General features: G+C 39.0%; 11 protein-coding genes across 29 annotated transcripts; 5 read left to right on the top strand and 6 right to left on the bottom strand.

Moving 5' to 3' along the window:
- The first annotated feature begins 7,386 nt into the window (after positions 1-7,386).
- Positions 7,387-38,050, top strand: gnb1a (guanine nucleotide binding protein (G protein), beta polypeptide 1a). Its single transcript, XM_072682165.1, has 11 exons — positions 7,387-7,781; positions 25,789-25,901; positions 26,803-26,841; positions 26,951-27,057; positions 28,556-28,619; positions 28,943-29,105; positions 29,836-29,902; positions 30,245-30,446; positions 30,580-30,796; positions 32,229-32,344; positions 35,758-38,050. The coding sequence occupies exons 2-10, from the start codon at positions 25,845-25,847 to the stop codon at positions 32,333-32,335; spliced, it is 1,023 nt and encodes a 340-aa protein (XP_072538266.1). The 5' UTR covers positions 7,387-7,781; positions 25,789-25,844; the 3' UTR covers positions 32,336-32,344; positions 35,758-38,050.
- A 2,626-nt stretch (positions 38,051-40,676) lies between these two features.
- On the top strand, positions 40,677-46,496 carry LOC140556914 (uncharacterized). 2 transcript variants are annotated; one of them, XM_072681023.1, is made up of 7 exons: positions 40,677-40,743; positions 40,881-41,029; positions 41,967-42,067; positions 42,462-42,542; positions 43,221-43,368; positions 43,718-43,891; positions 44,997-46,496. In XM_072681023.1, the coding sequence occupies exons 2-7, from the start codon at positions 40,918-40,920 to the stop codon at positions 45,395-45,397; spliced, it is 1,017 nt and encodes a 338-aa protein (XP_072537124.1). In that variant the 5' UTR covers positions 40,677-40,743; positions 40,881-40,917; the 3' UTR covers positions 45,398-46,496. The 2 variants fall into 2 exon arrangements, with proteins under 2 accessions (XP_072537124.1, XP_072537125.1); XM_072681024.1 differs by having other exon boundaries at positions 40,718-40,731; positions 40,864-41,029.
- Positions 46,497-49,719: 3,223 nt separating this feature from the next.
- LOC140557586 (transketolase-like) lies at positions 49,720-70,015 on the bottom strand. The gene is made up of 14 exons (XM_072682144.1): positions 69,715-70,015; positions 67,158-67,275; positions 65,418-65,531; positions 63,528-63,625; positions 60,813-61,004; positions 60,181-60,299; positions 57,290-57,486; positions 56,575-56,739; positions 55,333-55,489; positions 54,620-54,750; positions 52,974-53,057; positions 52,808-52,901; positions 51,940-52,062; positions 49,720-50,837 (listed from the first exon to the last, which is right to left on the bottom strand). The coding sequence occupies exons 1-14, from the start codon at positions 69,819-69,821 to the stop codon at positions 50,650-50,652; spliced, it is 1,887 nt and encodes a 628-aa protein (XP_072538245.1). The 5' UTR covers positions 69,822-70,015; the 3' UTR covers positions 49,720-50,649.
- Positions 70,016-73,131: 3,116 nt separating this feature from the next.
- Positions 73,132-86,497, bottom strand: dcp1a (decapping mRNA 1A). 3 transcript variants are annotated; one of them, XM_072682161.1, is made up of 10 exons: positions 86,356-86,497; positions 85,421-85,461; positions 85,160-85,287; positions 79,462-79,528; positions 78,500-78,629; positions 78,286-78,396; positions 76,913-77,422; positions 76,753-76,812; positions 75,730-75,933; positions 73,132-75,031 (listed from the first exon to the last, which is right to left on the bottom strand). In XM_072682161.1, exons 1-10 carry the CDS (start codon positions 86,488-86,490, stop codon positions 74,951-74,953), a joined length of 1,467 nt encoding a protein of 488 aa, XP_072538262.1. In that variant the 5' UTR covers positions 86,491-86,497; the 3' UTR covers positions 73,132-74,950. The 3 variants fall into 3 exon arrangements, with proteins under 3 accessions (XP_072538262.1, XP_072538264.1, XP_072538265.1); XM_072682163.1 differs by having other exon boundaries at positions 75,730-75,930; XM_072682164.1 differs by having other exon boundaries at positions 78,286-78,369.
- Positions 79,968-188,306, top strand: cacna1db (calcium channel, voltage-dependent, L type, alpha 1D subunit, b). Of its 15 annotated transcripts, XR_011979834.1 has the most exons (52): positions 79,975-80,356; positions 96,226-96,574; positions 96,891-96,996; positions 134,723-134,862; positions 137,647-137,786; positions 139,486-139,638; positions 139,824-140,020; positions 142,394-142,497; positions 143,533-143,702; positions 147,060-147,137; positions 148,623-148,710; positions 149,739-149,765; positions 151,294-151,454; positions 151,577-151,802; positions 152,408-152,615; positions 153,088-153,208; positions 154,095-154,209; positions 154,639-154,699; positions 155,336-155,417; positions 155,517-155,649; positions 156,359-156,488; positions 156,798-156,857; positions 156,935-156,994; positions 159,611-159,717; positions 160,589-160,676; positions 160,908-161,015; positions 161,106-161,158; positions 161,244-161,390; positions 161,726-161,927; positions 162,398-162,556; positions 162,779-162,889; positions 163,173-163,256; positions 165,549-165,566; positions 167,228-167,266; positions 167,998-168,126; positions 168,531-168,596; positions 168,732-168,823; positions 169,177-169,336; positions 169,444-169,571; positions 169,666-169,762; positions 170,157-170,259; positions 170,858-170,959; positions 174,176-174,309; positions 174,557-174,673; positions 175,026-175,408; positions 176,705-176,731; positions 177,330-177,473; positions 178,800-178,954; positions 179,618-179,739; positions 182,041-182,343; positions 183,083-184,106; positions 185,197-188,306. XR_011979834.1 is itself a non-coding variant. In XM_072682148.1 (51 exons), exons 1-51 carry the CDS (start codon positions 80,209-80,211, stop codon positions 183,368-183,370), a joined length of 6,714 nt encoding a protein of 2,237 aa, XP_072538249.1. In that variant the 5' UTR covers positions 79,974-80,208; the 3' UTR covers positions 183,371-188,305. The 15 variants fall into 15 exon arrangements, 14 of the variants coding, with proteins under 14 accessions (XP_072538258.1, XP_072538249.1, XP_072538248.1 ...); XM_072682148.1 differs by having other exon boundaries at positions 79,974-80,356; positions 163,173-163,250; positions 167,231-167,266; positions 183,083-188,305; XM_072682147.1 differs by having other exon boundaries at positions 79,974-80,356; positions 163,173-163,250; positions 183,083-188,305.
- On the bottom strand, positions 186,865-203,319 carry chdh (choline dehydrogenase). Its single transcript, XM_072682160.1, has 8 exons — positions 203,125-203,319; positions 199,706-200,475; positions 198,762-198,913; positions 196,508-196,637; positions 194,828-194,962; positions 193,391-193,533; positions 190,371-190,473; positions 186,865-189,512 (listed from the first exon to the last, which is right to left on the bottom strand). The coding sequence occupies exons 2-8, from the start codon at positions 200,430-200,432 to the stop codon at positions 189,094-189,096; spliced, it is 1,809 nt and encodes a 602-aa protein (XP_072538261.1). The 5' UTR covers positions 200,433-200,475; positions 203,125-203,319; the 3' UTR covers positions 186,865-189,093.
- A 114-nt stretch (positions 203,320-203,433) lies between these two features.
- il17rb (interleukin 17 receptor B) lies at positions 203,434-212,665 on the top strand. 2 transcript variants are annotated; one of them, XM_072682143.1, is made up of 12 exons: positions 203,434-203,565; positions 203,648-203,672; positions 204,576-204,713; positions 206,742-206,878; positions 207,690-207,825; positions 207,923-207,970; positions 208,050-208,183; positions 208,350-208,418; positions 209,056-209,122; positions 209,195-209,302; positions 209,806-210,108; positions 210,694-212,665. In XM_072682143.1, exons 1-12 carry the CDS (start codon positions 203,443-203,445, stop codon positions 211,104-211,106), a joined length of 1,701 nt encoding a protein of 566 aa, XP_072538244.1. In that variant the 5' UTR covers positions 203,434-203,442; the 3' UTR covers positions 211,107-212,665. The 2 variants fall into 2 exon arrangements, with proteins under 2 accessions (XP_072538244.1, XP_072538242.1); XM_072682141.1 differs by having other exon boundaries at positions 209,056-209,302.
- actr8 (actin related protein 8) lies at positions 212,150-220,768 on the bottom strand. The gene is made up of 13 exons (XM_072682140.1): positions 220,545-220,768; positions 219,774-219,944; positions 219,352-219,462; positions 219,172-219,276; positions 218,743-218,916; positions 218,557-218,650; positions 217,636-217,768; positions 216,095-216,248; positions 215,894-215,989; positions 214,646-214,786; positions 214,188-214,449; positions 213,081-213,244; positions 212,150-212,417 (listed from the first exon to the last, which is right to left on the bottom strand). The coding sequence occupies exons 1-13, from the start codon at positions 220,674-220,676 to the stop codon at positions 212,274-212,276; spliced, it is 1,881 nt and encodes a 626-aa protein (XP_072538241.1). The 5' UTR covers positions 220,677-220,768; the 3' UTR covers positions 212,150-212,273.
- A 2,013-nt stretch (positions 220,769-222,781) lies between these two features.
- Positions 222,782-226,303, bottom strand: selenok (selenoprotein K). Its single transcript, XM_072681022.1, has 5 exons — positions 226,238-226,303; positions 225,232-225,322; positions 224,712-224,789; positions 224,347-224,439; positions 222,782-223,156 (listed from the first exon to the last, which is right to left on the bottom strand). The coding sequence occupies exons 1-5, from the start codon at positions 226,254-226,256 to the stop codon at positions 223,153-223,155; spliced, it is 285 nt and encodes a 94-aa protein (XP_072537123.1). The 5' UTR covers positions 226,257-226,303; the 3' UTR covers positions 222,782-223,152.
- A 3,296-nt stretch (positions 226,304-229,599) lies between these two features.
- gstt1a (glutathione S-transferase theta 1a) lies at positions 229,600-233,388 on the top strand. The gene is made up of 5 exons (XM_072681021.1): positions 229,600-229,711; positions 229,931-230,018; positions 231,160-231,310; positions 232,926-233,102; positions 233,188-233,388. Exons 1-5 carry the CDS (start codon positions 229,600-229,602, stop codon positions 233,386-233,388), a joined length of 729 nt encoding a protein of 242 aa, XP_072537122.1.
- A 5,452-nt stretch (positions 233,389-238,840) lies between these two features.
- Positions 238,841-242,994, bottom strand: parapinopsina (parapinopsin a). Its single transcript, XM_072682612.1, has 4 exons — positions 242,661-242,994; positions 241,364-241,692; positions 240,756-240,998; positions 238,841-238,999 (listed from the first exon to the last, which is right to left on the bottom strand). Exons 1-4 carry the CDS (start codon positions 242,992-242,994, stop codon positions 238,841-238,843), a joined length of 1,065 nt encoding a protein of 354 aa, XP_072538713.1.
- Positions 242,995-250,337: the final 7,343 nt, after the last annotated feature.

The raw sequence follows: 250,337 nt of genomic DNA, 5'->3' as shown, positions 1-250,337 counted from the left end.
CAGGGCAAGATGGATGTAATCATGCCTTCTGTAAGGAAGCTGAAGCATGAGCATATCTCAGAGCCCACCAAGGTCTGGTTTCAAAAGAAGTCCTGGAAGATTCTGGAGTGGCCGTTATTTGAACATAAAATCTTAGCAAACTGGAGGCAATTGCCCATAAGGAATGGCCTCAAATTACTCAGGAACACTGCGAGATATCAGTCTGGAAAGGGTTACAGAACCATTTGTAAGGCTGTGGGACACCTGCAAACCACAGTGAGAGGCATTATCTCTGAATGGAGAAAGTTTGGAACAGTGGTGAATCTTCCCAGAAGTGGTAGGTCTACAGAAGCTGCTCCAAGAGCGCAGCGACTCATCCAGGAATTATGCAAAAATATGCAAAAACAGAGAGAATCAGGAAGGACTTTTCTGCAGTACTGTATCTAACGTTACTGCTAGGAAGTCAAATAGTACATTTGTTTTTATTAGGCGATACATCAGTGACTATGCTAGCTATCAGGATTTCTTTATTACTGTAGGGGGAACTCTCAGGGGTTTTACACTGTATTTGTGCAATGCATGCTGTGTAGTGTAGTGAAGGAATACTGATGGATAAAAACATAAAAAGAATAGAAAATTGAGATTTCTGAACAACTGATGAGGCAAATGAATGCAAAACCGCTCAAGAATGAACTTAGCATGACAAAAAACACTGAACGCTAGTTTTAGGTTGGGATGCCTCTTCATATCTTTTCTCCAAAATCAGTGAAAGCACCAGACCTCAGTTAACTCTAAATTTACTCTACATTGACTTGATTAAAGGGTCTTCCTGTGGTGCCTCCTGGTGGGAAATTCATTTTTCTGATAACACTGAGAGCCTCTTAACTGTACAAATCAAGTGTATCTATTCTAAGCCTGTGCTTTACTGATTTTACAGTCAGTAATTTTGAACCAGTGACAATACCCTGCTATAACCACTCAGACCATGTATTTAAGCCCACACTGCATCACTCTCAAAACGACATTACTGTCATAATTAACATCGGTTTTATAGGCCCCAAAATAGAACCCTGTGGGACTCCACGAGGTCTGCTAAACCAAAGTGGCTACCAGAATATTCACAATAGGTTCCACATTATGATTAATAACTGGATAATATGGGGTTGATTATATCTCTGAATATGTAGTAACTTATTATTTCTTCTCTATGCTCTATATGAGTATAGAGCACATCTAACAGAGCACTGCAGTAACCTACATATAGGCCTAAACTGGGCTTTGAATCTATAGACTACTTGGAAAGTTGCCTCATCCAGTGGTCTGCTATTGAATGTCAATATGACATGCTCCAGTTTGACAGCAGATATCAGTAAAGCCGGCGCTCAGCCAATAGGAACTGTCCATTAGGAGAGAGGCATGCGGTCAGCATTTATGCCAGATTGGAGCAGATTACTCCAAATCAGATTACCGCATCCCAACCCTGCTATAAAAAGCAAGGTTATTATAAGCTTATCAGCATGTAATGTCAGTCTTTTTCATAGACTGCATCGCATCATTCTTAGGTGACATTTTGGCCCTTTTTATAGGACTAATCTCATTTCTGCTCTGATCTTTTTTAATGCCATATGACACTGCTACTCAGTCACCAGGCTGGTGGGGTCATGCAGCAGAGCCTTAAAAAAAGTTTATCTGCCAGACAGATGTTCATAACAGTGTCCTTCAACAGCTCATTACGCATCAGCCACTCACCATTTCAACATACTGTACATTGTACGATGTGCACCAGTGTATCATGCCAATACACGCCATACCCTCAGCGACCACCACTTTATTAGACACATACACTTTATAACTGTACTTAGTAGGCCGCCAGACCATTCAGAATCAATGGTAAATTGTAATTCACATATTTTTGCTTGGCAACTAATTTATACAGTTAGACAACACTGGCGAATGTGACTTTTGTTAATGTGTTATTATGCATACACTAATTGTCCATTACCTTAGAAACACTGCTTAATACTGTGTAGGTCTCCCTCGTGCCACCAAAACAGCTCTGACCCATCAAGGCATGGACTCCACAAGACAGCCAGCATAAGCTTTGTCAGCAATTTGTGCAGCTGTAGCACTTCTGTGGGATTGGACCAGACGGGCTAGTCTAGTCAGGTCGGCTACTCCCCACCTGAATCAATGAGCCTTGGGTGCCCATGACCCTGATGCTAGTTTACCAGTTGTCCTTCCTTGGAGCACTTTTAGCAGGTACTAACCACTGCATACCTGGAGCACCCTTCATCCTGCCATCACAGTCTGGACCTAGTCAAAGTCACTGTATTCCATTAACAACTTAACAACTGAGTCCCATTTAACAACATTTACAGTGCTGAAGTTTAATTGTTAGGTGGACACTAGGTCTTGATTCCACAGTGTAGTCCAAATTGGAAAGCATTTCCCTGTGGACTTAGAGGGGAATTACACAGATTTGTTATTCCAAAATTCTGCATAATTTAATAGTTTCTGTGTGAACACGGTATGAGTGGTTTTATCTGAAATGTTTAATTATAGAGAAAGGTACTGACCCACATTTCTTTACGGTGGTGGTGACAGGAACCGGTCATTTTATTTTCTATCCAGAAACATCAGTGAGTTTTGTATGTAAAGTTAATGATAACTATTTTGCGTCACAACAAAATGACAATAGTATTATGAATTGCACTCAGGAAAGCACACACATTTATATGTAAGTGTGTCTGACTAGTTACTTCCCACCTTTGCTTATTAGATACTGCTAGAGTAGTCATCGAGTAGGCTGAATGTAGAGTACATTGTACTTGCTAATAATACTTAGCTATCATAACTACTTATGTACCTCATAATCACCTATACCACCGTTCGAACTTTTCTCTACAAATAAACATTTCAACTCAAATCACTCATACCGTGTTTACATAGAAATGATTCGAAATATGCAGATTTTTGGAGAAACAAAAGTGTGTAATTAGGTCCACAGGGGAACACTTTCCGACCCAGACAACACTGTGGAAATCAAGACTTTATCCAATGTAGGCTATTAGTATCTGCTAGCAGATAATGTTATGGAGCTAAATGAATTTATTTAAATTTCATTATGAATCTCCAAACCACTGAGTGGACTCACATGACACTAAAGCATCCGATTTCATGTCACTGTATGATGGTTCAGTTGAATTCAGGCCTGTTACAGGGCCTCTTGCTTTATGGTTGCTCCACCTTCCAGGACGCCACACGGTAGTACTTCTTAAGCCCACTTGGTGGACACACTTCTTGGTGGAGGAGTAGAAGATAGCAACACAGTATAAATTCTAAGTCAAAGTGTACAAGAATTCCTTCTTGTGAGGACCATTCAGCATAATATAATCAGAACAATGCTACTCATGCATTTGAATCTAATTTTACTTTGTACAATAGTGGTGGGCAGCCAAACCAAACTGGCTGTACATAACAAGTATTTATAACTGCTGGCTTTCTTCACTGAACCATAAATGTGTTGCTGCCTACATGTGTGGCAGTATTCAGAGTGCCTTGCTAACAGGATCCCAGGGGATGCTTTATGAGGCAGCCCAACATACACAATGCTTTTAGAAAAAGTATCCTAGGCAACTAAATCTCAGCATGTTCCTGATCCAATCAGATGGTTGGTTCTTACAGCTGAGTCCAATTTACTAGTTTACAGTGCTGACATTTATGTACACACAAGTAGCCTACATTGGTTAAAGTCTTGATTTCCACAGTGATGTCTAGATTGGAAAGCGTTTCCCTGTGGAATTACACAGATTTGTTATTCCAAAATTCTGCATATTTCAACCATTTCTATGTAAACATGGTATGAGTGGTTTTATGTGAAATGTTTAATTGTAGAGAAAAGAACTGAACCAGATTTCTTTACGGCGGTGGTGGCAGGAATCAGGGATTATGACGTCTACAAAGCAATAAGTCATTTAATTTTCTATCCAGAAACACCAATGAATCCTATTTTGCTTCACAACATCCTGTATCCATCCACAGCTAGCATGAAACAATGTCTCAGACATCAAACACGGTATCTGTAACCATTTGTGTGAAGTGAGGTAGCTTTATGAGTTATCAAACTCTTCTGATGTCTGAACCATCATTGTTACTGTTATGCACTCTGGCTTAGTTTCTCTAGAACAGAGCTTTTTTTTTTTTTTTTTTTTACATAGAATGACTTTTGAAATGCAGCCAGTATGCAGAATTTGTGAGGAATCTGTGGAATTCCCCTTTAAGTCAAATAGATTTGATTCTCACAAGAAATGTGATTTTAATAGATATTTGCTATAATTCGATATTCTAGAAAAACAACACATACCTGACCTGTATATGAACTCTATAACCCTATATAACCCTATATATATAACCCTAACCCAAAATGATGGTGGTACACATGTTTGGCTTATCGCATGTAAATGAGAAGTTTTAACATTATTCTAAATGTTCTTGTCATGTGGCTCATACAATTACTAAAGCTACCCCCCCCCCCTTAAGTATACTGTTCATAACTAAAACTGCAACTACACTGGAGCTCACTTTATTGCCTGAAATGTACCCAAAAAAATCTAAATATAGTCCACATATTTGTTTTTGATGGAAGATTGTGGTGTTCTCCGTCGTTCCTTTCTCTCTGTCTCGTTGTATCATACCCGAGGGCCCTTGCATTTGAGGTGCCTGCCCCACCCTACCTGGAGAAGAACTCCTGGAGGAGGCCTCTGTTGATGCTCCCATCTCCTTGGCAGAGTGTTTGCATGCGGGATGCTAGCGGCCCTCTAGACCCTTTGGGTAATGAATCAGGGTATATTGTGTTCCACGTCTCTAAGTAACGGCGCTACCCAGCTCGCTTCTATGTCTCCATGGAGTAATATCTCACTCATGCTGCTGCTGATAATTAGCTATGGGTTGGAGACTGACTCCCTCCCCTGCCTCCCTCGGATCTGCCAGAGGTCCCCTGACTGCCTGCCTTTCACTTGTTCGTTTTGTTTTTCTCATAGAGGTACAGCGGGCCTTGCATGCAGCCCTGTGGATCTCCCCCGGTGGGGGTGGGTCTCAATGAGCATTGACTGGAACTAAATGAGTAGGTGAAGTAAGCACCTTACGGCGCAATTAGACACTTAGAACACTGTGCTTATGATGCAACTAACGTGCTGAGTGATGAGGGATCTTTTGCCATCATTATTTGCTGAAGCACTTCAAGAAACTTCGAGAGTTCTGGAGCATAAACCTTTGTGTCAGTGTTCACCTGAGCCTCGTATGCCAGTTGAGTTTTTTTTTGTTTGTTTTTTTGTAATTGGACCACTAAAAATACAGATATAATACTGCTGTGACGCTGGACCAATTGTATCTGGAACTGTAATGTCAGTGTCACTGATAACTTGACAGTGGCCTACCACCCAAATACATCCAGCCATGATCAGATCGGCTATGTGGTCAGAACTTGACCATTGACCATTTATTGACATCTAGGCCCTCCTTCATCCAAGAAAAATTAGACAACTGGCTTCCATCTAAAAGCAATAGATTCTACTACATGTGGTAGTACATGTGCATTGTCTGTTGTAAATATGTTTGCTTTTAACAACAGGCTTCCTTAGAAAGCTACACAACAGCATGCAAGAGTCAGAGTAAAAACCAAAAGCAGGAGCAAGCAACACTGAAGACTGAGATCAGTGTAAGACAAAAAAGAACTCCACACCCCAGAGTCTGATCCACTCTCTGGATCAGATAAACATGAGCCTACTGGCACCAAGCTTAATGCCAGGTGTGGGATAGTGGGGTATAAAGCCCCCCAGCATTGAGCTGTGGAACTGTGTTCTCTGGAATGACAGCGCTCCATCCAAAACCTGTTGGGAGTTGGGAATGAGACGGGGTGGTGATAATCCAACATCCTGACCTCACTAATGCTCTTGCCGCTGAATGCAATCAAATCCACCGTAATGCTACAAAATCTGGTAGCAAGCCATTGCTGGACCGTAGCAACAGTAACTCCAACAAAAGCAGGGTAGTCTAGACTTTTTTTGATACCCTAGATTTCAGAAGAAACAATGAATAAGCAGATGTCCCAATAATTGTTTCCATATAGTGTGTAAGTACCTGCTAAATAGCATACTAATTAAAAAAATAATAATTTAGCTTATGAATTAGCTGTCTTGGTTCAACTCTGAAGTGCCATTTTGTTGTTAGCATAGCATAGATTTTAAAGTGGCTATTTGGTGTTTGGTATATTAGTGCTGTTGTGAGTGGCAAAAAAAGAGACTACATTTATGCATTACGCAAATGGAGTAAATGGAGTTCCTCCTCATGTGGAGACATACTGTTAAGGCTGACACAAGAGAGAGACATTTGCAGTCTTGAAATCAAGACTGGACTTAGGTACAACAATACAGTGTGCACTTACTTCTAACTACGTCAAGAAAATGTAAGGTATCCGTCAGTAGATTTAGATATAGCCCTGAGGTCTGCATGCCAGCCACTCCACAGAACAAAACCTGAGCTTTGGTCTGAAGAAGCCCCAGCTCAGGCTACCGAAGTTAGCTAGCTGGCTGGCTGGTTGGCTGGCTGAGTGTTAAAACGATCTGTTGGTGCAAATGAATTGTGTCAGAGTACTTATACACAAGTACACAAAGTCGGATAACCTAAAATCAGTCTTTTGTGTGTGTATGTTACCATAATTGTGCCTTTACCCTTTTACTGTGGAGGAAGAGTCCAGCTGAACATGGCTGTGGTAGTAAATAAACTAACCATGAAGCTAACGCTAACCTTGAGGGAACAAGTTGCACAGGCGCATGATGTTTGGGATCTACAACCTGAACCTTGACCATTATATTTCTCTACCATTAACGCATCCCCAACATAAAAGTAAGCTAGCTAACATAGGTGTTCTACCTCATGGGCTAATGTTCATAGAAATTAGGGCTCCTTCAACTCAGCCTGCAAGACTGCAGATTGATACATGAGGGAAGCTTTGGATGGCATGTTCATATTCCAAAAGCAGGCTTTAGCAGTCATAGTTAAGGAGTTAAAATGGCTCTACTGGAAATACTAAACCAGGCACTTTCTGTTTTTTTTTTATATAATATAACTACTGTCTAAAATAATCTTCAACACACCTTCTGTAAAACCTTGTTAAAGTCTTGCCTTTAGAGGCGGTTTAGCATAAAGGAAGGTAAAAGCAGAAAGTTCTGCTAACGTGAGGGCAGAGTCTGAGAACTCAGAGTTCAACGAAGATTAAAAACATAAAGATAGAAAAGCTGAGGCCTGTTGTTTAGTTTTAGGACTAGGCCTACGTTCTAGTCGACGAGCACAGCCTTGCGCTTACGTAGTGACGCAGGCGAAGCGTGGGGTTTCCCGGAGCCCAGAGCAGGGTTACCGCGCCCATCTCTGCTGTTTGATGGCCGGAGGAAGCGCCTGAGCTGCTGTGGGCGAGAAGAAAGAAAGAAAGAAAGAGCGAGCAGGAGTGAACGACTGCGGGAGAGAAAAGGAAGGCTGCGCTTGGACAGAGGGTTGGAGTACGTTTGAAGCAGCAGCGGAAGAAGTTCGGTTTAAGCGCATTTTATTGCGAAATTTGTGTTTTTTCCTGGCCGCCTCGTCTTCGCGTTCGTGTACCGGTGTGTGTATCGAAAAGCTGGGTTCGGGGAGTGCCACTCCTCGGGTAGCCTGTTAGCTCGTCTGCGCGCTGGTTGGAGAGACGGGGGAGTCTGGCTTCGCTGTTTCCAGTCAATGCGATATAAACAACGGACGCCCACGACTGAAAACGGGTAAGACCTCTTTTTTGGGCTGTTTTTGCTCGGACGAACTTGACGTTATCCGTCGCTGAAATGTAGCTAGCTGCAGAAAGCTAATTGGGTTGATTGACTTCCCTGGGTTAGATGAGCTTGTGCTGTGGCGGGGGTGGGGGTAGCTGCTGGTAAGCTAGCTAAAGTAAACAGATGGGTAATTGGCAACATCTAAATAAATATTTTATTGTTTTGTTTAAAACGTATTAATTAGCGTGTTTAACGTGCGACTATGCCGTTTTAATGCGGGATGTGGTCGAGCCTTGTACAATCACGGTCACGGGCCGGAATTATTTACCACTCGGTCTTGTCAGGTTTACGGCACCCTTCTGTTAGCTTGCAAAGCTAACGGCTATCTTCATTCAGATTCGGGGTTGCATAATCCCGCCAATGTGCGAGATTATTTTTTTCCCTCGGAATTAGTTCAGTTCCTGTCAGCAGTGGTAACCTCATTACCAGCACTGCGTGAATATATTTTTTTTCTCTCTTTTTTCCCCCCCAAGAAACCCAGACACACATCCTCCATTAGACATCGTCTTCTGGTGTGGACTGAAAACGAGTCATGTTAGCCGTTCGCAGCTAGTAAATCAGCCATATCTGACTACATCCTGAGACATCGCCTAGCGTTTAAACAGCGACAGGGGTAGGCATTAAACGTGATAGCTGCGGATTTCACACCCGGGCCTGGGTGCACAGCTGTAGATGTGAAAACCATTAAAAGGAGAATGAAAATGGCTTCTTCTGTAGAGGAGGATGAAGCCCATTCCCACCACCCCCACTTTTGTGTTGGTCCTGAGTTGGTTACTCTAGTCCACAGCCCACACCATCAGGGGTTTTGAGGTTGTTCAGTGACCAGTCTCAGGGTTGAGAACAGGGCGTGTTTTTGGGAATGATGTTAGCTAGCATGTAATAATGGAGTCAAAACGTTAGTTGCTGGAAGATTTGGGTAAATATCAGTTTTTAAGGGTGTTTTTTCCCCCACATTGTCTCGATGAGCAAAATGCCACTTTTTTCTTTCACAGACGTTTGATGGCATTATAAAGTCATGTAATTTTAGCACCGTTTTCATGTTAAGGTGAACAGGACCGAAAATGCTCGTTTTGGGGATGGACTCCAAGTGTCCTATGCACGTACTGCTCGGATTAGCCACCATCTTGCTAATTGCCCGTGTTGTCTGGACTACATTTCCCCCAGTGTTGGCCAGTTCGATTGAGTGGGGTGGCAATAGTATTAAAATCGTATGATGTTCACCCAGATCGGATATCGATTATACACAGCTCGCATCATTAATCGTCGTTTTAAGGATTCGTCTCGTCTCTTTCAGTTCCGCCGAAGAGCTAATAGCGATTCCGCCGGGGTGTTGCTTCCCTCCGATCAGCTCTTAAATCGAGCCTCTGCTTTTAACGATGTAATTGGATTTCCCCCAATCTGTTTAACCTGGGTGCAAATCTGGGCTTTCGTGTGCTTCGTAACTGTAAGATCTCCGCCGCCACCGCCTCGAGAACACACTGCAGACGAAAACGGACAGCACCCTTTAAAATGAGGAAGCGGCTAATCCCATTGTTGTGAACCGAAATGGAGAAATACATAAACGAAGGATGGGGAATTTTTACTGGAAGTAAAAAAAAAAGGGGGGGGGGGCAGCTAAGATTATTGCGGATCGGTGGGCTAGGCCTGTTGCGTTAACGCGCACCACGACGGCTCCTCCGTAGCCCAGGCTGTTGAGAGCTAGTAACGCCGCAGCTACCAAACTCGCACGGGTGTGTAACGGACCCGCCTGCGTCAGCCCCTCGGTCCACCGACTCGTATCAGCTACGTTTTCGAAACGTTTTCCTGGCTATTATTTCACCCATAACCACCAAGCCATCTTCCCATAGTGGTAAGATAATGCGCTCGTTCACAATGCGGGATTGATCGCTCCAGTCTCCCCCTCCTCTCTCCGGAATGAATGGCTCCCTGTATTCTCGACCCGAACAGCTGCGACCAACAAGATGGCGTTCGCAGCGATTTTTTTCCACCGCTTTCCTCGGACTGAGCAGGGCTACGGTTTAGGACAAGCGTACTTGACAATAAACGATTTGTGCGTGTATTAGCCAGAATTAGACTTTAGTATGACGAAGAAACGTAATGTGTGCTTCTCCAACTGTTTTGCTCAGCTGAGCGCGAGAAAGGCGTGTTAATGGCAGAAGATTTAGGACAACATGGAGGGGGCTTGGGGCGGAATAATAGTTTTACAGAGTGGTAATTCCGGCGTTTCTTCCAGATTCACTAATGTACTCGGCGTATTCCTTAGATTAAGTTTTTTATTAGTAACTAACTGGTCAATTCTGCGATTATTTTGTCAGAATAAAAAAAATGACACACATAAGCACACAGGCACATCACTGACACCCAGAAACACTTTCACTTTCTGACATTATGTAAATCTGGTGGGTGGTGTTTTTTTTGTTTTGTTTTGTTTTGTTTTTTTAACAGTGTTTTACAATTTCTTGGTAAATGGACCAATAGAAATGGTCCATAATGACTCAAATCTTTGTATATTGAAATCCAGTTTAGAGTTAATTTAAGGTTTTCCTTCTGTCCAGTGGCCAGTTTGAAGATATAAGGTGTTTGTGTGACTTCTACTCTTTACTGTGTATGTGTGTGTATTATATTATTATATCAAATATATAAATACATACACACACACACGTACATTAATATAAGCTAGCTGCCCTGATATGTTTAAGTAAAATTGAGCTTCTGACAATGATCTCGGCCCATATTGTTCCTGGAAGTGCCAACTGACACATTTCCCAGTTTTTTACCTTTCCCTAGTCCATAACAAGTAGGTAAAGTCACACATGACTTGAGGTTCATACACGTTTAGACAGGACATTGTTTGCCCAAGAGTTGCGCTCTCACACACTCATGTCAAGAATGAGTTCAAACAGGGCATGCAGCACTTTTAATGGCCGTGCCCTGAAATAACACTTCTATTGAAGTGCTTATTAAAGGTCCAGCACATTGACTTACTGTTGTGTGTGTGTGTATAGCTGCTTTAAGACAATCTTTGTCCAAATTTATTAATCCACAAAAATTAAGCTGTTTGTAGTCCTTCACAAATGGGCTTTATCCTCTTTTTTTTGCCGTCTGTTGTGCTCTCTAATGTCGTATACTGTAAAGTAAATCGGCTTTAAGTGAGGAACATATGACAAGCTTAGAATTATCTGCTCTGTGATACTTGATGGATATTTGTTTTAATGTTTTTATTTTTTTTTCTCTCGCACGCTCGCTCGCTCAGTCACTCACTTTATCCCACTCAAATTTTTCAGTCAGCCAACCCAGATAGGATTAAATCCTTACTGTCTTTGGACCTCAGCTTTTAGGATTATGGGCTTGGTCAGTGATACTGCTGATTTGAGAGTGCCTTTATTTATGATTTTTAACAATGGCTTTTGTGCGTATTATCCTGTGTCCTGTTTCCATAGATCTCTGTTCTGAGCCAAATTCTGAATGAACTCTTGTGCCACTCCCACTCTGTGTAAAGCTTGGGGATTTCAACATTGATCTCCTATTTGTGGTAATTCACATTATGGCAGTGAAGCAGCATGTATTTATCTGTATCATATGTTACTTTCCAATTTGATGTAACAGGTACCAACTAAGAATGAATGAATGTTTAATTGGTCATCACAAGTGCACGTGTTGAAGGCAATCCAGCCTGCCCACCAACACATACAATTTTGGGCGAATTTAATGGCTGTTATTGTTGTAGGTCAACAGATGACGTCAGAGCGTGTTTGTGTGAGAGAGCTGGTGACATCATGGTAGGTTGATGGTGGCGTGCAGATTCATTTAGGTCTTACTGACTTGTGTTGACTGTAAGCAGCTGTAATTGCATTGATCTTAAACCTTTTGAGAATCATTTTAAAATTAGGTCTAAATTAGGAGTCAGGCTTTTAGTTTTTAGGAATACAATGAAACACAAGCACACCATTCAAGAGTTATCTTTCTTGTACTTGGACCAGAGAGCATCGATGGTGGACCACAGTGATGCCCCAAAGGCGCTGGCTGAAGTGAAATTTGTCATACAGCTCTTCAATGCGCAGAAACTGTTTTTGGCAGGTTGTGAGGAACGAAAGTGACCTCAGTAGCAAACTGTTACAACGCCCAGCAAAAATCCTGCAGCAGGAAGTTCATTTTTCTCGTGCATGTGTTTCCTGTCAGCCATTTTTCAAGACACTTCTTCCATGTTCTCTCTTCTTCCTAACCTTGTGTGTGTGTGTGTGTGTGTGCGTGCACATATCAGATATGCCAATGCCTTTTAGTAAACTAAGCAATTCACTATGGTTCGTGGAACTCCGACCCATAACAGCCTAATTTAAGTCTTTTTTTGGTTCAAGTTGCAACAGCAAATGTTTCTGTCATAATTGAGCAATCGCGTCCAGCTGAAGCAAGCGGAATCTCTCCATAAACATGTAACCGAGGCAAGTCTGTGTGCCGCTCTACGTACAGTTTTTAGTTTTTATGGAATGCGCCCAGTTTTAATGTGACAGATTATTGGCCTATGAAAAATAATGTTCTTTTCAAAAGGAAAAAAACAGGTTATAATTTTTTAGTTCGCCACATAATTTAAGCTCCAGAATAAAGCCTGTCTAATAGGAATGTTCCAATTAATCCTTTTGGATGGGCTAGCCCACCTCAACAGACAACAACTTGTTTATAAAAGCTTTTATTACCAAAGTAGTGACTTAATAGAAGAAGGATGGACATTCCTAACTTTAAGCAAATGTGGTAAGATTCTGTTAATTTCATTTAAAATATCAAAATGGTGAATAGTCTGTTCCCAAAAGTAATCGGAAACAGAGCCAAGGCATTTTCAGTAAGTCCCCTGTTAAGTGTTAACGTTTTGTTTGGAATTGGATGTTCTTTGAGACGTCTCTGGATGTGTCTGTGTTGTGTCTTCATTGCTCTTGCTGTCCCCCCTCACTTTCGCCTCATGTATCCTATACCTTGTTTGAGATGAGGGGGATAGATGGTCAACAGTTCAAGGCCAGACAAAACGAGAGTCTTTGAGCTGAATTCAGATTTAGTGGGGGTGGATGTAGTTAAATTATTTCACACATCACAATCGTGGATGGAACTTTAAAAAAAAAATAATTAATTTTTATTATTTTTTTTAAATCATGTTAGTTCATGTCCTTGGTCAGTTTAAGCATTACATGCAGAGACATGGCATTTAATATACTGAAGTCTTAATTTTATGTAATCTTTAAGAGCATGGCTTTTACCCACCTCTAAACAGCTTCTAATGTTTCACAATGTAGCTGCCAACTAGGGGGAGAAGATTGCTAATGACTAGTAATATTGCACCATGTTTCGTATCCCCCTCCATCCACTTCTCCTCCTTTGTCCAGTGCAGGTGCCAATGTGGTGCAGCAAGAGGGCAAGTACTTCTCCATGGTTGGCTGTAGACAAGCGTATATCTTCAAGCGACTCCATGTTTGTTTTCAAACGTCTGCTTTGTCTCAGTTTACATTGGCTTTATGTTGGACATGTTCACATTTTGCAGGCTGCATACACCATCTAGTTCGATTTTGTATTGCTAAATGCAGCAGCCTGTAGGTAAAATAGTCTTCTATATTTGTTTGTTGTAGATGAGGGGGCAATACTAGGCAGTGACCCAAGAGCATACAAACAAGCGAATCTTCACCATGGTGTTATTTTTAGCTTCTGTTGCATGTGACCATCCTTCCCTGTTTTTCGCCAAAAGATGGGTCCACTAGAAAGATGGAAGCAAATGCTTGCAACAAATCATTAGTGCATGTTAAACTGGCTTCATGAGTTGGATGGCCTGGTTTTGTTTAATATACAACTTTACCACAAACCTCACCTCTGGTGTTATACTCATCTTCAATCAGTGTGCAGTAGTAGTTGTATGGACAGGAGAAAAAAAAACGTAGATAACCTGTTACTGCACAGCCCCGAGTTAGTAACTGTGCCATCCTAGTATTTCTCGCTCGGAGATGGTTTGCATGAAGCCGTCCTCAGTTTTTCCCGTTATCAGACACTACTGTGCTGTTTTGAATATCCAAACTTTTTGCTCACCGCAGTATAACCAGTTGCCTCAGCCCTAGTGAGCTTTTGCATATTGTACCTCAGGACCGGTGTTTTGAATAAAGCCTTTGCTTTCTATTTCCAGTCCCAGGCCATAGATGAACTGAGCGACAGGCAGAGGGGAAAAATGTGCCCAAACTTGAAGCAGCAGGTCTCTTCAGTTTTTTTTTCCCCTTTCTCTAGTTCTTGAGAGCACAAGAAACGTCTGAAGAAGGGGACTAACTCGGTATCTGGAATAAAATGATTAGCTTTGAATCATGTGACTGTTTGCTCACTAGAGTCTCTTTTTTTGGAACAGTGTGGTGGTGGGGGTTACTATATTAATGCAATCAAAGATGAGTTTCTTGCCTTTCAAACAAAGTCATGCTTTTGGCTTTGGGCAAACTTTTCAGGCTTCGTGATTTCCTTTTATGAAAAAGCCAGTTGTATGGACGGCGGGAGATGAGCACAACCGCAGCTTTGTGTGCCTGTGCTACGAAGGGCCTTAAAATTTATTTTCTGCTTTAAACGATCCACGCTCTCAGAGTACAGCTCGGTGGCAGAGCTGCCATATCCGGAAGCTGCTTTAATGACTATCTCCCATGGTGCTGGCATTTTAAGTAACTGTCTCATAGCCAGGGTACAGCCAGCATTGGTGCTATCCAGAGGAACCAGTTTAGCTAGAGGCGACAGCAAACAGGCGGTGGAATGACTAGTGAGAGTTCACTGTATATGGTCGAGCCCTTGTTTGGCAGGAAGGCTCGAAGAAAGACAAGTGTCCAAGCTGAGTGATTTATAGACAGAAGACATGGTGGGGTGAGGAGGCTTAGGGAGACTGCCTTTACTAGAGACAATCTCTAATGTGGAAGGGACCAGTTGACGCGTTGCATTTGTAATAAGCTGTAGTGTAAACAAACCTCTGTTTGTGGTCGCAAACTTTTTAAAGTACCACCAGTCTGTCCCTGTACTTTCAAGCATGGCGACTGCCTTTGTGGTAAATTTAGACTTTCAGAGAGGTCTGAAGCCAAGAATGCAATAGGGGTCTTTTTAAAGTTACAAAAAAACCTTACTGCTGTATTTTAGGATCAGTGCAGGTTTTTGAGAGACTCGAGTTATTACATCACATGCAAAGTTATTCATAGTTATTTTCTGAATGTTTTCTTTGTATTTCTTCTTTTTAAAATGTTGTATGAAGGTGGTGTTGGTGTTAAAGTTTTGGCTAAAAGATTTGATCAACAGAGCTTGATGAGTGCAGATGTCTTATTAATGCTCCTAAAGGAGAAGGTTTAATTTCAGGTCATTTTGGGGGTGAATTTATCAGACTTTTCCTTTGCACAGCTGCATGTGACCTACATAACCTCTCGTTGGTACTTTATTTAAACTTTACTCACTTATATATGAAGTTCTATGAACATTTAGTGTGTAAAAAGTTTTGTCAATAACTTATCTTGGCCTAAAAGAACAGAACTGTATATTTCAATGAAGATGGCTTGTTTGTGCCTAGGAAAGGCAAAATGGTATAAATATCATCGTTGTTGCAGGTATTATAAATGCCACCAAAAACTGAATAAGAGGTTTTTTTTTTTTGGGGGGGGGGGGGTTTGTCCTCCAAACAATCACCCAGTGTAATGTCCTTAATAAAATAAACCAGGACTATTTATGCTAAAGCTATTTTGTAGTATTGATATCCACAATCTATCTAGAAAAGCATATTGTGACTGTGTAGGGTAACTTAATAAATACTGTCATTAACCCATAGTTGTTAATTTGCCATTTATCTGCCGCTTAAAACTATATATTCCTTAAATAAATCTGCTACTTATTTGTAACTGGCCTTAGAGAAACTCTGGCTCCGTGTGGATGTCATGGTAGTAGTTTGGCAGTTCTCTTCAGAGAAGCCACTTCTTTTATTACTGTATAAAGATGCACAAGGACTTGAGTTTATTTTTTCCTTAGCTAGTGAGTGCCGTTTGCATTTTATTAATAAGACCAATCTCAAAAGTGATTCAATCAATGTGATCTAATCCTGTTATAAAGAGTTGCTTTCTGTTCAGTTTCTGACTTAAGGTAAACATCTATGAATCTCTTTGTCACGTTTATTACATGTCAAGTAAAAAAAAAAAATCAGTGTGGCATCACATTATTGCACACAACACCGCAGTATCGACTATAAATGATGCGTTACAAACTTCAAGCAGCTCTCTAAATAAAGTCATAGGCATATGTTTTGTGACACTCAAGTTAGCAAAGGTAACTGTTTGGCTCAGAGTTGCAAACTGTCTACCAGGTGGCTAGATTGTCATCTGGTGTACTGCTTAATAGAGTGAAACCATAAGTTGTCACCTACTTATAGCCTGGTTAAAACACCAGAAACCTTTTCAAACCATAACACTAGTTTTGCCACAAATTATTATTCAAATTATTCATTTATTTTTACTTTATGGAATATGAGGAAACCATAGTGCCTATTTAGAGATGTCATTTTTGTTTCACAGGAACTACCTTTTAAATGTTAATTTTGAAGTATTTAGATTTGGTAACATATTTTATTATTTTCAGTTGTTATTGTTTTCAATTGTTGATAACTAAATTGTTTTTAGTTATCAACAATTAATGGCTGAATACATTTTAATCTTGTAACACATTGCCAGCTAGAACTGGGGAATATGCTGATTGTTATTGGGATGAATGACATTACAGTATCAGTGTGCTTATTGCTTCCCTCTATTGCCAGTCAAAAACCTTCAAAAATTACATTCTGACAAATCTTTGCAATCTTTGCTGCACTTCTGATAGTTTAGGCTAATTTGCTTGCTGGGTCTGTAGTACAGAATTGGGAACTTTTATTTTAAATTGGCAGAAAGTGAAGCAGATTAATTTAACATGTGATTTATCCCTAAAGCCAGACCTTTCCATTCTCTTCCTAAAGGCAGAAGCAGTGGGTTAAAAATAGACCCACAATTGACAATGTTGACAGTGCAGCTGGACTCAGAGACCATTGAGACTGGGTACTGGGTGTGTTTTTGGTTTTCCACTCTTTTGAGAAGAATGTAGTGGGTTTTGTTTGTTTGTTTGTTTGTTTGTTTTTTGGTCAATAATGTATAAATCGTTCTGATTAGAGGAGGAAGGTTTCTTCCTCCAGCTGTGAGGGAGGTTTTCCTTGTCACTGTTGCCGTTGGCTTGGTCACTGGGGGTTTTGGGTTTTCTCATCTTTTTATGTTGTTTATTTTGATGTGTTTTATTAATTACTGATTGTGTAAAGCTGCTTTCTGACAACAGTTGTAAAAAGCGCTATACAAATAAATTTGATGCGATAAATTAACCCTCAACATGAGAAAATGGGTACTGGCATTGAAGCCATGCAAGCATTGATTTAGTGACTGGTCAGTCTTGTAGAGGCAGGCCTCAGATTTTAGCCTTTACTCAATCAGGCTAATACAGTGAATCAAGGCCAGTGGGCTAGTGACTAGTGGTAATTCTAATTAGTTTTCCTGATGATGTATTTTAAACTCTTAATGACCTCTTTTTAACTAGCTGTTGTAGGCCAAGCATAAATCCAATATAGTAAAATGGCGGCGTTCATTTTCCACAGAAATGAGTGCAAGGTTCAAAGCCATGCAGTACGAGATGATAAAGGTATTGCAGTACTATACATGTTCTACATCTTGATAGTTCAGTGATGCAGTGTATTGTCACACCCCAGCTCCATAGTTCCCCAGCTCTTCAGACACCTTTCTGAAAGTGTCTGACATTGTTCATAGACAGCTTGTGGCCAGTGATTTTTTCCAGTCCTGCGGAATAAACCCTCTACTTTTCCATGGAAAAGGTTTGTATGTTCTTTTTGTTTTATAGGCTGCTGCACATATGAGGATATCTTCCTGGCATTTGTCAAGGCAGAGGATTTTCACTAACACGTAACACGATTCCATCAAATTGCCTGGTTCCATCTGGTTTTGTAGTCCAACTAGGGCTTTCACTATAGACAAATGTTCTGATGATGGTGATTTAAAATAAAAATAAAAGAAACATTTTGCCAAATGAGCATTGAGCCAAAACATTAAAATCACCTGCCTAGTGTGCTGCTGACCCTCTGCATTCCACAAAAACAGGTCACCCTACAAAACCTGTGAAGGTGCCCTGTGGTAACTGTATACCAAAACTGTAGCATCAGGTCCATTAACTCCATCAGTTGGAAGATGTACCCACAACGGATCTGGCTTGAATCTAGCTTATCCCGCAAGTAAATGTTGTGAATGTACCCAGCCATCCAAGCGATGTAAACGCAAACAGGTCTCGATACAGCAGGCGACCTTCTTCCATTGCTCAAAGGTCCAGCCCGGATGCTTAAGTGCCCGTTGTAGTCATTGATGTTTTTGGACAGGGGTTAGTATGGGCACTCAAACTTGTCTGGAATTGTCTAACCATGTTTAAAAACTTGTGCCTTGGTAACCTTTCTGTCAGTTCTGCCCTGATAGAAAAACCTTTGTTGCCCTCACACTTTTATGGGCCTTAGGTGCTGAACACCCTGTCTCTGTTTTTTGATGCATCCCTCCTCGGACCACTGTGAGCAATTACCCATCACAGCTGACTCCTAGCACCCCACACGGCTTAACGCTTTGGAAATTCTCTGACCCATTCATCTGGCCATAATAATTTGGCCCTTTCAAAAGTCTCCAATTCAGCATGTCAGTTATGAGAACTGACAGTTCAGTTACTGTCTGACATGTACTATATGGATAAACCTATTGGGGCATCTCTCTTAATCATTGACACGGGTGTTACATTCAGCACCTAGCCGCGCAGTCCGCTTCTACGAGCGCTTTGTGAAAGAATGATCATTCTAAAGAGCTCACTGAATTTGAGCATGATACTGTACTAGGATGGCACCTAGTCTTTTTGTGAAATTTTCACCATCAACTGTGAGTGGTCTTATTGAGGAGTGAAAGCATTTAGGAGCCAACAAAGTGCCAGACCATGTAAAATTACAGTGCAGGGTCGCAAAGCGCTAAGGCGCATGGTGCATAAAAGTCACCAACGTTTTGCTGACCGTCGAACTGGAGTTCCAGATCTCCTCTGGTGTTAACCTCGGCACAATCTCTGCGCTGGGAGCTTTGTGGCATGGTTGTTGAAGCCACTCTGCCACAGGACTCTAGAGCCGTGAAAATGTGATCTGTGGAGTGACTACCAGCTGATTCATTCGGTCGGTAAATTTAAAACGTGTGTTCTCGATTGTAATCGAGTTTATACGAGTGACATCCCTAAGCCAGTCTGCTTGATGACCGTGACAGTAAGTAAAGCTGTATTACAGTTGTCCTGTGGGCTGGTCCACTCACTCAGCTGATCCCAGCCCCACCCCCTCTACTGACATCAGAGTATTAACAGCCTGATTGATTTTTGAGTGGTCAACCAGAACCTAGCCCTGCCCGCCTACTGCCATTTGTTTCCATGTAATGGACAGCAAGAAAAGGAAGTGGCAGGGCCAAAAGAAGCTAAGAGCGAGGGGAGTGACATAGCATTGGAGAAGCAAGGGCTTTTAAGAATTGGCTTCCAGCAATTTCTGTGTCCTCCGCGTATCCTCAGTCATTCACCTTCAGCTTCATTGTCCCAGCGCACTTTGTGACCCCCTTGTGTTTCAATTACATTTACATGCATGAGCTCCTCAGGCCCTCCAGATACAGGCCACATGGAGACTGTCCTGCTGCCTGCCTCTGCTGTCAGTGCATGAGGGGGAGAGGAGCAAGAGAGGGGTTGGTGAGTGGGGTCTAAGAATGGGGGAAAGGATCTTTTCTCTGGCTTGACTCTGTTTTTAAATTGAGGATTGTGAGGATTGGGGGGAGGGTTTAGGAAAGGCAGCTGGCATAGTGCTGTTAAATATTGCATAGCCTGTCTTCGGCGCATGGCTGTAGGCGCTTGCTGCGTCTAAAGCACACAAGACACACCCGCTCACAATGGCCATTTAGCCAGGCTCAAGTAGCCAGGCCTTTTCTCTGCTTGCACTTATGCACCATATGTACTGAATCCTTTATATGTGCATTATCACCTCAGGCTATGACTGACAAAGACCAGCGATGAACCATGCGTATTTGTGCTATGTGGATTAACTGGCACAGGCCATCTTGGTGACCTTTTCAGACCAACCTTGAGGAAAAAAAAGCAAATACTTTGTTTTTTTTGTTTGTTTGTTTGTTCTCTCCCCCCTCCCCCCATATCCTCTCTCCTGAGGCTTGGAGCATAGAAGAAGTGTTAAAGGTGTGGTGTCGTGCCCCCCCCCACCCCACCCACCCCCCACCAAACTCCAAAAAGGCAACCTCGTAGCAGTGTCTCTCTGCCAGAGCCTGTCCTGGAGTTACAGTGAACAGAGCGGAGACACTCCAAAGATTTTAAAGAGAACTGTCTGTTTTTAAATATATAAAAATGGGAAGAAAATTCTAGGATCTGCCAACCATCAGAAATCGATAGTGTTTTGGTTTTGATACTAATATCCGTCCTAATGTCACAGTTCTACCATACAATGCTATAGCAATACACTAAACTGTTTGTACACCCATAGCTGGTTTTCTGTATATTGATTAAGCTTGCTTGTGGTGTATACTGCATTGTTAAGGATGAAGCACCACTGAAACATGGTTAAGTCTAACTGCACTAAGGCACACAAACATCTGAGTTTGATGGGTAAAATAGTGGTCCTTAGGCTATTACAGGCTTTTGAAAATGTGTTTTAAATGCAGTTGTATTTAAAGATTTTGAGAAAAAATAATTAATTCTAAAGACGGCAAAGTTGATTTATTCTGGTAAGTCTTGACACAAACACCCGATCAGCTTAGCTTTTGAAACTGTTAATTTGTGTAGTTGTCTTGCTTGTATGTTTTGGCTTCAAATATGAGCAAGACTGTCGTGTGTGTTCTAGTTCTGCGGCTCACTCCACCCTCCATTTCCTGTTTGTAACACACACACTCGCACACATTCAGCTGACTTTGTGGTCATGTGATGTCACTTGTCTCGAGTGCAAAAGCGCACAAAATTCAAAATACACATACCTCCTCCGGACCTTCAGCAGAGTGCCAAAAATGCAAACATGCTAGTGCCAGGAGCAGGAACTTAGGATGTGTAGTTTCTAATGTAGTTTCTTATGTTATCTTATGTTTTGCTCTTCCTCTTAATCACTAATGTTCATTTTTCATGTTCTATTAAGTCTGTAACTATTTTTTTTTTCTCATTCTTTCAAAATCTTCACGTCAGGAAGAGGCTGAAACTCCATGAGTGGATTTTTTTTCTTTCCTCCACAGCAGTGGCCAAGGCTTTTAGCAGGGCACAGCATTTATACTTCCTGCTCTGCTCTTGCGACACAAAAGCCCCATCAGAGAAGAGCACTGTATCCGCCTTCCCGAAACCACACGCACGTTACACTCAAACACACTTCCTACTGCTGATCAGGTCTGAATGTTCCTTAGCCCTCTCGTTCTCTGCCTTTATGTAATAAGGAATCTGTTGGTTTTGTGCCACTTGGATTCATAGGACTTCTCTTCCTGGAAGGATCATGCTTTTCCAGGTCTAATCGAATGTATAACGATGACATAAAACCTGGTAACTGACATTCAGGTTGTTCCTCATAATTTCCCCTGCTCCAGACTCATCTGTGGTGGCTGTTTTTGGTCTGGACTTTTTATTTATTTATTTATTTTTATTATTGTATTTTTCAGACAGGAAGGAGTTAATCCCCTGCAGCTACCCATGAGCCTGTGGGGCAGCTGCCGTAGAGGGAGGGGGGTCTTAAATTATTAAGCCCCCACCAGCAGAATCAGGGCACCATGTTTAATAGATGGCACAGTATGAGGAAAGCTGCACTGCAAACTTTGAACTGGTCACCTAGTGCACCACACTGATTTAGCAGCTCCTTTGATATGGCATTAATTTCAGTGATTTGTGTGTGGGGGCGGGGGGGTATGAATTGGATTGAGTCCCAGCGCTAAGGTTAATACAGATTTCACTGTTGTACAGTGCCTTCATACCTTAAAGCTAGTTACTGTAATTCTGTGATTTCTGTTGAACCTGTAAATGTGTAGACAGAATATGTCTTTTTGTGCAATCCAGCAGGAAAAGGCAAAGATGTAGTGTTCATTTTACAGCTACTTTTGTTCCTGTGGTTGTGGAATGTGGCTTTAAGCAGCTGTGTGTGTGTGTGTGTGTGTGTGTGTGTGTGTGTGTGTGTGTGTGTGTGTGTGTGTGTGTGTGTGTGTGTGGCTCTGAAGGTGACCACGCCCCAGTCCCCTTCACCACAGTCCTCATTAGGAGAGCTGTGCTCCAGCTCATCCTCTTGAGTGTAGACTCCCATTAGGCTAATCTCTCTGTTAGAGGTGGTGGATATGGCCTAAAAATATCACTCTGTATTCATGGATTGTAATGTTTAGAACAACAAAAATCTGTGAAAGGGTTAGGTATGCCAACTCTACAGATGTTGCATGGGTTTTGCAATGGACATTGTGAGGGAAATGTTTGTAGGAAATCACTCTTCTTGTCATGCACTCAAAGTGGTAAGGCTAAATCATACAGATGTGATCGGTGTTATGAAGTATTCCATCGAGCAACAACAAACAATCGTTTTGTTGATCTATTTCATTATAATGTTTCCAGTATCTTGCATCACTAGTGCATTATCAAAATGCTAAGTTGATGTAACTTGCCATAGAGTAGTGGGGTAAGAGGACGTTCATGATGTTTCTGACATGCCTGTAAAACCTGTGTATGTGGATATGCATCTTTTATTTTGCCAGCTGTCATAAAGGTAAATGACTTGCTTGGATGTTGAATGGAACATTTTGCTTAGCAGGTGCCATTAGAGGCTTCTTATTGTCCATACTGAGATGTTTTGCCCTGTTGCATTTGACTTATTACAATAAAAGGAGTGGCATTAGCATCTTCAATTAATGGTTAGCATATCTAATCCTATAGTGAAGATTTAGTTGCATGCTTGTTTCTGTGTAGAAAGTGTTCATGTTGGGTCAGTTTCAATTGATGGTTTAATTCTTTTGATAAAGATGATTTTAGTTTTTTAGCAGCCCAGTCCATTAAGGCATCGCCCCCCCCCTCTTACCATCTCTTTCTCTTTCTTCTAACTAAAAGGAAGTCCTTTACAATCCCATTTCCTTCCTTCCTGCCTACAGCAGAAATAAATAATCTATCCCGGCAGGCTATAACAAGCCTCTAATATAATCAGAACCTTTTGGAGAAATGAATGACTGTGGTATGGGCCTGGACTTTCTCGTGCCACCTGTGTGTGTGTGTGTGTGTGTGTGTGTGTGTGTGTGTGTGTGTGTGTGTGTGTGTGTGTGTGCAGGGCATCATTGTGCTGAGATGACTGAGCTGATAGGCGTCGCTGGAAAATGTGAAGACCGCTTCCACCCTCTCCGCCGAACCCATCCACCACCTGACTAAAAATAGTGCAGAGAAAAAGAGGAAGGGGGGGTGCTGAGGAGGGAGGCAGCACATAAGAGCTCTCTCTTGCGCTTGCTTTCGCCGCCCCCCCCCCCTCTTTCTTGCTGCTGTCATTTTCCTCTTCTCTCATTCTCATTTCGCTTTCCTTTTATTTTTCTATAAACTAAGCAGTTTCACCATTATCGCAGTCTCTTTAGCCTTAACAAGCGATAACCAAACTTTATGTGGACCATCTCCCTTTTCCAATCTAGGGGATGGATTTTGACTCCTCTTTTTTGTCTCATAACAACCAACCAACCGATCAGTGGAAAAAGCTTCAGCAAATGCATATTAACACACAAGCACTTCTAGAACCACAAATTTCTTTCTTCAACATGTGTCTTAATGTTTCGACTGGCTGTTGGCTGCCTGTTTTGATTGGCCACATCTTGAGCCGTGGAGGTGGAAGGAAGACCATATTCAGGTCACAGTGATCTGAATATGGAGGATAACTAGTGCTAACCCTGTTGCACTCGTGACGGCGAAAAAGAGTATTAGCAATATTAGCATGACACATTTTTATCACCTGGATTATGCTGGGCTTAAGTCGCATTGTCTAAATGCAGATCCAGTTTAGGCCCCGCCAACCAATCAGCGCACTGCATTGTAGTGCGATGCGGTTAGGTGTTTATTGGATATAGTGTCCATTCAGAAGGTCCTTGGCCATCGAAGATACAGGATCTGTATCTAAGGCAAAGGGGTGCGAGGTAAGGTTTGTTTTTGTAAGGTAGATTGGAGTCTGAAAACAGTAGCCTGTTGATGGACATAACAAAATAGTCTGCACTTGTTAATTAGACTAGTTATCGCCAGAAATTTGCCCATTGATTTTGTCAGTCTGGATTTCTTTGCATCTATTCATAAAAACTAGCCGGTGGTTGTATAGTAGCTAATTTGTAGTTTTAGGACTTAAGTTTTTTTGTGTTTTTTTTTATGTTGAGAATATTGGTTAATTATGCAGCAAACCAAACCCCACTTTTGGTCCAGACATGATAACCACATTGGTTACCTGCTTTCAATTTGCATGTTAAGACACTAAGTTAGTAGGCCTGTTTTCTTTTAGGTTTTTAATGATGATGCATGCATTAAGTGGGACCCTGTAAGTGAAAGTGTTAGTTGTAAGCGCGTTGGCTGTTGGATTTGGGTCAGCAGGAGAGTCACTGCTTTTAGGATCATCAGCAGATTCGGCGTTAACCGGATTTGCATGGACGAGCTGAATCAACGGTGTCCCTGGATTACTGGTGTGACATTGGAGCGAAGGGGAGGAGGACAAGACTAGCTCTTTGTAACCCTGGCCACTGTTTGACACCCTGTCAGGACTTCCTACCGTTTCCTTTCCTATCGCTCCCTAGTTTTCCTTGTTGACTGGTTGGTTCAGCAAACTGGAGTATTTTTTTCCCCCCTGCCTGTGCTAAATCGTTTGGCCCTTTTTTCGTGGGTGTCAAAGAAAGGGTATGCTTTAAAATTTTACAGTTAAAGTAGGGCCTTGCCACACCTGCCTAGAATGGATCAAAGCTGACTCTGGCTTAGGGGATAGTTATATTGGTCTCTGGGATGCTGTGATTTGCAAAATGGGACGTTTGCAGCGTGCACATTCTCGTACGTTACAGTCCACTGCGGCTCTTTTTAACGGATTTCTATTTGAAGGGAAACCGGGCTACGCCTAGCACAGCTCCATCTGCTTGCTCGCCCCCACTTTTAGCCAAAGACAAAAGTTGAATCAGCCACATTTCAGTACACCGATGGGATCGACCATTGCTGTGAAGCCGGCCGAATTTGCTGTGGGATCTGTCGGTCATGATTTGTAAATAGCTTTCTTGCTGCACCAGCGCAGAAATGGTGATCTTTAGCACAGGCTAGTTGCTTAGTAACAGCTTCACGGGTTGGCAAGGACATGAGCGGGTTCTCTCCAGAAGCCAGCAGAGAGAGCGCGAGTGAGCGACTGAGGCTGCCTTTGCTGGATCAGTTTTTAATATGGCACATTTATTGCACTGCTTGGCCTTGTTGGTTAAGATGGTTAAGCCCAGGGCTGAATGTTGGGCTGCAGGTCTTCACCATGGACCTGTAAAATGTCATATGTGCTCTTCACACAACCCTGTCACATTTCGACTAGAGGAAAGGCTTGTCCAAATGTTTTGTTTTGCATTAAGTGTTTTTTTGCATCTTCATTCCTTTCATCAAGTTATTGCAGACAGCCTCTTGCTTTGGAAGCAACCCATCTATTAATATTACATATCAGCTTGTGGAGTCTGTAGCTTGAAAATATAATGATTTCACAACTGAAGCAGTTTATTTTTTACAATGGATCACACTACTTGAACTAATTTAAATGACAGGATAGGCCGCTGGATTTGTAAGTGGATGTTCTCACTGACCACACTGTATCTGGTGAAGCTTATGCTACAGGCTTGACCTCATCTCCCTCTTCTCTTCTCGTTCTCAGATCAGTGAGTGACCCAGCGCGAGGCAGGAGTGAAGCACATCATTTAGCAGAGGAAAATGAGCGAACTCGACCAGCTACGTCAGGAGGCTGAACAGCTGAAGAACCAGATCAGAGTGAGTCCATATATGTATATAGCATGGAATTTGAAGGAATATTCTGCATGCATTCCATGTACAGTCTTTTGATAAATATTCTTTTTTTTTTTTTTCATTATTGGAAATTGAAAATGCAAGTACCGTCTGTATTGATTGTCTGTATCTCAATATTTCAACTAATTGGTAGTTTTTACTATTTAAAAAATAACAATTATGAAGACTTGCTAGTGGTGTGCTGTCTAGAGACGGGGTAGGTTTAGATTGATGTATGTTGATGCTGACAATAAAAAAGTAAGATGTTGCTTTTGATTTGAGACCTGAATAAAAGAAATTCAATCTCATTTACCAAGATTTCAGATTAATGTATTATTTATTTTTATTTATTTATGTAAAAACGAGAGGCATAGATCAGAATGTGAAAACAATTCAGTGCTATTTTGGTATAGCGGAGTCCGTTCTTAGCAATCAATCATGGAAAGAGTACACAGCTTTAAGCAAAATGTTAAAACCCCATGTGACTTCCTTCAGAGTTCTAACATTAGCCATTCATTCAACTATGTACCATTTAAAAAAAAAATAAATAAATAAATAAATAAAATAATAATAAAAAGTTCCTTTACCTTTTTATTCCAGGTCATTACTGCTCATACATTTGCAGTACTTGTGTCAACTAGTGTCACAATAATATAGTCAACTTTGTCATTTCTTCTCCTCTCAGATGTGTTGAGATGAGCCATGTATTATTTTTTTTTTTAGCTTGATTTTTTTAAGTGTGTACATTTATTTATGTATTCTTAAAATGTATTAAACTCTTAACAATAGCAGATGGTCAGAAGTGGGTGGTTAATGTTTGGGTGCAGAATGTATAATATTACAGGTTTTGTAAACTAGTTTACCTAATGTCAATTGTTTTTTGCAGGATGCAAGGAAAGCATGCGCGGATGCCACCCTATCTCAGGTTAAACCTTGCTTTCACAGTTATATACAAAGTCACATATTGAGCTGTTGTTTTAAGTTCAGGGATTGTGATTTTTTTAAATACTATAATTTTCTGTCTTTCTGCACAGATTACAGCCAACATTGACCCTGTCGGGCGAATTCAGATGCGCACTAGACGGACACTGAGGGGTCACTTGGCTAAAATCTATGCCATGCACTGGGGCACTGACTCAAGGTAATGCCATTCAAACTATCGGTTCACAAATCCACTTTCACCGTCACAGAAGCTGAGATGTAGATGAGTGATGTAGATGCTGCAAGTGTATTTAAAGCAAAGAGTGGGAAAGTGAGGTATAATAAGAAGGGAAAGCACACTGGGCACTCTAGCATTGAGGTAATGGTGAAAATTGTGTGCGTATACGGGGAAAGATTGTGGAGTACAACGCACTCCGTGGTCTCCAGGAGGCTAATTGGGAGGCTCCAGGTGAGGTTCTGCCCCAGGGAGACACTCTGTGCTCTGTCATGGTGTGATTTTGCAATGATGTGATCACACAGGAGCAAAACATCATGTCCTGCATGTTCTTAGGAAATGTAATTTTGACATATTGACTTGGATCATTGTTACAAGCTTTAAGACAATGGGAAATGCTTCACATGCACCTGACTAGTTTGTGGGCTTAGCCCTTTTTTCCCGGTGGCTCAATGATGAAGCAAAAATAGCTCCCTAATTACGAAGGGGACAGTTCTGTGTCGTGGGCAAGTAGGCTGTGGCCCTGTGACTAATTGCAGTCCTCAGAACTTGGATAGATATTTTTCCTTGACCCTAATTTGCAATGTTAGATGAGTTAAGGTAAGGCAGGCAGATAAAATTGCCAATGTGTGGCGTCTGTACATTTTTAGTTTTGTTTTTTTGTTTTTACATTTACTTTTTTACTTCCACACTATCCAAGTTCAGATAGTGTCCCGAAACATTTAACTAGCCTGTTTTGGGGTTTTGTTCATGCTTTTTCAAATAAGACTTGTGTGGTTAATCAGTAGATGTAGCTGAACATGGTTAATCTAATGGAGGAGAGGACTCTAATTCCACTCCTGGGTTATTGAACTGTGTTTGGAAGAGGCAGTAAGATAATGCCATGCAATCTCAGCTAAGCATCTTATTCTCCAGTGACAGTGTGGAGTGTAGTTTAGTGCTATACACAGTTACACCCCGTATTTTTTTATTCTATGGATAACGGTACCCTTCATCATCCCTAAATCATTTCAGTACGATCTTTGTAGAAGTACAATAATAATCATGTAGGTGTAAACATTTTCCCATTATAGCTTTATACTGATTCACCTGGGAGAGGTTGCTTTGGCACATTGTAGTCAGTGCCACCCTTAGAGCAATTGTACATTGTGCTGATGGTTTTGCATATTCAAAAAGATGAGTTGAGTGTGACCATGTTGCATGTCTGTTATATTTGTGTTTTCTATGGAGGTGGTGTTTGATTACCTACATATTGCGGTGCAGTTTAGTCATGAAGACTTGTTACTTTTTTTATGCAAATCGCAGCATTTACGATAATAGGGCACTGGAGGCCCCAAGCATGTAAACGAGTGCTTTCGCATAAGTTTCTGAATTCAGAACAGTTGATCACATGAACTTATTATGTAACCAAACTCTTTTTGTTCATAATGCCCGGACAAAAGAGTCTAATATCTACCATCCATCTTTGTTTTCGTGTCTGCAGGCTCCTAGTCAGTGCTTCCCAGGATGGTAAACTTATTATTTGGGACAGCTATACCACAAACAAGGTAAACTAGTTTTCCCAAGCTCTGATAATGCACATTGTTTAGTTACTTGGTGTACCATCTCACTTTTCTTCTTTATCTTTTGTGAATGTTTTAGTCATAAACTTCTTAATTGGTTAAGAAATCCTGAGCTCAGATCCTCTGCCATGTCATACTGTTTTAACTAGATTTAATTGTGTGCTGGTTATCCCTGCATTCTGCCATATCTGACTAGCAACATTTTCTTGTAGAACTTGTAAACTTGTAAAATGGCAGCACTTTTAGAGCTTTCAGTGCAAAGTGTTTTTTGCTACAACCTTTCTTACCAGAGTGCTTTCGCCATCTAGGTGCACGCCATCCCTCTGCGCTCCTCGTGGGTGATGACATGCGCATATGCTCCGTCCGGCAACTACGTGGCCTGCGGTGGCCTGGACAACATCTGCTCCATCTACAATCTGAAGACCCGTGAGGGCAACGTTCGCGTCAGCCGCGAATTGGCCGGCCATACGGGTACACATCCAGTGTTTGTGTGGAGTTTTAGTTGTAAACCATTTCAAACTAGATGGTTTAAGCACTTCATGTGATTTAGGTAGTGTTGTGTCATACTGTTTATATGGTTTTGTTTTGTTTGTTTGTTTTTGTTTTTTTTCTTTGCTGCAATATTCTGATGTTGATCTTGGAAAGTTTAACAAAGCTAAAGGGTTACATTGGATGTGCAGAAACTGATTGATCTGTGCTGTTCTGAGGTTCTTGTCGACTAGATTGTTGTAGTCTAGCAATGTTCTTTCATTACATTTGGCAGTCACATGGCTGACTTGGGTCATTGGTCTTTTTGAGAGTTCACCAGTTCCTAAGTGGCCCTACAGAGCCAGACTGCTCTTAAAACTGCTGAAAGACAGGACAGATCACGTACATTGTGATTCCCAGTTGTGGGGACCCACTGACCTACAGTTACATTTTCCTTGCCCTAACCTATTTTAATCAGCTCATGAAGGTGCTTGTAATTAGCTGATCATTTGAAGCAGATGTACTGCACCACAGGGAGTGCTAAGGACTTGGTTTGTAGAACCTGACGGTTTTGATTTTGATTGATTTAGCCAGCTGTGGAGAATTTAATGTTCATGTTGAAAGCTCTTCACAATTATTTAATATGTGGCTCTTTTCTGATTTATACTAATGCAAGTGTTCTATTTATTTTAATAAAAGCTGTCTGTATCTGACCTCTTTTTTCATCTTACAGGTTATCTGTCCTGCTGTCGTTTTGTGGACGACAACCAGATCGTTACTAGCTCAGGCGACACCACCTGGTGAGTTTGGGGTAGTGTGCCAAGACTGCTGCTGTAGCCATTTGCATCAGAGTCAGACACTTGCATACACATCATTCACTGGCTGTGCATATATCTGTATAATTTTAAATATATCTGATGAATGTGATATACAAAATGAAAACCGAATATAATATAATGGAATATATATTATATATAATGGATATATAATAATAATATATATAATGGATTTGATTTTTGTACTTTATACTTTATTTTATATCCTTCATGATTTATTTAAAACGTTATGCATTAATGTGGTGAGATTTGTCACAGAATATTTCATTTGTTTAGACTCTATGTTCATTGCCTTTTTGTTTGCAGTGCTCTTTGGGACATTGAAACTGGTCAGCAGACAACCACCTTTGCGGGCCATACTGGGGACGTGATGTCCCTGTCCCTGGCCCCGGACACTCGCCTGTTTGTGTCTGGCGCTTGTGATGCTTCTGCCAAGCTGTGGGACGTCAGAGAAGGCATGTGCAGACAGACCTTCACCGGCCACGAGTCCGACATCAATGCCATTTGTGTATGTATCTCAAACACACATGCTTGCTTGTTTTTCCTTTTTCTGACCCAAAATGCTGGAAAGCATACTATGCTGTGACTAGGCCTTCACCAGGCATATCCTGTTTTTTCATACTTTTGTCCTGTTTGCTCAGTTCTTTCCCAACGGGAACGCATTCGCCACAGGCTCGGATGACGCCACCTGCAGGCTGTTTGACCTGCGTGCTGACCAAGAGCTGATGGTGTATTCCCATGACAACATCATCTGTGGCATCACCTCCGTGGCCTTCTCCAAGAGCGGCCGCCTGCTGCTCGCTGGCTACGACGATTTCAACTGCAATGTGTGGGACACTCTAAAAGCCGACCGCGCAGGTCAGTACAAGCATGGTGGGGGCAGACAGGGTTCCCTAAGGTCTAATCAAACGCACACCTGATTTGTGTTAAGCAAGACCTTAAGGAGTACAATAATGTAAAAACAGGATGTGCTGTGTAAGCTTATAAGATGTGAAAAGTCATTTACAGAATTTACCAGAGATTAAATTTTACATGTCAATAAAATGCTCACGTGATTTCAGTCAGTATTTAATTGGGGTTATGACCACACTCGGACTTCAGTCAGTGATAAAAAACACATTGAAATATAACTATTGATGATAACTTTGGAATGTTAACTATAGCCTCTGGAAACATAACACCATCCATCAGATCACGGCTCACCCAGTCGTATTTTTGCTTCCATGCTGCCATATGTCAAGTTATTGTGAAAACAAAGATGTAGGAATAAGTAAATAATCAGTGACACATGCGTACTGCTATGGCATGGTGTGTCGAGCAACAACTCTCTCTGTTCCATACTAGTTATACCTTTTAATCCTAGCTGCTATTATACTTTTAAAGTTGTTAGTCCTTGCATGCATCTTGATTTGATGTTTTTATTTTTCAGTAGCTGGTACAAGCCCACCTTCTCTATTCTGTGCTGTAGCTATAGTGTAATCACCAATGGTGACTGAAATTGTTAAAATCCATACCCAATTACCCTTTTCTGTAGTTCTGCTGCACACCAGCATTATGCAGAGGACATCTTGTAATTAATAGCTCTATGCCTTGTTGTCTGAGAATTGAGGATTCCTTTTGTAAAACATTTTTCTGCCCCCAAGATACAGGGCACACCTTTACCCACCCTTCTCCCACCCCGTCCAACTAGCTAGCACATGAATAGTTTAATACTTACTGAGTGCATGTGCATCTGTGATCAGAAGCACAGTGCCACTTCACCAGACTCATGAATTATGCACATGGTTGAAAGATGTGAAATGGAGGTGTGTGTGTGTGTGTGTGTGTGTGTGTGTGTGTGTGTGTGTGTGTGTGTGTGTGTGTGTGTGTGTGTGTGTGTGTGTGTGTGTGTGTGTGTGTGTGTGTGTGTGTGTGTGTGTGTGTGCGCGCGCATACAAAGCAGGCCATGAATGCAGAAATATGAGCATCCATCAATGACTCTCTCCTGTTACATTAAACTAAACTAAACTTTAAATGAACTTCAATTCCATTTAAGCTGCTAGAAAGGTTCTGACTCTTTTAAAAACGCTAATTTGCTGAAACATATAAAAAATTGGTATAGCTTTAGTCCTTCAGAATTCAAATTGTTACTTTACCTTCAGATTCTTCCCCGATGCAATGAGAGGGGAAACAATGTAAACAATAGTTTGGGTTTTTTTTTTTTGGGTTTTTTTTTTAGCTTGTCAGCAACTTATTTTGTGAGGTTTAGACACGTCTGACTAATATTTGTGTGTGTGTGTGTGTGTTACAGGTGTCCTGGCAGGCCATGATAACCGTGTTAGCTGCTTGGGCGTTACTGATGATGGAATGGCAGTGGCAACAGGCTCTTGGGACAGTTTCCTTAAGATCTGGAATTAAAGCCACAAGGTGAACATTTCTCTTCCTAAATACATACAAAGAAAGATGTATGTTGCTGCCATCTTAATTGTTAAATGAGTTCTTCATAAACAAAAAAGTTTGTAATGTGTCACAGAAGTATTTATTGACCATCCAAAAAAGTAGACCCTGGATCACATTCACTAGAAATAAAGGACAGCTGGATTGAAAAACGAAGGCCAACTTCATACTTCTTAGGGCTAACATATTAACTTGTGGCTAGCTGGTTGTTATAAGCATACTGTACTATGTTGTGGAATTATCTAATAAATATATAAATATTAATAGGCACATTTCAAAAGGTTTAATGGACTCCCATTATTTTGGTTGTGTCCAGATCCAGGTACCACTGTCAAATCAACTCAATTTTGTATAGCTGTATACACCTAATGCGTAATGTCATATGCTGTTTTGCGAGTGTGCGACACCACCATAAAGTTCCATCATTCCTGGGTAAGAATGTCAAAACAGGAAGACTAGACACTTACGGACACTTAAACACACAGGCAGTTTTGCATTCCATTCATTTTAAGTGTGTGTCATTGATGTTTCCTGGTGCAGTAATATGCTATGCTGTGTCAAGAAGCACATTGTGCCCTTAATTTTGTTTTTAAATATATATCCTAATATTTCTTTTGGTTGGTAGATGTCATCTGTTTAAAGTAATGTAATTAAGCTTAAAGGTAGGACTTGCAGCAAAGTTGATGAAATGATTGTGTAAAAGAACAAAATGAAGTTAAACTGCTGACTCCCTTTTTTGTTTAACTTATTAAGCCTAAAAGCATAAGGAGAATGTGGGGTCTGTCCCCAGCGATTCCACAGCCATTCGTAGCATAGTAGATTTAGCCATGTCACTCCACTGCTGCGTTCTCGCCACTGGCTTCCTGTAGCTGCCCGCATCAGATTTAAAACACTGACGCTGGCCTACAAAGCCAAGAACGGACCAGCCCCTCCGTATCTGATGGCAATGGTCAAAAGCCAATCCGCACCAAGAGCCCTTCGAGCTTCAAGTACGGCTCGGCTTGACCCGCCATCCCTCAAAATCCGCGGAAGACAAGCGTCCAGGCTTTTTTCTGTCCTGGCACCAAAGTGGTGGAACGAGCTGCCCCTGGGTGTCCGAACGGCCGAGTCGCTCGCTGTCTTCAAACGCAGACTGAAGACCCACCTCTTCAGAGAGTACTTGGACGAATAGTTCTATGGTCGCCTTATTGTATTGTGTTTAGCAATGTCTAAGCTTAGAGGTATCTTTTGAATTATTAGCCTATTCTAACTAGCTAAGGTTTTCTTGGGTAAATAGCAAAGCACTTTGTAAGTCGCTCTGGATAAGAGCGTCTGCTAAATGCCGTAAATGTAAATGTAGGTCTAAGAGAGCACATTGGCCTAGCTCTATCTTGGTGGCATCCCTCTCCTCTTAATACTATCTGCGCAAGTTAGCTGATGTTACATAATGGCAGTTAGCTCTCCCCTCCAAATGCGCTCAGTAGGCTTGGAAAAAGGACAATTGTGATTTGCAGAATAATTAATCTCTCATATAATTAATATCTAATATATTATTAATCACCATGAGCATTACATCACCTTTAATCTGTTTCTGCCATGTGACCTTTTATTTACTGTTTTGTGTCTCGGAGGTAAAGCGATAGTGTTGAAAGTGCAGATGTAAAATACTGCTATGACTTCCCAATAAAAAGTTTACATGACTCCACATGCTACTTACCTACAACCATAACTCTCTACAGATACCAGCATCTGTTGCAAATGTAAACACTGTTCACAGCCATATGTGTATTAAGTGTGCAATATATTACAGAGCTCTGCCTGAACATCATTAAAAGTAGCTGGTGCATATAAATGTTGTGGATTTAAGGATGTTTAAGGATTTTTGCTATAAATATGGTGGTAAATTGCTTTGAGAACACAAAGCTGAAGTGAATCAGTATTAAAGATCTCCAAAATGAAATACTTACTGGTTCAGTTTGAATGTGTTTTTGGGGGGAGTTACTCTTTTCATGAGACTTCTTATTGGAATTTTTCATTCCACCTTAAACATGGCCCAAGATTATGTGCAACTGTCAGAATGCAATTGCTCTGCCTTTTAAAGTGGAACAGACATGATAGCTAGGTGGCTAAGGCTAGGCTACAGATACTGAAAATTCAGGTAGTCACAGTTTAATTTTGCCACATCAGCTCAGTATAAATATCTCAAATTATTTAGCTCACTAAGTCAATGATGTTGACAAACTTCACACTGCACACACTTGCGCTTCTTGATGTTTTTAAAGCATGAACGTTGTAGGAATCATTGGCATGCTATAGGTATGACTACTGCTGTTTTGTTTTGTTTTTTTTTTTTGTTTTTTTATCACTTGTGTCCAGTCATGTGATTCAGTGTGCCAGAAATAGCTGCTAGACCTCATAAAATACAGCTAACCACTGCCAAAGTGGCTAGCGTGCAAACAGTGCCCCCTGCTGAGAGCAAAGTGTGTGCTGCAATAAAAAGGCATGTATGGCAATGGTTTGTGATGAAAACCCTTTGTGATGAAAAAGTTGCATGATCTCGTCGCAAATGTCATTTTTAATCGCTATATTCAATAATGTCAGTTAGCACCCCAAGCCTCCGTTAGCTATCCAATGACTTTGCATTAGCTGTAGTTTGGAAAAAGTGGAGGATGGGCATGCTAGCCTTCAGCCTTTCATTGTCGCATTCTGTGATGGGGAAGTCCTGGCTAGAGGAATAAAAGAGTTTGTACCGATGTAAATAAAACATTTCCAGTAGCTATTCCGCCATAAAACACTTCAGTTTAGTCTATTGCTAGACTTGATCAGTTTCCAGGAACCTGTCCCTTGTTTATGATCAGAAGTTATTGAGTGTTATTTATTTAATTTTTTTTGCCGTACTATAAATGGGTATACAGCGTTGTAAAATGGATCTATACCAAAACTCTGGCATATTGAAAACCCCTCTAACCCAGGATTTTTGCAGTAATGCTCAAACGCACTTATTTATTTATTTATTTAAATCTGATGCAGATGCTGACACAGCTGTATATGTCTCTGGTGCTATCTGCTGGTTGAAAACTGATACGTCCAGGAAATTATAGTGTAGTGTATCCATGCCTGAATCAGGAAAATGCCAGTTATGAAATAGTAACGGAAAAAAAAAACTCTGATACGGTCATATGCAGAAGCGTAGGAGCAAGTCACATGTTTTATTCATTTTCTAATAAACTTCAGCAAATATTGGTGCAGGTTTTTATTTTTAAGCAAGTACATAATTAGGATCTAAAATGAGCAGAAAATGATAATTTTGTTTCCAGGATTTGTTCACTTATTTTGCCTTTTGTGACCAAGTCTCTTCTCAGGGGTACCCTTTCATGATCATCTTGCATCTGCTTTCCTTTCAGATGGCATCCGGACTCCAAAGTTGACTGGAAGACCATTCCAACATCGAAAAGTTAAATTTTATTGCATATCCAATCTTCTCAAACACAACAGAACTGACCCCATTATCTGAAGAAACAACAAAAGGGCAAATGTTATTCTCCTTCCCATAAAAAAGAGCACAATTGTTTCACTCAGCCAGATCACTTGGAAATTTGGTGGGTTCATCTTGACGTGGTGGGGGGGAGGGGGTCAAAAATAATTGTGCATTCCTTCCGGGACCATTTTTCCGACATTGCGTTGAACGAATATCCAAATACCCACTCATTACATTGCGACTGTCGTTTAGGCTAACATTATCTATCTGTAACATGAAAAGGAGGCAATTTTTTCCCCCCTAAACAAGCTAGCTCTCAATAGCTTTTTTGGGCACTTTTTCTCTCTTCTTTTCTTTTTTTTTTTTTTTCTCTTTTCTTTTTCTTTTTCTTTTTCCCCCCCTTTTCTTTTTTTTCATCCCAAGAATTACATTTAGCTGTTTGGCGGTTAGTGTTTCGAATGAGGATCGAAAGCTCTCTTTTATCGCCTAGTCTTTAAATATTTTAGAATCTTATTTATAGATGGAAGGTAAAAACAATGTTGAAAATAATCGTCATTATAATCCAGCTTTATCGTGTCAGAAAAGAGGAGACAAAGTGAACGGTTTGAGCTTGAACAGGGGTCCACTAGCCGCAACCAAGCCTGTATATTTAGTTTAGCGATATTTTTTTCTTTTCTTTTTTTTTTTTTTTTTGTTTCTGTCTAGTCACAAATCTTTGTTTGCACAGGAATAAAACAATGCATATATATATAGAATAATGTTGAAAAATGTCAACTAACCAAGCACATTCTGTTAACGACGATGATGATGAATGCTCGTTTTAAAAAAGGAATGGAAAAGTCCATTTTTTTAATCATGTCTCTCACTTTTTTGTTTTCTCCCCGGTTGGGTAATGTAATGAAATATGAAATGAAGATTTTCCTGTCATTCAATATTTTTATTATTTTGGGGTTTTTTTTTCTTTGTTTTTCTTTTCTCGTTCTGTATGGACTTGGTTTGGAGGGTGTTGAAATGAGGGTGGGTTCAGGGCTGGGATCACGGGTTCAGGGGGATGAACTTGTGTTTTTTTTTTTTTTTTTTTTTTTTTTTTTTTTTTTTTTTCCTTTCTTTTCTTTTTTTCTTTTCCCATTTTTACCTGGTTTCAACAGAGGTGCCCGTTCAGTGCTTGGAAATCCAGTTACTACTCTGTGAATGACATGTTGTAAAAATCAATGTTTGAAAATAATGATATTGAAAAAAAAAAAACCTTAAGTTAAAAATTAAAAAAAAAAATCTTATTTTGGTTGTCTGCCATGGGTGGGTTAACTCTTAGAATCGCATGCTGTAGAATTGCTTAAAAAGAGGTGCATATGGAACTAAGTCCTTTGATGTTTTTCTTTAAGAAAATAACCTGTTAAATAGATCATCACAATATTTATATTCTTATTTCCTCTTTTTTTGCTACTCTGTGCATACATAATTCAATTAAACTTGCAAAGCTATGCACTCAAGAGAAGCAGACACATTGATCGACCCGTTCTGTCCAGACGTTGGAGTTTCAAAAACACTTGTACACCGACCCACACACACACACCCCCACACCAGACACATACACACACACAGGCACGCACACACACACTCACACTCGTGCACACACACCTCACTCACTCTCGAATAACTAGAACAAAAATTTTCATTCTTTCTGTAGCAAAACAAAAAAATTCCAGATACAAAGAAAAAGAATGCTAGAGACATTTTGTAACAAACAGGTTTTTTCTGTCCTTTATTAAAAAAAAAGAAAAAAAAAACTTGCAGCATTTGAATGGCAGAATCTTTCTGTTGTTCCCTTTCTGCGTGTAACGAGAGGCGCTCTTTCCCTAGCGGTAGTGGCATTTCTTCCATTCTGTTATTCCTCTGCAACATTCTGTACAAAAAAAAGTGCTGTCGTTGTGCGTTAGGCCTGGAGTTGGCAACAAAATAAATAAAGAAAAAAACATTCAAAAAAAGAGTAAAGATTAAATCAATTCCTCTTTCTTTTCCCGCTCTTTCTCTCTCTCTCTCTATCTCTCTATCTGTCTCTCATATACAAATAACTGTAGAGCTCTGCACACCCCCACTGTATCCTTATCCATCTTTTGTATTTAATTTTAAATTCAGTGTACAACAGAAAGCTGGATGCAAGATAGAAACTATATTAAAATGTACTGTTATTTAAGATGTAATAAAGCAGTTTGAGATGATCTGTCCGTGTTGTTGCCGTTCATAAGTGTAACTTAAACTTCAAAGAAAAAAGAAATTCATCTTTCTGCATGCTCACCATCCACATGCAGACAAGTCCAAATTCGGCCCCTTACTTTTTGCATGTGTGTAGTTATATGTACAAACACCAGGTGTAGTTGTTTAACTTTTCTTTATTCCTAGGAATCAGCTGTTCTGTATTTTACTGTTCCTTTAAGACTGGTGTGTGTATATAAGTGTTCTGTTCTTATTGTATCGTGTCCCATTCCTTATAACAACAAGGGGTGTGGCTAAACTTCTGCTGTGTTTGTGATCATTTAGAGACTGAATTCAAAACAGCAGTGCTCACCAGCTCCCCTCCTAGTCATCTTTTTTCCTTCAGGATTCAGCTCCATCTTTTAAGTCTTAACACCTCAGCTATTCAAGCACTTCTGAAGGCAGTCATTAGGGTTGCAGCTGAAGTCTGGGAAGGTGGATCTCCAGGAGCAGGCTTGGTGATCACACACAATGGAAAGCAACACTATGGGGAAATTGACATTTCTTGATCCTGGGCTCCCCCTACAGTTGAAGTGTTATTTGTAATTTCCCACTTTAAGCCGGGACTAAAGAACATGTTTTTCTGGACGAGCTGAGAGATACAGAACCGTTGCTGAAGGTGAATAAATCATGTTGATTGACGTGGTACCATAGCATTACTACATTTTACACAAATATGACTTGCAGTGTTAAGCACTTGTGAGTGTTTGTCATGCCTGCTTCACCAAAGTTACATAGTACAGTTAGCGCTGAGCCTGGATTAGCAACGAGGGACAGGCTATTCTCCATTTTACAAGCCTGTGAAGCATCGCAATGATTTTAAATAATAACTCCTCCAGCAACTCAGAAAAGCACGACAGGCCTCCTTTGTCTCAGGTAAGGTCAGTGTACACGATTCCACAGTAAGAAAGACATGGGGTGAAAAATGGCACTGCTAACCATAAAGAACACATCTTACATTTACCAAAACGTTTGGGATAATGTTCTGTAGACTGTTTGGAAGCGAAACCTCATCATACCAACAGTCAAACATGGTGGTGGTAGTGTCTGGGTTTGCTTCTGCTAGACTTGAACAACTTGCCATAACTGCTGGGGAGTGCCTGCCTGTCAGTTTGTGACTTAAAGTTAAAGCACAGTTGGATCAAGCAGCAGGACAATGATCCGACGGACACGAGCAATTCCACCTCTGAATGGCTTAAAAGAAACCGAGCTAAGGTTTTGGAGTAGCCGAGTCAAGTCCTGACTTGAATCTCATTGCGATGCTGTGCCAAAACCTTAAACTGGGCAAAGAAGAGTGGCTCAAAATCCATCCACAGTGATGTAAAAGACTGACTGGAAGTTACTGCAAATGTTTGACTGCACAGTTAACTGCTTCTGGATTTTCTGAGTTGTGGTAACGAGGCTACACCCTTGGCCAGGTCCTGAGAGACGATTTGCTTTGACGCACCTTATTCAACTCAGCAAAACTACCCTGTAATCCTTTTTTTTTTTTTTTTTTTTTTTTTTTTTTTACTCTTTTAGGTGCTGGAATTAAAACGCTGAAACTGCACAACCGCCCTCGGCACCGATGGGCTGTTTTGGACTCTTTCTACACGCCTCGCTAATTGGTCGGTAGAAAAAAGGCAGAATCTTGGTCAGCCAATCAAAACAAAGGATACTGCGACGCAAGACGCAGGATCACACAGCGGCCACAGATACTCGAGAAAGGCGAGAAGATGTAAATGCTCTGAAATGTGTGACCGTAGAGGGCGCTGTTGTGCGATGTCTGTTCACATGCACAAGCGCCTTACAAGAACTAGGCAAATTCCTCACACGCGCTTTAGCTTGTATTTCTGCTCTCTTTACCAGCCTAACGACGAGAAACGTTGATATTTTATGGGATTCATTCGCATTTTGCTTTACATATGAAAAAATCAGGAGGCTCAGACATGATCAATACCCACGGAGATGACACACTCATTAAAACATGGGCACGAGATGTGTTAAGTAATATGATTAAGATGTCTATCCATTATTTTTATATTTTGAATAACGATGCATAGTATGTGGCATTGAGGGGAACTACTTCTCTACTGGTGGTAGAATATATCGTGAATGGTGAAACACTAGCTAACAAACCTTGCCATGTCACTTAATATCCTTTCATTTCGCTACGTTAAGAAGCAAAACGTGTTATTCCTGAGCTTTCTGTTTTTGTTTTGTTTTTTTTTTGCCAATGAATCCCTGGTCTACACACGTTTGTGGAATTAAAAGACCACATAATATGTATTAATAATATTTTACGCTCCTCGTTAAACGTGTTGATGTGTAAGGCGCTCTCCGGTCACAGATTTCGGCGGTCACAGATTTCGGTGCAACACCTGTTCTGTGCCTTACTATGAAATACTGTGCGGTTAACACACTCCTGTTAACTCTGCGTCTAACCATGGTCTGAACGAAGCACCTACAACAAATAAGTGAATGGCACTGAAAGCATTGAGAGGGTCTAAATACAGCATATGAAGCTCGTTGGCTCGGCGAGCAGAAGTAGCCACATCTCGCTGACTTTTTCCTCTCTGTGGCTTTACGCGCTTACGCAAAAGTGTTTAATAACGAGCTTCTCAAACGACCCCAGAAGCGCTGGGGAGGAACGGAGAAGTGGAGGAAAGTAAATAACACTGTATGTACATTATTATTAGGATTAATATCATTGTTGCTGAATGGACAGTTACAGAAACACTGCAGTGTTTTGTTGCACCTGACAGTAACCGCAGCGCTTTCCACGGTCACATGGTCTCAGGTGTTTGTTTTCTACAGAGCTGACAGGCTCGTGCTGTTTGAGTGGCTGGACGGAATGGCTGTGGTACCCAAAGTGCGTCTCTCTGGGGGTTTGGAGGTGTGTCGCGTTTTGAATGGCATGTGGCAGGTGTCCGGTGCTCACGGTGCAGTGGACCCGGTCAAAGCAGGTAAGTCCTTCACCTTCACCCCCTCTGTTTTCTGTGTAGAGAACTTAGCCTCAATCCAGACTCAAGCAAATACTCCTATGAAGTAATGCCTAAATACAAGTACCTATCCCCCAAAAAGCACTTTTTACATCCAGCACTCATGAGCACAGGGGCGAATACAGTTTATTGGGCTAAATGATTCTCTTTTTGGTGCAATTCAGGTCTAAAAAAGCACATAAACAAATTTACTAGTTACAACATGCGTTGTCACAAAGCAGCTTTACAGGATCAGTAATCAGTAAGAGGACAAGAAATAAACAACATAAAAAGACGTGAAAATCTAAGACCCCCAGTGAGCAAGCCGAAGGCGACAGTGGCAAGGAGCCATCATCCTCTGGTCTGAACTATTCATAAAGTATTGATAAAAGTCGCAGAACCACCACCAAGACTGTTCTACTTCTCAGGTGTGCAAAATAATCGTAATATAGTATCATTAATATAATCATAGTAGTGCTGGTAAGAGTAATGAGAGTAATGATGGTTAATGGGGGTCATAATAATAGTGGTAGATTTGAACATAGTCATTAGGCTGGTAGCAATGGCAGGAGGGTGGGCAGCTGGTCTGACACGGGTGGCAGGGGAGTAGATTACGTTCCTTACAAATATGCTTAAGTAGATGTAAAATAAAATATTATTAATTGAAAACACTTCAGTTCCATAGTAATTTTACTGTACTAAGTAAGCACACATTGTTATATTTTTTATATTTAGATAGTTTTGAATGGATTGATAGTTACAATATATTGCCCAGCCCAACTTACAGGTTGAGAATATGGGTACAGCAGGTGATGTGTTGCCTGTGTTTGTTGTACAGTTTTGTGGTTTGCATGGATTGATTGCTTTATCAGTTGCTGTAGTTTGATGCTTTATATTGAATTCAGTGTCACATCTTTCTTAGTGCAAGCAATGGACTTGTATGTGAGTTCTGGACTGACATCATTTGATATGGCAGATATTTATGGACCGGCAGAGGAGATATATGGTAACTTCTACAGTCAGGTACGTTTCTTCTCTCATGTTATACTGCCTACTTTGTCTTTAGTGAGCTAGAACCTGTAATGAGTAACGAAATGTAGTGAAAGTGAATGAAGCAGTGCTAAACAGAACAGAGGCAAAACCGAACTCTAAAAACTGTGAGCATGAACAGCTGTTGGAAAGGCTCACAGTCAAACTTATAAAATGACATGATTTCAAGAAATGCTTTAGATACTTGATACATGGTAAATTTACTATAAGGTTACTGACCATGAACAAATACAATAGAAACATACCCTCACCCCTTAGTTTTAACAGTTTGTATCTTTGTTGTTTTTAGCTGCCTTACGTCAAACGAGTGCACTGTACAAAAAACACTCTGCTTGTATTTTTGATGTGTATCAATGTTGTTCTTTAGCTTAAATCCAGAGATGGAGAAACACCATCTGTACAGGGTCTTACAAAATGGGTTCCAAGACCAGGACCAATGAACAGAAAGGTAAGAAACATATTTTAAAATATGTAAAAACGTTGAGGGCTATCTGTCAGCAATGTCTCAGAAGTAAAAAAAAAAAAGAAGAAAAAAAAAGGCTGGATTTGCGATCAATTGTAGTCATTTGTACATGCATGCATTAGCTGGTTCAACTAGTATAGCCCGAGATAGGACAGCACAAAAATATTTAAGTTGATACATCTCTTTATACATGTTTTTTAGATTTAACATAGTGTGTTTGCCCTGACATGGAATTAAGCCTCAGTCTGCCGCATGGAAGGCAGCAATGCTATCCGCCTCGTCAGAGCTCATCAGTTCCCATTCTGGACTTTTGGTGTGCAGCACAGTTTCTTGATCTCCTGTTAAAAACCCACCTGGTTCAAATGAGCGCTTCATTACCAGGTTTAGTGCAGTAGGTTTATGACCAAACCATGCTGAATTACAATGACACCAAAATTCATCCATCCATTCTAGTCAGGCATGCAGTGGTTTCAGAGCCTGCCCGGAATCATTAGAATTGAATTGCCGTACCAGTACACTGGGTACAGACATTATCTCCCTGCACTATAATCACAACATGATACTTTGTGCATATTGGACAACCCTAGTTTTCTGAATTTGAGTGGACACCACTTATTACCACTTATAACTGTTTCATTTGTGCATTTGTGTGTTTTTCCACAGGTAGTGGAAAAGGCTATTGAGCGGTCACTCAGTAAGATGCAGGTTGACACACTAGACTGTCTTCAGTTTCACTATTGGGACTACAATGATAAAAGATACTTGGAGGCTCTGGGTCATCTTTCAGACATGCAACAGGAGGGCACTATACGTATGTCTCCCAAACCTCATTAGAAGATGATCAAAACAACAACTTATTACTGCATGTCATTTTAATCTGCTCCATATAAGAAACTCCTAATATTTAAATCAACTATATAATCAACATAAAGGCCTTCACCTGCTTTACCTTTTCCTTACATTGCAAAATTGTTGGAAACAGCAATAGAACACTTGAGATAAGTAAACTCCCACTTACATGTTTTTATTGCTTAAAGGATCTTCTTTCAGTATCTGTAAGCACCTGGTGGATAGATACGCGTTCGTGTTGTGTTCTGTCAGTTGGATTTTAAATTGTGTCTTGATTGATAGTTTGGATTGATATGTATGATTGTATGCAGGAGAACTCTCCCTGACAAACTTTGACACTCAGCACTTGGAGGAGATTGTGGACAAAGGCATCCGTATATCGAGCAACCAAGTGCAATACTCACTGATTGACCGGCGGCCTGCAGTACGTATGGAAGAGTTTTGTCTGAAGCACGACATCAAATTACTCACCTACGGTACCCTGGGTAAGTCACTGTGGGACAGAGGAAAGTGCCTGTAAGGCAAATTTGATCATATTTACAGATAAAATATAAAATATATACATAGAAAAAAAAACTAACTAGAAAGGGGCTCTGAGTGGCTCAGCGGAGTAAGGCACTGACACTACGCTGCGAGTCCGCCATCAGTAGCCAGAGCCCAAGAGAGCACAATTGGTGAATCCCAATGAGATGCTGACCGGCACAGGCATCTGTTAGCTGATGTGTCCGAGCTAGGGATTCAGCGTCTGCCTTGTGATTCAGTTTGAAAAGAGGTGGTGGCGGACTTCACATGTATCAGAGAAGGCATGTGCTTGTCCTCACCCTCCTAGTGTTACTATACGTTACGATTGCTATTACACATTGCTATTTACATATAGGCACTTACGGTGAAAGGGTGAGAGTCTTTAGTGTGCAGTATGACTGGGATGTTAGTCACAGTTCTTGATCAGTCAGTCTCTTTCTGACATGGGAAGTATCTGTGTAGTAATACAATTCCATTCTGAAGATGTAATAAATCATTTTGTTTTATGACCATATATGATTTAGGCACTCTGTGTCACTAAGCTTTTGGCCAGAAGGGGGCACAATGACACAGCTTATCACTGATATTGTATACTTCCTCTAAGATGAATAAGAAAATGAGTGGCTTTTTATTGTGTCTTTCCCCACTTTGGCCAGATTCTGTGTTTGACAATCAAAATAATCTTGTGCCAGGGTGGGAAAATCTGCACAGTTCTACAGTCCTGCAAAATGCCATTGTTTGGAGTTGAGTCATTCATAGTGTTTTAGTGTGAATTTGTGAACCCGTTCTAGAGTATCTTACCAAGTAAGCACAGCGATGGGGATGGAAACCAGGCCTTTAATGCCACTAAATACTACAGCTTAGAATGTTATTCAACAAAGTGGTAACAAAAACATTTTCTATCGCCTGAGACACAGTTATACATTATTTTTATTGTAAGTATTAGTAGCAGTCACATCAAGGTGCTTGATCGGTTATCATAATCAGAACTTCCACATTGGCGTATCACAAGGGCGACTACATCTGATTTGATCTTCCTCACCCAATGTCTTTCACCCTCTCTATCAGGTGGTGGCCTCCTCTCAGAGCGCTATCTAAACAGTGCCGAGCCTAAAGGTCGAGCTGAGCTCTACACAGCGTCTCTGAGCAAGTATAAGAACATGGTGGACTCCTGGGGTGGCTGGAATCTCTTCCAAGAACTCCTTGCTGTTTTGTCCTCTGTAGCCAAGCGCCACGGCTGCTCCATCCCTAGTGTGGCCACGCGATATATTCTGGACCAGCCAGCTGTGGGCGGGGTCATTGTGGGCTGCCGGCTGGGTGTGCTGGGGGCGGAGCATATCCATGACACCTTACAGAGCTTCAAGGTTAAACTCGGCTCACAGGACTTAAGTGACATTGAAGGAGTTCTGAAGCGATCCCGGGATTTGATGAGCCTCATAGGAGACTGTGGAGCTGAGTATAGAGGCTAAGCTTCTAAACAAGTTCATGGTCTGGATCTCTGCATCTCTCCTACATTAAAACACAGCCTAATAGAAATGGCTAGGCCAAGGAGGGTTTTACCACAATGTCCAAACAGTTTATTGAGTTACTCTCAAACCCCCTACATTGTTAATAATAGGCAAGTAATTATCTCTTAAACTTACTAATTATCTCAGCTCAACAATTATGATGTGAAATATGTTTTTGACCTTATTAAAGGTCAGCAGTTATCAAGGTTTTAGATTATCTTAAGGTTAATTAAGATGCCGGTATCTGTATTGGTTCTCTTAGATCTTAGTGCAGTTGTTCCTTCAGTGTTACCTGAGCGTCTGTGAATAATGTGTCACACTTTGTCCTGTGGAGTGCCCCAGGGTTCCATCTTGGGATCAGCGTCCTCAAAGATCTATTAAAACTGATATTGTATTTAGATTGAAATTGCTTACTTGGAATTTCTGTATATAAAATATACTAAATACTTTATATTAAAATCATAATCACTTTATATGATTTTTTTAAATATTTTTAATATTTTTATATTAAATCATGTCACTTTTGACCATAAGATTAAATTTAAGAGCCACAAAACATTCTTTCATCATAGAAATATATTCAAGGCTGTAACATGCTGTTGCTGACTGTCAGTGAGAAACATACATACATACATCATTCCTGAAATAATAATACAATGCCCTTTTATGGCTTACCAAGAAGCTCTTTTTCCAGTTTGCAGAGGGTGTAAAATGCTGCAGTTTGAATGACTACAAATTCATTATTCATTATTTTGAAATACCTTGTTTCCACAGTGCCTCTGTGATATGACTAGCAGGTGTATTCCCTCAAGATCAGCCCATAGTAACATTCTGGCTGTACCTGCTGTCGGGTTAAATGTGGAAAGGTAGCCATTTACAATTATGGCCCTAACCTTCCTGATCACATGAGGGTTCCTGATCTTTGTACATTTAGGAGGAGGGTGAAGATCTGTTTTGTCTTGCTTTTACTAACCTTTTTACTGTTTTTACTTGCTTGTGCTCTATTGCACTTTTGGTTCCATTTTCTATTATTATTCTATTATTATTCTTCACTTAAATAAATAAGGGGAATTTCAATTATTATTATAATGGTCTTATCTGACTTACGTATGCTGTAAGGCATATGTTGCTATGTAAATTTATCTTATAATTAGATATTATAAAATTATTACACAAAAATAAGAATTCCAAGGACCATTGATGCAGCTGGAGATTAGAGTGTTTAAGGCAGAGGAGCTGGAGGTTATGTGTGTGTGTGTGTGCATGTGTATAAGAGAGAGCATCAGGGTTAATGCCACTGTTGCGTTGCATGCCTGAAACAGAACCAAAGGCGCTTTGGCACACTTGATGGGAAGTGGGATGGACAGTCGGGTAACCATGGTAATGCACTACTGTGTTTCAGGGTCAGAGAGGGAGAGGTGGCATGACAGTTATTAGCAGTATAAGCATTTGTATAAGGCCCCAAAGACATCAGGGGTCCCCATGAACACATAGAATTTGCTTTATTTAATTTGCCCAATATATCGTAGTTGTCATGCAAAAACCTTGTATCTCTAAATGGCAGCTTTACAGGAGGAGGACGAAAACCTTAACATTTAGGAAGTCAGTGTAAAGATATTTTATTCCAAGTAATTTTGGAGCATTTCTATTGGTCTATTCACCATGAACTTCTCACACGATGTAAAGAATAATATAAAACCTGTTATTCTTACATTATGTCAAAAAGTGAAGAATGGCTAAAACTGATTCTTTTCTTTTTGCTACAGCAATGAAATACAATTTAGGATTGTAATTTCTCTGACTTATAGTTATTTATTGCTGTGTTGTTTTAACACTTTACCATACCTTACTATTTCCATGGTTAACATGAAATATGAATTTGTTTGCATTCTAAGTTAATATAACTGGGATTTTGTGAGTGAGGTGTTGCGGAGTAACTATGGCCAACATATGGCACAGCATCCAGGAGAGCACAATTGTTGTGCTCTCTCTCCCCTCATCTCTCTTGAATCAATGTTGGCTGGCACAGGCGTCTGTTAACTGGTGTGGTGGAGCTGGGGACCCGGTGCTTTCTTCCTTGGCTGCCTGGCAATGCAGCATCAGCTGTTCGAAAAGAGGCTGAGTGTGTGTATCGTTCTCTCAACATATTTTCAAAGCTATCTTCATTATGGAAGATCTAAATCCTGCAATCTTCATTCTTTCAGTCATCCCAAACCTACTCGCTTTTTTTTTTTGCTTTTTAAAATAAGTGAAGTAATCTCAGACAGACTTCTTTATGTGCTGTCTGGCACTGTATGACACACTGTTGTCTACAATAGTATACAAAAGGATATTGATTGTAGTGGCATCTTTAAGCCAGAAAGTCATCATCCAAAACTAAAAAAACAAACTTCAGACACCAGACATGTCTTGGCTGATCAGCTATGTTTGGGATAGAGAAAAAATGGTGTCCAATTTGGTCAAAACATCACTTTAAAGGAGAACCTACTGTAGTTATTCTACTGCCCTGCTATCCAGCAGAGAATAAGGGAAGCTTCAGTGCGGAGCTGGAGGCTGATTCATATGATCCAACACTGCTGAAAATGTTGCCGTCTCCTTAATAATTAACACACATGAATTATAAAAAATACATGGAGAGTATCTTGGTGTTTCAGAGCGTATCTAGCAGATGCTTTCTTTTTGAGGTCATGCATTTTACTGCTCGGAGGTGATTCTGATAATGGGCATATTCTACCCAATTTGGAGAGGTCACATACCGAATCCCTGTTCATATGAGCTCCCCCTAGCAATGCCTCCAACACTAGGAGGATTAAGACATGCATGAAGCCAGCCATCACCTCTTTTTTCAAACCACCACACCAGCTAGGCAGCCAGCTCGCTCTGAGGAAGGCACTGCTCCCCAGCTCTAATACATCCAACTGATGCCTGTGCTGACCAACATCATACTAGGAGTTATGTGGGGAGAGAGAGAGAGAGAGAGAGAGAGAGAGAGATGACCCGAGTTTCAACCAGTAATTATCAAATCATAGCAGCAGCATCTTCAAGTAAAAAATAAGTGGCTCATTTCCTATAGTGGTCTCCTATTTATTCTCTTCAGGTTTCAAGCTTGTTTGCCTTTTTTCTTTGTTCTTTCAAGTAACCTTGTCATATTTCAACACTTTTTAAAACAAGCTAAAGCTGCACTATATACATGACTTCCTTTTTTCAGTTACCATTTTCCAACTTTTCTTTATCCCTTAGAATTATACAGCTAGATTGTATAACTGTGCCTTTACATACACATGATCTCTAACTGGCTGCCCTGTATTGCACCTCATTTAAAGAGCAGCCCAGGTTGAAACACTCCTTAAAACTTTAGCTTAGTTACCATATATGAACTGGGTAGTTAATGGTATGTGGTAAAACTTTGCATATACTACACTGAACAAAAAAAGTGAGGGAAATTTGGCTTTCGACAATGTAGGCCCTTTAAATAATAATAATAATATTAATGTTATTGTAGTAATTATAAGTAGTAAAATTGGCTGCAGATGCAAGAGAAGCAATAAGGTTACAGACGCGAATGTGTGGAGTACACATGATCTTATTGTTTCTAGCTCGGCTTGTTTGCTCCTGACATTGGCCACCAGCAGGACTCTGAGCTTAGGACATTAGCTTAGTCACACCTAGCTGTAACCTTGGCTCTCATTCTGCACTCTCTAGCCAAACTAAGACTGATTAAAGGCCTTCTGAGGACACGATCCAAAATGAAAACAAACTCCCTAGATACTGTTAGTGATAGTAAGAAAACAAACCAGGTTGGAGTAATTGGATGTCCATTCTAACCAGGGTACCAGGGTGGCACACCTAATGCATGAACACACAGAAACGTACAGACGTCTTGGACACCTCAGAAATGTGTCTTTTAAAATGCAGTTATCTAGACAGTTGGTTTATTTGCTCTAGAAAAGCACCAACATGAAAAATGACTACAAGTAGTACTATTAATCATTTGTAGATACAGTATCTTCCAACACCAGGTTTAAATACTTAAAAATAAATACAGTTAATTTAACCAGGTGGGGTGCTGGGGATAAATTCGAAGAAATTATGATGATGGACGGGGGCACGCAGGAGAAAGGTGGAACCTTTGTCATTTAAACCAGCTCAGAAGAGATCAACTACCTTTTGAAAGCATAACATTCTTGTAAGCTATATAATTTTAATGGCAAAACACAATTTCTGCCAGAATAAATGTTTTTAAACTGTTTTTTAGGTGCCTAAGACAAATACAAGAGAACCAAAAATATATGTATATTTTATTTAGTGTAATGGTTTATTAAAAAAAACAAAACAGTTCCAAAATCAAGCCAGTTCAGCCCTCACATGGGACACAGAAAAAAAAAATGAAAAAAGGGGCCTTCATCAGAAGGGTGTGTGTGGTATTGCATTAGTGATAAGAGTGACCGTATTACTCAGCATTAACGTTTAGCGATTCTCTTATTGCCATAGTTCAACATTTTGGCAATTACTCAACCTCTAGCAAAGACGGGATCTATTTAGCACTATTCTTTCACACAATCACTCTCTCCATCTCCTTCTCTGTATAAAGTATTTGTGATGGAGCTCAGTTTAACAAATGTTGTTGAGTTGTTTGTAGAGTTACAGTGTAAACTAGCTGACCAGTGGTTCCCAACTCTGGTCCTGGAGGACACCCTGCCCAGCACATTTTAGTGGTTCCTCGCTCTACCACTCTACCTTCAACTCAAGAAGGGCTTGTTAATTAGCTGATTAGATAACTTGATGAGGTGTGTTGTGAGCAGAGTAAACACTAAAATGTGCAGGGCAGGGGGTCCTCAAGGACCAGGGTTGGACCCACTGACTCCATAACCCTAATCCACAGAACTTGTCGTTAAGCATTAGAGAAATGCTGAGGCTAGATGCTAGTTAGCTTGCCAAAATGTTGAAATACTGCTTAAACAAACACTATTTATATCTGGGGCTCAGAAGAGAGTGATAAACCATCATTAACACAGTTTAGACCAACCCAGGGCTAAAATAAAAGAAATCACAGCAGTGACCGTCAACAGCAAACACTTCTTTTTCCCTTTTAATCTCTTTGATGTTTCATCCTTTCTGATCCTCAGTTCTGATTGGACAGCAGAAGGGCAGGAACCTCTTCCCTGGCATTGCTGCAGTGCATGACTGAATATGGTTGCCAGGTTGTTGCCGGGTTACTTGGCATTCGTGGTGCTGCTGAGCATCTTTCTGACAGCTTGGGCAATGGAGTCACGGTCGATTCCGAACAGCCTGAGCAGCTCGTTGGGCTTGCCGCTTCTTGGGACGTGACCCACAGCCAGCCGGTGCACCGTGAAACTGGGCTCAGAGACCACGGCTGAACACACGGCCTCACCAAGACCACCTGCAGAATTGCATATGTATGAGGGGTGTAGAGCTTCACAAAATTCCTTATTTGATTTGACTTTATCGTGGTGGCAAAATCCAGTACAAACTCTTAAATGTTGCGATTATTAATATTTGAGCTGATATAAGCAGGAGGGTCTACCCTTATTGTGGGCAGTTCTGATTATGCGTCACACAGTATAATCAGTATTAAAATGAGCACTTCATTTGCCTCAGTCTATTGAACGCATTGTGTAGTGTACATGCTTATTGGAATGAGAGGTTTGCATTGATTGATAAAATACGTCTTCCTTCTTCCAGTACTCCTAACATGATGTCCACTGTAGACTTTAGCTGTGTTTAATATTCAACGTAAGCATTTCACATTCTAATCAGCTGAGCTAAGCTGAGTGTTTAAATGGCAGCAGAAGAACCAAAAATTCGACCTAATTGAGAAGTTTGGTGGGACCACATGGTATGCCTGGAAATACTAGGAAAACGAGGAAAAATACTAATCTCTGCAGAGCTCTGTTCCAAAAAGAACCCAGTTATGACACTTACCATCTAAATCATTAGATCAAGTCTAGTCCGTGAATACACAGTATTTTGAATGTAGCTTCTCCATTGAAAGGACAATATAGTGCAAAGTAGGCCTATTCCTTGATCAGAAAACATTAAATGACAAATAAAGACACATCTTATTTAACCATCATACACGAATGTAAGATGGACAAACAGATTTTAGAAAAATAAGTGGACAGAAATGAATGAGAATGTATCTAGAATATTTAATATGTAATCATTTTCTACCCTTATCTTTTAAATTCTCCACTCCACATAAAAAAACACAAAAATACTTAGTGACAGTATTTTAACCAGTTCACTGTCACTGGTAGATGTGCTTCTTGTTGACTGTTACAAAAATGTAGTATTTGAGAGTTGTCGGTGGAATTTGCGGACAGATTTGACGGTAGGCAACTTTAATAAATAAAAGCAGATGGGACTGATTGTTTTGATATATTGAAGCCTTGTGCGATAGTGGGATTACAAAGACAAAAATCACAATAATGATTCATGAACAATTTAGTGTGCACCAAAACATTCTAATGTTGGAGCCTCACCTTCATAGTAGTGGTCCTCCACAGTGATGATGCGACCCCTCGTAGCTTTGGCATTGTCGATGATGGTCTTTGAGTCCAGGGGTTTAATTGTAAATGGGTCAATCACACGAATATTGATCCTCTCTGGGGAGACAAGATATCATTGATGGTGCATTATTTATCATATACAGCCAGAACATCTTAAAACCTAATGCTACACAGACAGGATATTTGAGCCAATATATGTTTGAGTAAATGCATGCAGATTGCAAGTAACAAATAATGCCATGGGAAAGTGTCCATAAGAAGGCTAAACTCAAGCTTTCAGGTGTAATTCCTTAAAGCTTGAGATCTCTTGGTTCTTAGGATCCATGCCAGCGACAGTATTACGGAAATGGACACTTAAACAGTAGGGCTTCTAGAAAGAGTGTCCAATTTGTAGCAAAATGGTTCTATACAGTACTTAAAATAGGTTCTTTCAATAGTAAAACTGGTTCATGCCATATTTCACTATTTTTTAAAGGATTCCGCAAAGAACCACATTCCTTTCTTCATAAAGAAAAGCCATTTGGCCAGGAAAAGAACCATATCAAATCAAACCAGATTGATTTGTATAGCACTTTTTACAACTGATGTTGTCGCAAAGCAGCTTTACAGAAACCCAGCAATTAGAAGATTAATAGATAGAGTCCATGTAAACTTTAATGTGGTCAGTAATGAAGGGTGGGCAACTATAATTCCATTGAAATGTCTCTTTGAGTGGTCATGGTTCTAAACAGAACCATTAAAGAATCTTTTTTAGGAGAGTACTGTAGTTCATGCAATTGCATGCAGGTTCATACAGGCATACATTGTGCTACACATCTGGACCCTGGCTTGCATAGCATACCTTTCTTTAGCTGCTCAGCTGCCGAAAGTGCCTCATGCAGAGTGACCCCTGCTCCAATCACAGTGACGTGGTCATCATTGCTCTTAAGTACCACCTGCATGTAAATGTCACCATGAGTATAAAATAACACTCATCAAAGCCAGGGGAAGAGTTCATTTGTACATACCTTTGCCTGTCCTATGTGGAAGTCTTCGCTGTTGTTGTAGATGATGGCATTTTCAGGGCGACTGGTTCTGATGAAACAAATGCCCTGGAACAAAAGGAGTTGGGAGACAAAAATAAAGACTTTTTAAGAGCCTGTGAACTTAAGGTTTCAAAGGAACACAGTTCTTGTGGATCAAATTATATAACACAGTGACATAGTTAAATTAATAAAATGTAGTTCACAAGCCTAATGCTGCTTGTATTCACCTGAAAATTGGCATTATTTATTTCCCACTACAGTTGGGGAATAAAACCACTGCAGTAAATATAAATCACACTTTAAGAGATACAGAACCAGCTTCTGAAGTAAAAGAACCATATGGAAAGATGCGGTAGACTAACTTTGCAGGATTTTACACAAATATGATGCTGGTTACACCAAATTACACAGTTCTTGTGAGAGGTCTTGTGCACTCTCTACCAAAGTTAAATAGTGCAGTAGCAGCATATCATTTACATTTACATTTATGGCATTTAGCTGATGCTCTTATCCAGAACGACTTACAAGGTTACTCGTATTACAAAATGGGCCAACCTAGTATTAGGAGTCTTGCCCAAAGACTCTTATTGATGTAGCGCAGACTGGGAATTGAACCCCAGTCTCCCACATGGTGTGGTAGCTCACTGGCAGGTAGTGGTGTTATCTGTTGCGCCACACCAACCACTGTCAGGCGCAGAGTGCCAACGAAAGACACTATTCACCCTATTAGAAGACCAGTCCCTATTAGAGATCAGTCAACATGACTCTGAAAACATTATTTTAGGCTATAATTGCCACATACAGTTATGGCCAAAAATATTAGCATCCTTGCACTTTTTTCAGGAAATGCACCACTTCCTGAAAGACAAGAAGAGCAGAGGTGCCAATATTTGTGGCTATAATGACAACATTTCTATTTTGCTTCCCTTTTTTGTAGGCACAGAGCTAAAATCTTAAGCTCAAAATTATTATTTTTACATTATCTGGCAGTTTGGGTCAAAATGTCATGATAAATGGACCGATAGAAATGGTTCTAAATGACTAAATGATTCTGTTAACAATACCAGTAATATAATGTTAGCCATGGAAGGTGCCATCAGCAGACTAAGCTAAACATTGCACTAGGGATAACTGGGTAAATCAATAAGCAGCAAAAAGGAATTAGTAAAGAGGGAAACTCCTTGTGAGATTACACTGTTACAAGAATCCATAAGCTGTATGAATGAGAACGAGAGTGAGAGGCTACAATTGTGGAGGAGCTGACTACTTACAATAAACCTTGCCCATATAAGACTATAGCTGTCTAAGTAGGTGTATTTAGGGGCATTAGTTTAAATAAATCACAAAATAATCACAAACAAATCTATCAAATGCAGCCGCTCTTGGAGATCCACCCTGGAGACCTGAAAGGCCTGAAATTACATGGGTCAAATGTATTAGACTGGAGTGGAGCTAAATTCTGCTAGGTGGAGGATAACCAAGACTAAGCCTCCTTTATATAGACCCCTGTGCCAGCTGCAAAGAAATGCCTCTAAGGATGCTCTCACAGACACAGTCTACCCATCAACAGTCCTTTGATCAAGACATACCAATTGGTCATATACTGGTTCAGAGAGGACTATGGGTACCTTTGTGTTGGCAGCCAGCTCCACAGCCTTCTCAGTGGACACCCCATCACTAGGGTAGAATACGGTTGCCGTGGGAATGGCTCGGAACATAGCCAAGTCTTCCAGGCCCATCTGAGAGGGACCGTCCTCTCCTTAAACATCAACACATGCACACACAGAGGTCATGTCAAGTGACCAAATTATAATAGCACAATAGCAAACAGGCATGCGCTGTAGTGTCGGACCACGCGGCATGCAATGTACCTGAAGAAGCTAAAGGAAAACCAGGAGCCCTCGCACCACTTCCACACAGAGAGAGAGAGTGAGTGGGAGGGAGAAAGAGACCAATCAACTGAATGCCACGGAGTGCAAGTGTGGAGAAATGAGGAGGAGAAAGATGTGGGGAATATTTACAGGAAGGACTAAACAAGAGAAGGAAAAACAGTGGCTTATGCTGGCTGTTAAACATTATAGAGATAGCTCATTCTAAAATGCTAAAGTGGAAAACAGAAAGAGAGCTGATGGGGACAACATGGGGAGAGAACCCCACAAAAAACACCACATTATATAAAAAAAAAAAAGAATACACTTTTACTTTTCTCTGCTACTAACAGTACCATAACCCCATAAGCACTCTCATCAATGGGACAATGGCAAGTACTAATTTCAACTTTAAATAAATAAATAAATAAGTAAATAAAATGATGAAATGTGAAAGGTGAGCAGACAACTACCAATTGAAACTCCGCAGTGCGAGCCGCAGAGGTTGATGTTGCTTTCCGAGATGGCGGCCATGCGCAGTTGGTCGTAGGCGCGAGTGAAGAACGTGGCAAATGTGGAGGCAAAGACAACGTTTCTGTCACGAGCAGCACAACCCACTGCCACACTTACCTGGAAAAGAGAGTGGAAAAAATATAAGATCAGTGGTGTTAAGGTGTGTACAAACACAAAAATAAGTTTTCAGCAGAAGAAAAAAAAATATTACTTTATTATGAAATTCCCACATAGGGTCAATAAATGAATAAATAAATAATAAAAACAGAAAAACATTTTTAAAAATGGAGATACAAGGTTTTGTTTCCGGCTGGGATTACATACACAACCTTGCTCCACTTTCACCAGTAACAAATATCTAGTCAATCTGTGCACTGAAGAAGAGCTAAAGAATGGCTAAAGTGTCCAAGTGTTTGCACATTAAGAGACTTAGAGCCTTATCAACAATCAACTGGAATTCATCCATCCATCTTTTTATCTACTTCTTCCTATTCAGGGTCACAGTGGATCCAGAGTCTACCCAGAATTAGAGAGTACAAAGAAAAGAGTAGCCCCTGCACAGGAAGCATGTGAAATCATTTTGCAAATCTGTAGGTTCAGGTTATGCAATAAAGCTCTGACAGTAAGCCTTTGTCCACGTCCTTTTTTCACTCAATGGAATCTTCCACTTAGGCTTGGGAAATCTGTATAAAGCTTCAGCACATGCTTGAACAACTCTGATTCAGAGCCTGCAGCAAAGTTAGCAAATCTGGCTTCTTTCCATTATAAAACTGCAGTTCCACAAAATCTACCACGATGATCTCAAACAGTTTAAGACGTCACTGTTCAACACATTTACTACACCGTATCCTGACTCATTTAGAGCTTCAGAGTTTCAATAAAAAAAAAACTTTTGGAACACTGGATTTGTGTATCATTTCCTGTTGAGTAATGCATTACATTTTGAGGCACTGGGAAGTGTTTTTTATTATAAATTAAAAATGATACAGGGTGAGAATGAAATAAACACTGGTGAATAAACACTGGTGTGCAGGTACTGGCATTTAATTCCTACCAATAGAAAGTCAAAGAAAGGGGGTTCAACTGCAACTCGAATGGAACTACTTAAAGAAATCGGAGAATTACTTGTCTTCAGTTTCTTAATGAAAGAATCAAGTGTGTTTGTAGCGAACACTTCCGAACCAAACGCTTTCAGGTCATACCATGTTCTGCTCTGCGATGAAGCACTCCACATAGCGATTAGGGCATTCATTCTTGAAAATTTCCGAGAAGGTGGAGTTCTTGGTGTCTCCGTCCAAAGCGATGACGCGCTCATTGTAGCGGCCGAGTTTTGCCAGGGCCATCCCGTACGCCTTCCTTGTAGCAACCTGAGAAACAAGACAACTGATTAAACTACAAAGCCATCACAAACTCCTGAAGTTTTAATACTTTAGACATACTGCAGAATAAGCCTCAATACCTAAAACTGCAGATCTATTAGCGAGAAGTTGAGATTTTTGTGGGGGGTGGATTACACATGCTAAACAATAAGATTATGTGATTGTTGACACTGTATCTGTAACGCTTACCTATAAAATGTGCAAAAATATACCAATCAGCAACAACAAAAATGAAGCTAGAATTTGATCTGTTTTCATCGATAACCATGCATGACAGTGTCAGATACCACATAAGCAAGTATTTTTGAGATCACTTTGAAGGTAATGCCAAGCATGTCTAGGCTGGCCGACTCCATTTATGCTAAGGGGAAATTTGTGTCAATTTGGTTTCTTGCCAAATTCTAACGCCCGTTGGAGTTATCGGTGCCAGAAGGAAAATCCCACAGTTCTGCAAAGCACTGGTAGCACTTTGAAGAAGTTAACATCACCACCTACATTAGCGGGGGTTGGTTGTGGCCGTTTTTCACCACTGTCATACCTTGTCGCCAGGTTTGTAGCTTGGTGAGCTGGGCATGCTGATATTTTTCAGGCTGACCAGTGGTGTGTCCTCAGCAGGTGTAGGCGGGTACAGGCGCTTGTTGCAGCTCAGAATGCGGCTCTGTATGTCCTTTATCACGCCCTCAGCCATGTCCTTGGGCAGGGGCTTACCGTGCCAGCCCATCTTATCCTCTGCCGCTGAGAGAGAGAGAGAGAGAGAGAGAGAGAGAGATGGTGTTATTTCTGTACATTATTGTTGAAAGTGATGTGGAAATAATGTTTTAAATACAAATACATTTAATTTGGTTACACATAAATATATACAATTAGTTAGTAATGAAGCATCATTCAGAATGCCTGATCATGGTGACAGATAATGATTCAAAATAAATAGTAGCAATATTGTTCATCATTTTATCATTTATTTCCAATACATTTAGCAAAACATATACAAATAAATTTGTGTTTGCTTGATTTAAATGGTATTTAACGTGATATGAATTTATTGGTATTAATTGATATTTAAAAGTTGTTATTTAATATTAAAAAATTAATTAATTTGATTAAATGAATTTCCAAAACATATTTTTTGTTGTATACTCAGTATACGTTTTGCTCTCATCTTCTACTGATCCCACAGTCCTTGCACAGAACTGTAGAAATGTGTAGGAATACCACCCATTTCATCAACTTTGCAGTGAATCCCTATTTGTTCTTAATATATATATTTTTTATGTCCTTTCCTCACTTTTTAAAATACTTATGAAACATGCACTGCTGCTGCTTCAGTCTATGTATTCACATATATGCGTTGTATTTTCATTGAGTCTGTACATTTTTGTATTCTTAATATGTATTCAATCTTGCCGAAAGATCTGTTAATAAGACAGGCGTGCCAGAATGCTAAGGTGCTTTCTCAATGAAACACAGGTGGTTAGCTGTAACAACAGTCCACTGGGTCATGTGAGAGTACCAATGCCAAAAAACAACAGGCAAACAAAGGCAGCAGAGATGAATGCACAGCATACACATTCTGCAGGATTAGCCAGCGCCGGTCACTAATGCCCTAAAGCACCGGAACGCTGCTTGGGGATTTTCCTGAAAACCGTCCTTCATCCAGAGAATCTACAAACACTTCTTGTACAAAATGATTCTAATAATGTTAGTTCTGTACCTTCACAGGTTAAAAAAATGGACAAATACCAAAATAAAAAAATAATATATATGTAATAAAATAAATGTTAGATGTGCAATATAATCAACTTAGCTTTAGATTATTTGATGGTGACTGAGGATGCTGTAGAACACTGTAGAACATTATATTTTTAATAAAATGAATAAGTGGATATTAAATCTCTAGAAAACTAGACATAAAGTAATTATAGATTCTATTATAAAGTTTATTATTTTATAAGTTCCCAAACTATGTGAAATAGTGAGAAAAACCTCTTAACTACTTTATGGTGCGTGGTTCATAAGTGGTTCATTCTCCGCAGCTTCTGACACAGTGGACCACAAGATCCTCCTGTCTATCCTTGCCAGCCTTGGAATTACCGGCTCTGCATGGCGATGGTTTGCATCGTACCTGCAGGGACGCTTATACCAGATAACATTGCAGGGCGACACGTCCACTCCTTGTAGTCTCTCCACTGGTGTTCCACAAGGCTCGGTTCTTGGTCCTCTTCTTTTCTCACTCTATACTAGCTCTCTTAGTAAAGTGATATCTCTCATGGACTCTCTTACCACCCTTACGCCGATGACACTAAACTTATCCTTTCTTTTTCACCGTCTGACACACAGGTTTCTGCCCGCATCTCAGCATGCCTCACCGACGTCTCTTCTTGGATGGCAGCTCACCACCTCAAACTAAAACCCAGCAAGACAGAGCTGCTGTACATCCCGGGAACTGCTGGATTTAAAAACGATCTTGCCATCTCCTTTGAGAACTTACTGGTCACCCCATCTACAGAAGCTGGAAGCCTTGGTGTAGTCATGGATGATCAGTTATCGTTCTCAGGTCATGTTGCACACGTAACTCGGTCCTGCAGATTTCTCCTGTACAACATCCAGAGAATTCGACCCTTCCTCTCTAGAGAGGCCACCCAGGTGCTTGTTCAGTCTCTCATCACTTCAAGACTTGACTACTGCAACTCTCTTCTGGCTGGTCTTCCTCTGTGTACCATCAGGCCCCTGTAACTTATCCAGAATGCAGCAGCATGGGTCGTCTTCAACGTTTCTAAATTCTAAACAGCCATGTTACTCAACTGCTGCTTTTTCTTCACTGGCTTCCTGTTGCTGCTGCCCGCATCAGATACAAAACCTTGACGCTGGCCTACAGACAAGACAAGAACGGACCAGCCCCTCCGTACTTGATGGCGATAGTCAAAAGCCGATCCACACCAAGAGCCCTCCGAGTTTCAAGTACGGCTCGGCTCGACCCGCCATCCCTCAAACTCCGCGGAAGACAAGCGTCCAGGCTTTTTTCTGTCCTGGCACCGAATTTCCCCTGGGTGTCCAAACAGCAGAATCGCTCGCTGTCTTCAAACACAGACTGAAGACCAACCTCTTCCGAGAATACTTGGGCGAATAGTAAAGTGGTCACCTTATTGACTTGTGTTTAGTAGTGTCTAAACTTTTTAGTCTATTCAAACTAGCTGAGGTTATTCTTGGGTAAATAGCAAAGCACTTTTGTAAGATGCTCTGGATAAGAGCGTCTGCTAAATGCCTTAAATGGAAATGTAAATAATATGGCACATGGTATTATTAAACATAGCAGTATGAGTGAGTTTTTCTTAACTACTGTAAAAATATATTAATAATAACTGATTATTGTAGATGCATGCAGTGTTTAGCAAAAATCGGTTTGTCTCTCTGCATGTATGTACTTCTTACCTGGGATTCCCTTGCCCTTGATGGTCTGGGCGATGATGGCAGTGGGCTGGTGGTGGGGCTGACACAGAACCTTACACAGCTCCTCAACACTGTGACCATCCACTATGATGGCCTGCCATCTACACACACATAAAAACATTTGTTTCTAAGACAAATAAAGACTTTCAGGATGATGCATTATGAATGCTTACAGTAAAACATTAAACATTCATTTGAAAAATGACATTTAGACGAATAAATACATATGCCCAATTAAAAGTGCATTTGTGGCATTAATACATTTGAGCCAATCAGCTGTTGTGTGATGAAGGCTATGTGGTTTTAAACCAAATACTAAAATAATATTTGGCAGAAGGTCAGAATATTTGATGGTTTACTGAAGTCTCTGATGTTTTCTAATGTAAAAACAGTCCAAACAAATATTGCATGTGGCTAGTACTTTAGGTAAAAATACATTTAAAAAAATCCTCTGTATAATTTTACATGTAATAATTGTACATGTATATGTACATATGTATGATATAACATATATATAGCTCTAATAGCCCTAATACTAGTACAAGGGTGCCAGTTCAAAACATTTCACTTGATCAGAACTATCCACACTTTTCATAACAACTGTGTTCACTTACCCAAAGGCCTCACAACGTTTCTGGTACTTCTCTACGTGGTGCTGCAGTGGTGTGGGGTCACTCTGACCCAGCCGGTTAATATCCAGAATAGCCACCAAGTTGTCCAGCTGATAATATGAAGCAAAAGCCATGGCCTCCCAAACTGAACCCTCGGACATCTCACCATCACCCAACAGACAAAACACACGGTAACTACAGAACAGAGAGAATGGAAACAAGATGAAGATTTGCCTGCACTGAAAAGATAAAAAAATTAGGCTTATTTACAGCACTATTAATTAAACATATCAAATAAAACATCAAAAGATTCATCAGCTAATGCAGGTATCTGACATCAATATTTATGTATTATTAATTAATTATGTATTACAATTAAATATTGCATCAAAATAAATATCTAAAAGTATTTACAATTAAACATATGCCTGAGTACAAATATATGTTGATATAATAGATGAATTATCATTCATTATTTTAATTATATTAGTTATATTTCAAACATTTGAAATAATGTAACCACAAGTAAATGCAAATGACATACAAACATGTATAAATAAATACATACATATAAATATGTTTGAAGGAAGAAACATTACAATTAGACACATTTAATTGTGTCATTGTGTAATAGTGCATTGAACAACTAAACCCCAGGCTTTTTCTTCTAACATTAATCTTAATATTCAGAGATCACTCTGATTTTTGTTCAGTAACTTCTCTGAAAACTATGTGTGAGTGATGTAGTGACGCACTTCATACAGACTTTAAGAAATATATAATTGAATGAAATCTGATGTTTTACGCTGTTGTGAGCAACACACGCACGCACGCACACACGCACACAGAGAGTTGCTTCGTCTCTCTCACTCTCACACACATACACACATCTCCTGAGGAGCTAACAAGGTCTGACAGCTTTCCACTCAAATAGTCATGTTTGTTTTAAAGTGCTGGGATCAGACAAGACCCAGAACATTATCACACGCATTCCACCTTTACCCACAAAGAATAGCATTCCACACACACACACACACACACACACACACACACACAATATTCATCTAGCATTCAAGCATAGATTGCTGTAGATAATCAAATAGAGCCTATTATTAATAATAGCATTTACACTAAAAGACAGAGAAAGAGTGATATGAAGTGTTTAACCCTGTCTGAATTTAGTACAATTTCATAGTGGATTAAAGTCTTTCTCTCAGGTTTTGGTGTGCACAGTCTGGCAATCTGGCAGTTGGTTTTTACATTGCATCATAATGTCATTGAATGGACCAACAGAAATGCACCAAAATGACTTAAGCTAAAAAGGTTCTTTTCCTTCTCCTGTAATTTTTGGAGATACAAGGTATCAGCTGATTTTGGGCATGGCTGTTGGTACCAGACAGATTGTTTTGAGCATTTCTAATTCTTGTGACCAGAAAAGATTGAGGCTTTTTGCTGCGGATAGGCAACAACAGCTGAAACCCCTGTAGAGTTCCACTTCTGTCAGCCAAGAGCAGAAAGCTGAGGCTGCAGTGGGCACAGGATCACCAACACTGGACAGTTAAAGACTGGAAAAACATGGTCTGGTCTGATGAATCTCGATGCACTGTGGAATCAATGCCTAAAGAACTAAAGCCATTTTAAGACCTAAAGGATGCCCTACCCATTATTAAGGTGTAAAACACGTGGCTAAAGAGATAAGTGTATGAAGTATAGCATAAGTATATGGACAGTGCCATTTACTGACAATATATACCACAAATAAAGTTTTAAAAAATAAAGCAATAACATGCTGCATGGGCATTTATCATTTGGCATCCCACACTGTAAAATATGTTTTATGCGTTGTGCCTGGAGCACTGAGGTAGTATTAACAATTAACATCAACACAGAACACACCCAAAAGCTACACACACACACCTCGCTGATGATGACAGCTCACTGGAGATGTCAACATGCATTTGTAAATTTGAAATGAGCAAATAACTTCAGTAAAAACAACAAAATGACAGTGTTAACCACCTTATTTAGCATTGTTTTATTATTATGGTTGAGGCTGTATTAAAAGTCATATTTCTGATATAAAAAAGTAAAATATATATAATCAATATATTTAAACTACCTATGAATGCAGCAAGGCGAGGGAGGAGAGATAGATAAACAGAGTGGAGAGGAGCAAGAGAAGAAACACTGAGGAAAGATGGGGACGACGTGTAAGCGTGTGTGTGAGCGATAGAATGAGTGAAAGATTGCAGAGGCAACCAGGATTTCTCCAATTGCTGCTTATTAGAGCAGAAGAATGAACTGAACACAGAGCAAAAGAGCAACAGAGAGAGCGAGAGAGAGAGAGAGAGAGAGAGAGAGAGAGAGAGAGAGAGAGAGAGAATGAGAGAACGTGAAAGCATGACCAGCATGTTTCATGTAAAGTACTTTCTAATAATCCTGAACTAACCTTTCCATACTATGCTGTATTAGTCCGTCATCAAACAACCATATGAACACTTCAGACCGACACCAAGTATGTTATTGAGGGTGTTGGTGAGGGTGATGCTGGGGCAGGGGGTGGCATTACAGTGCTTAAATAAGTAGCCAGCAAATACCGTCCATCTGTATTCATCCTTTAGACCTAACTGTAACACTGAATGTCTGACTTATACTACCTGTACATCATGCTTGAGTGTGGGCAGTGGTGGTGGTGGGGGGGGGAGGGGGGGGGGGTACCTGGCCTTGTCAAAGTACTTTCCAGTATAAGCCATTCCACAGGCAGCACCAAGTCCTTGCCCAAGTGAACCTGTGGCCACATCCACAAACTGCTGTTTCTGTAACACACAGACACAGATAATATACACCTTATTTGTTAGCATGTACAAAAGAGAGAAGAGAGAAGAAATGGTCTAAATATGTTCTACAGCTTCCTAAATGACAGTTGAGATGGAGCAGAAATTTGACAGCTGTAAGCTGTTTGAAAGCTGACAGCCTGGTAAGGCCACCAATGTGCACATGTGCACTGCAAGTCTAAGACTGCCAAACACTAGCGATGTGTCCAAGTTGTGTACTACACACTAATAATATAAGCTACATGTTATATACTAATTTTAAATGCAGGTTTGGCAAGTTAGTACACAAAATATGAACTCATTAGTCAGGAAGTGACAGGAAGTGAAGCAGCCTCTATTCCTATGCCAGAAAATGTCTTTCTTCTGCTGTGATCTCTCACTGCCCACCATTTTTTCACATTGTTCCAGACACAAGTAGCAGCTCCCTTTACGGTTAACTTTGCACTGTGGGATAATAGTTATATTAATCAAAACTGCTCAAAAACTGACCGGTACTAAATATAAATTATGGATTTTTGGACACTTATCTATAGAACATATTCAAAAACTAGTTAGCATTATTATTTCAGGTTAAGATTTTTTTCACCCACTCAGTGTGGGATATACAAAGTTACTAAGTCCACAATTCTGTCTGCCTGTGTACGTACTGTACTATGCCTTCTACTACTATCTACTGCAGTGGTGAATGTGACTGCTGAGTATTTGTAGACCTTGCATATTAGCATTGCAGTCTTTTTCAGGCATCACCTCAAACTACCACAACATAACACAATGCACATTCACGTTAGAGCAGTGCACCTTGAGCTGTAATGACATGCATTTAAATAAACACTTTTTGTTTCTATTCTGTTTAGGGTCTAAATGTAGAGAATTAGAGCTAATAATAAATCATACAAAATCTTAGAATAAAGCTAATGGGGATAGTTGAAAGAATCTCATTTAAATAAGGTTCACTGACAACTTCTAGCGTTCATATTGCTGCTGTCTCCATTTTGTCCATCTCCGTTTTTAGTTTTCCTCATCATTTGAACCCTGGAGCTGCTTCTGTACACTGTGTGATTAATTCTGGATGAACTGATGAATAGAAATGCTCTTAAATGACTTGGACATTGACTTGGACATTGATAGTTAAAAGGATTTTTGCCTTCTCCTGTAAAGTTGTCATTTTTGAGATGTTTTTCTATTGGACAGCAATGATATGTCATTAGCAGCCTGTCACCACTGTCGGCAACTCTATAGGAAAAACATTATTACCCCTGTGGAAGTCCATTGGTCTATTAATTAGCATTCATTATTACAGAATTTTAACTTTTAATTCCAATCTGCCAAAAAAGTGAAAACCTTCCAAAATCTAAGGTGTCAAAAATAAAATCCTGCTTTTGTTGGAGTACCTGACTCTACTGTCCTGTGTAGGCGTTCTACTAAATTTGGAACATTGCTGTGCATTGCTTATTGCATTCAGCAACTAAAGCATTAGTGATGTCAGGATGTTGGACAATAAGGGGGGGGAGGGGGGGGTCATACCACTCTAGCACACATGGCATTAGACATGATGCCAGTATGCTCATATTTATCTGCTTTAAAGAATTCTACTGGCAATACTTCTCGACAGGGACTAGACAACTGTGTGTGTGTGTGCGTGCGCGTATTTGCACCTCTGTCAGCAATAGGTGCAACATAAAAAAAGCTGAATGCATTCATTAGAAGGGGTGTGCACAAGGATTTGGGCATAGAATTTATCTGTGTTTGTGTGTGAGTGTGTATTTGTGCTTACTGGAACAGGGTGGCCTTCTAAGATGGAGTCGATCTTCCGGAGGTTTAGCAGCTCACTCTCTTTCAGATAACCTACTTCTGCCCAGACGGCATAGAGCACCGGGGCAGCATGACCCTGACACAAACACACACACACAGACAGACAACATCTTTATTTATACAGCACATTTAGGGCCGGGTTTCCAAAAAGGGATTAAGCCTAGTCCAAGACTAAATTTTACTTTCAATGGAGAATCACCATTCAGCATGCTTTGTAGTCCAGTACTAGGCTTAATCCCTGTGTGGAAAATCTGGCCCTTAAAGTTTAAAATGCATGATTTACTTTTTTGTATTTTTTCCTATTGTACAGTAACAATATGCACTGATGTATCAAAAACAGGCTATTACAGTTTTTAACAAGTTAAACGGGTTGTTTCAATACTTTGACTTTAAGATTGACAGTTGAATACAATACATGGAAACATATTTTCAATGTGTTTTTCTTTTGAACACTTTCAGAGCACAATTTCAATGTATTGGTAAATAAAAAAAGTGAAAAATGAAATAGAAAATGCCAGTTTAGGTTTCATTCTTTTTTTAATATGTCAGCAAATAAGTATTTGTCATTACTGTTTAATTATTTAATAGAATTGTGCTTTGAAATATGCAAAAGTGTCCTCCGTAGAGCATGTTTAAGTATTAACTTCTGACCAAGCAGCCGAAACCTTTGCATTCAACTGTATGCAAATGACCCTTGTTCTGTTTAGCCGCTCTATAACGTGGCTTATTCAAAAAGCAGTCAGAGTCAAAGCAATCTTGATGACTTCAGTGTATATGGCTGGAGCAAAACTGCTGTAGGATGAATACTTGTACATGTAAATGAGTTGGTTTGTGTGAAACTGAAATACTCAATTACATACATCAATACATCAATGCTGTTTCTGATGCTTAGTTTGTGAAAATGGGGTGGAAGTAAACCTAAAACTTTACATAGTGCAGAAACTGCACAGAAAAGGGCCTGGTCAGTTTCATTAGTGTGTGGAATGGTAAAAAACAACTGGTTGGAAGTTCATGATGTGAAAGGAAGACAGAAGAGGTCAGAAGTACAGACATGCAAGGCAAATAATAAAACTTCCAGTGGAAAACTCAAGTAAAAAACAGACTGATATGCAGATAAAGAAACAAAGAAAGTGAACAAATGAAAAAGAAGAGTAATACCAATGATTGGAAACAAAAAAAACACTGAAACATTCAGTAGTATTGAGCGATTTTTGCACAACACTGTTTTAATCCGTTTTTGCCTGTCTTGTATCAAGCGGTAGGTCTAATATTTAGAGGCCTCTCTTGTCTAGACTAGTGTGACCTATCATGTTCATGATGTGAAGCAACTCAATCAGGTTACCTGATACTGTGTAAACAGAGAACACAATAGCATTAGCCTTATTGGATTAGATGTGAGTCTGCTAAATCCATCACATTAGATTATTTCAGCCAGTGCTGATGAGTTTATTATGTATCAGTTGATCAGTTCTGGATGTTAGTGTGCACTTATATTTGAAAGCAACAAATACACCAAATTACTGTCTGTTCTCCTACAGAGTAATACAGAGTGTGGGTGTGCCTGTTTTTGCACAATTTCAAGAAAACTTGTTTTATTAAAAAAAATAATAATTCAGGACATGACTGTTGATGCACTTTTTGCACATTTTCTGAGAGCAGATATCTTGGTAGTAACATGCTTTCTAATTGACACTTGTGTTACCTTGGATAGAATGAAGCGGTCATTGCTGGGATTGCGTGGGTCGTCTGGTCTGTACTTCATGGTGTGGAAAAATAGCACAGACATAATCTCTGCTGCACTACAGCAGGATGTCGGATGACTGCAGGACACAAAACATACAAATATCACACACACATGCACACACCATTCAAAAGCATGTGCACACACTTGAAAAGACACAAAAAAACAAACAAACCAAAACAAAGCAAGCTAATGTATCCACACAGAGGTGGTGCTAAGCTGATCATTAGAATTGCATCCACTGCTCCTACGTACTTTACCTCTCTCTCTGGATTCAAACTCACACATCTACATGCTCATTTAAACAACACAGGTGTCACATTGGTACAAAACCAAGGGTTTGAAACCGTAAAGTACAACTGTAGAAACAGCAGTTTAGTAGTGAAGGCCAACATCCTAATGGCACTTGACTTTGTTTAAATGTTGACTTCCAAGCTATAGTACATCGTCACGGTCCAATAAAAACCATGCATCACCATGTTTGTTCTTTTTTATTTTTTATTTATCTTTTAAATTTCTATCATTTTTTGAATAGAAATGCTCCAAAATGACTATTTTAGAATAAAATCTTCTTCTATTGACATCCATTGAAAGTTATGAAGGTTTTTTCCTTCTCCTGTAAAGTCGCCATTTGAGATAAATGTGTTTTATTGGACAGTGACAATATTCTATATACATTTTAGAAAGGTGCTGAAAAAAAGCACCATAATTGCACATGTAAAACAGGATTGTTCCAAATGGTTGCTATGCTGTTAATCAGTTGTTATAGGATTTCTGGTGGCTGCTTGGCAGTTGCTATGCTGTTTCATGTGGTGAGTTTGATAATCGGTTGCAATGCCATCACTATAGTTTTCCTAGGAATTATAGTTTCAGCTGGGAATGTTGTGTCAAGTGGTTCTTATGCTGTTGTTAAGCAGTTATGGTACCCCAGGTTGTTGTTACGTGGTTGCCAAGCAGTTGCTATTGTGTCCCAAGGGGTTTCTAGGATTGTATTGCTAGGTTGATGTTGAAGGTTGATATGGTTGCCAGGTGGTTGCTCTGCTTTTTTAAGGCTTTTGTAAGGTTTCCTCCGTGGTTGTTGGTAGCCCATGTGGTCGCTAAGATGTTGCTAGGTGTTTGCTTTGGCTTCGAAGGTGTTGCTTGTGTACTAGTATAATGGAAACGAAAGAAATTACCCCATTTTCCCCCATGTCCTGGTTGGAACAGACATTTTTAGCCAATTACATAAGGAATACATCTCATTTGAAGGTATTGCACTGAGGTTACAGATTGTGGTACCAATCAACAGACTAGCTCCATCACAGAGGTGCACCTTTAACAAAGCATTAATAAGCCAACACATACGTCATCTGGTCAGTGGTCGTTAGTCTGTACGAACAGCCTGGAATTAGATGTATTGGAAATATTTAGACATCTCATGTAGAACGTGATGTAGTACGCAAATCCTAGACTATTAGAACTTCCAAAGGGGATTCATCTCTTGCATGCAGTCCAAACCTAAGCTCAGTCCAGGAAACCAGCTCACAGTGCTAAAATATATACCATGCCATCAACATCTCACCCTCACGTTAGTTTGAGATGAATCCTCTGAAAACCTGCACCTGTCTGTAGGGAATCAGAAGTCTGCAATTGCTCTAAAGAACAATAATGACAATTTCAACAACAGTAAATGTGTAATAAATGCTAAATAGAGGTTATACATTAAATATAACCATACTAAATGGCAATGTTTAGACTACTTTTTAATAAGGCAACTGCAAATAATACTGGGCTAGGAGAGGTGTGGATATAGTGAAATGTGTTTATAATTAGTTAATGCACAATATCATACTTATTGAATTATTTATATGTATTCTACTGTTTTTCTTACTGCGCAGCTAAACGGCCTTTTATGAATATTTTGTCGTAAATGATCTCTACATTTTTGCAATGCACTGTATATAATATATACAGCTGGACAGCTGTGTAGGAGTTAAAGCACTACACTAGAGCGGCCCACAACACCTCTACTCGCGAGCTTCGCTCCCTCCTTCACGATTGGCTCTTAGGTCCCATCCTCAAGCTCCGCGCCAATCGCTGCGCAGGGGGCGGGTTAGACAGCCCTCAAGCGTTCGACTTGAGTCGTGGTGCTGAACTGAGCTGCGGACCCTTTTACAGCTGGAGCGGTGCGGTCTGTTCGAGAAAACTCTTGGACTGCACGTTCCCAAACACACAAGCGGCCAAATATTTATTTTCATAAGACTCTTTAATAATAAAATAATAAAAAATCTAAAATAAATGAGAAAAAGAGTGAAGTCCAAATGGCGTGGAGGGTAGGTGAACCAGCTGCCCCGCCGGTCGAGCTCACAGTAACTTTGCTGGAATGATCGAGGCTAATAACTGACAGAAAATTATATTTTATATTATATATATATTATATAAAAGTCCACACTGGTTAAAACGGACAACCATTAACGTTGCAAATGCGCACCGAGGTCAAACGAGAAGAGCAGCGAGGCTGACTGTGCGTAGCTCTTACCCGCTGCCCGCAGCGCTGGTGGCCCGGATGGAGCTGATCCGGAGCCGTTTGGCGATGTTGCGCAGCGCCTGCAGAGTCTGCTGGTCGGGTTTATGGTAGTCCTCCATCTGGGCCACACTGACATACAGTACCGAGTTAAATAAAATAAACTAAAATAAGATAAGATCCGAGTCTGCGGTACGGAGGAGCTCACTTACTCCGGGATACAGAGAGAGAGGGGAAACTAGGGAGAAGAGGGAAGTGTGGACGCGACAGCCATCCAAACGATTTGACAGACTGCAGAGCGAGCGTGTGTTTATAAGAGACAGAGAGAGAGAGAGAGAGAGAGAGAGAGAGAGAGAGAGAGAGGGAGAGGGAGAGGGAGAGAGAGAGAGAGAGAGACAGAGAGAGGGACGGTCAGGGAGAGAGAGAGAGAGAGAGAGAGAGAGAGAGAGAGAGACAGAGACAGAGAGACAGAGAGAGAGAGAGAGAGAGAGAGAGAGGGACGGTCAGGGAGGGAGAGAGAGAGAGAGAGAGAGAGAGAGAGAGAGAGAGAGAGAGAGACGGTCAGGGAGGGAGAGAGAGAGAGAGAGAGAGAGAGAGAGAGAGAGAGAGAGAGAGAGGGACGGTCAGGGAGGGAGAGAGAGAGAGAGAGAGGGACGGTCAGGGAGGGAGAGAGAGAGAGAGAGAGGGACGGTCAGGGAGGGAGAGAGCGAGAGAGAGAGGGACGGTCAGGGAGGGAGAGAGCGAGAGAGAGAGATACTGAAAGTGAAGGAGGGGCGGGGACTGCTACCTCGTATGAGCATACTAGTATGTTTACTAACTTTATATACACTATTAACATCATCAGAGGCCTTCTACTTCTACTCAATAAGCCACTGTGTAGGCGACTACTACACCTGTAGTGTTAAGACAGTTATTAATAACAACAAAAATGTAACAATTATGTTGCTTATAATTGTGGATTTATTTTGGATGAACCCTTCTCTTCCTCAAAACTCAATGTGTGTTTTAACAAACATCCTAAAATAATCATAGTTCAATCCTCTGATTGACTCTTGAGGGCAAGGGGGCACAACCATCTGACTGCACTTTTTAAAGATCACCTCTGCCTGTGTAAACATGCTTATTAGATTAATTTCATGATATAATCATATTCATTTACATAAATATTATGTTTGGAAGCAGGTCAGTTACATTTCCATTTATTCTCAGTATAGTTTAGTGCACTGTGACTGCAGAGCCACTCCTTATCTGTGTAAATGACTTGGACTGACGCCAGTCCCAATATTTATCATTGAAGTGCTGTTTATTGTTTAAGGTATAAACCCTTTGCTGAAACAGGATGCTGAGATAAATTGTGACATATACCAATTCCCCCCCCTCCATAAATATGTTGTAGATGGGGAAGAAAATGTGAGGTGCTTAGTATTGGTACCTGTTTAGCCTGTACAACGCTGAATTCAAGATTAAAAGCCTGTGAAGCACAGTTAAGGGGGGGGGGGGAGTAAAGGCACATGGACCATTTTCTGTGTGTACACCCACATGAACAACACAGAGTAGATTCCATCATGTTATTTATAACTAGGCCAAAATGCAGAGCCATTGTGTTAAAATTAAGTACACCCTTACTGCTTCTATGCCCTTGATTAACTGATCATCAGCAAGTGTGACCACCTCGAAGTGTTAAAAGGCCATTTGTGAAACTTTCCATCATCCTACAGTGAGAATGATTACTTACAAGTGGAAAACATTATAGAAAGTTGCCAGTCTTCCCAGGAGTGGATGTCCAAGCAACGTCACCCCAAAATCAGACTGCGCAAAACTCAGAGAAATTTAAAAAAACATAAAACAGTTACATCTCGGACAAGACGTCTGAAACAACATCTATTGGATAGATGAGACCAAAGTGGAGATGTCTGGTCATACTGCACAGCACCACATTTGGTAAGATCAAATACAGCAGAATCAGTAGAGTCAAGCACAGTGGTGGAGGGGTGATGATTTAGGCTTGTTTTGCAGCAACAGGACCTGGACAGGAGACACTGAATCAAATATGAATTCTTCTGTATACCAAAATATTCAAGAGTAAAATGTGAGGCCATCTGTACAACAGCTAAAGCTTGCCAGAAATTGGGTCATGCAACAGGACAATGATCCCAAGCACTTTTTTTCTTTTACTGTTTCTCACAAACTGAATTTAATCTTATTCAGTATTTAAAAAATAACATGGAAAATTTAGAAAGACTACACTACACAAAGACTAAAATTAAAAAGACTACACTTGTCTTTTTTGTCCTAATTAATATTTTTCATACTTCACAGCATAGAGACATGTTTACACATACAGATTGATTAACTTAAAAGGATTTGTGGTCAGGTTTCTTCCCATTGCTTCAGCCTTTTTTCTCAACCAATAATTTTGCAGAAAAAATTCTTGCTGAGCCAATAAGAGGAATGCACTATGATCCAATCCGAATAAGTGTTAGATTAAAATGCTTAGGCATAGTTTTTTTTTCTAAGAATAGTGGTAATTCATAAAAATGTAGCTGAAACATAAATATAATCATTTAATTAAATTTGTCATTTAAATCTTAGAACTTTAATTGGGGTTGCAAGACTTGTTTTTTTGCCACCCTGTGCCACTCGTGGCCACACCCCTAACTGTATGTATAATTTTGATCATGGTGAGTTTATGTAACCTTCCAAAACACAATTATATATAAGCGAAACTATGAAAAAACTGTCATGCGTCACACTTCTTTTCTGCAATCTATGGAATTTTTGCTTTGTACATGGCGTCAACCCTGTTGGATTGCCATCTGGTGGCCAAATGAATCAGAATATCAGATCAGTTCAAAACCTGAGCGTTGTCTTAAGTGTAACATGCTCAAGTACATTTGTAGTGCCACTGAAGTACAAATACTAGGCAAAAAAATATGAAACCTGAATAATAGGAAACATTTACCTCTGCTCACACCACCACAGTGTCATGTGCCAACCACCATGCTAAATACCAAATAATACTATGGCAAAACATTAAAATCACTCAACATATGCTAATCATGGGCAACAAAAAAACTAAATTAGGATTATTATAATTACATAACTAATTACATAACTTTTGCCTCGTCTAAAGTGATTATACTTTGGATGAACATCCAAACATCCACGTTTGCACATTAATGGCTTGATTCAAATTACAAATACACAACTTCAGGCCAGTTTATTTAAATTATTTCTATCACAAGTATTAATTTGTTTGCAATGCTGCAGATTTGAAAATGCACTATGAGTGGCAAGACAATCAGTTCATTATCACAACCAAGAAATACTTAAACTTATAGGACTTGCCCACCTACACGAAGTCATCGAGTGACAGTGCAGACAGGGTGATCATAATAGGGCCTGCAGAACACAACACAACACAGACCAGGAGATCTGGAGACGTAACAGTTTTATTTAGCATTAAATTAGGTAGACATACCCATCAGGACCATGATCTTAAAAAAATAATGATGGTAATTTAATGATCAGTTTTATACTCTGCTTACTTGTGGACATGGCATAGCACTTGCCCTCATATTTAGCATATATTTAATAATGCTCTTCTAAGGCGCCTGAAACATGTTTGTAAACTGCACAAGAAGAGGGGGGAGGGAAAAAAAACAAAACAAAAAAAAGATCAGACAAAGAAACCAAATGCTGTAACAGTGCTTTTTATACCACTGTAGGACTCGATAAAGAAAATGCTACTGAGGTTTTAAAGCTACTAATGGTTCAATTATCCTAGATATCTGGTTTTCCAAGTAGTCCAAAAAAAAAAAAAAAATAATAATAATAATAATAAAAAAAAAATTAAAAAACAAACAAAATGAAATTATAACCACTGACGCAAAAAAGACAAATCCACCAACAAACATCATGCATACAGAAAGAAAGTCTTGTAATACCTCTATAGTCTTTCTTAAAATCACAAGCTCTATGTGTGGACATACAACACAGACAGTGATACCAAGACTTAGCAAGGCCAACCCATAAAGATATGCACCACATAGTGGAAGCATTTAACATGGCACTTTACTATAGAAAAACATATTATACCAAAATGGTGATATGATATCCAAGTGCAGATATGCTTGCTGTACACCTTGAACTATCCATTTCGCAATCAATTCCTTATTAAAAGGTTATAAACCCATGATACAGAATACATTGTATACAGGTGCTTTAAAAGTTAGTTTAATCTCCAGACAGAACCTTGCACTGGCATGCTGTCGTGAAGCAACTGCTAAACTGTCGATTTTATTCTTAATCCTGTTTAACTGAAATTATTATTGACAACCCATATAAATAAATGATTGACGCACAACAAAGTGCAAAGGCATTCCATAGCTCATTATGCCCAATTTATAGACTTGAATTTGTATGAAGGTTAAATGAATTGTACTTGTATTGTCCAGTGCAAATAACCAGTAAAGCTTATTGCAGTAAATAATACTGCAAAACCTCAGGTCAGGTGTTTAACTGTAATCCTTTACCAAAAACAAACCAAACCAAAAAAAGCAGAAATACCATTAACATATCCATATCTGGGCCCATGCACTTCAATCAGGTTTAAGGACACTCCCTCGTCCAAATGAACAGCAGTCATTAAAATCTAAAGAGCAACATCTTGTGAGAGTTGCCAGTATTGCACACTTTCACAACCTCAGGAATCGCCAGTGGACAAAGTGAGGAGGAGAGAGAAAGGGGAGACAGGTGATGCAATGATGGAATGATTGACATGGCGATGTGCTGCAGGAGATGATTAACACTGAACCATAAAGAATAAAAAGACAGTTCTAAGATGGACAGCATAAGACTTGAGGGAAGACAAACAAAATATAGAAAAACAAAAATTAGAGAGGCGATTTCCCACAATTTTAGCAGAAACTACATTTGCATATAATAATTGGTGACCATTCGTTGTGGCTCAGTGGTGGGTCAACAGAAGCAGTCACTGCGGTTATACAACAACATTCCAGAGGCTTGTAATTCTTTCTGAGCAGTGCTGATTGAAAGCAGTGGTGTGTGCCTTTAGATGTGCCACCCGGTGACCAAGATACAGCAAAAGGGACCCGGCGCAGCTAGTCTGGTAATAGTGGTGTTTTCTGTCCTAAATGCCATCTAGTTTACGGTTGCCTTATAAGCAGAGTCAGGCCTCCTGAGCGGAGTCCAGGGGGCTGATAAAAGTCCTTGAGTTCTTGGTTGATGGCTATAGCTTTACATTGGTGAGGTCTTTGGAGAGGCTCTGCAAGTACGCCTCATGGATTGCAGTGAGAAAACGGGCATCGTTCTGAAAGAGACGAAATGGGGAAAGAATTCTATAAATTGATTTTTCTTTCTGGCTAAGACAAAGTAATCTCAACACAGGGTCATGAGCTGGTCAACAAACATTAATTCTTCATCAAGTAACAAAGTCTTTAGTGTAAAAGTGTAACATCCACAAGACAAACTCTTTATGCGAGATGCCATCTTATACCATGTTAACTAGTAACCTCTTCCCCTAAACACCATTTATGGGAATAAATACCAAGGCAAATTCCAAAAAGGGGACTAAATACCTAACTTACGAAAAGTTATAGATCCATGACACAACACAGGATTAATTAAATACATGGGCTTTAAAAAGTCTGTGTCTCCAGACACAATCCTGCACTGGTAGCTAATCATATGCTTTTGTAGTAAAACAGCTGCTAAACTGTCCACCTACTATGAGGTAAATCAAAAATAATTAAATATAAAATAAATTTGAATCCCTAAATAGGACTACACAAACAAATAAATACAATTCAGTGTGATGGAATTTGATCCGTTTAGTCATCTCAGCTCTTAATGGGTTTTTGGAAACTCATTTTGCAGTAAATATGATTAATTACAGAGGCTTAATCCACTGTTCAGCAGTCAGGCAAAAAGACACAGTTTGTTAGGCGCTGATCTATTGTACCACACTGTGGGTGGCCTTTACACCAAAAAATAAACCTCTGTGTGTACCTTTATCAAATGTATCAGAACATCCTGCAGCTGCGTCTTGTTGTACAATGCTGATGGCAAGTCCCCGCTCCCCAGAGTGTTGGGTGGGGATGGTGGAGAGGCAGGGTTTCTCTGAAGCTCAGTTACTTTTGCAGCAGATTGCTGGAATGCACTGGGAGAAAGCAAGAAAGAGGGCTCCAATCCTGGCACTACTAACCCCGTCTTCTTTGCGTTAAAAAAGGACAAACAAAACAAAACAAAAAAACATTAGCAATTAGGAATTAATTTGCAGTTGCAGTTAATTTGCAGTTTAGTGTTCTGGGCATACAGCTCAAATATAAGAGAAATTAAACAATTCCCTAACTTACTATTATGTTTGTAATAGAGATGTGTGATAAACCTTTAAAGCAGCATTATGCTAGAATTGGTATTCCTTGCCCATTGGCTCTCCCTACAGTCAAGGGTAATTTGGGCTTTGAGCCCCTAACAAATGACACTCTTCACATGCATTTCTAGACAAGCTGAGACACAGTCGCTGAATGCAAAAGAATCATGTGGACTGACATGGTGGAGTAATATTACTAGATTTTACAGGGGTTACGAAGTTCCCACAAGCGCTGCCGAACCTCACCAGTTACATAGTGCAGTCAGCAACGATAGAGGCGCCATTTTCCCCATTACAAGTCAGTGGAGCATCAACTTGATTTTGTATCTGTTAAGGTAAAGATGCTACAGAATGTTCTTTTGCATACAAAGATCTTTTTATGGAGTCAAACATGGTCCTCAGAGAACCTTTTAAAGCATCTTTATTTGTGTGGCTGGAGTCATTGGCTCCAGTCTGTTCAATGTTTGATACCTGAATCTTGTACTATTACACTCTTAAGAATCACCTTGTTAGTTACAATAAACTAGAAACACCAGTTTTCATTTTAATAAAATGATATGTAAATGTTTTTGTTATATATAATTTAATTATATTATATCCCTCATTTCATTTTGAGTTGGACTGGTAAATTGTGTTTTAGTTAAAGCACAGGGACTTACAGGTATGGGTTTGCCAAGACTCTGGGCCTGAGGCTGTGCAAAAGTATCTGCTTCTTTAGGCTGCGTCAGAGACAACAAGAGAGACAAAGACAGAGAGAGAATGTCAATGATCAATCGTCCTCAGAAACAGTATAACGAAGGCTGTCGGCAAAGCCCTTACCTGTGCAGATGCTGTGCTCTTGCTGGTGAAGACAGTTGGAGCTTTAGGTGTGGGCTCCCTGAAACTCTGTGGTGTGACTAGTGCGCTGGGCATGAAGCCAGACCCTGGGGCTGGCTTGGGAATTCCATGCCCGTCCCCTTTAAGAGGGTTCATATACTGAGGTGCAGCCGGAGGACCAGTCTGACCTCGGGGCCCTCCGAGGGCTGGAACATTCTCTGCACCACTCTGGGCCATTAGTCTTGGGGAAACACTGTGCTGGGGGTCCCTGGAGCAACCAGCCTGGAGGAGAGGTACCAGACCTGGGCCTCCAGGATCGGCTGTGAGACGAGGAGTGAGGAGAGGCTCCAGGGGGAGGGGAGGAGGGGCGTAAGCCAGGCCCCGGAGGAAGCTTTCACCTGAGGTGGGCTCAGAAGGGTTGTGGCAAGGTGGAACTGGAGGTGCTGGCTCTTTGGGTAAAGAGCTGCCAAACAGTTCCTCTACTGTGATCTGCTTCACTACACTGTGGGTGGGCTGCACACACAGAAGAGGGACAGATAAGAGAGTTAAAGGGACAGATAAGAGATAAATGCTAACATGGTAAGCAGTGAATGAAATGTAGTGGGACTGTGTAGCATGAACTGCTACTCACTTCATTTGTTCATTCAGTTTGGATATGGCATGCATAAACATACCCTGCAGGAACTAATTTTGTGGACATGTCCATCCAATGTTTCTTCCAAAAATCAATGGTTTCAAAAATACAGTTGATGCACCCCCCACCTCCTCTGCTGCAGTAAGTGTATTTCTTCTGAAAAGGCTTTCCAATTGCATTGAGGATTTTTTTTGGCATTCAGCCACATGTTTTAGTGAGATCATCCTAAACTATTGGCTAGCACTCCATCATGCCAGAGAATAGAGGTCTACAGTAAAATGTGGTTATAAATCCCTCCATCTGATGCATAGCACTGAGCATGGTGATGTGCAGCTTCTCCAGTGTGTCCCACTCTATTGGTTAGGGCTTTTCTACAGCGTTTTATAAGGGGCATGCATGTAAGAACATCTGCGTCAGGAATGGAGCACCTTAATAAAGCTTAATTTACTAATAACAGGAAGGGATGTCTACAAACGGATTTATTTTAATTATTAAGTTATTTTTTCAACAGTAGATATGTATGGAAATGGATATTGGCATCCGAAAAGAATGTATGATTCCATGCATCCATGCAGTTTACAGTTAAGTTTTTATTTTTATAATTACATAAATGTAGTTAAAAATTGTCAGTCAAAGTACTAGTCACACATTGCCTGTTGAGATGAGAAACTGATTTAATTATTTTTTCAATTATCATTATGGTATTGTACAAGTAAAAAAAAAAAAAAAATGGTTAATGTACCTTTTCCTGTTGAGCAGCAGTAACGGCAGGCTTTGAGGTCTCTACTTTAATTGGGTCTGGAGTCTGAGCCACATCCGAATTTTCCTGAAGATCAGTCTCATTAGACTGACTCTATGCACGCACATGCACATTACATTAAATATTAATATTATTATACAAACAAACAAATGAGCAAGTATGAGTTTAAAAAACTAGAGACAAAAAGACTACCTACCCTGTTGTACTCTTCCTTGGCCTTGCTCAGCAGTTCTAGTATATCCAATGGTCTGGTCTCCACACAACCATTTGTTCTGCCTCGACCTGGGGATGCCTGCTGAGCTCGCAGTGCTTCCTGCTTTACTATTCTAAATCACAGTAAGAAAGAACACGCTTGAAGAAGAAGCAGTGCAACACAAACACTGGCATAAATAGTGCAGATTTCCACCACTAGAGGGCAGTAGCACATTGTAGATGAATATCTGTACAAGCCTTCTCGGTGCCACAGAACCGAGCAGACATTTGTGACTCGAAAATGACACACAAAGTAATAATAAAAAAAATAAATAAAATAAAACTAAAGGTCTAAACTGGATCAAACTTTTTTTTTCCCCCCCACCCTCAGATATTCAGTCATCATCTGAGGTCATCAGCAAAAAACGACACCTATAAATATATAAAGGTGCTATCTCCAACCAGGTACTGCTAAATCTGTACAACCGCTACCTATAGACCAATTTTACTACAAGAATCGTATCTACCGCTAACTTATCTGGTTTTAGCCGCTAACTTAACTGTTCATAGCCTACTTCCAACACTCTTATCATGGTGTCAGAAAGCTGACCACTTGCGATGATCACAGTATATTTACTGGAGTATAATTACCAACTGTAAAGCACTGCAGAATCCAATTTATTCATATGTGGCTTTATTTGTCCAAACTGCATAGGTGCCTGTGCCTCAATACACCCAGATGACACATGTGAAAGTAACCTGGTCGCTATGGTAACATGCACCCATGGCAACAAGCTCAACCTGTTGCTAGGCTCCCGTGCGGGTTCCTCAGTGACCGATCACCAGAGGACACGTTGCTTTTAGCCAGCGCATATTGTCATGCAGCAATGCACATTACATTTGACCTAGTAAAAAAAGTCTGGGTTAGGTTTCAGACTCTGTAATTCACATTCATTCGATACTTACTGTACCATCAGCTGTGCTATGCGCTGGCAGTCAGCTTTGTCATAGAACCAGATGCTGTAGATACCCACTGAGAGAGAAAAGAGGGAATATCAATTATAATTACTGTAAATTGTACTTCTAAATCCTTATCACATTACAGTTTATAAACATCACTCTGCCTCAGATTTTGTGACCGTATATTCAAATCAGAGCTTTACACACCGACAACCCCTGCACAGAGAAGAGTCTTCACCTTACAGCTCAGATCCAAGCCAAGAAAACATGAGGAATTCTGTTCTTTCTTTTGTCACTCTGACAGCTCCAGCAACTTTTTCTTACAGGTGCCGCTCAGAGAAAGCATACAATCTATAACGCACCACTTTTCCCCCTCTCCTTGCTCTCTGAGGAGAACAGCAAGACCTTCGGGACTTACTCTCCTTCCCACTCCTCCACCGCCGCCGCCTTCTTCTTTCTCCCACAAGAACCTTCTAGAACTCGTGTTGCACATGATCAGCAGAGCCACGGCTGGTCGCACACCATGGATGGAGGTCTTCCACAGCTCTGTACACTTTTCTTTGTTTATCTGGCATTTTAAAAGCCTCTGCATGTCCTGATGGATATCTGAGCTGGATCAAAGCTCACAGTGCAGCCTGTTCCTGTCGCAAACTTCCGGGCTCAAGCTCAGTTTGGTGGGGAGGCTGCTCGATGAAGCCAGACACCAGAAGGAACTTTGGGGCATTTTAAGGGACATGTGTAACTGGCTGGAGAATGGATCCAAGCAGCAGTGACTGCGTTGAGAGGATGCTTCTACTCAGGGTTGCCTCCAACCCCCATCCTGACCTCTACGACCTCCGACACAAGGGGAAAATTGTCTTTCAGAAGACACTTGGACGATGTTTCAATGGTTCAAACAGAGGTAAGTTCCTTTTATCTGTTTAGAATTCAACACTGGAGCAAAGTGGAACATAACACACAAGACACTTAGCAAGGAGAAATTCAGCAGCCTAAGACTGTAGTTTTCCATTACTGACCGAGAGCTCTTGGTCACCACTTTCTTTGACTTGTAAAGCACCTTTACTTGTAAAGGTACCTTTACGTGTAGGGCCTGTACCCCCATCTTATTTTGTTTCTTGAGGACTAAACCACAGCTCTACCACCATGCAGTAAATGTGTTCAGATTAGAAGTGGTGCAATCATTTAAAGAGGAGACTAAATCGTATAAGGACCACCTTCCCCCAGTTTACACTACTTGCACAAGATGCAGCAACTAACAGTAGTCTTCCTATAGTAATGAACCACTTTCTCAAGCTTGTACTACAGACATCCTCAATGGCAGAGTAAATGACTGTTTTCTCAGGGCAATTAAATATTTATATAAACATGCCGTTTACTACATACTGCTGTATTTATTAGGTGCAGTGCTGAACTGACAATTCCAAGTGACTCTAGAGCAAGTCCAAATATGCACTGCCAGTGACAGTTTCACACGTTTCCCGCAAACCAGAGAGCTGTGGAACATCCTGGAAGTTGCAGCAAACAAATGCAAGGAGACCTTGGGAATATTTCACAAAGCAAGATTTATCAGTCAGCCAGGCAACTTTAGCTCAAAGCTGAGGACTGTTAAATAGGACTGTTCCTCAGCTCCTCAGGCTTGGCTTTAGGTTTAAGATAAACTGAGAAATCCATCCTTGCAAAAAATTTTCTTCCACCTGTGTTGCGCTATGCATCTTTTTCCATTTTTAAATCAATGACCTTTCTGCTTTGCCAAAAACATTTAACACCAATAACAGTACATACCATCATGGAAATCAGGAACCTTCACAGATGGATTACTGAATTTGAGAACCATCCATCGGTACTTTGTATAACTACATAGATAATGAAAGCACCATATGCAACCCAAAAGGTTTCATAAAAAATAAAATAAAAAAAAATCAACACACCAAACACACAACAATCATGACACTAAAGGCAAACTGTCCTCAATACTACTCTTCCAGGTTCTTTCATAACTGGTCTTAATATTGATGGAAACCCATAAAAATAAAATGCAGCCCAACATCATCTGAATTCTGTATATAAACACCAGCAAAGACCCCCATTCCTAAGGAGCCAAATATCTGAAGTGTTTGGATAAAGAATGAACCTCTTTTGATCTCAAGTGTCTACAAGTGCAGCTCCATTTCAAAATACTGAGGGATGCAGAGACTACAGTAAATAAAGCCCAACCTAATGTGTGAGAGTCACAAAACATATCTGGACATCCAGAGAATTTGACTCGGTTTCATTTAATTACAACTGGTCTTGTGAGTGAATTGCAGTGATTTACCATTAATTAATTCTTTAGTGTGGTTTTAGGTCTAATCCAGCATCAATCACATGACAAATGTTGCCTAGTGGAGTTAATATTCATAATGCATAGCAGAGAAAACAAACTCCTTAATTCAGTAAACCCTGACGCAGTGATTGTAGTGTTCCTCTAAACATTTCTAGATACTTTTCTTTCTACTTGTGAAAGCAGTAGAAAACCTTGTTTATGATCCTTTTTTCAAAAACCAAACATCAGTAAGAAACCCTCAAGGCCTTCTAGGCATGATTTCTGGGAATGAGAAAACACATACCTGTGACTTAAGCTCAATAAAAAGTGCTTCTACACATCCTAACCCAATATGCTTTATTATACAATTGGTGGAAATCCTTGAGTTTTTAAAAATTTTGCCCAAACTGTCAGACACTTTCACATGCACCATACGTATATATATATCATACATACATACATACATACATACACACACATATATATATACACACACACACACACACGTTTGAGCATCTAAACCAAAGCCAACAGAAAATGTTTGAGCTATTTATGTAAAACATGTCAACTGCAGCTGCATTCAAAGCTGAAACTTGGATGAAAGCCAGTTTAAGTTGCTTTGTGAGACTAGCCCCTGGGACTGTATTCATACAGCTAGGGTCTAAAATCAGATTCATATTTTATTATTAATGACATCACTGACACAAACCGGTACAAATCCAGCACTCTATATGTGCTCTGGTCTCTGATTGGCCACATAAATAAATACGACTCCTGTATAAGACCCTAACCCATTGTTTGCCAGGAGAAAAGTCACAAGTACAGCAGGCAGAGGAATAAACCAATGGATAGAAAAAAAGAGAACCAGTTACTCGAAAGCATCCTTAACTGGTAGAACGAATATTTGTGTGATGCTTGACCATTTTAGAATCATCTTCATACCAAGATGCTTTCGGGAAACCCAGCCCCTTTCTGTCCCGCTGCTGGAATGTTTAATGTCATAAAAACATCCCCATAACTGATCATAAAGATCTCAGAGACGCTCGGGACCTCTGACATTCAAAGGGACATCTGGATTTGGGAAATAATAATATGTTAGTGTCAGATTTAATTTATTATTATTCATATCACTAATGATGTTATGTTCTTAAAATGATATGTGCACAGAACATCTAGTGGACATCTAAAGTAACCAAAAATAAAAAGGGAACATAGGGTAAATGTAACAGTTATAACAGAATTTAATAGAGTTTATATATAAGAAAGAAAGAAAAAGAGAGAGGAAAAAAAGCACCAATGCAGTGCAGTTCTAGATAGGTGGGCACACACCATTTTCCTATAAAATCCATAACTAAAGGACCTAAATTGGGCTAGAAATCTTAAGTAAAAGTACAAATGAGAGAAGTTAGGGTAAGAAACCCATCCCTCACGTTACCCTACTTGCAAAGATACAGTAGTTAACAATAGTCTTCATAAAGTAACAAATCTCTTTCACAAGCTTGTACAACAGACATGAAATGACAGTAAATGATTGTTTCCTCAGGTCAATTAAATATTTATATAACATGTCATAACATAGAACTGTTGCATTTATTAGAAGTAGTGTAATTACTGAACTGACAATTCCAAGTGACTCTGAAGCACGTCCAAATCTACACCGTCAGTAACTTTCACACATTTTCTGCAAGCGAATGCAATGTTGGGAGTATTTCCTGAGGCAAGATTTTTCAGTTAAGCTCAAAGCTGAGGACTGTTCAATAAGACTGTTTCAGCTCTTTTTCTGTAGTGTACTAGACAGGTTTGGCTTTGGGCTTAGAAAATACTGAAAATCCATCCTTATGAAATATTCCCCTTCTTTCTTTTTTTTTTTTTTTTTACCACCAGTGTTAAGCATTTTGCACGATGTGTGCCCACCTACCCTACACTGGTACTTTTTTTTTTTGCATTATCCCCCCATGTCTACCTTAAAGGTTTTATATGTGTAGTACATTTATGTCATCAAATGGTCTAGCAAGAGAGAGAGAGCGCTCACTAAAGCATTCCATTCAGCTGTTAAAACAGCCCAAAGTATATGCTGGTTATTCAAATGTGAGGTCTTAGCTCTATGTGGTCATGGTCAAATTAAAGTCATATCATAAATCAGTCTCCTCAGATGTGGGCATATGGCATAAACCTGCGTTTATAAATCACTGCGCTGCTGCCTTTAATACTCCAAGTCTCTGAAAGGAAAGAAGCAACTACAACTTCAACTTCAGAGGTCATGCATGCATATGACCAATAGCATAAGGCAGATCAAAGGCATTACTAAAAATGTTTGGTTTTCTTTGGAAACAAGATATGACAAAATTACAAACATTCTAAAAGGGGGGAGGGGGGGGATTTCGCAAAGCAGTATCTCAAGAGTACCGTATCTCATGTTCTTTTCCATCTCTGAAGTTGAATTATTGCCCAGCAGCAATCTTTGCAACCCCAGCTTCTAGTAGACACCCATATTTGGTAGGGAAATTAAAATCTCTCAGCCCTCTGATATAACTCACGGGCAGGATAAAGATCACATTCCCATTACACTCAGTGATTTTAAAATGTCCTCCCAAGCAGACGCTGCAAACTTTCACCCAAGCAAATGCAAAGCTTTGTGTCTATTACTTTAATCATACAGTCATCATAACCCAATTTTACCCAGATTGCTGTTGGAGTGTGGCACAACTCAGAGCAGACAATCAGAACAAATGCCTTTTAGAGCCAGTCTTTAAAGGATAGTAATGAAGGCAGACTATTTATGTCTAAGGAATCAAGAAAGGTTGGAAAATGCTCCTTAAACGAGAATTAGGGCTGTTTTATGGTATACAAACATTCATGGCAATTAGGGGACATACTTTTTCAGAGGAACTTACATTTAAAACATGCTCATAGGCAGGGGACAGTAACAATGTTTTGCCCAAGGACTCTCACCCTGTGGTGTGCTTCCCTAGATGGAGAATTAAACCCCAGTCTAGCACACAGATGGCAGTGTTGTGCGTACTGCATATTGTGCGTATTGGACAGATGGGTCATAAATGCACCTCAAGGAGGAAAATAAAATGCAAGACAAATGTAGGACAGAGGTCCTTTAACAAACTATCCACTGTACTATAAGACACTAATGGTCCTTCAATAATGCCGTATATATAAAAAAAGGGTAACATTGCCTCATAGGTGTGGTTTGCTGCCCTTTATACACCCGACTGACTTATCCTTATACAGAGCATCCGGTCTCTGTGCTTGTACACATTCCAGCAGTGTGCTGGATACTATCTATCTGACCAGCTTCCCCCAACAATGTGCAAACTCAAGTACTTATCAAGACAAGGAGCTGGGTTAACACCTACACGCCAATATTTCAATAAACACATGAACACTTACAGCTTGCATTCCTGTAAAGCAGAAAAGGGTCCTGAAGCTGAAACTCCAGGTCTTTATTGATCGGCTCCACCAAGTTCTCTGTGCTCAACCGATTCATTATCGTAAACCCATGATGGGGCGAAGCGGACCTGCAGAAAGACAGAATTAGGCTCGAGCGACCTTAGCCCACAAACTCATACAACACTTCATAACGTCTTCCAGGTAAAGAAAACAGCCAACTGACTTTACATCTGGCGTGAGAAGTCAAAACTGCATATTTACCTGGCATAAACAAATAAAGTGCCTTCAATGTCAGTTTTTTCCTGTAAAAGGACAGATACACATCAATACATCACACTTTTGGGCTTTGCATTTAATGCTTATGCTAAATATCTTGTAACTGAGCATGTTGGCAACAACTACACAACATTGGCACGTTCTTAATTTAAATTTTTACTTTATTACCAAGCAAAATAATCGCCATTACTCAGGTGTTTAACTTCATTTGGGCGCCCAAAACATGTTAGCTAGCTAACTGTCCAAACAACTTCTGATGAAGCTACGCTGACAAACCAACCCAAGCAAGAGGGTTAACTTAATGAAATTACAGCATTTATTACATTTTTTGTCACATAAACACTACCAAATAGGGCCTGCATCAATCTAGAAAAGTGCTATTTTAAGACTTAGACATTCCTTTGATTGAATATAGCAATTATCCCGTTGATTTCAGATCTTTTATATGATTTAATGAGTCTTTTCTTTAATAAATTCTTTTATCTATCATGATATCTACTTAAGTGGACCCGTGTGTCGTCGCTGTCAGCGCGCGCGCGTGTGTGTGTGTCTGTCTGTCTGTCTGTCTGTCTGTCTGTCTGTCTGTGTGTGTGTGTGTGTGTGTGTGTGTGTGTGAGAGAGAGAGTAAAGTTGCAGTGAAGTCGCTGTCCAGCAGCCTTTTGTTTGGCTTCTTCTCCGACTTTTCCGTTCATCTTCAATGGTACAGTAATTAGCTACTGTCCTGCGCCTGAACAGACTACCCAACCGAACTGCTGCCCCTTTTAAAGCGAAACGGATCATTCAGAAGAAAAGCCCAAATCTGCTTCGTGTAGACTGAGCAGTAAACACAGAGCTAAGCGGCTAACACACACAAGGCTAACGACTTCACAGGTGATATCCACACCGCCAAAACCAAAACAACAACAACAACAACCGCTTACCCACTCATTCGCTTTCGAGTTGAACTTGTACAGCGCTACCTGCCCGGTAACGTCGAGCAGCTTGTTGATGTAAGGGTCGTAATGCTGGAGAGCCGCCAGGCTCATCAGATGTCCCGCTTTATTCACTGACTCCATCTTGCACACTGGCCTGCGATTGCACGGAAGAAATTGTGAGAAACACCGTACGCTTCGTTTTCTCTCCGGGCGGGACGTAGCGCTAGGTAGGCCCCAAAAAACGCTGGTTCCGCGTGTTTCATCTCGGCATTGTAGACAGTGTGTTCCTCTCAAACCACATATTCTTATAAGGTGGTTTGCTGATTGAAACAATATTATTCTTATGGCTGAGTTTTCAAGCTATTTCTACTCTCTATAAAGTTCACTATGTGTGTGTGTGTGTGTGTGTGTGTGTGTGTGTGTGCGCAGATCTGGAAAGCAGGGAGACGTCTGAGACGATCCTATCCAATCGTGGTTTGCCAGTGACCACTCTTAGCACGCTTTGCGAGGCAGTATTAGAATAGAAAACCATCTCTTATCCACATCAAACATTGGATAAAGCCACATCCCTTGTCTACTATATTAAATATATTGTTGCTGCTGGAGCAAACCCTTATCTCCAAAATGGGAACTTGAAAAGGAGAAATGTAAAAAGATTGTAAAAAGTTTAAAGGATTTTAGAATTATTTTTGGTCCATCATTCCAAATGATGCTGGTCTGGTTTGCAGGTGTGTGCTGTGTTTCTAGCCAGAAAGCAGGCTTTTTATATAAGACACAAAAAAGTCAAAATAGAGTATTTAAGAGGGTTTTATTATGTACAATTACAAAATATTACACAGAAATAACTCCTGCACACTCAATTAGCAACCAAAAGAAAGATTTTTCTTTTGAAGTAGACTTTTGAAGTCTTATAAGAATATTTACTGCGGAAAAATGAAAATTTACATTGGCCCGTGATATGCTTTCCCTTTTTGAGGGAACTTAAAAATGAAACTTTTGAAAAACCTCCATTAGTGAATGCATTTCAGAAAACACCTTGTGAGTTTTCGAACCGTTGCATATTCCATACCCAACCTTGGTTAACATACAGTTACCATTAACTATGGAAATTAAAAACCAGTGAAAATACATTGCATATGTGAAATATTTTAGGCTAATGCATTTATTTATTTTTATGCAGCGGTATTACTGTTTATAGCTGTTTTTAACTGTAAATGTATGTTTTTATGTTTTTCTCTCACTGAATCACTGAAACATCAGCTAAATCTAAAAACGTGAGGGAGATACAGGTCAGGTTACAAAGGGGTTAATTAAAACCTTGTCCACTTTAGAGAGCGAGACCCTGCTCTTCAGGCCTCATCACCAGGAATCCAACCTCTGATTATTTTGTCTCTTTTCTTTTTTTTTATGTTTAAGTCAATCTTAATGTTTATCATTTCTCTTAAAGTCATACAGTGGCTGAAAAGTGTCTAAAAAGGGTTGCCAAGTGTCTGGTTTGGGACCGGACTGTGGTTAAAATATTAGATTTTTTTATGTTGTTTATTAGGCCATTAATAACAATGTTGTCAGATGATTGCACTGGTCTGACGTTGATAACAGTGTTTAGGGATTTGGTGCGTTTGTGAGTGTTTTGAAAGCAGCCTTGTAAACCAAGCTAATGTGCTTTTGACTCAAGCATTAGCTTTTGCCAAAAAGAAATGTGGTTTTTGGCTTTTAAATTTGAGTTTATGGTTTAAATATGTGGGGCTTTTTGTTAATGGCCTGTAATGATTTTAATAGATGAGGCTGGTTTACCAGGTTTTTATAAAGGTAATGTTAATGTAAAGGTAATAGCGAAGCCATTTACAGCACGGTGATGATGCTGCATAATAGTTGCAATAGTTCTGGTGAGAGTGTGATAAATAGTTCACTGTGTTTGTTTAATAAGAAATAACGTTGAAATGACTGTCCATATGGTAGGTGACTTGGTAAAGTACTTGATAAAATGACCAATGAGTGTAGGAATCAAAACAGTTGGACTTTCTCATATTTCTGGATGTAAATGTTTGTAAACAATCAACAGCGCCTCATGTAAGCCTAAACATCCATCAAGTAAGTGTGTGGGAAATCGAGAATGTGTTGTTCGTAGGGAAAGAGGAGGGGGATAGAGAGATAAAGAGAGTACTGCTTAGAGCAGTGGCCCTCCAAAAGGGCCATGCATTCAGAGATGCATCAAGATGAGAGACTCCTGACTGTTCGAAACATTAAATCCACAAAACATCATTAGCCAGCATTAACCTTTACAGAAACGTTTTGCTACAGAAGCTCTTCTGTAGAATCAGACTATGCAGGCCTTAGGCTGAGCCTTGGGTTTTTGGGATCTTGGGTGTCCTTGAGCATTATTAACCCTGTCACCAGTTCACCAGTTGTCTTTTAGGTTGATACTAACCACTGCATATCAGGAACACCCCACAAGATCTGCCGTTTTGGTGATGCTCTGACACAAGCCATCACGCCATCACAATTTGGTCCTTCCAGCACATCAACTTCAAGAACTGACTGTTTACTTGCTGCCTAATATGTATATTTACATTACATTTGCATTCAGCAGATGCTCTTATCCAGAGCGACTTACAAAAGTGCTTTACTGAAAAATACCCTTAGCTAGTTTGTATAGACTAGGATCTATATATCTCACTAGGATGTATTTCCCACCCTTTGACAGATGACACTGTAACAAGATAACCAATGTTACCCGCTTCACCTCACTTTAGTGGTTTTAATGTTATGGCTGATTGGTGTATAGGTGTATTTGTGATCCGGTTTTTAGACACTTCACAAATACGTGGCTTTTTATTTTGTTTCCAACTAAAACCAGTTGACCTTCAAACTCTTTAGAGAAGGACATGAAAGCAGCATTGTTCTGCAGGACCAGGACCAGGATATCTTTCTCCGGAGTAGAAGTCTCTTTGCAGGTGGTATGTGAGAAAAGAAGCTACCACAGGTGAAATACTACAGGAAACAATGACAAAATCCTCCACCTAGTAATTGGGTTCACACATAGGGCCCGTTCTCTTCACCCATATTCTAATCACCCTCTATATTATATTGGGTAGGCACCTCCCTTTGTCAGTGTTTCACTGACTTAAGGCCTTGTCACCTCCAGAGAGGTTAAACAGTGAGGTCTGGTGTCCCAGACCCACTCTCCTCTAAGCTCAGTTTACAGACCTACCCATTTCAGTAGAACCACTCTGTAGAACCACAGTGGCTCCCCAGGTGACAAAGGCACAACAGTAACAGTCTGCATCAGGCAATAGACGGGATTTTGGGCCCCATTAAAAGGTATTACACAGGGCCTCACCACACACATTTTCCGAACTTTTCCCCCTTATACAGCGCCCCTGATTACAGCATGTGACTAATTTTGCAGTATTTCCAAAGCATTCTTGCCCCCTGGCTAACGGCATTGTTAAAAAAGAAATCACGGTAAAAAATATTTTAACATTATATTTACATACAATTAAATCAACATATGAATAACCAAATTGAGCGTTCCATGTATTGGACGTCTATTGTAATGGGCGTGTCGACACACAGAGAGACCCTTCTCAACCAAGGCCGTACTTAACCGCAATGTCACCAGCTTAGTGCCACCAGTTCCATGTGAACTCTACACACTACAATATTAACTACTCCACACTGGCCTCCCTGGTGACTGACTAGATTTGATATCTTTCTCTGGAGTAGAAGCAGTTTGCAGTTGGTATGTGAGAAAAGCAACAACCACAAGATGTCAGTGTGAACCAAACTATACTTAGTCTAAAATGATGTAAAATGACATAAAATTATACTAGTCTAATGAAAATATCATGGGTTTGTCATAAATAATATATCACATAAATCCTAGTTAACTACATGTGTTTTAGGTGCCCTTGTCTATAGACATTGTTGTAATTGTATTGTATTCAAGTGATCAATTGAAAAACTGTATGGCTGAGTCATGTACAATGGTAGAAGATGGCTATCAGGAAGATATTTAATTAGTAAACAGAGAAGAGAGTGTCAGACTATGGGCCAGTAACCTCCCATGGTAAGGAACATTAGCAGGATTATTATTGGGAGATTATCGCTGTGAAAGTGTTAGCTGGTAGGGCAGGTAATCCAGGTCTGTAGGATAAGTGTACACATACCACACATTATATTCCTCCCCGTTTCAATGCGGAATGTGGCAAACTAATGTCGTCCTTTGGCTACAAATCAGCAGGAGGTGAATGGCGTTTATACCTTGGAGACCAGGCCGCCGAGGTAAGACTTTAAGGAGCAGCTGACTGATTAACCAGAAAGCTGTCTGTGGATGGAAGCTGTTACCTAAGGCCCTGTCAGCTCCTAAAGTTAGTCAGGACCTAATCTGGTGATATAGCAGTCAGTATTGTTTAATGCGAATACTGAAATGAATAGTATATAGACTGGTTGTGACACGCTGACTTTGCTTCTAAATATAAACCTAAATCTTTTAAGCTACTGTGCTGAGCACATGAGATCTGTGAAATGGGAGTTGGTTTTCACCACACTTAGAAGTATTTTATCTAGACATATATAAAAAGTCTATAAGAAACAGTTAGTATGCATTCTATTAAAATATGCTACAGTGTTTAAAACATTAACAACAACAAAACCATATTGTTGCTGTCCAATGAAAAACATGTATCTCAAAAATGGTGACTTTACAGGAGAAGGCAAAGATGTTATTAACTCTGAATGGAAGTCAAGGTAAAATCAGAGTTTATTCCAAGTCATTTAGAGCATTTCTGTTGGTCTGTTCATCTGGAGTTGTGTACATAGTGCACAGAGCAGCTACAGGGTTCAAACTATAAAGAAAAGTAAAAACAGACAAACATGGACATACATGTTTTTCATTGGACAGCTGTGATATACTCATATTTGAGTAGTGGTTAGAAAAAGCTTTGTTTGGAAGTTGCCAGACATTTATGGCAATGAAATGAAATCAGTCTGCTCCTAAACATTGCAATTTACATTCATGACATGTTCTTTTACCAAGACAGGCATGACTTTCAATTGAACACTTGTAAGTGAGCCCTGGCTGAGGACACACCACACAACACAACAACACACAACAACCAAAGCACAGTCACCCCCCAACAAAATACTCATATTGATAACTAGAGAAACCATAAAGACGTTAAGTTCAGTTAAGAAATACATTGCTATGCAATCAAATTACGCAAACGGTTTGGTAATGAGACTACAGGTGGTTGTGAAGAAAGCTGACCAATTATAGCTTTGTGTGCACAAATATTATCCAGTGTATTCCTCTCCTTACTGAGAGTGGAGGTCGAACAGTCATTTCACAGTTCACAGTGATGAATATCCTGAATATATCCAGCATGTGTGAAGAATCTTAAAGCAGAATGATAAATACAGTCCTGCAACGTTATTATTCTATGTTTCTATAAAATATCACTGTTGTCTGTAAGAGGCAACATGCTTTACATTTCATTTAGATCTTCAAAGTTTTCTCTTTATCTATATTATTTTCCTACATGGACTCTTTAACTACCTGCCACTACTAACAGTACCACTATTAACTGCTATGATTATATTAAGTTACACTACACCATGATTATTATAGATAATATTAAGAGAACAGTGACTTTTATCAGAAATAAATGATTAGTGAGTCTTGGTTCCTCCCAAGGTTTCTTCCTTCAGCTTTGAGGAAGTTTTTTTTTTCTTAGGTTTTTATGTCTTCTTGTGTTGTTGATTTCTTGTCTTTTTACTGATTACTGATTTTGTAAAGCTGCTTTGTGACGACACCAGTTGTAAAAAGCGCTATGCAAAAAACATTTATTTGATTTGATTATTTTTCTGTTGTCAAGCAGTATAGATTTGTTGAAAAACATGGCGTACACATCCAATACTATATCAAAATGTTAGAAAGTAAGAATATGTAATTTATTCTTAAAAACACACAAAATGCATCTACTAAGGTTGTATTTTTTACTGTGGCATTGAATGATTGCTCTATCTCTCTCTCTCTCGACCTCGTACAGATATTTGTAATCCGCCAGCAGCTTTTATCTTCCATTAATTAAGACACAGAACCTGGAAAAATATTCTGCCAGTGGACTTCACGGTCTGCCTGAAGAAATTGGTCAGTACTTAACAAACTGGTCATGGGCCATATCTAGCTAGCCTTCACAGGTGGGCTCAAGCTCAGCTCAAGTCCATTGTGTGATCGTATTGAAACATGGCATATATCGCTGAAGCTTGCCCCCTCTAAAGGCTAACAGGAGGATTAGTTGTGCTCCACATCACAGATAAACATGTGCTAGACGTAAAGACTTTACATGCAGTAAACAATCAAAATATCCACTGGTGAATTCACGTTTAAATATAGAAATAAGTTGTGGCCACGACTTAATTAACTTGTTCCTATGCCTTACCAAGTTGTGGCTGAACATTAGGGTCTCATTCCCATGTCCTGCTATGTTCTGGTCACATGTATTTTCATTTATGTGGGATGTCACCAGTGGGGAAGACTCCACAGAAAGGCTTATTACACACTATGGTGCACTGATCAGTAACACAGGGACTTCTGTAGAAACTGGTGGGTCTATTATTTGGTTATATTCGTTGATAAGTTTGTAATAACACTTTTGGCCCACCAGCAGGTCATAGGCTGTGTAAGGGGTTAAGGATTGGACAATAATGTTGGTGTTTGTTTCCCTCATGGTGTAGTGTATATGTCTGTGCACGGCCAGTGTAAAGTTACTCATGATCTTTACATGACATATTAGGGATAATGCACACACGATTCCTTCAAATTTGCATGAATTAGTCCTTGCAATTTGAATGAAAGACATTTTTGCAATAACTAATTTTATACAACTACTGGTTTCAGAAACTAGAGACATCAACGTTATACTTCGAGCAGAGGTCTCTCAAAATCTCTCAAGCCCTTCTGGGAATTTGCTCCTCTACCGCATGTAGCTAATTTCATTTCATATCATTGAAGTTAATAGCCAGCACTAAAACGCCCTAAAAGCAGGAACGAGAGAGTAAATAACCTCCTGCTTTTAGGTGACGTGTTTTGCTACCTGTTGCGTTTCTCACGAATCGTTCAAACAGTGTAAACTCGACCTCACTCGCTCACGGCTGAACCACTCCACTCCACACCAGAGCTACACCACCTGGCGAGGAGCTCGCTTAAAACCCCTCTACAACTTTAGCTAAATGTCTCCAGTGATATTTGTAAGAGGGAGTCTCGGGCTTCAGTTCACGTGGTCGGAGTCGCCCTCCATTGTGTGTCCTCCTCCTACGTCGATAGCGCTGACACGAGTCCAGCAGCAGGGATGAGGCAGGTCCGCTCAAACGGGATTAGAGTCACTCCGGGATTTTTCCGGTGCGGGCTGTGGATCTGTGCGTGGAGCTAAGAGCAGCACTCGACCTGCTGCCGCTGCCGCTGCTGCTGACGGTTAGGCTGCTCGACCAACACTCGGCTGTGTGAGGTTTACTCTGGGCAACTCTGAGTCCCTGGAAATGAATTTCAGAGACACTTGTTGATCAGAACAGTCTGGATATACGAGCCGTTGTCATTTTCACCGCTTTGGCAGCAACGACTAGCCATGATGTGAGGACAACACCCGGATGTTGGGAGAGAGAGAAGCAGGCGCGCTCCATGGCGCTCGGGGAACTACGAGCAGCACTTTATAATCCGCGGATTACCGGCTCGAATTCACACCGAACACGAGTCCACTAGTTGCGGTTAGAAAACCAGTTTATAAAAGGGACTTTCAATGAGGAGGGAAGGATGGACGAGCCAGAGGAACCGACTGGAGGTAAAATAATACTAATAAAACTGAAACCGGCGCGCGCGCCCTAACCTGAGGCTCGCGCTCGCGCGCGCGCGCTCCCGTGACTCTCTCTCTCTCTCTCTCTCTCCCTTTCTGCGTTTAGCGCCTCTGCTGAAGTCAAACATGGGATCCTTTAACGGTCCCGATTCTTTGTTTTCTGTTGTTGAAATACGTTACTTTAGCTTCCCAGACAGCCACCCCAAACCACATCCCCTGTGCAGGACCATCGTTTCTGCGATGTAATTGGTTCCGCCGCTTGAAACCGTAGTACAAGTGACAGGTGAGGCAGACTGTGTTTATGAAGGGGAGGAAGGGAGAAACTAGCTACTTTCTTGACTGACATTAGGTCTTGGCTCTGGAGTCGGTCGCTTTCACACACAATTTAACCGTGGAAGGGCAGAGCTGTAGTCTAGTTTTAGCCACATGCCAAACGCTTACAAGTTGACAAGTACACGCTGTTGCTGTTGCAGCCTGATGGAGGCCACCAGCAGATGGGAACAAATGGTAGAGTACTTTAGTCAGTGATTTACAAACTGTGTGTGTGTGTGTGTGTGCGTGTGTGTGTGGCCATTTGATGTCTGGATCTTTTCAGAAATGCAGCTTAAAACTCTTCAGTTCTGAAGTTTGACTGGACACACATTTTAGGGGCTAGTGAAACATTTTTAATGGACATAATAATAATAATAATAAAAAACACCTAACCTAGTCTTAATAACATCATAACTGAGATGTAAACATGTAAACAAGTCATTCAAGCTGGTTTGGTGTGAAGTGGTTCACTGTATAGAAACATACCTATTTTATTTTACGTCTGTGGTAATGTATACATTTCTTTTAATAATCCTCTAAAATGATCAGTGGACCTGCATGCGGCTTCTGAGTTTTATTCGTGATAACGTGGCGATACTGGTAATGTTGGAAAGTGGTAAATCCACCCCATTGTGTACTATTTTGCCAATAAATAAAATGGCTATGCTTTGGTAAAATATTGAAAATATGTGCAGTTGGCTCAGAACAGCGTCTTAGGTATCAGGCAGTGTATTTGGGTTATACCTGCAGCTTTTATCAGCATCAAACCCTTTGGACATCTGGTACCCAACACCATCACTGTCAACAGACTGAATTTCACACCAAAAACCACTTGGAACGACTGTTTACATCTTAACATCCGGATTGGGCAGAGATTTGAAAAAGCTGCTGAAAAATGCTGTTACTATTTCAGTTAAGCTAGATCTGTGTGTCTAAATAGTAGTGGTTAAACCTTAAGCTTTGATTTGTAAGACTATGATTCAATATTTGGCTATATTTCAGTTGTTACTAAGAGACAGAGTGGTCGCAGCATTATAAAACAGCGCCTTTCGCATCAAGAGTAAGAACAAAATCCAAGCCCAGATGATCTGAATGAACGACTGCTTGTTGTCAGTGGCACGAATAACGTGCTTATACCTGGACCATTGTATTATTTCAGTGTGGAGCATCTTTTCAGTTGTAGATGGCTGCTGTTGTCAAGGAGATTCACTTTGTCCACACGTTTCTTGCGAGACACTATTAATAGCCTTCCAGCCAGCTCTTCTACGTGTCTGCGGCCAGCACATTTCACATGAAGCACCATCTAGATTTGATTACGAATTGTACCTTTTGCGTGGGTGGTGTTGCATGGGATTCTGCACACTGTGACACTCATACAGCAAATAAAACATGAAAATTGAATACCCTCGTAGCTGTAACGAAGCTTTAGCGATGGTCTGCGTGCAACTTCTAGTCATGAGGCCTTACGAGAACGCATCTGCTAATGATAGAGATATAACTTGGCTCTAACTGCTACAGCCTAGTTCCTCTGACGGTGTAGCAACTGGCAGATCAAATGACCTAGAAACTCCACCACCAGATACGGCTCTGCTTTTCCACATGACAGTACATTGATTTTTCTCTCTCTATTCTCTCTTTCACACTCGCTCCCTCTCTGTTACTCTATTTTTTTCAGACTCTTGAGCTCATACTTCTTCTTTTCTCCCATCTTCAGGGGCAAACAATGCCAGCAGCACCAAAGCCCCTCCCTCTGGCGAAGCACCTCCCCCTTGGTCTGAAAGCCCCTCCCATTCCAGTCAGACACACCCACAGGCTGCTAGTCTGTCCTGGCAGGCTGCGATCAATGCTGCGAGAAGCGCCAAGGGAGACAACCCCCAGACGATGAGCGGGCAGTCGGTGGCGGGCTCTGCTCCGGTGGGCTCCCTGTCCCAGAGGAAGAGGCAGCAGTATGCCAAAAGCAAGAAACAGGGCAGCTCCACCAACAGCAGGCCTCCACGGGCACTCTTCTGCCTCACCCTCAACAACCCTATACGCAGGGCCTGCATCAGTCTGGTGGAGTGGAAGTATCCTTCCATTAGTGGTGCAATTATGGCTAGTTATGGCTGTAAGGGACTAGCGATGGGAGGTGGAGGAACAGAAGGATGGAAGGATTGCTTAATGTGTTAGAGTTCTCATTTAGTATTAGGCCAGTGTTATGCAAATTAAGTGCTGCAACTGAAATATGCTAACAGGTCTCACAAGTTGTCACTGATCAAGGTATTTCTTTATTACATGCAAACAAGGCTTTATATATATATATATATATATATATTATTTATGTAGATATGTGTACTGTGCTTTGGCTTATTTCCCATTTGTCCTTAACTATGTGCTCTCCAGACCTTTTGATATCTTTATATTGCTCTCTATTTTTGCCAACTGTGTGGCCTTAGCTGTTTACGTCCCCTTCCCTGAAGATGATTCAAACTCAACCAATCATGACCTGGTAAGTACAACAGTTCCCTCAGTCTTTGCAGAGATGCTGGTTTTTGGTATAGATTTATTGTGCTGCGAATCCATGTTTGTGCTCTTCCAGCTCTAGAGCAGCGCAAGACCTACAGGTGTTCCCCCATGATTCTCTGGTTGTATTTGCTCAGGTCTTATATCATTGGCGCATTGTTCTTTGTGTTTGGCTGTGATTGGTGGTTCATTGTCCTTCCCAGGGTTGTCTTCATTGCCATATCATGTTTCGTTGGTCAGGGCATTGCTGTTGAATAGCTTGTACACACTCTGTGCATTGCGTGTTTGCATCTATAACACAATCAGATTAATGGCACTGAAGCAAGAGCAGCTAAAAGAGGGTTTAATTTGAAAGCCAATAGGCAGCTGTTTAATTGTTGCTTGCAATTTTAATTTGAGGCTGTCAATCAAGCAGTTCAGGAACTCATTCAATTTGCCAAAACGTTTGCTTTTGACAACTTCCAAATGATTTTGTATCGCTGCTGAATCTTTGAGCAAGGCTTTACGCCTCAGGTTGCAATTATACTAATACATCATCATTTAACACATGTACCCTTGCGGCATCAGCTTTACACTGACAACGTGTTTGCTGCCACAGTGGCATTAGTAAGGTAGGCATTTGTTTCTGTGTGCACGCTGTCGCGTAAGCTGGTGATTGTGTTTGTGTGTGCATGCGGCAGACTTCATGAGTCTGAGGTAGGTCATGACACTTTTCCTCACTTACACAGAATGATAAGCAGGCGTGATGATTAAAGTTCTGACTTTCAAGTGCAATTCTCATGACTTTCTTCTAGTGATTGCTGTGTCAATGCAGATATGCACTGATTAGCCATAACATTAGTACCTAATGTAATATTGAGTAGGTCCCCTTTGTGCCACTACAACAGATCTGACCATTCAAGGCATGGACTGCACAAGACCTATGAAGGTGTCCTGTAGTATCTGGCACAGTTGAAGTTGGCAGCAGATACTTTAAGTCCTGTAAGTTGTGAGGTAGGGCCTTCGATGGAAAGCAGTAGTGAGCCTTAAGGGGCTCATGACCCTGTTGCCTGATGTTTTGGAGATGTTCTGACCCAGTTGTCTAGCTTTCACAATTTGGCCTCACAAAGGGTCTCAAATCCTTATGCTTGCCAATTTTCCTGCTTTTAACACACCACCTACAGTCTGATTTTAATTAGTTTAAAAAAAAAAATTATCTGGCATTATCATTACCATCCTGATCTCATTGTGTGTCCCTGCTTTCACCACTATGAATACAGAGTTTGTTTTTGTTTTTATTCAAGCATTATTGTGTCAATAGGGGGATTTACTGAGATCCAATATTTTGCATTATTAATACAATAAACAATAATGTTTAGTACACTACGCAAGCCATGAAATAACGGCTGCCACACCTCAATAGTGTATTATACGTCTAACAGAATATATATCCTATGTTGTAGGATGCAACATTCCTGATCTGTTATGTAGTGCACTATGTGAGAAGACACCCTCAGCCATTTAAAATATAGCCCTATCATTTAGTTATTTAATTATAAACTGTTTAACAAATTCTATTGATTGATTGGTTGGATTAAGTGCCATGCTGTGAATTTGTTTACGACTGTTGTAAATCAAGTCTGCATTATAATTTACAAGCAAAACACACCACTGATGAACTAGAACTAGAGGATGCCTTTAGCTGAACACCTAAGCTGTATAAAAGAGAGGCTATAATCACAAAAGAGTTAGAACTAAAGGTGCACGTATTTGTCACTGTACAGTGTGGACTGTACAGCGAAATGTGTCCTCCGCATTTAACCCATCTGGTAGTGAACACACACTCACATGTGTTAGGGGCAGTGAGTACACACACACCCAGAGCGGTGGGCAACCAACTCCAGCGCCCGGGGAGCAGAGAGAGTAAAGGGCCTTGCTCAAGGACCCAACAGCGGCAGCTTGCCGAGACCAGGAATCGAACCCACAACCCTGTTATCGATATCCCGGCGCTCTAACCGCTGAGCCACCACTGCCCACCACTATTGACTGTACAATAATCGGCCGTTACATTAAAACCACCTGCCTCATATTGTGTCGGCCCCTCACTGCATCCTGTGAAGTCAGCACAAGACGTGGTGTTTTGGATATACTCCAGCTCCAGCCGTCACAATTTGGTCCTTGTCAAAGTCAGTTAGTTCCACACACTTGCCCATTTTCCTGCTTTTCACCTTCAAGACCGGACATTTCACTTGCTGCCTAATATCTCACCCCTGGACAGCTGTCACTGTAACAAGATAATCAGTGTTATTTACTTCAGCTGTGGTTTGTGATTTGTGTATGTCTGATATATGTGATTAATACAGTGTCTATGTACAGAATGGCACACATTTGATAAAAACATGCATTGGCTGGAACGCGCCACTGTTGCTGTTACTGAATGTCAGTGGTGAAAACTGAAAATTGTGTTCAATTAGTGGAAATTTGTGCAAATAATAATCAGGAAGAATCAGCATATGTCCCCTCATATGGCTACTGAACAATGCACTGCTTTCTTTGGTCTTAACTTAAATAAAGACTGCTGTAGTTTGGGTATGAATGACTATGTGCCTTAGGAAGGATTGCATGATGCATGTTTTGATCTGTGCACTTGTATGTATGTGTGTGTGTCATGGCTGCTAGGGTTATAGTGCTGATCTTACTGCTGGCTAGCGGATTAAGCCCTGCTGTGGATTAGCTGTCAGTCAAAAGGGAGGGGGTGAGGCTGAGGTTAATGAGGGTCATGGGGCTGTCGGTGTTCTAATTTGATGATGCGAGATCTTGACTTTCACAGGCCCTCTCGAGTGTGTTTTTGATTTTGTGCAGATTAGCGCTTGAGAATAATGATGCTTAAAGGGAGTGCTAAATAATAACCATAGACACTTTCTGATCAATTTCCTGCAATCTTGGGTGATGAGTTTAAAAACTGAAGCATCTTTAAGATCACCTGGTTGCATTATGTGGCAACTAAGACAAGAAACAAGTGGCCATTGCTAATTTGGGATTTTGAAGCATACTTAAGACAGCATTTTGGAGAATTGATATTTCTTGCTCTTGAGCTCCCCCTTCAGTCAGGGAGTGGAACGTGCTCTTTGAGCTACTTCTAAGGGGCACACATTTCTGGAAAAGGCTGAGTGATATATAGCAGTTGCTGAATGTGGAAGACTTTACGCAGATATGACTTGGGATATGCAACGTTAACACATCTTTTTATGCTTTTTATACTCTCTTTACATACAGAAAGTGCAGTTAGCTGCGCGCCAAACCTGGAGTAGCAGCAACAGAGACGCTATTCTGCCTATTACAAGTCAATGGAGCGTCACAGTGGCACAATTTCCAGTGCAGGAGCTTAAGAGATTGTTAGCATGTATGGTTTAACATATGTAAAGAGTTTCTCAGGTTTTAGTCCACTAGTTATACAGACAACAATAATGTTTTAATTAGTGTCAAGACGAGACCGGGACACAATCAGTCAAGCCTGACACCAGATTAAGAAAAAAATAATAAAGAAATAAGCTTAACAACTTATCTAAGCTCAGATGGGTCTCAGGTCAAACTATCCTAAACTGCCTGCTACATCTGCTACAGATCATAGTTGTTAGATCATAGTATATATAAGTATAAGTATATGTAACATAGTATATATATATAGAAGTCAGCCATAACATTCAAATCACTGACAGGTGAAGTGAATAACATTGATTACCTCGCTTGAGTGACACCTGCCAAGGGGTGGGATATACATATTGGACAACAAGTGAACAGTCAGTACTGTTCAAAATGGGTCAGGGGCACCCAAGGCTTATTGATGTGATCTACAGAGGCCCCACCTCGCAACGTAAAAAGATTTAAAGGATCTGCTGATAGTGTCTTGTTGCCAGATACCACAGAATACCTTCAGAGGTCTTGTGAAGTCCATGCCTTGATAGGTGAGAGTTGCTTTGGCAACACGAGGAGGACCTATGCAATATTAGTCAGGTGGATTAATGTTATAGTTGCCTCTATGGTCCTTTTTTTTTTTTTTTTTTTTTTTTTTTTTTTTTTTTTTACAATATTCTGTGTAAGTATAATTTACTAATTCTTTCCTTGCACCGTGTCTGTTCCCTGCAGTTCTAATCCTGAATAAAATTAAGGTCTTGCTTTTTTGTTGCAGGAATTTGGGTACAGAGCAGTGCAGTTTAAAGGCAGGCATATTGAATCTTTTTTGTCAGCAGAGGTTGCGTTTACAGAGGCTTCTGAGCAGCACTGGCATGGCGGAAACTGGTCATTAAACAAGCTCTCACTACTCAGACTCTCTCCTGCATCATGCACAAATCTGTCAAAATGTCTTTTTTTATGTACCAATTATGATATGAAAAACTCCAAGACAAGCATTTGGAATCTCAAGTCTCAAGACATTGCCCAAAAGTTAACCTTAGCTTCTAGACATAGGGAGTACCAGTGAATCTCCATCACTAAATATAGGTGTTTTTCAGCTGTGTAGTACTGAAAGGGTTCTTTGATGCATAAAAATAGTGGAACCCTTTGTGTCTAATATAGAACCATTGTACCAGAGATAAAGCAGATGTAACTACTCCTACTGATGTTAGCTAGATGTTAAGTGCTCAAGCCTTTGTTGACTACATATAAACTACTCCAGCTGATGTTAGATGGGTTCAGAAACATGGTGACATGTTATCTACTGCAAAAAAAGCCTTGTGTAAAAGAGTTTCCCCATCAGCATTCACTGTAACACTGTAATGGTTAGCTCTGTTATCTTATTACCTCATCCTCAGAGAAAGCCTCTGTTATTCAAAATGAAAACCTATTGATTTCCTTTCCTTTTTTGAATATTAGCATTTTTATTATTTACAAGTTTTACCTCTGAATGCTAAATGTTTTTTGCACCGAACACCAGTCTTATGTCCAAATAGTAAGCCTACATCTTTATGTTAATTTTAAAATGTATAAGTTAATTTTTTTACCTTCCTGCAGTTGATTACCTGTTCATTAACTCTTACAGTTACTAAAATATAAACATTAGTCAGTATACACCTCCGTAGTTTGAATACCACCACAATAAAGAGTATAGGCCTGTATACTAACATAGTATTTCAAGAGCACATATTAAACTTTCCATAGTTCTAGAAGCACTGCAGCTGGTCCTTAAGACCATTGTTTGTCAGTCTGCATAGGGCTTTCATTTCACAAAATTGGGTGCTATTTCTCAGCAGTTTCAAAAGACAAAAGACTGTCAGAACAATGACAAGACTACTTCATTGTCAATAATAAACAATAAACAATAGGCTACCATTACTCTAATCCAAGATCTCTGAAACACTGAGTGGAACAATTTACTTTTACAGTCAGCAAATGATTATAGGGATGTCATAATAATTAAAGACAATTTCAACAACAGCACTTAACTTCAATAACAGCACACATTTCTGTCTTGTATCTGTATACACACATGGATACAGATAACATTGCCAGAAGACCCCAGTGTTTCCCCTATCCTCTCTGTTCAGGATAGGGGAAACTTCAAGATAATCCTAATCCTATCCTAATGGTATTGTTTCTGCAGTTGCTGACTGGGGCTTGAAGTAGTAGTAGATTTAGCAGTTGATGTCCCTCAAGACTACGGGGACATTATTTTTAAGTAGGCCTTCCATACAGGGCAGTTCCTTGAAACAGCTCAGACTGAGAAAGCTCATCTAGAATAACATGCTTTGGTATTTCCCATACTATAGAAATCAGTGGGTGCCTAGTAATCTTGATCGCCCAGCCACTAATCCTATTAAAGTTTCTGTTTTTCCTTAGCAAACAGAAAGAGATGCTGATTGTCATTCTTTGCTCTTGATTGCTGCCTAGTTGTTCGCCTAGAGGTTTTATTATTATTATAATGATCTTTACTTTGTTTGACTGTTCTAGTAAGCCTAATGTCACAATGTCATGGTTTCTCAGTTTGTCTTGGTATTTGATCCAGTGGTAATCTCAGCACTGACTTAGACAGAAATACATTTCTATTCTGTCTATTCTCGTCTAAGTATAGTTTTATTTCCTTCTATTTTTTTTTATCTCTTTGGAGTTTACCTAATTTTCTCCCCGATTTACCCATTTCCAATTCTCAGTCAGTGCTTCCCCTATCACATAATGGTCTAATGGTCATGAAATGTCAGCCTTGTTTATCTATAATCCACCTTCACACTTCTTTTGTAAGTAGCTTGTATGTGTGTATGAGTGTGTCTGGCAAACTTTCTGTCTTATCTAGTGAATTCATCTTAATGTTGTGAAGCTAACAATGCTACATTAACCAATAGTTTGCCTTCCCCTAATTCGACCAGAGGCATAAAGCTTAGCTATAGCAGTCTGTATGATTAAAGAGTCACCCAGTAAAGGAGTTGGCGTCTAAGCGAAACTCAAGGATTGTGTGTGTGTGTGTGTGTTTGTGTTTGCGTGTACTGAAACATATTCTCAGAAAATGTCAGGTTGCGTCCATCTAACTGTGGGGATTAAGGGTTTAACCGTCGAGCAGAGGGAAATGAGTCAGGATAAGCAACAGCAATCGCTGTGCGTGTGTGGGTGAGCATGCGCATCTGCATGTCTGCGTCCCACTATAAGGGCAGGGGACACAGGAGGTTCTGTGAAATAATAAATGTTTGCGGCTAAGCTGTATTGTGCCGGTCCTATATGTGGTAGCTTGATATGTCATTTCAGTTCTGCTGCTCTATTCTATCCATCTCCTTCAGCAGTTAGACAGAAGGGAGCCGCAAACATTTATTATTTCACAGAACCTCCTGTGTCCCCTGCCCTTATAGTGGGATGAAAGCTAGTTCATAAAACGCTCATATACGGCTGCGTGTAACATGGCGGCTATGCGGCTGTATTTATGCGTGCATGCTTCATTGATTGTATTGTGCAATGGTGACACAGTGGCATATTGGCTGCCAGTCTCTTTCACTGGAGTGGGTGAACAACAGCCTTATTAGGGCCGGTGGTATTAGGGGAGGGCGGGCTTTTGCTTTTTACTAAATCATTTTTAAAAAATATCACACACAACAAAGAATTTGAACCATGTACAGCTTTTGTACAGGCATGATTTCTACATGCTCGTTAAAATACATGTGGTTATAATGTAGGATATCAATTAATATGTGTTAATGTGTGTGAATTAGGGGTGTAATGGTATGTGGTATGTGCCATATGGAAACCTTAGGGTAACTATATAGATTTTCTCTATAGTAACTGTAGTTCTGTTGTTGTGTTCTAGAAGAGCACCCCATTGCAGTCTTCTAGGTGTAATTATTAGACATTATTCACAGCTCTCATCAGTAGGGGGATTTCTTAGAAGGAAACAAAGCAAAGTTGAGAGTCTATGGTGGGGAATGATTTTACAGTAAAACAGGAATGCAGGAATGTAATATTTGTGGTTTGAGTGCTTAAACTGCACAACTTCCTCCAGACCTTTCCCTGTAATATAAGATATTAAACACACTATGAAATGGTCAAAAGTAACCTGTAAAAAGTAACTGTTTACTAAAAACATAAAGATTATACATTTATTTATCTGTAAAGATCTTTTTGTTTAAGGTACCCTGATCATATCAGGGGGCAAACAAGTGAATCTGATTTCGTATTTGGTTATATCCCTAGCTACACTATTAAAAATATACATTTCTTAAGGAACTTTTTGAGGTTCTTCAGTTTGGAACTGTGGAGGAACCCCTTCTAAGGTGCTTTGAGAAACCTTCAAGGAATCTTTTTCTTCTAAAAAAAAAAAACGTTTCTTGGTGGTTCCTCAAAGCACCTCATGAGATTCCTTCACAATTTTAAATAAAAGAACCTCCAAAAGTTCCTCAAGAAACTTACATTTTTAGCAGCGTAGAGTGGTCTTAACACCCTTAGCATTGCATTGGGCTGTGGAGTGTTGTTTGTGATCCAGAGCTCTCATTATCTTACCAGAGGTCAGGCTCACATTGTATATAGTGTGTGCTTTCCATTCAAGGTGAGCTTTACTCCTGTCATTATAATCTTAAACCCTTCCAAGAAACTTTTAACAGTGGCAGTAATCAGGTGACTTTCTCTTTCAGTCTTGCTCTCTCTCTCCTTCTCTCTCACTGTAAAAAAAAAAACTGTCGCTGAGGGACTTTGTGTGGGCATTCCGAGTGGGTGTGTGACAGCAAAAGGGTCAGTTCTCATTAACACACTCACAAACACACATGTGCACAGTTTGCCAATTTGCAGTCCACAACATCCACTGGCTGACTTGCCTGGAGCTGTAGAAAACGGAAGCAGTGGCTTTTTCAGAGCAGATCATCGTTCCTATTGATATAAAAATGCACGTGGGAGGGAATTGATCCCTTCACTTTAGCTGTATGAACTTCATTTGCCTGCCATCTAGCACAAAGTTAGAGCTAAACATAGAAGCTGTTAAATATGTATGTGTATTTGTGAGTCCTGGAAAAATTAGATACGAGTTCTACAAGTGCTACAGCAATCTCAGTCGTCACAAGTATATTGCCAAAAGCCATTCTCTTCAAAGGCTGTGTGTTTCAGCTGCCAAGACTTTTGTTGATGTTTCAGTATACATGTGCATTTATGTACCTTGGTCTGTGCAGCCTAATTTAAGTAACAGTGTGGAAAATGACCACAGTAAACAGTCAGGGGGGGACAATCCCTTGTGATGCCACAGCCATCCATGGCCTGGAGTCTTAAAGAGCATAATTGGCCTTACCTTCTCTGAATAGGTAGGATGGCCCTTTTAAATAGGGTTGCTTTTATTATTATTATTATTACTCATCATCATTTGTATCTGTTCAAGACTTTAAGTACATCTTCTGGTGCTTATAGGAACATCATCAAAAATGTGCCCAGACGCAATAGGCTAACTGAAGCAGTTCTACTACTTTTACTTTCATTAATAATTATAAACACAATTTACTTCTTCTTGGTAGTCATTTTGAAGCAAGCACATTGATAGCTGTGAGTTAAGGCTTAATCTTTTGGCCCATTTCACCTGATGTATGAGTATTTGTTTTGTTCTGAGACCTGAAACTGTTTAGTCTGATGTCTAAAGTCTGGTGTCCTAAACAGACAGTCGTGCACGTTACAGTTTGTTTCACAGTGTACTATAGTAAAATACAAACGATTGCATGCTGGATGTGTTTCTGCACACATACCCTGTCCATAACTGTCCAACAACACCAACACACCGATGCTTATTCAAAAAGTGATTCAGTCTACAGACAAGAGCAAGATGCTGGTGGGTGGCGATGGTGAGACAACAGAATTAGTGTTACCACAGTGATACCTTAAATCTATAATTTCCACAATACCTTGCAAATCAAAGCATGCTTATAGGCTTATAGCTCAATGTTTTGGGGTGTGGTGCTAGTCTTTGTCCTCTGTGTGGATGCTTCGTCTCTATCGTTACACCCCTGTTATACAGCTTTCATACAGGCATGATATCAGTCTGCTGTCGAGATGCAATCAACTAGCAACATTCTAATATGCTCACTATAGTAAACGCGGTAATAATGTAGGATATCAATTCACGTATGTTGATGTGTGTGAATTAGGGGTGCAACGGTACATGTATTCATACAGTATTGGCGCATTTGGACATTATGGTTTGGTGCAGGCAGTCACATGGAGAATACACAGTACGTATGTGTAATATGTGGTAAATGCAGTAAAAAGAAAAGTGAGAAAGAATTGCATGGTATTGTAGGAACTGTGGAAACTAAAAGAAACATGGATTCGGTTGGAGGAGCAGGGTGGTGAGATCCAAACCATGGTGTGAACCGAACCGGGATTTTTGACTGCTTTGGGTCGCATAGAATATATCAATACATAAATGATAGCTTTTTAAACTGGCAGTAAATGAGTTTTTACCATCAGCGCAATATACGCCAACTTGGTTAACCAGCCCAGCCCTAGATCTGCCTTTTACTTTATCTTTAAGCGATTTAATAGTGTATATATTTTGATTATATTTTATGTATTGCTTGGCGCTTTCAGTACTGATTATAGTAGCAGTCGAGTCATCAGTTATTCTCATGATTATTTAAATAAGTAGTGGTTTTTTAAACCCAACAATAATATGTATTATAAAATAAATTCAATAATAAACAATCACAAATCAGTTATCGCTTAAATGCTTATCGCTTAAGTATCCCTTCATGGTCACACTTTTCCCAGATGCTAGTGGCTGCTTCAGTATGGTAATGCACCACGTCACAAAGCAAAAGTCGTCTCAAACTGGGTTCTTGATCATGACAATGGATTCAATGTTTTTCAGTGATCTGATCTCAATCCAGTAGAGCACTTCAGGGCGTGGGAGAATGTAAGATCAGGAGAGGTGCAGTCTTCAACAGGGATCAAAAGAGCTTTACCCAGTAGAAACTGCTACAGCAAAGATGAATAAAAAATGTGAGGCTGTGTTATACACTTTTCTTTCTTTTTGCCAGTATATACAAAAATTACAACCATTATTTGTGTCACATATCAGTAAGGTAAAGATGGCAGACACAAAACAATGTAAAGCAGTGTGACTCTCTCTGTTTGCTCATTTCACAGAAGTGAAATTTGCTGAAAATTAACCACTGAATGGAAACCTTGATAACGATGCACGCAAAAGCATCTTGAGTGCTAATTGCCCCCCTTTGTGAGTAATCATCAGTCTCTCATCATGACTTTAGAATGGCATGCAGACACCCTGACTGAATGATTGCCAAATCACTGAAAATATCCAGCGTTCATTGGATTTAACACAGAAAAGTGTTTTAATTGCTAAAGCCTTACTAAGCACAGAACATAACATTACTGTTTGCCTGTTTATAAGATTGTTACATTTTGAGGCACCACTTTTAATGTTTGCGTAGACACTTCTCTTAACTTGGGTGTGAATGGACAGGAATAAACTGCTGTAATCTGAATAGGCTGATATACATCCATCAGCCATAACATTAGCATCCACCCTTGTGCCGCCACAGCAGATCTGACCATTTGAGGCATGGACTCCACAAGACCTCTGAAGACATCCTGTGGTATCTGGCACCAAGACGTTAGCAGCAGATGCTCTAAGTCATGAGGTGGGGCCTCCATGGATCGCATCAATGAGCCTTAGGTGCCCGACGACACTGTTACTGGTTCATGGGTCCACTGGTTCAAGCATTGTTAGTAGATACTGACCACTGCATACCGGGGACACCTCACAAGACCTGCCTGATGTTTTGGAGATGCTGTGAGCCAGTTGTTTAGCCATCCTAATTTGGCCCTTGTTAAAGTATTTTAGATCTGTTTGCTTGCCCATTTCTCCTCCTTCCAACACATCACCTTCAAGAACTGACTGTTTACATACTGCCTAATATATCCACCACTTGACAAAAGCCACTGTAGATGAAGACAATCAGTGTTTTTTATTTAACCTTTCAGTGGTGCTAACGTTAAGGCTGTTTGGTATATGTAAATGTTTTGGTTTTTGAAGGTATAAAATGTACATTTTTGTCTTAATAACATACTTCACATCATAAATGATCATGTTTTAAATAAACTACTCAATTGTAGATGTTACTGTATCTTGATACTGCAGTGAGGACCATCTGTTCTGAACATTTCTCTGTCGTTAGCCCTTAAATGTGTTATTTTTCACAGACTAATTACCCCTTACAGCACCACAGTTTCCAAGCACCTACCAGGAAATCAATATGTACATAGCATTCGTTTAATATAGTATATAAGTAGGCCCACACATAGTGCAGTTTTATGCAGTGCAAAGTAAATGTAGAGTATTACAATAATTAGTTTCACAGTTACAGCTGTGGTACAATGAGGTGATATCTGAGAAGGGGATTTAACATCACTGCCATCTTTTCAGCGCATTACTACGGAAGCACAGCATGCTCCTTTCTCTCTGAATCTTCCTTTTGTTCAGTAGCCAGATTAAAGACGACATTTTTATTTGACAGTGTTAAGGATTCACTAAACATTGCGTAGTCATTGTAGCATGTCCAAAAGTTTAGACATATTACTAAGTCAGTACTAAGCAGAAATCATTGTTAGACACTATTCTTGTTCTGTAATGTTCTTGGACTGTCAGCACAGCATGCTAATCTTCATACAGATTCCTATAGACTGCAAGGGCCATTCTAAACACTTATTTCTTGACGTAGTTCATTGAGGTATGGTTTGGATAACTGTCCTATTGTAGAACCTAGCCTCTTTTTCCCTTTAAACTTCTAGACCGATTGTGTTAAAGCTTCCACAGTTGCGTAATTGGTCCACCCCCATGCTTAGTAGTTGCAAAGGGTGCCTTTGGTGATTGGCTCTTGAAATGGCGCTTGCTTATATAGACTGTTGTTGACTTTTGTGATGAAGTTGCAAGTAAGGTGTCTTTCTGAGAGGTTCTTCCATGAAGATCATGGAAGCAACACTGCACAGTTAAATGGAGCACCTCCACTCTTGTTTCAGCTAAACCCTCCTGCAAGTCCTTTCTGTCATATGGGGGTTTGCTTTGCCTATCTGGCCAGCATATTAAATGCAATTTCCTGATGACATTTCGGGCAATGGAAGGATTTTTTTACAGTCTTCCACTACTTTGTAGGCTTTTCAGATCCTCAGCCAGCTACTTAGAGGAACCCATGCTGAAAGAGTCCAAGTTCAAGGTTTGAGGAGTTATCTCCTGACCATTCATAGTGACAATTATTGGCCTGCTTAACCAGACCTAACAAATCAAATCTTAATTTATTACATTCTGAGCCTTCAGATCAAGCATGTTGATCAAGTATGGAATAACTGTGGTTTGCTGTAGAAGGTGTTAACTAGTTTTCACCTCACAAATAAGCACAGTATATGGTCAGGGTTGCCCAACCAACTATACAACTGCACATGCAAATGAAAAGTGGAATAAATTTCTATTACTAGTTAGTAATTCTAGCATTTTATTTTTAGTATTTCTAGTATTCTCTATTTTTAGTATTCCTAGGCCTCCTCAGTAGCAGCCCATATGGGCAAAGATAGATGACATATTACATCACCATTAAAATGTGACTGGAAGGCTAAATAAGCTGTGTTTGTTCTCCTGCTTCCCCTGAACCAGTCTCTTCTCATCCCCTCTCTTTTTACGCACTGTTTGCTGCATCCTCCCATCACGCTTGCAGAGTGTGTTTGAGACGTCAGCAAAGACCTATCACACTGGCTGAGTGTGGATCCATGCGTGTACGGATCCATGCTTGAGAGTGTGTGTGTGTGTGTGTGTGTGTTTAGATTAGGTGAAATGTCAACAGCTTTTTGTCACACGTGTATCGAGGGTGTCTGGTCTGGAGAGATGTCAACAGTGGTTGGCCTCACAGGTGTGTGTGTGTGTGTGTGTGTGTGTGTGTGTGTGTGTGTGTGTGTTTGATCCGAGTGAAATGTCAACAGCGGCCATGGTGGACCTAGGGACGCTCCAGATGAGCTACAATTTGTTCACATTACATATTGACTGAAAGGGAAAAGAAAGAACATTTAGATCAGGGGCAATCATCCTAAAAGCACTAAATGTCAGCAGGTCATCATAAGATGTTAGATGATGTTTGGGTCATTTTTAGGTTGTGTTTGTTATTGATAACTTTTTAGCCTAAACACTATTATAATGTTAAATTTTTTTTTTTATTATTTTTTTTTTTATTATTTGTTGTATATTTTAATGTTATACTTCAGAACCTTAATAGTGCTTTAATGACAGCTCTGCTGGTGGAGGTATCCATAGTTCTGTTCAGTTAAGTTCTGTACATTACTTCTTGTCTCACTTTTTAAAATGAGTTAAGCATGAAAATGTAACAATGTTATATTAGGCAAAACTGGATACAGTCATCATATTCTCTATATTTCAATTGTATTCTGATTATTGTATTAATATCAGTACATAATATTAATTCATGGACTGGTTTCATTACATCCCTACATAATACAAATAATAGAGTGGCACTGTCCAAACTGGCCAAGATTGGAATTGTCTAATACTTTACAATGCTAATTTGACAAAAGCAAATAATATTATATTGCAAGTTTGGCTAACAGAAAAGAATGGAAATGTGTAAGTCTGTGTTTCCTTAGCTGTGTTTTCCTAAGCCCAAATTTGGCTGTAAAGTCATGATCAGTGCATCTTTTATTATAACAAAGAAATAGATCTGAGCATTTCTTAAACCTATGTTCCCCTAAAGACAACTGGCAGTAGAAAGGTATTTAGTCCTAGGTTTAAAGCAAATATCTTAGAAGGTTTAAAGCAGCACTATGAAGCATTTCTACTTTACAATAACAGCTTCAAAGTCAATGTGATGCTCTACTGACTTCTACCATGGAGGATGGTGTCACTGTTGTTGCTTCCAGAAAAACAACCTTTAGAGGTGGCTTAAAGCAAAACCTAAACTGTACAATGTAGGGGGAACCCACACTTCCCGACTGTAGGGGGAGCTGAAGAAATGGGGCTCCGAGTGGTCCTGCGGCAAAGGCGCTGCCAATATAATCCCCTCTACAGACCCAATCCTGGGTCATGCTGCCTGCCATGACCTGAGAGCATGACCTTTAGCTCTCTGCGGGTGTACCCCCCCCCCCCCCCCCCCATCACCTTGGTGTGTTGCTGGCTGGCATGGGCGTCACCTAGCCAATGCATCAAAGCTGGGTACCTGGTGTTTTCTGCCAAGCATGTTGGTTACCCGGTGATGTTGTATCGGCGTGAGAGGCGGTGGCTAGTTGCACATGGGTCAGGCTTCACCCTCCTAGTCTCGGGAGCATGTGATGGGGAAAATACTAACAAATGGGTGGTGTAATAGGGGACGAGAATTGTGTAAATTTGGTGTGTTTCATTTTAATAATAGTGTTTTGGGATCACTGGTCTGAAGTTGAGAATGTGCAGTATAAAAGTGCAGTACTGGCTGATATTATCCAGCCAATGTGTTGATTAAACACTAGTGTTGTTTGGTCGTTCTCTTGCAGAGTTAATATGGTTTGCACTTTTGAGATGCTTTTTGAGATTTTTCTTTCTTATCTGAGAAGTCTAACAGGTCCTCTAAGCACACAGGAGGAATTGAAATGATAATTTCAAACATCTAACATTGACATTGACAAACAACCATTCAGACATTTGACCACTGCTTTAGCCACATACCCATCCACCCATACATCCATCTTAAACGAATCTCTCTATCCATCCATTCATCCATCTGGCTCTGTCCATCTGGTCTTAAATTTCCTAGGCGACTGTGTGTTCGCAAGCAGACATGCACTTAACACAGTTGACTTAAACAATGCTTACAGTGAATGCAGACAGTACCTTGTTTTTGTGCTGTACTGCTGATCTTGCTTTTTAAGCAGCAACACAAATAACAAAGAACTGCTGTTCAGATCCTGCCATATAGACAGACATTGGAGTTCCAAAAAATAATCTTGAATTCCTCCCTTAAAAAAGTCTATTTTATGATAGAAATAAGTTGTATTTATAGAGGAATTTAACACAGTTTGAGGACACATATGCAGATGATGCAGCCAGTATTGTTTAATAAACCACTATATGGACAGCTTGCCCCTATGGTGCAGTGTACAAGTGGTGCTAAAAAGCCACATAAAGAACTGTTTCAAACTTCATACTTCAGTAACATACTCCCATATTGGCTGTGCTGTTGGCCAAAGTGCCATCCTTCCATCCTGTAATAGTCTTAAACTCAACGAAACAGCTGAAACACTCTTATGTTATCCTATGCACCCACTTTTGTTGTCCTAAACACAGGCTTAGGTTTTAGAACTTTGTATATCACCAACTGCAAATTAGCTGTCAGCTGATTAAACATTCTCAAACCTTGTACTTACACTCATGGGCTCTTTTGGATTAAGATCTGAACATGAAAGCTAACAGTGGCCACAAGGTAGGGGAAGGCTGCATGAAGATAGCCAAGTGCTTTCAACTCATTCTGTCTACAGTGTGGTCTGTTTGTATGGCTGTTCAGGGGATCACGATGAAATCTGAAAGACCAGAAAACTATTAAGGAGAGCTGTATATATGTATGTATTCTGTATGTATGAGACTAAAACCGCCTGGGAGTTGAATCACGAGGTTGGTTCACAGTTTTACTGTTTAGAATTGCTTCCTTTGTGACCTTATCACAAAATTCAATCTCAAGAATGCAAGCCAGATGAGTTTTGGAAACAAGTGTTGTAGAACTTTGGGCACATTTGGAGAACACCTTGCCAACTGTGAAGCATTGAGGTGGATCTTTCATGCTTTGTGATCATTTGGACACGAATGTATCCCATATTTTCAATAATAGTAGATGGTGGATAGTGATAGGCTTATGTCACAGTATTGTTTTTTTTACTGATGGTTTGAAAGTTCTGTACAGATGTTTTTTTTTTTCACAAGCTGTTGATCAATATTCCTTAACTACTGACAATATGCTCTTAACAACATATTCTGACATATTGTAATTTATCATGATAATAATGAATATTGTTATATTGCCCAGCCTTACTTTCACAATGTAGCCTCTAAAGACTACCTACTGGACCACTAGATTGAGGCAAGTCTTTGAGACAAATGACTATTAGCTATAATTGACCTCTTGGCTTCACATCCACAACAAGCTCAGCTGTATGCTTTTCAGACCTCTGACTGATGGCAAATGATGACATAATAGGCTGACATTGGTTGTCCTTGGAGGCCAGTCCAACGTTGTGGTAAACAAGAAGAAATCCTGGCAGAAACCAGATGTGAAGATTTAACCTGTTACCATGTTGCAGTTGGCACTTCTACAGGATGATCATTTGGATAGGAGTATGCAAGTGCAGGAGTGTGTTCTTTCCTATCCCTCTATGAAGATGTTTTCTATGCTGCTTTTGTCCTTTCCGAGGGAAATACATGCATACAAGAAAATTATTTTGACGTGTTTACAAAGATGAGATACATGAAAGTCCAGTGTTTTTAATAGCAGTGTTAGCCTAGCATTTGCTGCTGTAAACTAAAGCAACATACACTAAGTATCAAACTTGCTGACGCACTGAATGCACTGAATGTTCATCTGATTTTTCAATGAACTATTTCTTAAATAAATCAAATCAAAAGTCAAATTGTCAGAAATGTTCACCTATGTTGTGATATAATTTTTACTCCATAATGCCCACTACAGCAACAATTATGGAGACTATACTAGACCTATCTATTTGATTTTTTATGTAATTTATTGGGTGGTGGATGGCACTGACACACTACAAATACTATTTTCTTCATACCACATATTCATGCACTCAATGATTGTCAAAATGTGCTTCTGTAGTTATTGCCTGGAGCTGAAGTTATTTGGAACTTATATACTACCTATTATTAGCATTGTGCAAACCTGTGGCAAATATTGCCACAATTAAATACATACCTTGTATTTCCAAAATGTCAACTTTGCCGGAGGATGAAAAACACTTTGCTTTCAATGGAAGTTGGTGTAAAAAGATTTTATTCCAAGTCATTTTTGGAACATTTCTATTGGTTCTACATAAAATTTTGGCACAACGTAAAGAACAATTGCCAGATTCATGTTATATCAAAAATTAAGAGATTTTGATATATATAGAGGTTTTGATCTGACAGCAGTTATTATACTTCTTTTCCTGAGATCTTAACCACTGAGCCACCATCATGCACCTGAGCCATACTGTGTTAAGTTGGTAATTTATGTCAAATAAACTTTTATGTTAATGTGCTAATGCCACAGTTTAAAAAGAAAAGCTGCTTTTTCAACAATATTTATAATCAATTATCAAACTCACACTATTATCACACCTTTATTTGTGTCAATTCAACCATATCGTTGTCAGTTTGTGTAACTGCTTTGACCTCTTTCTGCAGGACTCCATAGGGCCGGTTTACACCTGCCATTAACATGCGTTTCTTTGGTGATCTGATTACGTTCACATTTCACTTGTCCACATAAACAGCTAGGTGTAAACACCCCCAAGATGCATTGTGTTCGGATTACGATTGTGATACTTAAACCACAGTCAGAGCTGGTCAGGGACGGATCTTGTCAACATTTAATCCAAGTGTAAACAGAGTGTGTCTTTCGTGATCGGATTCCATTAGGCATTCTGTCAGGAATCTGTCTCTTTTCCACTCTCACACATGTGTGTGCAGGCATGACCAGTACATGAGAGCTGTGTTACACAGTTTGTTCTCTTGCAGTTTAAATAGTCCTGTGAAATAAAATAGAGCTGTTACCTTGTAACTTCCACAGCGTTGTAGAACCCCCCCGTTCCTCTTAAATGTTTACAGTCTCCTAAAGCAGGATGATTAGGGAGGCTGGAGAGGTAAAATGGAAATGATATACATGTTTGTGTTCTTTTTATGTGGGAAAGTAAAATCTTATCTGGTCACAATGGGATCGCATTTTAGTGACAAGTGTAAACAGAATCCGGTGAAAGTAGATCCAGATACCATCCGGATACAAAATGCATGTTAATGTCAGGTGTAAACAGGCCCATAGTGTCCACTGTTGCTGCTGTTTAATCTACATTTCTTTATTCATTTAGTGATGCCTCATTGACGTTGTATTTGCTTTCAGTGTGATCTAACAAAGCCAGAAATTCATCGGCTTTAAGTTTGTTAGTGTCACAATTTGATCAGGAAAACGGACTGGAATAATGGAATAAGTCACAGTATCACACTGTTTTATTAATTATTGGATTAGAAAACAAATAGTAAAACAAAACAGTAATAAATCCTTTTCGATTTGAATGCACTTACTCAAGAGAAAAAAACACAGTGCATCCAACAAGAACTAAAGCCTCCTACATCTTTTATATAAATATATAAAAAATATATATAAAAGCATCTATGGTAGGTTAAAACCAGTGGATTAAAATCAGGGGACATATGAAGAGAAATTGGACAACATGGAACAGATTTGGTTGAATTTAGAATTGGTTAAATGTTTAGGTGACGGCAGGCTTTTTCTTCATTTTACCTCTGAAAAATGAAATGTTATTTCTCTCTGTAATTCTCTGTAAATCCAGGATTTAGTCCAAATTTCTACATTTTATAAATATTTATCAGCATCTCCTTACAAGTACAGGAAAAATATTGGATTCTAGCACTGGCTCATATTGGTATATTGGTACATCCATGCTTTCACTCTCAGTAGTTTATATTAAGCATTATTCATTATATAATTTATAAGATAACCATTCATATTTTACACTAATCTTCCATCTTTTAAAATGTAACAAGCTATTCTGACTTGTCACCATGCGACAGCAGGCAGGCAGAAATAATCTTAACTAATAATCACGTGTTTCACCTCCCTTTGCCACCATCTCACCTATCACAGAGTGAAAAGGCTGAGCTAGCTCAGATACTCTCCCTAATACTGTGTTCGTCTCACAAATATTGTCACTGTATGGAAAGAAAAGTTATTATGATTTTAGATTGATGTTGACATTAAAGGTCTATGTGAACTATGTTACTTCATTATATAGATCCCTTCAGCTCTAATGTAGAGAGACCCAGTCAGTTTAATAACACTCAGTCTGTCTAATTGTTAATATTACTAATTAAGAGGCTGGGAGCCTTGCCAGGATCAGTTTGTGTCATTAATGTCTGCATATCCGCTTTTCCCAAAAAAGGGGCTTTGACAGTCATCCTTTGAAATGTTATGAATTGGATACCCATCAGTTTAATTTCGGTGTTATGTAATGAAGTGGATGTAATAAGGCTGATGGTGACCAGGAAAGAGCACATTCTACCAGCTCTATTCAAGGCTCCTAGTTTTAAGTAAAAAAGCAACATATTACAGTGGGCTGGGGATGCAGCTCTCTTCTGTTCGTTTGAGCTTAATGACTGTTATTGTGTGGTACATTGCTGTATAATGGAGTGTATTTCCAGAGGTTCCAAAGGTTTGGTCAGCTGACTAAAATTCACACTGTATAATCAGCATTGTTAATTTAACACGTTCAGTGTACACTGGAGACTGGTGAAACTACACATGCCACCCTGACTACTAGTTTAACAAAATTACTAAATTAACTCTAGGTGTTATTTATTTGTTTTATGTGTTTTATATGCTGAAAACAATCTTTTTGTATCTGCTTGAACTCATTTTAATTCCTGATTTTACTTTGAAAGGCCAATTACTCAATCCTCGTTCATGCCAATGCCCCTGACAATGAGGTGATGAAGACTGGCACATCTCCTCTGAAACACAATCTTTTTTCAAACTGCCATAGATGCAGCAACGCTTGGCAGCCTACATGCCTGGAGGAAAGTGCTGGATTCCTAGCTTCGAAACTACAGCTAACAGACTCCTGTGCTGACCAACATCACAGTAGGATGTGATGTGAGAAAGAAACCCTGCCCTTAAAAAGAGCAAGGTCAATTGTGCTCTCTTGGTCTCCAAATGGTGATGGCAACAGCATGACCATCAAACCATAGAGCAAGACATGACAACTTGTGTTATATTTAAACTAGTGATGTTCACATTTTTGGCTGAAGTACTTTATATCCAGGTACTTTAATACTGAGTGTCAGCCAGTACCAGTCCAGAGTGTTCGTCTGTTTCTGGTGAAAAGGCGATTGCAGTAAACAGCACAAGATTCCATTGAATCTCTAAATTACAAAAATAGTTCCAGGATTAAACCACTATGGTAAACTTTGAGTAGACAAGTTTAGTCTACTCCAGCACTTGATCTTCTAAACACCTTTTTCAAGCATCACACACTGTTCAGGTGTTACTGTGACAACAGTGGTCATGGAGACCTGAGGTTTTTCTTCAGCAAAAGTAGCACTGAGACAGAAAGAGCTTTTTACAGCTGTCTTCAACATTGGGCGAGTGTGTAAATGGGAGTATGGAAGTCCAGAAAGGGCACAAGTTGATTATATTTTTCTGTACCTTTATAGTGATCATCATCATCTTCTTGTCTACTTAGTTCAACTCAACGTTGTGGTGGTAATAGGGCAAGAAAAAAAGACCAGACATCCCCTCCTCCAGGCCACTTTAGCCAGCTGAGCCTTTTTCTGTCACCAAGGTCCATGTTGCCAAGGACCCCTCCCCCCTTGTCCTTTTCCTCAAAGCTCCTGATCCAAACCTTGTGGGAGGTGGCTGCACACAATTCTGTTTCATCTCGTAAACATATTTTTCTTGTGATCTCAAGATATCGTGATCACAATTTATTTTATTGTGATCACAAGACAGCGAAAGTTGTTTTCTTGTTTTCACAATGCAATTTTAATTGTGAGAAAAAATGGTGGTGATTTAAAACAACCGTTTTCCTTGTGATCTCAATTTATTTGTATCTGTATGTTTAATGACAAAACAGCCCTTTTTCTATTAAATTTTTCTCCTCTAAACTGTCTTACCATCTCCACAGTCTAATTCTAATTTTATAGTTTTCCCTGTGCTAATAATAGCACTCTTTTATTGTCCGCCAGAAATATTTTTTTAAAACCTTATTCTGCTATATCATAATAGGGCACAAAACAACTGCACTTTGGAATTAAGTAATTGGCAGCTTTCTGTTCATTATATGGAGTAGCTGAGTTGTAGTGGAACTTATGCAAACTGCACTTTTACTGTTAAAACATTCCACTTAACGGACAAACTGGGAATCCAGGGGGGAAATTAGCTTTGCTTCAGTACTGTAAGCTCAGGAAAGACGGTTTGAGAAACGCTTGGTCTAGGAGAAGGGGGCAGATATACCAAATAAGTAGGCAAGTCCGCCTCTGGTACTGTACAATCTCTTGCGGATTTGGCAACATGGTGGCTTCATTTCTATAGAATGGAAAGGATTGGAATCACAGTGTCCATTTTTACAACAGCCATTGCACTGATCTAATTGACCTAATCAGTCACAATTGTGAAAAATTAAAAATATATGTGTAGAAAATGTGAATTCTGTGTGATGCTACTTACATACATACATTACTACATTAGTTTTATTTGTAGAGGATTTACATACACCTAGATTTTAATTTGAATATGTGTTTACATTCATGTATGTAGGATAATTAGAGGTGACAATACCACATTTTCTTTCTATTTACTGATGATTGATGACAATACCGCTTTTTAAAACTGTACTAGTTGTCTTACAGTTGTTAGTAGCTTACCATGCTTAAACTGCCCAAAGACACAGGTAATAACATCACAGTACAGAGTGTGCGTGTGCTGTTTCAGGGTAGACTGTGAAGAACCTCCTAAAGATCTAAAGAACCTTTGTTTTACCAATTTAATGGTTCTTCACACCCACACATCTCTATTTAAAACATGATTCTTTACACAACCAGAAGTAGTTATTCTGTCATCACTCAAAGAAGCACAATTATGTTTGTAATATTTTAAGGAAAGTAATACCCAGTGAGACAGACAGCTTCAGCATGTGCACACACACCCTCATACATACACACGTTTCTTCTCTCCATCTCTGTCTATAATATCCTTTCCAGCAGCCCAGCAGTTATTAATTGCAGTAACTAGAGCTCTGCCATCGCTGCTTTGACCAAGATTCTCACACTATGTCTGTGAGGACTATCATTTGTAAGTCTGCCAGAGAAGGTGTTTATGCTGAACCACTAAGTTGGATGATACTATGCATGTGTGTGTGTGTAAATGCGCAAATGGCTGGAGAGTGTATGTGTGAATGTGTCCTCAGATGATCTGTATAACTGCCTTAAGGGAAATTGAGAATTTCTTCTTTTATCTTGCTAGCGAGCAAACCTCCTTTCTTGTAAAGCTTCTCTTTGTTACACTGTTTGCATATCAAGTAAATGTCCTTATCATTTTTTTTTCTGAAGGCTTTTAACCACATCTTTTTTTCTATGTATTGTTACTCCTCTGCTTTTATATCAGTGCATATCGGTGCAGGACTGTCTCTGTTAGTACTGAGAGCTGTCCGTGGTCCTGAAAAGGCCTTATCCTGACCACCATGTGCCACAAAACGATACACAGAAATTCCACTGGGCCTTGCCCCAGTGACATCCAAAAGTCAGACATGGACAGTCACGCACCCCTCATCCGCAGTCTCACACACTAAAGGCTTTGTATTATTTGGGTTAAGTTGCAAGAATATATTGTGCACACGAGCCAAGGATAACATTATCTTCTCTAGTTATTATTACTGTCAAAATAAAAATGTTTAAAAAAATGTATTAATAATTGTAATTTCATATAGCATGGTTCAGCCCAGCTATCAAATAGTCAAAGGATAGACCAATTGTTGACCATGGCAGACAGTTGAGGACATGCTCTTTCATGATTTTTGTTTTCTCCTTTGTCAGTCGACTGGATTTGTTTTCAGAACGCATCAGTCTTTTAAATCTTTCTAAAGGGTTTTTTACAGTGATTTGTTTTTTTAACGTTTAGCCAATAATGGCTTAGATCAAGCGACTGGTGTTGGAAGGACAGAAAGAATGTAACTTTTTTTCCTGTGATGTTGGTTTTGTAGGCCACTTGCTAAGCTAGCCTTTGTTTTGCTAGGTCAGCTACAGATCCACAGAGTATCAGACAGCCCAGTGAAGCTGACAACCTGCTGAGCTACTGACACATAATTTGATGATAAAACCTTGTGTCTGAGAGAGCAAAGTTGAGCGACTATTATTAGAAGAAACAGACCAGTGCTGCAGTGTTTGGACTTGTAGCCTCCTATCTAGGCTAAGATAGTTAAGTAAGCTTGTGCTACAAGATTAAACACCACAGCACAGACCATGTTCCAGCTGACTAAGGCTCAAATTAGACACATTTAGAGGATAAAGCTTCATATCTGAGAGCAAAAAGTCGAGTCTTATGAGTGTTATTACTGTTTTCAGACACATTTAGTCACAACAACCTTGTGTACACGTTAAATGCACATGTGGGAATGAGCTAGATATCAGCCATCAGATCAGCCTTGTACAAGATACATGTATTAGACACATATGCCGTTACCGCTATCCTGCCAACCCTAGCTCTCAGCAATCTTTTGATGTGGGACATTTTATTGTGTCAAACTTGTTTGCTAGTTGCGACGTTATACTGCCCCTGGGGAGCTGCTTATTCAACTTCTATTGTAAATTAAACTCTGTAGATAAGTTCATTAATTTAATGTTAAAGGATTTGCACAGGTTGTGTTTGAGAGCCGTACACAAGTTAATTATTTCTCCTTCAGATGCTTCAAAGCTTGAGTACATAGCCAGTCCTGTGAAGGTCTGACTGCTGCTTTTTGTTTGTGCACGTGGGGCACATATGGTACAATGGCTCCTTTTGAGCTGTGATGTAGGGGTAAGTGCAGAGCCCTGTTCACCATTAGTGCTCATATTAATCTGTTTAGGCCTGTCACAGCACAGAAAACGACTCCTAATAATCACACACACAGACACTGGACTACGTCAAAGAGATAAACCTGGGCAGAGTCTGTCTGGTCTTTTTCATTTGACTACACACACATATAATTGCTGTTGTGCAATAGCCTTGCGTTTTGTTGTTTTTCACCTTTTTACCTACTGTGAATGTGGCATTTGTTCTTCATATTGTATCAACATTTCACAATGAATGGACCAATAGAAATGCTCCAAAATGACAAATGCCATAAAATAATTTCAATTCAGTTTACATTGACTTTCAGCAAGTTTTAACATTGCTTATAACATGATTATTGATTCATCTTTCTGCCCAATACATCTTTGCAGCTATCCTACCCTACCTTCAGTGATTCCATGACTTCAGTTTTAGTTTTATTGTGGAGTTGGTGAGTGACACTGTGGCAGTAAAATATCTTCAAGAGGGGAACAGTGCTGTACCATTCTCAAAAACTGAATACGGATGCAAATCCTTGGCAATAAAAGTTTGATAGAGTTTGTAATTTGGTGCACCCTTTCCAAGTTGGGTGCAAGCTTTGATGCTGCGTATTCAGTAAGCAACATCATGTGATGTTCCTTGATGGGCCAAAGTGATTCATCTTTATTCATCTTGTGTCTCTGATAGATACATGACTGTCAGGCGCTGAACTTCTGCACTTTCGAGTTTGGCCTTTTGCACTCTGTAAACACTACGTAATGAACTGATATTTAAAAAAATTCTTTTTAATATTTGTAAAAAAAAAAAAATTAAAAAAACTCCACACGTCCACATTGGTAATTGTGAATTGTGATTTCCCCCCATCCCTAGGACACCTAAAAATGTATTAATTGAGTATAATGGCAGTCATGGGGCCCAGTATAATATCTTTTCATGGGGCCCAACATCCCTGGCAGCATTCCTGCCCACCCCTAAACTCCACCTCCTCTATTCCCAGGTCCCAGGTCCCTTCTCCCCTTCATGTCATGTGACAATGTTGCACCTACGAACATCTAGTCACGTCCCTCTCTTACATTGCTCCACCTATGAGTGATGGGGGATCTTCAGCTTACAGGACAAACTTTGAAACTACCAAGAACCTCCCTGTTGCAGCTCCCATTTGCAAAACGCTGCACTCCAAAAAACTCTCCATGACTGTAAACAATTTCAAAGGGGAAGATTTTTTTGCCATCCCTGCCACTGGTGCTGCTCAAAGTCCCTATGATCTTGTCAATGTGGTGGCTGCCCTAGTCCCATTACAGTACTGGCAAGTTCAGAGAAGTCAGTCCATTTGACCCAGCAAGCCTGCTGCCGCTCCAAGCATGTGAAGGCCATTGGAGCTGTCCACAGCGATTAGCCTCAGCGCAGCCAGTGACACCAGCAACCCCCGAATCCCTATAGCCTGTCTTTCTCTTCTCTCTCGCTGCACATCCATTAGGCTGCTCATGCATGCTTATCGATTGCAGTCCCTGTGGTGGGAAAACAGTGGCACTGCATTCAACTTCAGGGCTGCTGCCTATGGAAAAGGGCTGATCACAATGTTATGGCAATGTCATCACATCTAAGGAATTAGGGACATCACTATTAGTTTTATTGAATTATCAACTTAGTCAGTTCTGTAATCAGTAGGGATGGTACGTTTCTCTATTTATTGTTTGTGATCTTTGTCTTTTATTGTGAATTGTAGATAGTTCAATGCCAGCCTTCCACATCACCTTCTTTCAGAGAGCACTGCTTTCCACCTAATTATTGAAGCTAAATGAGGAAACATCTAATAAATGTGTGGGAGCTCTTTAAATGTTCAGATTATATAAAGGGTTGCTATATCATGGAAGTACAAGAAGTTTGATAAATCATCTCAAATATGTAAATATAATGGTCCTTATCCACATGCTCCTTGGTCGGTTTCATGCCTTATGCCAAGTTCACACTACACATTTTTAGCCCAGATTTTAGAGTCACTTACTGTTTTTGGAGATTGCAGACAAAAGCCTTGGCGTTTGCTCAGCACTGGCTCAGTCGATATGTGTGAACGACTAAGCGAATTACTCAGCTATAACTAATTTTATAGTCAATTAGTTGGTGACGTCACTGAGGGATGTATCGTTTTTGGCCTAAACTTTATAGTGTATGGTTAAAACCAAAGTTTAAGCATAAGAGTGCGGTATACAGATTTACTGCCACTGTTGCTTTTTATAGTAATAACTCCCTCAATCTTGATGCAGGGCTGCAGTGAAACCATACAGGCATACAGGCTGGGCAGCTCTGTTTATGTGAGCTGCAGCTCACATAAACAGAGCACATGAATAACATCGTTATGGTTTGTAAACACTGAGCCACGAGAGCCATAAGGCAACACATCCGCAGCAACATCACTCTGGTGTGCGAGTGGAAAGCAGAGTTCTATTAGTGTGAGTCTAGTTAGTGTGGAGTCTCATATGGACACGGGCTGAGTGTAAAAAGGAGAAATCTTGAACAATGGACTCCACTATTAACTTTTACTGTGTAATGGAATGGAGCACAAGAAAGAGGCAATCACACTAATACAAAATAAAAGTCACTAATACAGACACAGCAGAAACACAGTATGTTTTTCTTTTTGCTGATACTTTGCACCTCCTTGGTTTAATTTTGTTTTTGAATTGATTTCTGACGAGATGTTCAGTTATAGTTTAAAGTCAACATGAATGTAAGTATTATTGTCCTCAAAGGTTGTATTGAGAATGAGCATTTGGGCACTCGTTTGAATGAATGTTTGAAGCCTGTAAAATGCTCTTCAGGCCAGCCCAAGTAATCAACTCCAAACTGTAACTAAATTAAATTAACACATATTAAAACACATATCTTGCAGTTTATGCATGGTTTGTTAAATGTTTTATTAAACTTAACAAACCATACATAAACTGCAAGATATACATCTTAATATGTGCGAAAAATACATGTTCATCATCCATCACCAATTTTTACTGTAAGAGAACAGTAGAAGAATTTAAGATCTCCTAAAATAAGTAATCAAGAGCTCTAGTTGGAATGAACTTTATTAAGTGTGGTTATTTCATCAGCTAAGTAAGAGTGAGCCAGTCTTTATATTATATATATTATGTACTTTATAAAAAGTAGTGTGGGAGAAAGTTTCTGAAAGGATAATACCGGATGGGTTTTATGTACACATATGCTTGCAAGGACAAACTGAAGAATGTCATACACCCACATACAGAACCTTTTTAAAAACTCTTGATATTTACTGCTGTGTTTATTGTTTCTGTACAGTCATCGACCATCACCTTGAGAAACATCACCTTGTACTTAGGGCTGTCACAATATTTATGTTATCAACTTATCGTAACTATTTTTGCTAACCTTGATATTGTCTTCGAGGAGAGCCTATTAACCTAAATGAGCCGGTATGCCGGTTTAATTTTTGTATAATATTTACACATTTTTCTATATTTCAATTCCAATGTTTGAATAATTCAAATGTTTACTGCTTTTTCAAGGGGTGGAAAGCATTATTGTTCTATTATTTTATTATTATATATATTCATATGAATATATAATTTAATATATTAATATATAAATGATCTTAAAATGGCAAAAATATTGTTTGTCACAACAAATTTCTGGGACAATATATTGTTAAAAATGATTATGACCAAGAACATTTGCATCTCAGGCAGTTACCTGATTATGAAAAAACACATTATCAAATGAACTTGACTCATTTGCTCATGCATTGCAATCAATAAATCAAATGAACATGATTTATTGTCTTACCTCAGGCGCAGGCAGTCAACCGAGACATGTTTAATATGCCAAGTTTGCTTCCTCAGTTTACAATTGGAGATGCTAAGCTAACATTGCTATTGGACACTGGACATAGACTGTCACCAATCTAAACTATTTAAACCACTTTTTACCACTTACCAGCCTAGTATGTGGTGTTTTTGAACCCATTGTGGTCTAGTTTGAAAGTGGATTGTTTTTCTTGTTATTTGAGCTTAAATAAATGTATGTTTTTGTTTCTTAATAATATTTTTATCCAAGTATAAATTATTGTATTAACTTACATTAAATCATTTTTTTGCCAACCAATTCAACACTTTCAGCCAACCAATTCAACACTTTCTAAATTGTAGTACATTTTGGTATACAAACATATGTCGATAGAAGAATGCAATATAGGTTATTCCGTCAGAGTCGCATTTATGCTTTCATTTCAGTTTCATGGAGGTAAAATGAAATGCACACTCTGAAATAGTGTAAACATTGTAGCACTAGAAGTGAAGCTTTCCGCAATTCTTTGCCGCTTCAGTTTCTGGCGCTGAGCTTTTCCCTCAAACTACTAGAAAGCCCTGTAGCAGAGAGTAAACGGGAGGCAGCATGGTGGAGAATGACAGGATTACCTCCTTCTTTCACTCGCTCTCTTTCGTCAGTTCCTTTCTTTCTCTGTCTCACTCTGTCTAGCAGGCCAGCTAGTTAACTCCCATCTAATTTAATTAAATCCATGCGGAGCTTTCTTTACGTCTTGCCTCACCACTGCCCTCCTGTGTTTCGTGATAGAGGTGTTAAGCCTATCAAGGAGTTGTTCACAAATTTGCACATGCAATGTCAACTCCATACAGATAACCTGGGGTTGGTAAAAAAGAACCTTGTCAAAAAATATGACTTGTTAGGACTCGCCGTCTTTGGAAACATGACTGCTTGTACCTCACTCAATTTAATATTATCATACTTCAATATATATTTTTATTATACATGGTTCGTCACAATATAAATTGTTTTGCAGTTGCAACGGGAAAAAGTGGCCTAGATTGGAAAACTGTATATAAGTTAGCATAATTAAATACTAAGAATAATGCAATTGACATACAGTTAACTTAAAACTAATAATTAATAAATAATCTACATGGGCACAGTTATGTTGAATGCCGGTTTTGATTCATTTTTGATTAATTGCCCAGCCCAACTTCAAACGTTTCCTCATTAAAAATGTAAATCCAATATAACCAATATACACACATCACACTAGCACAAGGCTTATCGCAATGGCTACTTCAGGAGAATGTGCGGCTAAAAAGGTCAAGAGTTAGTGCTAGGCTGACCGAAGAATAGAGAAAGGCAGAGGAAGTTCCACTTTGGGTTTCTGAAGGGGAGTGTTGCATGCCACAGGGATTCTAGGCTATAATCTAAACCATTCAACCAGCTACAATCTTTTCAGCTAGCTAACAGTATGCTGTGCTAATACAGCAGCACTATCCGGTTAAGACTCAGGGATAACAATTACCATGTTCTTGTTACAGTGTTAAAAACAGTACTAACCTAGGCTCTATGCTATGAGGCATCTGTAAACCGTCTCTGTGATGCAAACCAGACTGAAAAAATAGAGCTCATCATTGTTTTTCAACAAACAAATAGAAAATCGATGTCTTGATCTTGGCATTTTCATATACTTAACAAATATGTTGAGTGGCACCTTTAAACATTTTGCTCAGTGGGCTGCTCAAAATCTAGTTAACCAGGACTGATTATGATCTTGTTGCAACGAAAGATACTACTGATGATACCCACAATATGCACCGAAAAACATATTGTGATGTAATTTATCATGATAATGATAAATATTGTCATACTACCCATATTGAAAAATATGCAATATTGGTGCACTTCTTACTATTAACTATTAACTTCTAACTGTTAACTATTAACTATTCTATTCTATCCTCCGGACACTACAAAGTGTCCTTTTGAAGGCCTTTGTGATTTCTTAATTGTACAAATGGTACACATATTGTGTCTGTGTGTATTTTAGAGAGAGGGAGACATATCCACAGAGAGAAAGAGAGAGAGAGAGAGCGTATTTGGGTGCATGTGTTTGCTTTGTTGGTATACTGTGTATCTGTGTATCTTCTTTTTTGTGCATACATTTAAAAACCCTGCAAGCAATCTTGTTTTTAAGCCTGTGTGTGTGTGTGTGTCCGTGCATGCATGCTCGTGTGTATGTGCCAGGCCTGAGTCACAGAACAGCTGTAGGCTAGTGCTAGGGCAGAGCACGAGTCAGAGTGTATCTCTTTGTGGGAGCCTGTGTGTGTGTGTGTTCATGTTTCAAACACAGGGTAATTGATTGTCATTAGTACAGCGTCTTTGCAGGCATGTTTAAATCATGCTGTCTGACTACAGCTCGGAGCCTTCAGTAGGTTAAACAAACAGAGGGGGATTTTCTTCGACTCGTGTGCCTGTATCAAAAAGAAGAGAGGGGCTTTGAGGGAGGGTGTGTGTGTGTGTGGTGTGTGTTGCAGTCATTTAATGAGAGTCACTGTTTTCAGTCAGCCACTGTTTTAAAGATCAGCTAAATGAATAAACATTGCTTTTTCTTTGTTGTTGACTGTTTCATGTGTTATTGTATATTTATTTTAATTTTACATTTTTGTTTTGCATAAGTGCTTGATTTTATGTTATAGCGACTGATTTCTGTTATGTTTTTTATGTATTTTCTTATGTTTCTATATGCTTATGTTGAATGTGCAAAACATTAAAACACAGGAAATATAGATAAATAAAATAGTTGTATACAGAGATCAGCCATAAGCAGTGAGTGAACAGTCAGTTCTTGAAGGTGATGTGTTAAAACAGGAGCAATGGGCGCAAATTTGAGCAATGGGCTAAATCTGAGCAACTTTAACAATAACTAAATTGTGATGGCTAATGTATTTAATGTGCACACGCTAAGAAAGCAAACCGCAGCACATTCAGTCTTTCACATGAGTAATCGACAAACAGCAACAGCTATCAGTTTAAAGTGTGTACCACTAGCACTCATTTGTTTAAAAAATGCTACCAAACAAAATACTACAAAATACTAAAATACTACTAATTTACTAGTGTTTACTATTTGTATAAACGGCAAGTTCAAAATGAATCATTATTGGCTGACTGTCAGCATTAGGGTACGCGGATCGAATTTAGGGGCGAAGAAAACTTGTTTGGGACATCCCTAATGCCAAGATTAATACAGTTTTTCTTGGCATTCTATGGCATCTGATGTCGATGGCTGAGGGCATCAGGGAGAAATCTAAGAGTAGACATTGTACTTCTTACTTATTAGCTCAAAAGATAATCATGACGTATAAATGATATAAAGCAACTTTACAAACATACACATTTTTTGTATACTTTTGCCAATCCTGTGTTATCCACTTCAGCGCAATGGGCACAGGGTCATTACGGAAAGCTCATGGTGGAGAAGTGTGACATGACAAGTTACAGACTTGAGCCAACACTCTCTCCATCTGTCCTCTCTGTTGTTTCTCTTCCTCATCTCTGTCTTTCTGCCTGTTTCTCTCTCTTCCGACCCGTTGTTGCTTTTAGTTTTAGATCAGGTTTCCTTTATGTCATTGTTAGAGCTGGTCACTCAGAGGTCACCTGTAATCAGCTGCTCACGCACACACACACACACACACATCCACAAACAGCAGACACATTGACACACTTTAGTAAATCACAATAGTGTAAAGTCACCAATGGAAAGCAAATAAGCATAGACAGATGCTTTAGTAAAGAGAATTTACTAAAACCACACCAATCAGCTATAACATTAAAACAGGTGAACTTCTAATGTCATAGTACAGATTTCCTCCCAAACTTGATCTGTTCGTGTGTGTGTGTGTTCGTTTGTGCGTTTCGGAGACACAAGACACAATAGAGTGGTGGCCTAGGCTAAATGTTCCATTCAGGCACACACACTGTGGAGGCCCCCTGCTCAGTCAGCTGTTTATACACTGGAGAATAGAGAGCCATTTGCACCCAGTAATACAAGGAGGGCCATGTGTCTGCATGTTTGTACGTGTGCATTTGTGTGTTATCTGTGACTTGCAGTGCTAGCGTCTTGTTGTGACCTCTTTCTAAGCACACAAGGTTCTTTGCTGCTGGTTAAGATAAGACATTTTTTTTACAGAAAGTGTTCAGATTTAAAATAAAACCAATGGATAGACAGACCATGTGGACTACTGTGCAGTAGTCAGAGAACAGAATTTATTGATTTATTTAGCTTCCAATCAAAACAGCACAGGTTGTTCAGTTTTCAGGAGATATTTTTGATGTTAGATAGAAGATATTACATTTGCATAAAGAGAAGGAAAAGTCAACGAGAAACCTTTCAAAACGTCAGAAATTGATTCAAATATACAGAAAAAATATACAATTGTGCAAAACCTTGTAGACTACCAAAAGTATCCCCTTTAGATAAAAACTCAATCTCTTAAACCCTAGGCTTATTTTACGTTTTAAGTCCTGTTATTCAGTAACTGCACTAAATGATTCAGCAACTACCTTAAATGATTCAGTAACTACTATAAATGATCCAATACTAAAATAATTTGGTAACTACTGTAAGTAGTTCTGTGTACTAAAAATGCTTCAGTAACTGCTATAAATGATTCAATATCTACTTCGAACTCTTTCTATTACTACGGATTGCTATAAATGAAGCAATACTATTAACGATTCAGTAACCGCTATAAATTATTGTGTAACTACTGTAAGTGGTTCTGTGTTTACTATAAATAATTCAGTAACTGCCATAAAGCATTCAGTAACTGCTGTAAATAATTTTGTAACTGCTAAAAATAAACCCATATATGTTCTATAAAGGATTAGTAACTGCTATAAATGATTCAGTAACTGCTGTAAATGAATCATGTGGTTTGAGAGTGAAAGTATGGAATGTAATGAAAGGATGGGCCCAAATACAGACCCATAGAGAGGAGAGAGGAGAGAATCTAATCTTCTGTTCTGTTTTTTTCATTGTGCTGTAAACCTATCCTTATATATTTTTTTTGACAATTGGTTTGTGCTTCTATCCAGAGCAATGTTTTGAATCATGTTACACAGGTAGGAGAGTGTAGTGTTAAGAGTCTTGGGATTGGTGTAGTGTAGTGTGCATACCCGGCTTGGGAATCAAACCCTATTCTGACACGGGCGATGTTGTTACTCGCTAAGCTACACCAACCACCAATACCATAAAGCTATGAAGAAGAATGACAGCTTCGGTTGCCCTGGTTGCTTTGGTTATTTGCCAGCTTAATAGTTTTTTTTTAGGTGCTAAATCTTTTGTAGATAACTCTGTGTAATTGCTGTGATGATTTGATTTCATTCAGCGACAAGAGTGTTAGTGAGGTCAGGATGTTAGACGATCAACCACAACTCCCAGAGCACCACCATCCCAGAGAATTGAATGCTGCTCCACATGTCAGTTGTGTCATTGTGTCAGCAATGGGTGCAACAGCAAAGTAGCTGAAAGCATTCATTAGAAGGGATGTCCACAAACATTTGGACATATAGTGTACATTGAGCACTGCCTGCCACCACTGGATAAAGGAGCAGAGGCAGCTGTCTCCCAGTGACCTAACGCTTCCCAAAGCTTCTTAGATGAATCCGGGTGGCCTTAGCTTAGATGAATAAACGCATGCGCTCCCTATTCATTATAGCCAGGGCCAGAACACAAGTGGTTGCCTGGGCAACCAAGGGAATTACACAACAGTGAAGAGATGTTTTTTCTTGTTGAGTAGCACAGAGACTCTAAAAAGGCATTAATTCGACTAAGCAAGGTCACATTTTAGGTTTACTGTATTTTACTGTGTTTTGCAGAAGTGCAGAATATGGTAAGTCTCTTCAAGAGCTTGAAGTTTTTTTGATGGAGTCCTGTGGCTATTTGACAATGTGAAGATTAACTGCTTACATGGCTAGAGTTGCTCTGCTGCAATTGCTGCACAACAAGCAATTGGATTTCAATCTGATTAACCATAGACACATTTGACTATCAAGTGTAAAGTGTAAATTCTTATCTTAAAATATTCCCACAGTCAGTTAAAATATTCCAAAGCATAAAAGTGCCATAAAACTCATTTATCAAAAGGCAAGTTCAGTCTTTGGGTCTTCTCTACCCCAATACAACAGGTCGTTCTCATTAGTGGCCTAATAATGAACGGGCCTGGATTGAATTTGTGAACCACAAAATAATTTCCTGTATTGGGATAGATAGGAACACTAAGCGATGTTCAGGGTGATGTGCATCCTAAAAGGTCAAACCATTTTGCTGAGAAAAGCGAGCTTCCGCAAAAGTACTGCGTATTTGAGTAATCACTTTAACACCTGAGCACGGATGGGCTGCCATGTCCAACAGAGAGATTTTCATTGTTCAAACAGGATTAATCTAGTCATCCTGGTTTATTGTGGCTATTCTTACCGCCAGGGCTAAGCCACAGGCATCCGGTCACCTGCTGACCGCGTTGCACGCTCAATTACTGGCTAGGTTACCCCCTGCTCTCATTACACTAATGACCCTGGGCTGTTTTTTTTTTCCTGAAAGGATTTAATTAGGACTCCTCGTTGTATGTTTTTTCCCCCTCTGTCTGCTCTGACTGTTCTATTTTACTTGCAACCCCCCTTGTCTTATGTGCCTTACATATCCCTAACATCTGTTTTTTGGATTTTGCCAAATTAAACACATTTGTTTTTTAAACATATTGCTCTGTAAATTGTATTAAAGCCCAAATCGCTAGCCCAATGTTTTTGCCATCCTCTATTCCTGTACCAGTGGTCACTTTCTGATTACAGAACTGCTCTTGCTGGTTATTTTCATATTGCCTAGCTGTGACACTGACGTGTGAAAAAAAAAGAAACACAGCAGCACTTGTACCAGCATCAAATCCTCTAACATATCACTACTATGCCAAAATAGTCCTACTCTGCACACCAGCCTACACAACCACAGACAGTGATGCCTTTCAGCATCTATATCTATGCTATATACACCCATACCCACATTACAAATCCAGAGTAGGTGACACTTGGATTGAAATTTAGTCTAAAGAGAAGTAAAACATAATAAATGTTAATTTATTTATAAATTAATAATAATAATAAAGTCATTTAGAATTAATGTTCTCAATTACAGTGCTTGCCACTTCTTAATTAAGTTGAAGCAGCTTATTAGAAAACTTCAGTTTCCCTTTCCACACAGGCACTGACCAATAAGTACTGTCAGCACTGTTAAACTCAAAATCAGTCATGTGTTGCACAAATAAATATTACTACAGTCTGTTGCTGCTTATGTTCTTTTGTTCTGGTCTTTTTTCACCTCGAGCTTCAGAAAGAGTAGGGAACTCCTACCAAATGTGTGTTAGCTTAAACTTGACATTTATTGGGACTCTCATTGCATTGCATTCTGTGTAGTATGGGCCTACTTTGTTCTATATCTGTTAAGTTACACGATGTGTTGCTAAACAGCATTGTGCAATGCACGGTGGCTTTAATGGAGACCGTGGAGAGTTGAGCTGTTAAGCACATTGATTTGTACACCCTTAAATGTGACTAGGGATTTAGGCATACAGAGAAAAGACTGATTTAGTCTGTTTGAATGTATTGTTGATTTTTAATTACGATGGTGATCTCGACAACAATTTCGGTGTCCACTTCAAACTGAGACCATGACAAGACAAAAGAGTCCAAATAAGGTCAGACTGGTCTCTATGCCCACATCGAGTACTACAACATTAGCATCATGAGGGGCTAACATTACTAGCCTAGTCAAATCCTATTTCACCAAAGATGTTCTAGCTAATGCATTGACTAGGGCTGGCCCGAATACCATTTTTTAAGCTCTGGAAATTCGGCACTGATTGGTAGCAAATATTCGAGGCTTCGTTTGGAAGTATTGAAGTATGAAAATTAAAATAAACTGCACGGAATAGAAGGCAGTGACAACATTTAAATAAGAAAAAGAAAAACAAAATGTAACTTACTAAAAAAATTACAAAACACATTCTGTAAACCATAAACTTTTAACAGCTTCAAAAGGAATTACTATTAAATTAAGAATTACAGAAAAGCTTAAACAAACACCAAAACAAGCAATAATACCCACTGTAATAAATTTAACAATGGAACAGGAGTAGCACCAAAATGCTAAAAGTAGCATAACAAATTACCTACACACAATAATGTGAACTCCTTGAACACTTCAAATAAAAATAATTATTGTAAATACAGTAATACGAAATGTAATTATTTAACAAGGTAATAAGAGTATTGCTATTAAAATAGATAGCAGCGCAGCACAAGAAAAATGTATGAATACCTTGAATAACTAATGATAAGTGTAATAAATGTAACAAAATAGCACATGTCCAGCCAGTAAAATAGTCACATTTTATGGGGATTGGTATTGGTGAATCACAAAAAAAACTAAAAAGAACACTTCAAATACAAAACACCAGTGTAGTAAATTTAGCAAAATAGCACGTTGTGCCAAATAGCAGCAAAGCCCAAACAAAACTTTTTAAAAGAGTACCTCAAATACCAAAACACCTATACAATATTTTATTTTTACAAAAATAGCACACATTGTGCCCTTAAATTAGCAGCGCTGTTAACACTTTAAATAGCACTACCTTAAATACAAAATATAGTAAATGTATAGTAAATGTAATAAATATTAATTAATAATTATATTATTAAATAATATTAAATAAAATATTTATTAAACAGAGGGTAACCTACACCTTTCTTGTTTGTTCACATTTTCTGGTATTTTCATGTATTGCGAACTATGTAGCCAGCTTTGGAAAAAATGCGCTCCAATGGGGTTGATGTGGCCGGTATGCAAAGGCAGTATTTAGCTGCAAAAGCTAATTTGGGGTAGCGAGTGGACCAGACTGGACTTTTGTTTTGTCCTTTATGTACTGTTTAAAAAATTTAATAATTGTTTTTTACACCGTCAAATAGTAATACTTACCGCATTTGTCTTTCTTATACCGCCATCAGCCTAAATTGAATTGTGACATTAGAGCGAGGTGGATCTAGGGAAGGAAAAAAACAAATATCCGAATACCAAAACTAAAAATTGAATATCTACTCAATGAGCAAATATCCAAATACCTGAATATTCAGGTCCAGTAATAGCATTCACCAAATAAAGTTGAATGTTGAATCAGATTAAAATGGAGTGTAAAAGTAACTTCTTGTTCATTTAACCGTCACCAAAGACCCTCACAACATACCATACTCCTCCAGTGTACGGAAAAGCCTTTAGCCATCTGAAGTTCTTAGTTCTAGGAAACTAGAAGTAGTTCTTAGGAAACTTGGAACCATCTAATGCACACTCTAAATTACACTTAAAAAAAAATATTTATCCCTAGTCAGCAGTAACCCATTAGTCAGAAACAGCTGTGATTAATTGGCTCACAAATTAAGTATGACAACTGACTACAGTGTATAATTGTATCTTTATGTACCTGTAAAATGGTCTTTGAGTGTACAAGGCAGGTGTTTTTAAAATGTTGAATGCTGTGAGTAGAAAACTAATCTCTTTCTTCTTTTGCTTTTGCTTGTCTTTTACAGGAAACAGTAGAATATGCCTTCCTGATCATTTTCACTATTGAGACCTTTCTAAAGATCATAGCTTATGGACTGGTGATGCACCAAAACTCCTATGTCAGAAATGGTTGGAACATGCTGGATTTTGTAATCGTCATAGTGGGGTGAGTATTAACAAACACACAGTCATTCCCCTCAGGAAAACCTGTGTAGGCTCTTTCAGACACCACGTCCACTCTATGGACACACAGACATCACATCTGTATATGCTTGTAAAACACAGGCATCAGTAAGAACACCCCCTGGTTTCAGAAAACTACACCAGAAGTTCAACTTAAATAATAGAGGCTAAATAATTCAGCTAAATAGAGAGAGGAATGGTTTTAAAAGGTAAGGTCAGATGTGAGCAGTATTTTTATTCTTGCTCTGTCTCTGTCAAATTAACCTTCACTGTGGCTCAAACATACCCGGTGAGCACGATTATAATAATGCTGATAAAATACATGCTTGCATGTATATTCTAGTCTTAACACACACACACAGAAAGAAGGAGAAAGAGAAACTCATTTGAAGGAAACCAGAGACAAATACATTGAGTGATCATGATTTTCTGAGCCCTTCTTGTTTGTTCTTCTTTGTTAGGTTAATGCTAACAAAACACTTACATCCTTATAGTGCAGCAAACAGAAATTAGCATTACTGCAACAGTGGTAATTTTAGTATACACAGTGCATTGTAACATTGCTAACATTAACATAACATGTACTGATTTGCATATTGTGAAGGAGCTTTGTGCTTTAGTATTGGGCCGCAACCTATAGCAGTGTTGCACCTTATACGTCTGAACTGAGCACAATGATGTTATTTTAACATTTTGAAAAAGGGTCAAATTTGAGGGTGAAATTCAGTTTACAAATGCTCTTTAATATATTAATCCAGCCTTTATTCTTTTGACCATTTACTAGATTTCTGCAGATATTGTTTAGAATTCATTCACAAGTAGAGCTGGGTATTGAAATGTAACACTTTTACAGTACCAATCAAATATTTAAAAAAAAAGCATGTCATTTAATACCAGATTTCAGGACAGATACAGCATCTGTAAGTCAATAAACGCCATAACTACTGACCTGCCATAAGTGTTGGGCGATTAGGCCTCACTCACAAACACTTACAGAGAACCCTAACCCTAACTCCATACAACACTTCTGGAACATACAGGAACATTCTCTGTGCAGGCAAATCAATTCATTAACACCAGACTCATCAAATAGTGTCTGGTGTATCTCAGTGATTTCTATCCTGTCCATATCCATTATGTCAGTCATATTGTATCAACTGGCTCCCTTGTCAGTAAAGATTCTGGTGTCTTTTGCCTTCTACAATGCTTCTGGCAGCTAGTGAGAGTTTAGTCTCCTCCAGAAACGAAGACACAAAACTGTCCAGTGAACGTTTTGGTGCTGCTGAGGAGCCACTCCTGAGAGAGGGATGGAGATGCTACTGAGCTTGATAGTGGACCTCTGTAATAAAGCACAAGGTGGAGTTAAATCTAATTGGATTCAAATATTAATTCCAAATACAAGTTATTCTGTGTAAAAAACATTTATTATTTTACCTGCCTTCTATTTTAAAATCTATCAAAAAAGTATTTATATTATTTATAGATACTATTTCTAAGTATCAAATAAGTATTTTTAAGTATAGAACCAAAATCTCAGTACTGTGACAACACTAGTACATTGTGTGCATCGATCAATTCATTCCTGATCATCATCATTATCATTATACTTCCTCAGTCAATCTTTATACTTGGCATTTTGTATTTAGGTCGCTTTCTCATACGCTGACCAAACCCATTCTTTAGCTTAAACCATCAGACTGCCAGACATTAATCATCACTCCAGAGAAAGAGTTTTAAACATGTAGTGCATGAAGATTCTTAACTGTGGCTTGAGGAGTACTTTAGTATTTAGTATTACCTGTACCTGATGGAGAAATATGTAGCGACACATAATGCACAGTATGATGCATACTGAAAAGGGATCTTATTATCATCAGTATTTTACAAGTGATAAAAGAGGTTGTTCAGTAAAAAAAGCAGGTCTTGAAACAATGCAGTGTTTGAATAGTACATATTTTATTACGTATCACAAAGGTACATGAACAAAGTTCTAGCCACAAAGACTAAACAAAACAAAAAAAAAATCTAAGGACGCCTGCATGTCCACCTTGTTTGGTGTGGATCCGTCAGACCTTTACTTTAGTTCGGTTAGTTTTGACACTTGTGAACACTTTATCCTTACCCAGGCAAGCTTTAAACAGCAGAATCGCTGTGTCAGGGATAGTGCAACTTAAAATAGCTGAATGCATTTATTAGAAGGGGTGTCCACATATAGTGGGGACATATAGGACATATAGTGTACATGTGTGTACATTTTCTCTTTTTTTTTTCTTCTACTCAAAAATAATTCTACATTTCTTTGTTATTTTTACTCTGGAGATTCTGTGGAGATTCTGTTTCTGAGTGCATTGCCTCGTCTAAGAGAACATTGCATAATGCTACCGACCTGTGTCTTGAACCCAGTGACATCAGGTTGTCATAGTGATGACTCCCACACACTGATTTAAGGCATTTTCTCTCACGCGAGTCAAGGATGTCTTTTCTATTGGGCGCTTCCCCATCATGCCTTTTAAAGCTACATGTCCGCTGTTGTTGTATTTTTTTTATTTATTTATTATATATTTATTCATTTATTTTGTATTTGATTATTGTAGTTTTTCAGTGTTGCTTAAGTATACCACAGTGAATGCCTGGTTTATACTATGGCTTTTAAAAATTCTTTAGTTTTAAAACTATTTATGTGTGTAACCTCTGAATTTGAGTGTGGTTTATCTGTTTGCTTGTTTAATATAACCCATGTATAATTATTGTAAATGTGTGTGTTTAGCCTGTTCAGCGTGGTCCTGGAGTTGATGACCAAAGAGGGCGATTCAAGTCAGTCTGGAGGGAAACCTGGTGGGTTCGATGTAAAGGCCCTGCGAGCATTCCGAGTGCTCCGCCCCCTCCGTCTTGTCTCAGGAGTACCCAGTGAGTCAACACATTGGCATCACTTCTCCATGCTTGAAATAAGGAACGACATTTGTGAATGCAGCTTTTACCCCTTAACACAGATGATCTCATGAACTTTAAAGATCAGAAGGTTTCCGACCAATTCATGTTTTGGGAATCAGCAGATTCATCATGCGATAAATATGCCAATACAACTCACAACCCAGAAGCCTACAGGTTTTGCTTGCTGTAACCAAATAGATTCATATTATAATGAGTCATCAGTCGAAAAGAGGAGAGCAGAAGGAATTTTTAAATAAACGTATGTGGTATTTCACATTAGGCTACTGATTATTAAAAAAATGCACTGTGATACATTTTTAACATTACTTATAGCTGCAAGGGATCAAACTTGTTCTAGTTTGTCTTAGAATGATCTCAGAACAATGCTTCAGGTCCTGTGTTTTAGGTTTGAAGTTGGAGTTTCTAGAATTATAATCTTATAATTATTATTATTGTTAAGAAATCATGGCTTGTTAAAGGTTCCTTTATTCCCTTCAAATTTCCCACCAATCCAATGAAAAGCAGTAGTTTTTTCAAAAGATTTCCTTTAAACATGAGGTGTTGCTACACCCATTGAAATGTTTCCACGCCTTATTATAATCATGGACAATTATGCTAAATTATGGATAAACTATTACTTCCCCATTTTAATCTTGGATTTTTGGGGAATGCAACATAACCATTATGACTGGGCAAATTCTCAACAAACACTAAATTTCCCATAATGCCTCACAACACTATTTCCTGTTATTGCTTTCCATGCAGTGAGGCTGTACTATTCTGAATATACAGGCCACAGACAACATTAGGTGCTATAAAAGTGGTATTTTGCTCATCAAGACAACGGAAAAAACACTCAATATGCACACATTCACAGTGTCTTCCATAATTGTTAGGACAAAGACACCTTTTTTTTGCTATGACCCTCTGCTCCACAGTTTAACATTTCTAATCATACCAATCAGATGTGAATAAAGTACACATTCCATGCTTGATTTAAGGGTATTTGCACACATTCCGGTATCACTATGTTGAAATCTTACAAACTCTCTTAATTTCAGGGCACCATAACGGTTGGGGCATAGCAATGACACGTAAATTAAAACAGTCGTGTTTAGTGCCTTGTTGCACATGTCTTGCAGACTGCTTGAAGTCTGTAAATGTTAGTCATCGCCAGGTGCCGAGTATCGTCTCAGTTGATGCTTTGCCAAAATTTGATGCTTTATCTTGCCTGTTTTGGGGTTTGGTTGCCTTGGTCGCTTAAGTTTTCTTTTCAGCATATGGAACACATTCTCAAATAAATGTTAATCTTTATCTTTATCTTAATGTTTATCTTTAGAAAAGACAAAGAGACAGGCCTCAGTTTTCACATCAGCACATCAAAACAAATTATTGTGCTTGGTTGAAAAACTTTTCTGGGGTATTTAACAAATGTTCAACCTTCTGTTTTTAATGCAGACTGTTATGTCTCTATGTATCTGGCCAGCAAAACAGTTGAGCTGTGCCCCATAATGCTCTGTATAACTCTGCACAATTAGTAGCAACTGTACAATGGCCCTGTTTTTCTATACTGCTGGTTGTACCTGTTGTTGTATGAGTTGGTTACAACAATACATACAGCAGTGATTAAATATTGGCTGGACTGTCCCATTTATACGTTTTATTGCTGTTGCAGGTTTACAGGTTGTGCTAAACTCCATAATTAAAGCCATGGTTCCTCTGCTGCACATCGCTCTACTTGTACTCTTCGTCATCATCATCTATGCCATCATCGGCCTGGAACTCTTCATTGGGAAGATGCATGCCACTTGTTACCTAAATGGCACACGTAAGTATCCCTGAGTGCACGTGTGTGTGTGTGTGTTTGTGTGTGTGTGTGTGTTTGTGCATCCTCATTTGTTCTCGTTGTTGTACTTTCTCTTGTTCTACACCTTTCTAAGTTGTCTTGCTAGATTCATTGATTTTGATTTCTATGCTTCTATGCTATGTTTCCTGCTGTATCTTCCTGTGTAGGTACATTAGCAGAGGAAGAACCTGCTCCTTGTTCATTGTCAGGCCATGGGCGCCACTGTACAGTTAATGGCACAATATGTAAAGACGACTGGCAGGGCCCCAACAACGGCATCACCAACTTTGACAACTTCCTGTTCGCTATGCTCACAGTGTTCCAGTGTATAACTATGGAGGGATGGACGGAGGTGCTGTATTGGGTAAATAACTGCATCTTCACTAGGGAGCTGACACAAATTTACCTGACCTCACCACCCACCGCCAGACCAAATCTGCTGGTTATGAAGTGTAACTGCTTTGAATGCTGCACATGTTGCCATCAGGCTAATGTAGAACAATGCTTATTATGTACACCACTGGCAGGATCATGCTACTATTTCCTCTTACATCTTCAGTCCAGTCCTGGACCCACCCCTGCACTGAATAGTTGAATAGTGTTTTCCATGCTGACTTTACAAGGTGAAACTTTCATGCAATTAATGTTTATTGGTGGGTTAAAAAGGCCCTCTTGAAAAGAATCCTTCTGATTTACTTAATTCAATTTTGGTAGTTTTTCATTTTGTTCATTTCCTGTGCCATGACAACAGGTCTCTCAAAGCTGACCTTTGTGTAACCAGCTTAACTAGCCTGGGAAATGGTGATGTTAGAGCATTATTTAAACTGCTAATTTATATGACTAGTGGGGTCATCAAATATGTTTCCAGCAGCTTTGATTGTTTTTAAATTTCTCACAGCTTTATGAAAACACTGCCACCATAATTTGTGCATGTTTCTTACTGAATCTCAATTACCTCCTTACTACCTGTATAGGGAACTACATGTCTACATGCAGATAGCACTGACTTTTAGATTTTAACATATGGATAACTGTAAATACTGTTATTTGACAAATATGTAGTGCTCTGTTTGGATTTAGAATCTATAATTTTGTGATTTGCATAGTACACTTCATTGGGAGCAAAAACATGGAATTAAACCTGTGTTTTGTGTTCCTTCTCCCTGGTGTTTTGAGGTACCTCTTTATGTGGTATGCATTTTCGTCTCTGGACGGAATTTTTTATTTTTTTTAAATGAAGGGAGGGAATTTTATTTTTAATATCTGGCTATACTTCTGTATATATGAAAGATATCTTAAAAAAGACTCATGGAAAATTTTAGAATTTCTGTTTCTGGAATAGGAATCGTTTTGGACTGCAAAATTGGTTCAGCAGGTTCAACAGCTTACAATATGTGTTGATTTATGATTAGATTCAGTTCCAATCTAAGGAGAAAACAAATAAAAAAGCCCATCGCAAGAAGAGAGGGAGATGTAGAGAGAGAAAGGCATACTGTCTTGAGAGAAATAAACTAAAAGAGAAAGATAAGTAGAGCAGCAGAGAGGACACATCTTACGGAACAGAGCAGTACCACAGTTGCACTGCTTTAAGCTTTTTATCAGATTTTTCTAAAATTTTATTAAACATTTACATATGTATCTTTTCCCTCTGAGAAACACATTTAAAACACAGTAGTCATCATATAATCATAGTCATCAATATAATCACATAGCATGTCAAATGATTCCACATTTTCTTTACGGTAGTGTAGCGGTGCACCTCTTCTTACTGCTCTCTTCCTCTCTCTCTCTCTCTCTCACACTTGCCATTTATTCATCTGTTTCCATGGTAAACTCTCCAAATGCTAATGAGGCTATCAAAGTGAGTGTGTGCAAGTCTACCATTGTGTCGGAGAGAAAGCTCTGGCCACTCGAAGTGTGGGGGGGTGTACACATGAAGTGGGAGTGGAAAAGAGAAAGACAGGTCTGACAGTGAGATGACCACATCTCCTTCTTTCTCTCACCCTTCTCCTCCGTTTCTTTTTTCCCTGTCCTTTCTCTCTTCGTTCTCCAGTTCCACATAGTGCCCATTAACACCAGTAGTCCACTTAGATCTCATATCTAGCACAAATGCTATTCAACTTTCAGCATCCCTGACTGATAGATTGAACAAAAAAAAGAAGAAGATATAAGCGCTTATGGAAACGGAACTAACATCCAGCATAAATAACATCAGAGGCCTTTTGTTCTAGCATGAAAGCCTTTTAACAACATTAGCATACAAACATGAAGGACATCTTAATTGCTGTATTCATTTAATAATGTGTCCAGCTACGATATAAATGGGATTTAACCACCCACAAACAGTACTGAAAGGTCCCTTATTGTTCAGTTGCTGTATGCAGGGCCAAAAAGAGTGGCAGTCAGATTTAGATGGTGAAATATTCTAGAAATCAAGTCTATGTTGTTAGAAACTTAACCATGATTAATAAATTTGATTGTTTAATTGAGACTTTTCTCAGTGTCTTAGATGAACGATGCTATGCTATAACAGGTTCAACAGTTTACAATATGTCTTTTCGTTGATTTACTCTTAGATCCGATTCCAATCTGAGGAGAAAACAATTAAAAACACCCATCGCAAGGAGAGAGAGAAAGACATACTGTCTTGAGAGAAATAAACAAACCTAACCATGATTAATACATTTGATTGATTGTTGAGACTTTCTCTGTGTACATGTGTTTCTCTGTGTCTTAGATGAACGATGCTATGGGCTTCGAGCTTCCATGGGTCTACTTCGTCAGCCTGGTCATTTTTGGTTCTTTCTTCGTCCTCAATCTCGTTTTGGGTGTTCTCAGCGGGTGAGACTTATATACACTGAGTTGCCACTTTGTACCTTCAGTTTGATGCTTGTTTCCTGGGCATTCTTGTCTCCTCTGCATGTGTTAATAGTGTACTGTGCAAACTTCAGATTGCTTTAGAACAGATAGAGGTAAACATATTATTAAAATACTATGTAACAAGACTTCATTTTGAACAAGATCTTCTCATTTTGAAGAAATAACTTGAAGAACAAAGCTTGATTGGAATCAGCGCTTGTTCAATTCCATCACTAGCTCACCAGATTTACCATTATACAACACTGATTTACCATAACCATAACTGATTTAACTATAAATAGTACTACACTCCCACACTGCACTGAGCACTGAGTTAAATGAACACTATAAGGGATAAATGGACACTGGCAGATTTGCTGTCCATGAGAAGAGCTTCAGAAAGGTTTTAATGAACACAGTGAAAACACTACTTTTCATATGAATGTTATTTGTATTTATTCTAATATTAGTGTTTTACTGCCCATATACGGAGCATTTTCATTCAAATTTTTACAGGTGCCTAAAGCTTTTGATTGATTTTCAGTGTTCCCTGTTTTATTTTGTATGTCTGTACATCTGTGTACAAGCAATGCATCCACTTCCTTCATGAACATTCGTTAGCCATTTTAGTAGGCAGACTTACCATATGGGTGAACTTTGTATTAATGTTCACATATATGTCACCTAATTGAGGCTAGATTTCTACCTAGAAGCCTTGGTAGGTACAGTAGCTTAATGTAGCTCTTTTACACAGAACCACTGGTCAGACTTTATTTGGGTGCCAGCATGTTAGTGCTGTGTTAGTGGGTGTTGTGCTGAAATGAGTGTATCACGGCACCACTTACAGGTAGAGGTTGGCTAAAGAGTTTTGCTTAGTAGTATGGGATACAGTTACCGATTGTGTATGGAATGTGTGTACCTAATACAATGGGTTTTGCTAAAAGTAATATTATGGGGTGCTATGGCCCAATAGTCACTGTTGTGTGTGTATGTGTGTGTGTGTGTGGATGAATACAGAGAGTTCTCTAAGGAGCGAGAGAAGGCAAAGGCTCGTGGAGATTTCCAGAAGCTGCGGGAGAAACAGCAGCTGGAGGAGGACCTGAAAGGCTACCTGGACTGGATCACCCAGGCTGAAGACATTGACCCTGAGAATGATGAGGAGGGAGACCAGGAGGGTAAACGCAACCGTGAGTACACACACACACACACAAAGTACACCTGATATAACAGTGTTATACTTACAATAGTGGCTGATAATGAAAAACAGGAACCATTCATGCATTCTCTGGGTTTCCTGAGATTTTCCTTTAAATATGTGGATTCATGTTAGCGTTAAAATGGCTTCAATAGCAGTGTGTAATAATATTAAAGAGGGGTTGAGATTTCCCATTAAGCAGAGCTGGTCAATGCCTTTTGGAAATTCCCCAGATTAGGACTGTCCAAGAAGTTGATCCATGAGGATGATTTGACCCAGTATAAAGTTCCTCCAACCTCACACTCTCTAATAAATTAATAAACATATGCTATGACACATGAGAAAAAGTAGTATTATTCAGTATTTAGTGTGTTATGTAGGTTAGTGGCTAAATGTACAACCCTCAACAAACCCCCCCCCCCCCCAACCATAATCTTCTAGTAAAAGCCCCAGCTTCTCTTCCCCTGTCTTAAACACATATTAGAGTCTTAATCCTCTTTCTCTTAACTCAGCCCTCTCCTCTCCCAGCCATTGCTGTGCTTACATTTCCTGAACCTTGCTCTTCCTTCTATTCTGTCTGTTCTTCTGTGGATGCCACTCATTCTCTGCTCTCATCAGTTCAGGCGTTCTTGTCTTCACATGCGCTCTTCTACCTGCCGGTCCTGTTTCAGTGTTTCTCTTTTCTTTTTCTTTTTTTCCACTGTGCCTGTTCTTTTTTATCCCTGGAGCAGATGTTGCATGACTAAAGAAGAAACAGACAATTAGGAATGACGGAAACAAACATGCACGCACACAGAATAGGCTTTAAACAGTCTTGCTGTCCCTTGACGGTAGGTTTATCCGTTATGTAAATCCAGCGAACACACTGCAATTATAGCCTCACCCAAGGCTGTGCTCAGGGATGCAATGGGAAGCACAAGCGTCTAGATTGTTAAGCCATTGAAAATGGGTTTTAACCCCTCCAGCAGCAGGTTTAGAATAAGAGTGCATTATTTTTCATTATTTTTAAAATTCCTGATCAAATATTTAGTAAATAATTACAGTATACAGTCATAGATGGGGTGTTTTATATATTTATTTTATGTAAATCTCCCTCTCTGCTTAAATTACAAAAGATGGCTACTGTAGGCCTGTTGGCCTGTATTTCATCTCACAGTTTCAGCCAAACAGTCTGTCTGCTAGTGGACAGAGGACAGTGAGAGGATAAGAGTTAGAGAGTGAGAGAGAGAGAGAGAGAGAGAGAGAGAGAGAGAGAGAGAGAGTAATCCCAATCCTCTTTATGTAAGCGACGCGTGACGCACTGCAAAACACACAATTCAACTACCCAGCGTCCTGTTTTTGTTCCTTTGCTTCCTTTTTCTCTCTCACTCTATCGCTTTCCCCCGCAATATCTATCTCTCTCACAATCCATCCACATGTGCATCTGTGCTACCTATTGAGTCAGAACTGAATCATGTGATGCGCTTAATGTTTTGCCTTCACTTGGCTCTTTGATACTGAAAGCTGAAACTACAGTATGCTGAGTGATGTGTATATAAATAAGGGATTACAAATGAATGTATGGATTTGTAATGGAATTGTCACTTCTGTTTACGACCTCCAAACAACCAAGAGTGTTTGAAGGGCCAGATTTGTGCTGTCAAAATAACATAATGGCAGAACTAAAGGTTGCCAGAGAACATCTAACCAAAGAAGACTTTTAAAACAATGAGCTTTTTACAAATGAACCTTGAGTCTTGCCCTTTACCTGTAAGACCTGAGATGACATTTCAGGATTGTTGGAGATTCTTTATGCGTCTTGCGGTCTGCTCTTGGGCTGAACATCCTAGGATGGCCTGGCCACATTGGCAGGTGTTTTACTTGTACATTATTGTGCTGACAGTGGAACGGCTACAACTACAATCTTCTTTCTGAAGGCTTTAGAGAGCTCTTTGGATCTCACCATGGTGAATTTACTCTCTTCAGCAATGAAGAGCAAACCAAACAAAATTTCTGATTTTTAAATGAGTCTCCTCCACAATTCTCTCCTAACCATTTTCTAATCATCTGCAGTTCATGTGCTGCACCTGATTCTAATTTTAAACATAAATAGTAATTAAAATAAATAATAATACACCCCCAAATAAATGTGGGGGTGTACAAAATTTTCTTCAAAAGAAATTTGCATTTCTATTACAGACAAAAACAAGTGGGTAGCCTTCAATGCAGCGCCCAGGGTGCAGAGAGGTTATAGGCCTTACTCAAGAGCCTCACAGTGGCAGCTTAGCGAACCTGGGTATTGAACCCACAACCCTCTCCCTGACAGGAAATCACTGTAGAGCTAAGGTAAATCTTGGATGCAATAATTAAATGTGCTTATGTCATGCTCCAGTTGCAGACATTTTATCTTGGAGCAAAAATGTAAAACAATGTAAAAGACAGATTGAATATCATGTAAATAAGTGAAAAACAGCTATCTATTTGGTTAGAGTACGGGGTTATTGATGAGAGGGTTGTGGGTTTAATACCCAGGTTCGCTAAGCTGCCACTGTGAGGCTCTTGAGTAAGGCCTATAACCTCTCTGCTCCCTGGGCGCTGCATTGAAGGCTGCCCACTTGTTTTTGTCTGTAATAGAAATGCAAATTTCTTTTGAAGAAAATTTTGTACACCCCCACATTTATTTGGGGGTGTATTATTATTTATTTTAATTACTATTTATGTTTAAAATTAGAATCAGGTAAGATGGTAAGTGCCTGTGTCAAAAATGCAGTAGTGTAGTAACTATCAAATAGCAGGTTTGATCATACACTTTCCATGTCTGTGGAGATGATATTATTGTAAGAAATTTAATATTTATATATATATATATATATATATATATATATATATATATATATATATATATATATATGCTGTGTGTGTGTGTTCTGTCAGATAATTAGTTATTAGGTAGTTAGGGGCTACCTGTAGTCATTGGCTCTTTTCCTGTGTCCCTTTGCTGTGGCTTAAGCTGTGCTGTAGTTACTGTATTTTTACAGTCTAGATCACTGCATGCTGGTGTTAAAGCGTAGCGTAGTTGCTGCGATCACTAGATGCCTATTTGCTTCTTGTGTTAAACTGTTGTCTTTTTGTATTTTTCCTCTTTCTCATCAGCCTATGAGCCTCTACCCCTATTTAAAATGTTTCATGCAGTTCCTTCTTTCTCTTACTATTCTTCCTTTTCCTGCATCTGTGTGTTTTTCTCTTCCAACTGTGGAGTACTGCTCTATGTGTTCAATCAGTAGATGCTGATAGTGGCTTTTCTTCCTGCTCTTCTGTCTCTCTGTCTCCCCCCGCTGTCTGAATGCATGAACCGCGTGTAAACTGAAAGGGGTGACGATGGCCGATCTCACCCAGAAGAAGAAGGCAGGGAAATCTGGCTGGTTCAGTCAGTCTACAGAGACTCAGGGTAAATCCTGCCAACTGAGTTTGTTTGTGTGTGACAGAAAATGAGAGATAGGTGTTTTTTTTTAATATATAAAATATATATTTAGAAAATATGTGTAGATTTAAATTGTAGAATTGCATACTTAATTTCCATGGACAGTAATAAAGGATTACTTTAGCAAAATAAGTAAATAAATAAATAAATGACACAATTTTCCCTTTTATCTCTTTGTATTCCATCACCCAATGTGTGTAGGCTGATCTAAAATGTGCTTTGATTTTGTATAGTCGCTAAAGAGTTAATTATACCTTATCAATTAGCATTGTGTTAAATGCAGGCCTAAATCACACACTTGTCTCCAACCATGTTGAGTTGTAAAGTAACTGTTCTGCAACTGTTGTGTACTGTTAACTGTTTTTTATACTGACTCTGATCTTGACTTTCATACCAATTCATAAACAGTAACTTTGTCGATACCTGCCTTTAAATTGCAAACTAGAAGCGGACGTGCCTTAATTACAAATGACAGAAGTGTGGGACGCTAAAAGCATTGTTACCTGCATTTAGAATGTGCTTTAGAAAACCAATCAGCAGTCTGTATTTTAAAAGTATCCACTTTTACATCAGATGTGTATAAAATTCCATGACGCTTGCTATTTCACACTGAGTAATTTGACTGTCATATTTATTAGCAACCAGCCATCTAGACTGTATATCCAAATGTTTGTAGACACCCATTCTTATGAATGCATTCAACTGGTTGCACCCATTGCTGACACAGATGTGTAGAGAAAATACTGCCAATAGAATAGAACTCTGCTGATAAGCCAGCATTGAGCTGTGGAGCAGTGGTACTGTGATCTCTGGAATAATGGTGCTCCATCCAGTACTTTTGGGATGAGTTGAGGGTGAGGTAGGGTGGTGATCATCCAACATCCTGACCTCACTAATGCACAAATGGACACATTTACTCCAACAAAATAAACTATTTTTTATTACCTTTAATTTGATAAGAAATAATGAATGAATGTGTCCCAATACTTTTGTCCATATAGTGTATATTGTGCAACCTAGAACTTAAATTGCACACTATGGCAAGACCACTGAATTGTAGACTTTTAGTTCAGGTAGAATTGTAGTTCACATTGTGTTCAGCATTCAGAAGAAATTGACAAAACGCATATTTTTGCTATACCTTGGTTAATAGACGGCTGAGGCAACATAGGTACTGAAATGTGTCCATTTTGATATATATATATAAAATTTCACACAAGGGGAAAATTGTGTAAATAAAAAAAAAAAATCGCTAAAGATTCCTTTTAATGGTTTGTGTTTGTGACTGCAAACCATACACCACTAGGACCTGTCTTCAGACCGTTTTCACTTTCACTTGCTACAGATTAAAATTTGCCTGAATTTTGGGCTGTGTCATCATTGTGAATTGTCAGGGCAAGCACTTACTGTTTCATGACTTGGTTCATGTCTTGTATCTTTTCTTCTCTCCAGCGAGCATGCCCACCAGTGAGAATGAATCTGTCAACACGGACAACCCCAACGGAGAGGACGACAAGGCTCGTTGCTGTGGACCTATCTGGTGAGTAAAAAGCATACAAATAAAATGGAGAACAGCTTTGCAGATTTAAGTACCTTAACCAAACGCATAGTTCCGGAACAAAGCATACCTTCGAACATCTTGGATGGTCTTTTTTTATTTGGGGATACTGATACTTCTTTCGTATATATAGTTTGATTCAAAATTCTGAGAGAACTACAACATTTGTTTAGTTTGCATCCTTTTCTGAATATATTCATATGGATTTTTTAAATTACAAATAATGTTAGTGTTACTTAACTAAGTTAAGTGGGATTTAAGTGGAAGTAGAATTTGGAGGAAGATTAAAATAAATGGTAGGGGCATCTGAACTCGAGCTTTAATAAAAAAACAAACCTTAAAAACAGTAACATTTTATACAAAGGTCTGAACGTGACAAGTGTCACAATTTTGCCTAAAATGTAATATTTACCTAAAAACACTGTAAAACACTGAATGATAAATGAAACAAATCCAAAATTTTTAATGTTGTTTCAGACTTGGAACTCACTGCATGTGTAAATTAAAAATTTCACATAATGTACTGTACATATTTCCTTTTAATGCAGTATTGGGCCTAAAGTTTTTCTCTCTTGTTTTATGTTTAATTGCTTTAATGAAGGATCGATTAGATAAACTAGATATTGAAAAACTGGGAGTTACTCCTCAAGAATAATTGACTTTTTCAGACTTTACACTCTGTTACAGTACTGTACTTGTACACATTGATTTAGCCTAATAATACATCTACATTTATAATATTGTTTACATGTAGTAAGTATGCTAGGTAGTAATTTAGGCAACATTACAAATACTGCCACACCATTATGTAACGTAAATGATGTTATCACATCTAGCTTTCCGTTTTTTGTTTTGCCCGAGGTGAAGGACACTCTAAATGAGGATTTGATCGTAGGCGGATTAGGCCCTGTGTTGTGTGTAAACAAGCAATGAAGCGCATTGGCATTCTCAGTCAGCAGTGCTATTTAGATGTGCATTATAGTAACTGTATCATTTTGTCACTCTTTCAGTCAAAAAATTACAAAGTCAAAGTTCAGGTCAGTAAGTCAGACTGTGTTTCTTGTGCTGAATTGAACCCCAGTTTTGCCTGGGTATCCTTATTGACCTTCATTGTCCATCCTCACTACCTGCATGACCACTTCAACCACCGTGGGCTTTCTGCATGCTTGTTTGGTTCTGTGTGGTTTTACATGTCACATCATTTTAAACTGTGTAACCATGTGTAACCATGTGTAAACGTGTAAACATGTGCTCAGGTTGTTCATGATCATTTTTAAACTCTAAGTCATTACCATATGCTTATTTCAAATGTATGTGTACGTAATACACAATTATTTACTTATTTACATTATTCAGTTTCATTGAAGACATTATTTAACAATGCCATTAAGGGGAATTCCACCATATTTCTTGATAATCAGTAAAATATAAAGAAAGTCATTTAGAGTGGGTTGATGTGAAATGCAGCACATTTTAGAGAAACTCACCATGTAGGATATATTTACAGTGTTAGAAATCTGACAGCTGTCTGAACCTGATTGCCTGAATGGCTCTAGTAGCTACTTATAGAAATAAATTACATGAAATTATTATAAATATGTTGCCTAAAATGTATTGTGTTCACTGATCCATGGTGTAGAGGTACTTGCATGGCAAAAGAGTACTTTTTTGTTTTCAGATTACCACTATCAACATTATATGACTATGTTTGCAGAAGTGGCATAGCCAAATTTTTTTATATCTTCAAACAAAATTGACAAAGCTAACAAAGCATACAACACATCTAAAGTTATAGGGCTCCAGTAAAACCTCAAACAATAGTAAATCTTTCCAAACATAAACACAAGAAGAACATCATATCAGTCAAACATGGTGGTGGTAGTGTGATGAGGTGGGGCTGATTTGCTGCTACGGGGCCTGAGCAACTTACCTTAACTGATGCAACCATAAGTACTGCTCTCTGCCAGAAATTACTGCATTAGAACGTCTGGTCATCAGTGCAATCATCTGAAACTCAAGTGTGATTGCAGGTAAATTTCTGTCTTAAAAATAAATTAAACTAAGGTTTTGGATTGGCTGGTCCTTCACTGAGAGTTAGACTGCTCTTCAGTTGCAATCCTGTCACCACCATTCCTAAATAAATCGAGTTTCTCTAGGGTACATCCAATCACTGTGAAAACATTTACTTCAACAGATTTAAATTCGGCAGAAACCATAGAATTCTATATTTAAGCTTGGATGCCAAACACTGTTCCTGGGTAACTACTCACTCTGCAGAGTTTAGTTCCAGCCCTAATCTAAAACACCTGATACATTGTTTAAAGAGGTCAGAAACATGTGAACAGTAGAGGTTGGTGTTGGAAATAAACATTTTGCAGAAGGGTAGGGGTACTCCAGGAGTACAGCTGGACAGTCCTTCTTAAAATATCAACATGGACACATACACATGCAACCCTTCCAAACACCCCTAGTACATAAACCTTTGGCACTCATTGCCCTAGCCCATTATGCATTCTGATCAACTGTAAAGGACATATTTCACTGATGCACCTTTTCCATCTGTAGTCGTAGCTGGCGACGCTGGAACAGGTTCTGTCGTCGGAAATGCAGAGCAGCGGTTAAATCCACCACTTTCTATTGGCTGGTTATTCTCCTGGTGTTCCTTAATACACTCACCATATCCTCTGAACACTACAACCAGCCTGACTGGCTCACCAAAGTACAAGGTGAGCACACACAAACGACTTGGCATCGTGCTTTTGTGGACAGATAGTCACTGATATTGTTTAGTTTTGTTTAATGGAAAGTGTAGCCACATTAGAACTTAACAGTTCTCATCTTTCTGCAGATGTGGCCAATAAGGTGCTGTTGGCTATGTTCACCTGTGAGATGCTGATTAAGATGTACAGTCTGGGGCTGCAGGCATATTTTGTGTCTCTGTTCAACCGCTTTGACTGTTTCGTGGTGTGTGGTGGGATCGTTGAGACCATCCTGGTGGAGCTGGAGATCATGTCACCTCTTGGCATCTCTGTCTTTCGCTGCGTTCGTCTGCTCAGGATCTTTAAGGTCACCCGGTGAGTAATTGCAGAATAAATGATGGTTGTAAGATATGTACCTTCCACCTTTTCCCGCAGGCCCCCTAGTGGTTATTCCATCAGTGGAATGGATGTTGAGCAGATGGATGTATTTTTTACTTGTTTAAATCTGCGGACAGAATAGTTATGGTCATGCATATTTTTTTTTTTATTGCTGTATAAAGGATGTATGAGGCATTTGTTCTCGTTGGATGCGCTGTTTTTTTCTGACTGAATGTGCAAGTATGTTTAGAACACAGTTCAGATTGGTAACACCTATTGGCGTTGTTTTTTATCTGACTATATAAAACATCAGTTTTATTGGACCCTATACTATACTATATTCATATTTTCTTGTTAAAAATGTATGAATTTTCTTATGAATTTTGTATGAATTTTGTTAAATTGCATTTGTTACTTGTCAAGTCAACACATCAACATCATTGAGGCATTATGTCATGTATAGTGGGTTAAGTGGCATAAATGGCGGCCACTTGTGGGTCTGCAGAAATGAATGAAGTCATCAGCAATAACAGTTAACTCACAATGTGTCACAGAACTGTCTTTCTCTCTTTGAATGACTGTTTCTCTGGCTATCTCTCTAGTCACTGGGCATCTCTGAGTAACTTAGTTGCATCTCTGTTGAACTCCATGAAGTCCATTGCATCCTTGTTGCTGCTGCTCTTCCTCTTCATCATCATCTTCAGCCTTCTCGGCATGCAGCTCTTTGGTGGCAAATTTAACTTTGACGAGACTGTGACTAAGAGGAGCACCTTCGACAACTTCCCTCAAGCCCTGCTCACTGTTTTTCAGGTGTGTGTGTGGCATAAAATATAATGAAATTATATATTTTCGTGCATAGTGGAATAAATATTGTAGATTGTTTAAGAGGTGATATCTTACTGACAGATTATCGGATCCTTTCCTTTATTATTATTTATGTTGTCCGCATGGGGTGTGGTACCATAATGTTTGCAAAAAGTTAGATTTACATCTTAAAATGCCAGGGAACATAGAATAAAAATATAAAAAATTATACTAAATGGCAGTGTTACATTAAACATCTATGTATAAATGAAAAAAAGATTCAAATATAATAAAATACTGCTCAAAAACCAGTTGAGTTTGCTGATCAGACCTATGTGATAAATTGTTTGGGTGTGGCCTAATATTTAAATGATTATCCATGATTGACACACTACTCTTTGCCAGCTATGCCATAGAATGTAATAGTGAAGTAGTACTTTACTTTATGAACAGAATGTTATATGTTGTGTCTCCTTAGATCCTGACCGGTGAAGACTGGAACACAGTAATGTATGATGGGATCATGGCATATGGAGGCCCTTCATCTTCTGGCATGGTGGTGTGCATTTACTTTATCATCCTCTTCATTTGTGGAAACTGTATCCTTCTGCCCGCCCCAGTCACACAGCCTGTACAGACTGTTCAGTTTATGTATTTCAAACTACAGAGAATGCACGGATGTTAGCAGGTACTTTCTGAGTCACATTTTACTGGCTTGCTTTTAAAGAAAAGGTTCATACGAACCGTGGATTATTTGCACAGTTTCAAGCGTCACTTTTCTGCTCACGTTTTCCCAAAATAGTAGGGCCTAAGTTCATCTGTTTATTGACTTTCATTATTTATCTTGGATAAATACATGATGAAGAGCTGCACACCGTGCAGGAACACCTGCAAACAAGGAGCTGTTCTCAAGGGTTTTTTAGCCATGCAAGCGCTTAATCGAAACGTCACGTGATGAAAAGAATGACATAACACGCAATGCTGTGAGTGGACAGCTTACAACCTGCAACAGACCGCACCAGACCACCGATTTCAGGAGGACCAGAGATTGGTGCTCTGTACCTCTCCTGGGCTCAAAAACAGCTTCCATGCTTGACCAAATGTAGCGAACTCTCAGAGCAAGTGGACCTGGGTCCAGAAAAAAACTGTAGTGTGAAAACATCGACAAAAACTGTCTCGTTGATTAGCTGTCGATAAAACATCTGCTCTGAACAGCACAGGGGAACGAAGAAAATATACAGTATATATATTGCATTTCTGCTTTTCATTACCATTGTAGTATAAGTTGTAAGTCGGTTTATTTTTTTAAAGCCCTAGTTTCTTATTGAGTGCTGTTTTAGCCATGTTATTGATGGATTCACAAGCGTAGCCATTGCTTGAAAATTCTACAATCAGGTCACTGGTGCAGAATAATACTTATGGGAGGTAAATTAGGATATGTTTCAGTGTGATGTGGTGTATACATCCCTTAACTCTCTTGATCAGACATCCTGCTGAATGTCTTCTTGGCCATCGCAGTGGACAATCTGGCAGATGCAGAGAGTCTGAATTCAGCACAGAAAGAGGAAGAAGAGCAGAACAAAAGGAGAAAGAGAGCCAGGTAATTGTTTCTTAAACTGCATGTGTTGAATCTGTGTCCTGCTTCTCCTCAGCAAAGTATCAAACTGGCCAAAAAAAGCCATGATGTTGCACATCACAAGCTTGGAAGCAAAACAGCAGACTTATATTGCTTATGGCATGTGTATGTTTAGAATCAAGATGTTTGCAAGCCAAGTTTAATATATTCTGGCTTTTGTCTGCCTCTACTCTAAAATGTCTTTTTTGAGTTTATTTTGAGATCAGTTGCGGTTATAAAGGAGCTGTTGTGCTACACAGTACATTTGCCAATGCCAAATTTAATGCTAACAGTGTTAAATAAAACTGGCACTTATCTGGAATATGTTCAGTCATGCCACTTTGCTTCTTTGCTTGTGCTGTAGGTCCAATGTTAAAGAGCGCTTTAATAACCTGAAGTGTCTGTTTTTGAAAGGAGTGGCAGCACAGACAAAAAGGAGGAGAAGAAAACTGAAGGTCAAGATGAGGAAACTAAGGTAAACATTTTTAAGGTAAACAATTTGCGAATATACACTTTAGAGGTGATCAGTTGTCTAATGCACTTCCACCATGGCCCAGGGGGTCGCGGATTCAAATCACGAGTAATGTAGCTTTGCCTTCACTGCACGAGTCTGAGAGCGCACATTCCATTCTTCGGGTAGGTAGATGGTGCTCTCTCCTGTCATCAGTCTTATAATGATGTTGGCTGGCTGGTGCGGTGTAGCTGGGGACCCGGGTTTCCTCCAAGTGTGGCGGCAGTTTGAAAAGGGCCGGTGACTGGCTTTGCATGTATTGGAGGAGACATGTTTTAAGTCCTTACCCTCCTAGTGTTGGGAGCATTGATGGTGCTAGAGATAGATACAAAGAGGTGGGTTATTTGGTAGTACCAAATTGGGAGAAAAAGGAGACAAATTTACGCAATGCTCTTAGCCCTCTCTGCTCCCTTAGGTGCTGCAGCAACGTATCACTATACTATACACACACTATATCACTGTGTGTTTTCACTAGTGTGTATGGGTGGGTTACAGGCAAAGTTCATCTGTGTCCAACACAAATGAGGTGTGTGTGTGTATGTGAGAAAGTCCACCTTTGCATTTGGCCTACTGCTGTTTACAGATGCATTTATTATGCAGGTTTTATTTATCTCATGCCCACAGATTCCATTAGAGGAGGAGGCTCGGAACGAGGAGAGAAAGGCAGCAGGTCATTCTGCAGGTGCACTGTGTGCTTTTTACTTAAATTCTTCAAAACTACAGTGATTATTACACATACCAGTAATGACACATCCTCTCTGGCTCCTGTGTGTGCATACAGGTGAAGACGATGAGGATGAGCCTGAGGTTCCATCAGGACCTCGTCCTCAGAGGTTGTCAGAACTTACCCTCAAAGAGAAGACTCCACCCATTCCAGAGGGCAGCGCCTTCTTCATCTTTAGCCACACAAATCCGTAAGTCACACAAGCATATGACACTGTAGATACAAACACATAACACAACTTATGGTAGGTTCATACTGCACAAAATGAACAATGTTGTCAAATGCCTCAGGTTGAAGGCAAATATTCATTTGCACTGCGCATGCTTCGACGCTGGATTGGTCACTGGCTTGGCCACTATGTGTGAACTGCTAAAAACATGATCTGAGAGCTCGCTGAGTAATCACCAATGTTTTGTAAGGCTTAAACAAATATCTGGCAGGTTTAATATCTAGACTTGTCGGCTACTCTAAATTCGGTAGTGTGTTATGACGGGAAGTGCAGCGGCTAGCTACAGCCAACAAGAGCTCAGGACACAGGGTGAGAAGAAAGAGGGTGGAGCTTATTCATTTTCTCATCCATATTATTTTCTTTTTCTTCTGTGTGTTTTCATTGGAAATCAGCGAAAAAGAAACTTGTATTGCATCTATTTTGTATTACCTCTATTTTACATGTTTTTGGAGAGCAGACAGACTCATCACAGGTTCCTACTGGTGAAAGATCTTGTAATTAGTGACCCTGTGTCACTGCTCAGTCATATAGTGTGCAAACCACAACCACAAAAAGATTCCAAAATAAGTTGTATAGTGTGAAAAGTACAATGATCTGACAACTCCTGGTAGAATAACCTGGCATTACACAGCTGCACATGCACTGTTCATCCTGTGCTCTTTTTACACAGAATCCGTGTGAGCTGTCATCGTCTGATCAATCACCAGATCTTCACCAACCTCATCCTCGTCTTTATTATGCTGAGCTCTGTTTCACTGGCAGCAGAGGACCCCATTAGGAGCTTCTCTGCACGAAACATTGTAAGATCTACCCTAAGGAAACGTTTTACTGTAGCTATCTATACCTGAACTACATAGACAAGTTATTTTATTAACCAGCAATTGAGATACAGACCCAGTATATAACAGATATACAGCGAGTTTGTTCCATGATAATTCTTGTTAACACCTTGATTTTTTTCTTCAAATATTTGTCATCATAAATGCCAGCCAAACCTCTTTCCTCAGACAACTTTCCTGTGTACAATCTTTCAGTCAGTAAATTTAATGGCTCAGAATTTTTTTTGTATTGTAAGGTGACTGCTAAACTGTCATGTTGCCCTTTTCCAGATTCTTGGTTATTTTGACTATGCCTTCACTGCTATCTTTACAGTAGAGATCCTACTGAAGGTAATTGCTCCTCTCCATGTCTGAGTGTCATGTTCTAGCTGTGTGTTGTTAATGGTATGACCGTCTTGCTTCCACAGGTCCTAGGCTATGCTGATTATGTCTTCACTAGTATATTTACCTTTGAGATCCTATTGAAGGTAACCTTGTTTCTATGGCAACGTTGGCCTTCCTGCATCATCACCCCTTTGTGTCAACTTGTTTTACAGAGCTCGTTGCACTGTTGCTTGTTTGTTAACGTTGCACCTCTTTGTAATGAAAGTAGCATCCAGCGATTTCAGCACGGTCACACTATGCCAGATTCTTTATATATCAAAATAATCATTATATATCAGTGTCTTGGAGATTAATCTTCGCTTCTAAATGTAGTCCAACAAAGTACATATATTTTTTTAATTTTACCTTTTTTTTTTTTTTTACAGATTTGTACTTTTAATGTTAATAAGATAATCTGAACATTCTTCACAATAAGGAGTTTACAGCACTAAAATCACTTTTGTGTGCATCTCTGAACAAGAGGAAACCCACACCAGCAGCAGGATCTTACATGCACATTTATGTATTAAAATGAATATCCACTGTTAAAAATAGTGGTTATATGAAGTAAACGTTTAACTACATTTTAGCTGAATAGCATGGCAGTTGACAGTTCACAGGCTAAAATGATTACTTATCAGATAACTATGAACATCTCTGCAGTAAACAGTACTGTCTATAAATGTGTAGTTATGACCAGTTAATGAAATGACAGGCTCTTTTAGCCAGCATAAAATGTTTCTCCACATTTCCCAAAATTTGGCATCAAATTCATCAACTGAATTAGTTTATTTCTGCAGATACCCTGATAATGCATATATTAATTTCCATGGTTGGTATATATTGATAAATATATATATAGAAACAGAGCATGATGGGCATATTTCTGTGCAGTTTCTGTGCCTTCATTCAAAATATCCTTTATTACATTAATAATGTACGTTATGTAGTGACCTTTTGAACATCTCATGCCTTCAATGTCTTATTTTCCTCAGTCATAAAGAACAGGTCTTATACAACTTCAGCGGTTGCGCACTTCCAAATGTTGATATATTTTTAGCTTAACTGCAGGAAAAGAGGTTGCATATACCTGCATGGCATTCATTTTGTATCCCCATAAACATCTGCCCTCCGTCGGTTCATGCACACAGCATCTGCATGTGTGTTCGCATTTCAGTGTATCCAAGGTGGTAAATGTTCTTCTGGAAGATAAAGCTAGCTAAATTAATAGATAATAGATACTACATTTTAGATGTAAAACCTTGGAATTTGCTATGACCAGTTGAACAGTACAGTGTTTGTGCAGTTTGAATGGACTGATCTGAGTGTGACTGATCAGCTTGCACTAAACCACTAAATGTGTTGTGCCTCTGTATACAAAGCATTTTTGTCTGCTTTTTGTCTGTTCGTAAGTTAAGTTTTTAATTGTTTAATTCCTACATTGGTGATGCTGCCACTGCCACCACTTTTTTCAGATTTAGGCCAGTAAGAAAGTATTAGACTGTTAGAACCCCAAACATTTGTGCTGTTGTAAACTCTGTTATGTCTGGTTATGGTTGTTATGTTTGTTGTGTTTTGTTGTTGGGCTTGTGAATGGGCTTGTGAGTGGTGTTTTGTATGGTGTAGTTTGCAGTGCATCACAGAATATAAACTTTGTTTTGATTAGTTTAACCAAATTGGAAACTTGTAAAATGTGTTCAATGAGTGCTGATTAGTTTATGGTAACACTTCACTTGTTTAGTCCATTGTAGATGCCTTGTAGGTGCTCACCTGACATTAAACTAACATTCAACCGAATGCCTATTAAATGCAACTGAACGGTACGTTGAATATAATATCTGTTGATACATAATATCTGTATAATGTCTGTTGAATGTAATCCTATACCTAATCCTAACCTTAAGGGTTAGGTTTAGGGTAAGGTTAAAGTTAAGTTTAGGGCTAGGATTTAGGTTTGATTTAAGGGTAAGGTTAAAGTTAAGGTTAGGGCTAGGATTTAGGGTTGATTTAAGGGTAAGGTTAAGGTTAAGGTTAGGGTTACATTCAATAGAGATTAGTTTACATTCAACTTAGAGTTAAGTTGAAGAATTTAATACATGTTCTGCTGAATGTCAGGAGAGAATCTACGAGGCATCTTTAATGGACAATCTAAGTAAAATGAAACCTGACAAAGTTTTAAATGTCATAACATTTTGCTTTGGATATTAGTGATGAATGAGAATAATCCAGTATTTTGCAAATGACAAATACAACCCTTTGTTTCTTTAATTTCCAGTCAAATTGGCCATTAAGTACATTGTTGTTTATTTTTCAGAAGACATTTCTGATTAAATAACTCAAAGAAAAATAAATGAAACAAACTGTTTTTCAACTGTTAAAGTTAAAACTGAAGTTAAAAAAATGGGACCCCTTAAAGCAGTGCAAAATGTGATGGACCACCAAAACTGCCTCACTAGATAAACAGCATTTGAAGCACTTACTTTTGAGACAATCAAGCTCCAATCAAGCTCCACTCACACTTCAGATCTGAAAATAAATATCTGTAGATATCTGGAGAACAAATGAAAGCAAGTGTTGCTGAAGGTGTAGGGAATATATACGGCAGTGTTTCAGTGAGTGATATGCAGTAGTATTCTTGACCTGTATGTGGTAGTTATATTGTTAATTGTGTTTTTTGTATAGTACTTTTTGTACCTATTGCTTTTAAAATGTTGTTTCAGATGACAGCTTTTGGGGCATTCCTGCACAAGGGAGCATTCTGCAGAAACTACTTCAACCTGCTGGATCTGCTGGTTGTTGGAGTTTCTTTGGTGTCCTTTGGCATACAGTAGGTTCACACGTCAAATGTCAAATTCAGTAAATCGAATACACTGTAGAGTATTGTGTCAGGTTGATTACAGTACTATAAAAAAAGAGTATGAACATTTTATTAAATCATATTTATTTGAGGCTGAACATTTAGTTGGGAGCAGCGATAAAGGATGGTGTCATTTATCAAGCATTTCAAAGTAAAAAAGGTACTGATATAAGATATAAGCTCTCATCAGCTGTATAATTTGATTCAGTACTATGTAAATAACATGAACTGATCCCAGAACACTGAATCCCAGTTCTTATTCTGACAAGTTTGTTAATGTATGCGGACCGATGGTTAAGTGGTTAATAAGCGGTTCATACATTTTTTACCATCCTCTGTTACATGTTGACAATCGAACATCAGAGGATATTTTGAGGTGGTTGGTACTCAGGCGATACTCAAAATTAAAATATTTATTGTTATATAAGTACAGAAAAAGGGATCTGGTTAAACTTACTCACTGACTCAGGCAAAAACATCCAGCAAGAACAAAGCTTCATCTATTATTTATATAGCAATACAAACATGGTAGCTATGTGCAGATATGAACTATGTGCAGTGTCAGCATTAACTTGCTATCAAACTCATCTGGCATCTGGTTTAAACCAGATTGGAAAAAAATAACCAGTGGAATGGTTACTAGGGGATTTGCAGAAGGAGGCTATAGCTCACAAATGCTTTCCACTTAAAAAAAAATTGTATTAATAGGGGATAGGGGATTCAAGAAACTATATTAGTATATCAATGAAATATTACATTTCTTTCCTGGGAATATAAAATATCACATTTTCACATGCTTTGCACAACTGTTTCCAATGTGTATTGTGTGCTCTGTCCACAGGTCCTCAGCCATCTCTGTGGTGAAGATTCTCAGAGTGCTGCGTGTGCTTCGACCATTAAGAGCTATCAACAGGGCCAAGGGACTGAAAGTAAGACTGTGTTGGGATCAGTATGTGAAGACAAAGGAAATGGAAAGAATGGAATTAAAAGATGGCTTAGAAGTTTGGAGATGTGTATTTTATGTAAAGCCAGTGAATGACAAAAAAAACTTTTTACTAAATCTGTTCATTCAAAAGCTGAGACAACCAATCTTCTGTTTCTGTAATAGTCTTAATTTCTGAGCTTCAGTGCGTTTTAATGTGCATTTTCTCTCTCTGCAGCATGTCGTGCAGTGTGTGTTTGTGGCCATCAGAACCATTGGCAACATCATGATCGTCACTACTCTCTTGCAGTTCATGTTTGCCTGTATTGGGGTGCAGCTTTTTAAGGTACCAGAAAGAACACAAGAAAAAAGGAGTAGTCACATCTGCCTCTGTTTTTAACATGAAAAAAAAATGTAATGTATCTGTTGTGCCTAGGGGAAGTTCTACCGTTGCACAGATGAAGCTAAATCTAGTCCAGAAGAATGCAAGTGAGTATTAAAAGTGAGTGACCCTAAACAAAGACTGTGTGTTCACGTGTCTGTGTGCTCACCCTCTCTTTTTGTTTCTCCTTAGGGGAACATACATTTTGTATAACATTGGTGATAACGCATTGCCACAAGTGCGGGAGAGGATCTGGTTCAACAGTGACTTCAACTTTGACAATGTCCTGATGGCTATGATGGCCCTCTTCACTGTGTCAACATTTGAGGGGTGGCCAGCGTAAGAACACCTACATTCTGCAACACAAGCACAAATTTAGGAAGTTACAGAATGCCAGTGTGCTACGATAATTAATTTACTGTATTATATGTATTAGATTTTTAAGTGATGCATTTTTAAAATTATGTAAAAGAATATTTAAAACACATTTGTAGAGTCAAGCCTAGTTGAGTTCTTGGCCAGCAGGTGTTGTTGCTGCTGCTCTGAGAGACAGAGTTGTCTTTTTGTACTGAAACATACTAAATACTAAATACTACCAAAAATCCAAATACCGCTATAGTTAATTTTGTGTGATTTATTTTATTCCCTTATTCATGTATCTTTGTTTCTTCTAGCCTTTTGTACAAGGCTATAGACTCAAACCGAGAGAACATGGGTCCCATCTACAACTACCGTGTGGAGATCTCCATCTTCTTCATCATCTACATCATTATCATTGCCTTTTTCATGATGAACATCTTTGTGGGTTTCGTCATTGTCACCTTCCAGGAACAGGGAGAGAAGGAGTATAAGAACTGCGAGCTGGACAAAAACCAGGTCAGAAAGGTTTTCATTGTGTGATACAGACAGTGATAAAGTCTGTTTCTTTAAGGCTTGTATGTGTTTAGTTGTCTTTTTTGCAACCACATAGGTAGGTTTGGCATTTTACATTTCTGGCATGCTCATTTTTAGTAAAACAAAAGAAATGTTTAACAATTCCTGCTGGAAATCAGTGACAGGAAGTGAAAGCTTTATTTTAAAGGTAAATTCCTTTTTTTAAATTCTGCAATTTTTTTACAATTTACAGAAGCACAGTTGAGTTCTTGTCCAGCAGGTGTTGCTGCTGTACTCTGCCACTATTGTGAAGTGTATCAATACTTTCTTACAACCTTAATTCCCAGACACTGTTCTTTACTGTTTGTTTCAAAGCCAATTTAACCTGTTAGATTAAGTATGAAACCTTTAAATCATTGAGGCTGCTCTCTCTCTTTCTCTCTCTATTTTTTTATATTTTTCTCACTCAACAGCGTCAGTGTGTGGAGTATGCTTTAAAAGCACGTCCATTGCGGAGATACATTCCAAAGAATCGCTATCAGTATAAGTTCTGGTATGTGGTAAATTCCACTGGCTTTGAATATGTGATGTTCGTCCTCATTATCCTCAACACACTCTGCCTGGCCATACAGGTGAGGATTAACTGTAATTGCCTCAAATTAAAATAAAATTAATGAAATTAAATAATGTCATTAAGATTTTTGAGAGAGAGATTGGGAGTCAAGTAATATGCATTGTGTATTAAAGTAATATGAAAACTGTCATAAAAATGGCAAATGAGGCGATTTAGAAATGAAGGAAAGTTACAATGTTAATCTGCATCACCGTTTCTCTCATTCTTCCGTTCCATGCAGCATCATGGCCAGTCTCATCTCTTTAATTATGCCATGGACATTCTTAACATGGTGTTCACAGGAGTCTTCACTGTAGAAATGATCCTCAAACTTGTCGCCTTCAAACCCAGGGTAAATGGCCTGCATTCCCATTTACAATCATTTCCCAGTAATTACATGTACTTCATGGGGATTGTTTGCGTGTTTTGAGATTTTTTGTATTTGGGGGCTCTTTGTCTGAGATCCTGGCAGATTGTAGGATTTCCTCTCTTTTTCAATTCCAAAGGTTTCCCCAGTATTATTCCAAGGAATATTATTTTTAACCCATCCCCTTCCCTTCCCTCTTTATCCTCCTGGCTCCCTACTCATGTCCTCTCACCTCCTTTCTGGCTGGTTGCTAACCTTCTTTGCGTAGGGTTATTTTGGCGATGCCTGGAATGTGTTTGATGCCCTGGTCGTCATTGGCAGCGTAGTAGACATCATTCTGAGTCAGGTAGATGTGAGTACAGCCTTTCCCTCCCTTGTTCCAGTCATCCTCTTATCCTTCGCTTCTTTCCCTTCTCCCTTTATCACTCTGGGCTTGTCTCTGTAGGCAAAATGTCTGTACCATATATCCTCTCTGCAAATTTTGTGTATACAGAGTTTGACTTCCAGAGCAGACACCATAGATCCAGACCACATGCTAGTATCTGTTATGGAGTCTGATCTGTTATATATGTATCTGTATCTATGATTGTCATGTTCTGCTAAAGGGGCCACTGTGCTTGCAAAGGTCTTAAACTTACACTCACACCCACTTACAGCGGGTATGGCAGCTGCATTCAGTTTCAGACACAGCCATCCAGATAAACTCTAGTGTCATTTAGTGTGTCTTTTAGAAGATCTAGCAGAATGTCCTATGAAAACACAAGATTTTAGATCAAACAAACATCGTAGACAAGACAGCAGCAAGACACAGGGTAAGTCCCAAATTGCATAACTTCTCCTAAATCAGTATGAAAACAATAATGCAGCAAAGTATAGTGTAATAGGGCTGCAACAAATTACTATTTTGATATAGTTGAATAATCTAGAGTAGTATTGAAGCAAATAATTGATTATTCAGATTATAAATAATTTAATACTTACAAAATAACTGTGGCTATCAGCTTTTACATTTATAGGCAGACCATACAGAAAAATACCTTGTTCAACACTTCACTGATCATAAAAAAGATCCATCCAATATCAAAACTCCAATGTCTTTTTCCTGACCAAGGATGTACAAAGTAGCAGCAATAAAATATAAAACAAATCTAAATCAGTTTTCCTATAATCAGTTTACCCATAATTTTTCAGATCAGCAAAAAGACGAAAGGGAGACAAATGTGAGACACAAATTTTAGCTTTCATTTTGTGTTCCTGCTTTGTTTGTATTAGTGACTTTTATTTATTTATTTACACAATAAAGCACATATTTTATTTCAAGTTGTGTACCTCTAGGTTGAATTTTCAAATAAATGAAAAAATAATGATAAGATATTAACATAAGGCACATTTTCAGCCACTCCATAAGTTTGCTGTATGGAAAGAAAATATCAAATTGTGCATATTATGAATTGTTACATCCCTATTCATTAGAAATTCTGATAGATCTGAAGCTGTGTTAGGCACTCTCCTGCAGACAAAGTTCAGGCTTTAAGATGATGTATTGATTTTAGTTGTACTTTTATCCATTTTATAGATATGAGTGTGTCATACAGTGTCAGAAAGCAAATTAAAAAAATTATTTGTGATTGCTCCATTACAAACTTCAGACACCAAACATAAAATGGAGTTTGCCCCCCAAACTTTTGCTTTTAATTATGCAGGGAAACAAAATCACTTTTCTTAATGAATGTATTAGGATCTGCATTACCGCTTCTGGATATTAAAACAACTTAAAGCTGACATTTTGCAAACGTAGTGTGCCCTCTTCTATTTCCATGGCTGCAGCATCATAACTTTGACTTTTTTCTGTGTCTTTCTTTCCTTCCATTCTTTCTGCCTCTCTTTCACTCTCTTTCTTCTTTCTTCTCGCACATCTTGTGTGGTGGATGTGAGCAGCACTATTTTGCCGATGCATGGAACACGTTTGATGCCTTAATTGTTGTTGGTAGCGTCGTTGACATTGCAATTACAGAAATCAATGTAAGTAGTGCTTACATGGCTGCATGTGGCTGCCCCCCCCCCCCCCCCAGTGAAGGGTCTTGCAGTGCATCCCTGTTAAGAGACACCAACATTTTCTTAGTCAGTTCATAGAGCAGCAAGATTATTTAGAATAGTTAAACAGACAGGTATATAGCTCCATTAAAAACTACCTTGAAAGCTGTCTCCTAACAGGGTCTCCTAATTAATTGCAAGGTCCTCCACCCCCACACATGTAATGTGGCAGTGTTTTTCCTGCTTTGCACTGTGATTTTTTGTGAATATTTGCTACTGTTTGTTCTGTGGCATCACAAATGTATGCACACACATACACCATTCTAACAATGTACATCATGTAAATCATGAAAATTGTTTTACTATGTGTATTACTGTGTAGCTGCCAGTGAAAATGCTGTTGAAAATGAATACAAATACAGTACTAGAATTCTGTTCGCCACATGATATATTGCATCTTACGAGCATATTTAACATATTCACTTACTGAAATTGTTGTTTTGTGGTTTATAAAAAAAAGTATAGCTTTTTAAACATTTCTCTTGTGACAATGGATTTTTCTGTTTCTCATTTGTAATTTGCTGAAATGTAAATGTTGGATTTGAGAAAGGCTGAGGGCAGAGCGTGGGTAGGTAAAAGCATGCTAGAAATGCTCTTATGCTAAATGTTAATGCTCTTCTTTAAAACAGTTTTACTGTATATCCAGTCACCTCCAGAAGTATTTGAAAGACAAGGCTAATTCTATTATTTTTGTGCTACAATAAAGACATTTGGGAGATCAAATTTCACTATGAATATAGTGAAATGTATTTAGTAAGAAAGTAAGTACGTTTTTCTCCATGTTGGATCCATGTTGCAGCCTGGACAGGGCAAAGCCATGTGATTATGCATGCAGAAATATATTTAATATATATAATATACAAATATATAAAAATATATTTTAATATATTTAATATATAATATATTTAGGAGTACGGTACATAACTTGATATGGGTGTATGGATTTGTCTATTTTCAAGAGTACAATGACTGTACTTTTTCATAATCTTTAATTTCATTAAAAGCTTTAATTTCATCATGTATAAAGTGGAGCATGATAGGGTTTGCTCCATTTTGCAGTGTGCATAAAACAGCTGCATAATGGAATGTTTTTTTTATCTTTTTATTGAAGTAATAAAAGGACTGTTGTTCATTCACAATGTTTTTGGCTATCCTAAGTGTTGGCAGTATGGGCAAAAATACATATAATATATACAACTGACTTTTAAAATTGACCAATAAATTGACTTTGCTTTTTAAATAAAAACACAGTAAGCTTACCTATAGGTTAACAGTGAGTTACTTTGCCACTTACTTTTGCTACGTGTTTAAAGTGCAGTTTTTATCTAATAAAGCCTTTTGTTGCTCAATATTATTATTGTTGTAGCATTATTGTGCTCCGTAATTGTGAGTTTTCTGACAGTAACAAGCGCGTTTACTTTAAATTAGGTGAAAGAGAAAACATCACGGGGTCCTTTGAGTATGTATGTGTGCTTACACAGTGCTAAGCATTTGTGCTGTTTGTGATGTATCTACATAGTGCTAAATTTTATAATGGTAATAAAGGTATGTAAGACATGCAGTCATGCAAACCTGCAAAGGTATAAGAAAAAGCAAAATAAGGTTTTGAATCTCTAATCTATTATCTTACATATTCAGTTTGATCTCAAACCCAAATGTCTTAAGTATATAGCGAAAAACAAAAGAATTAGCCTTGCAGCGCCAGTATTTAAGGAGGAGATTGTACAATCATATGCTAAATGTTTGGACACCCCTGTTCAAATGACACTTTGTTAATGTTTTAAGTGACAATAACATAACTTATTCATAACCATTGTACCTGGAAAATGTTCATTTTAATGTTATATTACACTAATAAACAGTAATTCTGCATTAAAATGTGACGAAATGTGTTCTTTGGAGAAAATCTATTTATTACATTTTTTACATGAAATTTGACCAGTGGTGCCCATATACAAGGGTTGCGTATAGCTGTAAATATGATAATGTATATAAACACTTGCATATGCATATGACCCGCTATGTCATTTGTGACACATATCACAGTATTTTAATTTGATAGCATGCATGTGGAATTTAACAGTAAACTCTGTATGACAGATGACAGTGTGCACATTGTTTTCACAGTACAGTACGATGCCTTTGTGTATTTAATCTTCTGTTCTGTTAAATATCATGATAAAAGGTGTGTTGTAGGGAAGTTTTAACATTAGCCCTTTGATTTTTAAGCAGACCGAAGCTCCCATAATTGTGGCAGTGGAGCCAGGGGTAAGAAGCCCCTTACCTCCATTGTCGATGGATGTTATTTGTTAAGGAAATACTTCACTCAGTAAAGCTAACATGACTAAGAATGGATGAAAGCTAACGGTGGTCACTTCACATGAGTGCTCATCAGCTTTCATACTTTTTTGGCATTGTTCGTTTTGGTTGAAGTGTTCTATGTTTTGTGCTCTGTTACACGTTTTGTTTTGTTTTGTTTTGTTTTTTTTGTTTTGTTATTTTTTGTTTTTGGATAAAATTATGTGTTGGTGTTTTGGCTTTTTTGGACTGCACTTTGTGAAGATGAAGAAAATCGTCCTGTTGCCTGAGAGATCAGAAGTGTTGAGTGCATGCGTCTCACAATAAAGTGACCCACTGTCATGGACAGCGACAGCTGGCGCATGAAGTGCACCATGGGGAATGTTCACAAGTCCATGTTTACAGCATATGATTGTAAATGTGATCATTTATGCAGACATAGAGGACATTCTCTGCATGTATCCCTGCCTGAAGTGCTTCAAGCACACAAAGACATACTTACAGACCAACAAAAAAGAACAATTCACAAAATGCTACGTGTAACTTTGAAATACTCCCCTAATAGTAGTTTGGGGATGGGACTGGAAGGCTTTGGAGTATAGTTTCATATTTTTCCTTCAGTAAAATCAGTTTTTCTTTAACGTACAAATTTTCCATGTTGGGGCTTTTACTACTTTCATCTACTTTGTTCTGGCTTTTAGAATACAGAGGATAGCGCTCGAATTTCCATCACGTTTTTTCGTCTGTTTCGAGTCATGCGCTTGGTCAAACTGCTGAGCAGAGGGGAAGGCATTCGGACACTTCTCTGGACTTTCATCAAGTCATTTCAGGTGTGTCCCTCAACAGTGTCCTCGAAAATGGCTGTAATTATAGGGAGGCACAATGCTACCCAAATCATTGGTAATATAGTGTCTTTAAAAAATCAGCATGGAACAGATGTTTAGATTTGACTTGGTCACATTTTTATTATATTCTGGAAGAGCATAATGTGTAGCAGATGCTGAGCTGCTGCATCAAAATATCATATTTATGTTCATTTTAATGCATTTGTTGAGTTATGTATTATATTTCTTTGTAATTCTGATTCAGTTTTACATTTTTTGATGTCTGTAAATCAGCATCAGCAGATACATGAATAATATAGTAGATTATCACATAGTGATTAATAATATAGTATATTCTCATATAGTGACTTAATTCCTTATTTTTATTTACTTCTTTCTCTCTTTCACAGGCTCTGCCATATGTTGCTTTGCTGATAGCCATGCTCTTCTTCATCTACGCTGTCATTGGGATGCAGGTTAAAATATGTTTCATAATGTGAAAGTGGTGAAAGTGACGGCATGGTCTCATACTGTAAAGCCACTTTTTTTCCTAACAATTCTCTGAATTGGTAGAAGAATGTAATTTGCATTCAAGTTTGTCTGCGGTTTAGGTCTTTGGGAAGATTGCAATGGTGGATGGCACCAGCATTAATCGCAACAACAACTTCCAGACATTTCCACAAGCTGTACTCCTGCTGTTTAGGTATGTGCTGTGTTGCTAGAAAATGTGAAAATGTGAACCATTTCAAATATTCTTGTTCCGTGTTTGCTTGATGGCAGACTCATGAACATTGACATTACTCAATGTAAGAGAGGCCCATAGGTCTGTAGATGTTACCCTGAGGTTCTTTGTGACTAATATTCCACTACCTTGTAGTGATATATGCTGGATGACCACTATTTGGGATAGTAACAGTGGCGCTGAATATCTTCCATTTGTATATCATCTGCCTCACAGTGGATTTGACAGAGACCACATTTTTGCAACCATTTCCAGCCTAAACATTTCCACAGCACTGTATGTTCATGTTCATGTAACCTTTTTCTCGCTCTCAGGTGTGCGACAGGAGAGGCTTGGCAGGAGATCATGCTAGCATGTTTGCCTGGTAAACTATGTGATTCAGAGTCTGACTACAACCCAGGCGAGGAGAGAACCTGTGGAAGTGGTTTTGCAATCATCTATTTCATCAGCTTCTACATGCTTTGTGCTTTTCTGGTATTTGCAAAACGTTATCCTTATACTTTTGCTTCACAAACATGTGATTTTGTAGTCATTCTGGCATGTGATTTTGAGCTTGGTTTGTGTTTGACACTTTTTCCCAGATCATCAATCTGTTTGTGGCTGTCATCATGGATAATTTTGACTATCTGACCCGTGATTGGTCAATCCTGGGACCCCATCATTTGGATGAATTCAAAAGGATTTGGTCTGAATATGACCCAGAGGCAAAGTAAGCTTTTCAGCTCTCAGTATTTCCTGTGTGTGGAAGGAGTATGTGTTGTGTTGTTGTTATTGTTGTTACAGCATTTGTATGTCTTTCTTAGAGGCAGGATTAAACACTTGGATGTGGTGACTTTACTGCGTAGGATTCAGCCACCACTGGGCTTTGGCAAACTGTGTCCCCACAGGGTGGCATGTAAGGTGTGTACCAACATATGATATCACACACACACACACATATACTAAAATCACAAATGAACTGAATGCAAATTATGTTTAATACTGAAGATGCATATCAGCACAAATAGGCAAATAAACTGCAGAACATTGTTAAATCCTTACACCAAAATGTGAATATAGATATATAATATGACAGTGGTTACCAACCTAGGTTCAGGAGGACCCTTTGCCCATTTTAGGGATTACCCTGTTCCCAACACACCTGATGCAGCTAATCATCTAATTACAAACAAATCATACTTTTACACCAACCTGAGAACCCTACACAGGGTATAATACTCAAATAATAGCTGCATGGAGGCACGAGCCTCAAACAACAGAATAACACTTGACTTCTGATTTGGTCTTTTTTTAGAGGCTGGTGGCAATGAATATGCCTCTAAACAGTGATGGTACAGTCATGTTTAATGCCACACTTTTTGCTTTGGTCAGAACTGCACTGAAGATCAAGACCGAAGGTGAGGAATTTATAATGGCTGGAAAATCCTTCTACTAGGACCACATGATATGGACAGAATATCATACCTTGATGTTACAAAGTTACTGGCCTGCACAGGGCCACCAACTAAGGGGATTAGTTGCAGTCAGAAGTAGTCACAGTCAGAGAGAGGCAGCAGAACAAACAACACAGGGATTAAAAGTAGTTGCAGTCAAGGAAAGGCAGCAGAAGAAACAACACAGGGGTAAGAAGTAGTTGCAGTCAGGGAGAGGCAGAAAATAAACAACACAGGGGTTAGAATTGATCACAGTCAGAGAGAGGCAGTAGAACAAATGACAGGGACTAGTACCAGTTGCAGTCAAAGACAGGCAGCATAACAAATGACACAGGGATTGAAGTGGTCGCAGTCAGGGAGAGGCAGCATAATAAAGGACACAGGGATTAGAAATAGTTGCAGTCCGGGAGAGGCAGATTAGAACCAGTTGCAGTCAGTCAAAATTGTTCTGGTTTAATATCTCCATGAAATATAAGATTATGTGTCTATATATTATTTATGTGTGTATACATTTGCATATATATTTATATGTATTTTTATTTATGTTTTTTTTTTCTTTTAGGAAATCTGGAACAGGCCAATGAAGAACTGAGGGCAGTTATTAAAAAAATCTGGAAGAGAACCAGTTCAAAACTCCTGGATCAAGTGGTACCCCCTGCAGGAGGTTAGAAACCCACACAGAAACAGGGTTACCATTCAAATGTTTTTCATTTTTTTTGCTAACTAATTTTGTGTTTCTGTCAATTGCTGTTACATGCAAATTCAATAAGATGACATTAGGAATACAGTTAACCGTGTAGGGATTTAAATTGTTAGTAGCTCTCAGAGAAGCAGTTTATAATGCTAAACGGAGTGATGTAGTGTGAGAGCTGGTTGCTGGCTGCATCCCAAACCTCTTGCTACAACTGCAAAACAAAAACCGCATGTAAAAAATATTCTCGGTTTTAGAAGTACATTTGTTTGTTTAGCATATACAGTGTATGTGTTTGTGGTTTGGAATGCAGCCACCTTGCATTTGCTGACTGAAACCCTGAAAGGCCGCAGTGCCACACATGTGGCTGTCATTCTCACATTACAGGTTTTTGCATTATTGCTTTATCAGTTATACTTTTGTACCTCATTCAGGTAATAAAAACTTTATAATGCTTTACTGACTATTTGTAAGGCTATATGACACCCTGCATCAGCTTCTCACTGATATACCTACCTAAATGTTCATACTTGCATACTTGCTTTTAGTTGTCGGAATACACTTTGTGGCTGACACTACATCAAAATTGACAAAGCAACGTTTATAACAACAGACACTTGGTAAAATAAAACCTCATTTTTAAAAGTTTTATGTAGGTGTCATGTAGCCCTACAAATAATGCCCTACAATAGTGTTAACTGCTATTGCTGAAATGTTGATATTCTTGGCTTTCAGATTATATTATGCTAAACATGTGGATGACAAATTCTGTAAAACCTAAAGGGACTGTGAACTCCAGTTCTACACAACAGTTGTGTTAATGTTAAATTTCATTCATGTGAAACCAATGTACACATTTCAGTCATATACATCTAGCTGTCTCAGTGTACTGAGACATTCTTGCACATTTTGTAATGTTCTTGCCTTCTGCTGACCATGTTTCACCTATCCATTGTTAGCAAAGTTATCTTTTTAAAGAACAGAAAGTCAGAGCAATGAAGAAAAGTGAAGAGAATGGGAAGAAAGTGGATTCAAAAAGAATACCAGATATTTGAAATCTGCATTTTTAAGTTAATTTTAATCACACACTACAAAACTTTGTGGACACACCTTTTAATGAATGTAGGCATGTTTACTACAGATCGATCAATGCAAGGGTTTTTAATGGTTGTTTATGGAATTTTTTCTGGAGTGATCTAAATCAAGCAAGACAAGCAAGTGAGACTGTGCAAAAAGGCCTGAAATATTATGCCTTCTCAGAAATGGAGGAGGGAAAACTAATGTTAAATCTAATGGTGCTAAAAGTGCCTTTTTGCTTAAAAGTCTGTCAAGTGCTTTACATGTATCAGTCAAGTTTAGTTTACTTCACTATGCTAGTGCCTGTATTCCTAAAATAGTACACACTGCTATGCTGTGCTGCCTCATGCTTTGTAGATCTAGAAATGGCTGTCATAAACAGTAGATTGCATGTTCAGTGCTTGCATGCTTTGCCACCTATTAATGCTTTTTCTCTTTTTTTTTTTTGAGCTTCTGTCTTTCACAGTGACTCTTTCTCTGACTCTAGCTTGCACTTGCTCCTTGCTCTAATGAGTTACCCGAAGCAGTTCTGTTTTAGGCCAGTGGCATGGAACTAGTTACCTAGTCACCTAACTTCCCCCACCCCCAGCTTTCTTATTTAACCTGTGGTGCTTGCTTAAAGCTGCTTTAGTACCTTCAGAGCATTTTCCTCAATGCACTTTTGTTGTCTATTGAAAAAGCTTTTTAGTGGCTGCTTGCTTGCATGAACTAGCTTTAAAACAGCAGTTGCCATGTGGCGTTAGTTGGCTAAACGTTTAATTAGACGTTTGAATTTTGTAAATTGTGTTATATGTGTGTTTATATGATAACTAAGCAGACATGGTAAACTAAGGGCCAGTACAGTTTGCTGCTCTAGCACATTTAGTAAGCCTGCGGGCTGAAAGTTTTTTTAATACACTTCTGTTACCAATGAATTGCCCCACCAGTTTTTATAGACCCACCTAGTTACTGAATAATACACCTTTGTGTGTAATATGGGGTTTAATGATTTAATCATGTTTGAGCAATACTGAGCGGGAATGTGGTGCTTAAAAAACTGTTGAACTGTTAAACTGTTAAAAGCTTTCCCGCGAACTCATAATCATGAAAGTTCCTGCAAGCTGTCAGCCTTAGGCATACCACTTTATTTACACATGCACAACAGCAGCCTTTTGTGCAACTGGCAGGGACTGCATCTCATCAGGCAAATCAAATTTAAGCTGTAAAATTATTCATATCACACCTGCCATATCTTAGCTAATCATGTAGTTTGCTGATAAGCAGCCATGTCATATGCAAATGGATACATTGTAAGACCTGTCAAGACAAGATATCTCAAGATAGGCTTGCTGATAAACTGTTAATGAAAATAGGTAAGGTAAACGGTAATAAATTGTCTAATGCAGTGTTTCTCACCCCTGGTCCTGGACACACCCTGCCCTGCACATTTGGTTTGTCTGCTTTAACACACCTGCTGCAACTTGTTAATTAACAAGTCTTGCATTTGAATTCGTTGAATCGGGTGTGTTGGGAGAAGCGAAAGCAATAAATGTGTAGGACAGGGTACCTTTAGGTCCAGGGCTGAGAAACACTGGTCTAGTGACATGAGAAGACGGATGGATAGTAGGGAAATGCTGACAATGCTAACAGTATATTATGGAGACACACAGATCAAAATACAGAATTTATCAGTGGCTGCATCTGTTTTTGTAACCATGCTTACTTGCATCCATAGTAGTAGTATAGTAGAGTTTTTAAAATCTCTAATTCCCACTGATGACATTTGCGGTAGCTGCATGACATGTTTGCGCAATGCATACCAAACATAAACTAGTTCACTACGGAATGCTACATACCATGACAAATTATGTGTAAAATGCATTTTTTAGGCTGAAACGTATCCGTTAAGATTGTCTTTGTGGATTCATGAAGTTTACATATTAACTTTGTAACAGAATATTAGAGGACCATCTGTGCCATCTCTATGTAGTGTAATACTCTTACTATTTAGTGTAATATAAGTTAAAGTAATTACAGTGGTGGAATCCTGACTTTTTCAATGACGTGCACTTTAGAATTAGTTATAATTGCACCTGTTGACCCAGAAAGGGGCTGTGTGGTCTGTTCACTCAGATGACGAGGTAACAGTGGGGAAGTTCTATGCCACTTTCCTGATACAGGACTACTTTAGGAAATTCAAGAAACGCAAAGAGCTAGGACTTGTGGGGCGTCACACTGCCAGCCTCAACACCACCATCGCACTACAGGTAAGATAATACTTACACCTACAGACTGGTTTCTGGGTAATTATCTTTCATGTATAATTACCCTGTGATGCTATTTGTCATAACCCTTAGCTTGGTGACAGACGCCTTTATGACAGGATTATTATGTTGCTTTAATGTTGGCAGTTAAAAACAGTGTGGGCATAACAATGTGTGTGTGGTTGTACCGTGAGAAAGCAAAAGCGCATAAGAGTGCCAGAACATGATTAATTTTCTTGTATTGTGGTAGGCTGGTCTTCGTACACTACATGATATTGGCCCTGAGATTCGCAGAGCCATATCATGTGACCTACAAGATGAAGGCCTGGTGGATTTTAACCCTGATGAGGAAGAAGAGATATACAGGGTACAAGAAAAGAATTTCAATTCAATTGAACATTCATTGTTTATATTTCTTTTTGTAAGATTTTTTGAAGATGGTTGGCCTGCATTCAATAAAACAGACACTGTATTTTAAATATAATGTGATGTAGCTTACCTTACTGAAAAATTCACTATGATTTAGTTATGAAAAGTGAATAGTGGGAGTCTATAAAAGTATAGTAAAAAGGTTTATAGTCCTTGACTCACACAGCACTTACACATTTTACATGAAGGCCTTTAGCGTTTTGTTTTAAAGTTGTAAAGTTAAATGAAGTTCCAGTTCATTTGATGGATAAAAGCAAGAGTTGTAAATCTTTGTTTTCCTCTTCTCTTAGAGAAATGGTGGTCTCTTTGGAAACCACCTGAATCATGTAAATGGAGACCACAGAGGACCCACCCACTCCACGAATGTTACCCAGCGGCCACTACAAGTCCCGCCTCTTCCCTTCTACGTCCAAGTGGATCCCCCTCCCCACCCGCTGTACTCTCCAAATCAGGATTCTCATGGTTATTCCCATTCAAACCCTAACTCTTCATACCTCAAATCTCCCAAATCCTCCAACTCCAACCTCAACAATGCCAACGTGCCATGCGGGCCCACCCTATCCAATGGTGGGCAGTGTCCATCTGACAGGCCCAGGAGCCGGGTGTCTTCCCTGGGTTCCTACCTCAACTTCAAAAGTGATGGAGAAACACAACAAAAGTCTCATTTTAAGAGGTCAGTTTTGCTGTGCTGCACCGTGCATTTGAATGGTATATACAGTGTATGGAAGAATGAATGGTCTGTAAATACAGACAGCTGCAAAATGCATTCAACAGACAGAATTTCACAACTGTATTTGAACTTGTATTATTTCATAAGCAGCATCTATAAATATGATCTGCTGTTAAAGTACATCCTGCATTGGGATCTAGCACATTGTTTATGAAAAAAACACATAGCTTTTCCCGTTAATCCAAATTACAGTAGACACCATTGATCTTAACAGGTAAACAACAGTATTCTATTTCAGTTAACATTTTCCCAAAGGTGGCCTGGTGTACAGAGTCTTAAATGAATGGTTTGGTGAAAACTAAACTTAATTTACTTTATTCCACTTACCCCAGATGTAGTCGATAAGCCAAGACCTATGCGGTGTCCAAACATGAGAAGTCAATAGTCACCCAAATATTTCATATTTAGATTCATATTAGATTCATCACATAGGTAATAAATTAAGATCATAAAATAGTAACACTAACTCCTTGGAAAAGGAGTTAAATATACTGTAATATTCTTTAGTGTATATATACAGTAGTGTGAAAATAAAGTACAAGGACAAGTAAATTAAATACTCTCAGTACCGGTCTTTATTAACGTCATTCAGACGGGTTGGTGTATGACTCAGCATTACAGTATGACTCATTGTACTACTAATGCAGAACTACTAAAATGTACAGTGTAGCTGAACACTGGGACAGCCCCTTTAGGAAACAGGCAATGTACTGAATACCTCCCCCTCCTCCAGAATCCATCTCCCCTTTGTGTGCATTCACGTCATACAGGCAGATGGATGCTAGATTATAACTGCATTATCTGGTGTTAATATTTATTAACATATATCTCCAACTTGGAAGTTTAAGGTCAACTTTTGGTTAAACTTGGTTAAAGTTCATCAACAATCACTAATCTCATTTGTGTTGAACAAGTCTTGTGAACATGGCCTTACCAAAGAAGTTGTCATGGCTAATCAACTACATCTGGGGTTTTTAAACCAACCAGTTGTCCCACATATTTAGCAACCTGTGTTCAGATTCCTGGATTAACCTGGAAACCTGGATTACTTAAGACTCATTTTTCTCACTTCGACCCTCACAAAATTATGTTTTAGTAATCAGAAACTTCTGTTGAGTAACTGTGCTTTTCTTACTGTTCTGTTATTTTATCTCTTGTTCCCTGTAATGCATTCATTCATCCATTCATCCACCCATGCATGTGTTGCCCTATTCACCACCCCTCTACCTGATGGGACAGACCACGATACTATGAGACCTACATTAGGTATTTGTATGCTGTTAATAATGCCTCTATTCACTCCATCCATCCATTTGCATGCTCATTGTGACATCTAATTCAAACATTAGGAAGGAATGAATGTTGGGCAGCAGCCAGTTATTATTATGAAAAAGAAGGCATTGTAGCTAGTCAGCTTTCATTTATTTAACTTTCATTGATTTTGATATATGTTAGCATTCTGGGGTAAATATTTTCTTAAGGCCATACTAATCTAAAAGTAGTAAATGGAGAACCTTTCTCTGGTCCTCCTGAAATCGGTGGTCTGGGGTTTGCAAGGTCCTGTGACCTTTACCGTCTGTAAGGGTAAAAACCCTTCTCCTATGAGAATGACTGCAGTGTGCAGGTGTTCCTGCATGGTGAAAAGTCATGCCTCCAGAAAGTGTTTTCTTTGCCTCTCGAGTGTATGTATTCAAGAAAAATAAGGAAAAGCAAAACTGATGAACCTAGTCCTACCATTTTCCAAAGACGCGTGCAGAAAAGTGACATTAGAAATTGTGCAGTCGATTTGTGGTTTGTATGGAATTCTTCTGTGTGAAAGTAAATCAGTGATAATGTAAATCTAAATATATGAATTATATTCCAGGTCAGATGCGACAGCTGGTTGCTATCCCACCATCTGCCGGGAAAACTCCACCCGTGGGGAGCTCAGCGATGATGACAGAGCTTCAGGGGAGTACTACAGTGGAGAGGAGTTTCAGGAGGATGACCTCATGCTTACTGGGGACAGGTATTGCCATCAGCTCGCCTATTTTTGGATAGCAGCTTGTCCAGATGTGGCAAATATATGGCCTTTTAGTAGGACGATTGGTAAGGTTAGCTTTTAGCCCGGCAGGTAGCTTTTTAGCTGTAGCGTTTAGCCTCAAGAGGCTAGTGGGCTAGTTTTTTGTAAATAAAATTAGTTTGGGGGTTTTGGACCATTTTACAGCCCTGTTTTACTTACATGGGTTTTGCTTTTGTAAAGAGAACACTTCCAACTCTAATTCTTCAGCCAGAATACTGTATAAATACAGATTTCCATTCTAGGACATCTTTAAAAGTAATGAACTCTCCCTAAACTGCACTGACACTGACCTGTAGATACAGACAAGGAGAGAGTCAAACACTGCAGGAAAATCAATGAGAATCTCCATTTTTGCTGGGGGCAGGACAAAGAACCAATCAGTAATGTTCTCCAGATATCGTAGCTGGCCCGGTTAGAGCACTATGAGAGCCTGCTGGGTCAAAGCAAACACTGAACACTGACACAGTTCATAAATGGGTTTATAGGGACATGTTACTATATTATAGCACTGACAGAAGCTGGATGTAAAGCTGTAAGTTAATGTCGTCAGTCAATGATCCAGCTAACGCAGCAGGTTACAACCCTGCAACTCCATTATCAAAACATGACCAGTGCAATAACTAACCCATTTCACTCACATCCTTAATGTATGGAAACCTGTCTCTGCTATGTAGAATTTTTCTTCCCAGGACCTGGATGCGCTTTTGCAGTATTGCACAAAATTGTTGTCAACTCAGAATGTTCTGTGACTAGACCTACCCTAACTGTCTCATTACTAGGATGTTTCAATAATTTGGGATGCAAAACCTTAAGAAACAAATCTTAAAAAGTCAAAATCAAAAGAAAACCTGTACCACTAGAAATACACTGTGCTTAGATATTGGCTGCTTGGTGGTAGTGTTTGCACTGTTTCACAGCAAGCCCTTTAAGTGACTGAAGGCAGTTACACTGGAAACTTGGAAGTTATACAGATGATAAAACACTCTGAACTTCAGTTTGTAAATGCAGTCTCTCCTTTCTATCCCTTTATTTTGCTAAATTATATTTTTAAAGATGATGATGATGGTGATGACGATGTATTTTTGAAGCGTATATAGGTATATGCATGTGTTTATGGAGATGATTTTGGGTGATGCCTGTTTTTTGTTAGTTGAATTTGCCTTAAAGTTCTAGTGAGATCCAGTATGTCTTAGCTAATCAACTACACTTGGGGTAATGACATTGCGTAAACTACTTTAATACTTACATTGTTTTGTCTTTTCCTGTTTGCAGGAGGTCGCCCAGGGAGTATCAGGACACCGTGAGTGAGATTGAGCCAGACACTTTTGACGGGTACCAGGAGTGTTTCTATGACGATGATGAGCAGCCAATTGTCCAGGATTCCAAGAAGTCGCCCAGGAGGAGGCTTCTCCCCTCAACTCCCCAGAGTGAGATAATACTTATTGTTTATTCACATGAAGCCTTTTGTAAACACACCTGCAGTGTGTTGCAGCAATGATAACAAAAAACAGAGCCTGGGATTAATCTTTAACTAACCCCAAACTGCAGAGTCACATCTTTATGCAAAACATAACATTACAACCACTGAAAGGTGAAGTGAATAACATTGTTTATATTTGATATGTTTAAACTGAAACAGCAGCAATCATATATTAATAAAAATAAATAAATAACAGGGGAAAAACACATGCACAGCATGTTTAAAATTCTTATTGAAGACATTTGAGCACATCTACAACAGTAGGAACAGCAGCCAACGAGAGTGTGAGAGCGCAACCAGAGTAATCAAGCTGGCTAAGACTTTATTGTAGAATAGCTGCTGTAGAGGCTGCTGCTCAATGCCACTACAGCAGGGTTTGGAGCATGCAAAGTAGTCCCTGCAGCAGTTTGTGCATTGGCCACTTGCTTTATGTATCGGTCCACAAAAAGGAGGGGGACTGTGTGTAGGGATAGTATGTATAGGGTTTAAGAAAATTTGAAAAATTAGGGGGTTCGCTGCCTCATTAGTCTTAATTAAAGCAAGTCTGAGAATGTTGAAAAAGCTCTGTTTGTCATGTTCTTTTCTGATGACCACTGCATGTTCCATACAGCTCCACTTCGGCCTTCCTTCAACTTTGAGTGTTTGCGCAGACAAAGCAGCCAAGATGAAATTCCCCTTTCACCCTCATTTCATCATCGCACTGCTCTACCTCTGCAACTAATGCAGCATCAGGTAACATTACTCAGATTACATCCACACAAATGTGCAATGCAAGCATACCTTCATGCTAAGCACATACACCGATCAACCATAACATTAATACCACTGACAGGTGAAGTGAAAAGATTACCTTCATCTTCACTGGCATCTGTTCAATGGGTTGAATTATTATAAGCAGCAAGTGAACAGTCAGTTCTTGAAGTTGATGTGTTGAAAGCAGGAAAAATGGGCAAGCATGAGATTCTGAGCCACTTTGACAAGAGCCAAATTGTGATGCCTTAGACGACTAGGTCAGAGCATCTCCAAAACATCAGGCAAGTCTTGTGTTTTTTTCTGGTATGCAGTGGTCAGTAACTAACCTGAATGTAGTCCAAGAAAGGACAACCGGTGAATCTGTGACAGGGCACCTGAGGCTCACTGATGCGATCCATTGAGCCCTCACCTCACAACTTACAGGACCTAAAGGATCTGCTGCTACCGTCTTAGTGTCAGATACTACAGGACACCTTCAGAGGTCTAGTCCAAAACTAGTCATTAGCATTTTTGCCAGTAAAGCTGGCTTTGGTTTGAACATTAGATATTGCCCTGAATATTCAGTATTGAGCACATATAAGCCTTATATTGTAACATTAACATTAACATTAACATTAACCTTATATTAATGGCGCTGTCAGTGTTTTGTGCATCTGTTATATGTATAGTATACAGTAGACTTCAGTTGAATTTATAAAATAAACAAATTTAATTTAAGAGATTGTCAGGGTCAGTTTCTCTGCCTGCTACCTCCTGCTACATCATCGTACCACACAAGTAAAGTATACTATGCTGAGCATGACCAACCATCAGTGAACAAGCTTAAATATAGCATTTAAATTTTTTAGGCTAATTAACATTTTATATATTTCTTATTTGCTTCTTTTCCATACTCATTGTCATGCCATCACCTTTTTGTCATTATGCCTGTAGATGTTAACATTACTCAAAGGATTTAGCACAGAGTCACATATACACAGCACTGTACTGCAAATGATTATTATGTTTGCATAGTGTGGTGCATAATCTGATACCTAATCTGTTCAGAACTGACATTGTGCTGTTGTGGGGTTGTTGTTGTTGCTGTGGGTGGTAGGACCCAACCAACATGAACGTAGCAAATACTGATCTTAACCAAAAATATATATTCATATAAAATTATACCCTTTCATACTTCTTAAACTCAAATAATCAGCAGAAACATAATGAATTTATGTCTTAACCACACCAGTAGTAATGTTACCATAATATGTTCATTCATCATTTTCACCTTTCTAACTAAAGGTTAGATCTGGACACATTTTTTAATACTAACCATGATCATGTTTTATTTTTAGTCTAGCATTTATTGCTATGATACAGTTAAAGAGGGAGTGACTCACTTTGGGCTCCTGTTTAAGGTTTTAAGTTAAATGCATGACTACAATTATTGATTTTTATTTTACTCCATAACGTATTATATTAATGAATAACCTTAAACATGAAAGCCTAACATACATTATTAAAAGTTAGCGTTATGCTCTTAACTACAGGTTACAGTAATAAACAATGCCTTGTGTTGGTTTAACACCTTTATTGCACACCAGGGTGTATTACTCATTAACTACAGGGACTTCTGTACAAACCAGTGGGTCTGTTGTTTGGTAATAGAAGTTTTTAATAACGTGTGTGGCCCACTGACGAGTCATAAGCTTTTTAAGAGGTTATGGGATTTTTTTTTTGTTAAGGAATTTAAGATATATAGATAGAAAGAAAGACAGCAAGGGAGAGATACCCTGGCTGCTCTGAAAGAGCCACGTGCACCCACTTTCACCTGGAAACCTATCTGTTCCAAGTTCTACTCAGATGTACTGACATTTTATCATGACCAGATTATTATCTTTACATTGCTTGAACCAGCCAATCACACATGTTGCAAGCCTCCAACTGAGAACACCACCCGTTAGGGCATGTTGTAAATACTTTTGAGGTAGGGGATAGATGATGTCACCAGATTGGCAGTTAAAGCAACTTTATGGAAAATTGTCATTTCTCACTCCTGGGCTCCCCCTACTGTCCCCCTACTGCCACTAAAGGACATGTTTTTTCCTGGATGAGCTGAGAGATATAAAACAGTCACTGAAAGTGAAGTACATTAATTTGACCCGGGTTACGCAACATTATGGAGTTCTCGCGAACGTTATCCTGCAATCATATCAGCTAACCAATATATTGGACAAGTGGTCACATTGCTTTGATCAGTCATTAATCTATTCTAAAAAGTCTCATCCTGTTTTCTAGGTGATGGCTGTAGCTGGACTAGACTCCAGTCGACTCTCTCCTACTCGCTCTGTCCACTCATGGGTCACTCCCCCGGCCACGCCCCCATCCTACACCCCTCTGATTCAGGTCGACTGGCATGGAGCATCGCCCAGCTCCAGCAGCACTCCGGCAATTGCTCGTCGCAGCTCCTGGTACACCCAGCACGGCCGTGACAGGTCGAACAGATCGGCCACACCCACCCACTCCCACCTGCAGATCCCACCTGGCTACTGCAGTCAGTACCTGCAGCAGAGAGGCAGTGCACATAGTCTGGTAGAGGCGGTAAGTCCTGTTGTTTTGGGGCAGATGTCATTGTTTGCGTCTAGTGTGTCTTCATTTGTTACTAGGGGTGTAACAGTTCACAAAATGTATAATTTGATGCGATTCAGTGCAGTGAAGAAAAAGAGAGCTTGCACGCGAGAGAGAGAGAGAAAGAAATGCATGCGTTCTTACATATACATGGTAGTTACCAAGAATGTGCCCTAATTATTATATTGTGCACTACTTTGGGGTTCTGCCATTTTGCAGTGGCACTGAATTTTCAGTGCCCTGTAACAATCCTACAATGCACTGAAATAATTAGTTTACACATGATGTACATTAAAGAAACATGGAATTTTTATAATCTTGGAATCTTGGTTTAAATGTTCACATGCAGCTTCTCTGAGAAACACAGACGGTTCATGCTACGCAATCTGCTGTCGCACAGCAGTAAGGGTCACACACATTTAACAATGTGTCTGAAATTGTTCAGTACATTGTCGAGTTTGTTCCGTATAATAGTGATCTGGATTTTCACATGTAGAGGATAGTGAATAGGGCACAGCTTATGACACACAGCAAAGTAGGAAAACTTTGAATGGGAAAATCTGCAGGTCCATTTGTCATATTAACAGAATGTAAACGTGTCTTAGAAAAGTCACATATATAGAAGTAGGCAACAGTTAAGGAAAAATGTTTTATTATGACATTAATGATGAGCAATAAAGCATGCCCCAACATTTTGTTGTTCTTCCTCTAGGTGCTGATATCAGAGGGACTAGGAAAGTATGCAAAGGACCCAAAGTTTGTGGCAGCAACAAAACACGAGATTGCTGACGCATGCAAGATGACCATTGATGAAATGGAGAGTGCTGCTAGCAACTTACTGAACGGTAGTCTGGGTGATGTGGCTGGATCAGACAGCACTGGCACACCCCAGAGCAACACAGACCGTAATCTACAGGACTACAGCGATGAGGAGGTGGAGCCAAGCAGAAAGTATGAGGAGGACCTCACAGATGAAATGATATGCATCTCAAATTTATAGCATTTTCTAAAAAAAAGTGGAAAACAGGGAAAAAACAAAAAGCAAACAAACAAAAACTAATGAAAGAAGAAATAGTGCCTTTTAGGGTAGTGGAGACAAGGAGCTCTCTGGGTTGATCAATCAAGCAAAATTCTGTTCTTAACCCTCCGACTTTCAATGGACATTCTTGGGCATAGCTTGCTACAGGGACTTAGACCCGGGAATTGTTGGGAAAGCTCTGAAATGCATGTTTGTTTTCCACAAGGCTTTTTCGAAGAGAGGTTTTTCCACATTCTTCACATATCAGCCAAAAAAAAAAAAGTCTCCTTTTGCAGTCATATCCCTCTCCATTGCCTTACCCATGTGCACAGAGGACATGAGGAGAAAATGAGTTTCAAGAAATTGTTTTGGTACACTGCCAGTCATTGCCCATTCCGCATGTTACCCAAGAAGAAGCCACAGAGTAACCAGCTCAGCAATATATCACATTCACCAACCATATTTTTAAACTTGAAAGACGCAGCTTTCAAGACTTTTCTCCCTTTATGCATATGCAGTGCAGATCTGGCAAGCCCTCCCCCAAGGTTTAATAAGCCACTTATTTAATTAAATTCACTCAAATCCAGACAATTCTGAAGTCTGAAGACATTGATGATCTTTAGGGTATTTTGATAAAAAAAAATATTACCACAAGTATAGCAATATTCAACCCTGCTTTTGGAAACCAGTCAAATGATGGCGCTTCTGAAGCTTAATGGTAATGTCGTTTTGCCTTTTAATGATGTTTAATGTTTCAATCTAGCTGTGTGAAGATATTCTGATCTAATGTGAATGCAAAATGCACACGATATGCATAAGACCTACTGCACTCTTTTCAAATGTGCTCACATAACCTTCAGCCAGACTAATGCTTGGTTAAGTTTCTAACAACATCAGTCCTGTCAAGTAAGGATTCCTATCCATTTCAGCCCATTCTTCCATTAACTAGATGTACATTTGAGCATTTCACCTGCTGCTGAGTGTCCCGATGTTCCATCATCTATGATGAATCCGTCGCACACAGATATGGTCCTATTCTCTCTACAGTTCATACTGGACTGAGTGTCAATGTGGTGTTCTACTTTGACTAAAAGCACATTGTTTGTGGAAGAATGGGCTGAAGTGGAGGAGAACTGAGGGGATCAGGATTGTGTCATTAAGGCAAGGGGACAAGGAAGCACCAATTCCTACTCAGAAAAATCGGGAGAGCTTCACTAACCAAGAATTTACCACTAACAAAAAAAGTAGTATTATACAGTTTATTAGCACTTCTGTCTGTGTGTCATTAAATTAGTTGAGCACACATTATTGTCCAACGTCTATGTGTGGATGTGTTTCCATGAAGCTTCGATGCGCAAAATACAGCATAATGTGTCTTTTTTTTTTTACCAACTGGTAACCAGGGACAATGCTAACCTAGGAGATACAAAGTGGGACATATTTAGGTTCGATTCGCCATAAAACCCTGGTAAATAATCGTCAAACCGGGTCATAGGAGATTACATTGTCCTGGCCCTATTTCATTCTTAATTCTTGAAAAAAAAAAAAAAAAAAAAAAAAAAAAAAAAATCGCTGGATGCTGTGCTTTTGTGCATATCGTGTGCATGTTAAGTGTAGATTTATGCATTGCAAATGCTGCTTTATATGTTGACACAAGAAACCATTTTGTACTTACAGGAAAAAAACAACAACACCACACTCAAACACCATGTTTTCTCGCTTGTCTAGAATAGGCAATGTACTGTTTTCATGTTGGAAAAGGTTTGTTTTTCAGAAACTTTTGTACTTATTTCGCTCTTTTTGTATAGTTTCAAAGCGTATGCATGCGAAACCTCCCGTTGTCCACATCACACACTCCAACTCCTCAGGTGACCTAATCATGTGAAGTACTACCTACACGTCTGCACTACCCAATAGCTGCTAACTCCTCACTGCACCTTCGCTACCTCTACCAATCAAGGTCTAACAAAGTCAGCATGTTCCCCTTTGTGACCAAAGACATTGGGATAGAGAGTGCAAAATCCTCAGAGACCACTGCCACTGCCCTTCCTGCGTAACCCAAAAGAACCAGATGGGCTGTTACCAAAACTGCTCTAACAAAGGCTGCCTGTCTCTGTCATATCGTCATCCACAAGCTGCTATCCGAGTGGGCTTTCTGAGTACGGGGGAATCGATACACATGGCCAACACGTGTGGCCATCACATTTCGTTCATTGTAAGCAAGTGAGCCATTTGCATTGTAAGTCATTTACACAATGCTGTCCAGCCAGCTGAATGTCTACCAACAAATTAGTAAGTGCAATAAGAGCAAACACGGTTGAATTCCACACTGACTGACATAAAACGTCAAATTTTTTGAATGATGTGCAGCCTAGATTGAGGTTTAATCTAGGTCAGGGACGCTGCCCCTGAAAGTCATAAAAATGACTGCTCTTGTTAAACCTACCTGAATAACCAGCATCTATACCGTGGTCAGAAATTTAAATGTCTTTTTTTGGGCCGAAACTGGACTCACGTCAGTCAGTGCTCACTGGGAACAGTTTCAGGGTTTAGATGGGGCCTAAATGATGATTTTGTAAGCTCTGAGGACGTAGGAAACCGCATACCAGGTACTGCTGGTGCCTGATGAATCATTACCCACTTTTAAGGGTGTTAACTCCCAGGATGTTTGAGTCTTGAATCCTTAAACAAATGAAAAATGAAATGTTCGCTGAGCCATAGAGCTTTCTTCATCCTTTTACTTCTTGCCTACGGACCTTTCAACCTAAAAGAAACTGCCTTTATGCACTTTTCCAAGCTACTGTACACAAAAGAGAATCTTTTGATTTTGATGAAATGTCACCTTGGTGTAAATGAGTATACATTACATATCAGTGTTTTAACTTCAGAGTCCGGCTTTGTGCTCCATTCGAGACCTTATTCTGCTGAAATAGCACAAGATGCTAGGAACACTACATCCACCATTGGCTTCAATTGACTACTTGCATTGATGCACACACCGATTTCAATCATGTTGTTGTTTAGCATAGCAGTGACTTCTAGTAACCTCCTACATGAACCAAACTTGTTGACTCATTCTTCTAACCACCAAGGGCTCTCTGAAGCAAGCAGCACATTTATGGTATTGCACTCTGTATTGTCCTCAGCGTCAATGTCATTTGCTGTTGCTTCTCATGATGCAAAGCTATTGCATCAAACATTGATTATCAGAGTGCACACCAAGAGACTGTATGGAAATATGCATTTTAATATGCATAAGAATGCACTAGCTCTTGTTCAGCCAACACCACAATCCCAGGTATATCTGTCAGGCAGGGAACCATAGCAAACTTAAAAAACATTCACAAGCAAACAGCCATTTCTATTTCAGATTGATTTCCTTGCCAGAGGCTGCTTGCTCCATTCAGGTCATTTTACATCTTGAAGAAAATGGGGTGCAGGGTATTATAAAATTTCAAAACAAATTACTTTCACGAATTCCAGTTTTATTAGGATTTTGTTACATTCTGTTACAATGTAAGAGAGATGTTGTAAAAAAACAAAAAGTATGATGAAAATGTTTATTTTCATATAGTGATTTTGTGTACTTGTACTTGAAATCTCTATTCTTTGTCCAATGTTTCTAGTCAAGCAATTATAAAACCTGTCTGTAGCTCTTTGCCCAGCAACCTGTCAGTTTTGTACAGATGGACAATTTGTTTTTGTACATTAGCTTTTCTCTCTTGTTCATCTTGGCCTGGTTTCTTTTATAATTAAATAAACAGTGTACAGAAAAAAACTACACTAAACACGTGATGGTACCAAGTTCACAAACAATGAAAAAAAAAAAAAAAAAAAAAAAAGATGTGTAAACATTGTTTTTCCTAAACCTTTGCATAATCTTTCTCCTTTGTATATGTCATGTCACCGGTCAAATCATTTACACCCCACAATGTCCGTTCAACAAAGGCAGAAATGTTAAGACTGCATGGCTGATTAACTGTATTAAAGATATCCTTATATTAGGGATGTCCCGATCAAGGTTTTTTTACTCCCCAATCCAATCCCAGTCTCTTAATGCTAAACTGCGATACGATCTTTGCATTTCAATAAATACTACAGCCCGACAACTAATGCACAATAGTAAAAAGCAGTATTTTCGCATTATATGGTTTGTACTTTGTAATTGCCTGTTTGAAACTCTACTGTTTAATATCTTAATTACTGACCCATCCGACCCTTCAGCTCCCAGTTCCTTTACGACTCATTAGCATTAGCCTCATGAGCATTAGCCTTCTCTTATTAATGTGCCGTTCAAAGGCAGGAATGTGTTCTCTGGCTGGTAGAACCAAAATAGTTTTGTTTCTAACCAGGTGTAATTTAAGAGTAAAGACGGGATGGGAGTAACATTAGATCCTCCCAAAACCGCAGAAAATAGACAAACATTTCATGGAAATTTAAAGAGGTTAAACCCTCTACTTATGACATTTTAACTAACACACTTTTTAACTGCTGTCCTGTGTACCATTAGTTGTGGCTGCGGCACATTTACAGCGAGGCTCTAAGCTAACTCTAAGCTAAAGTTTTCCTCTTCCAATAACTTTCCATCCTACCTTAAATAATGCAGTAGTGATGTTCTGCTGTTGTCAGTGCAGCACTATTTAAGGTGGAATGGAGAGTTAGAATTAGAAGCCAAACTGGTAACATCACACTTATTAGTTAAAATAAAGCTCTTTTTTCTCTCTGGGGTTCATTTGCAGCATATGAGGATCATGTCTATTAATGGCGACAAGAGTATTGGAGAGGGCGCTTTACTACAGCAAACCTAAAGATCGGAAGTGGATCGGCCAACGTCCGATCCATTAAAAATGTCTGGATTGGCTCCCAATCCTGTGTCATTGGATTGGGTCGGGACATCCCTACCTTATGCATGCATTTTATGGATCATTTGTGCATATAAACTATGTGGCAGTGATTAAAAGTTTGCATAAAATCCTGTATTCTGAAACTTTAGCACATCACATCTCTGGAGACAATCCTGGCCCCAATGCAGCAGCATAGTAAGACGGTTTAATTATAACCCACACGAAACACCAAAACTCCAAAACACTCTGTGCTTTCATTCCTAATACTGAGTGAGGTTCTTTGTGTAGTAAGTAGACTGGACAGTAAACAGTTAAGGACTGTGGTGAATTAAGGTTTTTGTTGTAGTGTATAGTGTGCTGTTGTACCTTCATAATTTAAAAGCAGTGCAAAACACATCAGGGAAGGAAGTTCTGTGCCTACTATTTAACATCCAAAGTGAAATTAGAGGCAGCTGTGAATGTTTTGACTGAAAATTCACTAGAAGAAAGGATTGCAGGTGAAAGGATCACTCTTGCTTTCCTTGGTAAAGTCATTACTGTGGAACCTGGTTCTACTAGTGTCATAAAAGGTTGGAGAGATTAAAAAGGCACTGAAAAACGGGCATCCACAAGCTGAAACCTGAGATGCTTCTTTGTTCCCATAAAACATATCGATATGGTAATAAAGTTATAAAATCCTCACAGCAAGATAAGGCACTACTTTTGCAGACTGACACATTGCCGCAGCTTAAACCCGTTGTTACCAAAAAAAAAAAAAAAAAAAATCAATCTTATTAATTATTAATATTAAGATCTCTCAGAATTAGCAAGCTTACTCACGGTTCATCACATTCTGGATCTATCCCTTTTATAGTAGTGTTTTTATCTTTGTGTGTCCAAGCTGGCTGGCTGGTATACAGGTATGTCGGGATCATGAAGAGAAGGAAGCCCTTTTATGGCATCTGCAGCCTTTTCGGCAATCATAATGGTTGGGGCGTTCAGGTTGCCACTCACTACGCTGGGCATGATGGACGCATCTACCACCCTCAGACCCTCCAGGCCGTACACCCGTGTCTGCGGGTCCACCACTGCCATGCGGTCCGAAGAGTGGCCCATCTTGCAGGTGCAGGACGGGTGGTAGGCACTGTCGGCTTTTTGCCGGACAAAGGCGTCAATCTCAGCGTCCGACTGGATAGCGGGGCCTGGCAGTACCTCAGGGCCCCGGAAGGGTTCGAAGGCTTTCTGGGCGAAGATTTCACGAGACAGTTTCACACACTGGCGGAATTCCCATACGTCAACGTCTGAGACACAGATAAATTAGAAGAAAGGAAGTTGTCATTACATCTCACTAATAGTGTTAACGATCTGCCTCTTCTGCAACTCTTTAATTAATGAGCGTTTTTCGAAACCACTGTCAACTGATCAGAACCAGGGATCTGTGGACTTTTAGTAAGTCAATTCTAGAGGTTGTGAATTATAAGGGGTTTATAGGGCATGAACTGAATGCTCTATTCGTCAAATAAGGCAAAGACATTTAAGACTTATTTGTTCACTCTTCAGCAAATGTGTTCCCACTACCCCAAGTTACTTGTAATCTGGTATCTGTAAAAGTTTTGGCTCTCTCATGAAAAAGATTATTTTAATATTTGGACACTCCCTTGTATTCCCTTCCTCTACCATAGAAACAGAATTCCCTTTGTTGCCCAACCTATCATCTAATGGAAATCTAGAAGACTGTTATTCAAAAGAAACAACAGAAGTTTTCAATTATCGTTTGCTGCTGAGCAACACTAGTGCCTAGTGTTCAGATGCATTTTATTTGCAAACACTTTCATTCATGGTAAACTGTGTTGTTCTGTAGAAATTCTACAGAAATGGTTTCAACAAAAAGCATTTACATTTATAATCATTTTATCAATGCTGAAAATTATTTTAACACTTTTCTAAGCAATTGCAAAATATTTCTAAAAGCAATTGTATTATAAGGAGTCCATTCCTGATTAACTTATGAAATAAAGGCCATTTTCTGTTGTTCTGTTTTGTTTTTGGTTAGAACTGGACAGACAGGGACATTTCAAGCTGTTCCTTCTGCAGCTCAGCAGTAAAATGACTACACAACAAAAGAAATACCAACATGTTCTGCTTTAGAAAGGACTTACCAGTGGAGAGATAGTTTGGTTGGAGAAGAGGGTGGTCAAGGGGGCTTTTGCTCTTCAGTTTTAACCAACCTATACTTGTACTCCTCATTGGCCCCACATGTACCTGCAAGTCATGTAAAATAACAATTCCAGCTGATTGACGTAGACAGACATAGACAGATCCCAAACTGCTTAAGGTGGGAATCATGGAAACAAGGTCCAAAAGTGCAGTTCACTACCCTTATTCTCAAAACCTGAAGTTAAACTCCCCCCACACTCAACACATAAATCCTTGCTAAATTCTTAGCAATAAATAGCATTGATAGCACTAGTGCATGTTCAGTGGCAAAGCAAAACAGTATTAGCTTCAGCACTGAACAGCAGACTACATCATATAAACAGCCTGTCAAATCCTGATGAAAACTGGCCTGCATGTACAGACATTTAAAACATTACAATATTTAAATATATCCCACAGCAGGTTGTTCTATGGTTACAGTTCTGATACGACTAAACATACTAAAGGAAGCTCACACCTCACACACATGGGCAACAACTACGCTGTCAAACTGTGATTTAAATTTTTACTTAATGCTTATATGGTTATTGGTTATTATGGTTATTGGACTGAAACCTGTACAGTTCACAGGAAACAGTGCTATCAAGAGTGCCAATCAACTACTTCCTGGCCTCAAAAAACAATCCAACTCAAAGACTAGAGGTCTTTGCAAAATAAGCCCTGTGTGATTGCTCAGTTACTGTTTTACTTGGCGTCTCGCCTTCCAAGCCTAGAGTGAGTGTAGTGGTGAAACCTGACCGTGTCATAAATTACCATGGAACTTCTCATGTTCAGCTTCATCATCATGTTAGTGAATGTAACATGATGTATGTTTAGATAAGAACTGAGAAGTGTTTTAATCCCTCAGGCAGTTTTCCCACACATTGGCTGTAGTTCGTTATTTTACACTGTTAGGACAAACTAGGACACACAGTGTCACTGCTGCAAAGGATCACTTAATTTCCCTGAAGTCATTTTCATGACTAACACCTTCCCATCTCAGAATAAAAAACAAGATTTTACATTCACTTGTTTGATGCCTTATCGACAAGTCAATTATGTACAGAGATGCCACGAGACGTTCTTGTACTCAAATGGTATGTTTGGTTTGCACTAATCATGACTTTTGTTACTGTGCTCAAATAATTCAACTCTGGATTCATCCGTCCTAAGCATACTGTTCCAGTTCTTTGTCTAGGTCTTCTTTGGCAAACTTCAGTCTTGCTCTGATGTTTTTTTCGAGACATTATGCGTGTACTTTTTAGGAGACCTTTTTTTACTCATCTTGCGATCTAGTCTAGAGCTGAACTTGCTAGAACTTTATAGCAATTTTCAAGTTTAAAGACATTTCTTTGGTTTTGTTTAGTTATATTACCTTCATCTCTCAAATTTTGTCAGAAGATCAAATATTTAAATATTTAAATACATGAAGGTTTTTCTAATGTGTTGTCCTCATTTTTTCCACAACTGTACAAATACCTGGGTGTCTACGTGGACAACAAACTGGACTGGATTTCTAAAACCCATTGTGCCACAGTCTAAAGAACTGTATGGGTAAGATCTGAGAAGGCTGAGGTCCTTCTGAGTGTGCTCAAAACTCCTAGGGACATTCTATCAGTCTGTTGTGGCAAGTACTAGCTAGAAAAAAGGTTGACTGTAGGAGTAAAGACTCTCTGGGGGTGGCGAAATAAAGGACTAGACATTTTAGATAATATCTCACATCCCCCTGCACTCATCACTGGGAAAAATGAGAAGTTGTGTTAAAGGGCACCATGAGTTCATTCTTAACCTCAATAAGGCTCTAAAATCTATGTTCCAACTGCAGTGATGCCCTTTAAACTATTTCTGTCTGTCTGTATAATCTTCAACTTTCTATAAATAATAGAAACCCTTGTCACCCTAAAACCTTTCATTTGTGACCTCCTGACAACAGGGCAAATTATCATTAGAGACACCAGTTGGGAACCAGTTTAAATGAAAGTTGCAGTTAGTGAGTTTATTTTAAGTACTGGCGATGCCAATAAATATGCTCAGAAAAGCTGTAACAGTCATATAGACCACCACAAAACATGCCTTGTGTGACCAGGTGCTCACCCCTGCCTCTTTACTGTACTGTACGTGCTCACCTGGTTACAGTACTATAAGAAAATAAGATAAGATAAGATAAGATAGTCCTTTATTAGTCCAGCAGTGGGGAAATTCTCAAGAATTTGAGAATGCAAGAATTTGCATCTGTAGGCTTGGGTTTGACGTCAGAGTGTTTAGCTGTCCAACTTTCAGGAACCTAGTGTAGATGCAACGGGAATTGTGCAGATTACACTACAATACTAGATGGTGTTTTGCATTTACTGATTTACTCAATGAACAGCTGAATCAAAGTACATGTGAAACATACTTCTGACAAAGCCATCTACTGACTTCCATGTCACAGTCAAACGAGAACTGCATTTCGTGATCAACAAAATGTGCTAAGCATTTGCACCTGGGGAAAGATTTGTGGTATACAATGTCATGGTGTTGCACCAAGTTGGAGTTCAAAAGTTAGAAATCACTTCTCACATGGAAAGTTGTAGTTACGTATATTAAATAATAACATATGTCATGCACGTTTAAATATTATAAACACTACAAAATGTATTTTTAGATGTTTTACTCCAAATCAAATGGGAACTGTGATAGATCGGTATAGTATAATTAATATTTCCTCTCTCATCCTCTGAGAAAGTTACAGGCCAAACTGTCAGCTGAGAAGTCAGCAGTGGTCTGGCAATGTTAGTATAATTGAAATACACAACCATGTTTTCAGACAGATGTCACCTCACATTGGGGAAAGACAAGAAGCTTTGGGCTGCAGGTACAAACCATACTTAGTCGAATCTGAATAGGGCTTTAAGATAGCAGGCCTAAAGGTAAAAATAATTGTTAATGAGTTGAAATTACTACAGATCAATGTGTGATCACAGATGTCACACTTCGAACTAACCTGGTAGGCCTCGATCTTGGAGTTGACACGACCATGGTCAATGACCTGTGAGGGCAGAAAATGGAACTGAATGTCAGGATGAGTGACATTAGGGCGACTCCGGATGAAACCTCCACTCTCCAGGTGAGCTGTGGCACCATAGCCTGGGAAACATGTCAAAGACATTATCACAGTATTAAACTTGACAGTTTTCTCAAAGGACAAACTTCATATATTAAGCCTGTAATTTAAATCAGCAAACATGTACATCTCAAACAGGAGTCTGGTCTTAATAGTAGTCAAGATGTTATAAAGGTATACTTGCAGCTTTAATTTTAAATGGTTCAGCAAAAATATTCCATCAACCATTTAGGACCTTTCCATGCATCACAAACTAACATAAAAAAATTAACCTTATACTTTATCATTTGCAGTCAATGAATGTCTGAAGCCTGGAAACAAGTGGCATCACCAAATGCTAAGTATCCTTTCTTAAGATGCTTTGCCAGGCTGTAGTTTTAGTTTAGTTTGTTTGTGGGTCTTTCTGCCCTCAGTTTTGCCTGTAGTGAAAAGCATGCTCAGCATGCTATTGCGGCATGTTTTAGCTCAATATCTATCTGTGAAGTACTGTCATAAGTTTTACAGCATTTGACTAAATCTAAGCAGACAGTACAGCTCTACACATTTTAGAATTCATCTTGCTATCCCTATGAGCATCCTGTCACATCCTTAATGAACACCAGTGATCTAGGTTCACTGGAAGTAATGCATGCATAACCGTGCCGCCACCATGTTTGACATATGATGCATTTAGTGTGCCGGCTAAGGACGATGCTGGCAGCAAGGGGTGCAAAGGCAGCAGACATGTTTTTTGACATGTTTTTAGTTCTCATGGTTTGAGAACTAATCTGGCTTTTCTGTTCTTGAGTGTTACCAGTGGTTTGCATCTTGAGTTAAACCCCTGTTTTTACATTAATGACGACATCTTGATTATAGATGATGATGCACCAACCTCCTCAAGTGCGTTCTTTACATTAAGAGGTTTTTCTTCACCAAAGACAAAATTCTGTCGTCATCACCTCCCAGGCGTTTTAGTGATGCTCACCAGTGCATTCTCTTTTTTGTATAATGTACCAAATTGTTAATATGGCCACTCCTTCTATCTCCCTGACGATTTGTTCTATTTTTCAGCATAATGATGGCCTTCTTCAATTGTATCTGTGCATCTAAAAAAGGCTAATAAAATTAAAAAGGCTTAAAAATGCTAAAAAGGTCAATGCAATGTTTATGTTAAAGTTCCTGAATTAAAGCGAATGGTCTACATTTCAGTCACAATTTATGACTGTGTCACTATCCAAATAATTATGGACCTGACCCACTATATAGAGCTACAGACAAAGTCATAAAATTAAAATTTCCATGTAAATGAAACTGGATATAGTATTGATGGCCCACTACCTGTGAACTGCAGCAACCATTCCAGGCCAATCTTAACCATATGGTATGGCTTCTGGGCCTTGAACAGAGTAATGGGCTGAGTACACTGCTGCTGAATATACAGCTCCAAGTGGTCCTGCAGATTACTACCAACTCCTGCAAAAACAAGCACAGAGAGAAAGTTACAAAACAACTTTTGAAACTTTTCATGTTAACTTAATTACTAATACAAATGCAAAAACAAAATAAAAAAATAATAGAACCACGATAATCACTAATGAAGGCATATCAAAGATTTGCACTAAACGTGCAAAAGATTATATATAGTTTGCTGCATCTTTACATTGCTTTTGTCTACTATTTTCCAAGTTAAGGTGTTTTGCAGGATACCAATAGACAGCAAATGTAGTAAAGAATATGAATAGTACTTAAGGTGTGTCACCTTCTACTACTATACAATATTTCATTTTTTGGTTAGATAAGTTAACAGAAGTCTGACATTGAAAATAAATACTATGAAAGTAATAAGTACAATTATTTAGTTAAATGTTACACAAACGGTGCTGCACTAACCTGCAAACATACCTTTGCATTTTTGTGACAAAGGTTTAATTTGAACATCCTCATTCAACAGCACTTGTTTCCAAAAGTCATAAGGCTTGTTCTGAGGCTGAATTTTGTGGTTAGGATGTAGGAAGTAAAGGTTTTCTTATGACTCTTCCACAAGGTCTCAGACCTTGGAAAAAGTTATAAATCTATCTATGAACTCAAAACCTTCAGATAATGCACTTAATGAAAATTTTTACTTAGTGCTTAGTAGAGCACCCTTTTACTGTTATGACCTGCTGCACATGTGATGCATAGCCAGACACCAGCTGTGTTTCTGAGGAATTTTAGCCCATTCCTAATGGGTAATGACCTCCAGTTCATTAATATTCTCAGGTTTACTTGCTGCAACCGCCTTCTTAAAATCCCACAAAAGATTTTCTATGGGGTTGAAGTCAGGTGAATGTGATGACCACTCCAAAACTTTTCAGAGGAAACCAACTCTTTGTGGACTTGGACAGAGAAAGCAAATAAACCCTAGAATATCACAGAACCACTGCCATGCTTCTCTCTGGGCAGGGTGTTTTTTTCAGCATATGCTCCTCCTCCAGACATACCGCTGATCCACAGGCCTGAAAAGTTTTGTTTCATCACTCCACAGAACAGAATCCCATGACTTCTATGGCCTATTTGAGACTGGAGCCGACTTTTCTTGTGTTTTTTTTTTTTTTGTCAGTAGAGGTGTATGGGCATGAAGGACTTCAACATTTAGCCTTACTATGCCACACCTAGGTAGTGTAGCCAGTGTTTAACACTGAACTTGTGAACTGTGCTTCCAACTGTGTCTCTAGGAATTTTCTGGACAACTTTATGGACTTAATCCATATTTCTAACATGCAATGTCAACAAATGTCAGTCAACAACCCCCTATGAGGGATTCTATTTAGGAGGATAATAGTCACTAAAAGTGGCATTTTGTGTGTAATTTGTGCTATTGCGTAATTTGTGTGAGAGAACACTTGTAGTGTTAGTTGTGTTATGCTATTTAAAAAGTCTTGTCTGATTGGTTTGTACATCTTGCTAATATCCTTAATTTGCAATGGGGGTTAAATCATTTTAATGATTAATGAAGTGTGGAAGTAAGCCAGAGGTCACCTGGAAGATGCTGTTTGATGGGAATATCCAGTTTCTGCAATGCATCGGCATTTCCAACCCCGGATAGCATAAGAAGTTGTGGGGAGTTAATGGCTCCACCACTGAGAATGACCTCCTTGTCTGCAAACACCTGAGGCAAAAATACAAACACACACATAGAATCTTGCTGTAGCAGCGAGAACAAACAAATAATTAATTTGTTATTCAAATGGCTGTGTTTCTGTGGCCAAGAGACAGTACAGATGAGGAGATACTTCAGCGGAAATGACACTGAATTTCTCAAATTGGCCATCTGCTTTTCCCAGCAGTATAGGCGCTCTGACTCAGAAGCCCATCCTGTCGGTGACTGCGTTGGTGATAAGGAAAGAGGAGCATGTGGTTTGAACACTGATGACTGATAATCTTCACTGACAAACAAAACAGGTCCTAAAAGCTGGTTATTAGACTACAATTATCCACAGTAAGGGTGGGTGATAAATGTAAGATCACAAAATCTCAATATCTGACATTGACATTGTAAATAAAATAATAATCATAATAATAAATAATATAACAGTGTCCAATCAGCTACTGTATAGTTTATGCACTTATAGTTTCTATAGACTTGTTTACAATTGTTTTTTTACAACATGATTTTTGTGCTTTCCACATACTGACAATAAATAAGTGCTAAACTGTTTTTGCATCTTGTTTACCTGGGTTTAATTGTTATAATTTTTGGTATTTCTTCTTAAAGGTGACCTGAAATCTTTCTGAAGATCTAATCACATTGCACATCAATTTTAAGCTTTTAGGTTTAGATGCATTCTATGTGCAATGATTAGGGTTATTTTTTTATGTTTACTGTAGTGTTTCACAGACATTCAGACCCCTGAAAAAAATCCAATCCGGTTAAATTAACCACAACTGAAAGAAACCAGTTACTAGGTACCAACTTAAATGACAGCTTGCATTAGAAGAATGGTGACCACATCACATTTACACATTTTTCTGTACATCAATAATTGTTTTGGGTGGTGGGGCACTGACAGGTTTTGCCCCTTTTAAAAGAAAAGCTGCCAATTTTCAGCTTTTACAGTAACTGAGACTACTGTTCTGAATGGAAGGTGATCAAAAGCTCTATATAGTAGAAAAGTGATCTGTGATGTAAAACTTTTTCAGTACATCAGGGTCACCAAAGCTACACTCATGAAATTAGAGATTGTCTAATTTGTCACATACAATTGTTTTTGAATCAATACAACCTGAACCAGTAAATGATGGCACTATGTAAAGCATTTTTATGACAGGGGTAGCTGTGGCCTAAAGGTTAAAGTTGGTTTAAAAGAAGAAGATTACCAGTTTAATCCACTTCACTGTCAGATGTGGGCAGGAGGAGTGAAGGAATAGAGCTTTCTCCTCTCTCAACATTCATGACTGAGGTGCCCTTGAGCAAGGCTCTTCACCCACTGCTCAGTGTGTGTGTGTTCTTTTATCTGTGTGTGTTCTACTATCTGTGGGTTCACTGCCACAGATGGTTTAAATGTGGACTGCTTTGCAATGGCTGTAAAGCGTGCTTCTATCTCTAATGACAACATGAATTTAGTTTCCCCCTCCCCAAACGTATCACTTGCAAATGGCACAGATGGTCAACTGAAAAATAGCTAATGACACAAGGCATCTATTTTACTGCAGAACTAAAGATGCAGACTAAGCTAGTGCAAACATGCCCTTGGCTGATCGCCTGATTGGTGTGGCACAAATAGCATAAAACTTTGCCTGATAGTAGATCAAACTTTCACTGAAGCAAAATAATAACAGAAGAATAATGACTTGTGATGGCTTGCCAGTTGAGAAATCATGATTAAATCAAACTGTCTTGAAGAGCAACACCATGTCTACATTTTTGTCACCCACTCTTACACTGAAAAAAGTTGATGAGATGTGCCTGATTCGATCTTATATGGCCTGATAAACATCCTTGATTAAATTGCTATTCATTGTTTTTCTTTTAGGTGAAAAGTTCACGTCCTCTACAAACAAACTTCTAAATCATAATTACTGAATAGAAAATTAACTGAACATATTGGGACAAAAAATGGGGCATAGTAAATATGTTGTGTTTATTTTCCCCCCTCAATATGTTAAATATGAAGTGTGCTCTAAAACCTTTTGATACTTAAATCTTTTGATACTTTATGAGTCACAGGAGCACGATATTGTGGTTACTTGTTTAATGTTGCTAACTATTCATGATCTTTAACCTGTGTTCTACCTTCTTTGTCTGTCCATTCTGCTGGTACTCCACTCCAATTGCTCGAGGCCCATCAAACAGGACACGTGTGGTCAGGCAACCGACTTCAGCCTTTAGGTTGGGTCTGGACAGAGCAGGCCGCAAGTATGCACTGGCTGAGCTCCATCTTTTGCCTGTAGGATTGAAAGAGAAGCAGAGAATAAGAGATTAGCTAGACAGTGAAGTGCAAGTGTGAGAAAAAGGGTGTGGTAAGAATGTGTCATTTAAAAGTGAGCAATGTGATAGATTTCTGAGAAGACTTCAAAATCCTGAGTAAGGACTAAAAATGTTTGCTTTGCAGCAGGGGTGTAACGATACACTGATTAATTAATTAACAAATTAATTGTGTTATTTTGATGAACAAATTGAGGACTGTATCCATGTTGTTACACAACAGCTTGTATCTATGCAATCATTAAATTAAAAAGATTTTTCCCCCCACATATAAGCCATACTTGAGCACCCCTTGGCCAGCACATTGATGGCCACTCAAGTGTATTTCATCTAATTCTAACAATTTCCACAACCTAAACGTTTGTGAGGTAACAAAAATGTATATAACAAAGATATATAGGTTTGACATTTACTAAATTGATTTGAATACCCAAACAAGTAAACAAATACTATGCTAAGTTAGTCTATTTATATATGCATATATGAATGCATGGTTCTCCCCCCAGGTTTGTTTCAGAGCTTTGGGAAACACTACACTGACCAGGATGGTGTGGGTTAAGCTGGGAGTTAACAGGGATATATGACACTGGACGTGCTGTTGTGGGTTGCACTGATTGCAACTGTGTTTAATGGCACAGACAGACCAGACTGCAGCTATCACACATCTCTAAGAAGCATAGTATTACATGTACAATGTATCATGATATGCTGTTCCGTGTCTAATGAGGAGTCGTTTTGTTCGCAGGACCTACCTTTATGAATGGTCATATCCATCCAGCCAAATCCTTCCTGCTGGTAGCCATTCATATCTTCAGTGAAGGGATAACCAGCCTGTTGACCAGCCTCAATGAACGCATGGTGCAAAGGATGGTCAGTCTTCCCCCGAGAAACGTGCAGAGGGCCAGTGCCACCCCTGTAACGGTCTGCTCCCAGCTCATGGGCTTGGGCCTTCCGGAAGTATGGAAGGCAATGCTCATAGTCCCAGCCCTCAGCCCCCTCTCTGTGCCAGCGGTTATAATCTTCCGCATGCCCACGGATGTACACCATAGCATTAAGGGAGGACGAGCCACCCCAGACTCGCCCACGTGGCCAGTACATCACTCGACCGTCCATTCCATCCTGGGGGAGTGTGTGATAGTACCAGTTGTATTTGTCGTCACAAAGGTTATAGGTCAATGCCGCTGGCATGTGGATCTTCCATGACAGACGTGTGCTGCCCAGCAGCATATCCTTAGGCCCCGCTTCCAATAGGAGGACAGACTCTGACGAATTCTCCGACAGACGGTTGGCCAGCACACAGCCTGCGGACCCGGCACCTACAATGACATAGCTGAACGATGGGGTTTTCTGACTGGCTGAGACAGTGCTATAGTGTCTGTACCTGTGCAGTGGGTTTAAAAAGGAATGTGGTGTGGCTGGTATGCTGGCATGCCTTCCAAGGCTTGAAGCCAACCGTGCCAACAAGGCGATGCACACCATAATAATGTAGGTTTTTGTGTCCTTTACGTTCAAAATGGCAATCCTGCAGAAAAAAAAAGAGTTTTTACAAGGTTAGTAAATTCTGCCAGGAAGGGGATTTCACACAAGTTTGCAGAACCGATTCACTTATCATGATTGCTAAAAAGCACACATATACCACAATTTCCAAACACAATATTGTGAATAGGGAGTTCTTATATTCATCCTGAACCATCACAGTACAAGGGTTAAAGTTTGGTCCGCAATGCCATGGAGAATACGCGGTACATGTAGCATATAGGAGTGTGCGAAGACTGATGAACGCAATGAGAAATCAATGTTTACAAATACAAGTAAAGTGAAGGCTGTGTCCCAATTGCATACTACAAGCTAATACCAAGGTAAACACTATAATCTTAATTGTGAAGGTTTGGGAGGGTGGTAGACAAAAAAACTAACATACCAACATTCTAACAGTTTTGTACTAAGCTATGCCAGAACACATAAATGCAAGTTTTCCTACAGCCATCACTGCTGCACTTTCATAATTAGCACTTCCATCAAAACCCCACTCAAAAACTGACTAGTTCTAAGTATGAACTGTGAATGTTAGAGTATACTCAACTTTGATACTTTCATCTATGTTACATAGTAGATGAAAAACTAGTCAGTATTACTAGTTAGTATGCAAATGGAACGCACCTTTAGCGTTATGTTCTGCGCACATCATTTTAAATGTTAGAGGAAGTGTTTCAAGTGATGCTCTACCATTTAACAAGTGATCTTTATATATATATATATATATATATATATATATATATATATATATATATATATATATATATATATATATACACACACATGTAGGTACAAATGCATTCATTAACCCTTTCTACAAGCTTTAATGTATATGTAAGCTATGAAACAGAGCCCCTTAATTAAGTGGATTTGTGCATGGTGTCAGGATTTCCAAACCACAGTTTGTTTCCTTTAGTCAGTTAAACATTTACCACATCCGTGGGAGTGAACACATTCACTCCTCACATTTGACATTGTGGGCAGTTAGCACATACACCCATGTCACCTTTCAATAACAGCTGACATAAGAGGTTTATGACTCCAGCATTCATTGCCATGTCACTTTCTGGGGTGAGATGACACCACAGTTAGCAAATGCAGCCCTCAAGACAACTGATGCTTTTTTACATGTTTATATAGGTTTATGTCAGTTGTCATGAAGAGTCAGTGTTATATCGGCTTAAAAAGTGTGTTTTTGTGTGTAGTGTGTAGTGTAGTTTTTTCTGCTTGTGTGTAGTGTGTTATCAAATGTACTTCAATATAAAAGGGAACTGTTTTGTTGGGAAAACCAGGATAGTGGCTTTTAGCTTAAAAAATGAAGGCCTGTTATTTTTAAGAACCCAAGGTGTCTAACATCTTATTTAAGATTATGGGTTCATACTGGAGATGAAAGGATAAGTACAGAAAATACAGAACAAATAAGGGCCATTATTTTATTGTTCATAAAAAAAAAACAGTATACTGAGTGTGGTTACAGTGTGGTTATGTGAATATGGGTGAGTTTGGTCATGGAAATGTTTGGCAACCGCAGCCCTAAGCTGTGAGCAATAGGCCATGCTAACAGTCAGAGCATCTCTTGAGATGCTGAGAACTTTCCCAGCTTACAGTGCATGTTACAGCGCTGTCCTGTAATCCTTCTGCAATGTCTAAGATTAGGTAACTATTGAGATATTAAACTTTCTGATATTGTTATATGCTTGTTGTTCACTTAGAAACACTGTTATAGCTAGATAGCATGTCCCAACATGTGCATTATCAGGTCGCCAGATAACTGCATGAATCCAAAGGACTTGCCAGTGACATTAAGATGAGTCCACCATCTAAGGTTTTTAAAATCCTTCATCTCAGAGGTGTACAAACTATACGTCCAGGTCTTTAAAGTATGGATTTTAGTTTCTGAATGCCATGTGAAAACCTGCACATCGAGTTAATAATTGAAGGGATTTACTTCAAGTCAGCAGACAAAACCCCATATGCTCCAGAAGAAGAGGTGAAGCCATAAATTCCAACATGGCAACACTGTCCACTGACAGCACCAAGAAAGGTGGACGCAATACTATAGCGCTATATGCATTTTATTTCGTAGAGTTTATCATAATAACCACAATAATGCGACAAAACGATATATGTTTGAGAAATTAACAACGCATATGGACATTGCTTGTTGGTTGTAGGTATGCTGGCCTGAGGGAAAAGACGCTACACCATCGATTAATCGATCCAAGCCCCTAATCAGTAGTTGGGGGACAGAGGTAGCTAGCTAGTGCCAGGAGGACTGTGGCCTTTTAAACCATTTTTAAACAAATTTTTAAAAAAACAAGTACATTTCACATTTCCTGTTTATTATTCGAGCTCTGAACTATCACACACGTTAACCAGCGCCCAAATATGTGCTGGCAGCTTGGACGGACATCAGAGCCTAAGTCGTTTTGTTACTTCAAGCTATTTTTAGACAGGCTTGTAGAGACGTCCTCAGTGGTCATTCAGAAAGTCGCTGACAGTCAACACCACTAGGAAGTAGCGACATTACCTACATGACTTCTGAGAGCATTTCAAGCGCACTCGACGCATTCTGCAGGTGGTATAAGGACGGATATATTAATAAACCAAAAATCAAAGGCAAAGTCATACTTACCCAGTGGAACTTTTGTAGACGACTGGGCGGAGTCCTCTTTCCACTGAAACACAGCAGCCGCGTCCAATACTAGCGCACACTAGCGCCCTCACCAGTGTGCCTACATTTGACCGTAGCCAGTGCAAATAAGGATTTCAACATATTCCTGGTTATCCTCATGTGAATCGTCGCTGTCACGCAACATCCTTGTATCTGCATTTTGTTTTCTTTTTGACATTAATCTTAAACCAGACTTCACCAGCCTGAAGTCAACGTCTGCGGGGGGGGCGGGGGGGGGGGGGGGGGGGGGGGGGGCGTGCCAAACAGCTTAATAAAGGAATGGTTGATCTGAACGGGACGTGGTGTTTCATGTGTTTTCAGTGCTGTACGATGGAGCTGCTACAGAACATAAAGAGCCTACTTTTACTTTCACTCATTCATCAAGCGGCTTCTCTCAATATAGTAAGTCAGAACAGGCAGGCTTGATGCTGATTCTTTTAAAAATGCTTCTTGAATACTCACTTCTCTTTTTGCTGTTACTCAGGTGGCGACATGTGCTAAAACTAACGGTGAGTAATGTGGATCTATGTCTATTTTGTATGTTGAGGAAAAAGCTCATGTGATCACCCTTAAACCACATCTCACGCCCTGTATTATTATTTATGTAACGTATATTAGCCTTTTCCATGTGGTAGAGTAGCCGAATTGGTTTTATATATATATATATATATATATATATATATATATATATGTACAAATGCATTCATTAACCCTTTCTACAAGCTTTAATGTATATGTAAGCTATGAAACAGAGCCCCTTAATTCAGTTTTTTTCCTTTGGTCAGTTAAACATTTACCACATCCGTGGGAGTGAACACATTCACTCCTCACACTTGACATTGTGGGCAGTTAGCACATACACCCATGTCCCCTTTAAATAACAGCTGACATAAGAGGTTTATGACACCAGCATTCATTGCCATGTCACTTTCTGGGGTGAGATGACACCACAGTTAGCAAATGCAGCCCTCAAGACAACTGATGCTTTTTTACATGTTTATATAGGTTTATGTCAGTTGTCATGAAGAGTCAGTGTTATATCGGCTTAAAAAGTGTGTTTTTGTGTGTAGTGTGTAGTGTAGTTTTTTTCTGCTTGTGTGTAGTGTGTTATCAAATGTACTTCAATATAAAAGGGAACTGTTTTGTTGGGAAAACCTGGACAGGAAGTGAAAGCAAGTCAATACCAACTAAATGGTACAGGCACTTAACAGGATAGTGGCTTTTAGCTTAAAAAATTAAGGCCTGTTATTTTTAAGAACCCAAGGTGTCTAACATCTTATTTAAGATTATGGGACTAACACTGGTTGGCCCAGGTTTTGGCTATAGTAAGACATGTTCATGTAGTTCAGGTCAGATTTGTATTAAATGCATGTAACCAATCATTTTTATTTTGTTCCATTCTGTTTTTGAAGACATGATGCCTAAAGAATCATGGAAAACAGTTGAGTTTCATCCTTCATCTCTACAAGATCTTGACTTAAACCTCATCGACCAGAATAGGCCTTTGGACCCTTTTGCCCTGAATGTACGCTGGTCTATTAATGTTGACAGTGAGTACCATGTTTGTTTATATTAATATTTGTTTAAGGTGAATATAGAGGAACAAACTTCACTGTTTTAGAGCCATTGAACATGTATCCAACCTGATATTTATTTTCCATAAAGTTACTTCAAGCCACACAATCAGATTGAAAAGCATTCTACCCATGTAAATCCAAAGGTTCACATATTAGAGCCCAAAATACAGTGAAAGCTTGGACACCCCTGTTTAAAAGACATGCTTGTTTTGATGCTTTGTTGATTTACTAAGTGAAAATAAGTGAATAAATCATCTAAACTAATTTAAAAAAGACATTTTAACTTTTAATATTAGAGCAAGGGTAATCATTTCAGTATGCTATGTGTGAGGAGCATATATACAATGCATTCCCTAATATTAAAGAAAAAAAATCTTTATATTTACATCTGTACTCTCAGTTTTAACTTTGACCTTAAACCGTTCACATGTGGTTGAAGTGCACATTCTCAGATTTTAATAAAGGACATTTGTTATTACATTTATTTTTTATTACAACATCTTACAAGTTTTCCCATATACAAACGACAGCACTTTTATACATACAGAGGCATGCAAAAAGTTTTGTCAGCCCTTGTCAAAATACACTATATTGCCAAAAGTATTTGCTTTCCTGCCTTTGCATGCATATGAACTTGAGTGACATCCCATTCTGCACACCTGTGACCAAACACGTGCAAACAAACACTTATTTTTGTTTTTGTTCAATATTAAGTTGTGGGGTTGTACATGTGCATATATGCCCCATATTTATTCTACATATGAATTAAGTATGCACTACATTGCCAAAAGTATTCGTTCGCATGCTTTCGCACATATATGAGTTTGAGTGACTTCCAATTCTCAATCCATTTGGTTTTATATGATGGATCTTAGTCATGGAAACCCAATTTATGAAGCTGTCTATGCACTGTTTCTCTGCAAAAAGTTGGCAACCACTGCGCACAATGCACCTAAGCATCCACTGTGTTAGTTGATTTGAGTTAGTTGATGTTCAGGTGTGTTTAAGATCACATTCCTGCTGCAGAATCTATCTTCTTTTAATATGTAGTTTCTTTACAGACAGTGTGTTGTTTGCTTTCAAAATTTGCTGGTATTTAATTGTTATATTTATATTTATATAAAATGTTATATTTTAAGGTCCACAAGACTTGTTTCCAAGATTTTTGTGTACTGAGTATGCAGGAATGTTTTTTATCTATTAGGGTCATAATGGACATTAAGGTATAGAGCTAATAGTTTATATATAAAACTATAGTAAATTATATTACCAACTGAGAAAGCAGATACTAAAAAAGAGACTTTTGATGCACAGCCAAAGCACATTCAAGACCCCGAGGCAAAACCAGACCTGGCAGGAGCACCACATGAAGATCCAAAACACAGTGCAAACATAGTCTTGAACTGGCCTTTAGGGGCCTGAGGGGAAGGCACACCTAATGGCAGTAGAAATCGAAAGTGTAATAAAGAAAGATTCTCATATCTGTCCAACACATCGAAAGCACTCTTCAGGAGGCAGATAAATTAATCTATGCCTGATATCTAGAGATAGCCAAAGAAACATGAAAGCTGTCTTTTAGTTTCTTAGAAATGACTTTGCTCTTGCTTTCACTTTAAATTCTTGGTCTTATCTGTCCAAGAGACTTTAGTATGGAACTTTTTTAACAGAGCAAAGTGCAGCCTGGCCTCTCTAACAATGTGCATACATGTCACTTCTTGGCATCATTTTATCATTCCACTAACTACTAGTTGCTAAATAAGTAACAGTCAACTGTAGAGACTATTGTTCGTAAAATTCCAGTGTGTTCACAAACGTTCCCTCACAAGTATACCTCCTGAAATATTATAATACCCACTCAACAATTAGGCCCAGGTCATGTAACTACTGTATATGTGAATGCAAAATGGCATCCTACGAATATTTCACCTTACTCATAATGTTTGTGGTCTGGTTATAAGAAGGGGTAATGACCTGAATCTAATTTTGTCCATTTTTTTACAGGTAGTATCCACAGAATTAATGGCACATGGATAGAACTGATTACACGTTCCCATTCAACATCAACACAACTGAATTACAGGTGTGACTACCAACCAGCATTCACTTTAAATCAGAACAACTACACTGGTTTAGAACAGGTAAGTCTCATAGGAGTATTTGTTTTAATGTTACACCTTTTAATTTCAGTTATCTTTCAAGTTTAAGCATTAAAAGCATGTTAAATGCAATGCATGTAATATTTACTAAAATACTAAAGATACATAAGCAAGAAGTTGTTGTCATAATACTTTTAGAGCTACACTATTTACCTTAGAAATTGCATTAGTAATGCATGACAGTATTGAAATCATGTCAGTATGGGCAGTTAATTGCTTTAGTTTGGACGATACTGAGCAGTGTCATGATCCACTCGGTCTGACAATGACGGGAAAACACTTGCAGGGGATGGACCAAGGCGAGAGAGTTTATTGATAACAATAAACCGTAAACAAAACAGAAATCGCAGCAAGAGTTACGTGGGGCAAAGAGGAACAGAAACAACAACCTAAAACCAAGATGGTGACGATGGGTGTCAACACAAGAGTCCTTTTCAACAGAATAGTCCAGAGCATAACTAAACATGACATGACTTTGAAGGGGGAGTTCTTGATCGCCTGTGAGCCGCGGCCCGAGACTGCCCCTGGGGCGGGCGCGGCGGCGCGGGCGTGACAAGCAGATACACTAAAATGTCTGTATTTTATTAGTTAAACCTGCATTAGTAATACTAGATTTCTTTGAAATGGTAATCCAGATGGATTTATTTACTTCCATGTTTTATAAATGTTTATATCAGCATCAGAAGATAAATCTATGAAAAGTATCAGATATTCACATCAGCTTTCAAATCCCATGTTTGTGCTTTTTCTGAATGTAATTGTTTTCCCTCTTTTCCTATTTTTCATTTTGCAGCTTTGGTTCAATTTCACAAGCACAGAGGTTGATATCGAACCGGCTGGTGTTTACAAAGCCATTGTCTACAATCTTCCTATCCCACCAGTTAATTACTTAACCAAACCATCTAAAAGCAAAGAGGTTTCAGCGCCTGGTTGGTTTCAAAATCCTAGTTTCTCAACTCAAAACGCTGTTTTCACATATTTACATATTTATATTTTTTTTCCATCATTTTCTTCTTTTTTTTATAGGATGTGATGATAAGCTGATGGGGACTCATTCCATATGTTCAAGAGAAAGTAAAACACATATATTTATGCTTTGAAAACTGCTGCCTTGTGTTTTTGCATGTGTTAACTGTGATGTTTATGTTGTCAGAACCATTGACCTTTACTGCAGTCCATGAGGGGGATGAAATAGTGGTCAGCTTCAAATCTCAGGCTAGTTCTCAGGAGTACGATATCTTTGTGCTGAGAGGACAAAATAAAATAAACGTCACCACAGTAATGACAGTATGTATTTTTTGTTATGCAGCTTCTTTATATGTTTGTGCTCTAGTTAAACCTGACCCCGTTGTTATGTAGCTTTTGTGAAGACTCTAAAGATTCTGTGCATTTTCTGTTTTGCATTTCTTTTTATGATAAGAGCTGCTGCTTGTTTCTGTTTTTTTTATCATAGGGTGGAAAAGTCACGACTGTTGTAGAGACATTTCACTATTCTGGACACTGTGGAAACCTTACAATATTTGTATGTGCACACCCTTTTTATATCTGTACAGTTATGTCATATACAAAAATGGGCATAATACACTAGCAGTCAAGAAGAATTGTGTAAATGTTTGTTTTTTTGTAATAATCACATGCCAAAAACTTGAATGGAAAAACAAAACAACAAAAAAAGCATTAACATTATTAGTATTTTGTAGGTCCTCTTTTGGTCTTTGTAGGTCCTCTTTTTGGGGCTGGGAACAAAAACTTCAGTTGGAGACCTTTACGGACCTTTTGCTTAATAGTGTAAACATGGCACACATTTACAGATTGTGTAACTCATTATATAGACAAAGAGATGCTGCTAAGAAACACAGCTGTCGAAAAAAATTGCTTTTAAAAATATGCTACAAACTTTTGACGTTTGTAGCATATTTTTTTATAAGTTGCAAAAAAGTTCATTGCCCGTTAAAAAGGTGTAATTGTATTATTATGCTGTTATATTCTCATTAGATCAGTGGCATAAAATGGTCTTGAAATTACATCATTTATTGCAATTATTTCTGGAACAATAAAATATCTATCGCAACACCTAGCAACTCAAGACCGTATTTGTTAATACACAAAAAGCACTATACACAAGCTCTAATAAATTCTGCAATATTATTTTATTACAGATAAACCCATATTTTAAAGAATGCGGAAAAGTTTGCAAAGGGGTCAGTCATAGCGTAAACTGCAAAAGTGAGTACTGTTTTTGTAATCACATCTGTGATGCACTTGTATTTGGTTTTGTAATTCTTTTTTCTTTTTTAGAATCTGAGCAAAAAGAACATGAACCAGAGAAAACAGAAAATCCTTATCTGTTGATGAGTATAGGATGTGCAGTAGCAGTAGCTGTCCTTTTGATGCTTATCTGCTTTTGTAAGTATTGAAAACTAAAACACAAGTGCCAAATTCTGTTGTAATATGATGGTAAGTATTGTGTATGTAATATAATATAATATATATGTAATATACCTCAAATTACTTTTAAGTTTAATGGCTGGTAAATAGTGCCTTATATATTATAAATAGTTCTTCTTTCAATGTTCACATTTTCCATCTCTTGGAAAGTCAACATTAAAGTCAAAACAATAGAACACTCAAGATCACATGTTATGGCTGAAATAAGAGCAGGGCTGTAATGAAGCAGACACGAGATGATATATGTGTGTATATGCATAAATGTGATTGAAGTATAGACTTTCAGCTTTAATTTGTAGGGTTTAATACAATAATTACATAATTACATTACAGTGACTGTTCTCCTTATTACAAGTCAGTGGAGCATCAACATGATTTTGCAGCTGTTATTGTAAAAATGCTACATATTGCTGCTTTAATACATTTCTGTATGATTTCATATCCTTTTTACCCTCTTCCAGGTCAGCTCTGTAGATGGAGAATGGGCTTTTCCCAGCATGAGCTAACCTCCATTTTCACTAGACCAGTCAGGGTGTTGATGGTGTACCCTGCAGTGGATAGTTTCTTCCAGCACACTGTAATGGCTCTAGCTAACTTCCTGCAGAGTTATAGAGATCTGAAGGTAGTCATTGACATGTGGCAAAGGAGCAGTCTGGCAGAGCAGGGTCCTCTTTGCTGGCTTCACTCACAGGTAGATCAGGCTGACAAAGTCCTTATCGTCCTCCCACCTCAACACATCCACACCGGGATCTGCAATGACGCAGGTAATGTGTCTCACTGGAAATGTTATAACCTACCATTGCTGAGAAGTGTGCATATAAGTGTAGAAGTGTAGAAACAGACGAATGAATAACATTTTTCTGGAACTCTATGGAATCAGGAATGAAGTAAAATTAACAATATATATTAGGAAATGCCTTGTGTTTAAAATTGCAAATCCAATATTGAGGCAGATAACTTGTTTTGTTGTGGCTTGGTAGCTTAATGGAAAGAGAGGTAAGCCAGCAATCACGCAGTCATGGGGTTGTATCTTTAGGTGAGACACTACCTCACTGCCCATGGTGCTGCTGCTCTGTTCTACCTCTTGACTGGGCATATGTAGGCTTTAAAAAGGCCAATTAATATGGTATTCAATTTTGACACACTGTAAAGAACAACTGCCAGGTTCACATGGAGATACAAGGTTTTTGCATTACAGTAACATATGTAAACAATACAATCCCGTACTTTGTTGTTTGTTTACCAGTGTGTTCTAAAAAACAATAAATAGCAATCAGTGTAATCCTAATATAGTTTTATTTTGTCCATATTGTACAAGTAAACTAATAGAAAAATGTGTTTCTCCATAGACTGCCAGAAACTACACATGGTGCCTGGCAAGACTAATTACACAGTCCCAGCTTCAGCCAAAGAACTTTTCTCTTTGGCCCTGAACCTGGTTGCCAGCAGTGCCTATGACCCCCAACACCACCACAAGTTCTGGGTGGTGCATCTTGGCCGGGGTGGGGAGAGAAGCACAGTGCCAGTTCAGCTCAGAGACTGTAAAACCCTTAATCTGCCCAGAGACCTGAAGAAAGTCCATCAGAAACTGGTTTCCAGACCACGCGAGACATGCCCGAGACTGAAGAGCAGGATCTGGTCATTCCACTACGGTGCAACCGCCGATAAGTTAAGGGAAGCTGTGCAGCGGCTAGAAAGGAGCTGTCCAAACTGCACAGAGGAAAAGATTGTTTATCTCAGTGAAGTGGAGAGAATAGCATAGCATGCATAGCATAGTAAATGTCAACTCCTTTTGTTCCGTAAGTTCCTTTACATGAGCTCGGACAGTGATGATATGAAAGTATTGAAAGTTGTTTCCCATCCTTACTTTTGACCTTTTTTCCCTGACTGCATGGGATCACACAGTATATTTATTAGGGCTGCATAATGTGGTGTGGTGTTTCTTAGTTGTTATCACAATATCAGCTAATACAATTCCTTTACTAGAGATGTGCAATAGGCACAAATGAGCTTCTAGCCAGAATATTTTTTTTAAATTTTCAAAAACAGGGCAGGCCAATCCCAGTCAGGATTAGCCAGGATACAAGAAAGACCACTTACACCTGTAGCAGCTAAGTAGGTAGGAGAGGGGTGTAACGGTACACTGATGTCACGCTGACAGGCAGTTTTCTTAGGCACCTAATAACACATTTAATCGCATGGCTTGCAGAGAGTAACCAAAAATGAAGATTAAAAATGACTTAAAACTCAATATTACAGTTGGGTCCAGTACAAAATCTAGTCAGTCTTGGATGCTTCCATAAAGAACCATATTTATAATAAATGTGTGAGTGTGAATAACCTTTTAAAGGTCTTGATAAAGTTCTTCATGCCACTCAGCGCTTCTTCTATGACATCACTTAAAAGAACCATTATAAGCACCTTTATTACACAACAATTCTCCATTTCTGCAGTCACAATGACCGTGTTGTTCAAAAGCGTGATTTTAGTCCAGTGTTTGGATTATTGGGTCAAGTTTGTTGTTTTTTTTAAAAAGAGGCTATACCTTTGAAAACCACATCCCTAAAACACATGAAAACAGGATACCACAGAGCCACTTACTTCGTATTCAGAAGCTTGATTAAATCTCAGGTCACAGCATTTCCTTAGGTTGTTTTTTTTTTCTTCTTTTCATGGTATTTAATTATTTTATTTTTTTTATTTAAAAAAAATCATCACATGTACAGACATTTCTATTACATTATGAAATAATAATAACTGAAGCTACACAGACTCAAGAAATAAAAAGGGCCTTCAGCCATGTAGCAGAAATCAGAAACACACACACACACACACACACACACACACACACACACACACACACACACACACACACACACACACACACACACACACACACACACACACACACACACACACACACACCCCATCACCAGACAAAGGCTGCTCTTTCCCGGAGCATGCGTGCACCAAATCGGTGCCACTCTCTCTGGTGGATCCACAGCTCCTGGGTAGTGTCCAGACATGCCAACACTGCTCCACCTTTCCACGCAGTCAGACGAGGGTCCATGTCCTACAGATGATTACAGAGGGTTATTTGTGCTGTTCCGCAACCATTTAACACCCGTTTGTGCTGTGCTGTTGTCCTTCTTGTAATGCATTGATTTTTAGATAAACTAAAAGTTACAAATTCTTTTTTTACTTGGTTTCTATTTACAATAATTGAAAAAAGATGGTCTCTGCCTTGTGGACCTTTCATGATGTATGTATGGGCAAATGGTCCAAATGCTTTCTTTTAAATAAACCTTTACATTGACTCTTTCAGAGATACAAGATTTCTTCATTATAGTGACAACATCCGTTCTTTATGGATAATCAAATATTCAGCTAAGTGGTGATTATTGGCTATTAAATTTTGGGAACATTACTAGATTTTATTTAGAATTATTTAAAACTAAGGGCCCTGCTTCTGAATCTTTTAACCCTAGTGAAAGTGATTTACAGTGCAATTACATTAAGCTAGTGTGGGTATTTCCCTTTTTTCTTGATTAAAAATCATTTGAATTTTCCATGTTTCTGACCTTACACGATTTGAGATGTTTGGGGTGTATAACATTTATATTATAATTATATTATATAATAGAATAATTTCATTTCTGAAATAGTACAGAAGATGTTATGAGATCTTCTGTGTAATCAAAAAAAAGAATAATAAATAAATAAAACAGACAGATACCTTTGGTCTTGTGATGACCTCCACGTTCTCCACTAGACGACGGAAAGATGGAGGCATTTTGTTGAGAATGCGATGCTGCAGGAACTCCTGTGCACCATGAAAGAGAAGCCCACCGCCCACTACCAGAATAGAGCTGTACATCTTCCGTTTAGTTTCATCTGATGCTGTGAGAAACACCAATAAAAAAGAAAATGAGCAGTGTGATTTCAAGCATGTGTATTTTAGTGTATTTCTGCCCTGATATACAGACAGAAAAGTCTTAGAAAAGTCATAAATTCCATTTTTTCATTATGAAAGGATCAGCAACCTGCATATTAACAAGGAACCTAGAGATGTTTTTATTACTTTGATACTGACACCGACTGTAGCATCACAAGGTTCAATACCAAATGATACAATGGCAAAGAGGACCAGTTTTCATATCAAAATATTTAGACGTCTCCATGATAGGAGACATGCATAACACTCACCCAATTTTAAAAAGTGCCATTAAAAAAACTCTTACAATGAGCTATCATTTTTATAATGAATTAAAAATGTGTTGGCTTTTTAAATAGGTCCAAGTTAAAATTCTGTGATTTTTTTTTTTAGTTGAACGTAAAGTTGGTCAGTCACACTATTCACAATATACTCTAAAAGCTTTTTTTTATCATGATAATATGCATCACAATAATGATCAAATATTGTCACATTGCCCACCCCTACTGAGCCCTAATCAGCCTGGGAAACTGGCTTCAAATGTTTATTGGATCAAACCCGGAAAACCTTCAACTTCTTCACATTTTTAATGAACGCGACCATGTTCAGTTGAAAGTTTATGAAAAAGATGGATGTCCCAGTAGTGAAACCAAATGATCAAAGGATATACGCTAGGCAGCCAACTTTAAAATGCTATAAGACACTAAGGTTTATGTTCAAACATTTTTTTCATCTCAAACATTACACAAACCACTCTTTCTCTGGATTTAGAATGGGCTGTTACTCTTTCTGTGTAACAGCCTAACATGGGAAATGCAGATATTACATATGGCTGTGGGTTCGTTTTTACTTTGCACTTATTTTTCAGACATTCCTGATAAAACCTAAAACTAACTCAAAAGTTTTTACCACAACAGTCGATACTGTGAAGAATGGCCTTATCCAGTCCGAGTGCTTTGCCCTCAAACTGGGTCATAGCGGACTTTCTGGACAGGAGGACGGAAGGGGTCTCTTCTGGGTCTGTCCCTCCCACTAGACAATCACCCTGGGAGTGGCTGAGGTCCTCTTGACCATGGTTCCCTCTCTCGGTCTGGTCACCTCCTTGACTGCTGGATTCCCCCTCAAAGCCAGGGGGCTTAGAGAGACCCTTTCTTTCCATGGCTTTGGATGACTAAGGGACGAACATTTATATATGATAAATAAATAATAATAATTAAAAAAAATTAATATAATTATATATATTCAAACATGCATTGTTTTTAAGCAATAATTTGCCAATCATGATTCTGGTCTTGCATCTCTACTTCTACTTAATAGTAACAATGCATGAATATAAGTGTGAAAGAGAACACAGAAATATGATGTACTTGGTCCTGTTTGCTCTGAGTGCTCAGTAGGTAGTGCTCATCATGTGGATCTTCAGGGTCTCCCAGAGAGCGATGCTGCAAAGTGGTCATCTTCTGGCCCACAATTCCAAATGCAGCTGGGTAGAAGAGAGCCATGGGGGCCTGTCGAGTGAATCAAATGATTAAAGAAAGTCCTTGACATGCATACATGTGTCTTTAGCTCTTACAAAAGACAATAAAAATAACTTAGTGCAACTTCATTGATGCCAGATATTTAACATTTGCTTAACTTTAGAATAGTCGGGTTTGTGTTAAATACTGGATGGGTGAGGGTGAATTTTGCAAGTAGGAAAGGAATTCTGAAGAAATGCTGCTGAAATCTTTGGCTAGTTTCATGTGAATTTCATAAAATGGAACAAATCAGCAGAACATCTGCATACAGCCCTCCAAATCAGGTCACTTACCATGAAATTCCATGGTAATTCATGAATTCACCTGAAAACTAGCAAATGTTTGGAACAATTCCATACTCCCCAACAAAAATGCAATCACATTTTGAACCATAACTCATACACTCATTGCTAGTCCTTATTTCTAGCTTGTGCAACCTCTAAAATAACCTGTGCAATAGTCCTTGGACCAGTTGTTTTAAAGTTAGGCTGAAATTTGGCTTGCTCCAACATAAAATGTCCTGTATTTGGTCCTCAGTGGTCCAGGGAATAGACCCTTGGGACTCCAGAGATCATAGAGTATGAAAAGACAGCACTGCGATCTTTGCTATAAGCTGTGAAAGTGTCTGAAATAATAACACTGTGTTATACAGAGTTGATATTTCAGTGTGTAACAACTTTGTGTGTACTGGGTATTGCAGGGTACTTTATTGTTCAATAAATCAGTTTTTCCTTTTAAACAACCTCACTCAAGTACGTTACAGTATAGGGTTACACATTTCATACTTAAACCAGTAAGTAATTAGTTTTATATGGCAAATTAGATTAGTGGCATGGAAAGGCATTTCTTTCAAGCTGCAAACCTGTTGAAAAACCATCTCTATCCACATCTCTGATATTTTCTCTATGCAGCATTACAGAGTGACAATTTTCCATTTAATGCATAAGCAAGCAAAAACGAGAAGCCAAGTTAACATCTAAAATTTCAATATTACGCTGATGACAATTTTTCTTTATAATTTCACTTATCATGAATAATTAACTGTCAGTGTTATGTTAAGCAGTTAAGCAACCTTTTTGAATTTCAGGAGGTTTGTACCTGTAGCTTCTCGTCACCTAGCCGTAACTGATACAGGAGAACAGGAGATTCCGGAAATCGGGTGCGAAATTCATGATCTTGAAGTCCACAGATGTCCTGCAGAAAAAATGTACTTCAGGACTTAAAGTTCTCAGTGTTTTTGTTCTTTTTTTGTCTCCACAAAATACTGAATCATAATACAGCATGTAGGAATTTGTATACCTGGTCAAGATGACAAAAGGTCTCTTTAAGCTGCTGCAGTAATATGCAGTCTAATCGATTTGTTGCTTGGCACTCTCTATAAGAAAAACCTGCTCGTTGCATCAGCCAAAAAAAACAGCGTGTCACATCAGAGCCTCCATATGCAAGACACAGCCTGTAAAGGGAAAAGCAAACACATATACTTGGGTGGCAATATGTATGTAATGAAACATGCAGTGGCTCAGTGTTTTTAGCCATTGACAGTATTTATACATGTATTGTTCAGCACCACAATTTGATCATGAGAACGATAAAATATTGTCCTATTGCCTGCCTCTAGACTTTCTATTACATGAACAGGTCACATGGACATCCAGTTCCTTGGGTAACACTGCTCTACATTCTTTGTAGACATTCTCCTGTAATTTACTAGGACTGGTGGCAGCACTGTGATTAGTGTTTTCTAGCAATGCAACCAGACTAACTTGGAACAAACTCAGAACACTGGGAAATAACAGAGTAACTCATGTACCATAAATGAAAGGTAAGTAATGAGCAATATGAGGATATATTTTTATGATACATTCTGAAGGTATAACGACTAGTAATTAGAAATTCTCCATAATACAGTCTTAATAATAGTCCAGCTGCCAATTATAATCAAGGTAAATGACAAACACAGGGCAGGACTCTAATCCACACATGTAGTATTTCTTAACTGGATTTTGATCACAATAATACTGGTAGTGTCAATAATTCTGCACACCGGCATTTGAATGTGTATTATTATCAAAGTTTGTACTTCATAGTCTGGCAATGTCTGGAGCTACTCATATATCTACTATGTTTACTCATAGTCTGGAGATCCAAATAAATATCATATGCCTTGTAAAGGATGTCATCATAGTGTTTAATTTATTCCAATATTACGCATATTTAGTTTTAATGCAACACTATAGTCATTAATATTGTTAAATAAACAGAAAGACCAAGTCAACACAAACATTTTATTTAAAAAAAAACACAGTAACACAAGATTCAGTTAAAATATGATATGCAATTATCATGGACAGATCATATAACCCAGATAAAAAGGTTGCGTTGGCTTTTACAGCTTAATATCTTGCATCTCTTTGTCACATCCTCAGAAGGAGGAGCGAAACATCAGAAAAAGATGCAAGAATGCATTAAATAAAGATATGAGATGCACCCATCATGTAACTGCATCTCAACTACTTCCTCTTCTGCAACTTCTGTCTAAAATCAGAATGGCAATCTGTACGGCTGAAGACTGCCCCCTACCTTTGGTCCTTTTAATAAAAGGCATTTTTAAACTTATAAAATCCCATGCCTTCTTTTTACATAAGCCAAGGCAAACTTTTTTTAATAAACCTAATTTGATGCTGTTCTGCTGCTTATTTTCAAGAAGCATAATGTAAAATATAAACCTTGATCCTCTTCATTTTTATACCCAGACCTTACCCAAAGCTTTCCCCTTCTTCTTTCTTTTGCTATATCCTAAAATAAAACAACAAGTGTGTGCTTCTTCATTTCACACTCACCTGGAGTTACGGTGAGACACACCGTCTTCCACGCAGCACACACTGGTCTTATGATCCCCCACATCTACCACACATGCGCTACTTAGCCCACTGCCAAATGTAGCACACACGGACTCCTGGTGTACCACGATCGCTAACCAGAGAAATGCAAACAATCCAGTTTAAGGAAATATAATCTTACATTACTGCAAAACCTGTTATTTCATTTACAACATGTCATCTAAATAGTAAGCCTTATTTACCAAAGCTCTGTGTAGAAATAGGGTCCAATTAGAACACCCTGAATAACATAGTAATACTTGATGTCTGACAAAACTACTGTATGAAACTGAAACAAGCTGCTTTTCATGTGTACATCATTTGTAAACGACAAAATTTACCCTCAACTAGACAATATTTACATAAAATATGCCTTAATTCATGCAGCTGTTGTGACAAGAAAGCATTCCGCAGGTCCAAAAGTGCAACACTGAGTCATCTAGGACACTAGCATTTGTCCATTTATATTTAATACTCAACTGAAAGACTAACAAGCTTTTAAAGGTTAAAGATTAGAGTCTGCTCATTCTGATTCAGTTACACCCCATTTTAACAGCCTACAATAACTCCTGCAATTATTGTGCAAATATTAATGTTACTTTTTATTTGATCACTACTGATTTTAATGAGGACATATTTCAGACTTTAACGTAATTACATTCTAGCATATTAAAAAATCCATAATTGTTCACCTCAAAGCTGCCTAATTCCTGATGCATTGTTTTGAAATACTTCTGCAAACAAATCACAGTTTATAAAGTCTATTCAAGAGGTGGCATACATGCAGGTAACATAGTACTGTCATTCTGAAGACTAAATGTAGTCCTTGTGACTCATAGTGTGCATTGTGACAAATGGGTTTTCGTAGTATGAGCCTCCTACCTGAAAAACCCATCTTAATGAGGAGCATGTTGACCACTTCTTTCACATGCTGTCTATTGTAGATGTCTGGAACCAAAAGGATGCATCTGTAATACTGAAAGCCAAAGACAGGAACACAATCAAACCAACCACCATTATTACTCCCCACACATCATGACAAACTGTAATATAGGTCTGAGAGCATACCTTAAGGTCTTTAAGAGGAATTTCTAGAAGTTTCTGAACGGCATGGGACCAGATAGTCTCCAAGTCAGCTAGTACAGCAGTTAGTGATCCGCCGGGCCCACTGTGGACGTTAAGCTGACCCCTGCAAATAGGCCAGTGAATACTGTAGCAATCTGTAGGGTTCACATGCAAAGCCTATAGGGGCAGAGAAACAAAGGCAGATGTTCAGATTTAGCCCCTGAATCAGTTTTTCTTATATTATTATGACTAGTAATAACTGTACACTCAATAGTTTCTATTATATTTTTTACTGGATGAACAGTTGTTCATAAGCAATGTGCAACCTTGACAGTAAATCAGTAAAGAAGTAAAGAAGCAAAGACACAGACACTTTAAATATATTCCATTCATTTTAAATGCATGCCATATGTGAGCTTAGGGACATTTTACCTCATCTCCAACCAAATACTCTGGCAGATGGGTGGTATTCGTCCACTTTAATCTTGAGTTTGGGTCCAAAACTGCTGGCCGGATCTGTCTGTTGTACACTCGAGCCTGCCAACACACCTACCATCAGCATTGCATGGTGACAAACAAGTCTTCTAAAGAGCATTCATGGACAAGACATACTTGTTCAGCAGAAACTGGAGTTCTTCTGGCCCCGTTGGACATCTTCTTGGACCAAATCGCTTGGTCCACCATTTTAAGGCCATTCTGCCTTTGCTCACCACTTTCTGGTCTCTAGAGGAAAGTGAGGAAAATGGATAGCTCATGAAAGATGGTTGTTATATTGGGAAACAGGCAGACAACATTAGAAGCAAAACCACAGCAATTAAGTTTTAATCTCTAAAACCCAGAAAGCTGATATTTTGTTAAATTTGATTTTATTATTTAGGTACAACCTAGCTTATGTTAAATATTCACAAATACAGGAACAGTCCAAAACAGTGCAGACAGCAAAATACAACAAGATATTTTGATTTTTTACTTTTACAATAGCTAATAGAGGACAGACTAGGGGAGCTAACATCACCCAAAAGTCTCAAACTCACATTTAGTCCTTCTCTTAAGAGCCGAGCGTCCTCATAGCGGGACTGAGAGGGTTGCTTGTGTCTTCGGGCGATGACATGTGGAACAGTAACTGGTAGAGTATCGGTAGCTCGGCCAATTCGGAGAGTCTGCGATCCAGGATGGAGGACCACAACAAAGTTGGTCTGAATTTGCTGCAAGAGAGAGTTGTAGTGGTAAATGTTGTGTTACTGAGTGTTAACCGACTTGAATCAGGGTTTGATTTAAGGTGAAATACAAGCAGATGACTTTATTTAAAAAATGATGAATGACTCTAGAAACCTGGGCAATATAGATACATTTCAATTATCAATGATTATTTAATTAAATATCCTAAATATAATACTGCGTGATAGTATTAGACTGCACTTGGGTTAACAGTGATAAAGTAAATATAAATAATACCCATACTTCCTGAGAAGGAGTGTCCACAAACAGATTACTAGTGTGTGTAGATAGACAGGTAGATCAAAAGAAAAGAAAATTCACCTCCGTGAAGGAAATTACAGTAATTCATTCTAGCATTTATTATTAATCCATGAAGATTAGAAGATTATCCAGGGAGAGAGGGGCGATCACATTAAAGTTTCTCAGAAAAAGCCTGCTAATCCCTTTTTTGGAAAAGAGTATAATGCGTAATAGCTAAATAAACAAATAAATAAATAAGCTATTCTACCTCTTTTCTAGCTCAGAGCTGAACTACACTTAAACAGAGCTCACTGCAGCTTCTGTGCAGTTAAGCTCCATAAACTCACCTCCTGCTGAGGCTCAGGGATGGCAGGAGGAGCAATGGGTCTCTTCACTCCTCGCTGCTCTTTTTCTTTGTCCTTTTCTCGCTCTTTCTCCTTGTCTTTTTCATTCTCCTGTTCTCTCTCTGCCTGTGTCATTATCCGGCGTCTTGCTGATGAACACGGTAGAGCAGAAAACACTTTATTTACCCGAAAATAACACCAGAGTGAAAGCTGTCCTGTAGCTCTTCTTCTACTGTGAGTGCGATGTCGGCGGTGAGACTATAGCGCCACTTACCGCACGATGTTTAAACTGCACACAAGCGGCGGTCAGGGCTGAAGTAACCGGGTGCATTTATATAGAATATATCCAAATTTGTATCAAATGATATCAAAGGATTAAAAAATATTTTTCTAAATAATACTCATTATAGTAAATATATGTAAATACAGACAGGTATTAGCCAAAACACATACACAAATGGTTTCCCATACAGGGTTTAAGCCTGATGGAGCTGGAGTTTTCCTTTCATTGACAAATCCCCTTCAAAATGTTGTGTAGTCCAGAACTACGCTAATCCCTGCTCAGGAAACTGACTCTGGACTTCTTATCTATCAGATAGATCACCCCTCAGCAGTGTTCTGCACTGTTTCAAATTGTTTAAGGTCATTCTGAACCACCTAATGGACTGGACGGTAACACAAATGAAGAAACTTTAGGCGACATATGATTTTTGTGCTACCCTTATTTGTTTGACATTGACCTATTAAGAAAGGCAGTCTCAGTCTGTGTCTTAGAGCTAGAGATGCTATATGGGGCCACAGACACTTAGCTGACAATCAAAGGAAAAAACAGCTTAAAACATACTTAGCAATCATACACTGTTGAATTAAAGAAACCAAACACATTTTAACTTTTAAAGTTAAGAACAAAATATTTTATTCTCTCTCTCTCTCTCAATATGTCACACACACACAATCTGAATGAATAAAATATTTTCTCTGAATACTTTGTTCTGTACAAAGTGGAGTGTGCGGACAACAAAATCACACAAAAATCATCAATGGAAATCAAATTTATTAACCAATAGGGGCCTGGATTTGGAGTCACACACAAAATTAAAGTGCAGAGAGAGAAAAACACACTACAGGCTGATCCAACTTTGATGTAATGTCCTTAAAACAAGTCAAAATGATGCTCAGTATTGTGTGTGGCCTCCACGTGCCTGTATGACCTCCCTACAATGCCTGGGCATGCTCCTGATGAGGTGGCGGATGGTCTCCTGAGGGATCTCCTCCCAGACCTGGACTAAAGCATCCGCCAACTCCTGGACAGTCTGTGGTGCAACGTGACGGTGGATGGAGCGAGACGTGATGTCCCAGATGTGCTCAATTGGATTCAGGTCTGGGGAACGGGCGGGGCAGTCCATAGCTTCAATGCCTTTATCTTGCAGGAACTGCTGACACACTCCAGCCACATGAGGTCTAGCATTGTCCTGCATTAGGAGGAACCCAGGGCCAACCGCACCAGCATATGGTCTCACAAGGGGTCTGAGGATCTCATCTCAGTACCTAATGGCAGATAGCACATGGAGGGCTATGTGGCCCTCCAAAGAAATGCCGCCCCACACCATTACTGATCTACTGCCAAACCGGTCATGCTGAAGGATGTTGCAGGCAGCAGATCACTCTCCACGGCGTCTCCAGACTCTGTCACGTCTGTCACATGTGCTCAGTGTGAACCTGCTTTTATCTGTGAAGAGCACAGGGCACCAGTGGAGAATTTGCCAATCCTGGTGTTCTCTGGCAAATGCCAAGCGCCGTGCGTCCTGTTGGACTGTGAGCACAACCCTCATTTGTGGACGTCGGGCCCTCATACCATCCTCATGGAGTCAGTTTGTGCAGACACATGCACATTTGTGGCCTGCTGGAGGTCATTTTGCAGGGCTCTGGCAGTGCTCTTCCTGTTCCTCCTTGCACAAAGGCGGAGGTAGCGGTCCTGCTGCTGGGTCGTTGCCCTTTATATATATATATATATATATATTTATTTTATTTTTTTTTTCCATACATTCCTGAAGAGCTTCCTTACCAGAATCAAATGTGTTACATCAGGCCTGAAACTAAAGCTGAGGTAACTGTCCTTTAACTGGGACCTTTAATATTTAAACTACTTACATAAACAAATGTAACTTAAACTGCACCTATACTACAGCAAAGAAAAATGAAAGGTGTGAACAAAAAAATTAAAGACATCAACAATCAACTATTGCATATTTCAACTTTATTTTAACATGTTAACTGTAACATACAGTTCTAAAAAAAAACCCATACATAATCCATCATTCTGCAGTCTTTTACTTTATTAAACAGAGGAACAAAAGTGACAAAAAGGAAAAAGTGGAGCACGACTGCTGAGTTCAACCACTCCGGCCCCTAATGATAGGAATTCCCAGAGTAGCATCAAGAATCTGCAATGCAGAAGCAGCCTGAAGGTGAAGAGTGTGAAGTGCCTTGGTGTGTTCACATAAGATATCACCACTGATCAGCCTCCCAGCTTTGGGGAGCTTATATATTCAGTGTGCAGCCGTTGATGTACACATCACACCCTTCTACGCCTGCATCAAAGTGCAGGCGTTTACCTGTGGACAAAAAGGAAGAAAAAGAAAAGTATATGAAAATGGATCATTATTCTAGACACCAAACCGCAAAGAGCATTGTTATGCCAAACCAGTGCAACAATTACTCCTTTAAACTTGCCTAGTCAGTTCTAACAAAAACTCTCCTTTACTGGTCTCTTTTAAAGTAAAGGTGTTTACTGATTTGTACAAATTTGTCTACAAATTTAAATGTGTAAAAAAGTGGGGTATTACAAAACGTTTTAGACAAAAAACAACAACAACAACAACAACAACAACATTTTATCCACCCATGAACACACTTGACTAGGAATGTCCCACTCTGATCCACTGGAACAGGATTTGGGACAGTCTGCAGTGTGGAAGTAAGTAAGTACAGTGGAACATGAAAATAAAATATCTGAAACTATTGGGGCTGACTGCAGTGTTTCAAAGAAACAGGAAGCTAAATGGCCAGGGAGGAGAGTCAGACCGGAACTATAAGATATTTACTAAAGTAAATCAATCAGTCCAGAATGTCTCATTATAAAAAAACTTGCTATAAAAAAATGGGATTTTATTTCAGTATTATTTAGCAGCTCATCTTTTCCAAACTGTGTGGTTGTATTATCTATATAAACACAAAGATCGAATAAGGTTCATACTGGTCGATATTCAGCATTAAGACAGTGGTTCGATCAGGGGGGCAATATAACTGGATCGGGACATCTCCACACTCGACCTAAACGAGCAGGTAGTCGGTGGGGCAACAACAAAGCAGGCAGATCAGCTATGTCCCAGCAAATAAAACAAATCTCAACAAATATATGCATTTTTTTGCTTTGTTGAGTAAGAAGCTCCAATAGCATCTCAAACAAGGTTGCAGATATTGAAGCTGTGTGCAACAAAACTCAAAGTTTTATCTTTTGAATCAGGGAGCCTTAAACCCTGTTCACTTTGACCAAATGCACAAAACAACAAATTTCACAAAACATTTCTCATTATTTTGAAGAACAAAAATATCTAGTAAACTTAGACACAATAGCTTGTTTGTTTCATTTGCAGTGGGCAGCAGTATTTAGGGAACACAGAGAAAGTGCACAAAATAAAGCTATTTTCTTTATAAATAATCATGTATAAATTGCTGGATTGTAAATACAAATCAGTACTGAGGGACATATGACATTCAGTGTGTGCTGATCTACTTCGCCCACCTTCCTCATCCTCCACCACCCATTGGAGGAGGACTGGGGCCTCCACCGTGGTTTATTCTGCCCATGCGTCTCCGACTAGGGAATCCAGGAGGCCTAAAGGAGAACAACCACATCAGACTCATGTGTTGCTAATGATGAAATATCATAGCCCTCTTATCCAATCTAAGATCTTTCTTTGCTGCATGAATGCCTTTGTAAGAATCTCAAGCAGCGTTATTCTGATGTGTCATATTTGGCATCTTGCCTCTGTTGCAGTCTGTTCTGGGCCAAGCATAAACATATTCGAAACAAACAGGTGTTGGGTGAAACCCAAAAGCAGTATTATTTTGGTGCTTTCTTTTTCGGTTTGCCCTTCTGGGACTTACCCTCTGCCATCGCTGAAGCGTGATGATGAGCCTGAATTGCCATTTTTGGACAAATCTGGTTGGACAAGGGTCTGGAAGCTGGAGTGCAACAGATCACAAGTATTCACAGTTAAAATGCATACATAGTGCCAACTATCTATGCAGTTATGTAAATGCTGATACACAAGTCAAATGTGTTTAATGTCACTCTGTTCTGCAGGTGGAGCGCACTGCTGTTGTTGTTCACAACTCTTACTTTCAAGCTTTTTTTCCCCTCTTTTACTTTAAAGCAAAATGACATGACATTGTCATCATGATAACAGATTCAAGAGATTTACTTAGACTTTCCAGTGTAGATGATGTGCAATACTGACAAGCTTTTATTCCAACTTGGGCTGTTTTAGTAGCTACTCATACTTCTTTACATTACTTTATGGAACTAAATACTTTTTATTTGTATTGATGATTGTAAACTAATCTATTAACCTCTGTTGTTGACAATCCCAATCAGTGTACAAAAATATAAAGAGCCAATACTTACAACAGGCCGATAAACTCCACTACGCCCCAAAAGAGGTCGCTAAAGAAAGATAATCTCCATGGTGACTGGGTCCTGCTGTCCAGGACTTGACCTGAAATAAATAAATAAAAATAAATAAAATAAATATGTCAAGTTCTATGTAAGCTAACGCGATACCATACTAATAAAGCTCCAAAGTAAGCAGCTAGCTACATACAGATCAATGTTTACGTGGTTTAGCCCCGTACCAGTAGTAGCTAGCTAATCTACCCAGCTGGGGACCACCACAGACCATGTTGCACAACAGTGCAGCTTTGCCACAGCAAATCTCACTTTCCTTATCCGTTGAACGTGAGTGTTCATACCTGCCAAAACCTCAACTCAAATCTTTTTGTACGGCTGATGATGGCTTGTGAAATCCTAAACGGTTAGCTCATACATACAGAAACACTAGCTAGCTAGCTACAGTTCCAACAACACAGACTATTTGAAATATTTATGAATGCACCAAATATATAAAATAATCCCTCGAGGACAAGTTCATTGGCACAGGCGTACAGGGAACATGCCTATGTTTGTATTCAATCATACATTACCCAGCTCATACAATCTTAGCTACATTACCCAACAGCTAGCTAGCTAGTTGATGTTAGCTATAGCTAACTTGATTTGTGCCAGGTCAGCAATGACGGCAGCTAGCTAGCAAGCTAACTTTTCTTTACCCCTGAGGTAAGTTAAGATGTAGCTACGTTTACCCAATTAAACAGGCCGACAGATAAAAGAAAACGTCTACCAGCTTTATAAACAACACAGCCAGTGCCATACACTGAACCTCACACCAGTGAGCAAATAGCCATGGCGAAGCTATCAGGCTAACGCTAAGCAATCGCATGCGACTCTAATCCGTTAAACAGGGTGATGAAAAGGTTTAGTATTGTAGTATCTACATGTAGAAGTACATGTTTTATATGTGTTTAAAAGACAATTCAATCCTGATGTCGTACAGTTTTTCGCTGCTGCCACTCACCATTAGACACGTACACCATCTTGCTTCCTTCTGTGTTGTTGTTTATGCGGTAATGACGTAAGCGCGTAGCAGTGCGCACGGTGACGCCATTGGTGCGTTTAGAAAGCCAGACTTTACCGCACAGCTGTCGCCTTTTTACCGAGAGAAGCTTTATTTTGAGAGAGGATTTCGTCAAAAATCATTTATGGGGCCATCTATTTAAGTCAATAAAAATTTAAAAATGTCACATTTCCTGTCTGCTGTGTGTTTTGCATCATCCACCTAACCGCACCCCCGTCTCCTGAGGCAACTGCAGCAGCGGCCTTTGCAAGTATGTCCTAACAGCCAGCTGGACACACCCTAACCAAACAAAAACTGACACAAATTTACAGTAATCACTGAGAAATAGTTGCTAAAGTTTAGTGAAATGTCCAGTATTTTCAGCTGGTTTGAGTGGGACTCGTGCTTCTGTTGTCTGCCTAAATGGGGAAGTCCCTCCCATTCTCTTGCCGAAGGCACGTGACACGGTCCCCTGCAGGAGCTTGACACTGTGCCTCTGGTCTCATGAACTTCCTTTGCTTCAGTTCAGCCAACTGTCGCCCATAGGTGTATAGGACATAGGTGCCATTTATGAAGTGGCACATGCCAGTAGGTTCTATTTGAAAAAGTAGATGGCATTTGTAAAGTGGTACATGCCATGCACAAATGCCATATTCCAGTAGGTGTAAAGTGCCACATGCCAGTAGGTGCCCTTTGTAAAACCATAACCAAGTTTTAGTCATGATATTCAGGACAACTTTGCTAAATACTGTATGGGTTCTGACAGACTAACTGTAAACACTGCTGATTGCTGAAGTTTTTTTTTTTTACTGGGGAAATGAGTGCAGCACAAAAGAGGTTTGGCAAAGTCTCATGACTGTTCTTGTATTCAGTTTTGGGAGACAGCAAGGCTGTGGTTCAAGGGCTTTTTCCCATGAATTCTTCTAGGACAAAAAGTATACTCCATTACGGCAACAAAATAACAGATTACAGGTAATAATGGTTGTGTATTACGTAGATTTTAATGTTATATAGTATGATGAGTATGGGTTGCTATCCACCTATAGATGCTGATAGTATAAATGGCTGGTGCCACTGGCATCAACTTGTACCACTCCTAAGTGGCAGATACTGATGGTAAAAATGGCTGGTGCCACTGATGATGGCTTTTGTCACTCCTGGGAGGCAGATGCCAAAAGTGTAAATGGCTGGTGCTGCTGGTGTTGGCTATAGTTACTCCTGGGAGGCAGATGCCGAAGATGGAAATGGCTGGTGCCACTGGTGTTGGCCAGAGCAGCAGATGCTGACTAGGGAAGGGTTTGCTATATTCAAGTTTAAACAGACATTATTTATTGATATTCACTCAATGCTTAGCACAATTATGTCCTCAATACCCTGTGTCTGTGTGTCCATACTGTTCTGGCATTCTGGCATGGCTTTTTGCTAACAGCTGAGCTACTTGTTTAGAATCATGTAACCAACAATAAAATCATCTTACTAACTAAACTATCAACATTCTTACAAAGTCCTTAAATCTTCGCTGTCACTTTTCACAGGCCTTGATGGCTGAAAGAAAAGTTACAATGTGCCACTGGTTAGCATAGCCCAGTACTGTGCGAAAGTCACTGGTTTACTGTACAGGAGATGTTATGAGGTGCCTTTTCTAAGGGGCAGGCACCCATTTCTGAAAGGCAAGTGCCTCTATTAAGAGCCCCTGGTGAGCAGTGTGACATGTGACTTTGTGGTTTGTAATGGCACCACTGTAATGAGACCACTGGCAAGGCAACTGCAGTGTACCAGCTGGTCGAGAGATATTTCTAGGCAGTGCTATGAGGAAATCACAAGCTCAGTCACTGAGCTGGGCAAAGGCCTTGGTGCAAGGAACTGGACAGCCACATTGGCTGAGGATGCATGGTCAGTGGCTGATGCCAGACCTGGGGCCCGTTCCCAGACCTGAGACATGTAGCTATGAGTAATACAGGTAAAAGGAAACACAATGAAATGGAGGACAACAGAATGAGAACTGGTGAGGATAGTGATAGTGATGGGGTGGAGCAGAAAACCAAAACACAAACAAAGAAGAACACAAACAAATAAATATAAACACAGGACAAGAAAGTGTCAGTCAATGTTACAATTACTTAAACAGGGAGTGTCCAATCTTTACCACAAATGGCCGGACCTGCATAGTTCAAAAGAAAACCAGTTATTTATGGATAAGATTGGACACCCCTACTTTAAGGAGGGAGCCTCATACATGCTCCTCCTTTTGTTAAAGCAAGTGGACATTTCTTTACCTCTAAACCACACTTTTTCAACACTGGTGTGCACCCCAAAGAGGTTGAAAATCCAGCTAGTGATGCAGATTCTTCTAGTAAGATTTTAATTAATGTTAAAATGAATGATTATATTGCTAATATAACACAGAGTCTATTCTAAAGACCATTTTCACCTTGTACAGTTGCAATTAAATTACAATTGAGCACTCAATTTGTGGAAGTTTAGTCTTCCACAAAGGTCTGGGAGATGTCAGCTGATGATAGGCTTGTTTAAAGTAGCATTATGCAAGAATTGGTGTTTCTTGCTCCTGGGCTCCCCTTACAGCCAGGAAGTATGATTTGCGCTTTGCGGAAATATGATGCAGTGTTACACAGTTGTTGTAAGGATAGTCCTGTCTAAAGTAACAGAGTGCAGTTAGTAGTGTGCTGAGCCCAGAGTAGCAACATCAGTTGAGCGTCACAATGATTTTAAAACTGCTATTTTAAGGTATAAATGCAGCATAATGTTGCTTTAATATTGCTGAAATGACCCTAATAGTTTTCACTTTATTAAATCTAAATGTGTATCAATCATACAGACTTAAAGTTACAAATGAAATAGTATTTTGGCTGACACTCTTATCCAGAGCCACTCACATTTGAATTCTGTTAAACAAGGTGAATGTATCGAGTCTTGCCCAACTCCATTGGTGAAGTTAGAGTTTAGAATTATTATAAAATTAGAAATTAATTAGAATTAGCGTAACAGGGTACTTAGCCAGCTGGGGAATCAAACTCCAGTCTGCCATATGGAGGACAGTACTGCTACACACTATTCTACACCTGTTCACAACCATTCCTGATAAGTGCAAGAGAACAGCCCTACATAGCAAAGTGTACACAAAGTGTTATTTAGTCATTATCTCTCAGCAAAAATAACTAGATACAGCCAGAACATTTCACCCTTGCTCTCCAGAGTCTTCTGCAGGGGTGGAGGAGGGGGTGGAGCTTTCTGCATAAAAGAAGTGACCCAAAGTCAAATGACATACTCTTAATTCTTTGATGGGCAGTACGACCTGTGTTACAATGGCACTGGAACTATATCTTGACCTGCACTCTCAGCCTTGTCGCTCTGTCTACACATTTGCTAAGCTCGCAAACATTCCTTTTGAATTCAAAGCAGTGGATCTCGCTTCAGGTAGACTACAAAAATAATTTTCTTGTTATGGTTTTAAAAGAGACAATTGTGATGTAGTGTTGTGCTTGTGGTATGTAACATTTATAGTATACTGTAGTATCTTAAAGTATCTTCTTTTTGTCTCTGTGGCCTAAAAGTGTGACTTTGTGTGCATACTTGTGTGTGTGAGTTAGTGCATGTGTCTAAAGATCATGGCACTTAATTTATGTTAACAAACAGGTGAAAATTATGGTGAAGGATTTGGAAAAGTCAGCATTATAAGGAAATTACCTGTCCTTAAAGATGGAGCTTTTATCCTTACAGAGAGGTGAGTGTCAAACATATGGATTTCTGGTTTCTTTTTAAATGGTGCAATAGTGAAATTCTGTTTATGTCAAAACAATACATTTTAGTTAAAGTTAATTAAAGGCAAATCAAGACTAAAAATGTAATGTATTTGAAAAGGACAGCACTTAAATGTGCAATATCAAAACTGTAACTGTAAAGAAGCTGTGTGTATCAAAGTTATAATAATAATAATAATAATAATAATAATGAGCACTGTACAAATGCACACACACAGACTCCCTTTAGAGAAATATCGCCAATTGGACTCAGAGCAGATACACAGTTAACATAAACAGTGTGTTCTCTGGAATGATGGTGCTCCATCCAATACTTTTTGGATGAACAGGGCAGTTGGGGATAAGGTGGGGTGATGATCATCCAACATCTTGATCTCGCTAATGCTCTTGTCACAGAAAGCCTAGCAATGCTCAGAAATCTAGTAGAAAGCCTTCTCTGCACAGTAAAGACAGTTACTCCAACAAAAGCAGGAGTAACTCTTTTTATACTCTTGATTTCGGAAGAAACAATGAATGTGCATATGTCCAAATACCTTCCATATAGAGTAAGGGCACAAATTTAGTTACAGTCCTTAAAGAAAATTAACCTGAGTGATTTTCTGCTACTAGGGAAAAAAGTATATGTTAAAAGTTAATTATAAGCCCTATCTGGCTACTTGGGGCTAATGCTAACAAAATGTACTCCTTAATACTACATGATTCTCCTCTGTCAGCTCCTTTGGGTTTCAGCATTGATGATATTGCTTAAATGTAAGTGTTGTTTAGTTAATATACAAATAGAACGAAGCCTTTACATGGTGCAAGCACAAGCTTAAAAAACAATATATAGTCACTGTCACGTGAAACAACAAGCAATGTATTGAAGATTTCATTCCAGGTCATTTTGGAGCATTTTATAGGTCCGCTCATTCGAATTATGACGACATACTCTTCATTCCTTGATAGGCAGTATGACCTGTGTTACAGTGGCACTGGAACTTTAACACTGATCTTGACCTGCACACTCAGCCTTGTCGCTCTGTCTAATAAGACAATGATTTTGTCATTTTGCTCATTCTAATGAATAACAGACATAATGAAATGCAATGTAATGCTATGTTACAGCACAGCGATCCTGCAATACCTGGTGCAGAAGTATTCCACTCCAGACCACTGGTATCCCGCTGACCTGCAGAAGCGTGCTCGGGTTGATGAGTACCTTTCTTGGCAGCATACTAACATAAGGGCCCATGGATCAAAGGTCTTTTGGTTCAGGGTAAGAGCCACAGTTCCACTGCCATGCCGAACATGAAGGGTTGAAAGTTATGCAAATAGTCATTACACAACTTAGCTCTTAAACAGTCTTGCCCTGGCCTTTTAACCCACTTACTGATCTGTATAATCATTTACCATCTTCCTTTCATCCTTATTTCAACTGAAGCAACAAGATATGTTTTATACTCATATTCAAATCGTTTTACCAAAAGATGTCTGTAATATCTGTTGATGATTTATATTTAGGATTAATATGGGATATAATTATGTTTAAATTCTTGAGATTAGAGTTTACTTGATTCAACAAAATAATTCTACTCACAAGGTCGTTCCCTGATAATCTCTATCATCTCTATCATCTATCTGTCTTTAATTTGGCAGTTTGCACAAAATCACTGCCAATATCTGCTACATCAAGCTACAGGAGGTAGGTTACTACAGGAGGTCAGATTACAAGTTGTAATATTTACACTTGTCCACCTGAAGAAGGTCAACACTTACTAAATTGATTTAGGCCACAATGTACTGGGTTTTCTATTATATAAATCCAGAATGGTGGCAGATTAATATATACAATTAATCTAATACACTAATTCTGAGCAGCTTTACTGGTTTATGTAATAAAAATAATACGTAGGAAGCTGTCAAATAAAGAAAACATAAAAATTATGTATATATCTTAAGATCTTAATATCTTAAAATCTTAAAATACTTGTACTATTATTGTTCACACAGGAGTTATATGCTAAAATATTATATAAAGTCTAAAATAGATTTGTATTTATTTATATAAAATATATATATTATTTACATAAAATATCATATATATTATTTACAATATAATTATAATAGCTTATTGTAGAGTAGACACAGGACTCCACAGTTCATAAATGTTAATGGATTAAAATAGTAAAATACAAAAATACTAAGATCTGAGATACTAGTAGTATGAAAAATAGTACAATAGTATTGCGATAGTATTTGAGTAAAGCATAGAACACTTCAAACATTTGCATGTTTTGCTTGGTATTTGATGGCACATCCCCCTTTTGTTTTAGTGACAGTGTGCACACAAGTGTGACACAACTTTGTGCAAAAGCCTCTGATAAGGAGATCAGATCCGTTTGAGAACCATCTAAACAGAGCCTTAATAAAAAAAAAACAACATTTGAGTAGTTACTTATAAAAAAACATTTTCAGTGATCCCAGACTTTTGGCCCCCACTACATCAACCTCAGTTTTGCATTATATTGGTTCTTTAAAGTTCTTACAGCCGAGAAGTATAAGGGAAGTGTAATACATGTTTTCAGCATGCATTAGTTGAGAAGCTGAGAGAAACAGAACCGTCACAGAAAGTGGAAAAAGCATGTGAACTATCGTGGTAGAGTAATATCACAGATTTTTCATAGGTTATGCAGTCATTGCAAGCATAGTCCTGCCCACTTTATTAAAATTAGTGCAGTTAGCAGCATGCTGAGTCTGGAGTAGCAATGATAGAAATGGTATGCCTAATATTACAAGTCAGTGGAGCATCAACATGATTTTAAAGCTATTAAAGCTATTAAAAATGCAAAATGTTGTGTAAGCTTTTGATCTTTCATAGAAATATCTTTTAGGGAGTCTTGCCTGCTGTCACTGGAGCCCAAGTAGCAAAAGAGAAGATGGATTCTGCATTGGAAGACCTGAATATGAGTCTCAAGCTCTTTGAGGAGAAGTTTCTACAGGACAGGCCTTTTATAGTTGGAGACAAGATATCTCTGGCTGATCTGGTAGCCATAGTGGAGATCATGCAGGTAAAAGTTTTTACTAAAAGTATCTTGAAATGATATTGCTATTTCGGAAGATGGATTTTGACATATTTGCGTGTATTTTTTTCAGCCGGTCGCAACAGGCTTGGATGTGTTTGAGGGCAGGCCGGCTCTGAGTGCATGGAGGGACAGAGTAAAGAAGGAAATTGGTGTGGGACTGTTCGATGAGGCCCATAATGTTATCATGAATGTGGCCTCTCTTTCACAGACCTTTGCGAACAAAGGTTTACCTGAAGCTCTTAAGAGCCGGATCATAAAAATGTTCAACTGATGTTGTATTTGTCATTTATTTGAACCAACTGTTGAATGCAGAATGTAAAAAACACTTTACCACTTGTCCCTCAGTGTTTTCCGATCCAGCCCTCTCTTCCCGCTGCAAGTGAACATTTCTATGGAGTTTCTGTGTGGAAATGAAGGAAGCAGGAAACACTCAGTTTGCTGTTTCTTATTTGCATTTAATGTTGTACCAGTAAAACTTTTTTTTTTTACTTTGATCATTGTCACAGTGAGTATAAGCCATACAAGCCACCACATTCACTACTTTGTCAAGTAAGCAATAAACTCTGTATGATTTCAATCTTGCCTTCCCGCTTGAAAGTTGTAAACTACATCCAATCGAATGTCTCCAAATCTTCACTGTCAAAACCAAAAATAAATGTAGTATTATATTAAACTATTATGGACTGGATAAAAAAGGAAGAGAGCCTTCTCTACTTTTGGGGAAAGTTAAATAAATATGTGATGCTTGTGACAAAGACCAATATACTCTAACCTAATTGGCCAGACGCAATATGGCGCAATATGACTCATTTGCCAAAAAGTACAAATTTACCACCAGGCAGAGGTCTCCACTGACATGTACTGGATGTGAAGCAGTGATAATGCACTTACATTCAGAATTAAAATGAATTACTTGTAGTTAAAAGCAGGCTCAGAGCTGCTTGTTCAGGTCCTACATGATAAGGTTTAGTTGTTTACAGGTTAAATGTTAAAAGTCAAAGAGCATCACTTGCTCATCTGGGGCCATATATATAAAACATATATGTAGAAATTCCACTAAAGTAATGTGATCATAGTTAAATCATTTTACTTAGAAAATCATCAAAACATTCAACATTCAATTTGTCCAAGGGTGCCCAGACTTTTGCATACAACTAATAATAGATCTAAGATAAGGACCATGAAATTAGTGTAGAATTAGAATAGTGTGCATAGAATTAAAGCTCGGAAACCATTAAGCCATAATCAATCCACTTATTGTTACTTATTTTTCTTAGTTATGCTTTATCTCTGATTTGATTCATTTCCAGTAAAAGTGAAGCAGCCACTGTAGATGACATTCAGCAGTATAATGCCCACATGAGTTGAGAATTGGTCATTTAGATCTGAGATTATTCAAATTGAATTAAAAACAAATAGCTGGACTTATAATAATATTTTATAATATTATAATTCAATAATAATTATTTTAGCAGAGTAAATGTATGCTAAACTGAATATGCTCTGTACTTTTTACTGGATTCAGTTTTGAACAGATTATTACAAAGAGTATTACATTTACAATAAATGCTGCAATATTTCTTCTTTCCGCTAATGGCCAGTAATTCCCAATCTCCCCCAAAATACGTGTGCACAACTCTTTTATACATATTGATTTATTATGCATATACATACATATAGCCCTAATGTGCTCTTTCACTCTGTGCTTGTCCAATAAGCTACAATTCAAATTATGACAATGAAACCATGCATTGTTGGCTCTGTTTTTGTCCTCATTTGCATGCAGATTTTAGTTTTTCATTTGTCATGAATTTGGCAATGCACAAAATAAATGGCAGGCACTGAACTGTTCAATTCCATAGAGTTTTAAGAAAAAGGTTTACCTGATGCTCTTAGGAGCTGAAAATGTTAAACTAATATTACACCTGATGCATCTGGCATCTATTTAGCAATTTGACTCAATATAAACACAAAATTTATGTTAAAATGGTTACCTCATCATATCCTTATGATGTGGTGGTGCAACAGATAGTGTGCGCCTCCATGGGTCTGAATGACTGAGTTTGTGGGTTCGATCAATACTTCAGTTTCTGTCTGTGAGGAGTTTGATTATTCTCCGTGTGTGGGTTCCTCTGGGTTCTTTGGGTTTCTCCCTCAACACATGTGGTGCGTAAATTGGCGATGCTAAATTGCCCCTTAGAGTGAATGTGTAAGTACACTAGATGAGTATGTGTGGTATCCTGCAGTGGACTGGTACCCTGTCCAGAGGATATTCCTGCCTCGTGCCCAATGATTTTGGGTATGCTCCATACGCACTATAATGCTGACCAGGTAGAAGCAGAAAGGAAGATGGATGAATAGTGTGTGCCCAATTTAATTTAATAGAATTCTTTCAATAGCCCTAGAAAAAGTCAACCAAGTTGTCAACGAATTAAGAAAGTGACAATATAGAAATGTGGCAATATATTTAACATAAAAACAATAAAAAGGGTGGAAGACCTCAATCAAGTGTGTATCAGATTTAACCTTAAGCCAAATGCCAGATTGCCTGTCCACTTCAGCTCTACTGTGGATATCCCAAGGTTGTGAGGACTGATTAAGCACTAGCTCTAATGTTTAGGAATTCAGTTTAGGAATTGTGTGTCTGTTAGCCCTTTAACAGGAAGTGTCTACCACATGGTAGACCTTTTAGTGATTACATTTTTGTAATATAAACCCATCTTCGACTGTATGATCTTATTCCACTCATTGAATAGAGTGTGTAATGTAATTATATTTCACAAATGGATTTTATGTCTGAAAAAAACATAAATGTGTTGGCATGAGGCAGTGTCTTCAAACATTTATTTGTAGCTACATGGTAAATATTATATTTCATGTTCTACACCCCCTGATAAATATATTGTTGTTAAATGGCAGATACATGACAATGAAATGTGTCTATATGTTGCTTCATGTGTGTGTTGCACAGTCAGGGTAAAGAGAACTGGATGCTAAAATTAGCTCAGCATAAACGCTGCACAAGATCACATAGCCAATTTCCTTGCTAGACTGCATTGTATGTGTTTTTAAAATCAATACCTTTTCATGTAATAAGATATGAGCTAATAATACTTATATTTTATATTATATATACTTATATAATTTCTGCCATAGACATCATAGCTGAGCCTTATTGAAAAACACTTTGCAATGAATAACTATAGCTACAGCTATCCAGATTGGTAGGTAAACATAAACATTTAATTTACTCTTATGCAGATATAGATATCATCATAAACTTTTCCATAAAATTAAAATATATTGCATTACAGTGACTGTTCTGTTGTTAATTATAGTCAATGTCTAGAATTACCCTAACTGGGCAAGTCAACCAGCTGGTTGATTTGTGCATCCAGGAACACAGTTTTACCAATAAATAAATGTATTTCTTGGTGTAACTGTTAAAGGGTTAATGAATTTCCACACTTTTAGCGAAGGCATAGCTGGATAAGTCTGTGACTAAATTGTTAACATGGTCTAATTAAATCTCTGTATGGAAGCTGGTTGGTATTAAGGCAGTGTATCTTTCCAGCTCTGACTGATAGAGGTAATTAGACACTGTCTGCATTCTAACAGCTCCTATTTTTCTTTTGTATTATCTTTCTTGGGGGGTCATTACCTTAACCTATGATCTGCATCCAGCACCCTTTTGTATGCAACCAGCTCAGGAACACAAAGTTGGTGGAAAGGACTATACTGCATTAAAGGAATACTCCAGCATTTTCCAACTCTCTCTGTAGCATCTGTGGCGTATGAATAACCATAGATCATAATATTGATATGTTTCCTTACTTAGAAAATAAACATTACATTTAAACTCATTGTACAGTTATGTAACTGCCCTATGTATAAGTATTGTGACGTCAGCAAGAACTTTGGGTGACTATTCAATAAGTGGAGCCTATCAGGGGCTGCAGAAGCCTTCATATTTACACAAACCCTCCCCTGTCATAGTCAGGTAGGACATTTTTGGAAGTGATGGCAGTATGTAAATTCAGGCTACCCCCATCTCAGAATTTATGCAGAATTTCTTTATTTTCTTAATTTTACAGACATCCTATGGTAAAAATACATTACTCCACCTTCCCATGTGAAGCTAATCCCAGCGCTTTCAGGGATTTTGGGCCCCATGAAGAGATAATACACAACTCCATCAATTCTGCCAAAATTCTCAATTAATACATTTTATAGAGCCCCTATCAGTCACAGGCCTTGCTAAAAGTCCCAACAATATATATATATATATATATATATATATATATATATATATATATATATATATATATATATATATAAATTTAACAAGTATAACTCGAGTACTTGAGCCGTTCGAGTTTAGCTTGACCCGCCATCCTTTAAGATCCATGGAAGATAAACATCCAGGCTGTTTTCTGTCCTGGCACCGAAGTGGTGGAACAAACTTCCCCTGGGTGTCAGAACAGTTGCTCACTGTCTTCAAACACAGTCTGAAGACCCATCTCTTCCGAGAGTACTTGGATGAAGTGTACTGTCCAGTGTTGTGGTCTCCATACTGACTTTTGTATTTAGTAGCATCTAAGCTTGGAGGTCCTTTTGGATCCTAGCCGACCCAAACTAGTTAAGGGTATTTTCTAAATGTACAGTATAAGAGTGTCTGCTAAATGCCTTAAATGTGAATATAAATGTAAATGAAAGGTTCTTCAGTCACATCTCTTTTATTTTAAAGATTATTCTAAGGCATCACTTTAAGAATTCTTTGAGGCACCACTTTTTATAAGAGTGTTGGTTGGAGAAAATGCTGGAGTTTTTCTTTAGGGGCAAACAAGTTATGGCTGCAGTTTGGACAGTTCAGACATCTGCTAGAGTCACTTTTAGAGGAAGTGAGAGAAGGAGAGGGGAATCCTTTCTTCCTTTCATCTGTACTTTGCATACAATTTAATTGGCTGTGTTCTTGGCCCACTGTGCTGCAGCGCTGTTTGCTATTCACTAAGCTGCTGAAGCCCCTGGGTCATTACAGCAACAGCCACATTTGATTCACTCTTTTCCCTTCATTGCTCTTTGGGAACAGTTTGTATGGACGTCTGTGGACTTCCTGTCTTTGGACATGAAGGACAAAAGGACACACATAATGTACATTCTTAATAAGTCTGGCAGTGCTCGCAGAAGTGTAAAAAACTGTCAACAAGAAGGAATACACAAGTACATGACCTTCAGTAAAGACTCAAAAAGGCTGTGAAAAAGAACAGAACGACCCTCCCAATAGATGTGCATCCGGAAACTGGTTCCAGTAAGTATGCTTTCATTTCAGCTTCACCAATTCAGCATAAAAGATTTCAAGTTGGGAGTTGGTCTTTGATTTGCGGCATTCTCTTGACTATTAGAAGACAATAGAGGCAAGTTAAGTCGAAGCGCTTTCTTTATTCTTCAAAACAAACAGACAACAGAGGAACACAACTGTGCTTTATACTCACTAATTCCTGATAAGATGGAGCGAGGCATATAAAATTAGCTTTCTTCTTTGAGGGATTTAGACGTACCACATTCCAGTGACGCTATCAAGGGACCAAAGCATTCAGCAGAGTCATTAATAAAGTTAATTAAGGGTGGAATTGAACAACCTTGAAATCCTTTTAAAGAGCAGTGGAAAAGTGACATTGTAAGGGGATTTGGTTACAGTCTGAACCTGTTACACTGTGGTGTGTTTACGTGATAGAAGAGTGTGTGGCAGAGATGGACGATGACGGGGACACCTTGTTGCTCTTGCTGATTGAAGTCATTGTAGTTTCCACCTCAGACTCTCCAACTTTAGCTGCCCATGGGTTTCTCCCACAGAAGAGATATGGCACTGCACAGTCCCGGAACTAGGAGTGGGAAAGAGAGGAATTTAATATTAAATTCCAGGCCTTGTGGTCTCACCACCGCCGTCCCCAGCTCTGGGGTACAATGTAAATGATCAGAAGTCCAATATTTATAGACAAGCACTAATAATAAACAAAAAGTTGTAATGCTCATGTCTTTTCTTGAGAATGTTGTGTTTATCACTTCCCAAAATTTGAATTGTGTGGTTCACAGGTTCTTTGCCCATTAAATAAAGGTACACAAATGTAAGCAACAAACAAAATTGCTTTTCTCAAAACAGATTGAATAGTGTGCTATTATTTAGTGTGTTAAACATTTAATTGGATTGTATTTGTCAAAAATGGTGACTTATGTAGAGATCAGACTACATTTATTACAAGAATACTGTTGAACTGGAGACCTTTACCAGTGAGGAATGGGCTAAGCTTCTCAGGAACGCCAGAAGCTGGTGTCTGGCTATGCAATATGTGTGAAGAAAATAACAGTTAAAAAAAAAAGTTACAGACCTCTAACTAAAGACTGCTGTTCACCAGTCAGTAGGTTCAGATGCATTTAACACTAAAATTAGGGAAAAGAAAAAGACCTGGCTGGCCAAACATCCTTCCAGAGACATAACTTTCCATAAGAAGTAAGAAACCTTCTTAACTTTCTATGGAAGTCACTGTAAAAAGATTTTAATAACATGTTATTTTATAGCATTTCTATTGGCCCATTTATCATCAAAATTCCAATCAATCCAAGAACCAAAAATGGAAAATGGCAAAAATGACTCATCAAATAACAATACATTATTTAACCCCTTCATGACAAGTGTCTTAGTAGAGCTTCGTACTTTTGATGATAAATGGGCCAATAGAAATGCTACAAAATGATGTGTTATTAAAATCTTTTTAATTTTAGAATTGAATGCATCTGAAGCTACTGACTGGCGAACAGCATCTTTAGTTAGAGGTCTGTAACTTATTACTTAAAACAAGGTTGAAATTGTCATTTTCCACCAGCTGACTGGATTTCCTACAGAACCATGGTAAAATATCCAGCATCCAGCAACTGTCAGTCTCGGAACCATATGCAACCTTTGGGTCATTGGCTACAAAAATAAAAACCAGTAAAATCGTATAATAAAACTACATAGAATAGTCTGAAAACAGCTGTGATAGTGGAACTGCATGGAACAACTGGATTAGAGGAGGGATTGTAAGCATGCAGGGAAGCTATAACAACCATAAAAACTATGTGCACGCATAGCCATACGCATAGGCACAGCCTGGCATAGTGGCGAAACAGCTGTTTAGCATGGTGCTTTACTGATTTAATATGATGGTTTTAATTTACAGTTTTATTTCCATGTGATAATAATACTATTCAATGTCATTTAAATGAATTGCAGAGTTTATTTTTCAAGGACATGTGGCTAATTTAACTGATTCCCTTATATTCCTGCTATTTGATCTGCTCATGACACTACAAGGGACAACAGCAGTGAAAATCATTTAATTCCTCTCTTCATTTTCCGGTAGTTCACACTTCAGTAATAACTGAAGTTACTGCTCTAACTAATAACTAAACACTTTTATGTGCTTTTTGTAGCCAATGTGAGGGGGGTGAAGGTGAAGCTTTACTGTAAATCATGCTAAATATAGTAAATATGCAAAACATGCAGATCACCTGTATAATATGTTTGGTAAAATGTGTTGCTACAGCACTAAAGTGCACTCACCAACTCTCAGAAAGTAAGCCTGATTCCCTTTCACTTACCTGTCTGTTCATGAAGATGTAGATGATGGGGTTGAAGACTGTGCTGCTCTTGGCCAGATACATGGGAACCGTGGCAATCAGTGGGTCAATGTAGAGGTTGGAATCAAAGATCACAGCGAGGGCAAAAGATGCATAGGGCAGCCATGTGAGCAAGAAGGCCAGGACCATAACAACCACCATACGCGCCACTTGCATTTCCGCCTTAGCTGTGCTTCCACTTTCTGCCATTTGCAGCTTGGCTACCTAGGAAGTAAGAAAAAGATTTTAGACCAAGTTAACTTTCTTTTCCCATTTCTTTGACTCAACAAATTCATGTTAACACAATACATGAGCTTTTTTGTATGGACGACACATTGCTGGTAAATGTTTGTTATCTTTTCTTTTGTCTAGCTACAACTAAATGATAGAACTTTACTATTTTCACAGGGAAAAATTGGCTACATAAGCTACAAACTGAGAAGCCTGACACCTAAACCAAAGTCGTAAATAATCATTATTTTACCTCCTAGTATCTGAACTAGGCAATAACTACTGTCAGGGAATCCCCATCACACCCCCTATCATTTCTGTGAAAACTCTACTATTCTGTGAGTTTCAGGTGATGGTACCTGATGTAGGGTCCACAGGAGGCGTGAGTAGGAGAAAATGATGGTCATAAAAGGCATGGCGAAACAGAGCATGAAGTAGCACATGATGTAAGAGACGTTGGCTGGATCTCTGCTGTACCAGTCAGGAGCACAAGAGGTCATCACACCTTCCAGCTGGTAGCTGCCCCATCCAAACAGTGGTGGCGTGTTCCACACAAAAGACCATACCCAGGAGAACACCACTCCTGCCACAGCATGCCTGGTCTGGAACATGACTGTGCCCATGGGTCTGCAAACCACCATGTAGCGGTCAAGGGCGATGATCGCAACTGAGCACAAACCAGCAATGCCTGATAGAGGTAGAAGAGAGATTGTTGTAGTGGTTTTGCTCCATGGCAATAAAAATGGCCTACAGCTGGGACTGACTAATTTCTTACATTAATTCAAATAGATTGTATACATTCCTTTCAATTTTAATGTTGCATATAGGTCTTGAGTTAGCTTACATTTGCATCAGATATCTTGCACTAGACTGTTACCATGAAGATTTATATGGTCACTATTCCAGCATATTTTGGTAATTATTCCAGCATATTTTGGTCACTAGTTCTGCACATTTTGGTCCCTATTCCAGTATATTTAGGTAATTATTCCAGCATATTTTGGTAATTATTTCAGCATATTTTGATAATTATTTCTGCACATTGTAGTCACTATTCCAGCATATTTTGGTAATTATTTCTGCACATTTTAGTCACTATTCCAGCATATATTGATAATTATTTCTGCACATTGTAGTCACTACTCCAGCATATTTTGGTAATTATTCCAGCATATTTTGGTAATTATTTTCGCATATTTTGGTAATTATTTCTGCACATTTTGGTAATTAGTTCTACACATTTTGGTCACTATTCCAGCACATTTTGGTAATTATTCCAGCACATTTTGGCCACTATTTCAGCATATTTTGGTCATTAATCCAGCACATTTTTGTAATTATTTTTGCACATTTTGATCACTATTCCGTCATATTTTAGTCACTATTTCAGCACATCTTTTTCCAGCATATTATTACTAATCCAATTTCAGCAACTTTTGGTCACTCTTCTAACACATTTTGGACACTATTCCAGCACATTGGCCAAACAATCGACACATAACAGGTCCTTTGTTTAGACATTCAGTGTAGTGTTGCAACATTCTTTTTGTGTCAGAAAACCCCTGCTTTACGTAATTATATAATACACAATAGATTATACGAAGAAGTCACACTACAATTTCACCAGCAAAATAGGTTTCTGAAAGTGAGACTTACCAAAGAAGGCAACAGCAAAGCCCTCCAGAACACATCCCACCCTGCCCAGACTGAAGTAGCCCATGGCATTGGTGACCATGGTTGGCAGCCCCCCAAACATAGCACAGCCCAAATCTGCCACTGCCAGGTTGACCAAAGCATAGTTTAGTGGCTGACGGAGCTGTTTGTGTCTCAATGTCACGATAATCACCAGCATGTTCAAGACGACGCCGGAAACTGAGAAGAAACCAATAATGAGTGCCAAAATGGTGTAGCCTATCCTTGGCATGATGTCATCATTCACTGACCCCTGGAACATTATGTCAGCCTGTGTGAAAGCAAATGAGTGGTCCATTTTTTGCCCCCGTCACAACAAAGGTTTTCCTTCAAGAAAGATCTGGCAGAACTGACTCATAAGAAAAATTAGCTTGTCCCTCATCCAGTAGCATGGTACCCTAACTAAAGGAGCCATATAATACCCTTGCTCACTTTTTATGGAGCCTAGCTCCAGCAAATATGGCTTCTTAGAAAGTGACATAAGTCACTGGAGAAAATCCTTAGATCCGGATTGTGCATGGAATTATTCTGACAGCTTATTCGCTGGGAAATCTATGATCAATGGTGGCACTCATCTTGATTGACTGCCCACCTTTTCTATGGTAAAAGAAAGAAGGTCTTTTACTGACTTTTGACCCCCATATGGTTTATTTACAGTGAAAAGATACTCTATATGACTGGATGATCAACGGTGACAGAATGTTAATATTACTATAATTGTCAAAACTATGCAAATTGGGAGAATATAGTGAACATATCCTAAGTAATCAGTAAGTAAACAGAACATTTCTATTTTCTATAAAAATCATATAACTCATATAATGAATTTTATTCTCTAAAAGTGACCTTACTAATTTCAAATGTTGCCTACATCCATCCTGTTTTGTAGATTAATAGACCATCTGACCATCTTTCAGTAATTAGGATAAGGGGTCTTTGAGCTTTTCCTGGTACTGTGTATTGGGTATTAGCAGTGTCTGTGTTTAAACTGGGTCAAAGATGATAAGGATTTCTCTCTTGCACTTTCTCTCTCATATATGAAAGAGTTCTCAAAAAACATTTCATATTATTTATCTCAACCATTTAACCTGTAAACACAGTAGTCAGTAGTCAGTGTTTTGATTCAGTTATTGGTTCAGTAAAGTTATTACTTATTATTACTTATTACTTTTTATTGGTTAGAAGAGCACAGTTAGAAAAACACTGTGCCCCGAAGGGGCCACGGTAGACATGGCAGCCCCATACATCCTGCATTAATTTAGAGTGTAGGTTGTAAAAAACGCATTTACGAGATGCATTACCAACTTAAACCGCGAGGGGAGTAGCAGGGGTGCTGCCAGGGATTTTGGACCCGATGAACAATATAACACTGGGCCCCACAACTTTAATAACTCTGCCAATGTTTTTAAGGGCATTTCTAGGAAAATCACAGGCCCTTTGAATCATCCTAAAGTTTCCCCCAGGCAGCGCCACTGTACAGTAGACGTCAGCTAATCAGACCTGCTCCTTTAGCTGTAGTGACTTTCAGCTTCTGTCCTGTGTTAAGTAACATGTTGTATTTGATTAAATTTACATTTACCTTTCTGTTGCTGAACTTGCAAAATCTCATCATGACTGACCTTCTGAGCTGCCATCGCTCTTAAATTTTAATACATTTAATATCTTTCTACAGGGTGTGAAATATAGAGATATTGTGTTATGATCAACACTCTGCAACCCTACCACTGACATTAACTTATTGAACAATTGAGAATGACTCAAAATACTTCATCTCTTTGACTTTTTATATTTCCTACTATTTGTGGATTTGTACTATTTACTAAAACAGCTGGCTATAAGCACATTAAGATTGTTAGCCAGCTAACAAGATAAGAACTGGGTAAGAGTTGATCTTTTTGACATAACATATATCTGGCAGTTGTTGACAGGCTTTTTTCTTATGAAAGATTTCTTATGAATGATCCTTGGGGAAAAATGGCCCACATGCATTAGGCCTCTACTCTTTGAGCATTCCAGCATGTATGGGTGGACTTACTAGGAGCTCACATTCCTGCTGGCATAGTTCTCTGGATCATTCCCAAGCCATGCCACCACAACACAGAATGGATCATTCTTTTTTTATATTTGTTCTAACCACTACAGTTAACCTTCCAGAAATGCAAGGTTTTATTCCTGCAGTGATGATAAGTATAATCTTTAATCGACCAGGAAAACTGATCATCAACATGTCAATCACATTGTATTGTTTATTTATTTATTTGTATTTGTTATGTATTTGTTTATTATTATTATTTTTTATTCTCATATTTTTTGAAGTGCTATAAAGATGGAGGTGTGTGGAGCCATTGTGGACGGAATTAAGGTCAGCCGGTGACAACCATTTGTAATATGCAGTGGAAGAAATAATTAGATTAAAAGATTAAAAGCTGAATTCTAACTGGGCAAAAGCCCCTGATTTTAATACCTGTACAGCTTCCTTTCCGTGTTTGGACACAGTCTCTTCTATAATTTCACTCCTGTGAAACAGGGTTTCCTCATGCATCAGTGGATGTATTTAGTCTGGAGCAGTACATCTGCAAACACAAACAAAGATGCGTACGGGCTCCAACACGCAATCATATTAGTGCTGCAAATTGCATGCATTATTAACACACGGCTGCTCCCCCAATATAACACACTGGATTACTGGTAAAGTCTCTGTACAAGACACAAACAAACAGCTCCATAGCCTGCATGCTCTTACGTTCCACAGGCAGCTGTTGGCGGATAAAAAAGAACAAATGTGCAAGTGCACAGTATGTGTGTATTGACAAGGTGAGAAGGTGAGAGCATTACTCTCAGCACAATGGTGAAATGAACAAGGCTAGAGTTAATGTCAGTGTTACATTAATGAAATAATGACTCAATTAGAAGCATGTAATCTTTTTTTTTCAGCAGTGCTACAGAGGAACTACATGTGTTCCCCTAAAGAACACCTTGAGAATCATAGTTTCCTCAAGAACCCTGAAGATTCATGGTTAATGCATCCTTTGGCAAGGCTAGTAGAAATTGGCAAGGCTGATGTAGAAAATCTTGCCAAATTGAACGCTACACTGATCTTTGAACAAAATACAAGGAGTTCTTCAAGGCTGCTTCAGTTATTTGCCTGGTTAAATGCCTGTTCTTATGCAGGAAAACCTTAGATGCATGATTCTTTGAAGGCCCATTCTAGTGCAATACTCATCTGTCATTTTTATGTTATCAGGGAAGAGAGAAATTAAGGTAAGAAATACAGGCAATGCTTATAAATTCCAATGATTTTTTACAGTTGTTGAGGTCTACTTTTATATTTACTTAATCCAATGCCTTTTCAAGAACAAAATACACTTAAACTAATACAATAAATAACAATAAATGTGATTAAACCATACATTACAGTGTTATGTGCTTTAATTATTCCACAGTTCCACAGTTTTCTAGAGAACCATAATTGAAAGAGAGCTGTGTATGCTTTAAGATTGAAAACACATAAAAAGGAAAAGGTCCTTACCTTTTTGAATGTTAACTTTAGTCACCCTAACATCTGTCTACACTTCCCAAAAAAACAAATTTCTGAAATGTTGAATCTGTCACTGAAACACTCAAAAACATTTCCTGAAAAAAATTATAATGTCCTGGAAAACTAGTTCAGCAAGTAAGCCACTGTGCTTAGGCAGCTAAGCATATGTTTTCATCATTTTGACCTTTTATTTTATTTATACAAAATCAAGTAAAAGGAGTCATCAAGTAAAAGGAGTGGGTAAATAATTTAAACTCTACCACTAATTTTTGAAAGGGCACAGCCACTGGTCTGTCTGTAAAGGTGAGTAAACATAAGCCAGTAAAGAGTTGATAAGAACTGGATTTTTTATGTTAATGTTAAAGATGTCTGTGGATGCAAGCCCTTATATTATGACACTTATCATGCATTGAAGTCTTAAAAATATTCTCTGGAAAAGCAGAGAAAACCGTGGAAGTGAGTATATATAGCATTTATCAGCATAGGAACTGAATTTTGTTAGACACCATTTTTATTGTTTTGATCTTAAGTGAAATTATTTAATGACATTTTGAGCAACAACAAAGCAGGACATTGGCACTAGATGGCAGTATAGTTTTAATCCTTTATAAGGCTGCTGTACAGCAGCTTTTTACACATAGTATGACTGTAAACACTAAAGCACTCAGTTTATGTAGGTCTGCATGTGAACCAGCAACCAATTACTTTTTTTCTTCACAATCTCTATGTTTTCTCTTTGTTCCTTTTTATTACTATTCATACTATTCATGGGTAGCAAAATGCCGTTCCCCATGGCAGACTAGGAACTACAGTTCCCTTAGACAAGCAAGCACCATACACTTCACCAAGACTCCTTGGAAAAGACTTGTAATGCTACATTTACCTAAATTCAACTAGTGAATTTAAAAGTGTGGCAGACACACATGCACACACATACAAACACACATCACAGAATACATTCCAGTCTGTCCAGACTAAATAATCTCAGCTCAAAGTACAAAATCCTCTTCAGAACCACAGACAGCTCCTTTGTAGTAAACTCCATTCTTCTAACACTTCAATACTGGTTCCATCATGCCTTCACCTCACCATGCAGAATGCACACTTTAACGTCACACCTATGTACAAATTATTAGTTTTTCTGCATCAGGAACAATAGAAATGATCAAATACAAAATAGTAATAACAAAATTTCACAAAAGCATCAGAAACTAAATATTAAATATTTAGTTAAATATTTTATTATTTAGCGAGTCTACCCTTTACCTCTGCTGCAGCTTCCATTCTTGCTTTCTGAGACTTGCTTTCAGCTTTCCTGCATAAACTTGCAGAGAGATTTGTGAGAAATGTGAGATTTACCACCCCTCCAAAGCATTCTTTTGCTTCTCACCATCCAAGTAGTCCTAAACACATTCAATGATGTTGAGGTCAGGGGGTGGTTGGTCAGTTGTTCTCATAATACCAGTACTGACTGTTTGCTTTTCTCAGAAAGAGCTTCTTGTTGAGTTTCACATTTTTCAGACCCATGGGTTTATTCCTACAGTGGAAAAATGAACAGAAACACTTTTGGATTTTTTCAGATCAGAAGAAGATGCTTTAAGGTCTGTTTATCTAATTCGTTTTTGTAGTCTGACAGGTCTGGCATGGCTTTGAGGAGTTTTTTTTCTTTTTTTTTCTTTTATATTTTTTAAGGGCAGTAAGGGCTCCTATTTTGTATCTATTCTGTCTCATGAAATATCAATAAATAGTACATAATTGCATTGAACAAATAAAGGTTACTCTCTGACTCTTACATAAATGCACCACATACATAATATGGGGAGGTGGGGATTTTCCCTCAGCTAGGCTAGTAATAGAAGTAATTATTTACATTAAAATCAAGGGTGGACATGGCAAAGCAATTGCTCTATATGGTTTATAAACAGATTTCTCTTGTGTTTTGTCAGGGTTGGAAAGGAAACCATGTCCAATTCCAATGATTTCTACTGAAGTTCTGCTGCTGAAGTCTACATTTATGTTGACTTGATCCCTTGCCCTTCCAAAAGGCCTTCTAAAAACTTCACTTGAGCTGTTACAGTAATCTTCTTTAATGCCTAGTTTTGCATCCCCTAGCCTTAATATCAGCATCATTCCTGTTGTGTAAGGATTACACCAGTCTTCTGAGTTCCAGTCCATTTCAGTCCACTGTTCCACTAACTTTGTGGGTTTACTGTATGTCTGAGGAAAACACTAACACTCACACATTCCCAGAGGAACTGAAGGATGTGTTGTTCGAAATCTGTGTTTGACTGGTTCAACAGACATTATAGAACACTGGGACACTTTGACTGACCAGCAGAGTTACCAGATCTCTTCTCTAGTCCTCACTTTGGACCCATATCGGAACTATCTGGTGAGACAGGTGTAATCCTTAGATTAAAATAATTATGTTGTTATTTAGGCAAAGGGATGTATAGTCCCTTATTAAGTATCTGTCAACCCGTTGGGCCCAATATAAATGGCCTATTATAGCATAACCATAGCAGCTACCATTTCTTGTAAATAAACCTAATCAGTGTCATTGCTGTAATATTGTGGCTAAAAAGTGAGACTTATATATATGTGTTTGAGTCACCAAGTACAACACATGAACAATGGTGTGTATAAGAACCACAATAGAAAAATGGACAATACTATTATGTTTGACTAAGGGCAGTCATGTACATGGATACTCCTTTATGACCACATGACACAGCAAATTGCTTTGCGCTCAGTTCAACTGTTTACCTTTTGTCATGTGCATTTGAATCAGTAACTCTCACAGCTTAGTTGTGGTGCTGGAAATTAAAACAATGTGCTGCTATAGTGCCACTATACTACACTTTAGAGGTCAATCATGCTATCATTATTTTGATGTAAAAGAACAATAATAAGCACTTACCAATCCAAACAGAGCTCTGAATGCAAAAACACAACAGTCTGCTTTCGACTAACCTCCTGCGATGTCTGTTATGCATCATAGAACACAGAACTGCATAGAAACCAAAGATTTGACAAGTTAGAGATGCATGCAAAATCCCTTTTGCTGTGGCTACTGTGGACATGTGTGTGGCAGCATCTTGAGGCAGATTTAAGCTAGCGAGTTTACTTTTCTCTTGAACCCAGTACGGGGTCCCTCAGCTGCGATGGGTATTAGACACGGAATGATGCGTCAGACTGATTTTTTTGTCTGGCAAGCTTCTGTCTCACTTTTTTGATGTCATAGATGCCATGTGCTAACTCATAATGTGTGTGTGTGCGTGTGGGTGTGTATGTGGAATGTGTTTATCAATCCTCAGAGCGTAAGAAGCAGCAGTTCGGACTTGCTGACCGGCATGTGTTTCAGCCTGATAGCAGAAGTGTTTTTGTGTGTGTGCTGGTGCAGGGAGCAGTCTGTGGCCCTGGGGCTGCTGCTCTGGATTCCTTTTGTCTGACCAGATTGGGACAGAGTTCTTGTTTTTGTTTGGGATTCGATTTGTGTGGGTGTGTGTTTGTGTGCAGCATTCTGCTCCCTTAAGTTTTTTGGTGAAGGAAACAGACACACACACACACACACTCACAAACACACCACTGGCACTGCTGGTTTAAACCCAGAGGCCTGCATACTAATCAAAGTGCACCAACCTTACATGCTCTGGCTGGGATCCCTGACTAAATCCTGGACTTTAATGATAGAGGGAATCTGGCACAGAGTTAAGTAAAAACTTGCTTACTTACTATGTTTTCTTTCCCGTCTTTCTCTCTCTCTCTGTCTCAAACAGGTTTTGTATAACTGACTTGATCCTTTCTGCTAATGTTCTTATATAAACTTCTATTAAAGTGTATGTACCTTTAGTGGCATAACTACCGAATGTGCAGGTGGAGAAATCTCACTGTAAAATCTCACTGTATAAAAACATTAGGGGATAAATAAAAACATTAAAGAAAATACTTTATCAGATACCTTATCTCACTATTTCATACCTAACTTTACACCCATGATTCATATATATCATGTACAATAATACAAAGATTTCTTTCATTTTCATCTCTCTGTACTATTCCACTAGCAAACCTCGAAAATAGTAATTATACCAGAAATAATG

This window comes from Salminus brasiliensis, chromosome 6 (assembly GCF_030463535.1).
Source record: "Salminus brasiliensis chromosome 6, fSalBra1.hap2, whole genome shotgun sequence".
In the NCBI taxonomy this organism is placed as follows: Eukaryota; Metazoa; Chordata; class Actinopteri; order Characiformes; family Bryconidae; genus Salminus; species Salminus brasiliensis.
Note: the sequence above shows the minus strand (reverse complement) of the source record. Positions and strands in the feature narration are given on the sequence as shown.

What these genes read in the sequence shown, in the direction of transcription:
- gnb1a (XM_072682165.1), top strand. Translation starts at nt 25,845, where the DNA reads ATGAGCGAACTCGACCAGCTACGTCAGGAGGCTGAACAGCTGAAGAAC. An exon ending in ACAGCTATACCACAAACAAG is followed by an intron (nt 28,620 to 28,942) that starts GTAAACTAGTTT and finishes TTCGCCATCTAG; the next exon opens with GTGCACGCCATCCCTCTGCG. An exon ending in AGCTCAGGCGACACCACCTG is followed by an intron (nt 29,903 to 30,244) that starts GTGAGTTTGGGG and finishes TTTTGTTTGCAG; the next exon opens with TGCTCTTTGGGACATTGAAA.
- LOC140556914 (XM_072681023.1), top strand. Translation starts at nt 40,918, where the DNA reads ATGGCTGTGGTACCCAAAGTGCGTCTCTCTGGGGGTTTGGAGGTGTGT. An exon ending in CAGGACCAATGAACAGAAAG is followed by an intron (nt 42,543 to 43,220) that starts GTAAGAAACATA and finishes GTTTTTCCACAG; the next exon opens with GTAGTGGAAAAGGCTATTGA. An exon ending in GCAACAGGAGGGCACTATAC is followed by an intron (nt 43,369 to 43,717) that starts GTATGTCTCCCA and finishes GATTGTATGCAG; the next exon opens with GAGAACTCTCCCTGACAAAC.
- LOC140557586 (XM_072682144.1), bottom strand. Translation starts at nt 69,821, where the DNA reads ATGGAGGACTACCATAAACCCGACCAGCAGACTCTGCAGGCGCTGCGC. An exon ending in AAGTACTTTGACAAGGCCAG is followed by an intron (nt 61,005 to 63,527) that starts GTACCCCCCCCC and finishes TCTGTTCTGTAG; the next exon opens with TTACCGTGTGTTTTGTCTGT. An exon ending in AGCTGGCTGCCAACACAAAG is followed by an intron (nt 53,058 to 54,619) that starts GTACCCATAGTC and finishes CTTTTGTTCCAG; the next exon opens with GGCATTTGTTTCATCAGAAC.
- cacna1db (XM_072682145.1), top strand. Translation starts at nt 80,209, where the DNA reads ATGGATCCAAGCAGCAGTGACTGCGTTGAGAGGATGCTTCTACTCAGG. An exon ending in TTGTTACCTAAATGGCACAC is followed by an intron (nt 139,639 to 139,823) that starts GTAAGTATCCCT and finishes CTTCCTGTGTAG; the next exon opens with GTACATTAGCAGAGGAAGAA. An exon ending in CCCACAGGGTGGCATGTAAG is followed by an intron (nt 169,763 to 170,156) that starts GTGTGTACCAAC and finishes GTCTTTTTTTAG; the next exon opens with AGGCTGGTGGCAATGAATAT.
- dcp1a (XM_072682161.1), bottom strand. Translation starts at nt 86,490, where the DNA reads ATGGAGTCAGTGAATAAAGCGGGACATCTGATGAGCCTGGCGGCTCTC. An exon ending in CTGCTGCTCAACAGGAAAAG is followed by an intron (nt 77,423 to 78,285) that starts GTACATTAACCA and finishes CTGTGTGTGCAG; the next exon opens with CCCACCCACAGTGTAGTGAA. An exon ending in TTCTGATACATTTGATAAAG is followed by an intron (nt 75,032 to 75,729) that starts GTACACACAGAG and finishes CGTCTCTTTCAG; the next exon opens with AACGATGCCCGTTTTCTCAC.
- chdh (XM_072682160.1), bottom strand. Translation starts at nt 200,432, where the DNA reads ATGGTGTGCATCGCCTTGTTGGCACGGTTGGCTTCAAGCCTTGGAAGG. An exon ending in AGAATGGACAGACAAAGAAG is followed by an intron (nt 196,638 to 198,761) that starts GTAGAACACAGG and finishes TTTTTGCCTCAG; the next exon opens with GTGTTTGCAGACAAGGAGGT. An exon ending in CCAAGATCGAGGCCTACCAG is followed by an intron (nt 190,474 to 193,390) that starts GTTAGTTCGAAG and finishes CATGACTTGCAG; the next exon opens with GTACATGTGGGGCCAATGAG.
- il17rb (XM_072682141.1), top strand. Translation starts at nt 203,443, where the DNA reads ATGGTTGATCTGAACGGGACGTGGTGTTTCATGTGTTTTCAGTGCTGT. An exon ending in CAAAGAGGTTTCAGCGCCTG is followed by an intron (nt 207,826 to 207,922) that starts GTTGGTTTCAAA and finishes TTTTTTTTATAG; the next exon opens with GATGTGATGATAAGCTGATG. An exon ending in CGGGATCTGCAATGACGCAG is followed by an intron (nt 210,109 to 210,693) that starts GTAATGTGTCTC and finishes GTTTCTCCATAG; the next exon opens with ACTGCCAGAAACTACACATG.
- actr8 (XM_072682140.1), bottom strand. Translation starts at nt 220,676, where the DNA reads ATGACACAGGCAGAGAGAGAACAGGAGAATGAAAAAGACAAGGAGAAA. An exon ending in AGTATTTGGTTGGAGATGAG is followed by an intron (nt 218,917 to 219,171) that starts GTAAAATGTCCC and finishes CTGCCCCTATAG; the next exon opens with GCTTTGCATGTGAACCCTAC. An exon ending in CATTAAGATGGGTTTTTCAG is followed by an intron (nt 217,769 to 218,556) that starts GTAGGAGGCTCA and finishes TTCTCTGGTTAG; the next exon opens with CGATCGTGGTACACCAGGAG.
- gstt1a (XM_072681021.1), top strand. Translation starts at nt 229,600, where the DNA reads ATGGCACTGGAACTATATCTTGACCTGCACTCTCAGCCTTGTCGCTCT. An exon ending in CAAAGGTCTTTTGGTTCAGG is followed by an intron (nt 231,311 to 232,925) that starts GTAAGAGCCACA and finishes AATATCTTTTAG; the next exon opens with GGAGTCTTGCCTGCTGTCAC. An exon ending in CCATAGTGGAGATCATGCAG is followed by an intron (nt 233,103 to 233,187) that starts GTAAAAGTTTTT and finishes TATTTTTTTCAG; the next exon opens with CCGGTCGCAACAGGCTTGGA.
- parapinopsina (XM_072682612.1), bottom strand. Translation starts at nt 242,994, where the DNA reads ATGGACCACTCATTTGCTTTCACACAGGCTGACATAATGTTCCAGGGG. An exon ending in TCCTGTGGACCCTACATCAG is followed by an intron (nt 240,999 to 241,363) that starts GTACCATCACCT and finishes CTTACTTCCTAG; the next exon opens with GTAGCCAAGCTGCAAATGGC. An exon ending in ACATCTTCATGAACAGACAG is followed by an intron (nt 239,000 to 240,755) that starts GTAAGTGAAAGG and finishes TCCCACTCCTAG; the next exon opens with TTCCGGGACTGTGCAGTGCC.